Raw genomic sequence first — 288,358 nt, 5'->3', positions numbered from 1 at the left:
CGTGTACCTACACTTTCACAACAGGATATCTCGGCCAGCGTCATGGATCCCGAGGGGCGTCAACCGGCTGTTGAACGGCCAATGGAAGAACAGGGCGCACAGGCGTCCGCAGGAGGGGTGATCGGTGAGTTGCAGCGGATCCTCACCGCTTTCACGACTCGGTTGGATTTGATGACCGAGCGGAACGTCCTCCTGAACCGCAGGGCTGAGGCTCTCGCCGCGCAGGTGGAAGCGCGCCCTCCGGGCGCCGCTGCGGCTCTCCCTCCCGTCGACCCTGTGCGTAACAGTGACGTTCCACTGGTCGTTCAACGACCCCTGCCACCTTCCCCGGAAGCATACATAAGCCCCCCAGAGCCGTACGGAGGCTGTGTGGAGACGTGCGCGGATTTCCTTATGCAGTGTTCGCTCGTCTTCGCACAGCGTCCCGTCATGTACGCGACTGATGCTAGCAAAGTAGCTTATGTGATAAATCTGCTTCGTGGTGAGGCACGCGCTTGGGCTACAGCGCTCTGGGAGCAAAATTCACGGCTCCTTCAGACATATGATGGGTTTGTGAGGGAGTTCAGAACAGTTGTTCGATCACCCAAATAGAGGAGAGACCGCTTCGGCCGTGCTACTGTCAATGAGACAGGGGCGCCGGAGCGCAGCTGCCTATGCAGTCGACTTCCGCATCGCGGCTGCGAGGTCAGGCCGGAATAGCACTGCCCTCCGCGCCGCCTTTGTAAACGGACTGTCATTGGTTCTAAAGGAGCACCTGGTGGCTAAGGATGAACCGCGGGATTTAGATGGGCTTATCGATCTCGTCATACGATTAGACAATCGGTTGGAAGAACGCCGTCGGGAACGAGACGAAGGGCGTGGCCGGGCACGCGCCGTCCCTCTCCCTTCCGGTTCCGATCGCGTTCCGCCCTCCCCACGCTCCACGGCCCCTGCGCCTCGTGTGGTTACAGTTCCCCCTGCTGACGAAGCTATGGACACGAGCAGGGCCACATTTAGAGCACCAAGTAGACAGAGGAGGCTGGACCGCGGGGCGTGTTTTGTTTGTGGCTCGATAGAGCATCAATTGAGAGACTGCCCCGAGTGGTTAAACACCAACGCCCGCCCCTAGAGACTGGGCTAGGGGTGGGCCGAGACATTCACGTGGGACACACCCACACTGCCACTCGACTCCCAGTTACAATCCTTTATGAGGATTTAACCCTGAAGGCCCCAACACTGGTGGACACGGGCTCTGAAGGGAATTTGCTAGACAGCAAATGGGCCAGGGAGATAGGGCTCCCTCTGGTGGCGCTTACCTCGCCTGTGCAGGTGCGGGCACTAGATGGCTCCCTACTCCCTCCAATCACTCACAAGACACCACCAGTAACCCTGGTGGTGTCGGGAAATCACCGGGAGGAGATCGAGTTTTTTGTGACTCCGGCCACCTCCCGTGTGATTTTAGGGTTCCCCTGGATGTTGAAACACAATCCCCGGATCGATTGGCCGTCCGGGGTAGTGGTTCAGTGGAGCGAATCCTGCCATCGGGTATGTTTAGGTTCCTCGGTTCCTCCCAGTTCGCAGGCCAGGGAGGAGGTCAGAGCCCCGCCCAATCTAGGGACGGTGCCGGTGCAGTACCATGACCTTGCGGAGGTGTTTAGCAAGGATCTGGTGCTCACCCTTCCCCCGCACCGCCCGTATGATTGTGCCATTGATTTGGTTCCAGGCGTTGAGTTCCCGTCCAGTAGGCTGTACAACCTCTCACGACCTGAGCGCGAATCAATGGAGACCTACATCCGGGACTCTTTGGCTGCCGGGTTGATCCGGAATTCCACCTCCCCGATGGGTGCGGGTTTCTTTTTTGTGGGGAAAAAGGATGGCGGACTACGTCCATGCATCGATTACAGGGGGCTGAACGAAATCACGGTTCGTAACCGATACCCCTTACCCTTGTTGGATTCTGTGTTCACGCCCCTGCATGGAGCCAAGATATTCACCAAGCTTGATCTTAGGAATGCGTATCACCTGGTTCGGATCCGGAAGGGAGACGAATGGAAGACGGCATTTAACACCCCGTTAGGTCACTTTGAGGACCTGGTCATGCCGTTCGGTCTTACAAACGCTCCCGCGACGTTCCAAGCATTAGTTAATGACGTCTTGCGGGACTTCCTGCACAGATTCGTCTTCGTATATCTGGACGATGTACTCATCTTTTCTCCGGATCCTGAGACTCATGTCCGGAATGTACGTCAGGTCCTGCAGCGGTTGTTGGAGAACCGGCTGTTTGTGAAGGGCGAGAAGTGCGAGTTTCACCGCACTTCTTTGTCCTTCCTGGGGTTTATCATTTCCCCTAACTCCGTCGCTCCTGATCCGGCCAAGGTTGCTCAACTCGCAAACAATCAAAGATGCCTTTGCACTTCCTAACTTTGAAGAGGCTTCGTCAGCCTTAACTGGTTCAAAGTGGTTTTCAGTTTTAGACTTAAAATCCAAAATCCAAATCCAAATCCAAATTGAGATGGAGGAAACCGATAAGGAGAAAACAGCTTTTGTGTCTCCCTTGGGATTTTATCAATTAGAAAAACTCTATTGTAGAGTGAAATCAGCTCTACCGTTGTCACCGACTGAATTGGTCCGCCCTGCCTCCACTGGACATGCGTCATTTCAGAGCAAAGCAGCTCCTGTAGATGGACTCTCTTCACCCAAAGCGAAAATGGATTAATGTGATTATTAACCATCAGATGACAAGGTAAAACCTCTTAAAGCATTCTAAAGTCAGTTTTAAGCAGAAACAAGGCCGTTTTAAGTAGGAACAAGGCGATAATCCGTGACGCTTTGAAATGAAGTACGGTGAACACTTCAGCTAGCAACCCGTGTGGCTGCGGCGCTCTGATCGCTTCCTCCGTCTTTTATGATGAAATAATGCTGAATTTATGTGGAAATGATTGTTGTAGAAAAGCTTCAGATATCTGTCACTGAGGTAAATGATGACTGGAGGCAGTTTGAAGCAGAAACAAGGTGATAATCAGTGAACCGCGGCTAATGACGCATGTGCAGTGAAGGCAGGGCAGACCAGGTTTTAGGGGGGACCATTCAGTCTGCAACACTGTCTAGTCAATGCAAGTTGTTCTACTCTGATAAGAGTTGATTTTACACTATGTTGAGTTGATTTAGCCCCGTGGTAGAATATATTTAACTCTATTTAGAGTGGGACCCAATGTTATCCCAGCAGAGTAAATTAAACTCAGCAAAATTTCCTGTGCACAAAGAAATCATGAGTGAAACAGCTATCAGGACTAGACTAAAGACATAAGCAGAAAACGATACACTGTGAACACGGAAAGGAACAGAAATACAATAAACGTGGAAAGGAAATAAAAGACATGAAGCACACGGAAGATAAACAATAAGTGCACCAGGGGCAGGGCCCTTGCAGTGAAAGTTGTCAAAATGTCGTGCTCAGCTGCCAGTTGTAACCCCGGCAACCAAGCGCATCTGTGAACCAGGAACCGACTGGAAGCACACAAGATAACCGCAAAATGCATTGTGATCATTACAGCTATAATAGCAGACATGCAGGTGCGAGCACACGAGTCGATACATGTGACAGGCTTGGCACAGTCAGGTGACTGGCATGTCAGAGCTGTGGACCACTCATCATGACATGTTCAGCGTCTCTCTGGAGGTGGGATCACCATGCAGCAGTGCACACATGTCGCCACAACAAAGTTAAAAAATAAAAAAACGTTCACAACAGCGTCATCCCATATAATTGGCATAGATGTTGTGTGGGCTGCCAGAAGAGGAGGTACTGCTGGCCCACCACCAGAGGGCACCCTGCCTGAAGTGCGGGCTTCAGGCACGAGAGGGCGCTGCCGCCACGGACACAGCCGGGGGTGACAGCTGTCACTCATTATCTCTTGACAGCTGTCACCCATCTACACTACATCATCTCACTCCATAAAACCCGGACGTCATCTCCACCTCATTGCCGAGATATTGTCGACCTGTAAAGGTAATACTCTCAGCCGTATCACTGACTGTGTTTAGTAAACTCGTTTTTGCAGCTGTTTTCCTGCAGAGTGCTCTATCTGGAGATTGGCGTGACCGGCGTCAGCTTCGCTTTACACCCCACCAGATAAGTGTTTGAGACAGGAGCTGCACGAGTGTGTGTTAGAGGTGGAGGTGGAATCTCCATCATTGTTGTTACTGGATGTGCACACACCCACATCTTATTGTCTCTGCTCCTTGCCAGCAGTACCAGATCCGACATTCGGAGACGGTGGCCACCTGGGGACTTGGCGGCTCCAGTATTCTCGGGGTTCGGTGGCGGAGGAAATCGTGTGGTTCCGGTTCTTCTCAGGACAGACGTCTTCTATCCTCGAGCCTGCCCACACGTCACCCTTGTGATTGACTGTTTGCAAAATTTCACATTCCTCTGTATTGTGGTTGTGCTCATTCGCAACAGTAAAGTGTTCATATTCGACTCTTTCATTGTCCGTTCATTTACGCCCCCTGTTGTGGGTCCGTGTCACTACACTTTCCCAACAATAGATCCCATATATACCCCATAGGATGAGGCGGCCAGCGCGGCATCCAAGCGGACAGCCACGTGATGCGATCACAACGTTTGTCTGTCATTTGGAGCATTGAGTGACAGCCAGCTGGGAGCCCAAGGGGGCGTGTCGCTCAAATCATGTCAGCGGCAGGCAGGAGCACTGAAGCTGTCAGATGATAACACGCACGTTATCAGGCAAGAGTGCGAGTGACAGCGAGGTGTTCAATTTAAAGAAAGAGTGGCAATGTCAATAAATACACATCAATATATAAACATCAATAAATACATACATAAGGAGAACGTGTGAACTCATTCATGCGCCCCGGGCGCGGTGGCGTGTCCAGCTCAGACGCATTGTGTCAGCTGACAGAGTGAACACAATGTGTTAAATTAAAACAAAGAACAATAAATAAAAAAATGATAGTTAATAAATACATAATTACATGACAAATACATAACCAAAACAAGACAATTACATAAATAAATGAATAGCAAACAAATGTATAAAATAAGGAAATGAACTTAATAAATAAAGTACAAATAGCATAAAGTAAAGTAAATAAAGACAGCAGAGGGAGGGGACCACAGTGCTCTACTCTCACGCGTGCCACTAGCTTAGCTAAAAGTGGACGCTCTCATTTTGGCCGAACAACGACCCAGTCACTGGGTGTTCTGTGTTCGTACGCACCCGCAGCGAACGTGCTTGTTGAATTCCTGCACAAAAAGTAGTTCTCAAACAATGGGGAGGATGGGGTGTTTCTATTTCACTTTATTTCACACGTTTCATTAAAGTCCTTGTTTACGTCTGTGGCAGAGGGACTGCAAGGCAGTGGTGGGCACAGTTCAGCTAATCTGATAGCAGATAATTATCAAAGCTAATGTTTTTGCTATCGGATTAGCTTTTCAGATAAGTTTTAAAACCATCATCGGACCACTTATCTTCCGATAAATTTAGTTCCGATAACTTTCAGTCCGATAACATTTTTTTTTTTTTTTTGCTGGTAAAGTGAGCAAAGTTTAACAGTCAAAACGTTTGTAAACCCTAAAATCAAACATTTTAGTCCATCTGTTGCGTCACCCTGCTCAGCGAGCGGCTCTCATTGGAGCATCATCCCTGCTATTTTGGCATTGTGGGATAGCTGGCCCACAGATTGAGCTCGCCGGACTACTTTCGCCTGACCTAGTTTCTGGTTGTTTGCAAAATGGTGCTGAATTTGCAGACATGTTACTTATTCAGATGAAGCCCACTGAAACTAACAGGTAAAAATGTATATTAACTATGTGTCTTTTACTCTGCCAATCAATGCATTCATGGATATATTTTGGTTATTTAAGCCACAGGGTTCAAAGCGTGTGAAGCTTTTAGCTCGTAAATGACGGTGTATCTAATACCGAGATAAACTGTGACTTCTAATACTGTGTTTTACTGTTTTTGAAAGATGATGACTAGGGATGAGCGAGTACACCACTATCTGTATCTGTATCTGTTCAACCATCTAAATTATCTGTATCCGTATCTGTACTCGTAGTGGGCAGGGCCTAAACCAGGAGTGGGTGTGGTTTAACCCAAAATGGCTAGGTCGTAAATCGGTATATTATTTTAAATCTGAAATTGATATGGATTGATCAGAAGTTGCTATATTTATTGTTTATTTGAAAACTGTTTACAGAACAGCGTCAAAATTGAGATTCAAATCAATGTTTTTGATCACAAAAGTAAGAGAACTATTTACAGAACAAGTTTTTTTATGAACTCAGAACATGAATATTCTTAAGTCTATGAATGAATATTTATAGAACAGCCTCAGAATTGACTTTCAATGTTGTAGGAAATTATGAACTACTAAGTATGTATGAACAAGAGGGTCATACTCAACACAACTTTCTTTTTTTTAAATTTTATGATCAAACTGTCATTTTTTCAATTATTTATTTTTACTACCTAACGTTCTTGGCATTTTTTTCCCACACAAAGTTAAACAATATTGATTAAGGTGTGTGTGTCTGTCTATGTGTCTGTGTGTGACTGAGTGACTGTGTGAGAGGGAGAGAGAGAGGTTGTTCAACTGACCAATTTATTTTTATGAACTGCAGTGAGAAAGTGTCAGATACTACATGCAGCCATAGACAATAAAAATATTAATATAGGCAACTTTGCGTGTTCAGCTACATGTGTATATGTGTGTAAGATGGTTTATTTTTTTAATGATCTGTGTGAACTTGGTGATTCATGCAAACATCCAGTGATGGCAAACAAGGAAATAATGTGTCAGCCTTGTTCACTGTATTCTTCTCAAAAGCACCGTGTTCAGTAGGAGCAAAGTTTTCCAGCTGACTTTATATCACCAACAAAATGAAGAGCAAGCAAACAGTTAAATAAATAAAAAACCAGAGCGGAGTGGAAGCAGTGACCAACGCCACAGGAGTCGTTTTCAGTAGAGGTGGGCGGATCAATCCTAATATCGATAATATTGATACCAACGTTGGTACTGATATTGAACGATCCTCATGTAAAAAGATTGATACTCAAGCTTTTTTCTCTTCCGCATGCACTGACTGCTGCGCACGGAGATTCATCAAAGTCTACTCTCTGTAAGAGCAGCGCTGCGTCACACAACACGGAGCAGCGCACCCTTGTATTGTGGTTTGTCAGCCCTCTACCTCAGGAGATTTTGTTTTAAGTTGTGTTGAGTGATATTTTTTAAACAAAAATGTTGATTGTGATAATAAAGTATTTTGTTGTCACGTACAATGTTTGGCGAAATTCTAGCCTAGGTTAAATATGAAAAAGTATCTGTCTGTATCAATATCGGCGATACTGGGCCTGTATTTACTTGGTATCAAATCAATACCAAAATTCCTGGTATCGCCCACCTCTAGTTTTCAGCTCTGTCTTGTCAAAAGCACCGCGTAACATACGAAACAAGTTCACCAAGTAAATTCAAGTTTAAATCCAAGTTTAAATATCAGAAAACTGAAAAAGAGGCGAGCTGAAGAAAACTTAGAGTACTGACAGAGCAACGTGAGGCAGAATCCAGCCAAGCACAGAGAGAGATCCTGTCTGTGTGTGTGAGAAGCTGCAGAGAGACGTGTCTGTGTAGGGAGGGGTGGGTGCTGTGTGTGATTGGCCAGTCACAGAGTGTGAAGACAGTCAGTTAGCCAATGAGAATTTTTCTTCAGCACAAGCACAGCTATTGATGAGTTTTATTCGGATCATGCTCGTGCTCGTCAAAAATGCTTTATCCGTACCAGATACTCATCTGAAATGAGTATCCGGCTCAACCCTAATGATGACAGTGTTTGGGGTTTTATTTTTATTCATTAATTTTGTGTGCGTTATGTTTTGTGTTTGTGATCCTTGAATTTACCCAGCAGCCCCTACGGCACTTAAGGTGAAACTGGTTTATCAGACGCCAACAGTGTAATCTGATGTGGACGTGTCTGAATCAATACTAATAGTTATTGGTTATCTGTAATAAAGATACATTTTTAGCAGTTTATCAGTTTAGTGTCATAAAAAATAACTTTTCAGTTATCTCATTAATGGTTATTGAAGCAAACGTTTTGGTTAGCTGTGCCCACGACTGCTGCAAGGAAAGCTCAGCTTCTCCTAAAATGTCAAAAATTACAGGGTTGTTTTTTTGTTCTGTCTGTCTCTTGCTCTGTTTTTCTGCTTGGGTTTTCTCTGTCCTGCTTTTTCTTGTCTCCCTCTCTTGGCTCTTAGTGGTGGGTGTCTCTCTCTCTGTCTGGCCACACCCCGGTTTTGGAAGCTTCTCTGCACACCTGTTCTTGATTTGCAGTAATCACCTGGGTGCTTATAAGCCTCACAGTTTGCCTTTATTTTTTGCCAGATCAATGCACCTTGTGTCTTCCTTCCAGTTCTGTTCCTGTATTTTTGCCTTGTTTTGTTTGCCTCGTTTTTTTTTGACTACCTGCTTGTGTACTTCAACCACACAAAATCCTTATAACCTCCAAATCACACCAAAATCAGTTTTATTATAGTACACACAACCGCATAGCGGTATCACATAACTGGGTTTTTGTCCACATATTATGAGTTGCCATAATGACATTAAAGTCAGGATCATTATTATTTCCTCCACAGTTGAATTTCAAACAATATATCCAGTATTCATGCGTCAAGCTGAATTTTATAGAACTGAATGTGTCAAATTTAGTTATTTTTTACAGAAACAAGAACTGTGTGTCACTAGTGGAAATACATTAATAAAATGAAAAATAAATCTAATATAATGAACAAAATAAAACATACCTCAGAACTTCATCAAGTGCATCGAAAATTGCCTCGCCAGTGCCAATGTTGCAGACGGGCATGTCGATGATCCTTGACTTCGCCCCTGAGTTACTCTCTGCTTCGTTCTTCATTAAGTGGTTAAAAGTCGTTACCAGTGATGCCGGTAACGCATTGCTTAGTAACGCGTTACTCTAATCTAACCACTTTTTTTTTAGTAACGAGTAATCTAATGCGTTAATCTTTCCAAATCAGTAATCAGATTAAAGTTACTTCTCCAAGTCACTGCATTACTATTATTTTTGCATTGTGGGTCGATAGCAGCATTGAACTTGGTCCGTGGGCAGGGGGTCGGGGTTCGACTGAACTGCCCACTTTAAGCGAGCTGTGAGCTTTTCATCCGCGGTTTTCTGCAGCAGCTCCAACTCGTCCTCACGTCTTAAAACGCGGTGACAACAGCACACCTGCACTGAGCTTTACAAAGACATTTTATGCTTTTTTTCCTCCTTTATTTAGAATTCTGAGCTGAGCCGCTCCGTATCTGCTCATTAAAAACAGCTGATCCACCGCGACGCGTCAACAACTAACACTATTTTCCACTCAAATGCACCTAAACTCTCTTTCTGAGGACCACATGTTGTGAAAACGCAATAAAACTTTCTTACCTGTAAATCTGGTCATGTTTTCTGCATAAATAAATGTTATCCATTCTTTGTGCTCAAACGCCAAAGCAGGGGCGAATCCAGATGGAATGGGGGCGTGGGGCAAGGATGTGCCCCCAACAACACCCCTAGATTAAAGGTCCAGTTTTGAAGCCTTTTTTTACTACAACTACTAATACTACTACTACTAATAATAATAATAATTTCGACAAGTAAAATGTTTAGAGAATTTAAATGATAGAAAAATGTTAGAAAGAATTTAATAGTTACATTTATAAACAATGTAGGTTAGAAATTGCAAGTTTTACTGTTACAGTGCTGTCAACAGTTAAATATGAGGTCAAGAAAGAGGTCTTTATTTTACTTTTTATAAAACAAGTATTTATTTTCATTGAAGTCAAGAAAGGGTGACTATAAAGTGAGTTTTGGCAAAACAAGTGTCCATTGTCATGTTGAGGTGGCAGAGGGTTGTTGTTGGCAGCGGGGAAAGTACTAAAAAAGTAACTAGTAATCTAACTTAGTTACTTTTACAATTGAGTAATCAGTAAAGTAACTAAGTTACTTTTTCAAGGAGTAATCAGTAATCAGTAATTGGATTACTTTTTCAAAGTAACTGTGTCAACACTGGTCGTTACACATTAATTAATGTCCCGGTTCACAACACATCAAAGTTATGACCATTTTACATATTTGAATTTACATATAAATAATTTGACAAATTTTATGATGTAAGCCAACAATGAGCTTCCCCTCTTTGACAGACCAGCAGCCGCCAGTGGTCTATGGGCATGAACGAAGAGGAACAGACGGACGATACTTCCTGTATTTGCTGCTCTTTTTATATCAGGAATTAAATATTCCATGCTTCCCTGCTGCTGGGACAGCTCCTCACTGTTGTGTGACGTGCAGTCTCACATCTGTCTTTGTGTATTCGTGCACATGCACACAAGCGTGCACAAAACTGTTGCCGCGGGATCATACACGCCTGTCCCATTGTCTGTCCTCTGGACAGCAGATGGAATTTTTTGCGGTTTTGCCAATTTGTTTTTTGTTTTTTTTTTGCCCTTTTTAAGCCAGTTTCTGCTTCTTTTGCCCAACTTCATGTTATGCAGGAGTAAAGAATAGAATAGAATGCTTTTTATTGTCATTATACACAAGGTACAATGATTGACAGATTAAGAAATAAAGAATGACTGACTGAATAGTAAAGAATAATCTACAGGTTAAAGAGCAAAGAATGATTGACAGATTAAGCAGTTATTCTGATTCTACATGATAATAACTGTGCATGTTTTTTGTTTTTTTTTGGTCTTTTTTCTGCTGTAGACCTGGTCCCACCCTCTGCATTTCCTCTTATCTTTTATTTTCTCGTCTGTTCTCTTATGAGAGTCATCTTTGGAAACGTTGCTTTTTTCCTGATGTTTGCCATGAAGCCAACAGCTGCTCTGCTGCTCCTCTTCTTCACAGGTAAGACAAAGACACCCTGAAGTCCTTTGGACAAAAAAATAATCATTTTGACCAATTATGTGTGTAATTCACCCGATAACTGTTTATCCTTCTGGGGGGCAACTTATATGGTATAAGATCAGATCATCGAACAAGGAACATCTGGTGAAAAATGATTGAATAGTTCATCACTTTCTCATCTTCAACCGCTTGAATAGCTTGACTGAATAGTTTTTGAGGAAATACAGTAACGCTGGTCTACAAATTTTCAGAAATAAAATGTGCTATTTATGATGAGGTTTTTTTCATGCTGAATTCAAATATGACACTAAAAAATTGATTGGCTGCTGTGTCCAGGATATTTAAGTTTTACATTTTACGTCTCCATAATTATATTGTGATTGTAAAGTTTTCATTATAAATCATGAACATAGGTTTGTTCATGTTTCTCTGACTGTTTATATGATCATTTTTCACCCATCCTCTTTTTGTAACACTTTAAACATCAGATAAAGGGTCATTAACCCTGAGTGCCGTATGTATGAACATCTCTCAACCAGAGCGCTGAGAGTGCTGTGTCCCCCGCCGGAAAACGCTACTTTGGTACAAGTGCTTGATACATTCTGATAATATTTCAAGGAATTGTACCAAGTTTCCTGAAATTCCTCCTAAAAATGTGAGAGTTGATTTCAGAATGCTTATAACCTTTTTGGGACAGACAGATGGAAATCGCCACAACATGATCCGCCTTCAAGTCTTTGGCCAGAAGGCAATAAAAACTAGAGCCGGGTCAACAATATCAGACATCATGTTCATTCTCTGTGGCCCAAAATTTGACTGTATTTATTTCAGAAGCATTTTGCCTGTAGAACAGTGGACATTTTCTACAATGAATGGAACAATGTGAACATGGCTTTTTTCTCTCTCTCTGCCCCCTCTTGGGGACACTGGTGGCCCCACAGGGGTTCAATTAGAATGTCCAATTTGCCAAAGATCATTTGGACCAAATTTCAGAAAAATTCATTAAAAGGTTTTTCAGAAAATTTTCGGACGCACAAATCTTGATGGTACTAATCCTGTGGACCTGTTCTAATTAGTCCTGTGGACTAATAAGAACTGTCAAGCATGTATCAAGCCCACTTTTAAAAGAGCCATTTGTAAAATGATCCTTATTTGCAGTTTTCCTTTTTTGAATCTGGGCAGTCGTTCTGCTTGCTGACAATCTTGTCTATTTTAAAGCCTGATGGGTCACTGTGTCATCTCCAGCTTGTGCGCTCGGTGCGCCACAGCTGCCCAGAGACTTAGTGCAGTTTGGGAAGATGATCGTTTGCACTCAGCCTAATGTCAACCCAATGATCTACAACAACTACGGCTGCTGGTGCGGCTTCGGAGGATCAGGAAGCCCCTTAGACACGCTGGACAAGTAGGAACCATCATTCACCAGATCTGTTTTCTACATCAGTACTGTTTCAAACGGGTAAAACCTGTGATGTCCCGATGTTTGTGTCCGTCCTCAGCTGCTGTTACATCCACGACAAATGCTACGAAAGCAGCAGAAAACAACCTGGATGCAGTGGCATCTCCCAGCTTCCCTACTTCCTGGTTTACGACTACACATGCAGAGACCAAGAAGTATCTTGTTCAGGTAAAACTATGACTCACTTGCAGTGGTAGGGCTTACACGTGCACTGACATCGACTGCTAGGTTGCTAGTTCTTATGATTTTAATTTAAATCTTGGATTGTAATACCTCTAACAGTGGCCTCTGATGGCCAACAGGGCCCAGTGATCAGCAACATGACTACACAAGCACTCTGATAGGCAGTGTGGTAATGTAATGAAGTAGAAATACTTTGTTACTGGACTTAAGTAGAATTTTGACGTATCGTATACTTTACTTCGTATTTACATTTCTGCCGACTTTCACTTTACTCCACTACATTTCCTCCAATAAAATGCATACTTTTACTCCGAAACATTTCTCTTAACATCTTCGTTACTCATTACTACAATATAAATGAGAAGAGAATTTGATTGGTCAATGCCTGTTTGCAGAGGTGATAGTAAGCCGGAGTGCAGCGTCTTTCACCCCTGCAGCTTCAATGCCATGTTTGACATAAAACAAGTTTAAAAGACAAAAAAAAAAAAAAGATGACAGGATGAATCTGTGCCCCTGCCGAGGAAGAGGAAGACTGTGGAGGGTGAAAACATCTGCGCTCTGGACTCCAAACACGCATACACTGATGCACGCATACCGGCTCCAGGATCGGCTGCTGGCGATCCTGGAGTGCAGCGCACAATCAGAGTTAATGGAAAAACTTCAGTACCGACAAAACCGGCCAGCGTGGCTGTCGTTTATTTTATTTTATTTGAAATTTTCACAGAGAAATGCTGTGTGTTTCACTTTCTTCTGCTATCCATGTATTTTAATGGGCAATTACATATGTATTTTGTGCATTATTTTACTAACTAAATTCAATCAATCAATAAAAGTGGCACGCATTTTGGATTCGAAAGCAGAAAGAGCGCCGTGTTTGGTTGCTTTGCAGTGGTTGGTGGTGGTGATGCTTGCATTGTTTTTTACTTTTCCTTAAATTTACAAGAACTGTGTAGCTATAAATGACTGTTCTGTTTCACAAGAGCCTGGCTGTTGTGTTTAACAGAGAAGTGTGTTTGGGTCTTCCAGGAAAACGACTGCATTTTTAGAAAAAGAACAGCAGCATTATTTACAGCTATATACATTCACCTGTTTCTCTCATCCTGTCACCAACTGCTCCGCCAGAGGCGGATCCAACCTTTTATAGGAGCTGAGGCCACCTCCTGGTTTCTCCAGACACCACTCTTTCTTTTCGTGTTGCCGTTTCAAGCGCCACTCATTTTGGATTTCCTTTTGGTCAATATTTTTACTTAAAATACATTTTATGAGAAATTTTTACTTCTTATACTTAAATACAGTAAATGTCAGATACTTTAAGACTTTTACTGAAGTAATATTTTTTAAAATGAGACTTTAACTTTTACCAAAGCAGTTTTACGGTAAAATACTTGTACTTTCACTCAAGTATTACTTTGAAGTACTTTATCCAAGACTGCTGATAACCCTGTCTGTCTACATTTTGTGTTGTGGTCATTGTGCATGTTAAAAGATACCAACATGGCCCAAAAAGGAGGTTGGCTGGTCCTCAGAGCTGAATATGCAGTTTAGTTAATTGCAGAAATACTGCAGACCCCCACACTGATTGACCTCATTATTCCCATGATTGCCTTCCGAACTGCAGGGGATTTGAACATTTATTTGCAAGTATTTCAATTTGATATTAAATTATTCATAAATGTATCTAAAATCTAGAGCCTGATCATTTGGCTGTTAAAGTAGACCTGCACTGAAATAAATGTGGTCAGATTTCAGAAAGAAATAGCTGATATGTATTTATAAGACCCTTGTGAATGCAGTAAAGTAAATCTGTAAGCCCAAATTTGTAATTCAGCGGAGAAATCTTCGTTTAAAAATGACAAATTTGCAGCTAAAATGTTAGCCTCTGTGAAAACAGTTGTACAGCCGTATCCATTTCCATGACGTCAGGGACGAGCGACGCCCGCTCCGCCTTCAGTCCGATCCCGCATTGAAATTGATTTTATCTGTTAGTAATGTTACTTATACACGTCCCTGGTTTCAACATCCAAAAGTAAGCTGCAATGAATGTGAGATACAGATCTGTGTGCTCAGATCAGCAACGACATTGACAGCGGGCGCCGTTCTTCCTCTCCCGCTCTCTGCCTCCGCTGCGCTTATTAAGTCTGCGGGCTCGTTAACCGCCGACGCGGGCCACTCACACCGCCCGTGTCTGCTTTGCACCTGGTGTTGTGTCAGATTCAGCGCACAGCACCGGCATCACCTCTCTGTCTACTGAATGGAGCTGCAGCACACTTGGCACAAGTCCTGAGATTATACTCGCTGTTTTAATGCGAAGCGGCCGGTACACCTGTTGCTGCAAGGACAGACTTCTTGCAGCAAAATCCATAGCACCGCACGTCTCGGCAATAGGAACCCCAGAGCTCCATGGACGCTGAGAGAGGTCTGGGATTCTTTGCGGATCTCGCCTCTATATCCCGCGATGGTACCAGAGGCGAAAGACAGTAGATTTTCATTGCGACACCACTCAAACGGGCGTATGAAAAAGTCCCCCAAAATAATTTTCAAGCACAAATAAAAGAAATGTGTACTCACCAAACGTGCTGCAAGACAATATGAAGTTTTAAAAAAGTAGCATCCCTTCCGATAAGACAGAAAAGTTGCAGATGCAAACTGACGTAAATCCACAAATTCCAATTGGCGCAATGCATGCTGGGAGAGGGTCTGGTCCGTGACCGTCTCGGCAGCGGTCCATGATGAGAGGGACAATTTGCTGAGGGCTAAATGTTAGCTGTAAATTTGTCATTTTCAAATGAAGATTTCTCCGTTGAATGACAGATCTGGGCTTGCAGATTTACTTTACTACATTCAGAAGGATCTTATGTGTAAATGTAAGTCATTTTTTGTTCAAAAAATCTGACTGCATTTTCTTCAGTGCAGGTCTCCTTTAATATCTGCCTTCCGTCTTGACTCTTGTAGAGAAGAAATCTTCTCTACAAGAGTCAAGACGGACGTCAGACTACCAGAGCAAAAATATTAGCTGAGGAAGCTTCTGCGATTTGAAACAAAACGTCCTCACGTCACGCAACCCAGTCCAGTCGAAGTTTCAAGCTTCTCTACTATGGAAACCACCTGGACAACTGAGAGCCTACACAGAAACAACAGATATGACCCTTTCACAAACATTGGTATCTGTGTTATTTTTGCTGATATGAAAACTGTAACTTGATTTTTGGCTCTCAGCACATCAACCAGCCCAAGTTTTGGAAATCACTTGACCATCAATTCAATATACAACCCCTGGCAAAAATGATGGAATCACCGGCCTCGGAGGATGTTCATTCAGTTGTTTAATTTTGTAGAAAAAAAGCAGATCACAGACATGACACAAAACTAAAGTCATTTCAAATGGCAACTTTCTGGCTTTAAGAAACACGATAAGAAATCAGGAAAAAAATTGTGGCAGTCAGTAACGGTTACTTTTTTAGACCAAGCAGAGGAAAAAAATATGGACTCACTCAATTCTGAGGAAAAAATTATGGAATCATGAAAAAAACAAAAGAACGCTCCAACACATCACTAGTATTTTGTTGCACCACCTCTGGCTTTTATAACAGCTTACAGTCTCTGAGTCATGGACTTAATGAGTGACAAACAGTACTCTTCATCAATCTGGCTCCAACTTTCTCTGATTGCTGTTGCCAGATCAGCTTTGCAGGTTGGAGCCTTGTCATGGACCATTTTCTTCAACTTCCACCAAAGATTTTCAATTGGATTAAGATCCGGACTATTTGCAGGCCATGACATTGACCCTATGTGTCTTTTTGCAAGGAATGTTTTCACAGTTTGTGCTCTATGGCAAGATGCATTATCATCTTGAAAAATGATTTCATCATCCCCAAACATCCTTTCAATTGATGGGATAAGAAAAGTGTCCAAAATATCAACGTAAACTTGTGCATTTATTGATGATGTAATGACAGCCATCTCCCCAGTGCCTTTACCTGACATGCAGCCCCATATCATCAATGACTGTGGAAATTTACATGATCTCTTCAGGCAGTCATCTTTATAAATCTCATTGGAACGGCACCAAACAAAAGTTCCAGCATCATCACCTTGCCCAATGCAGATTCGAGATTCATCACTGAATATGACTTTCATCCACAGTCCACGATTGCTTTCCCTTAGCCCATTGTAACCTTGTTTTTTTTCTGTTTAGGTGTTAATGATGGCTTTCGTTTAGCTTTTCTGTATGTAAATCCCATTTCCTTTAGGCGGTTTCTTACAGTTCGGTCACAGACCTTGACTCCAGCTTCCTCCCATTCCTTCCTCATTTGTTTTGTTGTGCGTTTTCGATTTTTGAGACATATTGCTTTAAGTTTTCTGTCTTGACGCTTTGATGTCTTCCTTGGTCTACCAGTATGTTTGCCTTTAACAACCTTTCCATGTTGTTTGTATTTGGTCCAGAGTTTAGACACAGCTGACTCTGAACAACCAACATCTTTTGCAAAACTGCGTGATGATTTACCCTCTTTTAAGAGTTTGATAATCCTCTCCTTTGTTTCAATTAACATCGTGTTGCAGCCATGATTCATGTCAGTCCACTTGGTGCAACAGCTCTCCAAGGTGTGATCACTCCTTTTTAGATGCAGACTAACGAGCAGATCTGATTTGATACAGGTGTTAGTTTTGGGGATGAAAATTTACAGGGTGATTCCATAATTTTTTCCTCAGAACTGAGTGATTCCATATTTTTTTCCCCTCTGCCTGGTCTAAAAAAAGTAACTGTTAGTGACTGCCACAGTTATTTTACGTGATTTCTTATAGTGTTTATTAAAGCCAGAAAGTTGCCATTTGAAATGACTTAAGTTTTGTGTCATGTCTGTGATCTGCTTTTTTTCTACAAAATTAAACAACTGAATGAACATCCTCCGAGGCCGGTGATTCCATAATTATTGCCAGGGGTTGTATTATTAAAGTTGATTTAACTTTTAAACTGAAGAGATTTAAGTGCACTAGTACACAACTGTACTAGTGTGTTAAAAAGATATTTATAAATGTCAGAAATGCATGATTTTGGCACACAGGGCTTTGACCTCCCTATATTAATCTATAAAAATGTTGATTTTGAGACTTTTATGGTTCTGGAGTTTTAAGATGTGAAGGTTTCCGGGAATAATGTACGAAAGGACAGAATTTCTGAAGATTAACAAAAACTTACAGTCGTACAAAAGACTTTCTTGTAAGTCATGTTATTACGTAGTATGCCCAGCAGAGGGCATGCCAATGGCATTGTGTACAATGCTGTCAAGAATGGCTGGAACCCCATCACCCCTTTGCCACATTAGCTACAAAAGACAGGCAAAGCGGCCAGCTGCCGTTCATTTCAGTCTGAGTGGGCATTTTACAGCGTCAAGAGACAAGTGTTCAATACGCCACCAGCAAGGTGGGGCCAAAATCGACAAGATGTTGAGTTTATGCTAATGCTGAATGATACTACATGATGGCCCTTATCTTTGGGCACCCTTACAAAATCCAGTATTTAGAGTTGTACTTTTACATGCAGGAAGTTATCCTGATTCAGATTTGGGAAAACCCTCCACATAGCCCTCATACATTTTTAAACTGGTCTTTTTAAGACGTTTTCATGATAACCTTTAATGGGGACTGAATGTGTCTCTGCAGCCACTAATGACAAATGCCAAGCTGCTGTGTGCGAGTGTGACCGGGCAGCGGCTCACTGCTTTGCTGAGACCTCGTACAATGCAGACAACAAGGATGTGGACCCTGTCCGCTGTGAGAACTGAGTCGCATGACAAAGACTGCCGCAGTGGTGATGCACGTGTTTCCACTTTAATCATTTTTACACCAAACCGGATGGAGCCACACCGTTCGGGTCTGTACATTGCCATCAGTTTCAAATAAAAAATGCCTCTGTGCGTCCGTGACGGCTCGTTTGTGTCCTTGAGTGTGTTTGCTCGCGTCCAGCCGCAGCTGCGTTTGTCTCACTGCTCAGGTTTTATCTAACGCCAGCTCAGTTAAACATTACAGACAGCACTGACAAACAGCGTGTTGAGCGGTTTTCTTCCTCATGCTGCATTTATTGGACTATAACAAGTTCACAGAAAAGGTCAAAGGTCCAACGTTAAAGAAAACGACATTTTAAACAGAACGCTGCTTCTGCGGTAGGATTCCAGCAGCCTGTGGATCGTTTTTAAGAAACAGTCCCTTTAAAAAAAAATAACCAGAAGACTTTTCTTTTAATTAACCATCTGGATCACTTCAAACATAGAACATCAAATGTCATATGACATCATCGTGAAGCACACAACAAATACATATTAAAAATATTTGGAACCCGACTGACATCATCTTCATAAAATACAGGCAGCAGCTCCGTAATTCCACAGAAGAATTTCCCCTTTATTTAATGAGCCAAAGAACCATTAGAAACTGTTAATGTGCATCATGTCAGAGCAGGTGGTGTCCCTCCGCCAGGTGGTGTCCCACCGGTGTCTCTGGACTACACGGGTTTGTACAGCAGAGTGGTCACGTACTTCTTTTTATATCGATGTGTTGCACTGAGAACCATCACTCCATCCTGAAGCAAAGACCACACAGAGGTTCACATCAACCTCACACTGCAGCGAATACCTGAATTTTCTCACCAAGGAGCTCATGTGGTACACAAAAGTACTGAAGAAGTAATGAACCAACAACAAGAACAGCAGCAATGCAACTACAAATCAGTAAAACCCACAGTGATTTTTACTTTGACTTCTATTTCAATGAAGACAGAACTCAAGATGTTTCATGTTTTTCTGGTCATGAAGCTTAATTAGGGAATAACCCTGTCTAATGATTTGTGGACGTTCATGCTGGTTATACGGTCACAAATTGAGCTTTACAGAGGAGGGTTTCACCAAAACATTAAATCTAGGCTTGCATCTCAGATGTACCTTGTAGCTGAACTTTCAGGTCTTCCTTTTAATAACAACCTCCTCTGTACCACTGCATAACTGGGAATACAAAATGCAAAACATGCACTCCGCACAATTTTTCCAATTACAGCCACAGAACCCTGTAACGTCTTCCAGGTTGTCTTGGTGGCTTTCTTCACTCGTCTCCTCCTTGTCAGTTTTTGAGAACTGTCTACTCCACACAGATTTACCATAGAGTGTCATACTGTTTGTATTTCTTCATAACTAATGTAAATAAAGTTCAAGACATATTTACTGACTTGGAAAAATGTTCATGTATCCATACCCTGACTTGTCTAAGAAAACTGGCAATAAAACTGATTATTTACAGGCATTATACCAAAGGGGATGGGAGTACTGACGGGGACTAGAAGGAGAGAGCATATCTCACCCGTGTTGGCCTCTCTTCATTGGCTTCCTGTTAATTCTAGAATAGAATTTAAAATTCTTCTTCTTACTTATAAGGTTTTGAATAATCAGGTCCCATCTTATCTTAGGGACCTCGTAGTACCATATCACCCTAATAGAGCGCTTCGCTCTCAGACTGCAGGCTTACTTGTAGTTCCTAGGGTTTGTAAGAGTAGAATGGGAGGCAGAGCCTTCAGCTTTCAGGCTCCTCTCCTGTGGAACCAGCTCCCAATTCAGATCAGGGAGACAGATACCCTCTCTACTTTTAAGATTAGGCTTAAAACTTTCCTTTTCGCTAAGGCTTATAGTTAGGGCTGGATCGGGTGACCCTGGACTATCCCTTGGTTATGCTGCTTTAGACGTAGACTGTGGGGGGGTTCCCATGATGCACTGTTTCTTTCTCTTTTTGCTCTGTATGCATCACTCCGCATTTAATCATTAGTGATCGATCTCTGCCCCCCTCCACAGCATGTCTTTTTCCTGGTTCTTTCCCTCAGCCCCAACCAGTCTCAGCAGAAGACTGCCCCTCCCTGAGCCTGGTTCTGCTGGAGGTTTCTTCCTGTTAAGAGGGAGTTTTTCCTTCCCACTGTTGCCAAGTGCTTGCTCACAGGGGGTCGTTTTGACCGTTGGGGTTTTTCATAATTATTGTATGGCCTTGCCTTACAATATAAAGCGCCTTGGGGCAACTGTTTGTTGTGATTTGGCGCTATATAAAAAAAAATTGATTGATTGATTGATTGATTTTTAGAAATTTTTATATTGAGAAGCCTGATTTAGCCTGGTTTTGATTTGATCTTGCTTGCCTCTACTGGTGGTTGGCTCTCACTGCGGTATTGTATCACTTCCTGTTCCGGAGCACAGCGGTGTTTTTCTGTATCTGTTAGCTGTTTAATCTGTGCAGTTAGATTGATCTAGTTACCTAGATAACGATTTGTTTCACAGTGTAATCTTTACGTGCCTTAACTAAAGCACTCCTTCTGCTGAATTACCTCTAAATTATTTACACATTATTCACTTTGCGTGTTTTTAGGAATCCGCTAGCTTAGCGCAGCTACTAGCTCTTAGCCGATTTAGCATGGCGGCTTCTCCTGTCTCTCCCGCACTTTTCTGCTCTGGGTGTGAAATGTTTAGTTATTCCTCTGCCTCCTTTAGCAGTAACGGTACTTGTAATAAGTGTAGCTTATTCATAGCTTTGGAGGCCAGGCTGGGCGAATTGGAGACTCGGCTCCGCACCGTGGAAAATTCTACAGCTAGCCAGGCCCCTGTAGTCGGTGCGGACCAAGGTAGCTTAGCCGCCGTTAGTTCCCCTCTGGCAGATCCCGAGCAGCCGGGAAAGCAGGCCGACTGGGTGACTGTGAGGAGGAAGCGTAGCCCTAAACAGAAGCCCCGTGTACACTGCCAACCCGTTCACATTTCTAACCGTTTTTCCCCACTCGACGACACACCCGCCGAGGATCAAACTCTGGTTATTGGCGACTCTGTTTTGAGAAATGTGAAGTTAGTGACACCAGCAACCATAGTCAATTGTCTTCCGGGGGCCAGAGCAGGCGACATTGAAGGAAATTTGAAACTGCTGGCTAAGGCTAAGCGTAAATTTGGTAAGATTGTAATTCACGTCGGCAGTAATGACACCCGGTTACACCAATCGGAGGTCAATAAAATTAACATTGAATCGATGTGTAACTTTGCAAAAACAATGTCGGACTCTGTAGTTTTCTCTGGGCCCCTCCCCAATCGGACCGGGAGTGACATGTTTAGCCGCATGTTCTCCTTGAATTGCTGGCTGTCTGAGTGGTGTCCAAAAAATGAGGTGGGCTTCATAGATAATTGGCAAAGCTTCTGGGGAAAACCTGGTCTTGTTAGGAGAGACGGCATCCATCCCACTTTGGATGGAGCAGCTCTCATTTCTAGAAATCTGGCCAATTTTCTTAAATCCTCCAAACCGTGACTATCGAGGGTTGGGACCAGGAAGCAGAGTTGTAGTCTTACACACCTCTCTGCAGCTTCTCTCCCCCTGCCATCCCCTCATTACCCCATCCCCGTAGAGACAGTGTCTGCTCCCAGACCACCAATAACCAGCAAAAATCTATTTAAGCATAAAAATTCAAAAAGAAAAAATAATATAGCACCTTCAACTGCACCACAGACTGAAACAGTTAAATGTGGTCTATTAAACATTAGGTCTCTCTCTTCTAAGTCCCTGTTGGCAAATGATATAATAATTGATCAACATATTGATTTATTCTGCCTTACAGAAACCTGGTTACAGCAGGATGAATGTTAGTTTAAATGAGTCAACACCCCCGAGTCACACTAACTGTCAGAATGCTCGTAGCACGGGCCGAGGAGGAGGATTAGCAGCAATCTTCCATTCCAGCTTATTAATTAATCAAAAACCCAGACAGAGCTTTAATTCATTTGAAAGCTTGACTCTTAGTCTTGTCCATCCAAATTGGAAGTCCCAAAAACCAGTTTTATTTGTTATTATCTATCGTCCACCTGGTCGTTACTGTAAGTTTCTCTGTGAATTTTCAGACCTTTTGTCTGACTTAGTGCTTAGCTCAGATAAGATAATTATAGTGGGCGATTTTAACATCCACACAGATGCTGAGAATGACAGCCTCAACACTGCATTTAATCTATTATTAGACTCTATTGGCTTTGCTCAAAATGTAAATGAGTCCACCCACGACTTTAATCATATCTTAGCTCTTGTTCTGACTTATGGTATGGAAATAGAAGACTTAACAGTATTCCCTGAAAACTCCCTTCTGTCTGATCATTTCTTAATAACATTTACATTTACTCTGATGGACTACCCAGCAGTGGGGAATAAGTTTCATTACACTAGAAGTCTTTCAGAAAGCGCTGTAACTAGGTTTAAGGATATGATTCCTTCCTTATGTTCTCTAATGCCATATACCAACACAGTGCAGAGTAGCTACCTAACTCGTAGTGAGATAGAGTATCTCGTCAATAGTTTTACATCCTCATTGAAGACAACTTTGGATGCTGTAGCTCCTCTGAAAAAGAGAGCTTTAAATCAGAAGTGCCTGACTCCGTGGTATAACTCACAAACTCGTAGCTTAAAGCAGATAACCCATAAGTTGGAGAGGAAATGGTGTCTCACTAATTTAGAAGATCTTCACTTAGCCTGGAAAAAGAGTCTGTTGCTCTATAAAAAAGCCCTCCGTAAAGCTAGGACATCTTTCTACTCATCACTAATTGAAGAAAATAAGAACAACCCCAGGTTTCTTTTCAGCATTGTAGCCAGGCTGACAATGAGTCAGAGCTCTATTGAGCTGAGTATTCCATTAACTTTCTTTGCTAACAAAATTTTAACTATTAGAGAAAAAATTACTCATAACCATCCCAAAGACGTATCGTTATCTTTGGCTGCTTTCAGTGATGCCGGTATTTGGTTAGACTCTATCTCTCCGATTGTCCTGTCTGAGTTATTTTCATTAGTTACTTCATCCAAGCCATCAACATGTTTATTAGACCCCATTCCTACCAGGCTGCTCAAGGAAGCCCTACCATTATTTAATGCTTCGATCTTAAATATGATCAATCTATCTTTGTTAGTTGGCTATGTACCACAGGCTTTTAAGGTGGCAGTAATTAAACCATTACTTAAAAAGCCATCACTTGACCCAGCTATCTTAGCTAATTATAGGCCAATCTCCAACCTTCCTTTTCTCTCAAAAATTCTTGAAAGGGTAGTTGTAAAACAGCTAACTGATCATCTGCAGAGGAATGGTCTATTTGAAGAGTTTCAGTCAGGTTTTAGAATTCATCATAGTACAGAAACAGCATTAGTGAAGGTTGCAAATGATCTTCTTAAGGCCTCGGACAGTGGACTCATCTCTGTGCTTGTTCTGTTAGGCCTCAGTGCTGCTTTTGATACTGTTGACCATAAAATTTTATTACAGAGATTAGAGCATGCCATAGGTATTAAAGGCACTGCGGTGGTTTGAATCATATTTGTCTAATAGATTACAATTTGTTCATGTAAATGGGGAATCTTCTTCACAGACTAAAGTTAATTATGGAGTTCCACAAGGTTCTGTGCTAGGACCAATTTTATTCACTTTATACATGCTTCCCTTAGGCAGTATTATTAGACGGTATTGCTTAAATTTTCATTGTTACGCAGATGATACCCAGCTTTATCTATCCATGAAGCCAGAGGACACACACCAATTAGCTAAACTGCAGGATTGTCTTACAGACATAAAGACATGGATGACCTCTAATTTCCTGCTTTTAAACTCAGATAAAACTGAAGTTATTGTACTTGGCCCCACAAATCTTAGAAACATGGTGTCTAACCAGATCCTTACTCTGGATGGCATTACCCTGACCTCTAGTAATACTGTGAGAAATCTTGGAGTCATTTTTGATCAGGATATGTCATTCAAAGCGCATATTAAACAAATATGTAGGACTGCTTTTTTGCATTTACGCAATATCTCTAAAATCAGAAAGGTCTTGTCTCAGAGTGATGCTGAAAAACTAATTCATGCATTTATTTCCTCTAGGCTGGACTATTGTAATTCATTATTATCAGGTTGTCCTAAAAGTTCCCTAAAAAGCCTTCAGTTAATTCAAAATGCTGCAGCTAGAGTACTGACAGGGACTAGAAGGAGAGAGCATATCTCACCCATATTGGCCTCTCTTCATTGGCTTCCTGTTAATTCTAGAATAGAATTTAAAATTCTTCTTCTTACTTATAAGGTTTTGAATAATCAGGTCCCATCTTATCTTAGGGACCTCGTAGTACCATATCACCCCAATAGAGCGCTTCACTCTCAGACTGCAGGCTTACTTGTAGTTCCTAGGGTTTATAAGAGTAGAATGGGAGGCAGAGCCTTCAGCTTTCAGGCTCCTCTCCTGTGGAACCAGCTCCCAATTCAGATCAGGGAGACAGACACCCTCTCTACTTTTAAGATTAGGCTTAAAACTTTCCTTTTTGCTAAAGCTTATAGTTAGGGCTGGATCAGGTGACCCTGAACCATCCCTTAGTTATGCTGCTATAGACGTAGACTGCTGGGCGGTTCCCATGATGCACTGTGTCTTTCTCTTTTTGCTCTGTATGCACCACTCTGCATTTAATCATTAGTGATTGATCTCTGCTCCCCTCCACAGCATGTCTTTTTCCTGGTTCTCTCCCTCAGCCCCAACCAGTCCCAGCAGAAGACTGCCCCTCCCTGAGCCTGGTTCTGCTGGAGGTTTCTTCCTGTTAAAAGGGAGTTTTTCCTTCCCACTGTAGCCAAGTGCTTGCTCACAGGGGGTCGTTTTGACTGTTGGGGTTTTACATAATTATTGTATGGCCTTGCCTTACAATATAAAGCGCCTTGGGGCAACTGTTTGTTGTGATTTGGCGCTATATAAAAAAATTGATTGATTGATTGATTTACTTTTTGTATTTGAAATGCCATAAAATGCGTGAAATACCAAGGGGCTAAATACTTTTGCAAGCCACTTTACAAATAATGTGAATTGAATTAAAAGGAAAATTACAGAGAGCATGGGAATAAATTAGAAAATACCCATAGACCCCAGAGGGTTAATACACATCCATTTCTAAATTTCAGGCCTCTTCAGTGGACATGATGAAGACAGTTGAGTACTAGTAATGAAATTTAAAAAAATTTATGTTATTTCAAACAGGTGTCAATATGTGGTAGTAATCATGACTTGGTACAAAAGCAGTATCCATGAAAGGCTGAGACTTTGAGGAACAAAGATGGACTGAGGATCTCCAGTTTGTCAACAAAAGCGTGAGAAAATTATTGAAAGGTTTTAAAACAATGTACCTCAAAAATTGGAAGAGATTTACATATTTCTTCCTCGAGTACAGGGGTGGGCAATTATTTCTTGCATAGGGCCAAATGAGAAACAGAAAATATTGTGGAGTGCTGGTGTCGCCGACCGAACGGCCTTCACTGTGTATGCATCGTTTTTGTGTGTCAGCCGCGGTTCGTTTATCAAATCAAATCAATTTTATTTATATAGCACCAAATCACAACAAACAGTTGCCCCAAGGCGCTTTATATTGTACGGCAAGGCCATACAATAATTACAGAAAAACCCCAACGGTCAAAACGACCCCCTGTGAGCAAGCATTTGGCAACAGTGGGAAGGGAAAAACTCCCTTTTAACAGGAAGAAACCTCCAGCAGAACCAGGCTCAGGGAGGGGCAGTCTTCTGCTGGGACTGGTTGGGGCTGAGGGAGAGAACCAGGAAAAAGACATGCTGTGGAGGGGAGCAGAGATCTATCACCTCATTTCTGCTTAAAACTGACTTCAGAATGATTTAAGAGGTTTTTTTTGTCATCTGATGGTTAATAATCACATTATTCCCTTTGATCGCTTTGGGTGAAGAGAGTCCGTCTCAGACGATCCAAGTGATACATGCAAGTGAAGGCAGGCAGACCAATTTTTAGGGGGGGACCGTTCGGTCTGCGACACCGGGCGAAAAGGTTAAACTCAGGTCTGCACAATAATAATTTCATTCCTATATAAATAGCATTGTTGTGACAAACTGTTAGATGTTCTGATCAGACAATGAAAAAAGGTTACCTTACAAAAATGTAATTTATTCAATCAAATTTTCCAAGACAATAGTGAAGACATTCACTCCAAAACGCATTTTGAGTTTAATATACTGCTGAAACTGAAACTTACTGTTGGAACAAGGAGGTTCTTAGCTTTCTACAGACATCACATCAACTGTCAGTGTAAAGCAGTAATTAAAGACAAGTCACAATATCACTGTCACTGAAATGTGCAGAAAAAAAAGAGAGAAGTGTCCCAGTGCACTCATTCTTACCATGTCTTTGCATGACTACATTTGTATTTTCCACCACTTTCCACATTTTAGTGTTTTTCAGTTCTTTTTTTCTTATTCCTTTTCCTCGTTCTCTCCCTCAGCCCCAGCAGAAGACTGCCCCTCCCTGAGCCTGGTTCTGCTGGAGGTTACTTCCTGTTAAAACTGAGTTTTTCCTTCCCAGTGTCGCCAAGTGCTTGCTCACAGGGGGTCGTTTTGACCGTTGGGGTTTTTCTGTAATTATTGTATAGCTTTGCCTTACAATATAAAGCGCCTTGGGGCAACTGTTTGTTGTGATTTGGCGCTATATAAATAAATTTGATTTGATTTGATTTTATTCAGTGACAGAAATCTAGTCTCTGTTGATCTTTAACAAGTGTATCAAAGTCAGGCTGAATGTCTGAGATGGAGATGTGAAGCCGACAGATGATCATCTGTGTGAGGACCTGGAGCTGGATTTATTCAACTTCATGAAAATTCGGCATTCAGCATCCACCTCTCTCTTTTTGGCATGAGGGGACTTTTTGAGGAGCGGTGCACACTGACTAGATGAATCATTTCCAAGAGAAAAAAAACAAAACAAAACAACCAGGCTTCAAAATAAAAGCAATGCGGTTTTAGTTCAGTCATAAAGGCCCGGTCACATGGCACACGATGACAGCAGAACGAAGGACAAAAAGTCACAAATTGTCGGGAAAAGGTGGACGAATGATCAGCACCTGTCCCATCACCAAAAAGCCTGCACACCAAGAGTGCATGAGTGTGAAAATAAAACATTCACCATCACGGGACCGAAAGTGGGTATAAAACCAAACTGTCTCCGGGGCTGGATCCATGGCCCCGTCCACCATCTCTGTTGCTGTCCCCACGGATAGTTCCCCATGGATCACGCAAACGCGCCGTGCCAGGCTGTGCGGCGTACATTACCGGATGGCGCCGTGCCAGGCTGTGTGGCGCGCATTACTTGATGGCGCCGTGCCAGGCGGTGTGGCGAGCATTACTTGATGGTGCCGTGCCAGGCTGTGTGGTGATCGCTCCATGCCAGGCTGTGCTATTACGCAATGGCGCCGTGCCAGGATCTGCTATTACGTGATGGCGGCTTGTCAGTCTGTGTGGCGTGCATTACGTAATGGTGCAGTGCCAGGTTGTGTGGAGTGGGGCGTTCGCTCCATGCCAGGCTCTGCTATTACGCAATGGCGCCGTGCCAGGCTGTGTGCTGTGGAGTGATTGCTCTGTGTCAGGCTCTGCTATACTCCGAGGGACATGGACACGCAGCCACAAACTGCTTGGGAGGTGGACGAAGGTCGCACGCAACACTAACGTGGTAGAATAGTAAATATTTTATTCTATAATTTCCAGGTATTTGCGGGCCGGTCCAAGTCAGCTAAAGGTACATATGCGGCCCGCGGGCCATAAAATGCCCAGGTGTGCTCTAGTATATTAAATATAGTAAATATGTAGATTAGTACTAGCATATTTAATATCAAATCAAATCAATTTTATTTATATAGCGCCAAATCACAACAACAGTTGCCCCAAGGCACTTTATATTGCAAGGCAAAAGCCATACAATAATTACAGAAAAACCCCAACGGTCAAAACGACCCCCTATGAGCAAGCACTTGGCGACAGTGGGAAGGAAAAACTCCCTTTTAACAGGAAGAAACCTCCAGCAGAACCAGGCTCAGGGAGGGGCAGTCTTCTGCTGGGACTGGCTGGGGCTGAGGGAGAGAACCAGGAAAAAGACATGCTGTGGAAGACAGCAGAGATCAATCACTAATGATTAAATGCAGGGTGGTGCATACAGAGCAAAAAGAGAAAGAAACACTCAGTGCATCATGGGAACCCCCCAGCAGTCTAAGTCTATAGCAGCATAACTAAGGGATGGTTCAGGGTCACCTGATCCAGCCCTAACTATAAGCTTTAGCAAAAAGGAAAGTTTTAAGCCTAATCTTAAAAGTAGAGAGGGTGTCTGTCTCCCTGATCTGAATTGGGAGCTGGTTCCACAGGAGAGGAGCCTGAAAGCTGAAGGCTCTGCCTCCCATTCTACTCTTAAAAACCCTAGGAACTACAAGTAAGCCTGCAGTCTGAGAGTAAAGCGCTCTATTGGGGTGATATGGTACTATGAGGTCCCTAAGATAAGATGGGACCTGATTATTCAAAACCTTATAAGTAAGAAGAAGAATTTTAAATTCTATTCTAGAATTAACAGGAAGCCAATGAAGAGAGGCCAATATGGGTGAAATATGCTCTCTCCTTCTAGTCCCCGTCAGTACTCTAGCTGCACCATTTTGAATTAACTGAAGGCTTTTCAAGGAACTTTTAGGACAACCTGATAATAATGAATTACAATAGTCCAGCCTAGAGGAAATAAATGCATGAATTAGTTTTTCAGCATCACTCTGAGACAAGACCTTTCTAATTTTAGAGATACTGCGCAAATGTAAAAAAAGCAGTCCTACATATCTGCTTTATATGCGCACTGAAGGACATATCCTGATCAAAAATGACTCCAAGATTTCTCATCTGCGTAACAATGAAAATTTAAGCAATGCTTTCTAATAATACTGCCTAAGGGAAGCATGTATAAAGTGAATAAAATTGGTCCTAGCACAGAACCTTGTGGAACTTCATAATTAACCTTAGTCTGTGAAGAAGACTCCCCATTTACATGAACAAATTGTAATCTATTAAATAAATATGATTCAAACCACCGCAGCGCAGTGCCTTTAATACCTATGGCATGCTCTAATCTCTGTAATAAAATTTTATGGTCAACAGTATCAAAAGCAGCACTGAGGTCTAACAGGACGAGCACAGAGATGAGTCCACTGTCTGAGGCCATAAGAAGATCATTTGTAACCTTCACTAATGCTGTTTCTGTACTATGATGAATTTTGAAACCTGACTGAAACTCTTCAAATAGACCATTCCTCTGCAGATGATCAGTTAGCTGTTTTACAACTACCCTTTCAAGAATTTTTGAGAGAAAAGGAAGGTTGAAGATTGGCCTATAATTAGCTAAGATAGTTGGGTGAAGTGATGGCTTTTTAAGTAATGGTTTAATTACTGCCACCTTAAAAGCCTGTGGTACATAGCCAACTAATAAAGATAGATTGATCATATTTAAGATCGAAGCATTAATTAATGGTAGGGCTTCCCTGAGCAGCCTGGTAGGAATGGGGTCTAATAGACATGATGATGGTTTGGATGAAGTGACTAATGAAAATAACTCAGACAGAACAATCAGAGAGAAAGAGTCTAACCAAATACCAGCATTACTGAAAGCAGTAATGCTGGTATTAGAGCAACAGACTCTTTTTCCAGGCTAAGTCAAGATCTTCTAAATTAGTGAGACGCCATTTCCTCTCCAACGTACGGGTTATCTGCTTTAAGCTGCGAGTTTGAGAGTTATACCACGGAGTCAGGCACTTCTGATTTAAGGCTCTCTTTTTCAGAGGAGCTACAGCATCCATAGGTGTGCTCAATGAGGATATAAAACTATTGATGAGATAATCTATCTCATTCACAGAGTTTAGGTAGCTACTCTGCACTGTGTTAGTATATGGCATTGGAGAACATAAAGAAGCAATCATATCCTTAAACCTAGTTACAGCGCTTTCAGAAAGACTTCTACTGTAATGAAACTTATTCCCCACTGCTGTATAGCCCATTAAAGTAAATGTAAATGTTATTAAGAAATGATCAGACAGAAGGGGGTTTTCATGGAATACTGTTAAGTCTTCAATTTCCATACCATAAGTCAAAACAAGATCTAAAGTATGATTAAAGTGGTGGGTGGACTCATTTACATTTTGAGCAAAGCCAATTGAGTCTAATAATAGATTAAATATAGTAAATGATTCAAGGAATCTGGAGAAATGTCACTGCATATAGGGAATACCGGTGCTCTCCAATCTCTCAGATGGCATTACATCAAGAAGTCATTCAACAATAGCTGATACAACCACATGGGCAAGGGATTACTTTAGGAAACCTTTGTTAAACACTATAAAAAGACACAGTTACATTCCCAAATGCCACTTATAAGTTTACTATGGAAAAAAAGATGCCTTATGTTAACCTTGCCCAGAAGCATTGTTTGATTTTTAGGGCTTAGAGGCATCTGGGTTGGACCATCACTTACTGGAAACATGTATTTCAGATCTCTTTTGGAAGAAATGGATGCTACGTGCTCTGGACCAAAAACAAAAAGGACCACCCAGAGAGTTATCACCAACAAGTCCAAAAGACAGGGTCTGTCATGGTATAAGGTTGTGTCAGTGCCCATTGGCAAAGGTAAATCAAAAGTAGTACATTGAGATTTTAGAACAACATATTAAAACATCTCTTCCAGGGATGTCCATGCATTTTTCACAAGACAATGCAAAACCACATTCTGCACACATTGCAAACATGTGGCTGCAGAAGAAGAGAGTACGGCATGGGTTAAAGCAATAAATTTTCATCTGACTGAAATTTTTTCCTTGCAAAAATCAATGCCAGCAATTCCCTAAAATTTGGCGTAGTGGGGGCACAAACTCTTTTTTCCTCAATAAATACAATAAACACATTATACATCATACAAATTTATTCTAAATAGCCTCTAAGGACAGACAGAAAAGCATAAAAAGAATGCAAAACTTGAACATAAAAGGGTGGTGGGGGACGGGGTGTAGTCTTGATTTTGGGGGTTCCCCCACCCCACAACATTTTTAAAAGACCAAGTCAAATTTTGTGTATTCTGGTGAATTTTAACAGGTATGAAGCCCTCTGAAACAAATAAAACTCACTTCAATCTCTGAAGTAAAAACACAGTATTGATTCTGGGGGGTCTGGGGGATCTCCTCCAGAACTTTTTTAAAAGAGCAAGTCAAATTTTGTATATTCTAGTGAATTTTAATGGGTATGAAGCCCTCTGAAACAAAGAAAACTCACTTCAAACTGTCAAGTAAAAATTTTTTGTCTTCTGTAGTATTTTGATTTGTTCTAATCCGGTGAATGGACCAAATGGGTGCTGTGTCACTGGCTGTACAGTCAATAAAATACAAAATTAGGGCCTAAAGCAACTGACAACTGACAAACTCAAAACTGGCTTATTCACATTTAATCTGTAAAATGCTGTCACTCGTAAAACAAACTGGGGCTGCAACTAACGATTATTTTAGTAATCGATTAATCATTTTTTGTTGTTGTCTGTTTTTTGTTTTTTTACTTACATGTGAGTTTTTCCATTATTTCTTGAAGTGAGTTATTATTAAAAGGCCTTTGTCACACAACATCCACATTTGAGCTTGTAATAAAGTTATGATGTTATATTCTGGAGTAATGTTTTGTTTTATTTTGCACATACATACATCACCGACACACCACAAAGACATTTCCATCAGGTTTCACTCAATTATGAGCATTTTTAGATGCTTACAGAAACTATCTCAGCCACTGACAACATATTACAGCAAGAGTCCACAAAAGTATTTAAAGGCCTGACTAAAGTGTAATATGCTATATTTAATAACATATTTTCATGAAAAAATACACAAATGTGCAGTTTACTGCATTTTATTTTTTTCTTGTGTAAAAACACAGCTTAGATGTGATTTGACTGAAACAAATTGTCATTAAACTTAAATAAAACAGGGATGAAGTGGAGTCACTAGGTGTTCACAGGAAACAGTTATTTATTTCTATATTTATTTATTTATGTTCATTGTTAGTTGGTTTTACCTTTTCTGTTGTGTTTTGTTTTATCAGGTCCTTTTTGTCTGTTTCTCTAAAATTGTATTGTAGCAATATTAATTATTACTATTGCTATTATTATTAATATATAAATAAAAATAAATAAATACATAATTACAATTCATAATACATTTGACTCTTTTATGACAACAAATGCTAAGCCATTAATTATTTATTATACAGAAAACAAATGCACACAGACTGCTGTGATGCAAACAGCTTAATGCTAACTTTTACATTGAAAACACCATAGACATGCTAATGTGTTAGCATCTGCCCCGTTTTTAAGTTATAAAATACATCTATCAACCGTTTTAGAAGACCATAACAGGTCGGTTTAATATAAAAAAGGTAAATATTACTCACTGACATATGCTCTTTAGGGTTTTAGCGGGGGAAAATTAAGATAAAGTGAAATAATACAACAAACCATTGAAGCAGTGAGACGGATCAATGCTTCACTGGTTCAAAGAAAGCCACGCCCTGCTCTACTTGGGGAGTGTCTGCCAATGTTCCCACGAAGACAGGGAAGAGAAAGACCGCGGCTCATGGCAAGCAGTAAACAGAGCGGAGAGGAGTGAAGGAGTGAAATTCACACAGTCCCTTCCTCCTCAGTCCACGCTGACATTGCTGCTGCTTTGATTAGCGCAGAATGGGATGTTGCTTTGACAGTGAGACTATCATATTTCGGCCCCAAAACACGCATGACACCATGTGCACACGTGTATGTGTGGTTAAATTTTCCAAATGACAGAAATCCGTCGTGGTGACGGAGAACTTTAACCCATGGAGTACGGGTACTGGACTGGCCTACCTGCTGTCCTGTCCCCAATAGAGAATGTGTGAAGAATTTTGAAATAAAAATGCAACACCTTCACTGAGAAAGAATTTCTCTAAGGGGACAGTGACACAGAAGTCAAAGTAAATGTAGAGTCCCTGTGAGGATTTTCTTTTTTTTTTTTTAACTGCACCCTCCATATAGCCCAAACCTATTCTGATATGAGGTTTTCTTTATGAAACCCATTAAATTTTGATAAAGATCTAGATGCACATCCGTGTTGAGTATTACCCCCAAGTGTTTTTTCTTGAAAATAACTCAAAAACAAACTCACATACCTTAGCAGAAATAGTATGATTCGTGACAACTGCAAAAACTACAACCCCAAACCTTGAAATAAGTTTGATCTGGATGACTGAGAACCTTCACTGACATTTGGCAAATGCAGTTTCATATTGTGTAAAACTGACTGAGGGACAAATGTTTCATCAGGTGAGACAGAGTTTTATGACTGTTACCTTGATGGAGAGGGCGTATAGGTGGTTGAGCATCACATGATTAGGTTCTGGAAGCAGTGTTGGGTCACACTGTGAAGATTCAGACAGACAATGAGTGATCTCAAATAAACAATGGACCGTTAAGATGATGGAGCTGGTACTTACAGAGACACTGGTGTCTTTGTTGAGCAGCACTTGCAGCAGGTGAGGAGGTAGGAAGGGAGGGGTTTTAACCCTTTCATCAGACTTGATTACATATGCTTCCTGTTGGTAAGGACCAGGAGGAGAACTGGACAAGTCTAGGAAAGAACACAAGTTGATGATAGGTAAACATACACAGACTGTGCATCCAATGAAGAGCATCTCCATCTACTGAAGAACACCTCCATCCACTGAGGAGCATCTCTATCCAGTGAAGAACATAATCCAGTGAAGAACATCTCCATGAGACCCAATTCGAACTGTATGATAAAAATGTTTATTACCAACCTATAATAAGGACATGTACCAAGTTTCATGAAATTCTGACTAAAAATGTTAGAGGAGTTGATTTCAAATAGACAGACAGACACGGGTGGAAATCGCAACAACAAAATCCCCCTTCGGTATGGCCTCTAATTAGACAATAAACACAAATGCGTTACAATCGCTCTTAGAGATTCATCCAACCATAAACATAAAACAAATTTCGGACAGTTCATCGACATTAACTGCAACTCTCTTGTTTTTACAAAGTAAAAATATCGCACATATCTTTTTAAGCAATGCGCTATTTCTCAAGTTTTGCACATTATCTGACATGCACACCAAAAGGTATTATGGGAAGTGATATTGCTCATTGTTTCCGAGTCTCAAGCTGATCAGTTCCCCCTCTACCCAGTGTCACTCCAAACAGTATCTGAAATTCTATTCTATTCCTGATTATCCTGCACCTGGCCTAATATAGGATTGGATGTGTGCACAACTACCATGTTTTCTTCCCTTAAATGAGGCCTGCCCACCAACATACACATTTGGTCACATCCCTTGTGATATGAAGTAAGGCTGGGGTGTTGCTTTTACTTATAAATCTATGTTTATTAGCTGTTGGGGGTCACAATTACAATACATTTGAGCATCTGATTCTCCGCTCTGCCCACGATGCTACGCATGGCCAGTGTCAGAAGAATGGAAATCAGTCGTGCTATTTTGTCACTGTTTATATGGCCCCCCGACCTATACTCTGAATTTTTAGATGAATTTGGTGCGTTCATCTCTAACTTGTCAATTAGTGCAGATAACATTTTGATTATTGATGATTTTAACATTCATATAAATAAACCCTCTGATCCCCTCTGCAAATCATTTATGAAAACTGTGGATGCATTAAGATTCAGCATGCATTCAGGACTCGATGCACATTAGTAAAAATAACCTGGATTTGGTTCTTGCACGTGGTATTGCTGTCACTAATATTGACATCATGTCCCTTGCATCGTGGTCTCTGATCACTCACTTATTAGGTTTACAGTTTCACTGCCGTGTTTAGTGGAACAACAACCTTGTCTATGACTGCGGCGACGCATTAACTCCTCAACTATGACTGAGCTCGAGGCAAGACTGCTTGGTATCCTAGCTTCACGTTTGGAGAATGCTCAATCAGTAGACAGTCTTGTGGATAGTTTAAATTCAGTGCTCAAAACTACACTTGACATGAATGCGCCACCTCTATTAAAATCATGTCTTCCTAAAGCACAACCTTGGTTCAATGGTTACTTGCATGACCTCAGGCAGAAGGGTAGAGGTTTAGGACAGAAATGGCATAGCTCCAAATTAGAAGTATTCCACCTTGAGTGGCGTGATGCTATCTTAGGCTATAAGCATGCATTACTGGCCACAAAGCAGACCTACTACTCTGATTTGATCAATAAAAACAAGCATAACTCAAAGTTCTTGTTTGACACGGTGGCAACACATTCATGGACAACCACCTGTAAGTTGCTCTCCTTTCACAGCACAAGATTTCTTGCATTACTTTGAGAAGAAAATAGAAGACATTAGGTTAAGCATATCCCAGCATGCCTTAACACAGCCACTACACCCTACTACTGAGGTGGGTGCCATAACTGAGGTATTACCTAGATTTGCAGAATTTGATAGGATCTCACTAGGTGTGCTGGCAAAACTCGTAACATCTACAAAAAGCACAGCCTGTTTATTTCATCCTATACCAACAAAACTGTTTAAGGACCTGTAGCCCACTCTTGGGCTGACTGTGCTGGAAATGATTAATTTCTCATTAACTTCTGGATCTGTTCCTAAATGTTTCAAATCTACAGTGATTAAAGCATTACTTATTCCTTCCCACTGTAGCCAAGTGCTTGCTCACAGGGGGTCATTTTGACCGTTGGGGTTTTACATAATTATTGTATGGCCTTGCCTTACAATATAAAGCACCTTGGGGCAAGTGTTTGTTGTGATTTGGTGCTATATAAAAAAATTGATTGATTGATTGATTGACTTAAGAAATGTAATTTTGACCCTAGTGTATTAAAAAATTATAGACTATCAAATCTACTGTTTTGCTCTAAAATTCTGGAAAAAGTGGTTTCACGGCAGCTTGTGGACTATCTTACTGAGAATAATCTTTTTGAGCCACTGCAGTCTGCCTTTAGAAAATATCACTTCACCGAAACCGCGCTCACTGAAGTAATGAATGACCTTATGCTTGCAATGGACTCGGACACCACTACGGTTTTGGTGCTGTTAGATCTCAGTGCTGTGTTTGATACCATGAAAATTTTGATTGATACCGGGGATATTTTACTCGATAGACTGGAGAATCATTTTGGGATTACTGGAATTGCCCTTGCATGGTAACAGTCATACTTGTCCAGTGTATAGTAACACTACCTCTAACCTTAGTGACATGAAATTTGGGGTTCCACAGAGATCCATTTTAGGCCCCCTGCTTTTCTCCCTTTACATAGCACCCCTTGGGCATATACTGTGGAGTTTTGGGATTACCTTTCATTGCTATGCTGATGATACTCAATGGTATATGCCGATAACTGCTGGTAATCTCATCCACATAAAATCCTTAGAAGATTGCCTTGCATCAATGAGAAGGTGAATGTCTAGTAACTTCCTACTTTTAAACTCTGATAAGACTGAAATGATGGTTCTTGGTCCAGCAAGACATCGGCATCAATTTGACCAGCTAGCGCTTAGCCTAGGTTCGTGTGTCATATGGACAAAGTGAGGAACCTTGGGGTAATTTTAGATCCTACATTGTCCTTTGACCTCCTCATTAGAGATATTACGAGGACTGCTTTCTTCCATTTGTAAAATACAACCCCAGTTCCAATGAAGTTGTAACGTTGTATAAATGTAAATAAAAACAGAATACAATAATTTGCAAATCCTCTTCAACCTATATTCAATTGAATACACCATAAAGACAAGATATTTAACATTCAAACTGATAAGCTTTATTGATTTTGTGCAAATATTTGCTCATTTTGAAATGGATGCCCGCAACACGTTTCAAAAAAGCTGGTAATTGGGGTTGTATAGCGAATATTCGTCCCATCCTGTCTATGGCTGATGCTGAGACTCTGATTCATGCATTTGTCTCTCCAAGATTGGATTATTGCAATGTTCTATTTTCTGGGTTACCACAGTACAGCACTGGGGATCTCCAATTGGTTCAAAATGCTGCTGCCAGACTTATGACACGAAGCAGAAAGTTTGACCACATTACACCCATTTTGGCATCTCTTCACTGGCTTCCTGTCTCTGTGAAATAAAAATTTAAGGTTCTGCTACTAGTCTATAAAATTCATCACGGACTGGTACCTCCCTTCCTAGCTGATTTAATTAAACCCTACGTACCGCCCCAGGCTTTGTGTTCGCAGGATGCAGGATTACTTTGTTTCCCGAGAGCGATTAAAAAGTCTGCGGGTCATAGAGCTTACTATTCGTGCCCCCATTTTTGTGGAATGATCTCCCTGCCTCAATAAAGCAGTCAGATTCTGTGGACACCTTCAAGTCTCGACTTAAGATGCACTTGTTTTTTCTTTTTTATTGCTAGCATACTGTGTTACTATGCTTTTTATTTTTTTACTCTTTTATTGTGCTTTTTAAATTTTTTAATCTTTTAATTCATTTTATCTTGTTTTTTTAATTGTTTTGAGGCGACACTGTTGTGAATTGGCGCTTTATGTTTGTTTTCCATTCGGCCGTTCGGGGTCATTAGCACAAGTAATTGGCACAAGTTTTACACCGGATGCCCTTCCTGACGCAACTCCAGTTTTACCTGGAGAAACACACACAGCCGCTGGTGTTCCAAAGAGGTCTCCCATCCAAGTACTAACCAGATCCTGCTCTGCTTAGCTTCTGAGATCTGACGGGTTCAGCCTGACACAGAGCAGACCGGCTGCACACAGAGCAGACTGGCTGCGCTTTATGAAATGAATAAATTGAATTAAGTAAACTGAAATCGGGTCGTGGGGGCAACAGCTCTAGCAGGGGACCCCAGACCTCCCTTTCCCGAGCCACACTGACCACCTCTGACTGAGGGATCCTGAAGCGTTCCCAGGCCAGTGAGGAGATATAATCTCAACCACCTCAGCTGGCTTCTTTCAACACAAAGGAGCAGCGGCTCTACTCCGAGCTCCCCACTGATGACCGAGCTTCTCACCCTATCTCTAAGGGAGATACAGCCACCCTCCTAAGGAAGCCCATTTCGGCCGCTTGTACCCGTGATCAGTGGTGGGCACAGATAATCAAAAAGTTAACTTCGATAACAGATAATCAGATAATTGAAAAGTTATCTTCGATAAAGATAAAACGATAAACCACCAAAAAATGTATCGGAAGTTACAGATAACCGATTCCAGTATTGTCTACGGTATAGTTGCAACTACTATACTAGCTGATTTTGAGTTTTAACACTGCATTCGCTTGGAAGCATCAAACGCAACAACAGACCCAAACAATGAGTCAGCACTTTTGTCTTTCAGCATCCTGCCCCCTGCTGGAAGCTCCAATTTACTACATGGCTTCCAGCACAGACACAACTGAGCGGAGCCGCAAAGCTCAACTCTACCCAATCACAGCGGTGCCATCAGCCTGAGGTCTTGGAAAATAAAGCCCTGCTGAGTTATGGTTTGGTGTATAAATAAAATGAATAGTGATAGAATAACTCCATTAATGGCAATTCTGTCATTTGTGCAAAGTTAAGATATAACATATATCTTTTAATGTTGAATAATGCACTAATTCTGAAGTTTTGTAACAAACACAGACAGATGGCATTCTGGGTAAAATGTGCCTCTGCTCACACTGATGGATGATTCATTCTATGTAAACCAACACGTTAATGTGAGGTGTGTCGTGTGCTGGTGTTTACAGATCAATGTGCTTTTGCATATGCTTATGCCATTTTTATTTGTAAAAAAAGGCATTTTGCCAAGTTGTAATTAGATAACCATCTGATATAACCGGTGTCAAAATAACTTGAACACTGCCATTTGCCCTACTGACATATCCCATAATCCCTCGCGTGCCAGAGAGTCGCTGCAGTCAAACAACATATAGAAAATCCACATGATGACAATTGTAAATTAATATTATACTACTAAAATGTATTTTTTATGCTTTTCATCACGTTAATAAGAAACTGCATGCATGATACCCTGAAAACTTGCTAAAACAATTAGAATAAATAATCCGTGTCTGCTACGTTTAATCTGCGTGGAATTTAATAAACACAAACCAAATTTCAGACATATTATATATAGTAGTCTGGAACAAAGAGCACAAACAGTGTTGAAAAGAACAATAATGAAGACGTTAAAGTGCAAACTTCACTTTCCCCCAGAACGACATGATCAGGAAGCGATTGTAGCTCACAGCAGCTCCCATTGAAAATAACGGAGAGACAGCCTGTGATACTCGCATGTTTACATAAAACAAATGCAATAACAACGTCTATAAACCCAGAGAATATATTCATGAGAGTTTTGGGCACAATATAAAAATAGTTTTAGGTTGCGATGTTAATGGTGTTGTCCATGTACAGCGGTTAAAGTGCAGTTTTTGTAAATTAAGTTTGAAAAAAAAAGCTTCTGTTTACGTTTTGCTTCTGGAAACACGAGTCCGACGTGTGGTTTGAAAATATCAGTCCAGCTTCAGTTAGAATACTGCCATGAACACTACTGGCCAGTAGATGGTAGTAGAGACCTTGAAAACTTGCAAACACAAAATTCCAGATAATCTGTGTTGCTACTTGCTACGTTTAAGATGCGTGGAATTTAATAAAGCAAACATACACAATAACAACGTCTATAAACCCAGAGAATATATTCACGTGAGTTTTAAGCACTGGAGTTTAATGCTGTTGTCCTGATCAGAGTGTCTGAAATGCATTTCTCCAGTCGTGAACGTCGTGAGATTAAGATTACCCTATCCCATAATGCACCAAGACACAGCTTGCCCCACACTAAAACCTTAAAAATTAGTGCATTACTTTAAAACTAGAACATATATCTGATATTTTCACTTTATAAAACTTCAGAGGTGACGTTAATTTAAATAACTTGTCAAATAAATTTGGTTAAAATTTGAAAAATGTATGCCTCTGGATGACTCGGGTGATATTGGCCGCATATCAGTATGGGGTTAAAAAAAGTTTTTCTTTTTTTGGTGACCAGTTCTCCTTTGCCTGCAGATGATAGAGTGGTTTCTCCTAGAAGCAGATCTCCTCTGTTTGCAGAGGGTAGAACTACACATCTGTTCACTTTTACCACGTTAACGGTCTAAAAGTTATCGGACAAAAATTTATCGGAAGATAATTAGTCCAATAATGGTTTTCAAAGTTATCTGAAAAGATAATCTGATAATGAAAACTTTATCTTCGATAATTATCAGTTATCAGATTATTGGAAATGTGCCCACCACTGCCCGTGATCTAGTTCTTTCGGTCATGACCAACCCTCATGACCATAGGTGAGAGTAGGAGCGAAGATTGACCAGTAGATCGAGAGGTTCACCTTTTGGCTCAGCTTCCTTTTTGTCACAACAGTACGGTAGAGTGAATGCAATACCACCCCTGCTGCACCGATTCTCCGGCCAATCTCATGCTCCATTGTCCCCTCACTCGTGAACAAGACCCTGAGGTACTTGAACTACTTCACTTTGGGCAAGACCACATTTCCTACCTGGAGTAAGCAATCCATCAGTTTCCTGCTGAGAACCATGACCTCGGATTTAGAGGTGCTGATCCTCATCCCAGCCACTTCACACTCAGTTGTGAACCGATCCGGTGAGTGCTCACCGGACGATTAAGCCAACAGGACCACATCATATGCAAAAAAGCAGTGATGAGACCCTGAGCCCACTAAACTGGAAACCCTCCTCCCCCCAACTGTGCCTCGATATCCTGTCCATGAATATCACAAACAGGATTGGTGACAAGACGCAGCCCTGGTGGAGCCCAACCCCCACAGCAAACGAGTCCGACTTACTGCCGAGCACCCGAATACAGCTCTCGCTTTGTGTGTACAGAGACTGGATGGCCCTGAGAAGGGACCCCTTCATTCCATACTGCAGAAGCTCCTCCCACAGTATCTCCCGGGATACCCAATCATACGCCTTCTCCAAGTCCACAAAACACATGTAGACTGGATGGGCATACTCCCAGGCACCCTCCAGGATGCTTGTGAGAGTGAAGAGCTGGTCGGTTGTTTCGCGACCAGAATGGAACCAGCATTGTTCCTCTTCAATCAGAGGTTCGACTATCGGCCAAACCCTCCTTTCCAGCACCCTGGAGTAGACTTTACCAGGGAGGCTAAGCAGTGCGATGCCCCTGTAATTGGCACACACTCTCTGGTCCCCCTTTTTAAATATGGGGACCACCACCCCAGTTTGCCACTCCTTAGGCACTGTCCCAGACCTCAACGCAGTGTTGAAGAGGCACCTCATCCAAGACAGTCCCTCCACATCCAAAGCCTTCAGCATTTCTGGATAGATCTCATCAACCCCCGGGGCTTTGCCACTGTGGAGTTGTTTGACTACGTCAGTGACTTCCACCAGGGAAACTGATGAAAATGTCCGCCCCCTCTGTCGCCATGTTCAACGCAAGCGAAGGCATCGAGATGCATGGAACAACACTGCCATCTACTGTGAATCATGACCTACTTATTTATGAAACTGAACAGCGTGTTTTGTGCTCAGAATGTCTCAAAATTCTGTAGCTGAGCAAAGCAGTGAATGTGTGTGATTGCTGATTCACAGTTCACAAACTGAATTTTCAGTTTTGCAAATGCCTTTTTTTTTTTTACAAATAAAAAAAATAATATATTTACAAATGCACATTTATTTGTAAAAACCAACACACAAGTCACAAATCAGAAGTTTGTGTTTGTGAATCGCAAAACGTGCGCAAATCAAGGAATATTTGCAGATCACCCTCTGTGTATTTGCAGGTATTAATGAGACAAATTTAACTCTATACTTCGGTCTTTCGGTCAGCAGGGGACAAAGCAACAACAACAACTGCGACTTATACTCTGGAAAATACTTTACTGATTGTATCAAACAGATATCAGACAGATGTTGTTTCACATGGATCCAAAGCACAACCAAGGCTGCATTGATGCACGAATGTAAGCAGGATGAATTTTGAAACAGATCGTTTGTCACAATAAGTAAACGTGCCTAAATGAATGTATGCATTCCTGTGTAGGATATGGGAATATAGTACCTGAGATGTCGGCAGAATCCTTTGAGTCGATCTTGAGGGCATCAAACACCTCAAAGTCAGTCCTTTGCACCTGGATGACATTATTAATGGTTCCAGTTTTGGACGTCACAACACCCTGACAAAGAACATAAACAGATAGAATCTAAAGAGGTGGATTATCTCTAATCCTCATTAAAACCAGGTGCTAATCTAACTCTGGCAGTTTACAGATTAAGATTAAACTTGTTTCCACTACTTTACCCCCTCAGGGGCAGGAAGAGGACAACAGTGATTGGTTCTGTTCATCTGCATATCCACAAAACAACTTAATAATAGGTACGAGGTATGAGTGGGTCTGACTTACCGGCTCCGGTCCTGTCCCTCCACTCCACTTTTGGTTCCTTTACTCTATCCTACCACCTCCACGCTGACATTTGCCTTTTTCTATTCCCCTCCGATTACATCATATACCAATTTTCAACATATTGGCTTCAACTTCTGAATGTAAAGAATCTTTTGGAAATGCAAATTTTAGGTTTGGCTCAGAATGTGGATCGGGCCTATCTTGGTTCAAGTTCGAGGAGCAGACTCAGGAATTGTTCAGGTCATTCAGAGTGATACGATTCATGTTGAAGAGCTAAAGGCGTCCTCCTTCAAACTTTCAATTCCGATGTAAATAATATCAAGGAGAAACAAAACGGCCCGTGTGTTAAAAAAGGGATTTGGGGTCAGTGTGCTACAGTTCCCGCGAGAGCAGGACATTTTGCCCAGCAGATCAGGCGCTAGCCTGTCAATACATAGTAGATCTGGGTGTGAATCCTGCTCACATGACCTGTCTGCATCCTTGGACAAGACACTTAATCTACAATGCTTCAGTCCACCCAGCTGGAACTGGGTACTAGCCTTGGCTGGGGAAGGAACCTGTATCAGATTGGTGTCCATCCATTGGGAATTATAGGCTCCCATCCATTTCATACTACAAAATGTAGAGGTGTGAGCACCATCAGCAAGGGGCCTCAAGGCCTACACTTGTTCTTGTTCTAGGGTGCTTCCTTGTACAGTTCAACATTTATGAAAGAGTGTTTAAGGTCTCGAGAATCCTTGGGTACCCTCCTCAATTAATATTCCAGTGTGGCAGCACGATTAACCATCCAGGGGCCTCATCACGGAGGATCCAGCGAACTGACGCAGGCCAAGGTGGCGTGGACATACATAAAACCTGGCTGTGGCAGTCAGATGGCGACACTACAGAGTGTGCCAGGGTGGCTGTCAGTCAGGTCACACAAAGCAGCAATGAGTGGATGTGGCACTGTACAGCATCCGAGCACTGTCCCAAACCTGACCAACCTGTTTTGAGTGGGAACCTATTTTCATTTCATTCAGCATGTCCCTGACACTTTGCCTTTCAGTTTGGTGACATTGACAACAGAATTTCAAGTCTTCTGCCACTGCCACCATGGTGCAACCATGTCAAACCTTCAGGCAATGACCCATGTCTCTGCTGGCTGCGCTGGCATTCCGGTGAAACCTCTGCTGAACCTGCTGCTGCTTCTTGTTGTGGAAACCCCTTTTTTCAGTGAACATCAGTCACACAGAACTTTTTCACTCACTCCAGTAGGATCCAGAAGCCACTGGCCATCCACACAAAACTTATACTGGTGCTCTCCCTCCGGCAGGTCCACGATAGCCACAAAATTGTTCTGACTGGTTTCAGAGAAAATCACGAGAAATGTTCATTAAAACACAGTGTAAGAACAGAACAGCAACATAATTTTGCACAAGTCCAACAACCTTCTGTTGAGCGGGATCTTGGTGGCCCAGTTGTTAAAAGAGCCGGACACATAGACTTCCTTGGCTGCTCCAGACCACCTGAACACAGTGGGTCTGGCCTGGGCTAGACCTTTCCCATCAGTCTCCATGTCCTGCTGCCAGGACAGAAAGTCTTGTACCTCCTGTGGAACCTGTGGAGCATGTGAGACTCATGTTCAAAATGATCCTCCACATAAACCCAGTGTCCAAATGCTCAACTGAGGACTGGATTGACTTTTACCACTTTATCCCGAAAGCTTTCTGATCTACACTTAGACACCCCACACAGTGAAAAACAGTCATGTGGAAACATGCCATCACCATTTATCTGATGTTCCTGTGTTTCTTCAGTCTGGAATTTTGGAGATGTTGACTCATAATGGTGATTTCACACACACACACACACACACACACACACACACACACACACACACACACACACACACACACACACATATATATATATACACTCAACAAAAATATAAACGTAACACTTTTGGTTTTGCTCCCATTTTGTATGAGATGAACTCAAAGATCTAAAACTTTTTCCACATACACAATATCACCATTTCCCTCAAATATTGTTCACAAACCAGTCTAAATCTGTGATAGTGAGCACTTCTCCTTTGCTGAGATAATCCATCCCACCTCACAGGTGTGCCATACCAAGATGCTGATTAGACACCATGATTAGTGCACAGGTGTGCCTTAGACTGCCCACAATAAAAGGCCACTCTGAAAGGTGCAGTTTTATCACACAGCACAATGCCACAGATGTCGCAAGATTTGAGGGAGCGTGCAATTGGCATGCTGACAGCAGGAATGTCAACCAGAGCTGTTGCTCGTGTATTGAATCTTCATTTCTCTACCATAAGCCGTCTCCAAAGGCGTTTCAGAGAATATGGCAGTACATCCAACCAGCCTCACAACCGCAGACCACGTGTAACCACACCAGCCCAGGACCTCCACATCCAGCATGTTCACCTCCAAGATCGTCTGAGACCAGCCACTCGGACAGCTGCTGAAACAATCGGTTTGTATAACCAAAGAATTTCTGCACAAACTGTCAGAAACCGTCTCAGGGAAGCTCATCTGCATGCTCGTCGTCCTCATCGGGGTCTCGACCTGACTCCAGTTCGTTGTCATAACCGACTTGAGTGGGCAAATGCTCACATTCGCTGGCGTTTGGCACGTTGGAGAGGTGTTCTCTTCACGGATGAATCCCGGTTCACACTGTTCAGGGCAGATGGCAGACAGCGTGTGTGTCGTCGTGTGGGTGAGCGGTTTTCTGATGTCAATGTTGTGGATCGAGTGGCCCATGGTGGCGGTGGGATTATGGTATGGGCAGGCGTCTGTTATGGACGAAGAACACAGGTGCATTTTATTGATGGCATTTTGAATGCACAGAGATACCGTGATGAGATCCTGAGGCCCATTGTTGTGTCATCCAAGAACATCACCTCATGTTGCAGCAGGATAATGCACGGCCCCATGTTGCAAGGATCTGTACACAATTCTTGGAAGCTGAAAATGTCCCAGTTGTTGCATGGCCGGCATACTCACCGGACATGTCACCCATTGAGCATGTTTGGGATGCTCTGGACCGGCGTATACGACAGCGTGTACCAGTTCCTGCCAATATTCAGCAACTTCGCACAGCCATTGAAGAGGAGTGGACCAACATTCCACAGGCCACAATTGACAACCTGATCAACTCTATGCGAAGGAGATGTGTTGCACTGCATGAGGCAAATGGTGGTCACACCAGATACTGACTGGTATCCCCCCCAATAAAACAAAACTGCACCTTAAAGAGTGGCCTTTTATTGTGGGCAGTCTAAGGCACACCTGTGCACTAATCATGGTGTCTAATCAGCATCTTGATATGGCACACCTGTGAGGTGGGATGGATTATCTCAGCAAAGGAGAAGTGCTCACTATCACAGATTTAGACTGGTTTGTGAACAATATTTGAGGGAAATGGTGATATTGTGTATTTGGAAAAAGTTTTAGATCTTTGAGTTCATCTCATACAAAATGGGAGCAAAACCAAAAGTGTTGCGTTTATATTTTTGTTGAGTATATATATAATATATATAATATATATATATATATATATATATACACACACACACAAACACACACACAAACACACACATATAGCAACACCAGCAACCATAGTCAAATGTCTTCCGGGGGCAAGAGCAGGCGACATTGAAGGAAATTTGAAACTGCTGGCTAAGGCTAAGCGTAAATTTGGTAAGATTGTAATTCACGTCGGCAGTAATGACACCCGGTTACGACAATCGGAGGTCATTAAAATTAATATTGAATCGGTGTGTAACTTTGCAAAAACAATGTCGGACTCTGTAGTTTTTCTCTGGGCCCCTCCCCAATCGGACTGGGAGTGACATGTTTAGCCGCATGTTCTCCTTGAATTGCTGGCTGTCTGAGTGGTGTCCAAAAAATGAGGTGGGCTTCATAGATAATTGGCAAAGCTTCTGGGGAAAACCTGGTCTTGTTAGGAGAGACGGCATCCATCCCACTTTGGATGGAGCAGCTCTCATCTCTAGAAATCTGGCTAATTTTATTAAACCCTTCAAATCGTGAATATCCAGGGTTGGGACCAGGAAGCAGAGTTGTAGTCTTACACACCTCTCTGCAGCTTCTCTCCCCCTGCCATTCCCCCAATACCCCATCCCCATAGAGACGGTGCCAACGGAGTCAACACCCCCGAGTCACACTAACTGTCAGAATGCTCGTAGCACGGGTCGAGGAGGAGGATTAGCAGCAATCTTCCACTCCAGCTTATTAATTAGTCAAAGAACCAGACAGAGCTTTAATTCATTTGAAAGTTTGACTCTTAGTCTTGTCCATCCAAATTGGAAGTCTCAAAAACCAGTTTATTTGTTATTATCTATCGTCCACCTGGTCGTTACTGTGAGTTTCTTTGTGATTTTTTCAGACCTTTTGTCTGACTTGATGCTTAGCTCAGATAAGATAATTATAGTGGGTGATTTTAACATCCAACATAGATGCTGAGAATGACAGCCTCAACACTGCATTTAATCTATTATTAGACTCAGTGGCTTCGCTCAAAGGTAAATGAGCCCACCCACCATGTTAACCGCACTTTAGATCCTGTTCTGACATATGGCATAGAAATTGAAGACTTAACAGTATTCCCTGAAAACCCCTTTTTGTCTGATCATTTCTTAATAACATTTACATTTACTTTAATGACTACCCAACAGTGGGGAATAAGTTTCATTACAGCAGAAGTCTTTCTGAAAGAGCTGTAACTAGGTTAAGGATATGATTCCTTCTTTGTTATGTTCTCAATGCCATATACCAAACACAGTGTAGAGTAGCTACCTAAACTCAGTGAGTGAGATAGATTATCTCGTCAATAGCTTTACATCCTCATTGAGCACAACTTTGGATGCTGTAGCTCCTCTGAAAAAGAGAGCCTTAAATCAAAAGTGCCTGACTCCGAGGTTTAACCTACAAACTCGCAGCTTAAAGCAGATAACCCATAAGCTGGAGAGGAAATTGCGTCTCACTAATTTAGAAGTTCTTCATTTAGCCTGGAAAAAGAGTCTGTTGCTCTATAAAAAGCCCTCCGTAAAGCTAGGACATCTTTCTACTCATCACTAATTGAAGAAAATAAGAACAACCCCAGGATTCTTTTCAGCACTGTAGCCAGGCTGACAAAGAGTCAGAGCTCTATTGAGCCGAGTATTCCTTTAACTTTAACTAGTAATGACTTCATGACTTTCTTTGCTAATAAAATTTTAACTATTAGAGAAAAAAATTACTCATAACCATCCCAAAGACATAGCTTTATGTCCGGCTGCTTTCAGTAATGCTGGTATTGGGTTGACTCTTTCTCTCCGATTGTTCTGTCTGAGTTATTTTCAGTAGTCACTTCCTCCAAACCATCAACATGTCTATTAGACCCCATTCCTACCAGGCTGCTCAAGGAAGCCCTACCGTTAATTAATGCTTCGATCTTAAATATGATCAATCTATCTTTATTAGTTGGCTATGTACCACAGGCTTTTAAGGTGGCAGTAATTAAACCATTACTTAAAAAGCCATCACTTGACCCAGCTATCTTAGCTAATTATAGGCCAATCTCCAACCTTCCCTTTCTCTCAAAATTCTTGAAAGGGTAGTTGTAAAACAGCTACTGATCATCTGCAGAGGAATGGTCTATTTGAAGAGTTACAGTCAGGTTTCAGAATTCATCATAGTACAGAAACAGCATTAGTGAAGGTTACAAATGATCTTCTTATGGCCTCAGACAGTGGACTCATCTCTGTGCTCGTCCTGTTAGACCTCAGTGCAGCTTTTGATACTGTTGACCATAAAATTTTATTACAGAGATTAGAGCATGCCATAGGTATTAAAGGCACTGCGCTGCAGTGGTTTGAATCATATTTATTTAATAGATTACAATTTGTTCATGTAAATGGGAGTCTTCTTCACAGACTAAGGTTAATTATGGAGTTCCACAAGGTTCTGTGCTAGGACCGATTTTATTCACTTTATACATGCTTCCCTTAGGCAGTATTATTAGAAAGCATTGCTTAAATTTTCATTGTTACGCAGATGATACCCAGCTTATCTATCCATGAAGCCAGAGGACAATCTGTTAAACTGCAGGAATGTCTTTGAGACATAAAGACATGGATGACCTCTAATTTCTTGCTTTTAAATTCAGATAAAACTGAAGTTATTGTACTTGGCCCCACAAATCTTAGAAACATGGTGTCTAACCAGATCCTTACTCTGGATGGCATTACCCTGACCTCTAGTAATACTGTGAGAAATCTTGCAGTCATTTTTGATCAGGATATGTCCTTCAGTGCGCATATAAAGCAAATATGTAGGACTGCTTTTTTTACATTTGCCCAATATCTCTCAAAATAAGAAAGGTCTTGTCTCAGAGTGATGCTGAAAAGCTAATTCATGCATTTATTACTTCTAGGTTGGACTATTGTAATTCATTATTATCAGGTTGTCCTAAAAGTTCCCTGAAAAGCCTTCAGTTAATTCAAAATGCTGCAGCTAGAGTACTGACAGGGACTAGAAGGAGAGAGTATATTTCACCCACATTGGCCTCTCTTCATTGGCTTCCTGTTAATTCCAGAATAGAATTTAAAATTCTTCTTCTTACTTATAAGGTTTTGAATAATCAGGTCCCATCTTATCTTAGGGACCTCATAGTACCATATCACCCCAATAGAGCGCTTCGCTCTCAGACTGCAGGCTTACTTGTAGTTCCTAGAGTTTGTAAGAGTAGAATGGGAGGCAGAGCCTTCAGCTTTCAGGCTCCTCTCCCTGTGGAACCAGCTCCCAATTCGAATTAGGGAGACAGACACCCTCTCTACTTTTAAGATTAGGCTTAAAACTTTCCTTTTTGCTAAAGCTTATAGTTAGGGCTGGATCAGGTGACCCTGAACCATCCCTTAGTTATGCTGCTATAGACTTAGACTGCTGGGGGGTTCCCATGATGCACTGAGTGTTTCTTTCTCTTTTTGCTCTGTATGCACCACTCTGCATTTAATCATTAGTGATTGATCTCTGCTCCCCTCCACAGCATGTCTTTTTCCTGGTTCTCTCCCTCAGCCCAACCAGTCCCAGCAGAAGACTGCCCCTCCCTGAGCCTGGTTCTGCTGGAGGTTTCTTCCTGTTAAAACGGAGTTTTTCCTTCCCACTGTCAACAAGTGCTTGCTCGTAGGGGGTCGTTTGACCGTTGGGGTTTTCTGTAATTATTGTATGGCCTTGCCTTACAATATAAAGCGCCTTGGGGCAACTGTTTGTTGTGATTTGGCGCTATATAAATCAAATTGATTTGATTTGATTTACCCTGCTACTGAGTTGGGCGCCATTACTGAGGTATTACCTAGATTTAGAGAATTTGAGAGTATCTCTCGAGGCATGCTGATGAAACTCGTAACGCCACAACCTGCTTATCTGATCCTATACTAACAAAACTGTTTAAGGACCTGTAGCCCACTCTTGGGCCGACTGTGCTAGAAATTATTTATCTTTCTTTAACATCTGGATCTGTTTCTAAATGTTTCAAATCTGCAGTGATTAAACCATTACTTAAGAAACCTAATCTTGACCCTCGTGTATTGAAAAACTATTGGCCGATATCAATTCTATCATTTTGCTCTAAATTCTGGAAAAAGTGGTGTCACGGGAGCTCGTGGACTGTCTCACTGAGGATAATCTCTTTGAGCCACTGCAGTCTGCTTTTAGAAAATATCATTCCACAGAGACGGCTCTCACTAAAGTGGTGAATGATCTTCTGCTTGCAATGGATTCAGACACCACTACGGTTCTGCTGCTGTTAGATCTCAGTGCTGCATTTGACACCGTGGATCATATTCTACTTAATAGGCTGGAAAAATCACTTTGGGATTACTGGCAGTGCCCCTGCATGGTTGACATCATACTTGACCAGTCATTCTCACTGTGTTTTGTACAGTAACACTACCTCTAACAGTGACATGAAATTTGGGGTTCCACAGCGGTCCATCTTAGGCCCCCTGCTTTTCTCCCTTTATACAGCACCCCTTGGGCACATATTGTGGCGTTTTGGGATTACCTTTCACTGCTATGCTGAAGATACTCAGTTATACCTGCTAATAACTGCTGGTAATCTCATCCACATAAAATCCTTAGAAGATTGCCTTGCATCAGTGAGAAGTTGGATGTATAGAAACTTCCTACTTTTAAATTCTGATGAGACTGAAATGATGGTTCTTGGTCCAGTGAGACATCTGCATCAATTTGTACAGTTAACACTAATAGCCTCGGCTCGTGTGTCATACATCACACAGACAAAGTGAGGAACCTTGGGGTAATTTTTGATCCTACATTGTCCTTTGACCTCCACATTAGAAATATTACGAAGACTGCTTTCTTTCACCTGTGAAATATAACTAAGAGTCGTCCCATCCTGTCTATGGCTGATGCTGAGACCGTGATCCATGCATTTATCTCTTCTAGGGTTGGACTACTGCAATGTTCTATTTTCTGGTTTGCCGCGTCCAGCATTAGGGCTCTCCAATCGGTTCAAAATGCTGCAGCCAGACTTTTGACATGAAGCAGAAAGTTTGACCACATTACACCAGTTTTGGCATCCCTTCACTGGCTTCCTGTCCCAGTGAGATTAGATTTTAAGGTTCTGCTACTAGTCTATAAAACTGTTCACGGACTGGCACCTCGCCAACCTAGCTGACCTAATTAAACCTTACATACCGACCCCGGGCTTTGTGTTCTTAGGGTGCAGGACTATTTTGTGTCCCTAGGGTGAATAAGAAGTCTGCGGGTCACAGAGCTTTCTCTTATCGTGCCCCTGTTCTGTGGAATGATCTCACTGCGTCAATAAAACAGTCAGATTCTGTGGAGATTTTCAAGTCCAGACTTAAGATGCACTTATTTTCCCTTTCGTATGGCTAGCATACTGGCATAGTATATTTTTGCATTTTTTATTCTTTTAATTCATTTTTTTTAGGAAATGGAGCGTGCCACGGCCTCAACGTTAGCTAAATTCTGGGTCTTTTAGTGAAGTTTAGGGCTAGTGGCCGGCGATCACCTTAGTATATCTTGTTTTTCTTGTTGTTTAATGCTGGAAAATTATACAGTATTTTTTTGTCTTTCTGATGCCTGATCTGTTTTTTCTCTCTGTTTAGGTGCAGCTCCATCCAGAGATGGGTGTGGTATTTGTGCTGGAGACCCTCCTGTCCTGTGCACCAACAGCATTTCTTGTATATTTGTTTTGTGAATTGTTCTGTAATTTATTTCTGTAGCATGGCCCAAGCAGAGGGTCACCCCTTTGAGTCTGGTCTGCTTGAGGTTTCTTCTTCAGAGGGAGTTTTTCTGACCACTGTTGCCTGTGTGCTTGCTCTGGGGGATGGTAAGGTTAGACCTTACTTGTGTGAAGCACCTTGAGGCAACTTTGTTGTGATTTGGCACTACATAAATGAAATTAAATGGAAAATTGACCATGCAAAGTGAAAGTCATACATCAACAACATCCAGAAACGACACCGCCCCCTCTGGGCCCGAGCTCACTTGAAATGGACAGACGCAAAGTGGAAAAGTGTGCTGTGGTCTGATGAGTCCACATTTCAATTGTTTTTGGAAATCATGGATGTTGGGTTCTCTGGACAAAGACCATCCAGATTGTTACCAGTGCACCGTCAAAAGCCAGCATCTGTGATGGTATGGGGGTGTGTTAGTGCCCATGGCATGGGCAACTTACACATCTGTGATGGCACCATCAATGCTGAAAGGTACATCCAGGTTTTGGAGCAACACATGCTGCCAAGCAACGTCTTTTTCAGGGACGTCCCTGCTTATGTCAGCAAGACAATGCCAAGACACATTCTGCACGTGTTACAACAGCGTGGCTTATAGTAAAAGAGTAGGGGGTACAAATACGGCAACGGAGACCCCGGACTGTTGAAAGTTGTACATCAAGCAAGAATGGGAAAGAATTCCACCTACAAAGCTTCAACAGTGTCCTCGGTTCCCAAACGCTTATTGAGTGTTGTTAGAAGGAAAGGTGATGTAACACAGTGGTAAACATACCACTGTCCCAGCTTTTTTGAAACGTGTTGCAGGCTCTGAACAATAAAGCTCATGCTATATTGTTGGAATCCGAGACATTTTTTTTAAACTATGTTTCTGAAATTTCACACACAAATGGCTCAAACATCAAGTTAAAGAAAATGATGATGAAAATAATCATCAGCTGCTGCACAATTTTGTTTATGTTTCTACCTTCCACCCAAGACATGCACATATCAACTACATTCTAAGGTGTGCACAAGTATGAATGAAGACCCAAGTCTTTAGGGTCCTGGTGCTCTGCTGTCTTACTGTATGGTTGTTGACTTGAATGCTACCAGTGAGCTAAGGCGACGACTGGATGTCTTTGGTACTCGTTGTCTTCAGAGGATCCTTGAGTCCCCCTGGAATGACTTTGTGAAAAAGAAGCGGTTACTTAGGTAGACAAAGATGAGGAGAATTTCTTTCTTTGTGCATGATCCAGCACACAGTTGTCTGACTGATGAGGACCCCAGTAGCTGGAGAAAGCCAGGGGAACGTCCACACTTCTCCTGCCTGCAGCAGATGGATAGCTATTTCAGAGATGTGGGAATGGACTGGTAGTCTGCTGGGGCGGTTGCCATCCATGACCCAAGGCAGTGTTGTGGTGCTGTGGATGTGGCAAAGCGCGTTTACAAAGTTGCCAAGTATGGTAGGGACCCCCCCAGCACCCATGGTCACATAAATTACAAGAGAGACTCAAAGCGACCAGCTGCCATTCATTTTCAATCACAGCGGGCACTTTACAGCACTGAGAGACAGGTTGGTTGCTATGCCACCAGCTAGATGGGGCCAAAACAGGTGAGAAATGTATTTTATGCAAACCCTGAGCAATGCAACATGGGGACCGCCAAGCCGAGTGAAGGCAGTGTGACGTACGGGATGAGGTGGTTGGTTATCTTCATAGTCAGCGCCCATTCACATACCAATGTCAAGGCACTCACTACACACCGGGAACAACTTGGGGATTAAGGACCTTGCCCAAGGGCCTTTAGTGATTGTCCAGCCAGACAGGGGTTTCAACTGAGGATCTTTTGGTCTCAAGCCCACTGCTTAACCACTGGACCATCATCTCTCCCCGTTCAATACAGTTCATGTTTAAACTGTAACGTGTCAAGCTTCAATTATATTTCCTTGTCATAAGGGTTTGATAAGAAAATATTATGGATCAGTGCCATTTTTAATGTATATATGTTAGGAAAATTACCTAAAAACCCTGACAGACAACAAATGAGACACCAGAGGAAACAGGTTTCAGTTTCTAAGATCTTTTGTTATTTAAAGCTTTAATGGTAGATGTCATACAGAGCGTAGGTCTGAAGACAAATACGAGTACATTCAGTTTTCATGCCACTTGTACACAGTCCCAAGGTGTTCCAAAGTCCGTTCAATTAAAATCATTTGATAGTATAAGGCAGTCACTCTCAAAGTTGTGTTGTCGTGTACATGTTGTACTCACCGTTCTCACTGTAAAAAAAAAAGCAATGTTTACTGTTTCGGCACTCTGGCAAAACTATTTCCTTCGGGATACATAAAGTTCTTCTTATTCTTATTCCTGAATATCAGCATAGGTATCATCCCCCAAAACATCCATATCGGTCAGACTATAATTATTAACTATTTGTAAGGTTTTCAGTCATTTTTCAAGCAAAATATCAGTTGATGTCTTATTCAAGCTTGTGTTTGTTTTCTATTATTGTGAACTGAATATTTCTCAATTTTAAATACTGGCTCATTAATAATCGTGTTCACAGTGTGAACTGTGCCACAACCTGCTGTTTCTGCACTTATCAGTGACTACACAATATCATACATAAATTACAAACAACACAAAGTAATACAGGCAGGGCTATGGAAAACAAAGCATTTATACGGTCTTTATAATTCAGGTGACGCCCTCTTCTGGTGCTTTTGAGAACTTTGGCAGTTGGCTTTCCAATGATTGAAATCACACACAAGGAGTCATCTACAAAGCAGCTCGATTGGATTATTAAGTACCAGTATCTTGCTTATGTTTTGGGGGAACAAAAACACCATTAGTAAAGTGATCTAAACAGCTAAAAAATAAAACTGAAGACAAAAACCATAGAAGAGTCGATCCAACAGTTTTTTTGCAACACAGTCTAAAGTGTAAATGTAAACAAATGAAGGTGCGTCAGCTTCAGGTACACACTGACCTTTGAATCATCTCTCTGGAAAAGGTCTGCATCCTCTGAGCTGTCCATCAGAATTTTGGCACACGTCTCTTTGCCCCCTTGTTGTGTATCTCTGTATGACCTTTCACCCTGACCTCCACTGCCTCGGTCACTGCTACTGTTCCCCATCCTGCAGGCATCAACCACTGCAAAGAACATTTGACACATTAGCCAGCATCTTTCATTCCTGACTGGAACTCAAATATTAATGTTAATTAATGTGTAATCTGTAAATATTCAATTCTCAGGGATATGAAGCAAAAAGACTCTGTCAGGTTCCAGAATACATCACATGAAGTTCTATATTTTTGTATTTTCTTGCATTAACCATCTTTGACTAATCCGAGGTAATTTTAAAGCACTTTGTGGGCGTGAGGTATGTTTGTTCCATAGTAGGCAACACAAATTGAAAACGAGCTGTTGAGCATAAATCTTTATAGCAGGAGATTTTCAGTCTGCACACTCAGAATGGTCAGATTTTGAGAATATTTAGTATGAAAACTCAAACACACAAAAATGTAAAAGCAGATACAAACTTTTGTAGAGTATGGCTGATTTAATCAGTCTTTTCTGAGTTTGTTGAACTATTTTCATTTTCAAACCTGCTCTGGAAAACTTAAAATCTGACTGAAAAACTCCATAAATCCACTAAAACGGTCAAACTATCTTTAAAATCTTTGAAACTATTATCTTGTTACTTAGTAACGCGTTACTCTAATCTGACCACTTTTTTTTTAGTAACGAGTAATCTAACACGTTAATCTTTCCAAATCAGTAATCAGATTAAAGAGAGAACCAATTCCGGACACTCACTCATTTGAACACTCACATTGCGCACGTCATCACACATCTTCTATGAGGAGTACCAAGATGGCTGACAGTGGATCAAAAGTCCGAGGAGATAACTTTTCAGCAAAAAAAAAAAAGTAAGTTTCTCATAACACTAAAAAGTTATTTACAATTTAGTAAAGCTTGGTCCCAGTTGTCATATACGACGGCATCGGCCCCAGAGGGTTAATGGCGAACGGCAGTAATTCCCAGAACCCTTCCGGACGACCAGTGAATCTGAATGTTTCAACCTCTTAGCAGTAAACGAAAGTGTTTGACGCTAGAAATAAGGTCAACACAACGTGGGCTTAATAAAAGCGTGACCGACGCAAATGAAGCACATTTGACACATTACTACATAAACTGAGTTAATCAAACTGAGTTGAACTGAAACGGGAGAAATGTGGGGTGAATGTAATCGCAAAGTTTTCACAAACAACATCCTTATTAACTTACTTGTATGTTATTGTCAGCCAATCAGTGCAGTGTGACGGCGAACTACGGGGGCCGGTGACGAACACATTTAAGCAGGGGTGTAAGCAGCTCTCAGTTGAATGGAGTGAGCTCCATCTACTGGACAAACGGTGCAAGGACAATTTACATTGCCGACAAACATTATTTCAGTAACTGTTCTGTTTATGAGAAATTATCGGTGTTCTATCGGCAAAATTTCGGCCGATAGTGAATACTTTGAAAAGGGCTTATATCGGCCGATAATATCGGCCTGCCGATGTATCGGTCGGGCTCTAGTTTGTTGTTCATTCGGCTGCTCCTGGTTTTGTTCAGGGTCGCCACAGCGGATACAGCCAGATCCGCATGGGTAATTGGCACAAGTTTTACGCCGGATGCCCTTCCTGACACAACTCCAGTTTTACCTGGAGAAACACACACAGCCACTGGTGTTCCAAAGAGGTCTCCCATCCAAGTACTAACCAGATCCCGCTCTGCTTAGCTTCTGAGATCAGGCTGACACAGAGCAGATCGGCTGCTCCTGTAGATTTCTATGTTGCTTTCATTAGGTATACTCAGAGATCTGACTACTATACTATGTTTGTGTCTTGCAGGATGAGAGCATCAGGCAGCTCTTGGAGGAGGGCACATCCTCAGACCCAACATTCAAGACGAAAGTGGCCGAGCTGGTAAGTAGGACCTTACAACAGGTGTTTTTTTTTTTTTGTTATTGATAATATTTTATTCCTCTTCCACTGTAGATGAGTTTATATGACCCCCATAATCTATTGAATACAGAATAAAGGTGTAGTGAGTCCAGTGACCCAGGTCCAGCAGATGGAGCAGGAGCTTGAAGGACAGCTGGTGGCCATGATGATAACTCTTCTGATGAAGACTGTACAGCTGCAGTAAAAGCGCTGGTAAAATAAAAATATACAAAGACATCCGGGCACTCCCCCATTTCATTTTCAGAACAAAATTATCTTGTTGGCATCTATTCAGTTTGTCTTTTTTCTTCTTCTTTTTGTTTCCAGAAGAAGCGAAAGCTTTCTGCCCTTGAAGAGCTATTTGCTGATGAGGACATGGCAGTTGAAATAACACAAGAGAACACGTTTAGCACCACAGAGAAGATTCAGGAAGAGATACAGCGCTCCAGATGTCTGCCATCTACCCTAACCTCAGTGAATCCAGTAACCTGGTGGTGGAATGTGAGGGACACAATTCCAATGCTATCAAACTTGTCAACCAGGTATCTCTGTGTGCAAGCATCATCCACACCCTTCAGAGTGTACTTTTTCTACTGCTGGGGACACCGTCAGCCAAGAGTGGGCTTGTCTGTGTCCTGAGAAATCAGACATGTTGATTTTATGAGAAAAACTGCTAAGTGAAAAGGTCCTCAGTATGTAGCAGTGAACATTAGACTGATTTGTCATTTGTTTGCAAGCCTTCTTTTGCACTGGAAATGATTTATTTAATTTTTTCTGTAAGAAAACTGGTTGGAGTGGAAGATTACCAGAGCTGAAAAATAAAACTCAAGATTTGTATTATGTGTAATGTAATTTTCTTTTTGTTACAATTGATCTTATAAAATTGGTATCGAAAAAAGTATCATTCAGGAACTGGCATCAAAGTGTAGGTAGTGGTATCGAAAACCAGTATCGAAAATTTTTGATTGATACCCAGCCCTATGCGTGGTAACAGGTCAAAACAATTCCTGAGGACGGTGGCACTAACAAAAAGACAGGAGGCAGAGCTGAAGATGTTGAGATTCTCTTTGGGAGTGACAAGAATGGACAAGATTAGAAATAAACATATCAGAGGGACAGCTCAGGTGAGACGGTTTGGAGACAAAGTCAGAGAGACAAGATTGAGATGGTTTGGACATGTGCAGAGGAGGGACCCAGGGTATATAGGGAGAAGGATGCTGAGGATGGAGCCACCAGACAGGAGGAGAAGAGGGAGACCAAAGAGGTGTTTTATAGATGTGCTGAGGGAGGACATGCAGGTGGTTGGTGTGACAGAGGAAGATACAGAGGACAGGGTGAGATGGAAATGATTGATCTGCTGTGGTGACCCCTAACGGGAACAGCTGAAAGAAGAAGAACAGCACCTCACCTCTTTAGGTTCTTTACCATGGGTGCAAACGACTGAAAATTTTTTGAATGAACATTTTCTGTAAGTGGACGGCCAAGCACTGACGGTGCGACGTGTCCTGGAGGTGCAATGTGGTACATTCTGAAAGTACTTTGGTCAGTTTTTCTTGGTTTAAAACACAGTGATATCTGACTCTTACATTGGAACAAAATACAGTATGGTTCAAGTCTTGATTTCATTCTTTTTTCTTTTTTACTATCTTGTATGTATTGTTTCCACAAATGGACTGACTGTCTGCGACTCTGCATTAACTGACTTTAATTGTGCTTTCATTCTACATTTATCAAATTCTAAGTGTGTCATAAAACAAATCAATAATTACACCCTTTACACTTTTAGCAAATAATACACTTAAAGACATGATAACTAATGCCAATAAAATGTCTTTTGTCACTTGTAAGTCATTTAAAACTGATGCAATAGTTAAAAAAATAAACCAAAGAAAGACCACCACCAGATCAATACCACATATTAATGCCAAATACCACCACCAGATTGAATTCTAAATAACGTGTTGTGAAATGTGATAGTTTATATATTGTCAATATTATCAAATTTAATGTCTTTGTCTTTACTTTGATGCCTTTACTTTGATGAACTGCCTTTCATCTTGTTTTGATTCTGTTCTGTTTTCCATATATACATATATGCATGTGTAAGAGTTCATGCACCATTATTCTTCTAAATAATCACTCATTGTTAAAACAGTAATACAAACTGAACTGTTGAAGTAACATTTGTTCTTTTGCTTAATGAATATGCAGATTGTTTTGCTAAAGCTTATGTTTTTGTCGAGCACAGATTAATATTTCGGCCTTGAGCAGAGAATAACACAGCCTATACGCTAGTTTGAGGCTGGTGCTGTAATGTTTCAATTTGAAGAACAATTACTATCTGTCTGAGCAAGACTGCAGGGCACCTTCCAGGTGCGAAGTGATACAAAATGAAGTGACTGAAGAAACAGCTGTGCCTTGTACAACCCCTGGCAAAAATTATGGAATCACCGGCCTCGGAGGATGTTCATTCAGTTGTTTAATTTTGTAGGAAAAAAGCAGATCACAGACATGTCACAAAACTAAAGTCATTTCAAATGGCAACTTTCTGGCTTTAAGAAACACTATAAGAAATCAAGAAAAAAAGATTGTGACAGTCAGTAACGGTTACTTTTTTAGACCAAGCAGAGGAAAAAAATATGGAATCACTCCATTCTGAGGAATAAATTATGGAATCACCCTGTAAATTTTCATCCCCAAAACTAACACCTGCATCAAATCAGATCTGCTCGTTGACATTGACCCTATGTGTCTTTTTGCAAGGAATGTTTTCACAGTTTTTGCTCTATGGCAAGATGCATTATCATCTTGAAAAATGATTTCATCATCCCCAAACATCCTTTCAAGTGTCCAAAATATCAATGTAAACTTGTGCATTTATTGATGATGTAATGACAGCCATCTCCCCAGTGCCTTTACCTGACATGCAGCCCCATATCAATGACTGTGGAAATTTACATGTTCTCTTCAGGCAGTCATCTTTAAAATCTCATTGGAACGGCACAAACAAAAGTTCCAGCATCATCACCTTGCCCAATGCAGATTCGAGATTCATCACTGAATATGACTTTCATCCAGTCATCCACAGTCCACGATTGCTTTTCCTAGCCCATTGTAACCTTGTTTTTTTCTGTTTAGGTGTTAATGATGGCTTTCGTTTAGCTTTTCTGTATGTAAATCCCATTTCCTTTAGGCGGTTTCTTACAGTTCGGTCACAGACGTTGACTCCAGTTTCCTCCCATTCGTTCCTCATTTGTTTGTTGTGCATTTTTCGATTTTTCAGACTTATTGCTTTAACTTATCTGTCTTGACGCTTTGATGTCTTCCTTGGTCTACCAGTATGTTTGCCTTTAACAACCTTCCCATGTGTTTGTATTTGGTCCAGAGTTTAGACACAGCTGACTGTGAACAAGCAACATCTTTTGCAACATTGCGTGATGATTTACCCTCTTTTAAGAGTTTGATAATCCTCTCCTTTGTTTCAATTGACATCTCTCGTGTTGGAGCCATGATTCATGTCAGTCCACTTGGTGCAACAGCTCTCCAAGGTGTGATCACTCCTTTTTAGATGCAGACTAATGCAGATCTGATATGATGCAGTGTTAGTTTTGGGGATGAAAATTTACAGGGTGATCATCAAAGCGTCAAGACAGAAAACTTAAAGCAATATGTCTCAAAAATCAAAAATGCACAACAAACACAATGAGGAACGAATGGGAGGAAACTGGAGTCAACGTCTGTGACCGAACGGTAAGAAACCGCCTAAAGGAAATGGGATTTACATACAGAAAAGCTAAACGAACAGAAAAAAAAACAAGGTTACAATGGGCTAAGGAAAAGCAATCGTGGACTGTGGATGACTGGATGAAAGTCATATTCAGTGATGAATCTCGAATCTGCATTGGGCAAGGTGATGATGCTGGAACTTTTGTTTGGTGCCGTTCCAATGAGATTTATAAAGATGACTGCCTGAAGAGAACATGTAAATTTCCACAGTCATTGATGATATGGGGCTGCATGTCAGGTAAAGGCACTGGGGAGATGGCTGTCATTACATCATCAATAAATGCACAAGTTTACGTTGATATTTTGGGCACTTTTCTTATCAAATCAATTGAAAGGATGTTTGGGGATGATGTAATCATTTTTCAAGATGATAATGCATCTTGCGATAGAGCAAAAACTGTGAAACATTCCTTGCAAAAAGACACATAGAGTCAATGTCATGGCCTGCAAATAGTCCAGATCTTAATCCAATTGAAAATCTTTGGTGGAAGTTGAAGAAAATGGTCCATGACAAGGCTCCAACCTGCAAAGCTGATCTGGCAACAGCAATCAGAGAAAGTTGGAGCCAGATTGATGAAGACTGTTTGTCACTCATTAAGTCCAATGAACATCCTCCGAGGCTGGTGATTCCATAATTTTTGCCAGGGGTTGTATACGCACCACACCTGTTTGTGAACCTACGAGTCTGGAAAGAAGCCATAAGCAATGAGATGAGATATGAGATAACCCCACGGACAGCTAAAATGGGTAACAGTTGTTCTCACAGTAAACATGACACAAAACCACAGTCTAATGATTTCAGGTATATGGAGGTTAAATTTCCCGGGTCACCTAAACATTTAAGCATGTGGCAAAAACAGTTCAATTTCTCAGGGAAATTACAGCCAGAAACAACAACAGAATTAGTGGAAAATATAAAGAGGAAAGTTAAGGACTCTGCCAAAAAAAAAAGTGTGGGTTAGAAAATGCACTAAAGTGGAAAAGTGAACCCTACAGGCGGCGTGAGGCTGAGAATAAAGTCAAAAACAAACTGAAGCAGGGACAAGACGACCTTAAGAGCATTTTTGATAATAAAAATGAAATTGATAACGAGACACCGGGAGGGAGCCAGAAGCCCCCTCCGCAGAATGCAGGCGCAGCCCTTTACCCAGCCGCAGATAATGCTGAAGCTACAGCAAGTGCGCCTCCTCCACCTCCCTAAACTCACCAGACCACAGACGATGACCAAAGATCCAGCATCACCTGAACACTTAAAAATGTGGCAGAGACAGTTAACTTCTTGGGAAAATTACAGTTAAACTCCACAACAAAGTCATTTGATGCCATAAAAGAGACACCAGCGATTTTACAAAAAGGCAAGAGAGATGTGGAGTGAAAAGTACACCAGACCATGCTTTTGCACCAAACACAGAAGTTTTTAAACCTGCCGGAGCAGTCATAATGTGTGAGGAAGAAGTGTATTTTGTAGGAAAGGGCAAATGTCAGTGCCGCAGAGCGGCCAGAGGCAAAGCCCGTGGGCATGAGATAAAGAGGAAATTGACATGTTGGAAGTGTGGGAAGAATAGACACTTTGCGCGTGAATGTACACACTCGCAAAGATAAGGAGTTCTCCGTTTTCAACATGAATTTTTTTATGTACATATAAGGTTGCAGATCTTTCTTTCTAGAAGATTATACTTGTTATTAATTTTTCCTTACTTTTATTCTGCTGTCGCTATATAGACAGATTGTGTGTAATTATTGTGAATTGTTTTAGATAAAACTGTCAAGGTCACAGTTGCTGGCTCCTCAAACATTTTAAAGTGTGGAGTTAAGATACTGAGAAATAAGTGCACATTAATCAATTTTGTACATGTACGAGGTCTATTAGAAAAGAAACGACCTTTTTATTTTTTTCAAAAACTATATGGATTTGAATCACGTGTGATTGCGTCAGACAAGCTTGAACTTTGTGCGCATGCGTGAGTTTTTCCACACCTGTTGGTTGCGTCATTCACCTGTGAGCAGGCTTTGAGTGAGGAGTGGTCCAGCCCCCTCTGCGGATTTTCATTGTCAGGAAATGGCGGAATGATTTGGGATTTTTTCCCATCAGAATTTGTTCAGAAACTGTTAGAGACTGGCAGCTGGAAACCATTAGAAAAATTTATCTGGCTTTCGGTGAAAATTTTACGGCTTCACAGAGAATAAGGACTGTTACTACAGCTTTAAGGACGGCTTTAAGGACGCTCGGCGCGCTGCGCTCCGTGCCGCCATCGAGAGCCACAAACCACCGGATCATTTCTAACGGATGGCTCTGTGGATCCAAGAAATGAACGGTACATTCCACTGTTACAGGAGTTTTGTCATGGAAAGAGGAACGGAGGCTTCGCGCGTCACGACCGATTTGCTGATGGAGCGAGACAAAGGAACACCTCCGTTTTGGTCTCACAGGACGGCTTTGAGATGGCGTTCAGACAGCTGTCGGTGGTTTTTCCATCGAGTGATTATCCAAGAAATTGTGGATGTGCCTGGACATGCCAGAACATGTCCTGTGAGGCTTAATCACAGCGTTGCCGTGCGCCATGCGGCACCGCCGCGACGCGCGAAGCCTCTGCTCCTCTTTCCATGACAAAACTCCTGTAACAGTGGATGTGCCGTTCATTTACAACTGGACGCTGTGTTTTATCCGGGACGTTGTCTGACTAGCACAGGAATTGTGAAAGACCTGACATCAGCACTTTTTCGGCACATTGAGATAGACGGGAGGAATTCCGCGCGTCGCGGCGGTGCTGCATGCGCAAAGCATGCCTGATGAAGCCTCACAGGACATGTTCTGGCATCCAGGCACTCCACAATTTCTCGTACAGTCACTTTTTTTACTCTTTTAGTGCTTTTAAATTTTATCTTTAATTCATTTTATCTTGTTTTTTAATTGTTTTGAGGCGACACTGTTGTGAATGGCGCTTTATGTGTTTGTTTTCCATTCGGCCGTTCGGGTCATTAGCACAAGTAATTGGCACAAGTTTTACACCGGATGCCCTTCCTGACGCAACTCCAGTTTTACCTGGAGAAACACACACAGCCGCTGGTGTTCCAAAGAGGTCTCCCATCCAATACTAACCAGATCCTGCTCTGCTTAGCTTCTGAGATCTGACGGGTTCAGCCTGACACAGAGCAGACCGCTGCACACAGAGCAGACTGGCTGCGCTTTATGAAATGAATAATTGAATTAAGTAACTGAAATCGGGTCGTGGGGGCAACAGCTCTAGCAGGGGACCCCAGACCTCCCTTTCCCGAGCCACACTGACCACCTCTCTGAGGGATCCTGAAGCGTTCCCAGGCCAGTGAGAGATATAATCTCAACCACCTCAGCTGGCTTCTTTCAACACAAAGGAGCAGCGGCTCTACTCCGAGCTCCCCACTGATGACCGAGCTTCTCACCCTATCTCTAAGGGAGATACAGCCACCCTCCTAAGGAAGCCCATTTCGGCCGCTTGTACCCGTGATCAGTGGTGGGCACAGATAATCAAAAAGTTAACTTCGATAACAGATAATCAGATAATTGAAAAGTTATCTTCGATAAAGATAAAACGATAAACCACCAAAAAATGTATCGGAAGTTACAGATAACCGATTCCAGTATTGTCTACGGTATAGTTGCAACTACTATACTAGCTGATTTTGAGTTTTAACACTGCATTCGCTTGGAAGCATCAAACGCAACAACAGACCCAAACAATGAGTCAGCACTTTTGTCTTTCAGCATCCTGCCCCTGCTGGAAGCTCCAATTTACTACATGGCTTCCAGCACAGACACAACTGAGCGGAGCCGCAAAGCTCAACTCTACCCAATCACAGCGGTGCCATCAGCCTGAGGTCTTGGAAAATAAAGCCCTGCTGAGTTATGGTTTGGTGTATAAATAAAATGAATAGTGATAGAATAACTCCATTAATGGCAATTCTGTCATTTGTGCAAAGTTAAGATATAACTATATCTTTTAATGTTGAATAATGCACTAATTCTGAAGTTTTGTAACAAACACAGACAGATGGCATTCTGGGTAAAATGTGCCTCTGCTCACACTGATGGATGATTCATTCTATGTAAACCAACACGTTAATGTGAGGTGTGTCGTGTGCTGGTGTTTACAGATCAATGTGCTTTTGCATATGCTTATGCCATTTTTATTTGTAAAAAAAGGCATTTTGCCAAGTTGTAATTAGATAACCATCTGATATAACCGGTGTCAAAATAACTTGAACACTGCCATTTGCCCTACTGACATATCCCATAATCCCTCGCGTGCCAGAGAGTCGCTGCAGTCAAACAACATATAGAAAATCCACATGATGACAATTGTAAATTAATATTATACTACTAAAATGTATTTTTTATGCTTTTCATCACGTTAATAAAACTGCATGCATGATACCCTGAAAACTTGCTAAAACAATTAGAATAAATAATCCGTGTCTGCTACGTTTAATCTGCGTGGAATTTAATAAACACAAACCAAATTTCAGACATATTATATATAGTAGTCTGGAACAAAGAGCACAAACAGTGTTGAAAAGAACAATAATGAAGACGTTAAAGTGCAAACTTCACTTTCCCCCAGAACGACATGATCAGGAAGCGATTGTAGCTCACAGCAGCTCCCATTGAAAATAACGGAGAGACAGCCTGTGATACTCGCATGTTTACATAAAACAAATGCAATAACAACGTCTATAAACCCAGAGAATATATTCATGAGAGTTTTGGGCACAATATAAAATAGTTTTAGGTTGCGATGTTAATGGTGTTGTCCATGTACAGCGGTTAAAGTGCAGTTTTTGTAAATTAAGTTTGAAAAAAAAAGCTTCTGTTTACGTTTTGCTTCTGGAAACACGAGTCCGACGTGTGGTTTGAAAATATCAGTCCAGCTTCAGTTAGAATACTGCCATGAACACTACTGGCCAGTAGATGGTAGTAGAGACCTTGAAAACTTGCAAACACAAAATTCCAGATAATCTGTGTTGCTACTTGCTACGTTTAAGATGCGTGGAATTTAATAAAAGCAAACATACACAATAACAACGTCTATAAACCCAGAGAATATATTCACGTGAGTTTTAAGCACTGGAGTTTAATGCTGTTGTCCTGATCAGAGTGTCTGAAATGCATTTCTCCAGTCGTGAACGTCGTGAGATTAAGATTACCCTATCCCATAATGCACCAAGACACAGCTTGCCCCACACTAAAACCTTAAAAATTAGTGCATTACTTTAAAACTAGAACATATATCTGATATTTTCACTTTATAAAACTTCAGAGGTGACGTTAATTTAAATAACTTGTCAAAATAAATTTGGTTAAAATTTGAAAAATGTATGCCTCTGGATGACTCGGGTGATATTGGCCGCATATCAGTATGGGGTTAAAAAAAAGTTTTTCTTTTTTTGGTGACCAGTTCTCCTTTGCCTGCAGATGATAGAGTGGTTTCTCCTAGAAGCAGATCTCCTCTGTTTGCAGAGGGTAGAACTACACATCTGTTCACTTTTACCACGTTAACGGTCTAAAAGTTATCGGACAAAAATTTATCGGAAGATAATTAGTCCAATAATGGTTTTCAAAGTTATCTGAAAAGATAATCTGATAATGAAAACTTTATCTTCGATAATTATCAGTTATCAGATTATTGGAAATGTGCCCACCACTGCCCGTGATCTAGTTCTTTCGGTCATGACCAACCCTCATGACCATAGGTGAGAGTAGGAGCGAAGATTGACCAGTAGATCGAGAGGTTCACCTTTTGGCTCAGCTTCCTTTTTGTCACAACAGTACGGTAGAGTGAATGCAATACCACCCCTGCTGCACCGATTCTCCGGCCAATCTCATGCTCCATTGTCCCTCACTCGTGAACAAGACCCTGAGGTACTTGAACTACTTCACTTTGGGCAAGACCACATTCCTACCTGGAGTAAGCAATCCATCAGTTTCCTGCTGAGAACCATGACCTCGGATTTAGAGGTGCTGATCCTCATCCCAGCCACTTCACACTCAGTTGTGAACCGATCCGGTGAGTGCTCACCGGACGATTAAGCCAACAGGACCACATCATATGCAAAAAAGCAGTGATGAGACCCTGAGCCCACTAAACTGGAAACCCTCCTCCCCCCAACTGTGCCTCGATATCCTGTCCATGAATATCACAAACAGGATTGGTGACAAGACGCAGCCCTGGTGGAGCCCAACCCCCACAGCAAACGAGTCCGACTTACTGCGCGCACCCGAATACAGCTCTCGCTTTGTGTACAGAGACTGGATGGCCCTGAGAAGGGACCCCTTCATTCCATACTGCAGAAGCTCCTCCCAGTATCTCCCGGGATACCCAATCATACGCCTTCTCCAAGTCCACAAAACACATGTAGACTGGATGGGCATACTCCCAGGCACCCTCCAGGATGCTTGTGAGAGTGAAGAGCTGGTCGGTTGTTTCGCGACCAGAATGGAACCAGCATTGTTCCTCTTCAATCAGAGGTTCGACTATCGGCCAAACCCTCCTTTCCAGCACCCTGGAGTAGACTTTACCAGGGAGGCTAAGCAGTGCGATGCCCCTGTAATTGGCCACACTCTCTGGTCCCCCTTTTTAAATATGGGGACCACCACCCCAGTTTGCCACTCCTTAGGCACTGTCCCAGACCTCAACGCAGTGTTGAAGAGGCACCTCATCCAAGACAGTCCCTCCACATCCAAAGCCTTCAGCATTTCTGGATAGATCTCATCAACCCCGGGGCTTTGCCACTGTGGAGTTGTTTGACTACGTCAGTGACTTCCACCAGGGAAACTGATGAAAATGTCCGCCCCCTCTGTCGCCATGTTCAACGCAAGCGAAGGCATCGAGATGCATGGAACAACACTGCCATCTGTGAATCATGACCTACTTATTTATGAAACTGAACAGCGTGTTTTGTGCTCAGAATGTCTCAAAATTCTGTAGCTGAGCAAAGCAGTGAATGTGTGTGATTGCTGATTCACAGTTCACAAACTGAATTTTCAGTTTTGCAAATGCCTTTTTTTTTTTTTACAAATAAAAAAAATAATATATTTACAAATGCACATTTATTTGTAAAAACCAACACACAAGTCACAAATCAGAAGTTTGTGTTTGTGAATCGCAAAACGTGCGCAAATCAAGGAATATTTGCAGATCACCCTCTGTGTATTTGCAGGTATTAATGAGACAAATTTAACTCTATACTTCGGTCTTTCGGTCAGCAGGGGACAAAGCACAACAACAACTGCGACTTATACTCTGGAAAATACTTTACTGATTGTATCAAACAGATATCAGACAGATGTTGTTTCACATGGATCCAAAGCACAACCAAGGCTGCATTGATGCACGAATGTAAGCAGGATGAATTTTGAAACAGATCGTTTGTCACAATAAGTAAACGTGCCTAAATGAATGTATGCATTCCTGTGTATGGGAATATAGTACCTGAGATGTCGGCAGAATCCTTTGAGTCGATCTTGAGGGCATCAAACACCTCAAAGTCAGTCCTTTGCACCTGGATGACATTATTAATGGTTCCAGTTTTGGACGTCACAACACCCTGACAAAGAACATAAACAGATAGAATCTAAAGAGGTGGATTATCTCTAATCCTCATTAAAACCAGGTGCTAATCTAACTCTGGCAGTTTACAGATTAAGATTAAACTTGTTTCCACTACTTTACCCCCTCAGGGGCAGGAAGAGGACAACAGTGATTGGTTCTGTTCATCTGCATATCCACAAAACTTAATAATAGGTACGAGGTATGAGTGGGTCTGACTTACCGGCTCCGGTCCTGTCCCTCCACTCCACTTTTGGTTCCTTTACTCTATCCTACCACCTCCACGCTGACATTTGCCTTTTTCTATTCCCCTCCGATTACATCATATACCAATTTTCAACATATTGGCTTCAACTTCTGAATGTAAAGAATCTTTTGGAAATGCAAATTTTAGGTTTGGCTCAGAATGTGGATCGGGCCTATCTTGGTTCAAGTTCGAGGAGCAGACTCAGGAATTGTTCAGGTCATTCAGAGTGATACGATTCATGTTGAAGAGCTAAAGGCGTCCTCCTTCAAACTTTCAATTCCGATGTAAATAATATCAAGGAGAAACAAAACGGCCCGTGTGTTAAAAAAAGGGATTTGGGGTCAGTGTGCTACAGTTCCCGCGAGAGCAGGACATTTTGCCCAGCAGATCAGGCGCTAGCCTGTCAATACATAGTAGATCTGGGTGTGAATCCTGCTCACATGACCTGTCTGCATCCTTGGACAAGACACTTAATCTACAATGCTTCAGTCCACCCAGCTGGAACTGGGTACTAGCCTTGGCTGGGGAAGGAACCTGTATCAGATTGGTGTCCATCCATTGGGAATTATAGGCTCCCATCCATTTCATACTACAAAATGTAGAGGTGTGAGCACCATCAGCAAGGGGCCTCAAGGCCTACACTTGTTCTTGTTCTAGGGTGCTTCCTTGTACAGTTCAACATTTATGAAAGAGTGTTTAAGGTCTCGAGAATCCTTGGGTACCTCCTCAATTAATATTCCAGTGTGGCAGCACGATTAACCATCCAGGGGCCTCATCACGGAGGATCCAGCGAACTGACGCAGGCCAAGGTGGCGTGGACATACATAAAACCTGGCTGTGGCAGTCAGATGGCGACACTACAGAGTGTGCCAGGGTGGCTGTCAGTCAGGTCACACAAAGCAGCAATGAGTGGATGTGGCACTGTACAGCATCCGAGCACTGTCCCAAACCTGACCAACCTGTTTTGAGTGGGAACCTATTTCATTTCATTCAGCATGTCCCTGACACTTTGCCTTTCAGTTTGGTGACATTGACAACAGAATTTCAAGTCTTCTGCCACTGCCACCATGGTGCAACCATGTCAAACCTTCAGGCAATGACCCATGTCTCTGCTGGCTGCGCTGGCATTCCGGTGAAACCTCTGCTGAACCTGCTGCTGCTTCTTGTTGTGGAAACCCCTTTTTTCAGTGAACATCAGTCACACAGAACTTTTTCACTCACTCCAGTAGGATCCAGAAGCCACTGGCCATCCACACAAAACTTATACTGGTGCTCTCCCTCCGGCAGGTCCACGATAGCCACAAAATTGTTCTGACTGGTTTCAGAGAAAATCACGAGAAATGTTCATTAAAACACAGTGTAAGAACAGAACAGCAACATAATTTTGCACAAGTCCAACAACCTTCTGTTGAGCGGGATCTTGGTGGCCCAGTTGTTAAAAGAGCCGGACACATAGACTTCCTTGGCTGCTCCAGACCACCTGAACACAGTGGGTCTGGCCTGGGCTAGACCTTTCCCATCAGTCTCCATGTCCTGCTGCCAGGACAGAAAGTCTTGTACCTCCTGTGGAACCTGTGGAGCATGTGAGACTCATGTTCAAAATGATCCTCCACATAAACCCAGTGTCCAAATGCTCAACTGAGGACTGGATTGACTTTTACCACTTTATCCCGAAAGCTTTCTGATCTACACTTAGACACCCCACACAGTGAAAAACAGTCATGTGGAAACATGCCATCACCATTTATCTGATGTTCCTGTGTTTCTTCAGTCTGGAATTTTGGATGTTGACTCATAATGGTGATTTCACACACACCCACACACACACACCCATACACACACCACACACACACACACCACACACACACACATTATATATATACTCACAAAATATAAACGTAACACTTTTGGTTTTGCTCCCATTTTGTATGAGATGAACTCAAAGATCTAAAACTTTTTCCACATACACAATATCACCATTTCCCTCAAATATTGTTCACAAACCAGTCTAAATCTGTGATAGTGAGCACTTCTCCTTTGCTGAGATAATCCATCCCACCTCACAGGTGTGCCATACCAAGATGCTGATTAGACACCATGATTAGTGCACAGGTGTGCCTTAGACTGCCCACAATAAAAGGCCACTCTGAAAGGTGCAGTTTTATCACAGCACAATGCCACAGATGTCGCAAGATTTGAGGGAGCGTGCAATTGGCATGCTGACAGCAGGAATGTCAACCGAGCTGTTGCTCGTGTATTGAATCTTCATTTCTCTACCATAAGCCGTCTCCAAAGGCGTTTCAGAGAATATGGCAGTACATCCAACCAGCCTCACAACCGCAGACCACGTGTAACCACACAGCCCAGGACCTCCACATCCAGCATGTTCACCTCCAAGATCGGCTGAGACCAGCCCATCGGACAGCTGCTGAAACAATCGGTTTGTATAACCAAAGAATTTCTGCACAAACTGTCAGAAACCGTCTCAGGGAAGCTCATCTGCATGCTCGTCGTCCTCATCGGGGTCTTCGACCCTGACTCCAGTTCGTTGTCATAACCGACTTGAGTGGGCAAATGCTCACATTCGCTGGCGTTTGGCACGTTGGAGAGGTGTTCTCTTCACGGATGAATCCCGGTTCACACTTTCAGGGCAGATGGCAGACAGCGTGTGTGTCGTCGTGTGGGTGGAGCGGTTTTCTGATGTCAATGTTGTGGATCGAGTGGCCCATGGTGGCGTTGGGATTATGGTATGGGCAGGCGTCTGTTATGGACGAAGAACACAGGTGCATTTTATTGATGGCATTTTGAATGCACAGAGATACCGTGATGAGATCCTGAGGCCCATTGTTGTGTCATCCAAGAACATCACCTCATGTTGCAGCAGGATAATGCACGGCCCCATGTTGCAAGGATCTGTACACAATTCTTGGAAGCTGAAAATGTCCCAGTTGTTGCATGGCCGGCATACTCACCGGACATGTCACCCCATTGAGCATGTTTGGGATGCTCTGGACCGGCGTATACGACAGCGTGTACCAGTTCCTGCCAATATTCAGCAACCTTCGCACAGCCATTGAAGAGGAGTGGACCAACATTCCACAGGCCACAATTGACAACCTGATCAACTCTATGCGAAGGATGATGTGTTGCACTGCATGAGGCAAATGGTGGTCACACCAGATACTGACTGGTATCCCCCCCCAATAAAAACAAAACTGCACCTTAAAGAGTGGCTTTTATTGTGGGCAGTCTAAGGCACACACTGTGCACTAATCATGGTGTCTAATCAGCATCTTGATATGGCACACCTGTGAGGTGGGATGGATTATCTCAGCAAAGGAGAAGTGCTCACTATCACAGATTTAGACTGGTTTGTGGAACAATATTTGAGGGAAATGGTGATATTGTGTATTTGGAAAAAGTTTAGATCTTTGAGTCATCTCATACAAAATGGGAGCAAAACCAAAAGTGTTGCGTTTATATTTTTTGTTGAGTATATATATATATATATATATATATATATATATATATATATATATACACACACACACAACACACACACAAACACACACATATAGCAACACCAGCAACCATAGTCAAATGTCGTCCGGGGGCAAGAGCAGGCGACATTGAGAGGAAATTTGAAACTGCTGGCTAAGGCTAAGCGTAAATTTGGTAAGATTGTAATTCACGTCGGCAGTAATGCACCCGTTACGACAATCGGATGGTCATTAAAATTAATATTGAATCGGTGTGTAACTTTGTCAAAAAAGACAATGTCGGACTCTTAGTTTTTCTCTGGGCCCCTCCCCAATCGGACGGGAGTGACATGTTTAGCCGCATGTTCTCCTTGAATTGCTGGCTGTCTGAGGGTGTCCAAAAAATGAGGTGGGCTTCATAGATAATTGGCAAAGCTTCTGGGGAAAACCTGGTCTTGTTAGGAGAGACGGTCATCCATCCACTTTGGATGGCAGCAGCTCTCATCTCTAGAAATCTGGCTAATTTTATTAAACCCTTCAAATCGTGAATATCCAGGGTTGGGACCAGGAAGCAGAGTTGTAGTCTTACACACCTCTCTGCAGCTTCTCTCCCCCTGCCATTCCCCCAATACCCCCATCCCCATAGAGACGGTGCCAACGGAGGTCACACACCCCCGAGTCACACTAACTGTCAGAATGCTCGTAGCACGGGTCGAGGAGGAGGATTAGCAGCAATCTTCCACTCCAGCTTATTAATTAGTCAAAGAACCAGACAGAGCTTTAATTCATTTGAAAGTTTGACTCTTAGTCTTGTCCATCCAAATTGGAAGTCTCAAAAACCAGTTTTATTTGTTATTATCTATCGTCCACCTGGTCGTTACTGTGAGTTTCTTTGTGATTTTTCAGACCTTTTGTCTGACTTGATGCTTAGCTCAGATAAGATAATTATAGTGGGTGATTTTAACATCCACATAGATGCTGAGAATGACAGCCTCAACACTGCATTTAATCTATTATTAGACTCAGTTGGCTTCGCTCAAAAGGTAAATGAGCCCACCCACCATGTTAACCGCACTTTAGATCCTGTTCTGACATATGGCATAGAAATTGAAGACTTAACAGTATTCCCTGAAAACCCCTTTTTGTCTGATCATTTCTTAATAACATTTACATTACTTTAATGGACTACCCACAGTGGGGAATAAGTTTCATTACAGCAGAAGTCTTTCTGAAGAGCTGTAACTAGGTTAAGGATATGATTCCTTCTTTGTTATGTTCTTCAATGCCATATACCAACACAGTGTAGAGTAGCTACCTAAACTCAGTGAGTGAGATAGATTATCTCGTCAATAGCTTTACATCCTCATTGAGCACAACTTTGGATGCTGTAGCTCCTCTGAAAAAGAGAGCCTTAAATCAAAAGTGCCTGACTCCGAGGTTTAACCTACAAACTCGCAGCTTAAAGCAGATAACCCATAAGCTGGAGAGGAAATTGCGTCTCACTAATTTAGAAGTTCTTCATTTAGCCTGGAAAAAGAGTCTGTTGCTCTATAAAAAAGCCCTCCGTAAAGCTAGGACATCTTTCTACTCATCACTAATTGAAGAAAATAAGAACAACCCCAGGATTCTTTTCAGCACTGTAGCCAGGCTGACAAAGAGTCAGAGCTCTATTGAGCCGAGTATTCCTTTAACTTTAACTAGTAATGACTTCATGACTTTCTTTGCTAATAAAATTTTAACTATTAGAGAAAAAATTACTCATAACCATCCCAAAGACATAGCTTTATGTCCGGCTGCTTTCAGTAATGCTGGTATTTGGGTTGACTCTTTCTCTCCGATTGTTCTGTCTGAGTTATTTTCAGTAGTCACTTCCTCCAAACCATCAACATGTCTATTAGACCCCATTCCTACCAGGCTGCTCAAGGAAGCCCTACCGTTAATTAATGCTTCGATCTTAAATATGATCAATCTATCTTTATTAGTTGGCTATGTACCACAGGCTTTTAATGGTGGCAGTAATTAAACCATTACTTAAAAAGCATCACTTGACCCAGCTATCTTAGCTAATTATAGGCCAATCTCCAACCTTCCTTTTCTCTCAAAAATTCTTGAAAGGGTAGTTGTAAAACAGCTAACTGATCATCTGCAGAGGAATGGTCTATTTGAAGAGTTACAGTCAGGTTTCAGAATTCATCATAGTACAGAAACAGCATTAGTGAAGGTTACAAATGATCTTCTTATGGCCTCAGACAGTGGACTCATCTCTGTGCTCGTCCTGTTAGACCTCAGTGCAGCTTTTGATACTGTTGACCATAAAATTTTATTACAGAGATTAGAGCATGCCATAGGTATTAAAGGCACTGCGCTGCAGTGGTTTGAATCATATTTATTTAATAGATTACAATTTGTTCATGTAAATGGGGAGTCTTCTTCACAGACTAAGGTTAATTATGGAGTTCCACAAGGTTCTGTGCTAGGACCGATTTTATTCACTTTATACATGCTTCCCTTAGGCAGTATTATTAGAAAGCATTGCTTAAATTTTCATTGTTACGCAGATGATACCCAGCTTATCTATCCATGAAGCCAGAGGACAATCTGTTAAACTGCAGGAATGTCTTTGAGACATAAAGACATGGATGACCTCTAATTTCTTGCTTTTAAATTCAGATAAAACTGAAGTTATTGTACTTGGCCCCACAAATCTTAGAAACATGGTGTCTAACCAGATCCTTACTCTGGATGGCATACCCTGACCTCTAGTAATACTGTGAGAAATCTTGCAGTCATTTTGATCAGGATATGTCCTTCAGTGCGCATATAAAGCAAATATGTAGGACTGCTTTTTTTACATTTGCCCAATATCTCTCAAAATAAGAAAGGTCTTGTCTCAGAGTGATGCTGAAAAGCTAATTCATGCATTTATTACTTCTAGGTTGGACTATTGTAATTCATTATTATCAGGTTGTCCTAAAAGTTCCCTGAAAAGCCTTCAGTTAATTCAAAATGCTGCAGCTAGAGTACTGACAGGGACTAGAAGGAGAGAGTATATTTCACCCACATTGGCCTCTCTTCATTGGCTTCCTGTTAATTCCAGAATAGAATTTAAAATTCTTCTTCTTACTTATAAGGTTTTGAATAATCAGGTCCCATCTTATCTTAGGGACCTCATAGTACCATATCACCCCAATAGAGCGCTTCGCTCTCAGACTGCAGGCTTACTTGTAGTTCCTAGAGTTTGTAAGAGTAGAATGGGAGGCAGAGCCTTCAGCTTTCAGGCTCCTCTCCTGTGGAACCAGCTCCCAATTCGAATTAGGGAGACAGACACCCTCTCTACTTTTAAGATTAGGCTTAAAACTTTCCTTTTTGCTAAAGCTTATAGTTAGGGCTGGATCAGGTGACCCTGAACCATCCCTTAGTTATGCTGCTATAGACTTAGACTGCTGGGGGGTTCCCATGATGCACTGAGTGTTTCTTTCTCTTTTTGCTCTGTATGCACCACTCTGCATTTAATCATTAGTGATTGATCTCTGCTCCCCTCCACAGCATGTCTTTTTCCTGGTTCTCTCCCTCAGCCCAACCAGTCCCAGCAGAAGACTGCCCCTCCCTGAGCCTGGTTCTGCTGGAGGTTTCTTCCTGTTAAAACGGAGTTTTTCCTTCCCACTGTCAACAAGTGCTTGCTCGTAGGGGGTCGTTTTGACCGTTGGGGTTTTTCTGTAATTATTGTATGGCCTTGCCTTACAATATAAAGCGCCTTGGGGCAACTGTTTGTTGTGATTTGGCGCTATATAAATCAAATTGATTTGATTTGATTTACCCTGCTACTGAGTTGGGCGCCATTACTGAGGTATTACCTAGATTTAGAGAATTTGAGAGTATCTCTCGAGGCATGCTGATGAAACTCGTAACGCCACAACTGCTTATCTGATCCTATACTAACAAAACTGTTTAAGGACCTGTAGCCCACTCTTGGGCCGACTGTGCTAGAAATTATTTATCTTCTTTAACATCTGGATCTGTTTCTAAATGTTTCAAATCTGCAGTGATTAAACCATTACTTAAGAAACCTAATCTTGACCCTCGTGTATTGAAAAACTATTGGCCGATATCAATTCTATCATTTTGCTCTAAAATTCTGGAAAAAGTGGTGTCACGGGAGCTCGTGGACTGTCTCACTGAGGATAATCTCTTTGAGCCACTGCAGTCTGCTTTTAGAAAATATCATTCCACAGAGACGGCTCTCACTAAAGTGGTGAATGATCTTCTGCTTGCAATGGATTCAGACACCACTACGGTTCTGCTGCTGTTAGATCTCAGTGCTGCATTTGACACCGTGGATCATCATATTCTACTTAATAGGCTGGAAAAATCACTTTGGGATTACTGGCAGTGCCCCTGCATGGTTGACATCATACTTGACCAGTCATTCTCACTGTGTTTTGTACAGTAACACTACCTCTAACAGTGACATGAAATTTGGGGTTCCACAGCGGTCCATCTTAGGCCCCCTGCTTTTCTCCCTTTATACAGCACCCCTTGGGCACATATTGTGGCGTTTTGGGATTACCTTTCACTGCTATGCTGAAGATACTCAGTTATACCTGCTAATAACTGCTGGTAATCTCATCCACATAAAATCCTTAGAAGATTGCCTTGCATCAGTGAGAAGTTGGATGTATAGAAACTTCCTACTTTTAAATTCTGATGAGACTGAAATGATGGTTCTTGGTCCAGTGAGACATCTGCATCAATTTGTCCAGTTAACACTAATAGCCTCGGCTCGTGTGTCATACATCACACAGACAAAGTGAGGAACCTTGGGGTAATTTTTGATCCTACATTGTCCTTTGACCTCCACATTAGAAATATTACGAAGACTGCTTTCTTTCACCTGTGAAATATAACTAAGAGTCGTCCCATCCTGTCTATGGCTGATGCTGAGACCGTGATCCATGCATTTATCTCTTCTAGGTTGGACTACTGCAATGTTCTATTTTCTGGTTTGCCGCAGTCCAGCATTAGGGCTCTCCAATCGGTTCAAAATGCTGCAGCCAGACTTTTGACATGAAGCAGAAAGTTTGACCACATTACACCAGTTTTGGCATCCCTTCACTGGCTTCCTGTCCCAGTGAGATTAGATTTTAAGGTTCTGCTACTAGTCTATAAAACTGTTCACGGACTGGCACCTCGCCAACCTAGCTGACCTAATTAAACCTTACATACCGACCCGGGCTTTGTGTTCTTAGGGTGCAGGACTATTTTGTGTCCCTAGGGTGAATAAGAAGTCTGCGGGTCACAGAGCTTTCTCTTATCGTGCCCCTGTTCTGTGGAATGATCTCACTGCGTCAATAAAACAGTCAGATTCTGTGGAGATTTTCAAGTCCAGACTTAAGATGCACTTATTTTCCCTTTCGTATGGCTAGCATACTGGCATAGTATATTTTTTGCATTTTTATTCTTTTAATTCATTTTTTTTAGGAAATGGAGCGTGCCACGGCCTCAACGTTAGCTAAATTCTGGGTCTTTTAGTGAAGTTTAGGGCTAGTGGCCGGCGATCACCTTAGTATATCTTGTTTTTCTTGTTGTTTAATGCTGGAAAATTATACAGTATTTTTTTGTCTTTCTGATGCCTGATTCTGTTTTTTCTCTCTGTTTAAGGTGCAGCTCCATCCAGAGATGGGTGTGGTATTTGTGCTGGAGACCCTCCTGTCCTGTGCACCAACAGCATTTCTTGTATATTTGTTTTGTGAATTGTTCTGTAATTTATTTCTGTAGCATGGCCCAAGCAGAGGGTCACCCCTTTGAGTCTGGTCTGCTTGAGGTTTCTTCTTCAGAGGGAGTTTTTTCTGACCACTGTTGCCTGTGTGCTTGCTCTGGGGGATGGTAAGGTTAGACCTTACTTGTGTGAAGCACCTTGAGGCAACTTTGTGTGATTTGGCACTACATAATGAAATTAAATGGAAAATTGACCATGCAAAGTGAAAGTCATACATCAACAACATCCAGAAACGACACCGCCCCCCTCTGGGCCCGAGCTCACTTGAAATGGACAGACGCAAAGTGGAAAAGTGTGCTGTGGTCTGATGAGTCCACATTTCAAATTGTTTTTGGAAATCATGGATGTTGTGTTCTCTGGACAAAAGACCATCCAGATTGTTACCAGTGCAACGTTCAAAAGCCAGCATCTGTGATGGTATGGGGGTGTGTTAGTGCCCATGGCATGGGCAACTTACACATCTGTGATGGCACCATCAATGCTGAAAGGTACATCCAGGTTTTGGAGCAACACATGCTGCCAAGCAACGTCTTTTTCAGGGACGTCCCTGCTTATGTCAGCAAGACAATGCCAAGACACATTCTGCACGTGTTACAACAGCGTGGCTTTATAGTAAAAGAGTAGGGGTACAAAATACGGCAACGGAGACCCCGGACTGTTGAAAGTTGTACATCAAGCAAGAATGGGAAAGAATTCCACCTACAAAGCTTCAACAGTGTCCTCGGTTCCCAAACGCTTATTGAGTGTTGTTAGAAGGAAAGGTGATGTAACACAGTGGTAAACATACCACTGTCCCAGCTTTTTTGAAACGTGTTGCAGGCTCTGAACAATAAAGCTCATGCTATATTGTTGGAATCCGAGACATTTTTTTTAAACTATTTTCTGAAATTTCACACACAAAATGGCTCAAACATCAAGTTAAAAGAAAATGATGATGAAAATAATCATCAGCTGCTGCACAATTTTGTTTATGTTCTCACCTTCCACCCAAGACATGCACATATCAACTACATTCTAAGGTGTGCACCAAGTATGAATGAAGACCCAAGTCTTTAGGGTCCTGGTGCTGCCTGTCTTACTGTATGGTTGTTTGACTTGAATGCTAACCAGTGAGCTAAGGCGACGACTGGATGTCTTTGGTACTCGTTGTCTTCAGAGGATCCTTGAGTCCCCCTGGAATGACTTTGTGAAAAAGAAGCGGTTACTTAGGTAGACAAAGATGAGGAGAATTTCTTTCTTTGTGCATGATCCAGCACACAGTTGTCTGACTGATGAGGACCCCAGTAGCTGGAGAAAGCCAGGGGAACGTCCACACTTCTCCTGCCTGCAGCAGATGGATAGCTATTTCAGAGATGTGGGAATGGACTGGTAGTCTGCTGGGGCGGTTGCCATCCATGACCCAAGGCAGTGTTGTGGTGCTGTGGATGTGGCAAAGCGCGTTTACAAGTTGCCAAGTATGGTAGGGGACCCCCCCCAGCACCCATGGTCACATAAATTACAAGAGAGACTCAAAGCGACCAGCTGCCATTCATTTTCAATCACAGCGGGCACTTTACAGCACTGAGAGACAGGTTGGTTGCTATGCCACCAGCTAGATGGGGCCAAAACAGGTGAGAAATGTATTTTATGCAAACCCTGAGCAATGCAACTGGGGACCGCCAAGCCGAGTGAAGGCAGTGTGACGTACGGGATGAGGTGGTTGGTTATCTTCATAGTCAGCGCCCATTCACATACCAATGTCAAGGCACTCACTACACACCGGGAACAACTTGGGGATTAAGGACCTTGCCCAAGGGCCTTTAGTGATTGTCCAGCCAGACAGGGGTTCAACCTGAGGATCTTTTGGTCTCAAGCCCACTGCTTAACCACTGGACCATCATCTCTCCCCGTTCAATACAGTTCATGTTTAAACTGTAACGTGTCAAGCTTCAATTATATTTCCTTGTCATAAGGGTTTGATAAGAAAATATTATGGATCAGTGCCATTTTTAATGTATATATGTTAGGAAAATTACCTAAAAACCCTGACAGACAACAAATGAGACACCAGAGGAAACAGGTTTCAGTTTCTAAGATCTTTTGTTATTTAAAGCTTTAATGGTAGATGTCATACAGAGCGTAGGTATGAAGACAAATACGAGTACATTCAGTTTTCATGCACTTGTACACAGTCCCAAGGTGTTCCAAAGTCCGTTCAATTAAATCATTTGATAGTATAAGGCAGTCACTCTCAAAGTTGTGTTGTCGTGTACATGTTGTACTCACCGTTCTCACTGTAAAAAAAAAAGCAATGTTTACTGTTTCGGCACTCTGGCAAAACTATTTCCTTCGGGATACATAAAGTTCTTCTTATTCTTATTCCTGAATATCAGCATAGGTATCATCCCCCAAAACATCCATATCGGTCAGACTATAATTATTAACTATTTGTAAGGTTTTCAGTCATTTTTCAAGCAAAATATCAGTTGATGTCTTATTCAAGCTTGTGTTTGTTTTCTATTATTGTGAACTGAATATTTCTCAATTTTAAATACTGGCTCATTAATAATCGTGTTCACAGTGTGAACTGTGCCACAACCTGCTGTTTCTGCACTTATCAGTGACTACAATATCCATCATATCATCAAATTACAAACAACACAAAGTAATACAGGCAGGGCTATGGAAAACAAAGCATTTATACGGTCTTTATAATTCAGGTGACGCCCTCTTCTGGTGCTTTTGAGAACTTTGGCAGTTGGCTTTCCAATGATTGAAATCACACACAAGGAGTCATCTACAAAGCAGCTCGATTGGATTATTAAGTACCAGTATCTTGCTTATGTTTTGGGGGAACAAAAACACCATTAGTAAAGTGATCTAAACAGCTAAAAAATAAAACTGAAGACAAAAACCATAGAAGAGTCGATCCAACAGTTTTTTTGCAACACAGTCTAAAGTGTAAATGTAAACAAATGAAGGTGCGTCAGCTTCAGGTACACACTGACCTTTGAATCATCTCTCTGGAAAAGGTCTGCATCCTCTGAGCTGTCCATCAGAATTTTGGCACACGTCTCTTTGCCCCCTTGTTGTGCATCTCTGTATGACCTTTCACCCTGACCTCCACTGCCTCGGTCACTGCTACTGTTCCCCATCCTGCAGGCATCAACCACTGCAAAGAACATTTGACACATTAGCCAGCATCTTTCATTCCTGACTGGAACTCAAATATTAATGTTAATTAATGTGTAATCTGTAAAATTATCAATCTCAGGGATATGAAGCAAAAAGACTCTGTCAGGTTCCAGAATACATCACATGAAGTTCTATATTTTTTGTATTTTCTTGCATTAACCATCTTTGACTAATCCGAGGTAATTTTAAAGCACTTTGTGGGCGTGAGGTATGTTTTGTTCCATAGTAGGCAACACAAATTGAAAACGAGCTGTTGAGCATAAATCTTTAATAGCAGGAGATTTTCCGTCTGCACACTCAGAATGGTCAGATTTTGAGAATATTTAGTATGAAAACTCAAACACACAAAAATGTAAAAGCAGATACAAACTTTTGTAGAGTATGGCTGATTTAATCAGTCTTTTCTGAGTTTGTTGAACTATTTCATTTTCAAACCTGCTCTGGAAAACTTAAAATCTGACTGAAAAACTCATAAATCCACTAAACCGGTCAAACTATCTTAAAATCTTGAAACTATTATCTTGTTACTTAGTACAGCGTTACTCTAATCTGACCACTTTTTTTTTAGTAACGAGTAATCTAACACGTTAATCTTTCCAAATCAGTAATCAGATTAAAGAGAGAACCAATTCCGGACACTCACTCATTTGAACACTCACATTGGCACGTCATCACACATCTTCTATGAGGAGTACCAAGATGGCTGACCAGTGGATCAAAGTCCGAGGAGATAACTTTTCAGCAAAAAAAAAAAAAAGTAAGTTTCTCATAACACTAAAAAGTTATTTACAATTTAGTAAAGCTTGGTCCCAGTTGTCATATACGACGGCATCGGCCCAGAGGGTTAATGGCGAACGGCAGTAATTCCCAGAACCCTTCCGGACGACCAGTGAATCTGAATGTTTCAACCTCTTAGCAGTAAACGAAAGTGTTTGACGCTAGAAATAAGGTCAACACAACGTGGGCTTAATAAAAAAGCGTGACCGACGCAAATGAAGCACATTTGACACAATTACTACATAAACTGAGTTAATCAAACTGAGTTGAACTGAAACGGGAGAAATGTGGGTGAATGTAATCGCAAAGTTTTCACAAACAACATCCTTATTAAATTACTTGTATGTTATTGTCAGCCAATCAGTGCAGTGTGACGGCGAACTACGGGGCCGGTGACGAACACATTTAAGCAGGGGTTGTAAGCAGCTCTCAGTTGAATGGAGTGAGCTCCATCTACTGGACAAACGGTGCAAGGACCAATTTACATTGCCGACAAACATTATTTCAGTAACTGTTCTGTTTATGAGAAATTATCGGTGTTCTATCGGCAAACTTTCGGCCGATAGTGAATACTTTGAAAAGGGCTTATATCGGCCGATAATATCGGCCTGCCGATGTATCGGTCGGGCTCTAGTTTGTTGTTCATTCGGCTGCTCCTGGTTTTGTCAGGGTCGCCACAGCGGATACAGCCAGATCCGCATGGGTAATTGGCACAAGTTTACGCCGGATGCCCTTCCTGACACAACTCCAGTTTTACCTGGAGAAACACACACAGCCACTGGTGTTCCAAAGAGGTCTCCCATCCAAGTACTAACCAGATCCCGCTCTGCTTAGCTTCTGAGATCAGGCTGACACAGAGCAGATCGGCTGCTCCTGTAGATTTCTATGTTGCTTTCATTAGGTATACTCAGAGATCTGACTACTATACTATGTTTGTGTCTTGCAGGATGAGAGCATCAGGCAGCTCTTGGAGGAGGGCACATCCTCAGACCCAACATTCAAGACGAAAGTGGCCGAGCTGGTAAGTAGGACCTTACAACAGGTGTTTTTTTTTTTTTTGTTATTGATAATATTTTATTCCTCTTCCACTGTAGATGAGTTTATATGACCCCCATAATCTATTGAATACAGAATAAAGGTGTAGTGAGTCCAGTGACCCAGGTCCAGCAGATGGAGCAGGAGCTTGAAGGACAGCTGGTGGCCATGATGATAACTCTTCTGATGAAGACTGTACAGCTGCAGTAAAAGCGCTGGTAAAATAAAAATATACAAAGAACATCCGGGCACTCCCCCATTTCATTTTCAGAACAAAATTATCTTGTTGGCATCTATTCAGTTTGTCTTTTTTCTTCTTCTTTTGTTTCCAGAAGAAGCGAAAGCTTTTCTGCCCTTGAAGAGCTATTTGCTGATGAGGACATGGCAGTTTGAAATAACACAAGAGAACACGTTTAGCACCACAGAGAAGATTCAGGAAAGAGATACAGCGCTCCAGATGTCTGCCATCTACCCTAACCTCAGTGAATCCAGTAACCTGGTGGTGGAATGTGAGGGACACAATTCCAATGCTATCAAACTTGTCAACCAGGTATCTCTGTGTGCAAGCATCATCCACACCCTTCAGAGTGTACTTTTTCTACTGCTGGGGACACCGTCAGCCAAGAGTGGGCTTGTCTGTGTCCTGAGAAATCAGACATGTTGATTTTTATGAAGAAAAACTGCTAAGTGAAAAGGTCCTCAGTATGTAGCAGTGAACATTAGACTGATTTGTCATTTGTTTGCAAGCCTTCTTTTGCACTGGAAATGATTTATTTAATTTTTTCTGTAAGAAACTGGTTGGAGTGGAAGATTACCAGAGCTGAAAAATAAAACTCAAGATTTGTATTATGTGTAATGTAATTTTCTTTTTGTTACAATTGATCTTATAAAATTGGTATCGAAAAAAGTATCATTCAGGAACTGGCATCAAAGTGTAGGTAGTGGTATCGAAAACCAGTATCGAAAATTTTTGATTGATACCCAGCCCTATGCGTGGTAACAGGTCAAAACAATTCCTGAGGACGGTGGCACTAACAAAAAGACAGGAGGCAGAGCTGAAGATGTTGAGATTCTCTTTGGGAGTGACAAGAATGGACAAGATTAGAAATAAACATATCAGAGGGACAGCTCAGGTGAGACGGTTTGGAGACAAAGTCAGAGAGACAAGATTGAGATGGTTTGGACATGTGCAGAGGAGGGACCCAGGGTATATAGGGAGAAGGATGCTGAGGATGGAGCCACCAGACAGGAGGAGAAGAGGGAGACCAAAGAGGTGTTTTATAGATGTGCTGAGGGAGGACATGCAGGTGGTTGGTGTGACAGAGGAAGATACAGAGGACAGGGTGAGATGGAAATGATTGATCTGCTGTGGTGACCCCTAACGGGAACAGCTGAAAGAAGAAGAACAGCACCTCACCTCTTTAGGTTCTTTACCATGGGTGCAAACGACTGAAAATTTTTTGAATGAACATTTTCTGTAAGTGGACGGCCAAGCACTGACGGTGCGACGTGTCCTGGAGGTGCAATGTGGTACATTCTGAAAGTACTTTGGTCAGTTTTTCTTGGTTTAAAACACAGTGATATCTGACTCTTACATTGGAACAAAATACAGTATGGTTCAAGTCTTGATTTCATTCTTTTTTCTTTTTTACTATCTTGTATGTATTGTTTCCACAAATGGACTGACTGTCTGCGACTCTGCATTAACTGACTTTAATTGTGCTTTCATTCTACATTTATCAAATTCTAAGTGTGTCTTATAAAACAAATCAATAATTACACCCTTTACACTTTTAGCAAATAATACACTTAAAGACATGATAACTAATGCCAATAAAATGTCTTTTGTCACTTGTAAGTCATTTAAAACTGATGCAATAGTTAAAAAAATAAACCAAAGAAAGACCACCACCAGATCAATACCACATATTAATGCCAAATACCACCACCAGATTGAATTCTAAATAACGTGTTGTGAAATGTGATAGTTTTCTATATATTGTCAATATTATTATCAAATATTAATGTCTGTCTTTACTTTGATGCCTTTACTTTGATGAACTGCCTTTCATCTTGTTTTGATTCTGTTCTGTTTTCCATATATACATATATGCATGTGTAAGAGTTCATGCACCATTATTCTTCTAAATAATCACTCATTGTTAAAACAGTAATACAAACTGAACTGTTGAAGTAACATTTGTTCTTTTGCTTAATGAATATGCAGATTGTTTTGCTAAAGCTTATGTTTTTGTCGAGCACAGATTAATATTTCGGCCTTGAGCAGAGAATAACACAGCCTATACGCTAGTTTGAGGCTGGTGCTGTAATGTTTCAATTTGAAGAACAATTACTATCTGTCTGAGCAAGACTGCAGGGCACCTTCCAGGTGCGAAGTGATACAAAATGAAGTGACTGAAGAAACAGCTGTGCCTTGTACAACCCCTGGCAAAAATTATGGAATCACCGGCCTCGGAGGATGTTCATTCAGTTGTTTAATTTTGTAGGAAAAAAGCAGATCACAGACATGTCACAAAACTAAAGTCATTTCAAATGGCAACTTTCTGGCTTTAAGAAACACTATAAGAAATCAAGAAAAAAGATTGTGACAGTCAGTAACGGTTACTTTTTTAGACCAAGCAGAGGAAAAAAATATGGAATCACTCCATTCTGAGGAATAAATTATGGAATCACCCTGTAAATTTTCATCCCCAAAACTAACACCTGCATCAAATCAGATCTGCTCGTTGACATTGACCCTATGTGTCTTTTTGCAAGGAATGTTTTCACAGTTTTTGCTCTATGGCAAGATGCATTATCATCTTGAAAAATGATTTCATCATCCCCAAACATCCTTTCAAGTGTCCAAAATATCAATGTAAACTTGTGCATTTATTGATGATGTAATGACAGCCATCTCCCCAGTGCCTTTACCTGACATGCAGCCCCATATCATCAATGACTGTGGAAATTTACATGTTCTCTTCAGGCAGTCATCTTTATAAATCTCATTGGAACGGCACAAACAAAAGTTCCAGCATCATCACCTTGCCCAATGCAGATTCGAGATTCATCACTGAATATGACTTTCATCCAGTCATCCACAGTCCACGATTGCTTTTCCTTAGCCCATTGTAACCTTGTTTTTTTCTGTTTAGGTGTTAATGATGGCTTTCGTTTAGCTTTTCTGTATGTAAATCCCATTTCCTTTAGGCGGTTTCTTACAGTTCGGTCACAGACGTTGACTCCAGTTTCCTCCCATTCGTTCCTCATTTGTTTTGTTGTGCATTTTTCGATTTTTCAGACTTATTGCTTTAACTTATCTGTCTTGACGCTTTGATGTCTTCCTTGGTCTACCAGTATGTTTGCCTTTAACAACCTTCCCATGTTGTTTGTATTTGGTCCAGAGTTTAGACACAGCTGACTGTGAACAAGCAACATCTTTTGCAACATTGCGTGATGATTTACCCTCTTTTAAGAGTTTGATAATCCTCTCCTTTGTTTCAATTGACATCTCTCGTGTTGGAGCCATGATTCATGTCAGTCCACTTGGTGCAACAGCTCTCCAAGGTGTGATCACTCCTTTTTAGATGCAGACTAATGAGCAGATCTGATATGATGCAGGTGTTAGTTTTGGGGATGAAAATTTACAGGGTGATCATCAAAGCGTCAAGACAGAAAACTTAAAGCAATATGTCTCAAAAATCAAAAATGCACAACAAAACAAATGAGGAACGAATGGGAGGAAACTGGAGTCAACGTCTGTGACCGAACGGTAAGAAACCGCCTAAAGGAAATGGGATTTACATACAGAAAAGCTAAACGAACAGAAAAAAAAACAAGGTTACAATGGGCTAAGGAAAAGCAATCGTGGACTGTGGATGACTGGATGAAAGTCATATTCAGTGATGAATCTCGAATCTGCATTGGGCAAGGTGATGATGCTGGAACTTTTGTTTGGTGCCGTTCCAATGAGATTTATAAAGATGACTGCCTGAAGAGAACATGTAAATTTCCACAGTCATTGATGATATGGGGCTGCATGTCAGGTAAAGGCACTGGGGAGATGGCTGTCATTACATCATCAATAAATGCACAAGTTTACGTTGATATTTTGGGCACTTTTCTTATCAAATCAATTGAAAGGATGTTTGGGGATGATGTAATCATTTTTCAAGATGATAATGCATCTTGCGATAGAGCAAAAACTGTGAAAACATTCCTTGCAAAAAGACACATAGAGTCAATGTCATGGCCTGCAAATAGTCCAGATCTTAATCCAATTGAAAATCTTTGGTGGAAGTTGAAGAAAATGGTCCATGACAAGGCTCCAACCTGCAAAGCTGATCTGGCAACAGCAATCAGAGAAAGTTGGAGCCAGATTGATGAAGAGTACTGTTTGTCACTCATTAAGTCCAATGAACATCCTCCGAGGCTGGTGATTCCATAATTTTTGCCAGGGGTTGTATACGCACCACACCTGTTTGTGAACCTACGAGTCTGGAAAGAAGCCATAAGCAATGAGATGAGATATGAGATAACCCCACGGACAGCTAAAATGGGTAACAGTTGTTCTCACAGTAAACATGACACAAAACCACAGTCTAATGATTTCAGGTATATGGAGGTTAAATTTCCCGGGTCACCTAAACATTTAAGCATGTGGCAAAAACAGTTCAATTTCTCAGGGAAATTACAGCCAGAAACAACAACAGAATTAGTGGAAAATATAAAGAGGAAAGTTAAGGACTCTGCCAAAAAAAAAAAGTGTGGGTTAGAAAATGCACTAAAGTGGAAAAGTGAACCCTACAGGCGGCGTGAGGCTGAGAATAAAGTCAAAAACAAACTGAAGCAGGGACAAGACGACCTTAAGAGCATTTTTGATAATAAAAATGAAATTGATAACGAGACACCGGGAGGGAGCCAGAAGCCCCCTCCGCAGAATGCAGGCGCAGCCCTTTACCCAGCCGCAGATAATGCTGAAGCTACAGCAAGTGCGCCTCCTCCACCTCCCTAAACTCACCAGACCACAGACGATGACCAAAGATCCAGCATCACCTGAACACTTAAAAATGTGGCAAGAGACAGTTAACTTCTTGGGAAAATTACAGTTAAACTCCACAACAAAGTCATTTGATGCCATAAAAGAGAACACCAGCGATTTTACAAAAAGGCAAGAGAGATGTGGAGTGAAAAGTACACCAGACCATGCTTTTGCACCAAACACAGAAGTTTTTAAACCTGCCGGAGCAGTCATAATGATGTGTGAGGAAGAAGTGTATTTTGTAGGAAAGGGCAAATGTCAGTGCCGCAGAGCGGCCAGAGGCAAAGCCCGTGGGCATGAGATAAAGAGGAAATTGACATGTTGGAAGTGTGGGAAGAATAGACACTTTGCGCGTGAATGTACACACTCGCAAAGATAAGGAGTTCTCCGTTTTCAACATGAATTTTTTTATGTACATATAAGGTTGCAGTTCTTTCTTTTCTAGAAGATTATACTTGTTATTAATTTTTCCTTACTTTTATTCTGCTGTCGCTATATAGACAGATTGTGTGTAATTATTGTGAATTGTTTTAGATAAAACTGTCAAGGTCACAGTTGCTGGCTCCTCAAACATTTTAAAGTGTGGAGTTAAGATACTGAGAAATAAGTGCACATTAATCAATTTTGTACATGTACGAGGTCTATTAGAAAAGAAACCGACCTTTTTATTTTTTTCAAAAACTATATGGATTTGAATCACGTGTGATTGCGTCAGACAAGCTTGAATCTTTGTGCGCATGCGTGAGTTTTTCCACACCTGTTGGTTGCGTCATTCACCTGTGAGCAGGCTTTGAGTGAGGAGTGGTCCAGCCCCCTCTGCGGATTTTCATTGTCAGGAAATGGCGGAATGATTTGGGATTTTTTTCCCATCAGAATTTGTTCAGAAACTGTTAGAGACTGGCAGCTGGAAACCATTAGAAAAATTTATCTGGCTTTCGGTGAAAATTTTACGGGCTTCACAGAGAATAAGGACTGTTACTACAGCTTTAAGGACGGCTTTAAGGACGCTCGGCGCGCTGCGCTCCGTGCCGCCATCGAGAGCCACAAACCACCGGATCATTTCTAAACGGATGGCTCTGTGGATCCAAGAAATGAACGGTACATTCCACTGTTACAGGAGTTTTTGTCATGGAAAGAGGAACGGAGGCTTCGCGCGTCACGACCGATTTGCTGATGGAGCGAGACAAAGGAACACCTCCGTTTTGGTCTCACAGGACGGCTTTGAGATGGCGTTCAGACAGCTGTCGGTGGTTTTTCCATCGAGTGATTATCCAAGAAATTGTGGATGTGCCTGGACATGCCAGAACATGTCCTGTGAGGCTTAATCACAGCGTTGCCGTGCGCCATGCGGCACCGCCGCGACGCGCGAAGCCTCTGCTCCTCTTTCCATGACAAAAACTCCTGTAACAGTGGAATGTGCCGTTCATTTACAAACTGGACGCTGTGTTTTATCCGGGACGTTGTCTGACTAGCACAGGAATTGTGAAAAGACATGGACATCAGCACTTTTTCGGCACATTGAGATAGACGTGCGGAGGAATTCCGCGCGTCGCGGCGGTGCTGCATGGCGCAAAGCAATGCCATGATGAAGCCTCACAGGACATGTTCTGGCATGTCCAGGCACATCCACAATTTCTCGGACAGTCACTCGATGGAAAAACCACCGACAGCTGTCTGAACGCCATCTCAAAGCCGTCCTGTGAGACCAAAACGGAGGTGTTCCTTTGTCTCGCTCCATCAGCAAATCGGTCGTGATGCGCGAAGCCTCCGCTCGGCTTTCCATGACAAAATCTCTTGTTAAAAGTGAAATCTGCCGGAAAATGGCTGATGTCCAGCTCTTGTGATAACTAGAGAAAGTGCACACGACGGTCTTGGATCCACAGAGCCATCCGTTTAGAAATGATCCGGTGGTTTGTGGCTCTCGATGGCGGCATGGAGTGCGGCACGGAGCGCGGCGCGCCGAGTGTCCTTAAAGCCGTCCTTAAAGCTGTAGTAACAGTCCTTATTCTCTGTGAAGCCCGTAAAATTTTCACCGAAAGCCAGATAAATTTTTCGAATGGTTTCCAGCTGCCTGTCTCTAACAGTTTCTGAAAAAATTCCGATGGAAAAAAAAAGCCCAAATCATTCCACCATTTCCTGGCAATGAAAATCCGCCGAGGGGGCTGGACCACTCCTCACTCAAAGCGTGCTCACAGGCGAATGACGCAACTGACAGGCGTGGAAAAACTCACGCATGCGCACGAGGGTTCAAGCTTGTCTGACGCAATCACACATGATTCAAATCCATATGGTTTTTGAAAAAAAATAATAAGGTCAGATACTTTTCTAATAGACCTCGTATATGAGTGTGAGTTGGTGTCCAGGGTAAAAGACAGAGTATTTTGAGGGAGAATTCTGAAATAGATCTGTTGATGAAATAAAACTTTTCAGCTTGTTAAGATGATAACTCAAAGACAATAAATACTATCATCTTCCTACTTTCCATACTGAATGATCATATAACTGGAATGAAGTGGTTAAAATATGGTTGATTTTTGTACACTGGATAAGGTGTAAAAGTTGGTTAGTTTCACCTATTTAACAGATTTTATGCAAAGCTGATCAAGATTATATTTCAGTAGAGTGATTAATGATTGGATTTATTGATGTGTGATATATTTTTGTGTGGTGTTGGTTTGAAATTTGTGTGGGTTGATTCTTTTCTGTCTGGGGGAAAAGAAGAAAATTCAGATTGACTGCTTCAATTGAACATTGCAGTCTTTAGCCAATCTTGCCTCAGTAATCATGAATGAGCTACTGTGGAACTGACCACTTAGATCAATTAGTTCCAGCAGGTATCCATGAACTTGCTGGAAACAGGCTCATCTAGGCAATGAAGACTTTGAGTTATAAAACATTTCTATGAATCAGTTCCCCAGTATACATATTAAATACTGCTAAAAGATTGAAAAATTGTCTATTGACTGATCCACTAATTATTTTTGATGACATAACAGACAGAAGGGAGCAGTGGTTGTGGTAGATTCTCTGAGGATTATTTAAAAAAAAAAAGTCTCCTATCAGTTCACTGTAATTAACAGTTCCGTTGAGGTCTACGTGTCTACATGTGTGTATAATATGTTGTGTGTAATGTAACACAGGTCTTATATGGACCTGTGGACGTTTTTTGGGTTTTTATTTGAGAAGAGTTGGGTTATTTTGCTTGTTTGTTGTAGCAGTTGTGGGATTCTGTTCCTGGTCTGGAGTGTTGGAGGAGCGTGTACACACACAGCTGCTGAGGGAAGCTCTAAATGCTCACCTCCCTCCTCCTCCTCTCCCTGCCGCTCCACACCCCCACAACTTGAGAAATTGAGAAACACTGCAGCGATGTTTTGTTGTGCTTTAACACATAAGATACAGGGGTTTTACATGTAATTGATACTAGTGTTTTAAAAGTGTTTGTTACTGTTAAATTTAGAGAGATATTGTTTATTTGATGTAATCAATTCCAGCTTTAATGTTGTTTTGCATTACGTTGCATTGACGTTACCAAATACATTCAGGGTTCTATTTTTTGAAGCGTGGTTTGTTTTGGGAACAAAGTGTAATTTATCACTCCAGCTGAAGAGCAGAGCAGAAGGTTGTACAGTGTGTGAACAGTGAGACTATGTTGATTATTGTAACATGTTTATTGAGCTCCTGTTGAAAACATTAATGTTGGTGAGGGTGAACTGACAGCAATGTAGAAACAACAAATAATAAGAACTCAATATTTTGATCATCCTGTGTTCTGACTGAAATAATGTGAACTCTGATGAGATGCAAATCAAACAAGAAGCTGCAGGCTTTCATAAAGCATTGATGACCAATGAGATGCTTCTTAATTATTATTTGATGTATGCAGATTAAGTTAGGCCTTAAAGGATAGAGATTGTTGGACAACTTTTCACATGATTATTGTCCATCCTGACCCATAGTTTTTCCTGCAAACCAAACATTGTTTATGTATCAGATTCTGTCATTATTTCTATTTATTATTGGTGTTTAAGCATTGATTAATCCCAACAGTTCTATTCGGGGATAAATTGCTAAAAGATACTTCAGTTCACTTTCAATGATCCTGCATGTTTGATGTTCTGTGCAATTAAAGCTGTTTTGACATGACACCTCTTAATGGGTGTTCCCCCACCCCTTGGAACCCCTGCCCAGTATGGAAGGCTGTGAGCTCATGACAGGTAAGATCCCATCTTAAACCCTGGGACAACCTAAGGCAGGCCCAGTCACGATTACTCGACCTTGTCTCTGTGACGCTGTGACTCACTAGGACATGAGGAGATGGCACTGGGGTACTGTGGTGGGGTCAAAGTTGCCCGTATGCTTACATGGTAGGCAGTGTATTGATTTAATTGGAGTATTGGATCATTGTCGGGAATTGAACTGTCATATTAACATTGGCCTGCACGTAATAATCAATATTAATCAATGCTTATCATTCATCCAATCAATCAATTTTGGCAAATTAATGCAACACAATGTCCACCAAACCGCTGATGGCCTGATCCTCAAACAAACCAGTCCTACCCCGCAGCCTTTTCAAGTGGGCAGCTATCTTAAGTCATGGACCATGTCCCATTTCTACGGCTGGGATGGCTGGCCTGGTTAATACTCATTTTGTGATGTTTGGATTTCAGGCATATGCAAAACATTACAGCAGAGCATGTTTAATTTATGCAAAGCATAACCCGCAAGGGAATGAGAGGCTAATACGAGGAAAATTTCCAACCCCTCAACACCCGTTCCAAATAATCCATATGGATTTTATTGAACTGAACCAATGTGAAGGGAAAAATATTGCCTAGTATTGATTGATGCATATAGCAAATGGGTAGAGGTGTTCCCTGTTAAGCATGCAGATGCTTTAACAGTTGCAAAGATACTTTGTAGAGACATAATTCCAAGACATGGACTACCTGAAACAATGTACAGTGATAATGGTACACATTTTGTAAATAAAATCATCCAACATTTGACAGAACATTTGAAAATAAATGCAAAAACACATTGTGCTTATCATCCTCAAAGTGCAGGTTTAGTGGAAAGAACAAATGAAACAATTAAAAGTAAGCTCAGAAAATGTATGGAAGAAACAGGAAAAAACTGGGTTTATTGTTTGGATTTAGTGAAACTGTACATGCATATAACACCCAGCTCAGAGACTGGCCTTACGCCATTCGAAATTTTGTATGGCAGGCCCTACAGAATACCAGATTTACAGAAAATAGCTGGGCCTGATAGTGAGGATGAGGGATTAGTTGATTATATGAGACGTGTGTTATCCCATAAGAATGTCATACACGCTAACAAGATACCAGACTCTCCTATTTCTGTGCAGGACCCTGAGAATCAGATTCAGATTGGCGACTGGGTGCTGATAAAGACTATTAAGAGAAAGAACTGGTCATCTCCGAAGTGGGAGGGTCCATTCCAAGTGCTGCTAACCACCCCCACTGCAGTGAAAATTGCAGAGAGGTCATCTTGAGTGCATCTATCCCACTGCAAAAGACAAAGATACCTGAAAGATCCCGAACAAGACAAGGGGAGCGACGTGTAACAGTGTCGGCTGATGGCCTATAGGCCCAGCAACGGCTGGAAGCGCGTCATAACAGAGACAGAGAGTGACCAGGAGTGAACAAAGACACAGACCAGAGGTTGAAGCAGATACCAGGGTCCTGAAGCAGACGAGTAACCAGTTGTGACCAAGGAGAGGCCTGTCAACTTGAAGCAGGATCAGAAGCAGATGTACTACATCTTTGAGAACGGGAGATAAGACAATCCTGTTCTATTCCTATGCACCTGTGTTTAAAAAAAACGTCAAGAACAGGGCACAGGACAGAGTACATGACACGTTATTTTAATTCCACTTGCAGCATGCCTTACACATACTGATGATAGTACAGATTTATGCACTACAGCTGAAGGGAAATAAAAAATGTTCCAGATTCCCTCAGTCCCTTGCTGAACTGAACTGAGACTGAACTGTCACCTTCAGCCCCTAAGCCCAGACAAACTGCACCTTTTGAACTGTAGTTTCTCTCTGTCCCTTGAAAAAAAAAAAACTATATATATATATATATATATATATATATATATATATATATATATATATGAACCATGTTACAATTCAGACCAGAAGAAAGTGATACCTTTATTCAAATCTGGTGACAAGCATCTTTTTACTATCCGTAGGCCTGTGTCTTTCTGGTGTCACAATTTTCAAAGATATTGGAAAAAACTTTACAATAACAGACTGGATAAATTTACTGAACAACACAACTTGCTTAATGATAGTCAATATGGGTTTAGATGCAATAGAAGAGATTAATAAACATGTGGACCAAAGGAAAATAGTGATAGGATTATTTGTTGACATAAAAAAGTGCTTTTGACACAATCAATCACAACATATTATTTCAAAAGATGGAGCTTTATGCGATCAGAGAAGTGGCTTTGAATTGGATTAAAAGCTATTTACAAAACCAGAAACAGTTTTGTTAAACTTGGGGACTGCTGTTCTTCATATCTGGACATCGTTTGTGGAGTTCCTCCAGGGTTCTGTGTTGGATTTATGTAAAGTCTCGGATCTGTTTAGAGCAGTCCTCTTTGCAGATGTTACAAACTTATTTTGTTCAGGGGATAATTTGCAACAATTACTAGATAATCTGGGATCAGAAATGATAAAGTTGAAAAGATGGATCGATATGAACAAACTGTCACTAAATTGGTCTAAAAACTAAAATGTTATTTGGAAACCATAAAAACGATGGACAAATACACTTAAACATACAGGGGGTAAATATGGAACCTGTCAAAGAGAACAAGTCGTCAGGTGTGGTCATCGATGGCAGGATCAACTGGAAAGCACATATTCAACATAGTCAAAAGAAAGTATCAAAAAGTACGGCAATATTAAGCAGGGCAAACCACATTCTTTATGATAAATCACTACATACTCTGTATTGCACATTGATTGCACCTTACTTGACTTGGTGCAAGTATGGGGCAATACCTACAAAACTACAGTACAACCATTATTCAACCTTCACAAAAGGGCATTAAGAATAATTCATAATGCAGGTTATCAGGATCATACCAATCCAATGTTTATCACATCACAGATTTTAAAACTTCGTGACATGATTTCATTTAAGACTGTTCGACTGACATATAAAGAAAAAAAAATTAAGCAAGTACCTCTCAGAATTCAAGGATATTTTATGCAACAAGAAGGAATATATAATTTAAGGGGTTTATATCGTTTTAAAAATTTCGGGCGCAAGGATGACCAGGAAATGCTTCTGTGTCTCTATTTGTGGCCAAAAAATTGGAATAAGCTACCTGAGAAGCTCCAACGATGTCCAAATATCAATCAGTTTAAATATTTATATAAATAAATGGTGTTCGACGAATGTGTATCTGATGGAAAACGTTGAATTGTGTTGTATGATGAATGTGCTTCCTTTAAATTCTTACTATTGAATGTTCTGGGGTAACTAGATTACTAAGTATTGTGATTTGTCCTCTTGCTTAATCAATAGCTCAAGGGATGATTTCCACCATAGTTACTGGCTTATTACTGGCCCGTTACTATATTGTGTTATTGCTATTGGATGCTGAATCATGTCACCCCATCCAAACGGGGCAAAATGATGGTTAGGTACACTGTTTGTAAGTTTATTGACGTTTCTACAGTGATGATGTTGAGAATGTAGACATTAAATTTGATAAACAGGGGGGAATAATGATAGAGTTTTCTATATATTGTCAATATTATTATCAAATATTAATGTCTTTGTCTTTACTTTGATGCCTTTACTTTGATGAACTGCCTTTCATCTTGTTTTGATTCTGTTCTGTTTTCCATATATACATATATGCATGTGTAAGAGTTCATGCACCATTATTCTTCTAAATAATCACTCATTGTTAAAACAGTAATACAAACTGAACTGTTGAAGTAACATTTGTTCTTTTGCTTAATGAATATGCAGATTGTTTTGCTAAAGCTATGTTTTTGCTGAACACAGAGAAAAGTAACATTTGTTGGTGAATGAATTTGCAGATTGTTTTTGTCGAGCACAGATTAATATTTCGGCCTTGAGCAGAGAATAACACAGCCTATACACTAGTTCGAGGCTGGTGCTGTAATGTTTCAATTTGAAGAACAATTACTATCTGTCTGAGCAAGACTGCAGACTGAAATGATACAAAATGACTGAAGAATGACTGATACAAAGTGACTGAAGAAACACAGCTGTGCCTTGTATATTGTTTTGTAATATGTCTGTGCAAATAAATTCAGGAGCAAAGTGGGCGGGCCCTTCAGAGCTGACTGACGGACAGTGACGAGGGGTCATGCTGGCTCTCCCTGATCAGGAAAGAAATTCAGTCTCTGGCGTGATCATTCTTTGTGATTAGTTAACTGAGTTGCTTTTTACAGATTTCAACTGACAAAATGCCATCACCAGAATGCAGCACGTTCAAATGCCACCAGTTGTAATACAAATAATAATAAAAACAAGTACAGTATTTAGCACAGTGCTTTAATTTGACCTCAAAATATTTTATTTTACAATATATCTCATTTTTTAATGGATTATCTAATAAAGAGTAAATACTGAAGGAAATCAATTGTAAAGCCTGAAAGAAGTTTCTATATTGTATTATATCTATGTATTTTAGCCATAAAGTCAAGTGAGAGGGTGAAGTGTTGGCTTTGCTAATAGCTAGACCATGTGACATCATCAAACTACTCGACCTTGCACAGGCAAAACGGTGACAGGTTCAAAGTTTCACAAAAACCGGCTCTGGGTCTGACGGTGAATAGCACCACCTCTTTGAAATGCTTCATTGTTTTCAGCATTCCTGACATATTTTTATTCCACACAGTAGGTGTCCTACAAATATTTCAGAATTGGGCTTGGACCATACTATAATTCTGCTACTGCCCAAGACTTCCAGAAGTGCGCAAGACTGTTGTCAAGAAGTGGAAGGACTGTCCAGGGCCCAAAGTTTCCTGTTTTTCCTCAATAGCTTTTTTAATTTTCATCCCATCTCAGAGGAAATTGCTTTATTTTAATTTGGGGACATATCCTCTCCTTTCACAACCTTTGTTTTTGGGGGGAAATCCCAACATTAGGTGTAAGCAAGGTGCCAGAGGCCAAAATTTCCTGTTTTTCCTCAATAGCTTTTTCAATTGTCATCCTATCCCCAGGGAACGGAGAGGATAAGTCCCCAGATTAAAATAAAGCAATTTCCTCAGAGATGGGATGAAAATTGAAAAAGCTATTAAGGAAAAGCAGGAAATTTTAGCTTCTGGCACTTTACAGTGAGGAAAGGTATTTGATCCAACAGAAAAACAGACCTTAATAATTGGAACAGAAACCTTTGTTTGTAGTTCCAGAGGTCAGATGTTTCCTGTGGTTCTTGATCAAGTTTTCACACACTGCAGCAGGGATTTTAGTCCACTCTTCAAATCAAATCAAATCAACTTTATTTATATAGCGCCAAATCACAACAAACAGCTGCCCCAAGGCGCTTTATATTGTAAGGCAAGGCCATACAATAATTATGTAAAAACCTCAAGGGTCAAAACGACCCCCTGTGAGCAAGCACTTGGCGACAGTGGGAAGGAAAAACTCCCTTTTAACAGAAAGAAACCTCCAGCAGAACCAGACTCAGGGAGGGGCAGTCTTCTGCTGGGACTGGTTGGGGCTGAGGGAGAGAACCAGGAAAAAGACATGCTGTGGAGGGGAGCAGAGATCAATCACTAATGATTAAATGCAGAGTGGTGCATACAGAGCAAAAAGAGAAAGAAACACTCAGTGCATCATGGGAACCCCCCAGCAGTCTAAGTCTATAGCAGCATAACTAAGGGATGGTTCAGGGTCACCTGATCCAGCCCTAACTATAAGCTTTAGCAAAAAGGAAAGTTTTAAGCCTAATCTTAAAAGTAGAGAGGGTGTCTGTCTCCCTGATCTGAATTGGGAGCTGGTTCCACAGGAGAGGAGCCTGAAAGCGCTCTATTGGGGTGATATGGTACTATGAGGTCCCTAAGATAAGATGGGACCTGATTATTCAAAACCTTCTAAGTAAAAAGAAGAATTTTAAATTCTATTCTAGAATTAACAGGAAGCCAATGAAGAGAGGCCAATATGGGTGAGATATGCTCTCTCCTTCTAGTCCCCGTCAGTACTCTAGCTGCAGCATTTTGAATTAACTGAAGGCTTTTCAGGGAACTTTTAGAACAACCTGATAATAATGAATTACAATAGTCCAGCCTAGAGGAAATAAATGCATGAATTAGTTTTTCAGCATCACTCTGAGACAAGACCTTTCTAATTTTAGAGATATTGCGCAAATGCAAAAAAGCAGTCCTACATATTTGTTTAATATGCGCATTGAATGACATATCCTGATCAAAAATGACTCCAACATTTCTCACAGTATTACTAGAGGTCAGGGTAATGCCATCCAGAGTAAGGATCTGGTTAGACACCATGTTTATAAGATTTGTGGGGCCAAGTACAATAACTTCAGTTTTATCTGAGTTTAAAAGCAGGAAATTAGAGGTCATTCATGTCTTTATGTCTGTAAGACAATCCTGCAGTTTAGCTAATTGGTGTGTGTCCTCTGGCTTCATGGATAGATAAAGCTGGGTATCATCTGCGTAACAATGAAAATTTAAGCAATGCTGTCTAATAATACTGCCTAAGGGACACATGTATAAAGTGAATAAAATTGGTCCTAGCACAGAACCTTGTGGAACTCCATAATTAACCTTAGTCTGTGAAGAAGATTCCCCATTTACATGAACAAATTGTAATCTATTAGATAAATATGATTCAAACCACTGCAGCGCAGTGCCTTTAATACCTATGGCATGCTCTAATCTCTGTAATAAAATTTTATGGTCAACAGTATCAAAAGCAGCACTGAGGTCTAACAGAACAAGCACAGAGATGAGTCCACTGTCTGAGGCCATAAGAAGATCATTTGTAACCTTCACTAATGCTGTTTCTGTACTATGATGGATTCTAAAACCTGACTGAAACTCTTCAAATAGACCATTCCTCTGCAGATGATCAGTTAGCTGTTTTACAACTACCCTTTCAAGAATTTTTGAGAGAAAAGGAAAGTTGGAGATTGGCCTATAATTAGCTAAGATAGCTGGGTCAAGTGATGGCTTTTTAAGTAATGGTTTAATTACTGCCACCTTAAACGCCTGTGGTACATAACCAACTAATAAAGATAGATTGATCATATTTAAGATCGAAGCATTAATTAATGGTAGGGCTTCCTTGAGCAGCCTGGTAGGAATGGGGTCTAATAGACATGTTGATGGTTTGGAGGAAGTAACTAATGAAAATAACTCAGACAGAACAATCGGAGAGAAAGAGTCTAACCAAATACCAGCATTACTGAAAGCAGCCGGACATAAAGCTATGTCTTTGGGATGGTTATGAGTAATTTTTTCTCTAATAGTTAGAATTTTATTAGCAAAGAAAGTCATGAAGTCATTACTAGTTAAAGTTAAAGGAATACTCGGCTCAACAGAGCTCTGACTCTTTGTCAGCCTGGCTACAGTGCTGAAAAGAATCCTGGGGTTGTTCTTATTTTCTTCAATTAGTGATGAGTAGTAAGATGTCCTAGCTTTACGGAGGGCTTTTTTATAGAGCAACAGACTCTTTTTCCAGGCTAAGTGAAGATCTTCTAAATTAGTGAGACGCCATTTCCTCTCCAATTTACGGATTATCTGCTTTAAGATGCGAGTTTGTGAGTTATACCAAGGAGTCAGGCACTTCTGATTTAAGGCTCTCTTTTTCAGAGGAGCTACAGCATCCAAAGTTGTCTTCAATGAGGATGTAAAACTATTGACGAGATACTCTATCTCACTCACAGAGTTTAGGTAGCTACTCTGCACTGTGTTGGTATATGGCATTAGAGAACATAAAGAAGGAATCATATCCTTAAACCTAGTTACAGCGCTTTCTGAAAGACTTCTAGTGTAATGAAACTTATTCCCCACTGCTGGGTAGTCCATCAGAGTAAATGTAAATGTTATTAAGAAATGATCAGACAGAGTTTTCAGGGAATACTGTTAAGTCTTCAATTTCCATACCATAAATCAGAACAAGATCTAAGATATGATTAAAGTGGTGGGTGGACTCATTTACATTTTGAGCAAAGCCAATTGAGTCTAATAATAGATTAAATGCAGTGTTGAGGCTGTCATTCTCAGCATGTGTGTGGACGTTAAAATCGCCCACTATAATTATCTTATCAGAGCTAAGCACTAAGTCAGACAAAAGGTCTGAAAATTCACAGAGAAACTCACAGTAACGACCAGGTAGACTTCCAATTTGGATGGACAAGACTAAGAGTCAAGCTTTCAAATGAATTAAAGCTCTGTCTGGGTTTTTGATTAATTAATAAGCTGGAATGGAAGATTGCTGCTAATCCTCCGCCTCGGCCCGTGCTACGAGCATTCTGGCAGTTAGTGTGACTCGGGGGTGTTGACTCATTTAAACTAACATATTCATCCTGCTGTAACTGTTGCGTGGGCCGCCAGAAGAGGAGGTACTACTGGCCCACCACCAGAGGGCGCCCTGTCTGGAGTGCGGGCTCCAGGCACCAGAGGAAGCAGCCGCCTCACAGGAGCAGTCAGGGTGACAGCTGTCACGCATCACCTGCAACAGCTGTTACCAATCATCTGATCGGCAGGAGTATATCAGCAGGACGACGTCTCCACCTCTTTGCCGAGATATCGTTTCTACCGAGAAGGTAATAATCTCAGCTGACTGCTTGACAGTAACTTTTGTGATTTTTGTGAGTGATTGCAGAACTTTCCAACGAGAGGTGGAGGCAGCTTACCTGCCGTTCGGATTCCTGGGTGCGAACGCGCCCTCCTTTAATTGTTCTTTATTCCTCGCCAGCAGTACCAGGTCCGACACGCGGAGGCAGTGGCCACCTGGGAATTCGGGACTTGGCGGCTCCAGTATTCCCGGGGTCTGGTGGCGGAGGAAACCGTGTGGTTCCGGTTCTACTTTGGAGAGGCATCTCCTATCTTCGAGCCTGCCCACACGACACCTGTGTGAATTTGACTTTGTCCATTATTGTAATCTGTTGTACTTGTTGTGCATATTCACAACAGTAAAGTGTGTTATTTGACCTATTCCATTGTCCGTTCATTTGCGCCCCCTGTTGTGGGTCCGTGTACTTACACTTTCACAACAGTAACCAGGTTTCTGTAAGGCAGAATAAATCAATAAGTTGATCAATTATTATATAATTTACTAACAGGGACTTAGAAGAGAGAGACCTAATGTTTAATAGACCACATTTAACTGTTTTAGTCTGTGATGCAGTTGAAGGTGCTATATTATTTTTTCTTTTTGAATTTTTATGCTTAAATAGATATTTTCTGGTTATTGGTGGTCTGGGAGCAGGCACCGTCTCTATGGGGATGGGGTAATGAGGGGATGGGAGGGGGAGAGAAGCTGCAGAGAGGTGTGTAAGACTACAACTCTGCTTCCTGGTCCCAACCCTGGATAGTCACGGTTTGGAGGATTTAAGAAAATTGGCCAGATTTCTAGAAATGAGAGCTGCTCCATCCAAAGTGGGATGGATGCCGTCTCTCCTAACAAGACCAGGTTTTCCCCACAAGCTTTGCCAATTATCTATGAAGCCCACCTCATTTTTTGGACACCACTCAGACAGCCAGCAATTCAGGGAGAACATGCGGCTAAACATGTCACTCCTGGTCCGATTGGGGAGGGGCCCAGAGAAAACTACAGAGTCTGACATTGTTCTTGCAAAGTTACACACCGATTCAATGTTAATTTTAGTGACCTCCGATTGGCGTAACCGGGTGTCATTACTTCCGACGTAAATTACAATCTTACCAAATTTACACTTAGCCTTAGCCAGCAGTTTCAAATTTCCTTCAATGTCGCCTGCTCTGGCCCCCGGAAGACAACTGACTATGGTTGCTGGTGTCGGTAACTTCACATTTCTCAAAACAGAGTCGCCAATAACCAGAATTTGATCCTCGGCGGGTGTGTCGCCGAGTGGGGAAAAACGGTTAGAAATGTGAACGGGTTGGCGGTGTACACGGGGCTTCTGTTTAGGGCTACGCTTCCTCCTCACAGTCACCCAGTCGGCCTGCTTTCCCGGCTGCTCGGGATCTGCTGGAAGGGAACTAACGGCGGCTAAGCTACCTTGGTCCGCACCGACTACAGGGGCCTGGCTAGCTGTAGAATTTTCCACGGTGCGGAGCCGAGTCTCCAATTCGCCCAGCCTGGCCTCCAAAGCTATGAATAAGCTACACTTATTACAAGTACCATTACTGCTAAAGGAGGCCGAGGAATAACTAAACATTTCACACCCAGAGCAGAAAAGTGCGGGAGAGACAGGAGAAGCCGCCATGCTAAACCGGCTAAGAGCTAGTAGCTGCGCTAAGCTAGCGGATTCCTAAAAACACACAAAGTGAATAATGTGTAAATAATTTAGAGGTGATTCAGCAGACGGAGTGCTTTAGTTAAGGCACGTGAAGATTACACTGTGAAACAAATCGTTATCTAGATCAATCTAACTGCGCAGATTAAACAGCTAACAGATACAGCAAAACACCGCTGTGCTCCGGAACAGGAAGTAATACAATACCGCAGTGACAGCCAACCACCAGTAGAGGCAAGCAAGACTCTTCCATACAGATCTTCTCCAGATCTTTCAGATTTGACGTTTCAGCTCCCTCCAAAGGTTTTCTATTGAGTTCAGGTCTGGAAACTGGCCAGGCCACTCCTGGACCTTGAAATGCTTCTTATGGAGCCCCTCCTTAGTTTCCCTGGCTGTGTGTTTGGGGTCATTGCCATGCTGGAAGACTCAGCTATGACCATCTTCAATGCTGTTACTAAGGGGAGGAGGTTATTTCCCAAAATCTCATGAAACATGACCCCATCCATCCTCCCTTCAATACGGTGCAGTCGTCCTGTCCCCTTTTGCAGAAAAGCACCCCTAAAAATGATCTTTCAACCCCCAATGCTTCACGGCTGGGATGGTTTTCTTGGGGTTGTTCTCACCCTTCAAACATGACAAGTGGAGCTGATACCAAAAAGCTCTATTTTGGTCTCATCTGACCACATAACCTTCTCCCATGCCGCCTCTGGATCATCCAGATGGTCACTGGTGAACTTCAATCAGGTCTGGACGTGCTGGTGTGCGCAGGGGACCTTGCTGCCCTGCAGGATTTTAAACCATGACGGAGTCGTGTGTTACTAATGTAATCTTTGTGACTGTGGTCTCAGCTCTCTTCAGGTCATTGACCAGGTCCTCCCGTGTAGTTCTGGGCTTTCTCAGAATCATCCTTACCCCACAAGGTGAGATCTTTTATGGAGCCCCAGACTGAGGGAGACTGACAGTCATCTTGTGTTTCTTCCATTTTCTAATAATTACACCAACAGTTGTTGTCTTCTACCAAGCTGCTTGCCTGCTGTCCTGTAGTCCATCCCAGCCTTGTGCAAGTCTACAATTTTGTCCCTGGTGTCCTTAGACAGCTCTTTGGTCTTGGCCATGGTGGATAGGTTGGAGTATGACTGATTGAGTTTGTGGACAGGTGTCTTTTATACAGGTAACAAATTCAAGCAGGGGCAATTAATACAGGTAGAGAGTGCAGAATAAAAGGGCTTCTTAAAGAAGAACTAACAGGTCTGTGAGAGACAGAAGTCTTGCATGTTGGTAGGTGATCAAATACTTATTTTATGCAATAAAATGCAAATTAATTATTTAAAAATCATACAATGTGACTTTCTGTTTTTTGTTTAGATTCTGTCTCTCACAGTTGAAGTGTAGCTACAATAAAAATTACAGAACTCTACATTCTTTGGAGCTGGGAAAACCTGCAAAATCGACAGTGGATCAAATACTTACTGTATTTTCCTCACTGTACGAGGTCTGTCCAAAAAGTAACGGACCTTTTTATTTTTTCAAAAACTATATGGATTTGAATCATGTGCGCTTGCATCAGCCAAGCTTGAACCTTCGTGCGCATGCGTGAGTTTTTTCACGCCTGTCGGTTGCTTCATTCGCCTGTGGACAGGCTTTGAGTGAGCACTGGTCCACCCCCTCATCGGATTTTCATTGTCATGGAAATGGCTGAGCGACTGCCGCTTTGCTCCATGAAAATTTTTTCAGAAACTGTGTGAGACAGCCAAGTGGAAACCATTCGCAAAATTCAGATGGCTTTTGGTGAAGATTCTATCGGCGTCACACAGATTAAGGATCATTACAACCGGATTAAAGACGGCCCACACCGGCTGAGGGTGCGCCCCGCTCCGAGCGGCAGTCGACAGGCTGAAATGACCAGATCATTTCCAAAGTGAACGCTGTGTTGATCCGGCACGTCGTGTGACTACCAGAGAAATTGCAGAAAATGTGGACATCAGCACTTTTGCGGCACATTCCACTGTTAGAGGAGATTATGTAATGAAAGACGTGCGGAGGAATACGCTAGTCGGGACGGGGCCGCTCATAGCGCACAACAAACTCCTCCGTGTTGGAAACCATTCGGAAGATTCAGACGGCTTTCAGTGGCTTTTCAGTTAAGTGAGTATCCGAGAAATTGTGTAACAGCTGGGCATGCCACAACATCTCCTGTGAAACTTTCAACACTCACGTATTCCTCCGCACGTCTTTCAGGCGAATGACGCAACTGACAGGCATGAAAAAACTCACACATGCGCACGAAGGTTCAAGCTTGGCTGATGCAAGCGCACATGATTCAAATCCATATAGTTTTTGAAAAAAATAAAAAGGTCTGTTACTTTTTGGACAGACCTCGTATTTACCCATAAAGTTGGAATTTTTTTCAAAAAAAAAAAACAAACAAAAAAAACAAAACAAAACAAAGGTTGCAAAGGACAGGATACGTCCCCAGATTAAAATACATCTCCTGCCTATATTGAGCTGATAGAGGAGGATTACTGCCACATTGAGCAGATTGTCTGATGAAGGGCTGGTGTCCGAAACATTACATTTGTTTTTTGTTAAATGTAGCCTCTTTTTGTGTTGAAGCGCTGTGGCTGTGCGGATCAATTCGGTTTTTATTTTTGGTATGTTTTTTGGTCCTGCACACCTTTTTATGTGTTTTGGATGTGCAGGTCTTTGTTGTATTACCCAGATTAAAATAAAGCAGTTTCCGCAGAGATGGGATGAAAATTGAAAAAGCTATTGAGGCAAAACAGGAAATTTGGGCCTCTGGCACCTTATTTACCCCAATGTTGGGCTTTTGCCCCAAAAGGAAAGGTTGTGAAAGGAAAGAATATGTCCCCAGATTAAAATAAAGGAATTTCCCCAGAGATAGGATGATAACTGAAAACGCTATTGAGGAAAAACAGGAAATTTGGGCCTCAGGCACCTTATTTACACCTAATGTTGGGATTTTGCCCCAAAAGGAAAGGTTGTGAAAGGAAAGAATATGTCCCCAGATTAAAATAAAGGAATTTCCCCAGAGATAGGATGATAACTGAAAACGCTATTGAGGAAAAACAGGAAATTTGGGCCTCAGGCACCTTATTTACACCTAATGTTGGGATTTTGCCCCAAAAGGAAAGGTTGTGAAAGGAAAGAATATGTCCCCAGATTAAAATAAAGGAATTTCCCCAGAGATAGGATGATAACTGAAAACGCTATTGAGGAAAAACAGGAAATTTGGGCCTCAGGCACCTTATTTACACCTAATGTTGGGATTTTGCCCCAAAAACAAATGTTGTGAAAGGAGAGGATATATCCCCAGATTAAAAGCAATTTCCCCTGGGATAGAATGAAAATTGAAAAAGCTATTGAGAAAAACTGAAACATTTGTCTGGGCTGCATATTTGTCCATGATGTTGGGATTTTTCCCAAAAAGAAAGGTTGTGGTAGGTGGGCACACGGCTGTAGATAAAATAAAGCTATTTGCCTGTTGTTTGGATGAAAATTGTAAAAGCTATTGCGAAGAAACTGAAAAAGTTAGGCCAAGGCTGCATATTTGCCCATGATTCTAGAAATATTCTAAATAATAAAGGTTGTGAAACGTGGCCACATTGAAACAGATGACAATAAAGTTGATCAGGTTCCAAGGTTGTGTAGGATTACTTTGAAAGAATACATGTGGATTACATGTATGTATGTACATACATTTGGATTACTTGTAATCTGATTACTTTTGGATTACATTTCAAAGTAATCCTACCCAACCTTGTCAGGTTCTATGATGTAAATGGTAAAACATATTAAAAAAATGAAAAACAACAGGACAAAGATGGCACCGTCTTTGCCCTTTGCCCTAGTTTTAACTGTAATTAAAAATTCACTGTATGCAAAAATACAGTGAATTTCTGTAAGTGGAGTCGTCTTTCCATTGTGGTTGCAGTCTAAGTTGCCACTGTGCCACCCAAGACCATATGTGGTTTTGATCATCATGGATGGGGTTGGAGAGCCATCTTGTCTAGGGTGGAACAGCAGATGGTTTGTTAGCCATTGACAGAGTTTGACATACAGTGACGTTCTATAATTGGAGCGGTTGCCATCTTTGCATTGTTGTTGCAGGCTAAATTACCGCTGTTCCACCCAAGACACCATCTGCTTTTGACCGTCTTGGATGGGTGGTTGGAGAGCAATCTTGTTTAGGGCAGCACAGTGGATGCTTTCTTTGCCATTGACTTTATAGTTGGATGGATTGTTGATATTCTAATGTGGAGCTAGCGCCACATTAGAATATCGAATATCAAACCCAGTGCCAACTTCACACTGGTACATTTAAGCTGAATATACATGGAAATACATTTCTCATTGGGAAGCAAAAGGAAATGAAGGACTGAAATTTCATCTGTGCTGTATGTCGAGCATGTACAGTCAGTTGCCCAGTTCCGGATCATTGCCAGTTCCGGATCACTGCTGTAGTTTTTGTGCCGCTGTTTCTCGTAATCAGCACGAATAAGCTAATACTTGGTACCAATGGAAAGATTGATGTTTTGTCTACAAACGACCACAAGCTCGACCGGATCCAGCCGTCTTTTTGACCAGCAGAGGAATCAAAACATCCCGGTGTCTGCGGTGTGCGCGCTTTTTCTGACTCACTCATTCCTGCAAGTTTTAAAGTAACGATCTCTAAAACGTAGCAAAGGTGAGTTCGCCGTTCGGTGTTTTTGGTTCTAGAGTGGGAAAATACTTACTTACTTGGGTAGAAAATGTCAGTGTGTTATGTCTTGCTGTTTAAATGCTGCGTGCATTTAACTCTGACGTGAAAATTTGCCGGTTGCGGTTCACTGAAGCAGCAGCCTCGTGTCAGGACTTGTGATCATGTGTACTTTGGGGATCATCTCAACATCACAAATGGACATGAATGTGGGGGCTTTTAGTTTTTAATTCGGGAGAAATCTCACCTCCACACTTCATTTTTTGCTCGTAAAAACGTATAACGGCGCTTTTCGAAACGAAGTAAATTCTCATTTAATAAGTATAATTTGTATCATTTTGTGTTCAAAACACATTCTTGGGCACAGTGTGTATCATTCTGCATTAGAAGGGCTCCAGCCAGATGCCAGGAATGAACCCAAAGTGAGGCAGAGTGTCGTGATCCGGAACTGGCAAAAGTGATCCGTTTCTGGCAAATATTTGCGCCACACATAATGTGGCTTCACACTTTAAGTAGAAGCGTTACTCCACCCAGACTTTTTCAGCTAAATAACATCCAAATACCCAATACAACAATACACAATTAAAGAACATTCAGTTGCATTATGGCTCCGTATAGCGGGACTTTAAAAAAGGTGATCCGGAACTGGGCAACCGTCTGTATAGCATATTTGACAATAAAGCTGACTTTGAAAAATATAATATTAATATCAAGAAAATATATGCTGTCAAGTATTCCAAACAGGATTTCCTGTTTTTAGCTGTACAAGTGATCTTTTCTTGGCAACTGAATGACATTAAGTTTAGTTGTTATGTTAAAGCAAGAGATGAGACGTGATCAAAATTCCACGTTTTTCAGTTGACACGCAATTGTTCGATGGTCCCTAAAGCAGCGTTTGCGTTTTCTGTGCATCTCCGGATCGTTTTTCCTTTGCACTTCGAAACAAAAGCGAAACTATCTAAAGTAAGAGTTGTGAAACCTAAGTTTACTTCTTTCATGCCATGTACCGAGTGTTTGGGTTTCACTGACGGCGTGAATGACGATTTATTTATCTGGACCCTCGCCGAATGTCTGAATATCGAACAGTTCCACTTGACGGTCAGAACTCACCGTAAACAGGTTGTAGGATCAAGTTCGGTCCGATGGACTGCAGACTGGGCCAAGTCCTAAATCCCGGGTTAGTTATTCTGGGTTCGGATCAGATCTTTGCGGGTTCTGTCGAAGCTGTTTCCGGTGTTCAAACGCAACTTTTTCAGAACGTGTTTTACTAAATGCGTTAAAGTACCGGAACCTCGGCCCGTTTCAGGAGCAGAGAAACGGTGAGTTTTGTGTCTTTTTAGTTTTGTTTTTTTTTGTGCTGCTGATTTTTGTCAATTTGTTGGAAGAAAAAAAGAAAAAGAAAAAAAAAACACTTCCGTCTCCTTGCGGTTCACATTTAACCCCAAAATTGCCAAACTTTTTCAGAAAGCACTTTAAAGTCACAGCGTTTTACTGCAGGCCATGACATTGACTCTATGTGTCTTTTTGCAAGGAATGTTTTCACAGTTTTTGCTCTATGGCAAGATGCATTATCATCTTGAAAAATGATTTTATCATCCCCAAACATCCTTTCAATTGATGGGATAAGAAAAGTGTCCAAAATATCAACGTAAACTTGTGCATTTATTGATGATGTAATGACAGCCATCTCCCCAGTGCCTTTACCTGACATGCAGCCCCATATCATCAATGACTGTGGAAATTTACATGTTCTCTTCAGGCAGTCATCATTATAAATCTCATTGGAAAGGCACCAAACAAAAGTTCCAGCATCATCACCTTGCCCAATGCAGATTCGAGATTCATCACTGAATATGACTTTCATCCAGTCATCCACAGTCCACGGTTGCTTTTCCTTAGCCCATTGTAACCTTGTTTTTTTTCTGTTTAGGTGTTAATGATGGCTTTCGTTTAGCTTTTCTGTATGTAAATCCCATTTCCTTTAGGTGGTTTCTTACAGTTCGGTCACAGACGTTGACTCCAGCTTCCTCCCATTCGTTCCTGTGATTGGTCCATCTGATACGTCGGCCGCTATTGGCTATCACACCACGCTCTGTGATTGGCTGTGGCGTAACAGTCGAAAATGTAAGTTGGTTCCACTCTTCCAGAGACTGTGGTACCAGTGCTATGTTGCAAACAAAGGCTGCAGCCAATCAGAGAGCGGCGTGTCTCAGCCAATCAGCAAAATGTCAGAATCCTGACTAAAAGTCACGTGACCAAATAACCCGATGCCGACTATGCATTGGCTGGAGGAGTGGAACCAACTTAATATTGATATCACTGTCAGTGAAGGATAAGGCTCATTAATGAAGACGTTTATGCTAATTATCAATCAGTTTTAATCAACTTCGAAAAATGATTTAATTGTTTGGACTCACATTCTCCATCGTTATTTGGTTTCTTTAAAAAAAAAGACTTTTCAAAAGCAGTTCTCTCTTGTTTGTTGTTTCTCTTCTTTTGTGTTTGTCGACTACTGTGTAAATTAATTAAAGTAATTTTAAAATAAATAAAAATTAAGAAATAATTTATATAATTTAAAAATGACTAATAAATAAGTCATTTAAAACATATTTCTAGTTTTATGTAAAAGGAATATACTAATAATCATATTTTTAAAGTCCACTTGTCCACATAATGTCCACGTGTTCAGCAGCAGCTCAATTAAGTTTCTTTTTAATCATTATTTTCCACCTTACTGCTGCTGTTTCTGTTTTGTCTGCAAAATATGAAAATTATGACTGTTAGATAATATCTGTGCTAATTCTTTGTTTTATGTTAGCTATTAAGTATTTGTGTTATTTGTTATAAGTTCTGAGAAATATGTTGTTTTACTCTATCATGTGTCCAAGTTTCAGACACAGGGAGAGCTCCCCCTGTTGGTGAGAGCCAGTAACATTAGAAATGTGAGACTAAACCACACCCATGTTAACACCCACAAGGTATAAAAAGTGTTGTATGACTCATTTTAGGGGCCTTTCACAAGATGGACACTGTCTGTGAGGGTCCCAGGCCTGGTTTCTAACGTGACCTTGAATAAACTCAAAATGAGGAATACAATGGTTTGGTTTTTCGTAAGGGGCAGAATTTTACATAAAAAAAAAACAGGTAGAAATAACAGTTCCTAAATCTGAGCTCTGGTTGCATCCAGCTCATCCTGTAGTTCCGGATCGAGAACGACCCTTTTCCCAGTCTGTCACGGTCTGTGTCTCTGATCCAGTTTTCACTCAAACTCTGCTGAAAACAGTTTGTGATGATGACAGATTATTTAGATGCACCGTTCCCAAAACAATGCTTGTTTGTTTTATCTGTGTGTACAAAAAGTCAGATCAGAGAACACCTGAGTGGAATGTTTGAAAATAATTTATTAGGATTTTTTTCCCCGGAAACATGAAGAGGAAAAAAACAAGATTGGAAAAAGATTACAGTGTTGACAAGAAAGTTATCTTCCAGTGAAAAAGTCTCACAGTCTGAGGTACTCTCAGTACCATGGGAACCTGCAGTACTCAGAGACCAGACAGTACCGTTGGTACCCTGATGACCCGCAGCACTCAGTCCGGATCAGTCTGGTGTTTGGTCGGCAGTGAGCGCTTTGTTCTTTTAGGCGGTGCCACACCCACATAATTGAATGTGGTCATTTTTGTCTAAAGATGGCGCTGCTACATTCTCGGGCTCCAGTGGATAAACAGTGATGGATGTGGACCGTTTAACATAAAAACATGCTGCTGCAAAAACTGCCAGCCATGATTTCACATTAACGTGATTAAAACTTCACATTTTCAGCTGAGGAACCAGCACATTGGAAACCAATGTCGTTCAAGGTCGGGTAGGATTACATGTATGTATGTATGTATGTACATACATTTGGATTACTTGTAATCTGATTACTTTTGGATTACATTTCAAAGTAATCCTACCCAACCTTGGTCGTAATGCATGTGAGCGTGCACACAAATAACACAAAGGGTAGCGAATCTATTTGTCTAATAGATTAGTTTGTTCATGTAAATGGGGAATCTTCTTCACAGACTAAAGTTAATTATGGAGTTCCACAAGGTTCTGTGCTAGGACCAATTTTATTCACTTTATACATGCTTCCCTTAGGCAGTATTATTAGACGGTATTGCTTAAATTTTCATTGTTACGCAGATGATACCCAGCTTTATCTATCCATGAAGCCAGAGGATACACACCAATTAGCTAAACTGCAGGATTGTCTTACAGACATAAAGACATGGATGACCTCTAATTTCCTGCTTTTAAACTCAGATAAAACTGAAGTTATTGTACTTGGCCCCACAAATCTTAGAAGCATGGTGTCTAACCAGATCGTTACTCTGGATGGCATTTCCCTGATCTCTAGTAATACTGTGAGAAATCTTGGAGTCATTTTTGATCAGGATATGTCATTCAAAGCGCATATTAAACAAATATGTAGGACTGCCTTTTTGCATTTACGCAATATCTCTAAAATCAGAAAGGTCTTGTCTCAGAGTGATGCTGAAAAACTAATTCATGCATTTATTTCCTCTAGGCTGGACTATTGTAATTCATTATTATCAGGTTGTCCTAAAAGTTCCCTAAAAAGCCTTCAGTTGGTTCAGAATGCTGCAGCTAGAGTACTGACGGGGACTAGCAGGAGAGAGCATATCTCACCCGTGTTGGCCTCTCTCATTGGCTTCCTGTTAATTCTAGAATAGAATTTAAATTCTTCTTCTTACTTATAAGGTTTTGAATAATCAGGTCCCATCTTATCTTAGGGACCTCGTAGTACCATATTACCCCAATAGAGCGCTTCGCTCTCAGACTGCGGGCTTACTTGTAGTTCCTAGGGTTTGTAAGAGTAGAATGGGAGGCAGTGCCTTCAGCTTTCAGGCTCCTCTCCTGTGGAACCAGCTCCCAATTCAGATCAGGGAGACAGATACCCTCTCTACTTTTAAGATTAGGCTTAAAACTTTCCTTTTCGCTAAGGCTTATGACCCTGGACCATCCCTTGGTTATGCTGCTTTAGACGTAGATTGTGGGGGGGTTCCCATGATGCACTGTTTCTTTCTCTTTTTGCTCCGTATGCATCACTCTGCATTTAATCATTAGTGATCGATCTCTGCTCCCCTCCACAGCATGTCTTTTTCCTGGTTCTCTCCCTCAGCCCCAACCAGTCCCAGCAGAAGACTGCCCCTCCCTGAGCCTGGTTCTGCTGGAGGTTTCTTCCTGTTAAAAGGGAGTTTTTCCTTCCCACTGTGGCCAAGTGCTTGCTCACAGGGGGTCGTTTTGACCGTTGGGGTTTTTCATAATTATTGTATGGCCTTGCCTTACAATATGGAGCGCCTTGGGGCAACTGTTTGTTGTGATTTGGCGCTATATAAGAAAAAAAAGTTGATTGATTGATTGATTGAATTGAGCCGCTGATCACATTAACAGAACACGACTGAGTCCTTTGAGTCCTCCACAACAATCATGACACCGAAAAAATCTGCACAAAAACCAAAGCGAGATAAAGTCAGAATAAAGGTTTGTATGTCTAATGTCCAAACAGCTGCACACGGCAAAAACTGCAGACAGCAACTCTGCTCCCAGGCAGCTTTTCAGTACAGTAACAGCAGCACGCATTAAAGCGCACGACTCCGCCAACACGCACAATGCCCCGTTATTAAAAAAAAAAAGAATTCTGTTATCATTTACTTCTTATACCAAACCACAAAAAACATCTAAGGGTTTTTTTTCCCAGGACAGCTCCAACATTTTCACAAATTTTTATAAACATCATTAGTTTTGTAATTGTTCAAGCCAACAGACCCGAGTAAAAATATCATCTTTAAAGGAGTCATATTATCCAAACAGTTTTTTTTTTAATGTAACTTCTTCAGTCAAATAAGGTTTGAATTCTTGGCAGATGTGCTTAAGACCCCCCCCTTCCCCCTTCCCAAGCTATCCAGCTATGACAAACAATTTTACCTGAAACGGTTCCATGTTACACAGAGGTTGAGATCACGGCTCACGTTTGCTCTGGAAGACACACCCACACTGTTTACACTGCGCCTGCTCTCACTCTGTTTGGGCAGGGGGCGTGGCAAGCAACAACTCCTTTCCATTTAAAGCAACAGGCACAGAAACAGCTGGTCTTTAAAGGATGCACCAATTCAAGGTTTTCAGCTACAAATTAGATTAGATCTTCAAGATCAACTAAACTATATTTGAAAAAATTAATACAGCAGTCAAGTATTTTCTGTGTACAGGATGTCACAGTGTAACGATGTCCTGCAGAGAGAATGAGGTAACATTCCACCCGTGTGTGTTATAATCTGTGGTTTTCCATTTCTTCTATTCATAGCCAGGCTGGATGCACATGCACGATTAGAGCATGTGAGTTTTGGATGACCAGGATGGAAGAGCATAGCTCCTTCACAGAAGTTCCTCCCTGTCCAGGAAACCAAGGCTTTAGACCAAGAATGCAGTCAGACTACAATCAACAGAGATCTGGACTGAGAACCATTTGAGCTACTAAAGGACTCCACCTTGACTTTGAACTAGTGTTCCTTTTCAAGTGTGTTTGTGTGTGTGTGGGGGGGGGGGGTAATGTTGTGGTGTGAGATGTTTCCGGTGCTTCGGTCATCTCTAGGACCTTTAAGACATCTGGTGAGCTACATGAGTTTGCTGATAAGGTGTGTAACATGACCCCTTTAAATGCAGACAGGAATCATTTATCATCTGACGTAACAGTCAAAATTTCTAACAGACTGATGAAAAAGACGATCGCTCCGTTTCTCTAAAGCCTCCGACTCCCAGAACAAAAACCTGCTTAAGCACAACTTATTTACAATATCTTACAAAATTGTACAGCTGGTGTAACTATAACTAACAACCATTATTAGTTTGACAAGTCTTTGTTAAAAACTATCAAGATGTACACTTTGTGACACATTATTAGCTTGAAACATCATTAACAACAAGTGTTAGTTAAAATTCAGTATGAACTAAAGACAATATACAGTTTTCCATTAAAAAGTACAGCTCGGGGCCTGGAGTCAGGCTTTGCCTGCAGAGAACTTCTCCTCTGTCTCACAGATCTCAGAATCAGGAGTAAAAACAAAACTATAAAAGAGATCAAATACAATGCAGCATCACAAAAAAACTGCATGCTTCAAAAATATTAAAAAATACAGCATCAGCACGTGTTGGAGTTACACGATGTGATCAACCCTCCTTTTTTGTTACTTTTGTGGAGAGGTGGAGTTTAGTCAGGCATCAGTAGAGTGGGCCGGGTACAGGCGACCTCGATGTGGGGTCTGAGAGTTCAGGTGGAGCGGACACAGACACGGGTCAGATCAGATCCAGCACAGCTTCAGTTCCAGCTCTCAGTCCAACGCACTGTACACATTTAGACAGGCTTCAGCTGAACTCAACACTTTGAAACATTACGGCGGACAGACGGCATAATGTATGTGTGTGTGTGTTTGTTACCTCTCGCTCTCAGTGGTAGCCGTTGGTGAAGGCCGTGGCAATCAGAGGTCCCTGTAGGAGCAAAGAAAAAAAAAAGTTCAGATGTGCAATCTGAACTTTTTTTATGGAGCTTAAAGTGGAACAAAAAATGTCTTGTCACCACAGATTTCTCACGCACAGCGTCAACATAGTGACAAAAAAAAGTGGTGAATTCTGACACGTCGTTATGATTAAAGATTCTCTACAACAACATTTTAATGCACATGAAATACAGTACTTTGTAGACTGCAGCTTTTTCACAACATGTTCACTTGGTGTGAATGTACATTATTTCTCGTCCCCTCACTGAAACAAAGACAGGGATGAACATCTTCTGCGGATTTCTGACTTTTTCTGGATTTCTGAGCCATTTCTGAGATCAGTGTAAATATGTTGAGAAAAATTGGGTGTAGGGGTGGAGGTTGCAGCGGGGCCAGCCGTGCCAGTTAAACCTTTCCTCATATTCATGGAAATTCACATTGCTGAAACTGCAAGTTAAAACGCAAGATCTCATTGGTTACTTTTTCTACAAAACCGAACTTTCAGACAATCAGAATCTCTGTAAATCTAAAGTCACTGAAAGTACACGGATGTGGACATTTTGATTTTCTGCATGTTTGGTCTGTCGAGCTGCATCTGTAACATGGCCAAAATTATAGAGAGAGACAAAGGACAAAGACCACATTAAAGACATTGATAGTGGTGTAAAAAAACAGGTTTAAGTGGACATGGTTGGACATTTATGGGACAAAAGCAAGACTTGGTGAAGCTCTCTGCACACTACGTTTGGATTTCACCAACAAAACCTTGGAAGAACACTGCAAGATGAAGAATCATGTCATCAAATTAATATTAAACGAACTAATCTGCCCAGGTCCAGAAGGTGGAAAAGCCCACAGCACTCGTACCACTCAGCGACAGGGGTGTGTCCAATAATTCTATTCATGCAATTAAAATGTGTTTACAATGACTGAGATTTTTAAGTGTGGTGCAGTTATTTATACTGTACATGTACTGAAGTGAAATTCAGTGCTGCAGTACAGCTGGTGCTTAGGACGTGTGCTATTTAATGATACTATGCTGTATGTGCCTGTGAGGTTTTCCTGATAAGTAGTGGGGGGTGCAAACTCACATGGTGTGATTTAGAAATTTATTATGGGGCATACATTTCAGATGTGAATATTAATAAAGTCACTGTTTTATACCACAAATGTTTTGATAGGTTTTAATCTTTAATAAGGCAGGTATCACTGAAAAAAGGTCTACAGACTGATTATTTTATTACAGTCAGACTTCCACAAACCCCAACATACAAACAAAATATAAAATGGAAAATCATGAAATTAGGTCTCTCTAGTGGCTCTGAAATTCCTCTAAAATGCTCAAAACCTGTGGGCCCCAAACCTGTGGGACCCAAACCTGTGGGACCCTGCTGACAGCCTGCGGCGACCCCCGGCCCCCCGCTGATTTTCAGAGTTTTTTTTCTCATGCCTGCAAAGAACTAAAGGCCCGGTCTCATGGCACTTAACAAAGGGCAACGAAGCCCAAATGAAACAAGACTGTGTTGGCATTGTTCACCTTCGCACAGCTTCATTCCTGCAGCTGGCGCTTCGTCCAGATTTTTAAACTGTTGAAAAATTTGAACGAATGTCGCCGAAAACCTCAATTAGTCCGTATTTCATTTTGCTGTAGTTCTTGACTTTTTTTTTATCCTTTGCTTAGTTTTTATAACGTTAGCGTTTAGTTTGACTTCGTTTGACCAGCTGAATGTTTTCATACAGTACAGAAGCTAGTTTGTGAGCACTCCTGCATCTACAACCCCTGGCAAAAATTATGGAATCACCGGCCTCGGAGGATGTTCATTCAGTTGTTTAATTTTGTAGAAAAAAAGCAGATCACAGACATGACACAAAACTAAAGTCATTTCAAATGGCAACTTTCTGGCTTTAAGAAACACTATAAGAAATCAGGACCCTCTGCTTGGTCTAAAAAAGTAACTGTACTGACTGCCACAAATTTTTTCCTGATTTCTTATAGTGTTTCTTAAAGCCAGAAAGTTGCCATTTGAAATGACTTTAGTTTGTGTCATGTCTGTGATCTGCTTTTTTTCTACAAAATTAACACCTGAATGAACATCCTCCGAGGCCGGTGATTCCATAATTTTTGCCAGGGGTTGTATAAAGCAGTCCGACACGGTGGAGACTTTTAAATCAAGACTGAAGACCCACTTTTTCAGACTGTCTTGTTAATTTACTTATGTTTTTTATGTTTTCTTGTAATTTCTTTTATTCTACTATATTTTACTTTCTACCGTGTCCTTTTCGATTTTAATTCATTTTATGGTGCTATGGATTGTGTTGTGTGAAGCGCCTTGAGCGACTCTGTCGTGAGATGGATAAATTAATAAAATTGAAAACTGAAATTGAATCCTGCTGCCACTGCGTTCATGTACCGTCGGAAATTACAGGGCAAACTCAGCCCGTTTGCTTGGATTTTTTTTTATCTGGGTGGGGGGTCACCTTCACTGGGCTCAGGCACCTTATATAGGCCAGAATTAACCTTTGGTGTGGATACAATGAATTATTTTACCAAAAATAAAATGAAAACCACGCTCCTGTCACAAGCAACAGCTGAAATTGAAACAACAAAAAAAGTTGTGTAATTTCTGATGGTACTTGAATGAAGCGTCAGCAGTAGCCATCGCCTCCTGCGCATGCTTATTATTTTTTATTAAATATAACAATATAACTGTAGGAATGACAATCCAGCCCTTCTGTACATGTGGCAACAGGTAGATGATTCAGATGATTATATAAAGAGCTGTTCTGGAAGGTAGAATTCACATTGTGGATCAGTGGCAGCTCGTGGAAATGGGGCGTTCACACGAACTAAACAATTTACTGCTCTGATATATTCAATCATCTTTACACTTATATTTATTCCCCATTTTGACAGTTTTCTGTTATAAATCAATATATGCCACCACAGCAAACAAGTTTTTTTTTTTTTTTTTTATTGGAGCAAGATGGAGCAGGCAGCGTGTTGTCAATCTGAACCAGATAGTGAGGATTCTGATGAGATGCTCTGGCAAACGAACCAGAGCAGGTGGACCCACGACGTCCGCACAGATCTCCACAGTGGGTCGGATCACGCTCTTCTGGTTGCAGTTTCTCCAGAACTCAGGCGCTATAAGCTCCATCCTAGAGTCCTGGAACACAGAGATGCAGACGCACACTGCTCCAGCAGTCGCTCAAGTCACGTTTCATTTAACCCTCTGGGGCCGACGCCGTCGTATACGACGGCTAAGACCAAGCTTTACTAAATTATCAATAACTTTTTAAATGATGAGATAGAAACTTACTTTTTTTGCTGAAAAGTTAACACTGCAGACTTTCGAGCCAGCCATCGGCCATCTTTGTACTCCTCATAGAAGCTGTGATGATAGAAGCTGATGTGCGCAATGTGAGTGTCCAATCGTAATTGGTTCACCGTCACATGGTTTTCCAAAATCCAATCGTAGGGCAGATTTCCCTCACGTGAAAAGCCAAAGATCGTTTTCGGGAGTGATATGTTACTAGCTGGCCCGTTTGAATAGCCCCCTGGGTGCTCCAGTGAGTGCATACTATTAGTACATACTCAATGCTCCCTGTGCCATTACGCACAGCGATCAGTGAAAGCAGGAGCAGACAAAGAGCCTCTGATGACAATCTCACGTGCTCAAACAAAGAGTGTGTAACTATCAGGATTGCTCCACTAGTTTGCATGTGAATGTTACTGTATAACTCTGTTGCTCTCTCTGCGTAAAGCACTGTTTACCATATCAATGGACAACAAAACGCATAGACCATTTTGTAAATATTGTTCTTAATGTGCATTTGTGTTTATTGTTTGAACCTTTTTCTTGTACAGTCTTTCACACAAGACCTCAAGTTACCTTTATAAAGTGTCAAAATAGTTTATTATAGTTTGCTGTGTGTTTTGAATAAATGTGTGTGGAAAATTATTTTTCCTTGCCTATTTTTGATTGTAAACCTTTATTACACTTATAAAACACAACAGAAACATATATATTCTGAAAGCACAGGTTGTCCTGAAAAAAAAGAGACATAAAACTTGATTGTGGGATGCAGGGAGAGCTGTTAACAGCAATAATAAAACATTTATGCCAGGCGAGTAAACTGTCAAAAAATGCCCTCCGACCCCAGAGGGTTAAATTGTGGAGATCAACGTTAGCTTCGGTTTTGGTTTTGTTCCTCTTTCGTCCCTTTTGCGCTCTTGATTCACAGGCTAGTCGGTGATAAAGCTCGTTCGTCAATCTTTTCTCAACGATTTGTGACTTTTTTACTTTTTTCCCCTTCGTTCAAGAATCGTATGCCGTGTGACCAGGCCATGAAAAAGAAAGTATCAGTGCTGTAGCCACACCCATCACCTTTGTGACTGGCCAGTTCAATTTGTAATGCAATAAATATAATACATACAAATATAGACTCAGCATAGCACATGTGCACACCACAGTGTGTGCCGTTACTTAACACAAGGGTTCTTCAGGTCCAAAGATCATGTGTGGAGTCCGTATGTTGAGTCCATGTGTGGGGTCCATGTGTGAGGTACATGTGTGGGGTCTGTGTGTGGGGTCCATGTGTGAGGTACATGTGTGGGGTCTGTGTGTGAGGTCAACGTATGGAGTTCATGTATGGGGTCTGTGTGTGAGGTCAATGTATGGAGTTCATGTATGGGGTCTGTGTGTGAGGTCAATGTATGGAGTTCATGTGTGGAATCCATGTGTGGAGTCTGTGTGTGAGGTCAATGTATGGAGTTCATGTGTGGGGTCCGTGTGTGGGGGTCAATGTACGGAGTTCATGTGTGGGGTCCGTGTGTGGGGGTCAATGTACGGAGTTCATGTGTGGGGTCACGGTGCCCCAGAGGATCACGAGTGTTTGCGCTTCTGTGCCTTGCTCAAGGCAGCAATCAGGGATTGAACCAATGCACCATTTAATAAAACGGACTCTATTGCACCGTTCCATCCAAGCTGCAAAAAAATAGACTCTTTACAACAATCACACACACGATGTGCCGTGCAAAGTGCTCAGCTGCACACGAGGAACATTTTGGGGATGAAGGCTAAGAGCACTATAGTTCCCTGTATGATGGGGAATCAAACCAAGGACCTTCTAGTCACAAACCTGCCAGCACCTCCTTTGCTTTGTGGCAGCTTTAGCAACCTGAAGCGATGGCCTTTTGTGTTCAGTCTCGTGTGTCCAATCAGTACGTGAACGAAAGGTTTGTTTTTTTATTTGATTTGAACCACGCATGGTGGCATGTCTGAGGATCACTCAAAGACTAGGTGATTAGATTCAGAGTAAGATTAGTTAGTTTTTAAAGTTTAGGTCACAGGCCAATGCCAAAGTTTCGGCCCAAGCAGCGGTGGTCCTGTGGCCCTTTATTGAGAGAGTACTGTCAACTCAGAACATGGTGCCATTTTGGGACCAATTGTGCTGAACTACTGAATGAACCTTTTATTAGGGATGAGCGAGTACACCACTATCTTTATCTGTTCAACCATCTAAATTATGTGTATCTGTATCTGTACTCGTAGTGGGCGGGGCCTAAACTGGACATGGGCATGGTTTAACGGGAAATGGGTGGGGCTTAAATCAGTACATTATTTTAAGTCTGAAATTGATGTGGATTGATCAGAAGTTGCAATATTTATTACTAATTAGAAAACTAAATAATAGCCTCAAAATTGAGATCCAAATCAATGTTTCTGATCACAAAAGTAAGAGAACAATTTACAGAACAAATTTTTTGTATTAACTCAGAACATGAATATTAGTGTATGAATGAATAACAGCCTCAGAATTGACTTTCAATACTACTAAGTATGCATGAACAAAAGTTGTCATACTCAACACAGCTTTCTTTTTTTAATTTTATGATCAAACTGATTTTTTTTCAATTATTTATTTTTACTATCTAACGTTCTTGACATTTTTTCCCAGACAAACTTAAACAATATTTATTAAGATGTGTATGTCTGTGTGTGCATGACTGTCTGTGTGTGCATGTGTGTGTGACTGAGTGACTGTGTGACAGGGAGAGAGAGGTTGTTCTACTGACCAATTTATTTTTATGAACTGCAGTGAGAAAGTGTCAGATACTGCATGCAGCCATATTCAATAAAAATATTAATATAAGGTACTTTGTGTGTTCGGCTATATGTGTGTATGTGTGTAAGTGGTCTGTAAGACTTTTAATTTTTTAATGATCTGTGTGAACTTAGTGATTCATGCAAACATCCAGTGATGGCAAACAAGGAAATAATATGTCAGCCTTGTTCACTGTATTCTTCTCAAAAGCACCGCATTCAGTACGAGCAAAGTTTTCCAACTGACTTTATATCACCAACAAAACAAAAAGCAAACAAACGGTTAAAAAAACAAAACAAAAACCCCGACCGGAGTGGAGGGAGTGACCAATGTGACACAAACCGTTTTCAGCTCTGTCTTGTCAAATGCACTGCATACGATACGAAACAAGTTCACCAAATAACTTTAAATATCATACAAACAGAAACAGAGGTGAGCTGAAGAAAACAAGGAGCACTGAGAGAGCAACGTGAGGTAGAATCAAGCAAAGCACAGAGACAAGATTGTGTAGGGAGGGGTGGGTGCTGTGTGTGACTGGCCAATCACAGACCATGAAGACCGTCAGTTAGCCAATGAGGATTTTCCTTCAGCACGAGCACAGATATTGACGAGTTTTACTCGTATCATATTGCTCGTACTCGTCAAAAATGCTTTATCCATAATGTAAACTCGTCTGAACCCTACCTTTAATGTTTTCAACTTTTTTTTTTAATCATTTAACCACATACAGCAGGGGTGGCCAAGTTCGTTCCTCGAGAGCCACCTTCCTGACACTCTTAGTTGTTTCCCTGTTCCAACACACCTGAATCCAATGAAAGGCTCATTAAAAGTCTGCTAACAAGTCTTTCATTGGATTCAGGTGTGTTGGAGCAGGGAGACAACTAAGAGTGTCAGGAAGGTGTCTCTCGAGGACCGAACTTGGCCACCCCTGACATACAGCAATGCATCTAGGTACAGGCACTATCAAAATTAATATAAAAATAGTTAAGCTATCAAATTTACATAAATTTACAATTTGTGATGATGATTTATTTAATTAATTAAATATTTAATTAATCTGCTAATTAAAGCCTGCTGCTTCTGTAACTCTGTAACTCCGTGTCATGCAATGACATGTGTGACAGTTTTCAAGTTCGCCCTCTCTGGATTATGCTTTATTCTGGACTAATTTTACACTCAGCAAGCTTTTCTTTCTACAATCATCACCTCCAAATCAAAGGTAAGCTGGACAATTTCCCATTTTTACGGACTCCATGTTGTAAAGTTGCTGATTTTTTTGATCCATTTGTAATCTGCGTCAACACTGCAAAAACTATCAAAATATGAGAGGAGATGGATTGAAAGCAGAAAAGTGTCAAACCACAGCCTTTTGTGTCTGATTTAACAGGTGTACGTCAGGCTTGAAAAAATAAACGGCCGGTTTTTTAATCAGGAAAATGTCTCCGGTCCCACATGTGCAGGGTTTTAATGGAAATACACTGCGAGGGGACGTGACATTTTATCCGATGTGAGCGAAAAATCTGTCATACAAAATCCGTTGTACAGGGTGTTTATTACATGGAAAACAATACAAAAACTTTGGGACTTTTTTGTCCGGTGACTGCGAATATCTGGTTTATATGAGGACGGTTTAGGTGAGTTTTACTGAATATGTACTGTACATGAAGCCACTACACATTGCTTTTGTAGACTTAACAAAAGCCTTTGACACAGTGAGTCGCAGTGGCCTATTCCACATCCTTCAAACCACAGGATGCCCCCCAACTCTACTGAGCCTGATAAAGTCCTTCCATGACGAGATGGAAGCCACAGTGCAGTTTGACGGTGATAGATCACGGAGCTTCACTGTGCAGAGTGGTGTGAAACAGCGCTGAGTCTTGGCCCCAGCCTTGTTTGTCATTTACTTTGCAGTGCTCCTCCAAACAGCTTTCACTGAAACACCTGGTGATGTACTACTGCACCGGAGAAGTGATGGCTCCATCTTCAATCTTTCTAGACTGAAGACAAAGACCAAAACCAGACAAGCGACCCTGGGAGACATGATGCAGTCCTTGTGACCCACAGTGAACATGACTTGCAGCAGATGATCAACCAGCTTGATGTGACCTGCAAAGCATTCTCTCTGGCCATCAGCATCAAAAAGACTGTATAGTCTTGCATCAAGGAGACCTTACACCAAGTGTGACTGAGCTTGATGGCAAACCACTGGAAGCCATGCAAAAATTCTGTTACCTGGATTCCACTGTCACAGTAACACTATCCTTGGTGGAGGAGCTAAATGCTTGCATCGGCATAGCGGCGACTACCTTTGAGAGTCTTACCAAATGGGCTTGGAATAACAAATATCTTTGACAAAGACAAAGCTCCTGATCTACAATAGCTGTGTGCTTAGCATTCTCCTGTATGCCTCTGAAACATGGACAATCTATAAGAGCCAGGAGAAAAAGCTTAACTCCTTCCACCTTACATGCCTGAGGAAAATGAGCAAGTGCAGAATGAGATGGCTTGGTCATGTGCGGAGGATGGATGACTCCCAAATCCCCAAGCAGCTTTTCTTTGGAGAGCTCCCACATGCACGTCGCCCAGTAGGTCGCCCCAAGCTGCAATACAAGGATGTCAGCAAGCTGACCATGAAAGACTATGCAATTGACCCGGCTTCATGGAAGACCCTCGCATCTGACTGAAGTGCGCGGAAATCGGCCATCCACAAAGGCGCTGCCAAGCAAGAACAAGACTTGGTAGCAGGCTGGAAAGAGAGATGTCGGCATGACCCTGCCCCTGCTACAGCTGACAGCTACCCGTGCTCCTACTGTGCCCAACCGTGCAAGGCCAACATTGGTCGCGTCAGCCAAGAGAGGAGGTGTAGCGCGAGACCCGCTCACAACTGAGCCCGTCGTCATTCGACGCAAAAGCCAGAGAGAGAAGAGTACTCTACATCTTTACTCTTTTTTATTTAGATATATGTACCTTAGTATACACTAGTAGAGTTCCACCTTAGATTTAGAATGTATGATAGAAGATATACCTTAGTATATCATGGGACTGAAGAATAAATTTACCTCTCAAAACTTTGATGTTGGCTTCTATCCCACACGGCTGACTTTATTTTTCCAAATTTGTCTTGTGTACAGATCTGAAGGGAATCTGTACATCTTGAAGCCCTTGTTGTGTCTATTTATGCATCCAAACACACAACAACCCAGCATTTTCAGCAAATAAATAAATAAAATAGTTGGATTTACAGGCAGACACATTAACAGCCCATGCTATGTTGAACCCAAGATGGCACCATGAGTCACGTGACCAGTTTTTTCAGCTCGTCATGTCATTGCTCTATCAATTTGGTACTTTAACATTTCCATAACCCCCCTGTGCTTCCCAGAATGCACAACAGCGCCAGCAGAGTTCCAGCGTCTATCCCAGGGGGTATGTCAATAAAAAACAAAAAAGGCATTAAAAAGGACTTATCTCAATTTAAGTCTCCATCCATCCATTTTCCAATCCTGCTGACTCTGATTAAGGGTCACTGTGGAGCTGGATCACAACAGTCACTGGGGGAGAGGCGGGGTTTACCTGGACAGGACGCCACTATCTCAGGGCCATATACTGATGACAAACTCATTCACACGACCAAATTTACAGCCACCACTTCACCGATGGAAGTGGGAGGAAGCTGGAGCAGCCGGAGGGAACCCACATGAGCACGGGGACAGCGGGTTGACTCAAAGAAGCTTTTGATTTGGATTTGTCGAGCGAGCAGATTTTACAAAGGGTGACTGAGAAGTTTTGATGAAAGTCTCATGAAAGTTATTCAGTGTATTTCTCTAAAATGCTGGAAAATGTATTTCAGAGCATGAAGAATCCTTCAGCCTTATATATAGGCCCAGGAGGGCCCCGGACCCCCAGCCTGAGGGTTTACTTTCCCTCAGATTTCTCTCTTACTGAATCACATCCCTGATATTAGGGCTGCACGGTATGAGCTAAAATTCATATCACAATATAAACTGAATCCCTTCACGGTAACGGCATATATCACGATATAAACCTAAGTGTAAAAATTATAATGTGTTTCTGAATGGGTCCCTGAGCAAAGGTAAATTGATCAAAATAAATACATAAAAATGACAACAACAACAAAAAAAAATCAGACATTTTATAAAAAAAATACTTAATTTACTCGTATGTAAAGTCAGTCTGGGTAAATTGATGTTACTTGGCTGATTTTGTTTTTCTGATCCGGTTAAAAAAAAACTTGCTTTATTAACGTGGCACTTCCTCAAATGTTTAATTCAGGTCGCGACGGAGCCTCCGCCTTCCCCCCTGTGCGTCTGCTGAAATACACTCAACAAAAATATAAACGCAACACTTTTGGTTTTGCTCCCATTTTGTATGAGATGAACTCAAAGATCTAAAACTTTTTCCACATACACAATATCACCATTTCCCTCAAATATTGTTCACAAACCAGTCTAAATCTGTGATAGTGAGCACTTCTCCTTTGCTGAGATAATCCATCCCACCTCACAGGTGTGCCATATCAAGATGCTGATTAGACACCATGATTAGTGCACAGGTGTGCCTTAGACTGCCCACAATAAAAGGCCACTCTGAAAGGTGCAGTTTTGTTTTATTGGGGGGATACCAGTCAGTATCTGGTGTGACCACCATTTGCCTCATGCAGTGCAACACATCTCCTTCGCATAGAGTTGATCAGGTTGTCAATTGTGGCTTGTGGAATGTTGGTCCACTCCTCTTCAATGGCTGTGTGAAGTTGCTGGATATTGGCAGGAACTGGTACACGCTGTCGTATACGCCGGTCCAGAGCATCCCAAACATGCTCAATGGGTGACATGTCCGGTGAGTATGCCGGCCATGCAAGAACTGGGACATTTTCAGCTTCCAAGAATTGTGTACAGATCCTTGCAACATGGGGCCGTGCATTATCCTGCTGCAACATGAGGTGATGTTCTTGGATGTATGGCACAACAATGGGCCTCAGGATCTCGTCACGGTATCTCTGTGCCTTCAAAATGCCATCAATAAAATGCACCTGTGTTCTTCATCCATAACAGACGCCTGCCCATACCATAACCCCACCGCCACCATGGGCCACTCGATCCACAACATTGACATCAGACAACCGCTCACCCACACGACGCCACACACGCTGTCTGCCATCTGCCCTGGACAGTGTGAACCGGGATTCATCCGTGAAGAGAACACCTCTCCAACGTGCCAAATGCCAGCGAATGTGAGCATTTGCCCACTCAAGTCGGTTACGATGACGAAATGGAGTCAGGTCGAGACCCCGATGAGGACGATGAGCATGCAGATGAGCTTCCCTGAGACGGTTTCTGACAGTTTGTGCAGAAATTCTTTGGTTATGCAAACCGATTGTTTCAGCAGCTGTCCGAGTGGCTGGTCTCAGGCGATCTTGGAGGTGAACATGCTGGATGTGGAGGTCCTGGGCTGGTGTGGTTACACGTGGTCTGCGGTTGTGAGGCTGGTTGGATGTACTGCCAAATTCTCTGAAACGCCTTTGGAGACGGCTTATGGTAGAGAAATGAACATTCAATACACGAGCAACAGCTCTGGTTGACATTCCTGCTGTCAGCATGCCAACTGCACACTCCCTCAAATCTTATGACATCTGTGGCATTGTGCTGTGTGATAAAACTGCACCTTTCAGAGTGGCCTTTTATTGTGGACAGTCTAAGGCACACCTGTGCACGAATCATGGTGTCTAATCAGCATCTTTGTATGGCACACCTGTGAGGTGGGATGGATTATCTCAGCAAAGGAGAAGTGCTCACTATCACAGATTTAGACTGGTTTGTGAACAATATTTGAGGGAAATGGTGATATTGTGTATGTGGAAAAAGTTTTAGATCTTTGAGTTCATCTCATACAAAATGGGAGCAAAACCAAAAGTGTTGCATTTATATTTTTGTTAAGTGTAAATAAACAGCTTTGCAAATATCAGTGACAGAGCAGGCATCTCACAAACGTACATGAACAGCAGTGAGAGTCACCTCTGTTCTGAACACCCACAGCAAACTGGTTCTCACACACACACAGCCTCTTCACAGAGGAGGTTTCCTGGATTGAAAAAATCCACAAACGTTATCGCAATTAGTCGGTGGGGTCCAAATCTCTACCGTCGGCCATAATTATACCGTGTACCAGATAAACCACGTAAACGCGATAACATGTTAACTTGCCCAGCCCTAATATGTATCTATCTATATATCTATAGCTATATATCGATATATACAGTGAGGAAAATAAGTATTTGAACAATCAATCAATCAATCAATTTTATTTATAAAGCGCCAAATCACAACAAACAGTTGCCCCAAGGCGCTTTATATTGTAAGGCAAGGCCATACAATAATTACGTAAAAACCCCAACGGTCAAAACGACCCCCTGTGAGCAAGCACTTGGCGACAGTGGGAAGGAAAAACTCCCTTTTAACAGGAAGAAACCTCCAGCAGAACCAGGCTCAGGGAGGGGCAGTCTTCTGCTGGGACTGGCTGGGGCTGAGGGGAGAGAATCAAGAAAAAGACATGCTGTGGAAGACAGCAGAGATCAATCACTAATGATTAAATGCAGAGTGGTGCATACAGAGCAAAAAGAGAAAGAAACACTCAGTGCATCATGGGAACCCCCCAGCAGTCTAACACCCTGTAGTTTTGCAAGTTCTCCCACTTTGAAATCATCTTAGGTGCATGTCCACTGTGAGAGACATAATCTAAAAAAAAAAAAAAAAAAAATCCAGAAATCACAATGTATGATTTTTTTTTATAATTTATTTGTATGTTACTGCTGCAAATAAATATTTGATCCCCTACCAACCAGCAAGAATTCTGGATCACACAGACCTGTTAATTTTTCTTTAAGAAGCCCTCTTATTCTACACTCTTTACCTGTATTAATTGCACCTGTTTGAACTTGTTACCTGTATAAAAGACAGGACCTGTTCACACAATCAATCACACTCCAACCTGTCCACCATAGCCAAGACCAAAGAGCTGTCTAAGGACACCAGGGACAAAACTGTAGACCTGCACAAGGCTGGGATGGACTACAGGACAACAGGCAAGCAGCTTGGTAGAAGACAACAACTGTTATGATTATTTATTAAAAAGTGGAAGAAACACAAGATGACTGTCAATCTCCCTCGGTCTGGGATTCCATGCAAGATCTCACTTTGTGGGGTAAGGATGATTCTGAGAAATCTCAGAACTACATATGAGGACCTGGTCAATGACCTGAAGAGAGCTGGGACCACAGTCACAAAGATTACATTAGTAACACATGATGCTGTCATGGTTTTAAAATCCTGCAGGGCAGCAAGGTCCCCCTGCTCAAGCCAGCACATGTCTAGGCCCGTTTGAATTTCACCAATGACCATCTGGATGATCCAGAGGAGGCATGGGAGAAGGTCATGTGGTCAGATGAGACCAGAACAGAGCTTTTTGGAATCAACTCCACTTACCATGTTTAGAGGATGAGAACAACCCCAAGAAAACCATCCCAACCGTGAAGCATGGGGGTGGAAACATCATACTCTGGGGGTGCTCTTCTGCAAAGGGGACAGGACGACTGCACCGTATTGAAGGGAGCATGGATGGGATCATGTATTGCGAGATTTTGGCAAACAACCTCCTTCCCTCAGTAAGAGCATTGAAGATGGGTCATGGCTGGGTCTTCCAGCATGACAATGACCCCAAACACACAGCCAGGGCAACTAAGGAGGGGCTCCATAAGAAGCATTTCAAGGTCCTGGAGTGGCCTGGCCAGTCTCCAGACCTGAACTCAATAGAAAATCTTTGGAGGGAGCTGAAACTCCAAACCTGAAAGATTTGGAGAAGATCTGTGTGGAGGAGTGGACCAAAATCCCTGCTGCAGTGTGTGAAAACCTGGTGAAAAACTACAGGAAACGTTTGACCTCTGTAATTGCAAACAAAGGCTACTGCACCAAATATTAACATCGATTTTCACAGGTGTTGAAATACTTATTTGCAGCTTTTGCAGCTGCAGTCGTTACGCCATTTCCTTGCAAAGAAAAAACGACGAGACTCCACCCATCCTCACACAAAGGCTGCTTACAAGCAAATGACGCAACCGACAGGCATGAAAAAAAAATCACGCATGCGCACGAAGGTTCAAGGTTGGCTCATGCAAGCACACATGATTCAAATCCATCAGGTTTTTGAAAAAAAAATAAAAAGGTCTGATACTTTTCTAACAGACCTCGTAATAACTGTTCATTTTGATGCAGTCATGGTAAAAGGAGAAGCTGTGAGAAGTTTCTTTTTGCACCTGCAGCAATTAGTCATAAATGCAGACTGATAAAAACACTCATAAGTGTTATATATAACTATGAAAAAAATCTAATAAATTGCATGATATGTGCATATATATATATATATATATATATATATATATATATATATATATATATATATATATATATATATCTGTGTCATCATGTTGCCTGTACAAATGTCAGAGACATTACAGCTACAATAAACAACTGACATGTTCTTTAAGTGATGTCGACTAATGAATGAAAGTGCAGGAAAACTCCTCGACTTACAACCAGATGCTAATAAACTCTTCTGACATGTAATCAGCAGAGGCAGAAGCTCACCCCCAAACTGTGGCTGAATCCAGTGCTGGGGGCGGGGCTCGCGGCGCTGAGGTAACTGCTGACGGCTGACTCCTGACTGGCTGTTCCATAGAGGTCTGCCATGGGCCCGGGGCTGGTCGTACCTAAAAATCCCGCTGAGCGAGAAGGGTTGGAGCCTAAACGGGACAACAAATACAGATCTTTACTCTGCGGATCAAACATCAAACCCCTCAAAGATTAAACAGCAGAACTTTCAGGCAATTTAAAAATTTAAGTAAGTACAGCCTCTGCCTTTAATCAATTTAATAATTACAAAAAACTCATATCATGAGGCACAGAGTGGAAAAATGTGAGGCGCTCAGAAGCACAACAGCAGCCAGCAAAGAAACCAAACTAAAACAAATTTCACTCTTGGATTTATATATATATATATATATATATATATATATATATATATATATATATAAATCCCCCCCCCAAGTGGAAGTGGTATGTGTGTTCCTCAAGCTCAGTCCTCTACCAGAGGTCTGGGAGTTTGAGTCTTCGGTGTAGTATCGTAGCTGTTCCATGGACTGCACTCTTCTGGACAGAGACCTCTGATGTTGTGTTTGGAATTTGGTGGAGTCGCTCTTCCAATTTGGGGTTTACAGTCTGTAATGCTCCTATTACCACTGGGACCACTTTGAACTTTACCTTCCACATCTGCTCCTTCAGCCCTTGTTACTTCTCTATTTTCTCATGCTCCTTCTTTCTGATGTTGCTCTCAGCTGGGATTGAATCATCGATCACAACTCTGGTCTTCTTTCACTTGTCAACCACCACTTTGTCTGGCTGGTTGGCCAGCAGCTGCTTCTCTATCTGGAATTTGGAGTTCCACAGGACCTTAGCCCTGTCCTTCTCAACACCCTTTGATGGCGTCTCCAATCTAGACCTGGGGACTTCTAATCTGTATGCGGCACAGATGTTCCTGTACACGATTCGACACTTGGCATCTATCTCCTCCACTGGCCAACTTATTATTTTTGATAAGTATCTGATGACTTGTGGGGCGTATGTATGTACTGATGGCTCAGATCTTATTCCTCTACCACTGAGCTGGCTTCCTGTTGCTGACCTTTTTGCATCTGTGTATATGTGTATATAATATACACATATACAGTCCTGCCCTTATTTCATCAACAAGGACAAGACTCTACTATAAAATTTGACACAAGAAATTAGAATGTTGGTGATGGAGTTGTTACAGTGGTTGGGGCAGTTGAAAAACGAGAAAAAGGCCAGTGTCACATGGGAAAAACACAGGACACAGTCTGTCATGTCTAGGATGTGCCTGCTGGCGTCATGCACAGTGCAGTAACAGCAGACAACATGGACGTCACCAAAGTGGTTTCTGCTGTGGTGGCTCCCTGCTCCACAAACCACCAGCAGCCACTATTTACCGGTCAAAGAAAAAGTATGGGTTGGATCCATGGGTCTCCAGGCATCCAGATCACATCAGACACTTCATTCCTGATGTTTTCTGTGACCCCGTGAATAATAAGGTGAGTTTAGCAGAAAATATTGGCTCAATTGCACACATGACAGACTGAATCTTGCTTTAGATCATTTTCTCTGATTCCAACATTTCAACCCTTAACCCTCTTTTCTTCTTCTTTCACACATCAGTGAAACTTGAAACATACAGTGTTGTTTCTATTTGCTTCTATAAACAATATATCACAGTTTCTGAATTTTTAGATAGAGTTCATTTTTAAGCACTCCCGTCATACCTGGATTTTATTAACTGACATCAGCAGTAAGCTGACCTTGACACGACCTCCATGACATAAACGTAATATGTCTGAAGTCATGTGACTCTTATGGAATATATCATTAAACTATCAATCAGAGGCTGAAACGAAGCTGATTTTTGGATCATGATTAATTGGGGACAAGAGAAGGTTCTGTCATTCATACCTCTAACTACCGCTGCTGCTGCCGCCGCCGCCATCGGTCCATACGCAGTCAGAGGAATGGCTGAAAAACAAAAAAAACTAACCATTCTGAGATTTTAAATCAAGCCCGGCTGATCAAATACATCAAAGCAGGATAATTCCACAGCAGATCTACAGACAAACGTGCAAGCCAACGTACCTGTGAGCTCAGGGGGGTGGGGTGAAGTCAGAAGGGGGGTCCTCTCTAAGTGGAACTCTAAAACAGAAACATCAGAGGTTCAGACACACGCTGCCAAGAACCAGGGGCACAGAGCATAGAGACAACAAACTGGGACATTTATTGTGAACCCCCCCCCCCCCCCCCATAAAACAACCACAGTCCATTTCCCTTAAATACTGAACACTTATTTTGTGTTGCACAATGAAACTAAAAAAGTTAATTTAACATTTTTTACATGCACACACACACACACACACACACACACACACGTATTCAAACATATAAATAATACTAACCCAAATGCAACAAGAGTCAAGAGATGACATATCCCCCCCCCCCCCCCCCCCCCCCGGTCCCCACAAATACACCCTTTTGCTAAATATGAATGAAACTGGTCAACTGATTCTTGAGCAGTCGCGCTAAAGGGCCTTTCAGATTGCACGCTTTGGCGTTGGATGCAGATTATATTATATTATAATATATAATTCAATTCAATTATATGAATAATTTACCAGACTTAAAAATATACACATTAATTTTCATGCTATTTTATTTGTCTAAAAATAAATGTCCAAGGTTCCTTATAAAGTTAATCAGAAAATCATCTCATCTGAAACAACAGGAAAGTTATGGTTTTAATTTACAGAGGAAGAAAAGTTTGTAAAGAATCTTTTATTTTTATTTTTTACTATTTTAATTACACTCAACAAAAATATAAATGCAACACTTTTGGTTTTGCTCCCATTTTGTATGAGATGAACTCAAAGATCTAAAACTTTTTCCACATACACAATATCACCATTTCCCTCAAATATTGTTCACAAACCAGTCTAAATCTGTGATAGTGAGCACTTCTCCTTTGCTGAGATAATCCATCCCACCTCACAGGTGTGCCATACCAAGATGCTGATTAGACACCATGATTAGTGCACAGGTGTGCCTTAGACTGCCCACAATAAAAGGCCACTCTGAAAGGTGCAGTTTTATCACACAGCACAATGCCACAGATGTCGCAAGATTTGAGGGAGCGTGCAATTGGCATGCTGACAGCAGGAATGTCAACCAGAGCTGTTGCTCGTGTATTGAATGTTCATTTCTCTACCATAAGCTGTCTCCAAAGGCGTTTCAGAGAATTTGGCAGTACATCCAACCAGCCTCACAACTGCAGACCACGTGTAACCACACCAGCCCAGGACCTCCACATCCAGCATGTTCACCTCCAAGATCGTCTGAGACCAGACACTCGGACAGCTGCTGAAACAATCGGTTTGCATAACCAAAGAATTTCTGCACAAACTGTCAGAAACTGTCTCAGGGAAGCTCATCTGCATGCTCGTCGTCCTCATCAGGGTCTTGACCTGACTCCAGTTCGTCATCGTAACCGACTTGAGTGGGCAAATGCTCACATTCGCTGGCGTTTGGCACGTTGGAGAGGTGTTCTCTTCACGGATGAATCCCGGTTCACACTGTCCAGGGCAGATGGCAGACAGCGTGTGTGTCGTCGTGTGGGTGAGCGGTTTTCTGATGTCAATGTTGTGGATCGAGTGGCCCATGGTGGCGGTGGGGTTATGGACGAAGAACACAGGTGCATTTTATTGATGGCATTTTGAATGCACAGAGATACCGTGATGAGATCCTGAGGCCCACTGTTGTGCCATACATCCAAGAACATCACCTCATGTTGCAGCAGGATAATGCACGGCCCCATGTTGCAAGGATCTGTACACAATTCTTGGAAGCTGAAAATGTCCCAGTTCTTGCATGGCCGGCATACTCACCGGACATGTCACCCATTGAGCATGTTTGGGATGCTCTGGACCGGCGTATACGACAGCGTGTACCAGTTCCTGCCAATATCCAGCAACTTCACACAGCCATTGAAGAGGAGTGGACCAACATTCCACAGGCCACACCTGACAACCTGATCAACTCTATGCGAAGGAGATTTAAAGTACTGATTTTAGTTTATAAAATTGTTCATGGACTTGCACCTCCCTATCTGGCTGACTTGATAAGCCCCTATGTACCAGCTCGGGCCCTGCGTTCTCAGGGTGCAGGACTTCTGTGTGTTCCCAGGGTGAATAAAAAGTCTGCCGGTCACAGAGCTTTTTCCTATCGTGCCCCAGCTCTGTGGAACGATCTGCCGACACACATTCGGCAGTCGGACACTGTGGAGACCTTTAAATCACGTTTAAAGACTCATTTATTTTCCCTGTTTTATCATTAGTGTTATGATGTGTTTTTAATCTTCTATTCTTTTACTGCTGTCTTTCTTTTATGGTTGTTTTTATTGTGTTTTAAAATTTTAATTGTTTTTTATGTTGTGAAGCGCCTTGAGACGATTTTGTCGTGAATTGGCGCTATATAAATTAATAAATTTGAATTTTGAATTTGAGATGTGTTGCACTGCATGAGGCAAATGGTGGTCACACCAGATACTGACTGGTATCCCCCCCCCAATAAAACAAAACTGCACCTTTCAGAGTGGCCTTTTATTGTGGACAGTCTAAGGCACACCTGTGCACTAATCATGGTGTCTAATCAGCATCTTGATATGGCACACCTGTGAGGTGGGATGGATTATCTCAGCAAAGGAGAAGTGCTCACTATCACAGATTTAGACTGGTTTGTGAACAATATTTGAGGGAAATGGTGATATTGTGTATGTGGAAAAAGTTTTAGATCTTTGAGTTCATCTCATACAAAATGGGAGCGAAACCAAAAGTGTTGCATTTATATTTTTGTTGAGTGTATTACAAGTATTCCAATGTAAGAAACTTTTTTTACAGTAATCAGAAATTAATTTTGAGGTAAAAAAAAAACATTTGCAAGGATTTTCTTCAGAAAACTGCTGTATAATTGAGCAGTTCTGTGACACACATGGCAGTGTTTTATATAGATCAGAGGTTTCTGCACTGAAGTCTTCCATGTTTTGGCCTGAACCCTCGTTTCTATTGGACAAGCGAGTGCAAAGCTACCTCACAGCGTGGCAGCTTGACAAGTGGCAATGTGCTCCCGGGTCCGCGTGTCGGCTCGCTCCGCCACAGGAAAAACACCTCTGTTGGAAGCCTTAAGGACAAGTTGGAACATGTCCTGCTGTTAAACAATTTCTCATATACTCACTCCACTGAAAGCCATCAAAAGCCGCCTGGATTTTACAAATGGTTATCAACACGGAGGTGTTTTTCCTGTGCCGCCGCACCGCGTCGGCTGCGTCCCGACGCGCGGACCCGTCCGCACGTCTTTCATTAAAAAAATCTCCTTTAACAGTGGAATATCCGGATAAAATGCTGAAACCGACTTCTTCTGAAACTTCTCTGTTCTCTCACGACGTCCTGGATCAATAGAGCCTGAAATGTGGAGGTTTTCAGCTTGAACAGGCTGACGACGGCGGCTGAGAGCACTGAGCGACGTCTCGCACTGTGGGAAGTCCTTAAAGAGACAGAATCACCTCAAAATCTCTCATCAGCCGTTAAAATTTTCACTGAAAACCAGCTTAATTTTTCGAACCGTGTCCACTTCGATGTGTCTCACAGGGTTAGAAAAAATTTTGATCAAACAAAGCGCCAGTCTCTCAGCAACTTCTCAGACAAAGGAATTCCGACGAGGGGCTGGACGACTCCTCCCACAAGGAGTGCTCACAGGCGAATGATGTCACCGACAGGCGTGGAAAAACTCACGCATGCGCACGAGGGTTCAAGCATGTCTGACGTAAAAACATATGAATGAAATCCATATAGTTTTTGAAAAAAATAAAAAGGACCGTTACTTTATTGACAGACCTCGTATAGTACATACAATGAAACTTGTCCTCTGCATGTAACCATCCTAATTACAGTGAGACACAATGTAACCACTAGGGGCAGTGGGCAGCCACAGTCTGGCGCCCGGGGACCAACTCCAGATGTAGACGCTACCTTGGTCAGGGGCAGAGAAAGGAGCAGACCCTAAATAAACATGTTTTTGATGGTGGTATTTTTGTCCCATTCTTCCTTCAAACATGTCTGAACATGTGCAACAGTACAGGGTCGCTGTTGTTGCCTTTATCGTTTCAAAATTCTCCACACAACAAATATAAATATCCTGGGTTCATACTGCCTGCAATGACACAGACGTCAAAACAAATGTAAGGTTTTTTTTATTGCATTTTCCACATCATCCCAAATCGATTTGGGTTGGTAATAATAAACTGATAAATTAAAAATGAATAAAAATAAACAAAACCTAATGGTACATATTGTACTAAACGCTCTGCTAACATTACAATAACATTATTGCCCATTATAGATTGATATTAAGAAATGTTATTACACAGAAAGTGTTTTGATGTTTAAAGAATTAAAAGGTAAAAATGAGTTTTCACGTCAGTGGGCGTGTCCAGTTCTACTTCATACTCTCAGGTCCACTGCTAGGACCAGTGTTGTAATGTAAGGAAATACTTTGTTACTGTACTTAAGTAGAATGTTGACGTATCTGTACTTTAATTCGTTATTTACATTACTGGTGACTTTCACTTTTACTCCAATACATTTCCTCAATAAAATGTATACTTTTATTGCGATACATTTCCCTTAACCATCTTCGTTACTACAATGTAAAAGTAGAAGAAATTTGATTGGTCAATGCCTGTTTGCAGAGGTGTGTAGCGGTACGCCTCGAAGAGCGCCTTTCACTCCTGCAGCATCAAGTGTTGTGTTTGACATAAATTCAAAAGACAAAAAATATGAAAGGTGACGGGTTGAATCTGTGCCCCCGCTGAGGAAGAGGAGACTGGAGGGCGAAAACCAGCTGCCCTCTGGACTCCAAACGTGCACACACCGATGCACAGATCAGCTCCCGCTGGAGTTAACACACACTTAAGAAAACTTCAGTACCGTCAAAACTGGCCAGCGTGGCTGCTTCATTTTATTTAATTTATTTAAAATTTTCGCAGAGAAGCACTGCACAAAAGCAGCGCCATGTTTTGGATTTGAGAGCATTGCATTTGGTTGCTTTGCAGTTGTTGGTGGTGATGATGCTTGCAAAGTTGTTTTTTAAATTTTCCTTAAATTTGGCAGAACTGTGTAGCTCTAAATGACTGTTCTGTTTCACAAGAGCCTGGTTGTTGTGTTTGTAAGGATTAAACAACGAAGAAGCCGTGCATTATACGGTTTGAATGCACGAGGTGGAGTCTAAAACACCACGACATGAAGCGGAGTGGTGTTACTCCGCGTCGTGCATTCAAACCACATAATGCACGGCTTCTTCGTTGTTTAATCCGCTTATACCGTGGTCCCACACAGTGAGCTAACACACAAATATTTATTTAAGTTAACAGAACTTGATAAAAATGCGTAAGTATTTGAGACTATTTTATATCAGTCTCAAGATATTTTGCCTCCGATGTGCTTACCGTGTCTGTGGGCTCGGTAAGCCCCACAGCGGGCCACTCACGCCGCCCCACTCTCTGCTGTGTGGAGCTGCAGCCAACTCTGGCAACAGGGCCAGAAACTACGCTCGCTGTTTTGATGCGGAGCGCTCCGGCAGCCCGCAAGGATAGAACCGTTCTCTTCTTCTTTCCCTTCTTCAATCTTGTCCAGTTCATCCGATGTTAAATCTTTATGCCGTTGCTTTTGCTGTTCTTCTCGTTTGCTCTCCTCCTCTTCTAAATATTAAAATTCACTTGGAAATCCATGTTTTATCGCGTTTCTGTCATTCACCTGTCAAAACACAGCTGATCTGCACCAACTGATTTGCGCGTTGCTATGGTGATGACCAGAGTGAAGTGATTATAACAGTGACTTAACTCGCCAAACTACGTGTGCGTATACACGAAAATAATGCACGGCAGTTAGACATGGAATTCTCACTGATCATGGTATAAAACAGATTAAAGCCTCGGTCCCACCAAATAATAAACCATGAATAATGAGCCACGCATGGGTGTGTAGTGATTATAAGGATGATAAGGAATGACCCACGCTTTGATCTATCACGTATCCACTACTAAGATGCCTCTATGTGCCTCTCTGTACCCCACATGTGCTACGTAGCAGCCTTTAGTGAGCCACAACCGACCTGTCAATAGAGCCTCGAATGGCTCATATCAGCCATGTCTGAGCCATGCAGTGCCGTGTAGCGCGACATCGGTTCACGAACGCACATGGTTGGTCCTACCTCTGCCCCTCCCACTCTTGTTTCCTCATGGAGCAGGAAAGAGAGGAAAAACATGTCCAGATGAAACAGTCCTCTGTGATTCCAGAAACGATTAGAGGTGTTTTCAGCATCCAAGGTTTGGCAGAAAATGATTATAATCTGCTACAAAATAATTATTTTATATACAGTGTCCGGAGCACAGAGCAGGTGGAACTGTGTGCACAAAGGGCAGCCACCCCAAAAATGGCCTCTCAGGTCCCGCGTAGTTGCCAGGTACACGGATAATGGGCTTTTAGCAGCCTCGTAAGCACCACACACATGCCTCTGAATCGTCGTATTAACTCGTACACAAGCTGTCCCACGCTGCTGTTGCTAAATTTTGAACATCTTGAAATTAGCGCCACGCTCCGAGATGAGCCTCGTTAACTGAAGATAATGCCTCTAAGAGACACTCAGAGCCACTATTCTCCCAGGATAGTTGAATAAATCCTCTCTCAGCAAAAACAAAAACAACAACAAAAAAAAACATGCTGCGTGGCTCATTATTCATACTTCACTATTTGATGGGACCAAGGCTTTACAAAATTTGATAGTATCTTGTAGAAGTATCACTTATTGTCCCTTTTCAGCACAGGACTTCTTGGATTATTTTGAGAAGACAAATAGAAGACATTAGGTTGAGCATATCCCAGCATGCCTTAACCCAGCCACTACACCCTGCTATGGAGGTGAGTGCTACCATTCAGGTATTACCTAGATTTACAGAATTTGATAGTATTTCACTAAATCCAATCCAATCCACCTTTATTTGTATAGCATTTTAAAAACAACAGCACTTTGGTAGTGCTGTTGTCCAGCTCTGTTGTAAAAGAGCTCTTTTACAAAGTCTCCATTATATTTAGGTGGCCGGTAAAGCACCGCGCATAGTACCGGGTCCGAGTGACCCAGTTCAAACAAGCTCAGCTCAAAAGCTGAGCTTGTTTGAACTCAACAACAAACAACATAAGCGGTAAAGGCTTGCAATAGAGGCTGTTTTTAAAAACATTTGCAATTCCTCCTCCATGGCCAGATGTCAACCAGGTACAACCAGGAGGTAGAAGCTCTGTAAAGGCAGCTGACTCACCCACATTTATCCAGGTTTCAGTCAGGAAAAGTACATCCAAAGCGTGTGAGGTGAAAAAGTCTTGGAGGATGAAAGTCTTATTCATCACGATCTTGTGTTTACCAGCACACATCTAGTCAAACCCTTGGAAAATCGGGATATCGGCCGCATGGGCTGTCCGGCTCAATGGCTTGAGGTTGCGCAGATCAGTTCCACCGGGACTCCGAAGGCAAGATAGGCGAGGGCGCACAGCATGAAGCTCTACATATAGGGTACAACAGGTACCAGCCGAACGAGAGCATGACGAGAGTCAAACTGACGAAGACAGGCTAAATATTCCTGTGAAAAGCCCCAGGGAAACCTCTTCCAAGCCACCCCGGAAGAGGAGACTGGCCAGGCTTTAATCCTGACTAGTCGGCCACTGCGCGTTCCTCTGCGTCTATGCCTCCAAGGGAAACTGAGCTCCAACACGGAGCAGATATGCAGGAACATCCGCCAAAAGCGGCGGAGGACAAGTTCTTTGCTCATCCCGACCACAACTCGGCAGAAAATTTACAGAGGATTTGATTTTTAACAACTCCTACCGATCATATACCAGCAGAGAGTTTATGGTCCTCAGGACAGACGCCAATGACAGAACAAACACAAAAATTGCCAGCGTTAGACGGCCTGCCAGACACACCGGTGCCATCTTGACACAACACCACAATGTTCTGATTTGCGGCTGAAACTCATAACGTCTACAAAAAGCACAACCTGTTTATTTGATCCTATACCAACAAAAAAGGACCTGTGGCCGACTGTGCTGGAAATTATTAATCTCTCATTAACTTCTGGATCTGTTCCTAAATGTTTAAAATCTGCAGTGATTAAACCATTACTTAAGAAACCTAATCTTGACCCTAGTGTGTTGAAAAACTATCAGCCGATATAAAATCTGTCATTTTGCTCTAAAATTCTAGAAAGGGTGGTGTCACAGCAGCTTGGACCAACTTAAATGGACTGTATTTATATCGCGCTTTTCCATCTGCATCAGACGCTCAAAGCACTTTACACATCAGTGTCTCACATTCACCCCAATGTCTGGCTGCTGCCATGCATGGCGTGCACTACACATCGGGAGCAACTAGGAGATTAAGGACATTGCCCAAGGGACCTTAGTGATTTTCCGGTCCAAGGAACCGAGGATCCTCTGGTCTCAAGCCCAACACTTTAACCACCTGACCATCACCTGCAGTGCTGCAATGGCTCAAAAAGATTATTCTCAGTAAGGTGTACTGAGAATAATCTTTTTGAGCCACTGCAGTCTGCTTTTAGAAAATATCATTCCACAGAGACAGCTCTCACTAAAGTGGTGAATGATCTTCTGCTTGCAATGGATTCAGACACCACTACGGTTCTGGTGCTGTTAGATCTTAGTGCTGCCTTTGATACCGTGGATCACTACATTCCACTCGACAGGCTGAAGAATCATTTTGGGATTACTGGGAGTGCCCTTGCATGGTTGAAGTCATACTTGTCCAGTCATTCTCACTGTGTTTTGTACAATAACACTACCTCTAACCTTAGTGACATGAAATTTGGGGTTCTATAGCACCCCTTGGGCACATATTGTGGCATTTTGGGATTACCTTTCACTGCTATGCTGATGATACTCAGTTATACATGCCAATAACTGCTGGTAATATCATCCACATAAAATCCTTAGAAGATTGCCTTGCATCAGTGAGAAGCTGGATATCTAGCAATTTCCTACATTTAAACTCTGATAAGACTGAAATGATGGTTCTTGGTCCAGTGAGACACTGGCGCCAATTTGACCAGCAAATGCTTAGCCTAGGCTCGTGTGTCATACATCACACTGACAACTCGAGGAACCTTGGGGTAATTTTTGATCCTACGTTGTCCTTTGCCCTCCACATTAGAAATATTACGAGGACTGCTTTCTTCCACCTGCAAAATGTAGCGAAGATTCGTCCCATCCTGTCTATGGCTGATGCTGAGACCCTGATTCAAGCATTTGTTTCTTCTAGATTGGACTACTGCAATGTTCTATTTTCTGGTTTACTAGAGTCCAGCATTACGGGTCTGCAAAAATGCTGCTGCCAGACTTTTGACAGGAAGCAGAAAGTTTGACCACATTACCCCCATTTTAGTGTCTCTCTTCACTGGCTTCCAGTCTCTGTGTGATCAGATTTTAAGGTTCTGTCACTAACCTATAAAATTACTCACAGACTAGCCCTTCCCTACTTAGCTGACCTAAGTAGTCCTACTTTGTGTCCCTAGGGTGAATAAAAAGTCTGCATGTCACAGAGCTGTCTCTTATCATGCCACTATTCTGTGGAATGATCTCCCTGCATCGATAAAACAGTCAGATTAAGGAGAGACATTCAAGTCCAGATTTAAGACGCACTTATTTTCCCTTTTGTATGGCTAGCATACTGGCATAGTATGTTACTATGCTACCTATCCTTTTAAATTAATTGTATTAGGAAACGGCACGGGCCGCAGCCTCAACTTCATCTAAATTCTGGGTCTTTTAGTGAAGCTTAGGGCTAGTGGCCGGCAATCACCTTAGTATTTTTTCTGTTTTTCTTGTTGCTAAATGCTGATAAATTATACTGAATTTGTTGTCTTTCAGCCCCCTGATTCTGGTTTTTTTTCTCTCTGAGGTGCGGCTCCATCCAGAAATGGGAGTGGGTGTTTTTCTTCTGCAGGCCTCCCGTCTTGTGCACCAGCAAGGACTCCCAAAATTTCCTGTATTGTCTATTGTGTCTGTATCATGGCCCAAGCAGAGGGTCACCCCTTTGAGTCTGGTCTGCTTGAGGTTTCTTCCTCAAATGATCAGTGGGAGTTTTTCCTTACCACTGTCGCCTGTTTGTTTGCTCTGGGGGTTGGTAAGGTTAGACCTTACTTGTGTGAAGCACCTTGAGGCAACTTTGTTGTGATTTGGCGCTATATAAATGAAACATCAAAACTGAAGTTGAAATGTGGATTTGGGTCTTCTAGGAAAACGACTACGTATTTAGAAAAAGAACGGCAGCTTTATTTACAGCTACATACATCCACCTGCTCACTCATCCTGTCACTCATCCCATCACCAACTGCTCCACCAGAGGCGGATCCACATATATACATACAATAAAACTTGTATGTATATATGTTTATAAAGACAGCATGTGAACAGCTGTTTTTGTGTGTGCACAATGTTTGTGCAAGACGTTGGACTTGGGAAGTTGGACGAAGTTGGACAACAGTCAAACAGAACACTGATGGTACAGGAATTCTGCAAATGATAAGGAACTGCCATGACAGAAAGCAAAACGGAATACGGACAACTTGAATTTGTCATTGGGATTCGTACAGGAACGAAGCTGGACAACGGTTAAATGATGTCTCTGAAAGTCAACGTAAATCCAGATTTATTGTTTCGTTTTGGCTTCAGTGTCCTTCGTTAGTGCCGTGTGACTGAGGCTTCGATGCTAGGAACGTTCAACGACCAAAATACCAATATTCTGGGTGCAAGGAACATGTTTTCACTATTATTTGATTTCTTTGTGCGACTGACATCGTTATTCAAGCATTCAAAAAGCTATTCCTACCGCCACACAACTCCAACCACACACGAGAAAGTTTCTTGACAGTTCTTGTTATTGAAAGAAACCACGTCTCCCTAACTGGATAGACTTGTGATGTCATCACACACGTGCGTACGCGCTGTCTAGTGGAATCTTGAAAATCCCCCATTCCACCTTATGCTAGCAGTGAATGAACCAACAAAATTTGTTTCTTTATATGTTTGGATTTTGAAGTAGTAATTATTATGTTTTTTTTTTCCAATATTTTCCTGACATTTCAGATTAAACAACTGTTAACATGTTAATCACTTGTACATTCAATGGAAAGATTTGATCATTTTAAAAAGTACTGACCAAAGTTGATGTGTTCATTAATTTTACCAATTTATAAAGTGACAAGCATGATGGTTACTTTACTGACTGTTGAGAACGTCAACACAGCATCTCCCATAACTTAAATTAGTCGGTCAGGTGTGCTACATCATTTATCCATGAGCCAGAAGTTATCGTATATTCCAGAGTATAAGTCGCACTTTTATTCTGTATGTGGAACTCACTTTGTAACACAGCATTTCCTGGAATTGAGCTTAACAACGGACAGAAGCTCAGTGTAGCACATGTGCACACCACAACATGTGCTTTTATGTAATATAAGAAATTTTAAATTACAAAAATAAACCAGATGAGCAAATAAATGTACAGCAGACAACATATACTGGATGTTTTCTGATGTAGTCTGGACAACAGAAAACATCATATGGACGCGGATGGAGAACTAAACAGTGGATTTGTGCAGGAAGCCCTCAGCTTGTGGTGTGCACCAAAAGGAGTATTAAATTCCAAAAACAAGCAAGATGGACAAATAAATGTATGATGGACAACATTACAGTGGTTAGTTCATCGTTCTAAACACATATAGACCCTATGAGGGTTCCCAAAATGAAGATGAACGAACCGATTGGCTTGCCTCTTGTTCTTCATTCAAGACAGTGAGGCCACCTGCTTCTTCGTTGTGGGTGACATGAACGCAGATATTTCCAATGGCAGCCAGTGTTGTATAAAGTACCGGAAAATCACACTTAAGTAAAAGTACAGATACCCATTAAAAAATGACTTTGGTAGAAGTTCAAGTCACCGATTGAAATGCTACTCAAGTAAAAGTCTTAAAGTATCTAGTATTTATTGTACTTAAGTATGACAAGTAATGTACAACTAAATGTACTCAAGTATTGAAAGTAAAAGTACAAGTAAATGTTAATAATCAAAAACGGACTAATTTTTTTATATTACAAGGTTTATCTAGGCTTGTAAATGACTGGTAGTATTAGTCAAAATACTGAAAATTGTACACATCACACAAAAACACTTCAGAAACAAGGTTTCAAAACCTAAACAAGAGTAGGCTACTCACTAGGTGTTCACAGGAAACACATTTATTTCTATATGTATTTATTTATTTTCATTGTTACATGGTTTTATCTTTTCTCTTGTGTTTTGTTTCATTAGGTTCTTTTTGTCTCTTTCTCTAAAATTGTATTGTAACATTATTAGTCTATTATTATTGACTATTATTGTCTATTATGTAGACTATTATTGTTGTTGCTATTATTAATATATGAATAAGAATACATTTAAAAAATTACAATTTGACTCTTTTATGACAACGAACGCTGAACCATTAATTATACAGAAAACAAATCAACACAAACGTGCTGATGCGAACAGCTTAATGCTAACTTTAACACTGAAAACGCCATAGACATGCTAATGTGTTAGCATTGGCCCCGTTTTTAAGTTTTAAGTTATAAAATACATCTATCAACTGTTTCAGAAGACCAGAACAGGTCAGTTTAACATAAAAAATATTAAATATTACTCACAGACATATGCTCTTCAGGGTTTTAGAGGGGAAAAATTAGGATAAAGCGAAATAAAACAATCAATCCACGAATCGTAGATCGAAGCACTGCTTCAATTGGTTCAAGGTTCAAAGCAAAGCTGCGCTGCAGGTCTGTAATCAATGTAGAGAAATGATCATTTTCCTGACAAACAAGTGCACAACTGCACAAATGCCTACCAGACATGCCTCATGACAAATCGGCCTGACTTCGCTGCAGTCACTAGTAATCAGTGGTATCTCTGGTTGAAAACACGACTTTTTTCGTGTGTGTTTTTGTAACAAGTAACGGCATGGCTCATAGAAAATGTATCGGAGTAGAAGTATGCAATTAAGATCGGAAATGTAGTGAAGTAAAAGTGAAAGTAAGCTGAATTTAAAAAACTCAAGTAAAGTACAAAGTCTCCCAAAACGTACTTAAATACAGTAGTGAAGTATTTTTACTTTGTTACTATGTATACAACACTGATGGCAGCTCTTTATTTGCCAACCACTTGTTGCAGTTCTGTTCTGATCATGGTCTGATCCTCTTGCCTGATGGTAGTTACACCTACATCAGTGAGGCAGGACACATAACCTCATGTTAGATCACTGCATTTGCACAGCTGGTGTACAGGCCATGAGGATTCATTATGAATTCACCACTACTGACCACTGTAAACTTTAACTGTAAACCTCAACAGTCTACCTGCTCTTTTGTCTGACGATAACAACGTGTGTGGGGAAATCAGAATACTGTGGTTGGTCTGACACTTAGTTGAGTGGTACTGAATTATTAAGAGATGCCGCTGCATGTTGTGATATTAGCTGTAAGAACCCTCAGCACGGTGCAGAGTTGTGCTTGATGTATGATAATGTAGTGGCGTCCCTTTTTGTCTGGAGCAGGCCCCTGTGTAAGGCCACTTCATACAAAGACCAGCCAGGCTGGAATGAAGATGAGGCCAGCAGGGCTTTCACAGTGCAGGATGACCCAGGCAGACAGAAACACGGCCCCTTATATAAGAAACAGGCAAATGCAAAGTTTAAACTTTGAATACGCTCTACGTTTGATTAAGAGGAAAATACAATGAAGTCTGACTTGCTTGCAAACATGATTAGTTGTAAAACATCATTACCAGCAAATAAAGAATGTAAATGTAAGTGGGAAGAGGAAATGACTCCGTTATTATTGTTATGTTATGCAATTATGATGCTAATATACAAATAATGAATGTTTATAAGATCAATGGTACAAATATTTCATGAGGTGAAAGTTGAATGGAACATTCCAGAACGAAATTATCTATTCGTTCCATTGAAAGAACATAAAAACATTAACTATTTGTTTTATATAACGGCTAAAATAGATCCTTGTCATTGGATATTATATTAATATCTAAACAACAGAAAAGGGACTTATACTCGTATTTTGATGTGTGAAGTACATGAAATCCGTGAGGACTTCATGTAATTCTACAAAAAAAAAAATAAAAAAACTCACTCCAGCAAAAAAACCAAACAAACACACAAACAACAACAACAACAAAAAAAATCACGTCAGAAATTTGTCCAGATTTCATACTAACTTCATCCTGTTAACAACTCTTCATGCCTCCAGACAGCTTACGGTGTAGTGGATTTGTTTGTTTGTGTGTGTGTGTGTGTGTGTGTGTCTCTCTCTCTCAGTCAATTACCTCATTCACATTGTCATCAGTCATCAAAACAAAACAAACCCTGCCATGTTTAGCTAAACACCGCCCCCCACTAGTGTGTGTATGGGCGGAATGGTACAAAAACATATGGAACAAAATTTGCATGGTAAATGGAATGAATAATCCACGTCACGTGACACACAAAGCACCAATCAAATGACAAGGATCCACTCGGTCATTATATAAAGGATAATCAGGCAGGTGGTGAGGGTAAGATATCTGCCAAGCATTTAAAACTAGCAAGTAATAAACTCTGTGCCCTCCCTGACAATTGTTTTATTGTCTTTTTAATTCATGGTATCTTAGCAGATTCTATTTTATGGGTTATTTTAGTGCCTATTGTTAAACACAAGGCTGCCAAGATCAACAGCCTGGATAATTACCAGCCTATAGCACTGGACAGTATTGTATCCAAGGTCTTGGAGATGATTATACCGAACAGGCTGGAACAGTTTGTCTTGACCTCTGATAACCAGTTTGGATAAACATGGCACAGATATGTGTATTTTCACCTGAAAGGAGATTTTAGACCTGTATAACAGGCATAATGCCACAATTTTTATGTTTTATTGATGCATCTAAAGCCTTTGATGGTGTAAATCACGAGAAATTATTTTATAAGTTACACAACAGAGGGGTTCCTAAGTCCAGCATGGTGGTTACTTTCCAGCTATATACAAATGTTGTGCAAAAGTGATGGTTTTGACACTTTTAACTTTGACACTGTCTTGCTGACCCATGTGGATAGGGTCAGCAAGACTCCTGGTTTGCTGGTGTAACTACATCAGTCAGTGTAGTTAAATGGGGAAACTACACGTCTCCCCATTGGAGTTAGGCATGGAGGTATCTTATCTCTTTTCTTTCTAATATTTATATGGATGATTTGTCCAAACTGTCAAAAAGCTGTAGAACATGCTGTAAGGTTGGTAACACCATCATCAAAAACCTGACGTATGCAGATGATTTGGTGATTTTTTTTTTTAATCCATATTGTGCTGGTCTTCATTAAATATAATGCTTCTTTGCAATACTGTGATTGTTAGGAGCAAGGAGGACAGTAAATTGGCATTCTAATCCAATTAGATTTTTTTCTGCGAATCTGATTGGTTAATCGCGTGAGATTTCAGACCATAAAATAAAACTTGGACGGTGGCAAACTATTAAAACTGTTTTACATTTGATGTGTTACTCCGCCCCTGACCGCATTGCTGCGCAGGTGTCAACAAGGGTACAGCGACAGAAACTAGTGCAGTGACAACGATACCGAAATGTGTGGATTTAAAGGACTAACTCGATTGATTTATGGATTGACCATGGATTTAACTCAATGCAGCTGATGAGATAGAGAAATCTGTGGGTCTGCTCACAGAATTTCCAGTTTGGCATGAAGACGCTGTTGCGACGGTAAGCTGTGACGAGTCGACAACACCCTTTCACAACGATTCACCAAGTGAACTGCTTACAGGAAAATAAACCGTGTAAATGTTGGAATTGGTTTAGAATGGGAATAACCCCCTTGTGTCTGATGATTTGTGAATGTTAATGCTGGATTATAGTCGCAAATAGCAGTTTTACCGACTCCACTAACGTGTGGCCAGTAAAACTCGATTTGCGACCGTAAAATCCAACATGAACGCCTGCAAATCATTAGACACAACAAGGTTATTCCCTAATTTCCTGTTTTCTCTGTGTCTGGTACTGCCCTAAAAATATGTGAGACGGTTAAGTATTGAGGACATTATATAACTGATGACCTGTCTGATGATAAGGACATTTACAGACATATGTTGTATGATGTATGCACAAGCTAATATGCTGACAAATTTCCCTTTTGAGATAATAAAGTATATTGTGAACCACAAATTTAGTATGTGTTCATCATCTGTAGAGACCACACTTTTTAAGGCTTTTTGTACCTGAATGTGGTATATCAATCAATCAATCAATCAGTTTTATTTATATAGCGCCAAATCACAACAAACAGTTGCCCCAAGGTACTTTATATTGTAAGGCAAAGCCATACAATAGTTACGTAAAAACCCCAACGGTCAAAACGACCCCCTGTGAGCAAGCACTTGGCGACAGTGGGAAGGAAAAACTCCCTTTTAACAGGAAGAAACCTCCAGCAGAACCAGGCTCAGGGAGGGGCAGTCTTCTGCTGGGATGGTTGGGGCTGAGGGAGAGAACCAGGAAAAAGACATGCTGTGGAGGGGAGCAGAGATCAATCACTAATGATTAAATGCAGAGCGGTGCATACAGAGCAAAAGGAGAAAGAAACACTCAGTGCATCATGGGAACCCCCCAGCAGTCTAAGTCTATAGCAGCATAACTAAGGGATGGTTCAGGGTCACCTGATCCAGCCCTAACTATAAGCTTTAGCAAAAAGGAAAGTTTTAAGCCTAATCTTAAAAGTAGAGAGGGTGTCTGTCTCCCTGATCCGAATTGCCTCCCATTCTACTCTTACAAACCCTAGGAACTACAAGTAAGCCTGCAGTCTGAGAGCGAAGCGCTCTATTGAGGTGATATGGTACTACGAGGTCCCTAAGATAAGATGGGACCTGATTATTCAAAACCTTATAAGTAAGAAGAAGAATTTTAAATTCTATTCTAGAATTAACAGGAAGCCAATGAAGAGAGGCCAATATGGGTGAGATATGCTCTCTCCTTCTAGTCCCCGTTAGTACTCTAGCTGCAGCATTTTTAATTAACTGAAGGCTTTTCAGGGAACTTTTAGGACAACCTGATAATAATGAATTACAATAGTCCAGCCTAGAGGAAATAAATGCATGAATTAGTTTTTCAGCATCACTCTGAGACAAGACCTTTCTAATTTTAGAGATGTTGCGTAAATGCAAAAAAGCAGTCCTACATATTTGTTTAATATGCGCTTTGAATGACATATCCTGATCAAAAATGACTCCAAGATTTCTCACAGTATTACTAGAGGTCAGGGTAATGCCATCCAGAGTAAGGATCTGGTTAGACACCATGTTTCTAAGATTTGTGGGGCCAAGTACAATAACTTCAGTTTTATCTGAGTTTAAAAGCAGGAAATTAGAGGTCATCCATGTCTTTATGTCTGTAAGACAATCCTGCAGTTTAGCTAATTGGTGTGTGTCCTCTGGCTTCATGGATAGATAAAGCTGGGTATAATCTGCGTAACAATGAAAATTTAAGCAATGCCGTCTAATAATACTGCCTAAGGGAAGCATGTATAAAGTGAATAAAATTGGTCCTAGCACAGAACCTTGTGGAACTCCATAATTAACCTTAGTCTGTGAAGAAGACTCTCCATTTACATTAACAAATTGTAATCTATTAGATAAATATGATTCAAACCACTGCAGCACAGTGCCTTTAATACCTATGGCATGCTCTAATCTCTGTAATAAAATTTTATGGTCAACAGTATCAAAAGCAGCACTGAGGTCTAACAGAACAAGCACAGAGATGAGTCCACTGTCTGAACCCATAAGAAGATCATTTGTAACCTTCACTAATGCTGTTTCTGTACTATGATGAATTCCGAAACCTGACTGAAACTCTTCAAATAGACCATTCCTCTGCAGATGATCAGTTAGCTGTTTTACAACTACCCTTTCAAGAATTTTTGAGAGAAAAGGAAGGTTGGAGATTGGCCTATAATTAGCTAAGATAGCTGGATCAAGTGATGGCTTTTTAAGTAATGGTTTAATTACTGCCACCTTAAAAGCCTGCGGTACATAGCCAATTATTGACAAGATAATCTATCTCACTCACAGAGTTTAGGTAGCTACACTGCACTGTGTTGGTATATGGCATTGAAGAACATAACAAAGAAGGAATCATATCCTTAAACCTAGTTACAGCACTTTCAGAAAGACTTCTACTGTAATGAAACTTATTCCCCACTGCTGGGTAGTCCATCAGGGTAAATGTAAATGTTATTAAGAAATGAACAGACAACAGGGGGTTTTCAGGGAATACTGTTAAGTCTTCAATTTCTATGCCATATGTCAGAACAAGATCTAAAATGTGGTTAAAGTGGTGGGTGGGCTCATTTACATTTTGAGCGAAGCCAACTGAGTCTAATAATAGATTAAATGCAGTGTTGAGGCTGTCATTCTCAGCATCTGTGTGGATGTTAAAATCACCCACTATAATTATCTTATCTGAGCTAAGCACTAAGTCAGACAAAAGGTCTGAAAATTCACAGAGAAACTCAGTAACGACCAGGTGGACGATAGATAATAACAAATAAAACTGGTTTTTGAGACTTTGGATTTGGATGGACAAGACTAAGAGTCAAGCTTTCAAATTAATTAAAGCTCTGTCTGGGTTTTTGATTAATTAATAAGCTGGAATGGAAGATTGCTGCTAATCCTCCTCCTCGGCCCATGCTACGAGCATTCTGACAGTTAGTGTGACTCGGGGGTGTTGACTCATTTAAACTAACATATTCATCTTGCTGTAACCAGGTTTCTGTAAGGCAGAATAAATCCATATGTTGATCAATTATTATATCATTTACTAACAGGGACTTACAAGAGAGAGACCTAATGTTTAATAGACCACATTTAACTGTTTTAGTCTGTGGTGCAGTTGAAGGTGCTATATTATTTTTTCTTTTTCAATTTTTATGCTTAAATAGATTTTTACTGGTTATTGGTGGTCTGGGAGCAGGCACCGTCTCTACGGGGATGGGGTAATGAGGGGATGGCAGGGGGAGAGAAGCTGCAGAGAGGTGTGTAAGACTACAACTCTGCTTCCTGTTCCCAACCCTGGATAGTCACGATTTGGAGGATTTAAGAAAATTGGCCAGATTTCTAGAGATGAGAGCTGCTCCATCCAAAGTGGGATGGATGCCGTCTCTCCTAACAAGACCAGGTTTTCCCCAGAAGCTTTGCCAATTATCTATGAAGCCCACCTCATTTTTTGGACACCACTCAGACAGCCAGCAATTCAAGGAGAACATGCGGCTAAACATGTCACTCCCGGTCCGACTGGGGAGGGGCCCAGAAAAAACTACAGAGTCCGACATTGTTTTTGCAAACTTACACACCGATTCAATATTAATTTTAGTGACCTCCGATTGGCGTAACCGAATATATATATATATATATATATATATATATATATACACACACACACACACACACACACACACACACACACACACACACACACACACACACACACACACACACACACACAGGGTTGGGAGGGTTATTTTAAAAATGTATTCCGATACAGTTACTAGTTACCTGTTGAAAAATGTAATCAGTAACGTAATCCAAGTACCATAATATTAAAGTAATGTAATTTGATTACTTTCAATTACTTCTGGATTACTCCAATATCAAATATGCTAATACAGACAAAAGAAACTAAATATAAATAGTCTTGACCACATAGTACAGTTTATTAAGCAAAAATAAAACTGTTTCTTTTACATGGCATGCTCTGTTTTACTTCACATTATGAATTAAGAGCACCACAATATTGTTTTAAACACACCCAGTGTTCACCTGCTAAATTTTCAACAAAAAGCCAAACAAATGAAGGATAATGAAAACTCAGGCGGTGTGCGGATGAATTTGTAATTAAAAGTGGTAGAACAATATACAAAACAAAAACAAAAAGTCTACTTGTTCAGTAAACATAAAATTATCTTACTTTAGTCTTTCACATAACATTCGCACCAGGTTTAACATATCAGTCCACTTATTGAACTTTCAAAATAAGAATAAAAGCATAATGAAAACCATTAAGAAAATCCTGTCAGTAAGGAGGCGTGGTTGCCATTTTCATTCCGGGCAAGTTAGTGATTTGCGTGCATAGAAGTTCAAGAAACAGGTGGAATACGCCGGAAAGCTGCGCATGTTGGCAAAGCCACAAACGGAGGAACAAGGGAGACAATATTTCCTTACATAAGTAAGTGGTTTTGGTTCTTCTTGTCACTTTGTCCATGATATTTGGATGATAAACAGCTGTATGTCTCCTGCCGTACCTGTGTCGCCCGATGACACGGATTAACTCTTCACTTATGTCTAGTTGATATTTTCCACTGCTAGACCAATGTCTAGTTAAAATACTTGTCGTTAGTGATTAAAATTGTTTGACAAGACTGGGGATTTTTTTTTTTAATTTGCACCTTAAAATAATGAGATTATAATGACCCGCGCTGTGCCGCTCACAGTCACACCCACACATAGAGATGTGTACTCACACCACTGATTTCATGAAGGAAACTCGGTCAATAAAGGATAACTGTGTAAAAATATAACATATATAAATGTATTGTAATAGTTTTAGGAGCTGTGCTGCGTTGAACACAGCAGCGCTGCAGCAGGACGCCTCAGCTAAGCAGCTTGAACAGCGCAGATCCGTGTAACTTTCAACACTAATATTTGGGAATGTGTGTGTGTCAGAGTAAGTTTAATACTTTCCTGACATAATTTAATGTCATTTAATTTTACTGGCTCGATATCCAGGTCAAAATGGCATTTTAACACGTATTTTGCGAGCATTTTTCTGAGTGTGTTCAGTCGCGGATCTCCATTGAAAATGCATTAACATCCAGGAACTTCATCAATATTTTGCCCGGTTAGGAGACGTCATGTCGCTGTCCATGAAGGGACGTTTTCGTGTCAAAGAAAAAAAATATCTTATATACAGATAATATAAAATATAATAATATAAAATAATTATAATAAATAATAAAATAATATAAAATGCATTAAAATTGTAATCATGCGAACTCGTCCCCATTTTTACTAAATATACCTGTAATCTAATACGTCTTTTTTTCTGTAACTGTAGCGGAATACAGTTACCTTTTTTGTGTATCCTAATTACGTAACGCCGTTACATGTATTCCGTTACTCCCCAAGCCTGTGTATATATATATATATATATATATATATATATACACACACTCACACACATATCAATACATATACGTACATATATAAGTACATATGCATACATGGGTGATTCTTTAACTACGGGCACTATTGGCCTTGTAAATGTAATTTCCACCACACCATTGCCTTACAATATAAAGCGCCTTGGGGCAACTGTTTGTTGTGATTTGGCGCTATATACATGTGCTCTGATGTCACTGTTTATCTCCATAGAAACTACCCAAACAATCTTTCATACAAACTGTTTAAAGGGACATTAGTGTTGTGGTGGAAATTACGGCAATAGTGTGGGACAACTACATTTTGTTTAAAAAATCACAACAGTTGTATGACACTGAATACCCCAATTATGTTTTGATTATTTTACTGATATTTTATTCAGAGATATTTTAAAACATTAGAAAAAAACGTTTCTTTACCATTCATTTTTATCATTGAAGAGCAAAAGTCTGGGTGCGGGACAAGCACAAAACGGCAATATTTGCATATAATGATGCTGAAAAAAGGTGAAAAAGTCATCATAGACTACTAGAACAAATTTCTTAACACACTTTCATTGTAAAGATAACTATAAAAGTGTGAAATTTCCCCTTTTTTCTGTTTTTCATACAATATGATCAAAGGACATAATAAGTGCCCGTAGTCTAAGAATCACCCACATAAACATGATTGGAATTGAAAAGGACAGGAGCATCTTAGTGGAATTTAGATGTGGTAAGGTGACATGAGTGCTGGGATTTGTAAACGAGCTGTTATTGCACATGATTTGTGGATATATTAATATTGCACATGATTTGTGGACATATTATTGCATGTGGTTATTTCACAGTGTTATTGTACAGTCTGACAGCAGCAGGGAGGAACGACCTGCGGTATCGTTCCTTCTTGCACTGAGGGTGCCTCAGTCTGCCACTGAAGAAGCTGCACAGCTCCACTACAGTCCGGTGCAGCGGGTGAGAGGAGCTGTCCATGATGGATTTGAACTTGGCTAACACCCTCCTCTCACCCTCCTCTCCCTGTTCTCACTAATTTGTCTGGGTGTATCTTTATAACTACCCCCACTGCCCGTGAAAGTAGGCCTTTTCTGCACTTAAAGGTTGTGAAACTTCCTGATTTGCCACTCCTTACGTTTTAAATGCTCAGACATTTGAATTTTAACTATGAACTTTGTGATCTTATTATGGGCATCTTCCCACAATAACGTTTCTAACCTTTAGTGACACAGTTAAAAAAGTGGACGTTAATATGTTTAGTAGTTTGCTAGTATCATGAGTGGTGATATTAGAATAAATATGATTTCTTGGAATGTTAGGGGTCTTAGGACGATAGTGAAGCTAAAACAAGTAATATCCAGGCTGAAACAACTGAAACACAGATTGCTTTTATTCAGGAAACTCATTTGCTGTCTGATGAATATATTCCGCTAAAAAGGTCAGGTCAAATTATATCTGCTTCATATTACTCCCATTCAAGAGGGGTAGCAATACGCCTGATACCGTCAGATCTCAGAAGCTAAGCAGTGCGGGACCTGGTTAGTACTTGGATGGGAGACCTCTTGGAACACCAGCGGCTGTGTGTGTTTCTCCAGGTAACACTGGAGTTGCGTCAGGAAGGGCATCCGGCGTAAAACTTGTGCCAAATATCAATGTGGATCTGGTTGTATCCACTGTGGCGACCCCGAACACAAAAGGGGAGCAGCTGAATGGACAACAGCAATACTGATTCACAATGGTGGGCATAGCTATCCAAACTTTAGCTTTGATAACTGGTAATCAGCTAACTGAAAAGTTATCTTTTATAACGCTAAACCGATAAACTGCCTAAAAACTTATCGAAAGCTACAGCTAACCGATAACCAAAACTTTAAATTTTGCCTCCCATACGCTCTCAGCTACTAACAAGCCAATTTTGAGTTTAAACAGCGCCAAAGCTTCTAATAGAATCAAAGGCAATCACAAACCCAAACAGCCAATGAGCCAGACCTTGTCTTTGTGCGCTCTGCCCCCTAACGTTGGAAAGCGTCATTTACCCTGACAGGATACAGTGGTCCCGCGATGAGGCAGAGGTCTTGAAATGGAAAGCAGGTTTGAATTATGGTTTTGATTTATAAATCAAATTATTCTGGATAGAATAACTACATTAATGTGAACTCTTAAAATGTATAAAGTGATATATAACACATATCTGTTAATTTTAAAATAATGCACTAATTCTGAAGATTTGAACATTAGCACACAGATGCCCAAAGGGATTATGGGTAAACTAAGCCTCCGCTCAAACTGATTGGTTGATTTATTCATTCTATATAAAAACCAACACAACTGAATCAATGTAATGTGTTGATGTTTACAAATAATTGTGCTTTTGTAAAATAATCGTGAAAACATGTTCATTGTGCCCAGAATGTTGGTATTTTGGTCGTTGAACTTTGTGGTGCGGTGTCATAATAACGCATCAATCAGTCGCTCCGTGCGGCGTCATAACAATGAATCAATCAGTCGCTCCATGCGGTGTTATAACATCCGATTGGTTAGCGGCTCCGTGTGGTGTCACAACGGATCAATCCGTCGCGCAGCGTGGTGTCATAACAACGAATCAATCAGTCGCTCCATGCGGTGTTATAACATCCGATCAGGTAGTGGCTCCGTGCGGTGTCACAACAGATCAATCAGTTGCTCTGTGAGGCATAATAACAACAGATCTGTTGAGCCTGGTTCACATGGCAAGATAATTAGGCCGATATTGGACCCGATCTTTCCCTTCCGACAATTGTGATGACGCTAAATATAATCTTATCAGATATTCCTGCCGTGTGTGGTGTGTTAAGAGCACTCTGATCTGCTCGGAAGGACATGAGGAGCTAAATGTAACAAGCAGCCAATCAGAAAGCGAGGTGTCTGACCTGGGAATGTTCATGTGTGTTGTTTTTACTGTGTGGCTGACACCACACACTGTACAACTAAACCTGTCAGATCTATGTTTTTTTTTTTTTTATCTCCACATGTGTGGTCTCTCAGGTTTTGGAAACCTACAGATAATTTTAAAATCCTGCGGTTGACAACACTGTGATATAACTGGTCGCCAGTAGATGGCAGTCTTCTATGCATTTTGACGCCGGTTATATCACACGGCCTGAATCACAATTTAACAGACTTTTCAGCTTTGCGAATGCTTTTTTTTTAATACACAAATGAAAAAAAATGACATATTTTACAAAAGCACATTTATTTGTAAACACCAACACACGATACATTGATTCACTTGTGTTAGTTTTTACACAGAATGAATTAGTCAACCAATCAGTATGAGCGGAGGCTAAGTTTACCCATAATTCCTTTGGGCACCTGTGTGTTAATGTTCAAATCTTCAGAATGAGTGCATTATTTTAAAATTAACAGATAAGGGTTATATATCCACTTTGTACATTTTAAGAGTTTACATTAATGTAGTTATTGTATCCGGAATAATTTAAATTTATAAGTCAAAACCATAAGTCAAACCTGCTTCACATTTCAAGACCTCTGCCTCATCGCTGGACCACTATATCAGGTTAAGGAATAATGATTTTTTTCTGGCAGTTTGGCAGCCAGACCCTTTCTGCTGGGGGAAGAGTTGAACTTAGCTCCTATTTGGGGTTTTCACGTATCCCATAATCCCTTGCGTGCCAGAGAGTTGCTGCAGTCAAAACAACATAGAGAATCCGACGACAACTGTAAATGAATATTATACTACAAAAATGCTATTTTTTATGCTTTTCATCACGTCAATAAGAGACTGCTGCAAGATACCCTGAAAACTTGCTAAAACAATTATAACAAAAAATCTGAGTCTGCTACGTTTAATCTGCGTGGAATTTAATAAGCGCAAACCGAATTTCAGACATATTATATATATTAGTCTGGAACAAAGAGGACAAACAGTGTTGTAAAGAACAATAATCAAGACGTTAAAGATCAAACTTCACTTTCCCCCAGAACGACATGAACAGGAAGCGAGCAAAGCTCACAGCAGCTCCCACTGAAAATAACGGAGAGACAGCCTGTGATTCTCGCATCTTTACATAAAACAAACACAATAACAACATCTATAAACCCAGATAATATATTCACAAGAGTTTTAGGCACAATATAAAAATAGTTTTATGTTGCGATGTTAATTGTGTTGTCCGTGTGCAGCAGTTAAAGTGAAGCCTGATCAAAGCATCTCAGTGCAGTTCTCAATGTTACTGAGATCTCGCAGCGTGGCGACCTCTTTGAGATTTTGCAGGATTTGAAACCTGAAAAGCCTCAATTAACTACCTCACTGCTGCAAAATACATAGCAGATTGGAGCAAAAGGGATTATAAATGCTTTTCAAATTACTATGTAAAAAAAAAAACAAAAAAAACATGTTAGTGGTCTACAAGTTATTGGAACTAAATTTATTGGAAGATAATTGGTCTGATGATGATTTTAAAACTTATCTGAAAAGCTAATGCGCTAACAAAAACATTAGCTTCGATAATTATCGGTCATCGGATTAGCTGAACAGTGCCCACCACTGCTGATACACTCCTCTGTTCCATTAAGAATCTATCACACCAGACAAGACACAGATGGCAGATATGTCACTGTTCAGGGCTCATCACTGGATCAAGATATTAATTTGATATGTATATATGGGCCTAATTACAATGATACACATTTTTTTGATAGATTATTTCTGACTTTATCAACACTACATGGATGTCTCTGCTTGGCAGGAGATTTTAATTGCACTCTTTTTGAAACTCTTGATAAATCCTCAGGGCTAGACTCTTCACACATGCAGAGCAGAAAAATAATTTGACACTATACACGGGAGTTAAATCTTTGTGATATTTGGAGGCATAACAACCCAGCGAGATGGGCATATTCTTGCCACTCTGCTACGCATAATTCATATTCCCGTATAGATTACTTTATTTCTAAAACCATGACAGATAGTGTGAATGATTTGGAATATAAAAGTATTGTCATATCAGATCATGCTCTGATTATTCTTAGTTACAATATTAATGTAGCTCCTAAGGGGTCTTCGGTGTGGCGGTTAAGCCCATGATGGCTACATGCTAAATTTTTGGAATTTCTTGGAACAAATATTGATGTATATTTTAAAGTCAATACAGATCAAACATCAGCATCTATAAGGTGGGAGGCATTCAAAGCCTATACACGAGGGCAAATGATCAGCTATACATGTAGTATTTCCAATAAACACCTTAAACTTCTAGAGTTAGAAAGGGATATTAAAGAACTTGAAACTGAAATTAATATATTAGAGACAGTTGAGACCAAACAGAAACTAGCTATTCATAGAGCACAGTATAATGAGTTATCTACGAATAAAGCAGTATTCAGTTTAATGAAACTAAAACAAACATTCTATGACCATGGAAAAAAGCAGGGAAGTTATTGGCGTGGTGTATAAAAGCAGAGCAAAATGAAAGAACTGGTTTAGAACTTGAGTCAGAGGAAGGAACAACTGTCACTAATTTGCAAGTTATTAATAGTACATTTCAGTCATTCTATTCAAAGTTGTACACATCAGAAAATTCTACAGTTTGTTACTCACTACATGATTTCCTAGATGGAATTGAAATACCTGTTCTAGGGAATAGTGCCAAGAAAGAACTCAACTCTCCAATTTCACTGAGTGAATTATCAGAGGCTATCGTTAGCATGAAGGGAGGAAAAGCACCAGGGCCTGATAGTATTCCTATTGACATTTATAAAACGTTTAAGGGTATGCTGCTTGTCCCTTTTTTCTGAGGAATCATTAGAGAGGGGTGAGCTGCCCTTATCACTTATAACTTTAATTCTGAAGCGAGGAAAACTCTCTACAAAGTCTGAATCATACTGCCCTATCTCCTTGATCAACAATGATGCTAAAATAATTGCAAAAGTTCTTGTTCTGAGGCTGGACAAACATCTGCCATTAATTATCGCTCCAGATCAAAACAGTTGCAGCACCCCAACAGAAAAAAATACATCAATATTTAGTAGATCCTCCTTTTGTAGAAATAGCAGCATCTAAATGCTTCCTATAGCTTCCAAAGAGAGTCTGGATTCTGGTTGAAGGTGTTATGGACCATTCTTCTTTACAAAACATCTCAGGTTTGTTGGTTTCTGAGCATGGACAGCCCGCTTAAAATCACACCACAGATTTTCAATAATATTCAGGTCTGGGGACTGAGATGGCCATTCCAGAACATTGTACTTGTTCCTCTGCATGAATGGCTTAGTAGATTCTGAGCAGTGTTTAGGGTCGTTGCCTTGTTGAAAGATCCAGCCCCGGCACAACTTCAACTTTCTATCTGCAGCAAGATCAAGTTGTAAGTCTTTGGAGCAGGTTTGTGGGTTGACTATGACTGTTCTCACCATCCTTCGCTTCAGCCTATCTGATATTTTTCTTGGCCTGCCACTTCAGGCCTTAACTAATACTGTCCCTGTGGTCTTCCATTTACTCACTATGTTCCTCACAGTGCAAACTGACAGCTGAAATCTCTGAGACAGTTTTTTGTATCCTTCCCCTAAACCATGATGTTGAACAATCTTTGTTTTCAGGTCATTTGAGAGTTGTTCAGAGGCTCCCATGTTGCCACTCATTAGAAGAGATGCAAAGAGGGGAAACATTTGTAAATGGCCACCTTAAATACCCTTTCTCATGATTGGAGTCACCTGTGTAAGGAGGTCAAGGGTCAATGAGCTTACCAAACCAATTGTGTATTCCAATAATTAGTGCTAAATGTATTCAAATCAATAAAATGACAAGGGTGCCCAAATTTATGCACCTGCCTAATTTTGTTTAAATTATTATTGCACACTTTCTGTAAATACTAGAAACTTAATTTCACTTCTCAAATATCACTGTGTTTGTCTGCTATATGATATATTTAACTGAAATCTCTGAAACAGAAAACCAATGATTTATAAAGGAAAATCATGAAAATTATCAGGGGTGCCCAAACTTTTGCATAACCCTGTGGTGAACTCTGTAGTAGAATTTATTAACAGATGAAAATCATTACCATTATCCATGATTGGACGGCTTAACATTTTGAAAATGAATATTCTTCCTAAGTTTCTTTACTTGTTTCAAACCATTCCATTCCCTCCCCATTGATTTTTTTCACCAGAATGAAAAGAATTTTTTTGTCACTTTATTTGGAACAGTAGATACTCCAGACTGCCCATGACCTTGTTGTACTTGCCCTATAACAGAGGGGGATTAGGACTGCCTTTCCTGCAGGGATACTATTGGGCAGCACAATTAAGAGCAGCCTCTTATTGGTTTAAGCCTAAAACAGCATGGTGATGGGTGATGATATAAGAAATCATAACCTCTATAGTAAGTCCCTTCGGCTGCTCCCTTGTTTGCACTCGGGGTCGCCACAGCAAATCCGAGGTGGATCTGCATGTTGAATTGGCACAGGTTTTACGCCGGATGCCCTTCCTGACGTAACGCCACATTACATGGAGAAATGTGGCAGGGGTAGGATTTGAACTCAGAACCTTCTGCACTGAAACTAAGCGCATTAACCACTTGGCCACCACAACCTCTATAATTCCCTTAAGTTTAATCTCTACTCAGCAAACTTTTCCATATTGAAAAAAATACTCAAAACCCCCTTTGTTAGGAATACTGTAATAATTTAGCATGAGGTGTTAAACTACCTTAATGAAAATGCTCCTTTATCCCAATTTACCCCTATTTGGGGGAATAGGAATTTTACTCCAGGCACCACTGATCTTGGTTTTAAGTCATGGGTGGATAAAGGTATCAGTAAAGTATCAGATCTATATGATGATATTCGTTTCAATGAAATCAAGAAGAAGTTTAATATTAACTGAAAACACTTTTTCAAATTCCTTCAGATAAGAAAGTTGATATCAAAGACTCAAAATTCCCAAGCTCTCCCCAATCAGAACCATTATGGAGCAGCAAGACTCATTTCCAGATTTGACCAAAGCATTATAGCAGGAAGTAAAGAATCCTCAGAGGATAAAAGACTTGCATTGTGTGCAGATCTTAATGAGGAAATTACTGTAGAAGAATGGAAGGAGATATGTTTACAGTGTCGGGTTCAAACAATAAATACATGGTTCAAGTTATTACAGTATATGAGAATGTACATTACCCCTGAGGTACTACATCGCATTTACCCTAACACACCTGATACATGTGTCAAATGTGGTACTCATAAAGGTAGTTTATATCACTGTATTTGGGAATGTTCCATCATTCAAGAGTTTTGGAAGGAGATTATTACAGTCCTATCAAAGGTAGCAAATGAACCTCTTCTTCTGTGTTCTAAACTCTGTATATTTGGACTTTTTCCAGAAAACTGTGCACTTAGGAAGTTTCAGAAAATGATGGTCATACTGTGAATCCTTGAAGCCAAACATAAGTGCTGTTGCACTCATAGCTCATAGCAAATCAGCTCATAGACCAAGTAAGCAAAGTTGGGTTGAGGGAATATTGCACAGTGTTGCTATGGAAAAACTGACTTACATAGTTAAGGGGAAATATAAGACTTTTGGGAAGATTTGGGGATCATTTATGGAATTTCTGGAAGGTGATGATTTTACTGTAGCCCTGTAGCCTGATGTTTCTGTGCACACCATTACATGCCTGTCTGCTGCTTCCCTTCCACCCCCCCCCCTTTTTTTTGAATGTTTTCTTTCATGATAAAAATCTGCTAAAATAATTAAAGCATGTCACTTGCTGTTTCTTTTCCAGTTTGGAATATTGTGTGCTTTAGAGTATTAATGGATGTACCTTTTTGTTCTAGTGCATGTGTTGTTTCTGTCTTTCTTCTGTCTTTTCTGTAGTAACTGAAAAAGTTAATAAAGATGTTTGTCAAAAAAAAAAAAAAAAAAAAAAAAAAAAACATGTTTATTTAGGGTCTGCTCCTTTCTACATGTGGAGTTGGTCCCCGGACGCCGGACTGTGGCTGCTCACTGCTCCTAGTGGTTGACTGTAATTAGGATGGTTAAAATGCAGAGGACAAATTTTGTGGTATGTATGTACAATGAAAATAAAGACTCTTCTTTTTCTTATTATTATTTCCTGTTAAATGTGTAGTTTTCTAATGTTAATTTACTGTCTTAATGTATTTCAAAATTGTTTAGGTCCTTGTTATCATATATACTCAACAAAAATATAAACGCAACACTTTTGGTTTTGCTCCCATTTTGTATGAGATGAACTCAAAGATCTAAAACTTTTTCCACATACACAATATCACCATTTCCCTCAAATATTGTTCACAAACCAGTCGAAATCTGTGATAGTGAGCACTTCTCCTTTGCTGAGATAATCCATCCCACCTCACAGGTGTGCCATATCAAGATGCTGATTAGACACCATGATTAGTGCACAGGTGTGCCTTAGACTGCCTACAATAAAAGGCCACTCTGAAAGGTGCAGTTTTGTTTTATTGGGGGGGGATACCAGTCAGTATCTGGTGTGACCACCATTTGCCTCCCTCATGCAGTGCAACACATCTCCTTCGCATAGAGTTGATCAGGTTGTCAATTGTGGCCTTCGCATCATCCGTGAAGAGAACACCTCTCCAAGGTGCCAAACGCCAGCGAATGTGACCATTTGCCCACTCAAGTCGGTTACGACGACGAACTGGAGTCAGGTCGAGACCCCGATGAGGACGACGAGCATGCAGATGAGCTTCCCTGAGACGGTTTCTGACAGTTTGTGCAGAAATTCTTTGGTTATGCAAACCGATTGTTTCAGCAGCTGTCCGAGTGGCTGGTCTCAGACGATCTTGGAGGTGAACATGCTGGATGTGGAGGTCCTGGGCTGGTGTGGTTACACGTGGTCTGCGGTTGTGAGGCTGGTTGGATGTACTGCCAAATTCTCTGAAATGCCTTTGGAGACGGCTTATGGTAGAGAAATGAACATTCAATACACGAGCAACAGCTCTGGTTGACATTCCTGCTGTCAGCATGCCAATTGCACGCTCCCTCAAATCTTGCGACATCTGTGGCATTGTGCTGTATCATAAAACTGCACCTTTCAGAGTGGCCTTTTATTGTGGACAGTCTAAGGCACACCTGTGCACTAATCATGGTGTCTAATCAGCATCTTGATATGGCACACCTGTGAGGTGGGATGGATTATCTCAGCAAAGGAGAAGTGCTCACTATCACAGATTTAGACTGGTTTGTGAACAATATTTGAGAGAAATGGTGATATTGTATATGTGGAAAAAGTTTTAGATCTTTGAGTTCATCTCATACAAAATGGGAGCAAAACCAAAAGTGTTGCGTTTATATTTTTGTTGAGTGTATGTAAGGATTAAACAACTCGAAGCCGTGCATTACACGGTTTGAATGCACGACGCAGAGTCTGAAACACCACGACGCTTCGCTCCGCGAAGTGCATTCAAACTGTGTAATGCACAGCTTCGAGTTGTTTAATCCGCTTATACCACGGTCCCACACAGTGAGCTAACACACAAATATTTATTTAAGTTGACAGAACTTGATAAAAATGTGCGAGTATTTGGGACTATTTTATGTTTTGTCTCTGACGCGCGAGTCTGTGGGCTCGCGTCGCAGCGGGCCACTCACACCGCCCCTCCTCTCTCTCTGCTGTGTCGCGCTGTGACAAACAGGTCCAGAAACTACGCTCGCTGTTTTGATGCAGAGCGCTCGTCCGCCCGCAAGGATAGAACCGTTCTCTTCTTCTTTCCCATCTTCAATCTTGTCAAGTTCATCCAATGTCAAATCTTTACGCCGTTGCTTTTGCTGTTCTTCTCGTTTGCTCTCCTCTTTCCATTCCTCAAACGTTTTATTTTGGCCAACAATATTAAAATGCACTTGGAAATCCATGTTTTATCGCGTTTCTGTCATTCACTTGTCAAAACACAGCTGATCTGCGCCAAGTGTTTGGTCCGTTGCTATGGTGACGACCAGAGCGGAGTGATTATTACAGTGATTTAACTGTGTGCGTATATACGAAAATAATGCACGCCAGTTAGACATGGAATTCTCACTGACCGTGGTATAAACATTATTACTGTTATTACAGTGGTCCCTCACTATAACGCGGTTCATCTTTCGCGGCCTCGCAGTTTCACAGATTTTTTAGTCCAATTTTACATGTGTTTTTTTTTTGTTTGTTTTTTTTACAGTGCATTGTGTTCTGCGTCCTCATCAAGCAGGCCGGTCGCAGCACCGCGAGGGAGAGTACGCACATTGTGTTCTGCACATCTGTTTATAAGAATCTTCTCGCCCAGAAGAAAAAAGAGCACTAACAACTACCCATAACTCTGTTCTTCACTCGGAAAAAGACACCTGCAGCAAGGTGTGACTCTGGAAAAAAGGCGTGACAGCGGTGCGGCACCAGGACGCGGGGTCAGAGGAACTGTGAAATACTGGTCAGTCACTATTAATAATTTCATGTGTCCAACCTCGTAGGTTGATCGTTAAAATTAAATTTGTTAGTTCTAGAAGCCATCATAATTATTTATAGGAAAACGTTCTATTTTTATTTCTCAAAAAATGTTTGGGCCTGAAAACAGGTTGGTCTTATTTTTCTACTAAGGTTTGAACTTTGAGAGTGTTTACACACGAGAGAAAAGTGAGAAAATGTTAATGCCTGTTTGAGAAAAGTGTATAAAGTGTGTAGTGAGGGGTTTTACAGCCTTAAAACATCTATAATAATTGTAAAAAATAACACCGACTACTTCGCGGATTTCGCTTACTGCGGGCTATTTTTAGAACGTAACTCCCGCGATAAACGAGGGACCACTGTACTATTATTACTACTTCTATTTTGTCATTTGATTTTTAAATTGACCACAATGGAAATAAGTGTTTTCACTTAGTGTCAATGTTAACATATTTACAATTATGTTATGAACTTACATTGAACTTACTAAATAAAATCATGTACACACACGCATGCACGCTTTTAATGTAAAGATGATTTACTGCCTCCTGCTGGAATGGTGTGTGAGCCCAGAATGTAATTAGCAGAGTTAGCTAATATCCGTAGCTTCTCCAAAAACATTTGTCCTATCAACGCTGCATTTTGGAGCGTTCATCCTTGACCCGTGAAGCAGGTGGGAGTCTATGAGACACCAGTCTGACCCAAGTCTGGGTGGACTGAGACGATGCACATTATGAATCTTGTCTAAGGACACATACAGGTAGTGTTCGCGGAATACGTCAGACCTTACTACAGTTTTGAGGTGTCTAAAACATTCACCCAGAGTGAAGGTAAGAGAGTGAGCACTGTGAGGTGAGATTACCGGGGAACTGGTAGGTGTATCCAGGGGCGATGCCAGCGTAGCTCCGACTGGTGTAGGTGGCCGTCTGGAAGCCCGGGTAACCTGCAGAGACAAAAACGCCGTCAGGGACCAAACAACAACTCAGTGACCTGATGAGACACAGGTACAGACTGTCCACATGCACAACCGCAGTTCAAATGGTGCAGAGCTGCCCCCTAGAACTGAACTGTGGTACAGCAGGAGACAGGGGGCTGGACTGAGTCTGAACACCTGCACTTCACTATTCCAAACAGAGAAGTAAACTGCTGTCTCCAATCTGTCATCTATTTGAGTCTCTGCTGTCATCATCATGACACCGTGGGAGAACTGAACAAAACGCACAAACCTTAAGGCCCTGTCACACCTTGACAATTTAGCCTGCGTATGGTACTCTGGCACACACTGCCACACGTCTAATAAATTAATGCAGCTGTCACACCTTGATGATTATCCAGTGGCTGCCGACAGCCCCATTTCCACCCAGTGGTTCAGGTCGGTACTGCACAGTGTGGTGCCGGTCAGAAACAGAGTAATTTAACATTATTTTATTTTTTATCTTGGTGGACAATTTTCATTGTGTACAGAATACTGATGAGTGGACTAGCTGTGGAAAACGCTGTCGTGAATGAATTGAGCACTGTGACCAATCAGCGGATCTGATCAGGTCTGATCAGGTCCGCTGATCAGGTCATCACTAGAGATGGGTATTGATAAGATTTTATAGATAGATACCATTATCAATTCTGCTTATCGATCCGATTCCTTATCGATTCCTTCATTGATACCTCTTGTGAATTTTTTTGTGTGCTAAAAGCAGGCTTTACAGGTTTTCTATGTCAACAACATTTTATAGGAGTCTTAAAGTAAATAAATATGAAACTGGTCACTGGATCCTTAAACTCTGGACATAAATAGAAATAAACAAAATCTGTAGTTATTGTCAAAAGCATTTCCTTTCAGACATGAGCTGAGTTCGGCCGGCTGTGCTGCACGTCAGCATCAATTTAATTCATAAAGAACGCTATTGATGTAGGAGGATCAAATCATTTCGTAACGATACCTGAAAAGAACTGGTTCTTGATACCCAACCCTAGTCATCACAGACATGAATAATGAAATGCTGTGATGATTTATACTTTAAAAGCGCCAGTCGACCGCGATCAGGTGTGATCTGTCGGTGTGGTGATCACCGAAAGCAACAGCGCTTTAAAAAGTTACAGCGCATTAATCAGGCATAATCACACTGATCAATCGATCAGGTCTTCTGATGATCACACCGACAGCGATGGCGCTTTAAAGGTTTAAATCATCACAGTGCTTCTGTGTGTTCAGAGCGCGACACGGACATCCTCTAAGAAACGCACCTGGAGCAGAAAAACCACAGAGGGACTTGCTTTAAAAGACTGTGTTTTACCCACGAATTAAAGTATTTTCAGATGTCATTTTCAAAAATCAGAAGCTTTATGTGGATTCTTGTCCGTCTGTGATGGTGAATTGGACTGAAATGAACAGGTCACATTTACTCCCTGTGTGAATGAAACAGTCTATTTGCATGAGGACTGCAGCTTTCAGCCAATCAGTGGCCAGCATTAATGGACGCATTTAGACTTATGAGTAAATTACAAGAAATGTTTGCCAACAGTCACATAACTTATCTACAACTTATGTCCCGCATGTGCGGGACATATGAGTCACACGCTGGCATGTGTTGAAAATTTTCAACATCCCCAAAGGTTTTTGAGGAACTCAGCTTATTAGGACATACATCAGTGAGCGTCAACGTGTTTCAACTTGCTCTTAACTTATAAAACAACTTACCCTTAACTTATTGGACTTATGCCATCATTTTTTAATATGGTTGGCATATGCTGGGTAAATCATCAAGGTGTGACAGGGCTTTTACGTTAGGATTAGGGTTCTGATGGAAGGCAGCAGCAGAAAATTTTCTGGTGTATGTCACTTTTTCTTTTTTAGGAGGCTGTGTAACTTGTACTTCAGTGCCGCTTATATACCGAAAAATCAACCATTTATATTGGGCTTTCCCCAAAAAAATCAAATCACAAATCAAAATAAACTCCAACAATTATAGAATAAACACAACACTGTACTAAAATACCCTCAGCCATATGAGCATTGTGTTCTTTATAATTTGCAGTTGTTTAATTAAGTATTAAGATCCTATTGTCTTACAGTTTGAACATGGTCAATAAGGCCCCTGCTTTGTTTACTGTGAGGCTGCACAGGGTTAATTGGCACTGTTGTTTTGCCATAGAACAGGAGGTGCTGCGCGACGTGGGTGCTCGAGGGTTCATGCGGTATCCATGAACCATGTGGTATCACTGACTGCGCTGTGGCTGCTTTGGTCTACGCACACGTGTGCGTGTGGCGCTTAGCCTGACAGCAGTGAAACAGTCACACAGACCTGAAGCTGGATGCACTTAGATTGTACCCCGAATATGGGTTTTCTTTTTTTTTTGGTGGGGGGGCACGAAGTCTGTCAGGAAGGAACAGACCAATCAGGTATTCCCAACTCCTCGATGCTTTTCCCACACTAACTGATGTAGTTATCTAACTGATGTGCTGACTGATGTTGATGCTTCGGTGTAATCCCAGGATGCCGCCTGCAGGCCTACGGGTCCGGCTGTAGTTTAATGCCGCGTCTAAAGTCTGTGGAGATGAAGCTGATCCACGAGCCTACTGTTCTGCAATGTCTGAACCAGCTTCATGGAGAACTGGTTTTTATTCCTGGAGCTGAATGTGGAGTAAGAACGTGCTGACTGTGATATATTCTTGTTGATTCCAGAATTATTCTTCAAACAGATCTGGGAAAAAAAAAAAAAAAAAAAATCAAAGTACTGTGTTTTCCAGAGTATTAGACACATTTTTTCTGTGTTATCACTTCTTTAATTTGGGATTTTGTGCACTATTGTGGTGTACTTTTATTACTGCCAATTACTACATTCTTTTATTATTTGAGTTTATTCTGTTTAGTGCTTTGATTGAAAATTCAACGTACAACCCCAATTCCAATGAAGTTGGGACATTTTGTGAAATGTAAATAAAAACAAATACAATGATTTGAAAATCCTCTTCAACCTATATTCAACTGAATACACCACAAAGACAAGATATTTAATGTTCAAACTGATGTACTTTGTTTTGTGCAAATATTTGCTCATTTTGAAATGGATGCCTGCAACACGTTTCAAGCTGGGACAGTTGCAACAAAATACCGGGAAAGTTGATGAATGCTCAAAGAACACCTGTTTGGAAAATTCCACAGGTGAACAGAATAATTCTAAACAGGTGAGTGTCATGATTGGGTATAAAAGGAGCATCCCCAAAAGGCTCAACCTTTTGAGAAGGAAAGATGGGGCGAGGATCACCACTTTGTGAACAACTGCATGAAAAAATAGTTCAACAGTTTAAGAACAATGTTTCTCAATGTTCAATTGCAAGGAATTTAGGGATTCCATCATCTACAGTCCATAATATAATCAGAAGATTCAGAGAATCTAGAGAGCTTTCTACACTTAAGCAGCAAGGCCGAAAACCAACACTGAATGCCCGTGACCTTCAATTCCCTCAGGCAACACTGCATTAAAAACTGACATCATTGTGTAAAGGATTTTACTGCGTGGTCTCAGGAACACTTCAGAAAACCATTGTCAGTTAACACAGTTCATCGCTACATCTACAAGTGCAAGTTAAAACTCTACCATGCAACGCGAAAGCCATACATCAACAAGATCCAGAAACACCGCCGGCTTCTCTGGGCCCAAGCTCATTTGAAATGGACAGACGCAAAGTGGAAAAGTGTGCTGTGGTCTGATGAGTCCACATTTCAAATTGTTTTTGGAAATCATGGACATCATGTTCTCTGGACAAAAGAGGAAAAAGACCATCCAGATTGTTACCAGTGCAAAGTTCAAAAGCCAGCATCTGTGATGGTATGGGGGTGTGTTATTGACCATGACATGGGCAACTTTCACATCTGTGATGGCACCATCAATGCTGAAAGGTACATCCAGGTTTTGGAGCAACACATGCTGCCATCCAAGCAACGTCTTTTTCAGGTACGTCCCTGCTTATTTCAACAAGACAATGCCAAGCCTCATTCTGCACGTGTTACAACAGCGTGGCTTCGTAGTAAAAGAGTGCGGGTACTAGACTGGCCTGCCTGCAGTCCAGACCTGTCACCCATTGAAAATGTGTGGCACATTATGAAGCACAAAATACGGCAACGGAGACCCCGGACAGTTGAACAACTGAAGTCGTACATCAAGCAAGAATGGGAAAGAATTCCACCTACAAAGCTTCAACAATTAGTGTCCTCAGTTCCCAAACGCTTATTGAGTGTTGTTAGAAGGAAAGGTGATGTAACACAGTGGTAAACATACCACTGTCCCAGCTTTTTTGAAATGTGTTGCAGGCATCCATTTAAAAATGGGCAAATATTTGCACAAAAACAATAAAGTTTATCAGTTTGAACATTAAATAGCTTGTCTTTGTGGTGTATTCAATTGAATATAGGTTGAAAAGGATTTGCAAATCATTGTATTCTGTATTTATTTACAGTTTACACAACGTCCCAACTTCATTGGAATTGGAGTTGTACATAATAATAATAATAATAACAATAATAATAATTATTATTATTATTAGTAGTAGTAGTAGTAGTAGTAGTAGTGTTATCATTTTATAACAATTATTTTGTTAAAGCAGGGGCGGAGGCCTGGTTCAAATCCCACCCATGTTACATTTCTCTGTCTAACGCGGAGTTGCGTCAGGAAGGACATCCGGTGTAAAAATTGTGCCAAATCAACATGCACATCCACCTTGGATTTGCTGTGATGATCCAAGTGAAAAACAAGGGAGCAGCCAAAGGGACTTACTATAATGACTATTTTATTATTATTATTAACAACAAATGTGATCTTTTTATTTATCTTGTATGAATCTAAAGGCCCTGTCACATCTTGATGAATTAACCAGCATATGCTGAGTTACTCCCCTCTAGCTACCACCTTATCGTGGTGGGGGAGTTTGCGTACCCGGATGATCCTAGGAGCTATGTTGTCGGGGGCTTTGTGCTCCCTGTAGGGTCTCCCAAGGCAAACAGGTCCTAGGTGACGGGTCAGACTAAGGGCAGCTCAGAAGCTCAGAACCTCCATGACCAGTGAAAGATCAAGGACCGAGACGTCGCCCGGTATGGCGGAGCCGGGGTCCCACCCTGGAGCCAGGCCTGGGGTTGGGGCTTGCGCGCGAGCGCCTGGTGGTCGGGCCTTAGCCCATGGGGCCCGGCCGGGCTCAGCCCGAAGGAGCAACGTGGGTTCGCCCTCCTGTGGGTTCACCACCTGCAGAGGGGGCCATAGGGGTCGGGTGCAGAGAGGATTGGGTGGCGGTCGAGGGCGGGTGGCCCGGCAGCCCGGTCCATGCTCACAGCTCCTGGCTGTTGGGATGTGGAATGTCACCTCGCTGGGGGGGCAAGGAGCCTGAGCTTGTGCAGGAGGTTGAGAGATACCGACTAGAGATAGTCGGGCTCACCTCCACGCACAGCATGGGCTCTGGTACCCAACTCCTGGAGAGGGGCTGGACACTTCATTTTTCTGGCGTTGCCCACGGGGAGAGACGGAGAGCTGGGGTTGCATTGCTTATTGCTCCCCAGCTCAGTCGCCATGCATTGGAGTTCACTCCGGTGAACGAGAGGGTCGCGTCCCTACGCCTTCGGGTCGGGGTCAGGTCTCTCACCGTTGTCTCGGCCTACGGGCCAAGCGGCAGTGCAGAGTACCCGACCTTCCTGGAGTCCCTGGGAGGGGTACTAGATAGTGCTCCGACTGGGGACTCCATTGTTCTCCTGGGGGATTTCAAGGCCCACGTAGGCGGCGACAGTGAGACCTGGAGGGGGGTGATCGGGAAGCACGGCCTCCCCGATCTGAACCCGAGTGGTGTTCAGTTGTTGGACTTCTGTGCTAGTCACAGTTTGTCCATCACGAACACCATGTTCGAGCACAAGGGTGTCCATAAGTGCACGTGGCACCAGGACATCCTGAGCCGGAGGTCGATGATCGACTTTGTAGTCGTATCATCTGACCTTTGGCCACGTGTCTCGGACACTCGGGTAAAGAGAGGGGCAGAGCTGTCGACCGATCACCACCTGGTGGTGAGTTGGATCCGCTGGGAGGGGAGGAAGCCGGTCAGACATGGCAGGCCCAAACGTATCGTGAGGGTCTGCTGGGAACGACTGGCGGAACCCTTTGTCAGGGAGGTCTTCAACTCGCACCTCCGAGAGAGCTTCTCCCAGATCCCGGGGGAGGTTGGAGACATGGAGTCCGAGTGGACCATGTTCTCCACCTCCATTGTTGATGCGGCCGCTCGTAGCTGTGGTCGCAAGGTCTCTTTTGCCTGTTGCGGCGGCAATCCCCGAACCCGGTGGTGGACACCGGAAGTAAGGGATGCCGTCAAGCTGAAGAAGGAGTCCTACTTACCTTTGTTGGTAGGTGGGACCCCAGAGGCAGCTGACAGGTACTGGCAGGCCAAGCGTGCCACAGCCCGTGCGGTTGCAGAGGCAAAAACTCGGGTCTGGGAGGAGTTCGGGGAGGCTATGGAGGAGGACTATCGGTCGGCCTCGAAGAGATTCTGGCAAACCGTCCGACGCCTCAGGAGGTGGAAGCAACTCTCCACCGGCACTGTTTATGGTGCGGGTGGGGAGCTATTGACCCTGACTGGGGATGTTGTTGGGCGGTGGAAGGAGTACTTCGAGGATCTCCTCAATCCCATCATCACGTCTTCCGAAGAGGAAGCAGAGACTGGGGACCCAGAGGCGGACTCATCCATTACCCAGGCAGAAGTCACCAAGGTGGTTAGAAAGCTCCTCGGTGGCAAGGCTCCTGGGGTGGATGAAATCCGTTCTGAGTACCTTAAGTCTCTGGATGTTGTGGGACTGTCTTGGCTGACACGCCTCTGCAACATCGCGTGGCGATCGGGGACAGTGCCTCTGGATTGGCAGACTGGGGTGGTGGTCCCTCTGTTTAAGAAGGGGGACCGGAGGGTGTGTTCCAACTATAGGGGGATCACACTCCTCAGCCACCCCGGTAAGGTCTATTCCAGAGTACTGGAGAGGAGAATTTGACCGATGGTCGAACCTCGGATTCAGGAGGAGCAGTGTGGTTTTCGTCCTGGTCGCAGCACACTGGAGCAGCTCTACATGCTCCATCGGGTGCTCGAGGGTTCATGGGAGTTAGCCCAACCAGTCCACGTGTTTTGTGGATCTGGAGAAGGCGTTCGACCGTGTTCCTCGGGGCACCCTGTGGGGAGTGCTCCGGGAGTACGGGGTCCGGGGTCCTTTGCTAAGGGCTATCTGGTCCCTGTACGACCGCAGCAGGAGCTTGGTTCGCATTGCCGGTAGTAAGTCAAACCTGTTTCCAGTGCACGTTGGCCTCCGCCAGGGCTGCCCTTTGTCACCGGTTCTGTTCATTATTTTTATGGACACAATTTCTAGGCGCAGCCAGGGTGTAGAGGGGGTCTGGTTTGGGAACCACAGAATCTCGTCTCTGCTGTTTGCGGACGATGTGGTTCTGTTGGCTTCGTCAAATCAGGACCTTCAGCGTGCACTGGGGCGGGTTGCAGCCGAGTGTGAGGCGTCCGGGATGAAAATCAGCACCTCCAAATCCGAGGCCATGGTTCTCGACCGGAAAAAGGTGCTTTGCCCTCTTCAGGTCGGTGGAGTGTCCTTGCCTCAAGTGGAGGAGTTTAAGTATCTCGGGGTCTTGTTCACGAGTGAGGGACAGATGGAGCGTGAGATCGATAGACGGATCGGTGCAGCGTCTGCTGTGATGCGGTCGCTGTATCGGACCGTCATGGTGAAGAGAAAGCTGAGTAGGGGGGCAAAGCTCTCGATCTACCGATCGATCTACGTTCCGATCCTCACCTATCCTCATGAGATTTGGCTCATGACCGAAAGAACGAGATCGCGGGTACAAGTGGCCGAGATGAGTTTCCTCCGCAGGGTGGCTGGGCGCTCCCTTAGAGATAGGGTGAGGAGCTCGGTCACTCGGGAGGAGCTCGGAGTCGAGCCGCTGCTCCTCCACATCGAAAGGAGTCAGTTGAGGTGGCTCGGGCATCTTTTCCGGATGCCCCCTGGACGCCTCCCTGGAGAGGTGTTCCGGGCACGTCCCATTGGGAGGAGGCCCCGGAGAAGACCCAGGACACGCTGGAAGGATTACATCTCTCGGCTGGCTTGGGAACGCCTTGGGGTTCCCCCGGAGGAGTTGGGGGAGGTGTGTGTGGATCGGCAGGTCTGGGCGGCTTTGCTTGAGCTGCTGCCCCAACGACCCGACTCCGGATAAAGCGGAAGAAAATGGATGGATGGATGGATGGATGCTGTTATCCTCTTCTAAATGATGTGCATACATGGAGTTGGACATAGCAAAGCTAGAGTGCGCACTCCCTATACCGCTAACATAATACTGCCGTATTAGGACATGAGGCACCCAGATATGCAATATGGTGTGCATGTTGAGAATAACAAGATTTATCCAACTACAAACATAAATGTTGTTTTTTTCAAGACAAACCAAACATTAGTCATTGGAGAAAGGACTTAAAACTTTATAAGTCTTTATCATTGATTGAATCCAGTCTTCAAAACTAGTTTCTTTTACAGACAAATTTGATCTGTAAATGTTCAGTTGCCCTATATTTTATTTTCTTTTGTTATGCATGTTCATTTACTTTTTAATTTTATGTGTGCAGCTATTTCAAGAATTTGTACAGTACCTGTTTTCTTTGTATTTGATGTATGAATAAAAAAAAAACCCCAAAACAAAACAATGGGCTTACACGGACCGCACATGCTGTACCTACCTGCTTTTGGTTCGCTTTTTAATTTAAACAATATTATTAATTAAATTAGAATAAAAAGAGTTCTATTTCTTACCTTCCTGGCAGAAGTAGCGGGATCATAACACCCGATGTGGAAACACACTTGTGACTCGATCATGACTAAACAGTGCATCATGCAGTGTAAATAAATCCACAGATACACGCTTGTGACATCGTTGAGCCAACATCCTAATGACATGAAATTTCCAACTTGCCCCAAAATAATGCTGGAGGTGCACTCTGGAGGTGACCGCGGGATTAAAGAGAGCAAATGCATACGCGCCTTTAAGTAAACACCAATCCAAGTAAAATCCGTCTGAAAACAATTCAAACGTGGCTTTTTGCCCTCTTTGGTCATCCTTTGCTCCGTCCTCTAGCTTCACTATACACAACTCTATGTCAATCAATCAATCAATCAATTTTTTTTTATATAGCGCCAAATCACAACAAACAGTTGCCCCAAGGCGCTTTATATTGTAAGGCAAGGCCATACAATAATTATGTAAAACCCCAACGGTCAAAACGACCCCCTGTGAGCAAGCACTTGGCTACAGTGGGAAGGAAAAACTCCCTTTTAACAGGAAGAAACCTCCAGCAGAACCAGGCTCAGGGAGGGGCAGTCTTCTGCTGGGACTGGTTGGGGCTGAGGGAGAGAACCAGGAAAAAGACATGCTGTGGAGGGGAGCAGAGATCGATCACTAATGATTAAATGCAGAGTGGTGCATACAGAGCAAAAAGAGAAAGAAACAGTGCATCATGGAAACCCCCCAGCAGTCTACGTCTATAGCAGCATAACTAAGGGATGGTTCAGGGTCACCTGATCCAGCCCTAACTATAAGCTTTAGCAAAAAGGAAAGTTTTAAGCCTAATCTTAAAAGTAGAGAGGGTGTCTGTCTCCCTGATCTGAATTGGGAGCTGGTTCCACAGGAGAGGAGCCTGAAAGCTGAAGGCTCTGCCTCCCATTCTACTCTTACAAACCCTAGGAACTACAAGTAAGCCTGCAGTCTGAGAGCGAAGCGCTCTATTGGGGTGATATGGTACTACGAGGTCCCTAAGATAAGATGGGACCTGATTATTCAAAACCTTATAAGTAAGAAGAAGAATTTTAAATTCTATTCTAGAATTAACAGGAAGCCAATGAAGAGAGGCCAATATGGGTGAGATATGCTCTCTCCTTCTAGTCCCCGTCAGTACTCTAGCTGCAGCATTTTGAATTAACTGAAGGCTTTTTAGGGAACTTTTAGGACAACCTGATAATAATGAATTACAATAGTCCAGCCTAGAGGAAATAAATGCATGAATTAGTTTTTCAGCATCACTCTGAGACAAGACCTTTCTGATTTTAGAGATATTGCGTAAATGCAAAAAAGCAGTCCTACATATTTGTTTAATATGCGCTTTGAATGACATATCCTGATCAAAAATGACTCCAAGATTTCTCACAGTATTACTAGAGGTCAGGGTAATGCCATCCAGAGTAAGGATCTGGTTAGACACCATGTTTCTAAGATTTGTGGGGCCAAGTACAATAACTTCAGTTTTATCTGAGTTTAAAAGCAGGAAATTAGAGGTCATCCATGTCTTTATGTCTGTAAGACAATCCTGCAGTTTAGCTAATTGGTGTGTGTCCTCTGGCTTCATGGATAGATAAAGCTGGGTATCATCTGCGTAACAATGAAAATTTAAGCAATGCCGTCTAATAATACTGCCTAAGGGAAGCATGTATAAAGTGAATAAAATTGGTCCTAGCACAGAACCTTGTGGAACTCCATAATTAACTTTAGTCTGTGAAGAAGATTCCCCATTTACATGAACAAATTGTAATCTATTAGACAAATATGATTCAAACCACCGCAGCGCAGTGCCTTTAATACCTATGGCATGCTTTAATCTCTGTAATAAAATTTTATGGTCAACAGTATCAAAACCAGCACTGAGGTCTAAAAGAACAAGCACAGAGATGAGTCCACTGTCCGAGGCCATAAGAAGATCATTTGTAACCTTCACTAATGCTGTTTCTGTACTATGATGAATTCTAAAACCTGACTGAAACTCTTCAAATAGACCATTCCTCTGCAGATGATCAGTTAGCTGTTTTACAACTACCCTTTCAAGAATTTTTGAGAGAAAAGGAAGGTTGGAGATTGGCCTATAATTAGCTAAGATAGCTGGGTCAAGTGATGGCTTTTTAAGTAATGGTTTAATTACTGCCACCTTAAAAGCCTGTGGTACATAGCCAACTAACAAAGATAGATTGATCATATTTAAGATCGAAGCATTAAATAATGGTAGGGCTTCCTTGAGCAGCCTGGTAGGAATGGGGTCTAATAAACATGTTGATGGTTTGGATGAAGTAACTAATGAAAATAACTCAGACAGAACAATCGGAGAGAAAGAGTCTAACCAAATACCGGCATCACTGAAAGCAGCCAAAGATAACAATACGTCTTTGGGATGGTTATGAGTAATTTTTTCTCTAATAGTTAAAATTTTGTTAGCAAAGAAAGTCATGAAGTCATTACTAGTTAAAGTTAATGGAATACTCAGCTCAATAGAGCTCTGACTCTTTGTCAGCCTGGCTACAGTGCTGAAAAGAAACCTGGGGTTGTTTCTTCAATTAGTGATGAGTAGAAAGATGTCCTAGCTTTACGGAGGGCTTTTTTATAGAGCAACAGACTCTTTTTTCAGGCTAAGTGAAGATCTTCTAAATTAGTGAGACGCCATTTCCTCTCCAACTTACGGGTTATCTGCTTTAAGCTACGAGTTTGCGAGTTATACCACGGAGTCAGATACTTCTGATTTAAAGCTCTCTTTTTCAGAGGAGCTACAGCATCCAAAGTTGTCTTCAATGAGGATGTAAAACTATTGACGAGATACTCTATCTCCCTTACAGAGTTTAGGTAGCTACTCTGCACTGTGTTGGTATATGGCATTAGAGAACATAAAGAAGGAATCATATCCTTAAACCTAGTTACAGCGCTTTCTGAAAGACTTCTAGTGTAATTAAACTTATTCCCTACTGCTGGGTAGTCCATCAGAGTAAATGTAAATGTTATTAAGAAATGATCAGACAGAAGGGAGTTTTCAGGGAATACTGTTAAGTCTTCTATTTCCATACCATAAGTCAGAACAAGATCTAAGATATGATTAAAGTGGTGGGTGGACTCATTTACTTTTTGAGCAAAGCCAATAGAGTCTAATAATAGATTAAATGCAGTGTTGAGGCTGTCATTCTCAGCATCAGTGTGGATGTTAAAATCGCCCACTATAATTATCTTATCTGAGCTAAGCACTAAGTCAGACAAAAGGTCTGAAAATTCACAGAGAAACTCACAGTAACGACCAGGTGGACGATAGATAATAACAAATAAAACTGTTTTTTGGGACTTCCAATTTGGATGGACAAGACTAAGAGACAAGCTTTCAAATGAATTAAAGCTCTGTCTGGGTTTTTGATTAATTAATAAGCTGGAATGGAAGATTGCTGCTAATCCTCTGCCCCGGCCCGTGCTACGAGCATTCTGACAGTTAGTGTGACTCGGGGGTGTTGACTCATTTAAACTAACATGTTCATCCTGCTGTAACCAGGTTTCTGTTAGGCAGAATAAATCAATATGTTGATCAATTATTATATAATTTACCAACAGGGACTTAGAAGAGAGAGACCTAATGTTTAATAGACCACATTTAACTGTTTTAGTCTGTGGTGCAGTTGAAGGTGCTACATTATTTTTTCTTTTTGAATTTTTATGCTTAAATAGATTTTTGCTGGTTATTGGTAGTCTGGGAGCAGGCACCGTCTCTACGGGGATGGGGTAATGAGGGGATGGCAGGGGGAGAGAAGCTGCAGAGAGGTGTGTAAGACTACAACTCTGCTTCCTGGTCCCAACCCTGGATAGTCACGGTTTGGAGAATTTAAGAAAATTAGCCAGATTTCTGGAAATGAGAGCTGCTCCATCCAAAGTGGGATGGATGCCGTCTCTCCTAACAAGACCAGGTTTTCCCCAGAAGCTTTGCCAATTATCTATGAAGCCCACCTCATTTTTTGGACACCACTCAGACAGCCAGCAATTCAAGGAGAACATGCGGCTAAACATGTCACTCCTGGTCCGATTGGGGAGGGGCCCAGAGAAAACTACAGAGTCCGACATTGTTTTTGCAAAGTTACACACCGATTTAATGTTAATTTTAGTGACCTCCGATTGGCGTAACCGGGTGTCATTACTGCCGACGTGAATTACAATCTTACCAAATTTACGCTTAGCCTTAGCCAGCAGTTTCAAATTTCCTTCAATGTCGCCTGCTCTGGCCCCCGGAAGACAATTGACTATGGTTGCTGGTGTCGCTAACTTCACATTTCTCAAAAGAGAGCCGCCAATAACCAGAGTTTGATCCTCGGCGGGTGTGTCGTCGAGTGGGGAAAAACGGTTAGAGATGTGAACGGGTTGGCGGTGTACACGGGGCTTCTGTTTAGGGCTACGCTTCCTCCTCACAGTCACCCAGTCAGCCTGCTTTCCCGGCTGCTCGGGATCTGCCAGGGGGGAACTAACGGCGGCTAAGCTACCTTGGTCCGCACCAACTACAGGGGCCTGGCTAGCTGTAGAATTTTCCACGGTGCGGAGCCGAGTCTCCAATTCGCCCAGCCTGGCCTCCAAAGCTACGAATAAGCTACACTTATTACAAGTACCGTTACTGCTAAAGGAGGCAGAGGAATAACTAAACATTTCACACCTAGAGCAGAAAAGTGCGGGAGAGACAGGAGAAGCCGCCATGCTAAATCGGCTAAGAGCTAGTAGCTACGCTAAGCTAGCGGATTCCTAAAAACACGCAAAGTGAATAATGTGTAAATAATTTAGAGGTGATTCAGCAGAAGGAGTGCTTTAGTTAAGGCACGTAAAGATTACACTGGGAAACAAATCGTAATCTAGATAACTAGATCAATCTAACTGCGCAGATTAAACAGCTAACAGATACAGAAAAACACCGCTGTGCTCCGGAACAGGAAGTGATACAATACCGCAGTGAGAGCCAACCACCAGTAGAGGCAAGCAAGAGGATCCAACCAAGATCCATGTGTGCATACATGTCTAAGCTAGGCCCTAGACTGCTCTGGAAAATAGGGCATTTCATTTCATTTTACCTTTTGTAAGTCATATTTAGTAAAGCCTGAATGATTTCTTCAGCAAAAGCTGTTTTGTGTCATATCTGATTTCCCGTCACATGTAGTGATTCCATTATGCTGCCAGCGGGCGGACACGGTAACGGAGCACCACCACATTTTTCTGAGTGTTATCAGATGCTGCATTCATAACATGTCTTAATGTTGGAAATTTGAGCTCCAATTCAGAAAAAAACTATTTGAACACTGCTGTCGTTGGCGCTTGAGCTCTGAGTTTTGTTTGTTCAAGTGAAGTTCTTATACACAACACTAGGTGGTAGCATTGCTATGAAAACAGCTTGTGTCAACTGGCAGAAGCAAATAAAGTAAAAAAAAAAAAAAGATTCTGGCTATTTAAAGGTTAAGTTCACTTTTTAAAAACTACAGAGATTAAAACACTGTTAGTAATCAAGTCTCTGAGTCGCCTTTAACATTCATTTACTTTGTGAGAAATCGTTTGGTGAAAAATGAGTTTATAAAGGAAAGAACATGACCATGGCCACCACCCTACCAGAGTTAAATAAATAAAAACAATATAAATAAACATATGCTAAAAACAGCATTTACATATTCTATCTGTTGACACATAAAGAAACACAGCCAGCTCAGTGTATTTTTCAATATAGCGCTATAATTGGTTTGTAACCACTGATGTGGAGCTCGTTAAATATTCCTAATAACAGCTGAATAACATCACCAGTAACACACTGCGGGCCTGATTTCTTAAAGGTCTCTGTGTGTAAAAATGTGTACAAACACACCCGCATGCTGCCGTACGAACAGAGTGCACTGACCACAAAATAACTAATGTGGATTGCCCATTTAATGCCTTTGACTTTCTGAATATGGAATTTGGTTAGTTTGGGTTCGTCCACATGAGAGCACAAAATTGTTGCAGAGAACATGCAAACAGGTGATGTTTGCACATGCAGCAATACTGATCAAAGTCAAAAGGTATTTAGCCACTTCGAAAGCCTGGTGTTTATTGCGTTTGGTAGCCTGCTGTTCCAGCAGCGCTGTGACCGCTGCATCCTCCTACACAGAATAAAGAAAAATCATTCATATTTAAAGATTTTAACAGTTCATTTCTTTTAGAATAAACATGTGCTTTAGTCATATCGTTTCTCATTAGGAAACATTGTGAACTGTAGGGTCTGTCTACACAAACATCTTTTTTCAATTATTCTTAATGAGAACACAGTGTATTCTGCTGCATGCAGAAAAAAAATATGTTGCACCTAGCATCTTTGTTCGTGCGCCGCTCAGAGCACTTTTAAGTTGAAAATCCCTGAACTTTTCATAAATTCACCATGATGTCACAGCAGCACTTTTTCAGGCAACTGGAAGGGGCGTGGAGGGGGAGGGTACTAATTTAAAACTCTTTTGTGACAGTAGATTGGACAGATGCTTGGTTCCTGCTGAGAGTGAGCACTTTTTACCGGCATACATTATTAGCCAGTCGCTAGCTGTTTAATGTTATCGTGACATGTCATGATAACATTATATAGCCTGATGTCATCGTGAGGATCACTTTCCCCCCACTGAAAACTCTGAGAGGTGTCTTTTTTTATGCTACATGATCACAGGACCTCACGCCAGTTGGAGTCTTTGTGCATGAAAAGTGTGACTCAGGTGGATGTGAGACAAGCTGGTAGATCCATCTGTGTTCTTACCCAGCATTCCAATGCCCAGCATGAAGGCATCCATTCCATAGGGCATCACGCGAGAGCGCCCCCTAGCAGAGCCTGTGGGCGACATCACCTCCTTAGGCTGAGCTTTCTTGCACTCCACCTGATCCAGAAAAAATGGAGAACTTGTCATTTTCAGCTCACAGATCAACAGGTTCCTCGTTAACGCTGGCGTCTCACCATTTTATTGTTGATCTCGTGGAAGTGGATGTCACAGACTTTCTCCACCACGTCCTCATTCTCAAATGTCACAAAACCAAACCCTGGGGAGGACAAAAAAAGCAGGTTCATGAGGACCAACCATGATGGAGTACAGCAGGCCTTTTTGTGCGACAGTAATCGCTGATGTAATAGCCGCTTAGCAAGTTTGCTCCCTTCCCCCTTACGGCTGATGTTCTGCACTCATCCTCTTCCCTCCTTCCTGGACAGAAGGTCCAGGCAAAGCTGGGAAGCTGTCATGATCGATCAGTCCCAAGGAGGGGAGGAAGTGCTTAAGGTGGTTTTATCTTGAGCCTGATTAACAGACTGCCATAATTAGACAAGGCCCCGGCCCTCTCCTCAAGCTCAGCCTGCCAGGAGGAGGCCCAGCAGGGGGCGCTGAGGGGAGATCAATAGACAGCCAGGAAAGAGGGGAGGAGGTGCAGTAAATGAGGAAACAGAAGGAGAAGAGAGGGAGATGTGAAGTGGTTTGTGGACGTGGAGGTCAGTCCGTCTCACCGCGGTGTCTGTTGGTGGTCTTGTCAAACATGAGCATGGCGTCGTCGACCTGAAGGGAAGACAAACAAAACACTTCTTACACCTCCATCTCTCCCTCACTCGTTCTCTCTCTCCTTCAATTTTCAGTTTCAATGGAGTTTCACTGACGCGGGAAACATGCGTTTACATCGTCAAAGCAAGTTTTAAAAAGAAAAAATAACATTTAAAATTAAGGAGATGGACATACAGTTAACAACTACTGTCTCTCCCCCCTCTCTCTCTCTCTCCCCCTCTCCCCCCCCTCTCTCTCTCTCTCTCTCTCCCCTCTCTCTCTCTCTCTCTCTCCCTCTCTCCCCCCTCTCTCTCTCTCTCCCTCCCCCCCCTCTCTCTCTCCCTCTCCCCCCCTCTCTCCCCTCTCTCTCTCTCCCTCTCTCCCCCCTCTCTCCCTCTCCCCCCCTCTCTCCCTCTCCCCTCCTCTCTCCCCCTCTCCCCCCTCTCTCTCTCCCTCCCCCCTCTCCCCCTCTCCCCCCTCCCCCCTCTCTCTCTCCCTCTCCCTCTCCCCCCCTCTCCCCTCTCTCTCCCTCGCCCCCCCTCTCCCCTCTCTCTCTCCCTCGCTCCCCCTCTCCCCCCCTCTCCCAATCCCCTCCCCCTCTCTCCCCTCTCCCTCTCCCCCCCTCTCTCCTCCTCTCCCCCCTCTCTCCTCTCCCCCCTCTCTCTCCCTCTCCCCCCCTCCCCCCTCTCTCTCTCCCCCCTCTCTCCCTCTCCCCCCCCCTCCCCCCTCTCTCTCTCCCCCCCCCTCTCCCCCCCTCCCCCCTCTCTCTCTCCCCTCTCTCCCTCTCCCCCCTCCCCCCTCTCTCTCTCCCTCTCCCCCTCTCTCTCTCTCTCCCCCCCTCTCCCCTCTCTCTCCCTCCCCCCCCCTCTCCCCTCTCTCTCTCCCTCGCCCCCCCCTCCCCCTCTCCCTCTCCCCCTCTCTCTCCCCATCTCTCTCTCTCTCCCCCTCTCTCTCTCCCCCCCCATCCTGACCTCAGCCCTTCTCAAGTTCTGCAGGAGGATCAGCAACAGATGGACAGATCGGGGGGGCTGAAGATGACAACTAAAAGACAGAAAACGACTCCAGAAACCTTCTCGTCTGTTGCTGTGTTGTTATAGAGCCTGTATGATTTTGTGGCTCCACCCCTTTAGCTATGAGCTCCGCCCCTCTATAGGCCTGGACCCAAACTCATGTTTCACCTTCACTTGGTCTTTACTGTCACATGAAGGGGGTTTCCAAACCCAAAATTAAATTAACATGACAGGATTAATTCATAATCATAAAAAACAAACATCCTGAAATATTTTTGTCGAAAGAAGTCTGATGAATATCTGGTTTGACGTCGGAAACATAAAAAATATGTCCCACACCTCTTCAGACACTTTATGAACTGATGATTCTACACTGACATGTAAAGTTTGTGCAACTTTGGACTTTTACACATTTTAATTTTTTTCATCAAATCAAATTTGTAAAAAATCAGGCCATTTTATATTAAACTCTCACAGAAGACACGTCTCTACAACATTATAAAGGAAATATTAGTGTTGGCTCTGCTTCACCAGGATGTTGTGCCACTGGTGATGTAACCCGTCACAGGTACAGAAGCCTATAAGTCCTTCAGAATTGTTTGGGACTCTTGGTGGCTTCCCTCACGAGTCGCTAAGTAATTGAGAACTTCCTCCTCCAGACAGACTGACCAGACAGTACCAAACGGTTTTCTTAAGAACACATTTAAATGAAGCCGGAAACATATTCAGTGTCTAGGAAATGTTCATGTGTTCATCCACTGACTTGTCCAAAGAAAACAAAGAAATCTGGCTGTAAAAGTGAAGGTTCAATTCATGTTGGTTTTGATATTTTAATTCAATTTCCATGGCAGGGCCGGCAGGTTTTGGGGCAGCAATGTGGCTTAGTGGTTAACACTGTTGCCTCACAGCAAGGTCATGGGATCGATTCCCACATGTGGCCTTTCTGTGTGGACTTTGCATGTTCTCCCCGTGTTTGCGTCGGGTCCCTCCAGGTGCTCCGGTTTCCTCCCACATCTAAAGAGATGCAAGTTATGTGAATTGGAAACTTTATAACTGTCCAGGTCTCCCTTGTAAAATATATCTTGATCTCAATGGGATTAACCTGGTTAAATAAAGATTAAATAATAAAAAAAATGTTATTGTAGTTCATGTTAGTTTGTGTTGTCAGTGTTGCCGTTACCATGATAGAGGACTGTAGTGGTTCCATGTCTTCCGCCACTGTTTGAAGCACCTGCTTGTGGCAGAATGCAGAAAAGACAAAACACTGCATGCGTGCATGTGTATATGTTCGATCACAGACTCACTTGGGAGAGCTGACATTTGCCGTTTGGTATGTTTATGCATTTTGGGTTAAGGATGAACGCCATCAAAACAAATTTTGATAGGACTAATATTTTTGGAGAAATTACGGTTATTAGCTAACAACACTGAACAACGACACTGTTAATTACATTCTGGACTCACGACATTCCAGCAGGAGGTGGTAAATTATCTATATATCAAAAGAGTGCATGCATGCATCTGCACATGCATGCGTGATTTTATTTAGTAAGTTCAACGCAAGAACCTAATATAATTCTAAACAGATTAAAAATACCTGGATAACACAAAAAAGTGATAACACTTATTCCATTGTGGTCCATTTAAAAATGTAATGATAAAATAGAAGTTGTTGTTGTTGCCCTTACGGGTTCTCCTGTTTTTTTTTTTTTTTGTTAGGTTTTTTTGGGGGGGTTTGGTTTTGTACCCGGCACAGGAACCACAGATGCCATCCTCATCATGCGGCAACTACAAGAGAAGTTTCTGCCTGCCAACAGACCTCTGTATTTCTGCTTCATTGACCTAGAGAAGGCTTTTGACCGAGTACTGCTGAAAGTGCTGTGGTGGGCGATGAGGAGCGTCGCGGTAAAGGAATGGGCAGTGCACATCATCCAGGGCATATACTCTAACGCGAGAAGCTGTCAGTCCTGAGCCCCCCTGCTCTTTATTATTGTTCTGGAAGCGCTGTCAAGGGAGTTCCGCACGGGCCTGACATGGAAGCTTCTCTACACAGATGACCTTGCCATCGTTGCCGATTCCCTCGATGAGTGTGTCAGCTGCCTCAAAGCTTGGAAGGAGGGCATGCAGAGCAAGACCAAGTTCATGGTGTCTGGTGCCACAATGGATCAATTTAAGGACTCCGGAAAGGTCCCCTGTGGAGTCCCTGCCATAAGGGAGTCCAGGTCAACTCCATCCTGTGCACCCTCTGCAACATGTGGGCGCACAAGAAGTGCAGCAAAACCCCCGGTAGAGCCATTACCCCTGACCCTGAGTACATTTGCCCTCGATGCAGTGGCGAGGCTTGCCCAATCGACGGCCGCCTGTTCACTGAAGTCAATGTGGACGGCACCATTCCGGGATGCAGAGCCAAGCTTCTGCTACCTCGGCAACATGATATGCAGTGGAGGAGGCAGTGAACTGGCCATCATCACCAGATGGGCAAGTTCAAGAAACTGCTCCCCATCCTCACTTCCAAGCATGTCACACCCATGACGCGAGGGAGGTTGTACACTGCCTGTGTTCGCGCAGCGCTGTTGTATGCAAGTGGGACCTGGGCGCCAAATGCTGAGGACCTGCAATGGCTGCAGCACAACAACCGAGCGATGGTGAGGTGGATGTGTGGTGTGAAGGCGTCAGATGATGTCCCCATAGCAGATGTGACCACCATAATGCGCTCCCGACGCCTCCACTGGTACAGTCATGTCATGCCATGCGTGCTGATTCGGCCATCAACACCATCACGAGTATGGCTATGCCTGGTCGAAGAGGACGAGGAAGACCCAAGAAGACCTGGTCTGACTGTGTCAAGGCCGACATGAAAGTCAGCAACCTGGCCAGCACTGACCCGCTGGACCGAGTTGCTTGGAGGGCCTCTGTACGAGGAGCTAGTCACCTGCTGCCTACCCCAACCCCCTCTCCTCCGACAACCAGAAGTCGGGAGCGGGCATCCACAGCAGCAAATAATCCCAGGATATGATGATGATTTTTTTTGTTCGGGGTCACCACAGCGGATACAGTCAGATCTGCATTGGTATTTGGCACAAGTTGTACGCCGGATTTCCTTCCTAACACAACTCCAGGTTTACCTGGAGAAGCACACACAGCTGCTGGTGTTCTGAAGAGGTCTTCCATCCAAGTATTAACCAGATCCCGCGGTGCTTAGCTTCCGAGATCTGACGGGATCAGCCTTACACAGACAGACGTGTTGCGGCACATGCGTCATTTCTGTGCATCAGCTGCGGTTCACAGATTATCACCTCGTTTTTGCTTCAAACTGCACTCCAGTCATCATCTATCTCAGCGAAAGATATCTGAAGCTTTTGTACAACAGTTCAAATCCCAACCTGATTGGAGAATCACTAAGGGCCCTTGGGCAAGGTCTTTAATCCCCTATTGCTCCCGGTGTGTAGTGAGCGCCTTGTATGGCAGCACCCTCACATCAGGGTGAATGTGAGGCATTATTTGTAAAGTGCTTTGAGCGTCTGATGCAGATGGAAAAGTGCTATATAAATGCAGTCCATTTACCATTTAACAATCATTTCCACATAAATTCAGCATTATTTCATCATAAAAGACGGAGGACACGATCAGAGCACAGCAGCCAGAGGAGCTGCTGCTGCTTCATTCACTGCACCTCCATCATTTCAAAGTGTCAATACCAACTCACAGATTATCGCATCATTTGTGCTTAAAACGGCCTCGTTTTTGCTTAAAACTGACTTTAGAATGATTTAAGACAGCAGTGTCCAAACTATTCCAGAAAGGGCCAAGAGGGTGCAGGTTTTCTTTGCAGCCACTGACTCCAGCAGGTGATTTCACTGATTAACATCCCTTTGAACAGGTGGGATGAGTTCATCAGTGAAATCACCTAATGGAGTCAGTGGCTGCACAGAAAACCTGCACCCTCTCGGCCCTTTCTGGAATAGTTTGGACACCACTGATAAAAGAGGTTTTACTTTGTCATCTGATGGTTAATAATCACATTATTCCCATTGAACACTTTGGGTGAAAAGAGTCCAAAATGACACATGTGCAGTGAAGGCAGGGTGGACCAATTTTTAAGGGGGGACCGTATGGTCTGTGACACTAGCCGCAAATGATAAAATAGAAGTAATAATAAAATATAATAATAATAATAATAACACTGATGATGATAATAATAATAATAATAATAATAATAATAATAATAGTGTGTCTATAATAACAAGAACCTAAACAATGTATAAATATATTAAGACAGTAAATGAAGCCAAATCAGGCCAAATGGGGGGAAACAAAATCCAAAATTTGAGACACAGACGGGAGGGACAGACATTCAAAGAGCCGTGTACGAATTCCGTATGACCACCACTCTTACGAATGCTCTTCAAATGTAGTTTGAAGACAGTACGAATACCCAGACTGCTGTTAGAATGCAGTAAGGATATGAAGAAAGCACTTCTAATGCCATACGTGTGCACTTTGATTGCCACGTGAAATCTGAAAGTCTGGGAGGCAAAAACGGGGAGAGGAGGGGGAGAGCAGCGCTGTCATCTGCCCTTCATCCAAGACCTGTCGTGTCACTCTACGGGACCCCGAATGTCACCTAACTTATGGACTGTAATCATGGTAGGTCCCCCTGATGTTCGCATCACTGTGGTGATGATCAGTTTATCACAGTCATCAGATCACCTGCTATAACGAGCAGTCTGTGATGTGGCCTGACATGTAACGTGTCGACGCCCCACGTGTCCAATCACTGTTGTCCAGCAGCCCCCATTATGTGTCATGTGTGATATGTGTTAAATCTGTCATTCGGCTGCCTTTCTCTCCCACTCACCATCTGTCAGCATGACACGTCCTCTCAGGATGGACATCTCCTTACCAAAAATGACGGACCCTCTGCACTGTGCGATCGGAGTTTAGGAGCCCCCACAGGGCTGCGCGCAATCAAATCCCACAGCTGCACGGGGCTGCGCACGATCAAAACCCACAGCTGCACGGGGCTGCATGCGATCGAACCCCACAGGGCTGTAGTGCGGTCCTGCTGTCTGGCTGGAGAGCTGAGGGTGATCTGCTTCTCATGTGCCGTTCTGGGGGGGAGTGCACATGTCCAGGATGCCACAAACATCACCATGATATATGTACAGAATGTAATATACGGTCCACATAACCAGAGGCAGTGTGGGTCAGCCTGACTCAGTCTGGGCCATCGGAATGGACTGGTGGAGCTGTCAGTCATCTCTGTGCCACATTTGGCACATGCTGGCATGATTTGATGTGCCTGACTATGGCAAATTTCCCTCAAATGCGATCAGACTGCTTTGAATGCTGGTTTGATGCATCAGAACATTTAGAATGCAGTCAGATTGCTTTCAGACTGCACACTGACTGCCATTCGATATTTTTCCACTTAGACTGCGCTACAAATGTTTTGAACATTTGGTACTTCAATGTTTCCATAATGTTTCCTTGCCTCAAGTGGAGGAGTTTAAGTATCTCGGGGTCTTGTTCACGAACGAGGAACGGATGGAGCATGAGATTGACAGACAGCTCGGTGCAGCGTCTGCAGTGATGCGGTCGCTGTATCGGACCGTCGTGGTGAAGAGAGAGCTGAGCAGGGGACAAAACTCTCGATTTACCGATCGATCTACGTTTCGACCCTCACCTACGGTCATAAGATTTGGCTCATGGCCGAAAGCACGAGATTGCAAGTACAAGTGGCCGAGATGAGTTTCCTTCACAGGGTGGCTGGGCGCTCCCTTAGAGATAGGGTGAGGAGCTCGGTCACTCAGGAGGAGCTCGGAGTCGAGCCGCTGCTCCTCCACATCAAAAGGAGCCAGCTGAGGTGGCTTGGGCATCTTTTCCGGATGCCCCCTCGACGCTTCGCTGGAGAGGTGTTCCGGGCACGTACCACTGAGAGGAGGCCCCGGGAAAGACCCAGGACATGCTGGAGGGACTATGTCTCTCGGCTGGCATGGGAACTCCTCGGGGTTCCCCCGGATGAGCTGGGGGAGGTGTGTGTGGATCGGGAGGTCTGGGCGGCTTTGCTTGAGCTGCTGCCCCCGCGACCCGACTCCGGATAAAGCGGAAGAAAATGGATGGATGGATGTTTCCCATAATCCCCCTGCACTTCCCAGAATGTACCGCGGCACCAGCAGAGTTCTGCCGTCTCACAGCGCTTGTAAACAATGGCAAAGTGAACACATGGATGGCACTGATTTAGCAAGTTCACCGGTGATTATGATGACACGTTTTCCCAAGTTGTGAGGGTTATCTAGAGGAGGTGTAGCAGGTGTGATGCCTCGATGTTGTCTTGTTGACTGTACTTCATGAGATATTTACACTGTGAGTACTGAGCTCCTGACACCGGAACTCTGTTGAAACTGACCTCTCGCGTGAGTCATGGGCTGTGAGATGGCGTGAGATTCTGTGAAACTGTGAACGGGCAATCGGGGTGGCCGCACCACACTGCCCGACTGCTTAGACTGCTCTGAGAATGCTGTCCAACATTTCCGAATGCACCTCGACACTTCCAGAATGTAGGACGAATTTTCATTCGGAGGGGATTCAGCCTCATTTGTGCTCTAGTGTGACAGGGGTGTAAGGTTCTAAAAACATTCTGGAATCACACACCATGTCTACTCACTATAGAAACTATCCATAATTTTTTACCATCTTTGAAAAATGTCAGCTACTTATTCTATAAACACTACCCAATCTACAGTCGTGGATCCCCATGGGCAACACGCTAGTGTGTGTATATATATATATATATATATATATACACACACACACACACACACACACACACACACACATAACTAAATTTGTCTTCTGCATTTAACCCATCCTAATCACAGGTAGACACAATCCAAACACTAGGGGCAGTGGGCAGCTACAGTCCGGCTCCTTGATGCTGCCTTGGTCAGGGGCAGAGAAAGGAGCAGACATGTTTTTGATTGTGGGAGGAAGCTGGAGTGCCCGGAGAAAACCCACACAGACATGGGGAGAACATGCAAACTCATTACCTTCTTGTTGTGAGGTATCAGTGCTAACCAGTAACCACTGTGCCATCCAAGACGTCTGTGCTCCAGTATTTCCGTCAAGTGAAATATTGGTGTTATTTATGTTAGCACCATGAGGAGTGTGTTAGCAGGTCTCATAGCTTAGCTGACATTAGCTCCACTCCGCACTGACTCCAAAACTCCACGGTGAATTTTAAATACCCAAACCCAAGAAACCAATCATGAAAATCACCACCAATCTACAAATATATACTACAATAAATCATCAGAACCAAGCCTGTTAGCTTCAGTTTGTTGGATAACTCTGAGAAGGGGCGTATTTCAGCATCTTTCTTCCCGCCCACATCACACAGGGTTATTTCCATGCCCCGCCTCTTTACCCATTTATGGGTTGAAATGGACTGCATTTATATCGCGCTTTTTCCATCTGCATCAGACACTCAAAACACTTTACAATACTTCCTCACATTCACCCCGTTGTCAGGGTGCTGTCAAACAAGGCGCTCACTACACACCATGGATTAAGGACCTTGCTCAAGGGCCCTTAGTGATTTTCCCATCAGGCTGGGATTTGAATCAAGGATCCTCTGGTCTCATGGTTGGCAGCGACACAATCATGTTTTAAACACAATTAAAGTAACTGAGCCCCATTAGGACCCCTCCAGTATTGAAAATGATGTGATGTTGTGGACCGCTACCCTCCTGTTTTTTAGTGATGAGGGACTATGAGGCAAACAAACCCTCCACATGAACCCGTGTCAGTACGGGGCCAGACTCCAGGTTACACACTTTAGACAGAGGTGAATGGATTATTAACTCCCACACCTGACTAAAGTCTTGGAACTATATGGCTGATATGCATAAAAGTCCAAGTGAAAAGTTGGACGTGGCGTTTGCTGCTCAGCTGGCCAGTCAGACTCTCTTGTCACAGTCCCGTATTCTGTCCCATTTCCCCGTTCCCATGGAAACTGCAAAAAATAGTCCTGGTGTAAGATCCAGAGCCAAGAGAAAATGTGTTTTATGAATGGTGTGGTGGAGCGAGTGAGATGGAGGGCTGGAAACCGAGCGGGAAGGTGAATCACGTGTGTGGGACTTGATGAGTGGAGGGCGGTGACCGTGACAGGAAGAGCGACAGGTGGAGGAACGGAGAATCAGAGTCCTGTTAGAGAGCCAGAGGAGTGAAAAGAGTGAGGGGGGGGAGACAAAAAAGGGTCAAAGTGGAAAGGGAGGAGAAAGACGAGACAAAGAGAGAGAACAAAGAGGCCTGGAGGCTTTGTTTGTTGGCACAGTCGGCCATAATTCCTCCTCTCTCCTCCCTTTGACCTCTTTCTCTGGCCCTGCCGCCTTTTATACAGCAAAGACACAGGTGCCATTTCTATACCCACCGCTTCTCACATCAGAGTTGACCTACTCTGCTTTTTGCTCGCCTTCGCTGTCCGACCACATGATGACAAAGGATCAAATAAACATTTGGTAAATTAATCTGCCCTTATGGGCGAAAATAAAGGTCAGCCGTAGTGAGAACGGCCCACTGAATAACTTCAGGTCTGTGCTTCAGTGTGTGAGTGAATGTGTGCGGAGGGCAGTTTACCCACACAAAGGTCAAAGGTGAGTGTCTGTCAGTGTGAAAGGGGACTTGCTGGTCTCCTCGCTGCTTCCTTCCACCCTGACATTTCCTCACTTCAGCATCTTCACAAAAACTCCACCATGATCAAACAGCGTCTGAACACTCGGGACGCTCAGCGTGGACTGAAAATACGCATCAACACTGACTCATTCACAAAAACTTTATTTCTCTCATGGTTAGCGGTTGTGTGAAGCCATTTATTGCCAAACAACTGTGTTTACGCTTTTTAAATCATAATGATAACAGAAACTACCCAAATTACCCGATCAAAAGTTTACATACCCCAGTTGTTAATACTGTGTATTGCCCCCTTTACAATGCCTTGCAAAAGTATTCATACCACTTGGTATTTCACACATTTTAATTTGTTTATGGCATTTCAAATACCAAAAGTAAATCAGGCTTATCAATATAAAAATTTCTAAAATTGTCTTTCTTAGACTCAAACTGAAAGTAAATTTATACAACTTGACATAAATTAATTAAAAATATAAAAGCCAAGATGATGGGTTGCATAAGTAATCAGCCCCTTTGGTATACTACCTGTAAATGATCAGTTTAATTGCCAGTTTTCTTCAAGCAAGTCAGGAGATGGATACATGAACATTTCTGTTGTATGGCTGGGGGGCCTGGCTGCCTTTTTGTTTCTGTCTTTTGTTTTTCCTTCCAGGTGGCTTGCATTTGGGACTGAGTGGCTGTGTTGCTGAGGTTATCAGGACCTCACCCTGATCACCTGCGGCTCGTCAGGACTCACAGCTGAGGTGCATCTATATGGATTGGAACATGGTGGCATTTAAGACTGGAGTATACAGTGTGTATTTGCCAGAGACTCGACCTTGTGACCAGACGGGTGAGATCGTCGTCTCGGGAGCCATCTCATCATCAGTGGATGCAGAGAACGTCCAGGGTTTGATGCACGGTCTGTGAAAGAGGAGGGGGTGAGGTCTCACGCTCGTCAGCACACTTCCTGAGGTACGTTAGATTTTGTGACTAACATTTATACAGTCAGTAAATGTGGTGTCCCTCACACCTTTTTATATTGAGCTGTATGTTAGTCATGTATCGGCTTCCACTGCAGTGGAGTTTTGTGAACGGGATGTTCCATGCCTGCAGGTTGGGAAGCTGATTAGTAATCAAGCCAGGAAGTGTTTGCTGTTTGTACACCTTTAAGTGTTCTCTCTGTGTGTAGAGTGTGGACTCACATAATGGTTCCTTCTTTCACAGACTCGGTTTGTTGCGGCCACCTGGGGGGTGTCGGCGGGGTCCTTGGGTCCGAACAGCTTCTGGCTCCGGACCGTTAGCGCTGCTGGGAGCACACCACGCCAGACCGCACTTTCTTTTGTTATTTTTTGTATCACTGTTATGTATTAAATTCAGTTAGCCTTTGTACCGTGCTCTGCTTATTTCATACTGGGTCCTTCAAACGCTGGTCGGTTCTCCGAGCTGCGTCCGACACATAACACATTTCCAAGTCACTGAATGTGTCTTGAACTTTATTTACATTGGGACAGAGGAGGATTTTATTAAAAAGAAGACATGAAACTTCAGCTACAATTTGCCAGAAGGTACATCTGAGATGGGGATACAACTGGGGATACAAAATGCAAAACATACACTATGCACAATTTCTCCAATCACAGCAACAGAAGCCTGTAACTTCTTCAAGGTTGTCTGGGTGTCTTGGTGGCTTTCCTCACTCTTCTCCTTCCTGCATAGTTACACAGTTTTTGAGAACTGTCTACTCCACACAGATTTACCATAGTGTCATGCTGTTTGTATTTCTTCATGACTGATGTAAATAAAGTCCAAGACATATTCAGTGACTTGGAAATGTTCATGTATCCATCCCCTGAGTTGACTGAAGAAAACTGACAATTAAACTGATTGTTTACAGGTATTATACCAAAGGCTCTGATTACTTATGCAACCCATCATCTTGGCTTTTATATTTTTACTTAATTTATAGAAACTTGTAGAGATTTACTTTCAGTTTGAGTCTAAGGAAGATAATTTTTGAAATTTTTATACTGAGAAGCCTGATTTACTTTTTGTATCCGAAATGCCATAAACAAATTAAAATGCGTGAAGTACCAAGGGGCTAAATACTTTTGCAAGCCACTGTAACATCAATAACAGCTTGGACTCTTTTGCAGTAGTTGTGGATGAGGCTCTTTATTTTCTCTGACGTAAAGCTGCCCATTCTTGGCAAAAAGCCTCCAGTTCCTATAAATTCCTGGGCGGTCTTGCATGAACTGCAACTTTGAGATCTCCCCAAAGTGGCTCATTGATCTTGAGGTCAGGAGACTGAGATGGCCACTCCAGAGCCTTCATTTTATTCTGCTGTAGCCAGTGGCAGGTCGACATGGCCTTGTGTTTTGGATCGTTGGACCATCGTTCATATTGGAACATCCAAGTACATCCCATGTGCAGCTTCTGGGCTGATAAGTGCACCTTTTCCACCAGTATTTTCTGATAACATGCTGCATTCATCCTGCCATCAATTCTGACCAAGTTTTCTGTGCCCTTGTAGCTCACACATCCCCAAAACATCAGCAATCCACCTTGTTGCTTCACAGTAGGAAAGGTGTACCTTTCAGCATAGGCCTTGTTGACTCCTCTCCAAATGTAGTGCTATGGTTGTAGCCAAAAAGCTCAATTTTGGTCTCATCACTCCAAATAACTTTGTTCTCTGTACTTTTTGACATATTGTAAGCGGGATACTTTGTGGCATTTACGTAGTAATGGCTTCCTTCTGGCTTTTGACCACATTACACCCATTTTGGCATCTCTTCACTGGCTTCTTCCTGTGAGATCAGATTTTAAGGTTCTGCTACTAGCCTTTCATTGTTATTCTGATGATACTCAGGTATACATGCCGATAACTGCTGGTAATCTCATCCGCATAAAATCCTTGCATCAGTGAAAAGCTGGATATCTAGCAATTTCCTACTTTTAACCTCTGACAAGACTAAAATGATGGTTCTTCGTCCAGTGAGACATCGACATCAATTTGACCAGCTAACGCTTAGCCTAGGCTCACGTGTCATACATCACACTAAGTGAGGAACCTTGGGGTAATTTTTGATCCTACATTGTCCTTTGACCTCCACATTAGAGATATTACAAGGACTGCTTTCTTCCACCTGCGAAATGTAGTGAAGATTCGTCCCATCCTGTCTATGGCTGATGCTGAGACCCTGATTCATGTGTTTGTCTAATTGGACTACTGCAATGTTCTATTTTCTGGTTTACTGCAGTCCAGCATTCGGGGTCTCCAACTCGTTCAAAATCCTGCTGCCAGATTTTTGACATGAAACAAAAAGTTTGACCACATTACACCCATTTTGGCATCTCTTCACTGGCTTCCTGTCCCAGTGAGATCAGATTTTAAGGTTCTGTTACTAACCTATAAAACTATTCACAGACTGTCACCTCCCTAATTAAATGACCTAATTAAACCCTACGTACCAGTCTGGGCTTTGCGTTCTCAGGTTGCAGGACTACTTTGTGTCCCTAGGGTGAATAAAAAGTCTGCAGGTCACAGAGCTTCTTCTTATCATGCCTCTGTTCTGTGGAATGATCTCCCTGCATCAATAAAACAGTAAGATTCTGTGGAGGCTTTCAAGTCCAGATTTAAGACGCACTTACTGTATTTTTCCTTTTGTATGGCTAGCATACTGGCATAGTATGATAATATGCTTTTTACTCTTTTAAATTAATTTTATTTGGAAACGGATATACATATATACATATATACGAGGTCTATTAGAAAAGTATCCGACCTTATTATTTTTTTTAAAAACCATATGGATTTGAATCACGTGTGATTGCGTCAGACAAGCTTGAACCCTCGTGCGCATGCGTGAGTTTTCCACGCCTGTCGGTTGCGTCATTCGCAGACCTCGTGTGTGTATATATATATATATATATATATATATATATATATATATATATATTTACGAGGTCTATTAGAAAAGTATCTGACCTTATTATTTTTTTCAAAAACCATATGGATTTGAATCATGTGTGACTACATCAGACATGCTTGAAACCTCGTGGGCATGCGAGAGTTTTTTCACGCCTGTCGGTTACGTCATTCGCCTGTGGGCAGTCTTTGAGTGAGGAGTGGCCCACCGACTCGTCGTTTTTTTCATTGTTTAGGAATGGCTCAGAGACTGCTGCTTTGTTTGATCAAAATTTTTTCAAAACTGTAAGGCACAACTGAGTGGACACCATTCGATAAATTCAGCTGGTTTTCGGTAAAACTTTTAATGGCTGATGAGAGATTTTGGTCTGGTAGTGTCGCCGTAAGGATGGCCCACGGCGCCTGACGGCGATCTGCGCTTCGAGGCGGCGGCGTCTCGCCGTTTCAAGTTGAAAACTTCCACATTTTAGGCTCTGTTGATCGAGGAAGTCGTCAGAGAACAGAGAACTTTCAGAAGAAGTCGGCATGAGGAGTTTATTCGGACATTCCATTGTTAACGGACATTTTGTAATGAAAGAACGTGCGGGCAGAGTCGCATGTCGGGCCGGACCCGACCACGGGGGGTCGCGATAGGAAAAACACCTCCGTTGGAAACCTTAACGGGCAAGTTGGAACATGCCCAAGCTGTTAAACAATTTCTCAATTACTCACTTGTTGAAAGCCATCAAAAGCCGCCTGAATTTTACAAATGGTTTTCAACACGGAGGTGTTTTTCCTGTCGCGGCGCACACAGTTTTGCCGAGTCGTCACGGAAACGACTCGGCGAATTTGCGCGCACGTCTTTCATTAAAAAATGTCCTTAAACAGTGGAATGTCCGCATAAAGTCCTCATGCCGGCCTCTTCTGAATCTTCTCTGTTCTCTCACGACGTCCTGGGTGAATTAAGCCTTAAATTAGGATGTTTTCAGGTCGAAACAGGCCGACGACGGCGCCTGGAAGCGCTGCACGACGTCCAGCTCCGTGGGAAGTCCTTACACCGACAGAAACACCCCATAATCTCTCATCAGCCGTTAAACTTTTCACCGAAAACCAGCTCAATTTCGCGAATAGTGTCCACTCGGATATTCCTCACAGGTCCAGAAAAAATGTTGATAAAGCAACATGCGCCGTCTCAAGCAGCGTGTGAAACAAAGGAATTCAGCCGAGAGGGCGGGACCACATCTCACTCAAGGCCTGCCCACAGGGAAATGACGTCACCGACACGTGTGAAAAAACTCACGCGTGCGCACGAGGGTTCAAGCATGATTGGTGTAATCGCACGTCATTCAAATCCATATAGTTAAAAAAAAAATAAAAGGGTCGGTTTATTATCTAATAGACCTCATATATATATATATATATATATATATATATATATAGACACACACACACACACACACAGAGAGAGAGAGAGAGAAAGAGAAAAAAAAATATAAATGCAACACTTTCGTTTTTGCTCCCATTGCTCCCCTGGATATTCTTGCAGTCAACATGCCAACTGATGTTGCCAAACTTGCAACATCTGTGGCATTGAGCTGTGTGATAAAGCTGCACATTTCAGAGTGGCCTTTTACTGTGGCCAGCCTAAGGCACACCTGTGCAATAATCATGCTGTCTCATCAGCATCTTGATATGCCGCACCTTGAGGTGGGTTGGATTATCTCGCTAAAGGAGAATTACTCACTAACACAGATTTAGACAGATTTGCGAACAATATTTAAAAAAAAATGTTTTAGATCTTTGAGATCAGCTCATAAAAAATGGAAGCAAAAACAAAAGTGTTGTGTTTATATTTGTGGTCAGTATTTATATATATATATATATATATGTGTGTGTGTGTGTGTGTGTGTGTGTGTGTATTAAAGCCTGAATTAAATTTTTAAAATTTTATTTATAATTTCAAACTAATATGTGCAAAAGCTCAAGGGTTCACATACTTTTTTGTGTCTGCATTAAATAGTTAAGCATAAGAATTTGTTATAACATTGTAATTTTCCAAAACAACAAACATTAAATGACTTGTTTTTTTTACCCCACCAACAGCCCAAAACCCAAAATTATTACAGATGTAAAACAAACAAAGACAACAAATTATTTACTTAATATATCTGAGATAGTGGAAGAATTGAAGTTTTTTCCTTGAATCAAAGGCAATGAGACTTTTTACTGAGTCTAAAAGGCTTTTCATCACTTACAAAACTGGATTTTCAATTGAAAACAAAGATGGTGAGAACTTTACAGTTAATAAAATAAGTGAACTATCAACCACCATTTTAGCGTTGTGATCAAACTTGAACTGAAAATAAAATGCAGACCCAGAACCATGTTGCTGCACAATTAGGTTGGAATCTGAAGGTAAATGAGATTTCAACAACAACAACAAGGCCTGCAGTTCATCTTAAACACTGCAAACAGACTTAATTACACATCACTGCTCAATATTTCAAACAGTGAGCAGTGCTGGACGATATTCCCTCTTATCCTTTTTTCTGCCTCTTATCTTGCCCGTGATCCCCTGCCCGTCCCTCTCTGCGCTCCTTTGTCCTCTTCAGGACGGGACACAAAAGGTCCAGTGAGCCAGTCTAATCAGGAACTTCCATGGATGGCTGGAGCCTACATTTCACCGGCCATCCCTCGATATCTCTCACGGAAAAATTCATCTAGGCTTATGATTGTGAAGGGAGCACAGAGAACCTCAAGGCCAAACTTTGGCACTGAAAATAAAGAGCTGTGGGCCGAGACCAGCCCTTCTCCGCTTTGACTCTGATAACGAGCGAACATCTGACAAAGTTTATACGGTTACTCTTCTGTTTGTGTCTCTGCACAGAGTCTCTCAAATTCGTACTTGGTGCTTAAGTTTCCCTGATTGTGGTAAACGGGGTTCTGGAGGTGCTGAGACTTCAAGAACAAACTAAATATTTGTCCAGCTTTGCCCCCCCGGTCTTTCACACAGCTCGTACCCGACGTCTCCACCTCTCTCTCTCTCTTTCAATCAGACTCTCCCTCGTGGTGTCCCCCCCCTTCTTTTAGTCCTTCAGCCTTTTTCTTCCTCTGTGGAATATAAAAGCTTTGCTGATCTTTCTGCACTTACGCAGCCCTGAAAATGTCCAAAACGAGTAAAAACTTTAGTTTGTGCATGTTTGTATTTGTCGTTCTAAAAGTCCTACGTTGTCCCCTCCTGCCTGCCCCCTGAACACTACCTCCTTCAGAACAAAACCCCTACCCACAGAATTATTTGGGGACAATAGACAAGCCAGGTTGCTATGGTAACAGGCCAGGAGGGGGCTGTGGGCAGGAGCAGCTGTTACATCAGATTAATTCAAATTCTGATAATCCCTCCTCCTTCTTCACCATCACCAAAAAACTTTTCTGCCCCCACACCTCCACTCCCTTGTCTCGTCCTGGGCTTCGCCTGCTGCTCCAGCTGAGCACCTCCTGGAGCCCCTGGTTGGATTTCCTTGCCGTCCCTCTCCAACGCTCGCCAGGTGACGGCGTGAGTCCGACTGGCATCTGCATGTGTGATTCCATGAAGTTTCCTTGCTTGTTTGTGACACTAAACTGCAATGTGGCTGAAAACATCATCACTCATTCAGCCAAAATGTCAGAAGATCATGAAAACTGCCCTTCAAACATATTTATTCTGTCCAAAGGCCACAAAATCCAGATAAATATGATTATAAATACACATAAGAGTAAGATGCATCAACTGGTCACAGACTAAATGCTGGAAGCACAAAGATTTTCTTCCCCGAAACCACCACAACAGGGCTGCTGAGATTCGCTGGCGTGATCAGTGTTTTTCATGGACATATTTTTAAAATTTGTTCCTGACTACGGAGCAGCACAGTCTCATTTGAACCCCTGCCTGATACTGCAGGAGTTGACCACCTCCGGGACAGTGGTGGGCACAGTTCCACTAATCTGCTAACCGCTAATTAGAGAAGTGAAGCGTATTAACGAACTTTGGCGTTAGCAGATTATCTTTTCAGCTAATTTTGAAAATCATCAGTCGATTAATTAGCTTCTGCTAAATTTAGTTCCGCTAACTTTCAGTCCACTAACATTTCTTTTCTGGCACAGAGTAAGACTGAATGGTCAAAAACATTTGTAAACCCTAAAACCAAACATTAATTCCTGTCTGTCGGGTGTTTTGCAACAGCCAGGCTGCCCTCAGTCCTCCCCCAGCAGAAGGAGGCCGGCCGGCTGACAATGCAGCTGGGACAAAAAACAACACCTAAAAACGTTATTTACTTTCAACATGCATGCAGAGGTAAATCACAAAGTCGGTTTCACTCACGGTCACAACAAAACTCTTCACCAAACTAACTACATTCCTTGGACTATAAAAACACAACAAATCTATAACACTGACAACACTACAAAACTAATATGTATTACAATAATAATAAATAATGAAAAAACAATCAAACCCCAAACTTCCATAATGCACTGCTGCAATGCCTTATGATCGACAGTGTGTCTGCTTTAAAAGACAGCATGTACATGCAAACGTTTACTTTTTGTGAAAAAATAAGTAAAAAGAATAAATAAGTAAAAAGACACTTATTTATGGAGTTAAATTTGTCTCATTAATACCTGCAAATGCACAGACGGTGATCTACAAATGGTCCTTGATTTGCACACGTGTTTTGTGATCCACAAACACAAATTTCAAATTTTTAACGTGTGTTGGTTTTTACAAATGGATGTGTATTTTATAAATACGTCATTTTTTTCTATTTGTTAAAAAAAAAAGCATTTGCAAAACTGAAAATTCTGTTTGTGAAGTATGACTCAGCATGTTGGCCATTTTTCACATTCCCATCCAGTAGATGGCAGTGTTCTATGGATTTTGATGGTGGGGGGAAGCGGTGATAAGACAAGTCTTATTTCCCATAATGCCATTTGCCGCTTGTGTCGGTTTAACACTCAAACCTTCTTTATTCTTTCTTCTTCAGTACTTTAAAAGTGTGATATTTTCATTTTGTAAAAATGACAGAGTTGCTATTAATGCGTTGATAAACTGTCTGGAATTAGTCCGTTTATAAATGAAACTATGAGTGAAAGTGCCTTGTGTTTGATCTACACTGCCACCGTGAAAGGTAAGTGAGATGTCTTTGCAGCAGTTTTTAAAAAGACAGTGTTGCACTGAATTTACTCAGAAGTCTCTACAGCACTAAAAGTTGCTGACAGTGTGCCAAGTCAATACTGAAAGTTAGCGGTTAACTGTAATTTCTGCTTTTTTTTTCTTTTTTTATTTTTTTTTAGGAGTTTATCGGTTTAGCGTTATAAAGTTAACTTTTCAGTTAACGGATTAGTGGTTATCGAAGCTAACTTTTCGTTAGCTGTACCCACCACTGCTCCAGGGACAGCATGCATAAAAACAGCATCACTTCACACAGAAAAAAAATGGTGTATGGGTTTGTTTTTGGGTGCAATCACCAAAGCAGTCACAAAAACTGCAGTTTTTTCATTTTCCAGTGAAGAAGGGAAGACGAGGCAAATGGGAGAGGTCGTGTCGGTATGTTTTAGCCTACACACCTTGACAGAGTAACTGCGGTCTGTCATCGACGCCTGTACAACCAACTCGACATGTTTGAGCTCCGGGTCATAAACAAACTGCAACACATGTCCATTTCCCCCTGCATTTTCATGTTTTCTTTGCAATTGTGTGTTGTTTGCTGTGTAATTTGCCCAAAAAACTCAGAGAAAGTGCCATGTTTCTGATGGAGACATACGAGTGACTGGCTGATAATGGGGATGTTCCCAGAAGCAGAATGATTGCGTCATATGCTCTTTCATTTTAACCCTTCAGTGCCCACCCTCAAACTAGACTATGGCTCCCTATACCTTTTTAATTTCCATCACGCTTCATCTCAAATAAATGTTATTTCTCAATGCCACCATGTGACTGGTGCATGATGGCGCGAGTGGTCTCTGGCTCCAGTCACTGTTTGACTCCCATTTTAAAGTAGTCAGGAGGTTAGAAAAAGTTCCCAAAGACTCTCTGCACGTGTTCCATAGATTTCTGTAAACCTAAGATCAGACATGTGATTCAAATTAAGATAAAACCAAATCTTAGTTCAAACTAGGGGCACCGAGTTCCACTGAATTTAATAGTCCATGGGCCAAGCAGGTTTTCGGTACCACTTAAGGTGACAAAACAACACTTAGAATCCAGCCTCGGTGTACCATGTCCTACACAAAAATGTATGATAACCATCCCAGGGTGGCAGCTGTAGTCAGCTAGGGGTCAATGGAGAATTACACAGAGATCAAAATGCAAAAACACTCCAATCATGTTAAAACTATACCACATTATTTGTCTGATCATAACGATTCCAAAAAGGTATAGTTTGGACTATCTATAACTGAATATTCTGGATTTATGGGGTAAAAAGAGCAAAATGTGACAAAGGTCAGTTTCAGTTTGTACAGATAAAGTTGCTTCAATATCAGTACAAAATTGTGCAAATTATTGTTTTTGGTTAATAGGGTTTTAAAAAGGAATAGTTTGCACCATCTGTCATACTTAATTATCAAGTTACAAGGTAACATATGTCAGAAGTCATAGAATCCAATGTACACTGACCTTGTTTGACCTTTACTTTGGAGACCAAGTCACAGTCAAAACTATTTCCAATTAGCTTCTGATGAATTTAGTTCTGATAACTTTTAGACCGCTAAAGTTTATTTACGTAGTTAATAACAGTGAAAAACATTTATAAACCCTGTTGGCGCCTTTTTGCTATGTATTTCACAGTGTGAGGCAGCTGAGTGTAGCTGAGCTCAACTCTACCCCAGCAGAAGGAGCCTACAAAAAAACAAAAGTCATTTCCCTTTACAGCATACAGCGGTCCAGCGGTCCATGAGCGGTCCTCAAAAGGAAAGCAGGTTTGACTTATGGTTTTGAGTTATAAACCAAATTAATCTGAATAGTTTAACTACATTAATGTCAAGTCTATCATTTGTACAAAGTGAAAATATAACACATATCTTTTAATTTTAAAATAATGCACTAATTCTGAACTTTTGAAAATTAACACACATAGATGCCATACTGCTTTATGGGTAAACTGAGCCTGCGATCACTGATTCATTAATTCATTATATGTACAAAAAAAAAACTTAATGTGTGTTGGTTTTTCCAAATAAATGTGTATTTGTAAAATATGTCATATTTTCTTTTGTTAAAAAAGGCATTTGCAAAACTGAAAATTGTGTTAAGTTGTATGTAATTCAGGCAGCAACAACCGTATGATATAACCGGGCGTCATTCACACTCCCATCCAGTAGATGGCAGTGTTCTATGCATTTTGACCCATCTACTGGATGGCATATTACATACTCACATATTATGTCACTATGCTTTTTACTTTTTTACTCTTACTATGCTTTTTAATCTTTTAATTCATTTTATTTTGTTTTCTTAATTGTTTTATGTGAGTACCTTGAGACGACTCTTGTGATTTTGTGCTATTTAGAGTGAATAAATTGAATTGAAATTAAGGTTAAGTTTACCCATAATGCAGTTTGGCATCTGTGTGTCAATGTTCAAAAGTTCAGAATTAGTGCATGATCCATCCATCCATCCATTTTCTTCCGCTTTATCCGGAGTCGGGTCGCGGGGGCAGCAGCTCAAGCAAAGCCGCCCAGACCTCCCGATCCACACACACCTCCCCCGGCTCCTCCGGGGGAACCCCAAGGCGTTCCCAAGCCAGCTGAGAGATGTAGCCCAGCGTGTCCTAGTCCTAGTGCATGATTTTAAAATTAAAAGATGTGTGTTATATTTTCACTTTGTACAAATGACTTGACATTAATGTAGTTAAACTATCTGGATTAATTTAGTTTGTAAATCAAAACCATATGTCAATCCTGCTTTCCTTTTGAGGACTTTGGCCTCACGGCTGAACCGCTGTATTCTGTGAATGGAAATGACTCCTCCTTACAGCAGTGGGCAGGGTGCACAAAGACTGAAGCGCTGGCTGTTTTGTCATCATCTTTGATTCTAATCAGAAGCATTGACGGTGTTTAAACTCAAAACCAGCCTGTCAGCAGCTGAGTGTACAGGAGACAATACTGAAAGTTACTGGTTAGCTGTAGCTTCCGCTAATTTTTTTTTAGTGGTTTGCTGGTTTAGCATTATAAAAGCTAACTTTTCAGTTAGCTGACTAGCGGTTATTAAAGCTAACTTTGTGGTTAGCTGTGCCCACCACCACCAAGTGTTAGCTTTTCCGTAGAAACAATGATTAAAAAAAAAAAAAGCTGGGTCAGCGTTTTGGTGAACTTTAAATTGTCTCACAGCAGCAAAATGGTACAATCTGTAACAGCGTATCTCATTGGCTGCTGTGTAGATGAGTGGTGGCACGTTACATTTATCCTTCAGTCTCGGATCAGGACGTGAAAACATGAGACATATCCACTGTGGCGTCTCATTAGAGACATTTCAAAGGATTTTACACATATGAACATCATGAAATCAGACCACAGAATAAGTCCAACGCATGCCAGGAAAACAAAAATAACCTGCAAACATTCGCCACAGAAGTAAAAAACAAGATTTCCGGGAATTCCCAGAAAACATTCATCATTGCATGAAGACTGTTTATATCGTTATTCTGTTACAGATTTGCTATAATTCAATGGCAGATGCTAATAGACATATTGATTTAGGTGGATTTTTATTTTATTACAGCTCACCTTCTCAGGGTTTCAAGATCAACCCCCAGAATTTTACACCGGATTTACAATGATCTCAAAAACATTTCCTGGTGAGACAAAAATGTGGGAAACCACAGATCCACGGGAAATTGGGACCTATGTGCAGTATACGTGGTCTATTAGAAAAGAAACCGACCTTTTTATTTTTTTCAAAAACTATATGGATTTGAATCACGTGCGATTACATCAGACAAGCTTGAACCCTCATGGGCATGCATGCAACAGAGAAACACCTCCGTGTTGATAACCATTCGTAAAATTCAGGCGGCTTTCGATGGTTTTCAGTCGAGTGAGTATCAGAGAAACTGTTTAACAGCTGGGCATGTTCAAACTTGTCCCGTAACGCTTCCAATGGAGGCGTTTTCATGTGGCGCCGCGCCATGAGCAGCTGCCTGCCGACGCGCGAATCCGTCCGCACGTCTTTCATTACAAAATCTCCTTTAACAGTGGAATGTCCGGATAAACTGCTGATCCCGACCTCTTCTGAAACTTCTCTGTTCTCTCACGACGTCCTGGGTCAACAGAGGCTTAAATTTGGAAGTTTTCAGCTCGAAACAGGCTGACGACGGCGGCTCGGAGCGCTGTCCGGCTCTGTGGGCAGTCCTTAAAGCGACAGTAACACTCCATAATCTCTCATCAGCCCTTAAAATTTTCACCGAAAACCAGCTGAATTTCTCGAATGGTGTCCACTCGGATGTGCCTTACAGTTTCTGAAAAAATTTTGATCAAGCAAAGCGGAAGTCTCTGAGCCATTCCTAAACAATGAAAAAATAGACGGGAGGGGTGGACCACTCCTCACTCAAAGGCTGCCCACAGGTGAATGACGCAACCGATAGGCGTGAAAAAACTCTCGCATGCCCACGAGGGTTCAAGCTTGTCTGATGTAATCACACGTGATTCAAATCCATATAGTTTTTGAAAAAAATAATAAGGTTGGATACTTTTCTAATAGACCTCGTAATTAACCGGCCCAATAAGACTCACTGCATGTATGTGATCAAAGCATCAGAATAGTTCCTCTGCTGTAGCTAAATGCAGTGCTAGATTACCAGAGATACTAGAATCTCTGACTAAACGCGGTCACTCAGTAGACACTCTCACAAGCAGCCTAAACACAATGTTCCATCCTTCTTTGTCACACCAAACACCTGCATGTCCTCCCTCAGAACATCCATAAACCTCCTCTTTGTCCTCCCTCTTCTCCTCCTGCCTGGTGGCTCCATCCTCAGCATCCTTCTCCCTATATACCCTGGGTCGCTGCTCTGCACATGTCCAAACCATCTCATTCTTACCTCTTGGACTTTGTCTCCAAACCATTTTATGTGTTGTCCAACTGATATGTTTATTCAGAATTCCTGTCCATATTCAAGGCTGTGAATTGATTGAAAGTGTGAAATCAGAGGATAATTTGCAGGGGGCCTTGTGGGACGCAGCTTCCCTGGTCAAGGGCCCCAGAAGCCAAATTAATTTTGTATCTAATGATACATTTTCAGCAACTCTTGGAAAAAAAATCTCAAAAGAAGTGGATATTTAAATAATCCTAGATTCAACCTTTCATTTGAACTGTCAATGATCATGTTGAAATAACAGAATACGATGTGGAAGTAGGACCTGGAATGATTTTCCTTTTAATTGTAAACCAAATTATGCATTAACTCAGAACAATTAAACTACATGAAATTCATGAAGACTGAAAAGACTGTTAAAGCATTTCAAAAACCACAGCTAAAGTTTGGAGAATATTTTGATGGTAAATCATGGTAATCATGGTAAACTATCAACATACCTTATAGTAAAAAAGTCACTTATATCCTTGTGTAAATTACTGTAAATCCATTCAAAGACACGTCGTTTTTCCAAAGAAAGAAAGTCTAGATTCATTTAAAAAAAAGTAATATAATCCTGTCTGAAGTACTGAATTCTTACCATGTGTCGTGATGACGCAAGTTGTAGTTCGCTTTTCCTGTTTCCATAGTAACCAGCTAGTCCCGCTTTACGATAACAGTCGTAACAGCCACGCTTCGAGTGAGGCATTTTTCTCCGTGGAGTTTCGCAGATCCGCAGACACCGATTTGCATCTGTTATGCAGATCTGTGTCCACGGACTTAAAAAAAAACTTGCACAATGTTTTAAAAATTAAGAACGCACTGCCATAGGCATTTAAAAACAGTGATGATCACAATTACAGACACAACACTAACACCCCGCCTCCTCCTCATGATGAAATCTGCAGAGTTTTCACCATTCAATCAATATTGTATTTGTAAATCTATAGCTTGATAGAATGTTTTCATTTTGTGTTGAATGTATGTAAAGTTATAAACATTTTTTTTACATGATCCTCTGCTTTCATGTGCTCGTCTTTTGCAGCCCAAACAGCCGTTACTCTTCTTACTGAATCCACTTCAGTCTGTTCTGGCTGTGTGAGCTCTATAATCTCGCTGATTTTTTGGGGGCAACAATTATATCTATTGCTTTGTATGTTGAAAATTTTATGAATGGTTCCGGGGTCTGCAAACTTTACTGTTTTTGTCCCGTCTTCCTCAAATAAAATTCTTCTGGAGCCACAAAACATATTTGACCTTTAAAATGAATTAATAAAGAAACACAGCTTATAATGTTTTTCTATATACAGTTCAACTATATATATATATATATATATATATATATATATATTTTTTTTTTATGTTTTCTATAACTCCACATCAGAAAAGTTTGGATGATATGAAATTTGTGGTGGTGGACCCATAATGATCCTGACATTTACTTTGACTTCTATTTACTGTATGAAACCAACATGTTTCATGTTTTGTGTGGTCAGCTTTATTTTATTTTTTAATATATATCCATTCCTACATTTAAGACCTGCAGCATTTTCCAAGAAAAAAAAAGGTTGGGACAGGGCAGTTTATTCTAAATGTAAGAATTAATTAATCATTTTTCCAGCCAGTTTTCTTGAGAAATGGCAGGGGATGAAACCATGAACATTTCCAAGTCACTGAATATCTTAGACTTAAATCTATGTCAGGTAGGCAGTTCTCAAAAACTAAATGTCGACACTGGAAGGAGACAAATGAGGGAAGCCATCAAGACACTACTATGGAAGAACGTTTGGCTTCTGTGAGTGTGAGTGGAGAAACTGGGACTAGTGCAATATTTTCATTTTTATCTTCATTTTACATTTAGTCCCAATTTTTCTGATTTGTGGTTGTTTCTGTTGCGTTTCTGAAATTACAGAACTGCTATATCTGCTTTAAATAAGAATAAAATAAAAGGTAACTTACTTTGAAATAAATAAAATATATAGCCCAACAACTTTGAAAAATAACATAAAAACTAGCCATCTTGTATTTTTAATCTGACTGGAGTAGAGATGGGTATTGATAAGATTTTATCGATATCGATACCATTATCAATTCCACTTATCGAGCCGATTCCTTATCGATACCTCCCTGTGAATTTTCTGTGTACTAAAAGTAGGCTTCAAAGGTTTTCTGTCAACAACATTTTATTGAGTCTTAAAGTAAATAAATATGAAATTGGTCACTGGATCCTTGAACTCTGGACATAAACAGAAATAAACAAAATCTGTAGTTTTTGTCAAAAGTATTTCCATTCAGACATTAATGGCATGAATGTCTCTCCGTATGTCTGAGCTGAGCTCAGCCAGCTGCTGGAGTCTGCACATCTGCAGCCACACAGTCTTGGGCTGCTGCACGGGAGGAAAAAAAATGTTTTGATCGAATACAGTTTTTTTTTTATATATTACAACATCTGGAAAGAGGTGTCATTTGATTTAAATGGCGATTTGCTTTGAAGTTATTAATTCTAAGCGCACTTGACTCAGCAGACAGCGGCGCAGCATTTGGAGCAGCAGAACGGAGGACAATTCTCATTTCTTTCTCGCAACAAGACAGGAGTCTCAGTTAGTGACTTTAATCCGCACAAAAGTGACTCACGATTGATATATTTTAAATGGCTTTGAGAGGGGAGAAGCGGAGTTACCGCTTCTGAAGAGGAGTGAAGCAAAGATCCAACAAAGCAGTGGATCGGAGCACTGCTCAGGTTCAAAGCAGAGCCGCTGCAGGGTCTGTAATCAACATAGAGAAATGATCATTTTCCCGAAAAACACCCTCAAAAACAACGGCCACTCTGAAGGACCAATAAGGGAATCATTAAGCTAAAAGGCTATTGATGGCGGTGGATCAAATCATTTCTTAACGATACCCGAAAAGAACCGGTTCTCGATACCGAAGCCTAGACTGTCATCCTGTTTTTTTCTCCTCCTCAGTTACGTTTTGTGCTTGAACATAAAAGCAACTACATTAAGCTCAAGATCTAAAGTAAATAGCTTTAAAAAATAGCAGTCTATTAAAGTCAGAGTTCTCACCTGCTTAATGTGATTTCTGCTAACATCAGTGTAGCGTCTCATGCCTCCGTTCAGGAACCCCCCCCCCACTCTGTGCAATGATGAAAGTGAGCCATGGAAAAAAAGCCAGCTGACGCCACACAAACACAGACAGGTCCTTCCTTTGGAAAACTCTGCATTTTAGACGACTTTGAGCAAGCAGTCCACTGCTTTTTCAGCCGTCTTTTTCAAAAATTGTCCAAATGAAGGTTGGATCGCTCGCTGCCCAAAACTCTGTTGTACTTCTCTGAACAGAGGCTCAGTTAATTACAGTGCGGTCTTGACTAACACTTTTAATTAGGGATGTCCCGATCAGGTTTTTTTTTTTGCCCCGATCCGATTCCGAGTCATCTGATTTTGAGTATCTGCCGATATTAGGGTGGTCCATAAAAATGGTCAAAAATTTTTTTTCAAAAAACTTCAAGTCTCACCCTCTAAATTTGTTGTACCTAACATAAAAACACATCATGTACAATTTCATAAAACTCTAATCATTTTTACTGGTAGCACACAGCCCTTAAAGATTTTGCTGGCAATAACTTTGTCATATAGTATGGTCATTTCCAGATATTTTCAAATTATTTCTGTCAGTTTAATATTGATATGTCAGGACAGAAATTATGGCAATACGTTGGAAAATCAAATCTTTTCATATCCCATAAAATAGTTAACACTAAAAAATGAATTGTGAGATGCAGTTCTTCTCATACATGTTGTGTGGGCCGCTGAAGAGGAGGTACTGCTGGCCCACCACCACCAGAGGGCGCCCTGCCTGGAGTGCGGGCTCCAGGCACCAGAGGGCGCCGCCGCCCCACAGGAGCTGCCTCGGTAACAGCTGTCACCCATCACCTGAGACAGCTGACGGCAATTATCACTGGGGTATATCAGCAGGACGGCATCTCCACCTCATCGCCGAGATATCGTTCTACCTGGAAGGTAATAATCTCAGCTGACTGCTTGACAGTAACCTTTGTGATTTTTGTGAGTGATTGCAGACTTTTTTCTCCAACGAGAGGTGGAGGTAGCTTCCCTGCCGTGCAGGTTGCTGGGTGCAAACGCGCCCACGTTTAATTGTGTTCTTGTTCCTCGCCAGCAGTACCAGGTCCGACACGCAGAGGCAGTGGCCACCTGGGAGTTCGGAACTTGGCGGCTCCAGTATTCCCGGGGTCCTGTGGCGGAGGAAACCGTGTGGTTCCGGTTCTACTTTGGAGAGGCGTCTCCTATCTTCGAGCCTGCCCACACGACACCTTTGTGAATTGAACTTTGTCCATTGTTGTAATTTGTTGTTTTTGTTGTGCACGTTCGCAACAGTAAAGTGTTGTTATTTGACCTATTCCATTGTCCGTTCATTTGCGCCCCCTGTTGTGGGTCCGTGTTCCTACACTTTCCCAACAGGATATCTCGGCCAGCGTCATGGATCCCGAGGGGCGTCAACCGGCTGTTGAACGGCCAATGGAAGAACAAGGCGCACAGGCGTCCGCAGGAGGGGTAATCGGTGAGTTGCAGCGGATCCTCACCGCTTTCACGACTCGGTTAGACTTGATGGCCGAGCAGAACGCCCTCCTGAACCGCAGGGTGGAGGCTCTCGCCGCGCAGGTGGAAGCGCGCCCTCCGGGCGCCGCTGCGGCTCTCCCTCCCGTAGACCCTGTGCGTGACAGCGACGTTCCACTGGTTGTCCAACGACCCCCCCCCACCGTCCCCTGAAGCATACATAAGCCCCCCAGAGCCGTACGGAGGCTGTGTGGAGACGTGCGCGGATTTCCTTATGCAGTGTTCGCTCGTCTTTGCGCAGCGTCCCGTCATGTACGTGACCGACGCTAGCAAAGTAGCTTATGTGATAAATCTGCTTCGTGGTGAGGCACGCGCTTGGGCTACAGCGCTCTGGGAGCAAAGTTCACGGCTCCTTCTGACATATGATGGGTTTGTGAGGGAGCTCAGAACAGTGTTCGATCACCCTAATAGAGGAGAGACCGCTTCAGCCGTGCTGCTGTCAATGAGACAGGGGCGCCGGAGCGCAGCTGCCTATGCAGTCGACTTCCGCATCGCGGCTGCGAGGTCCGGCTGGAATAGCACTGCCCTCCGCGCCGCCTTCGTAAACGGACTGTCATTGGTCCTCAAGGAGCACCTGGTGGCTAAGGACGAACCGCAGGATTTGGATGGGCTTATCGATCTTGTCATACGATTAGACAATCGGTTAAATGAGCGCCGTCGGGAACGAGACGAAGGGCGTGACCAGGCACGCGTCGTCCCTCTCCCTTCCGGTTCCAACCGCGTTCCGCCCTCCCCACGCTCCACGGCCCCTGCGCTCCGTGCGATCACAGCTCCCCCTGCTGACGAAGCTATGGACACGAGTAGGGCAACATTTAGGGCACCGGTCACACAAAGGAGGCTGGCCCGCGGAGCGTGTTTTGTTTGTGGCTCGATTGAGCATCAGGTAAGAGACTGCCCCGAGCGGTTAAACACCAACGCCCACCCCTAAACACTGGGCTAGGGGGGGGCCGAGACGTTCACGTGGGACACACCCACATCGCCACACGACTCCCAGTTACAATCCTTTATGACGATTTAACCCTGAAGGCCCCAGCACTGGTGGACACGGGCTCAGAAGGGAATTTGCTTGATAGCAAATGGGCCAGGGAGATAGGGTTCCCTCTGGTGGCGCTTACCTCGCCTGTGCAGGTACGGGCACTAGATGGCTCCCTACTCCCTCCAATCACCCACAAGACACCACCAGTAACTCTGGTGGTGTCGGGGAATCACCGGGAGGAGATCGAGTTTTTTGTAACTCCGGCCACCTCCCGTGTGATTTTAGGTTTTCCCTGGATGTTGAAACACAATCCCCGGATCGATTGGCCGTCCGGGGTAGTGGTCCAGTGGAGCGAGACCTGCCATCGGGTATGTTTAGGTTCCTCGGTTCCTCCCGGTTCCCAGGCCAGGGAGGAGGTCAGAGCCCCGCCCAATCTAGGGACGGTGCCGGTGCAGTACCATGACCTTGCGGAGGTGTTCAGCAAGGATCTAGCACTCACCCTTCCCCCGCACCGCCCGTATGATTGTGCCATTGATTTGGTTCCAGGCGTTGAGTTCCCGTCCAGCAGGCTGTACAACCTCTCACGACCTGAACGCGAATCAATGGAGACCTACATCCGGGACTCTTTGGCTGCCGGGTTGATCCGGAATTCCACCTCCCCGATGGGTGCGGGTTTCTTTTTTGTGGGGAAAAAGGATGGCGGATTACGTCCATGCATTGATTACAGGGGGCTGAACGAAATCACGGTTCGTAACCGATACCCCTTACCCTTGTTGGATTCGGTGTTCACGCCCCTGCATGGAGCCAAGATATTCACCAAGCTTGATCTTAGGAATGCGTATCACCTGGTTCGGATCCGGAAGGGAGACGAGTGGAAGACGGCATTTAACACCCCGTTAGGTCATTTTGAGTACCTGGTCATGCCGTTCGGTCTTACAAATGCTCCCGCGACGTTCCAAGCATTGGTTAATGATGTCTTGCGGGACTCCTGCACCGATTCGTCTTCGTATATTTAGACGACATACTCATCTTTTCTCCGGATCCTGAGACCCATGTCCGACATGTACGTCAGGTCCTGCAGCGGTTATTGGAGAACCGGCTGTTTGTTAAGGGCGAGAAGTGTGAGTTTCACCGCACCTCTTTGTCCTTCCTGGGGTTCATTATCTCCCCCAACTCCGTCGCTCCTGATCCGGCCAAGGTTGCAGCGGTGAGAGACTGGCCCCAACCCACAAGCCGTAGGAAGCTGCAACAGTTCCTCGGCTTTGCGAATTTCTACAGGAGGTTCATTAAGGGCTACAGCCAGGTTGCTAGCCCCCTGACAGCCCTGACCTCACCAAAAGTCCCCTTCACCTGGTCGGATCGTTGCGATGCCGCGTTCAAGGAGTTGAAACGGCGCTTCTCGTCTGCACCCGTTCTGGTGCAGCCCGATCCTAGTCGCCAGTTAGTGGTTGAAGTGGATGCCTCGGACTCAGGGATAGGAGCTGTGCTGTCCCAGAGTGGGAAGACCGATAAGGTCCTTCATCCGTGTGCCTATTTTTCCCGCAGGTTGACCCCGGCTGAACGGAACTATGACGTCGGCAACCGAGAACTCCTTGCGGTGAAAGAGGCTCTTGAAGAGTGGAGACACCTGTTGGAGGGAACGTCCGTGCCATTCACGGTTTTCACTGACCACCGGAACCTGGAATATATCAGGACCGCCAAGCGGCTGAATCCCAGGCAAGCCCGCTGGTCACTGTTCTTCGGCCGTTTTGACTTCCGCATCACCTACCGGCCCGGGACCAAGAACCAGAAGTCGGATGCCTTGTCCCGGGTACACGAAGACGAGGTCAAAGCGGAGTTGTCGGCTCCACCGGAACCCATCATCCCGGAGTCCACTATCGTGGCCCACCCTCACCTGGGACGTAGAGAGAACCGTCCGGGAGGCCCTGGCACGAAGCCCGGACCCCGGGACTGGACCACAGAACAGACTTTACGTCCCACCAGAGGCAAGGGCTGCAGTCCTGGACTTCTGTCACGGCTCTAAGCTCTCCTGTCACCCAGGGGTGCGAAGAACCGTGGCAGTTGTCCGGCAGCGCTTCTGGTGGGCGTCCCTGGAGGTCGACGTCCGGGACTATATCCAGGCCTGTACCACCTGTGCCAGGGGCAAGGCCGACCATCGCAAGGCTCCGGGACTGCTACAGCCGCTGCCCGTGCCTCATCGCCCCTGGTCCCACATCGGCCTGGATTTTGTCACGGGCCTCCCGCCGTCCCAGGGAAACACCGTAATCCTCACGATAGTGGACCGATTCTCCAAGGCGGCCCACTTCGTGGCCCTCCCGAAGCTCCCTACGGCCCAGGAGACAGCGGACCTCCTGGTCCACCACGTCGTCCGCCTGCATGGGATACCATCAGACATCGTCTCCGATCGCGGTCCCCAGTTCTCCTCGCATGTCTGGAGGAGCTTTTGCCGGGAACTGGGGGCCACGGTCAGTCTCTCGTCCGGGTATCACCCCCAGACCAACGGGCAAGCAGAGCGGGCCAATCAAGAAATGGAGCAAACACTGCGTTGTGTGACAGCCGCGCACCCGGCGGCCTGGAGTACTCATCTGGCCTGGATCGAGTACGCCCACAACAGTCAAGTGTCATCAGCCACCGGCCTCTCCCCCTTTGAGGTGTGTTTGGGGTATCAGCCCCCGTTGTTCCCGGTGGTTGAGGGGGAGGTCGGTGTGCCCTCGGTCCAGGCCCACCTGCGGAAGTGCCGTCGGGTGTGGCGCGCCGCCCGTTCTGCTTTGTTGAAGGCCCGGATGAGGGCGAAGACCCATGCAGACCGGCGGCGGACCCCGGCCCCTACGTATCGCCCCGGGCAGGAAGTGTGGTTGTCCACAAAGGACATCCCACTACAAGTGGCCTCCCCTAAACTACAGGACAGGTACATAGGACCGTTTAAAATCCTCAAGGTCATCAATCCCGCCGCAGTGAGGCTTCAGCTTCCAGCCTCACTGCGGATCCATCCTGTGTTTCATGTGTCGAAGCTCAAGCCCCATCACACCTCGCCCCTCTGTACACCCGGTCCGGCACCACCTCCTGCCCGGATCATCGATGGCGAGCCGGCTTGGACAGTGCGCCGGTTGTTGGACGTCCGTCGGATGGGCCGGGGCTTTCAATATCTGGTGGACTGGGAGGGGTATGGTCCCGAAGAACGCTCCTGGGTGAAGAAGAGCTTCATCCTGGGACCCGGCCTCCTGGCCGACTTCTACCGTCGCCACCCGGACAAGCCCCGGCGGGCGCCAGGAGGCGCCCGTTGAGGGGGGGGTCCTGTTGTGTGGGCCGCTGAAGAGGAGGTACTGCTGGCCCACCACCACCAGAGGGCGCCCTGCCTGGAGTGCGGGCTCCAGGCACCAGAGGGCGCCGCCGCCCCACAGGAGCTGCCTCGGTAACAGCTGTCACCCATCACCTGAGACAGCTGACGGCAATTATCACTGGGGTATATCAGCAGGACGGCATCTCCACCTCATCGCCGAGATATCGTTCTACCTGGAAGGTAATAATCTCAGCTGACTGCTTGACAGTAACCTTTGTGATTTTTGTGAGTGATTGCAGACTTTTTTCTCCAACGAGAGGTGGAGGTAGCTTCCCTGCCGTGCAGGTTGCTGGGTGCAAACGCGCCCACGTTTAATTGTGTTCTTGTTCCTCGCCAGCAGTACCAGGTCCGACACGCGGAGGCAGTGGCCACCTGGGAGTTCGGAACTTGGCGGCTCCAGTATTCCCGGGGTCCTGTGGCGGAGGAAACCGTGTGGTTCCGGTTCTACTTGGAGAGGCGTCTCCTATCTTCGAGCCTGCCCACACGACACCTTGGTGAATTGAACTTTGTCCATTGTTGTAATTTGTTGTTTTTGTTGTGCACGTTCGCAACAGTAAAGTGTTGTTATTTGACCTATTCCATTGTCCGTTCATTTGCGCCCCCTGTTGTGGGTCTGTGTTCCTACACTTTCCCAACAATACATGTATCATGCTCCTACAATACCTACATACTGGGGTAGCGAAGATTTTGTAACAATCAAGCATTGTATTTTCATTTTATTGATGAAATACTGTTTCATTATTGATAAATTTAAATAAGTCTATGCTTTATATATTTCTACATATATTTTGATCTAGCTCCAAACAATAATATTCTTTATGCCTTGCAGTATTTAATATTCAAAAATGTATGAATCAGCACAAGAACCAATTATACAGCTGTGTACCATAAGAGAACATCCTTTACATGATAATGATATTTAAGTTGCTTGCATCATGACCAAGACTTGCTGCCGTTTCAGTCAGAATATAGGTGGCACTTCTGTCTGTTGTTTTGGTCCTATCCAATGCTGCTGCAAGTCCTGGTGTTACAACAGCTTTAATTTTACTGGCTTTTTGTGGCACTGGCATAACAAATTCTTCATCTGGACTTTCTGTGTTCTCTTCACTCTGGCTGGAGACAGTGTCAGGTAGTGAGACATTAGATGGTCCAGGCTCCTCCAGTTTCTCTTTGTATTTTGCTTCTGCAGCTTTCCTTTTTTTCTGCTCTTTGTTCTTTGGCAGTTTGTATTTTATCTATGCCTGTCATGCATCCTCTACCTTTCTCTCGCTGAGCAAGTAGGAACTGTCTGTCATCTTCAAACTTTATCATTGTTAGGACATCCTGATGTGCCATGTCAAACAAGTCCTCCAAAGATTCACAAAACACTGTTTCATCTTTCTTCTGCTTGTCTGTATTGCGATTCTTGGTCTTTTTCAATGTTTTCCATTTTCCGAACACCTTTTCTAACTTTGTGATCAGATGCTGCTTTGCCCTCAGTGGGATTCTAGCTCTCTCCCAAAAAGGAACTGCCATGTCTATAGAGGTCACAGCAGCATCATGGACAGTTTTCTTCAAATCAGTGTGTTTGAAGAAAAATATCTTGAGTATTTGCCCATTTGAGGGCAATTTATTTCCCTTTATTTCAGTCGGTGGAACCAATAAGGTATACAAATGTTCTACTTCTAGTAGCTGACATGTTTTACTGAAGTTTCCAGTTAATGGTTAAGCATGTTAAGTCAGCAAGTGTCTCTTTTTACATTTATCTCATGTTAGATTCACCATCACCAAAGATCTAAAAGAAAAGAAGCTGTGAATTGAAGCAAAATTTTCAGCTTGTAGCCTAAAATAACATTTTTGAAAGTATGTTGTTTGTGAGAAATATTTAAACCCAGGTATAGTTTTAAATTGAATATAAAATTATACTTTAGTTACACTCAGGTGGTTAACTTCTATCCTCTTTATAAGTGATGTGATTAGATACTGGATAATGTATAACCTATTGCACGGGCACTTGGGCAGCGATAACTGATATATTTACAACCTTCAGCTATGATGTGCTACCTCTAAATATTAATGTATGACAAAAGTATTTGGCAGGCTTTCTTTTTTCCCAAAGCATCATAAAATGAAGGGGTGAGAGTAATGAATTTCCAACTTTTATTTTTTTGAACCACCCTAGCCGATACCGAGTCCCGATCCGATACTTTAAAAAACTGAAGGAACAATTTTAATTACAAGTGTTCTAAATGTTTTTAAACAGTAATCTTAAATTTTGAGGTAACAAACAACAACAACAAAAAACATTTCCAAGGATTTTTCTTCAGACACGTGGTTTCTGCACTGATCTGTGGTTCAAATCCCCGCCTGACTGGAAAATCACTAAGGGCCCTTGGGCAAGGTATTTAATCCCCTATTGCTCCCGGTGTGTAGTGAGCACCTTGTATGGCAGCACCCTGACATCGGGGTGAATGTGAGGCATAATTGTAAAGTGCTTTGAGCGTCTGATGCAGATGGAAAAGCGCTATATAAATGCAGTCCATTTACCATTTGTACAGATCAGTGGTTTCTGCCACTAGTCTTCCGTGTTGTGGCCCGACGCGTCATTCCTACTGGACAGCGCGAAGCTACGTCATAGCTCAGAGCGTCGAAAGTTCAAAAGTCTATTTGAAAAGTAAAAGGAAAAAAAAAACAACTTACATTTGTGTCCTGACAGTCCTCAGTGTCGCTCTGATGCTTTATCAGTGTTCAACAAGTTCAGAGCAGCGCAGTGAACGTGAATGAAGACGGAAGCTCTTTAAGATGCGCTCCTAAATGTGATGAGTGCGCACGTTGCTCGTGCGCACACCATCTCTCACTCCGTTTTGCAAACAAACGATCACAGGACAATTTGTTTTTTTCTTTTTGTTAATCAGATGACAGATCGTCGTCCTTAGGACTTGGTCAGCACCAGGTCCTGCTGCGCACAGAGGGATGACTGAGCAAGAGTTTCGGTGGGAAAGTGTCCATCATCCTCTTGTCATTCCATCAAGGCGTCAGGCTGAGTGCGTAAACACACCAACAGCCGTTCTGCGAAATAAACTTTGCACGTGTAACTCCCCCTACCTCTGTCCGGTTGAACTTATGTTTTTTTCTTTAGTTCAATTAAAAAAAAAAAAAAAAAAAAGATCGGATTGACAAGCGGCAATGCGCGCTCCCATCAGAAGCATCACATCAAAAGCTGAACTAAAGCAACGCTTCTGACGCCTTTTAAAAGCAACGCGTCTCATGCCTCTGACGCTTCCGACACGTGAAAGGCCCATTAATCTGCAATAATAAACCTGAAATAGCGCCGATCAAAATAATGAGGATAAAATCTATATCGGATTCCTGATCGGGATGCAACGTCCATTTTTGATCAAGTCTGAAACCACATGACCGGGCCCGATTTCCGATCATGTGATTGGATCAGGACATCCCTACTTTTAATCACACACTTCTAATCACTAGACCGACAAGATTATTAACTAGACATCGGTCTAGCAGGGGAAAATATCAACGAGACATAGTCAAAGGTTCCTGCTGTGTTTCCTCGGACCAGTGGGTTTCTCTACTCCTGGCAGGCCTATGAGGTTCTCGGACCAGAACCTGTTGGTTGTACCTCAGTCAAGGCTGATGACCAAAGAAGACCGTGCATTTGAGATTGTGCCTCCCAAACTGTGGACTGCACTGCCACTACACCTACGTTCTGTGGACTCGGTTGAAACCTTTAAAGACAAGTTCAAGAGCCAGTTGTACAGACTATTAACTAGTTTTATGTTCTGTTTTGTTTTCCACTGTGAAGCATGTTGTGATTTTATCTTGAAATGTGCTATGCAAATAAATTTTACTTACTTTTTTGTAAAAATTACAACAAGCACAGTTCTTCTCCACTCCTCACGCATCCTCTCACTTTCCACGATTTTAAAGTTGTCTGCTTTCTACCACCCACAGAATAAGTGTGTGTGTGTGTGTGTGTGTGTGTGTTCGTTCAGTGAACGCTGGCAGTGGTTTCAATAGCTGCTGTTGCCATTACCAGGGTACTTTACACAAAAGTGATTGTCCCTTTTTTCAAATATTGATTTTATTAAACCGAAACTTAAATGATTGAGTGATAAAATGCATATTGTATAATTTATCATCCTTAGCATGCAAGGTTGCCACAGCTGAGAAATATATCAAAATAGTTCACAAAGTCAGGAATCTTTCAAACTCCATCACTGTGGTGTGACAGCAGTGTTGCCAGTTCTGCAGTTTTCCACAGAACTGGGCCACTTCTAAAGTATTGCAAATTATACTACAATTAGATTTGTTTGGAGGAAAATTAATTGGTAAGAATAGTCTACAGATAGTTTATCTTTTGCATTCAACCATTTTGGTTGGGGTCTCCACACTGAATCAGCCATGTAGCCGCATGTTGATTTGGCACACATTTTACGCCGGATGCCCTTCCTGATAGCTCCACATTACCTGGAGAATGAGCATAAGTGGTCTTGGACCCATAACCTACTGATTTGGAGGGAATCGCACTCACCACTTGCGCCACCACACTAAGCTAAAAACAGTTAACGTATTAGTCTGTAGAAAAGTCGTCGTTAGCGGCAGCCCTATAACATATTACAGAATGGTGTGATTCTTACAGCATGCCATTTAAACATTTTACTCATAGCTGTAAGACTCACCTTCCCAAACTGGTCAAAGTACTGCTTGACGTCCTCTATAGTTGTGTTGACAGACAGGCCTCCCACAAAGATCTTCTTGGTTCGAGTTACCAACTGCGAGAACAAATCAATCACGTTATTTTTCAGCAACTCCTCTACTGCAAATCGTTGTAATACTTTAAAAAACACACCTCTTGGCTCCACTCCTTTAAAAAGTTCTATGGTTTATATGATGCTCCAAATATTTATACAACCCCTGGCAAAAATTATGGAATCACCGGCCTCTGAGGATGTTCATTCAGTTGTTTAATTTTGTAGAAAAAAAGCAGATCACAGACATGACACAAAACTAAAGTCATTTCAAATGGCAACTTTCTGGCTTTAAGAAACACTATAAGAAATCAAGAAAAAAAGATTGTGGCAGTCAGTAACTGTTACTTTTTTAGACCAAGCAGAGGAAAAAAATATGGAATCACTCAATTCTGAGGAAAAAATTATGGAATCACCCTGTAAATTTTCTTCTCCAAAACTAACACCTGCATCATATCAGATCTGCTTGTTAGTCTGCATCTAAAAAGGAGTGATCACACCTTGGAGAGCTGTTGCACCAAGTGGACTGACATGAATCATGGTTCCAACACGAGAGATGTCAATTGAAACAAAGGAGAGGATTATCAAACTCTTAAAAGAGGGTAAATCATCACGCAATGTTGCAAAAGATGTTGTTTATTCACAGTCAGCTGTGTCTAAACTCTGGACCAAATACAAACAACAAAGGACATTCCCCTCCAAGTGATCTCACCTAAACTGCAGGATCGGTACATCGGTCCATTTAAAATCCTCAAGGTCATCAGTCCAGCCGCGGTGAGGCTTCAGCTTCCGGCCTCACTGCGGATCCATCCCGTTTTCCATGTGTCCCGGAATAAGCCACATCACACCTCACCCCTCTGTACTCCGGGTCCGGCACCACCTCCTGCCCGGATCATCGATGGCGAGCCGGCTTGGACTGTGCGCCGGCTGTTGGATGTCCGAAGGATGGGCCGGGGCTTCCAGTATTTGGTGGACTGGGAGGGGTACGGCCCCGAAGAACGCTCCTGGGTGAAGAGGAGCTTCAACCTGGACCCGGCCCTCCTGGCCGATTTCTACCGCCGCCACCCGGACAAGCCTGGTCGGGCGCCAGGAGGCGCCCGTTGAGGGGGGGGGTCCTGTTGTGTGGGCCGCTGAAGAGGAGGTACTGCTGGCCCACCACCACCAGAGGGCACCCTGCCTGGAGTGCGGGCTCCAGGCACCAGAGGGCGCTGCCGCCTCACAGGAGCAGCCGGGGTGACAGCTGTCACTTATCACCTACAACAGCTGTCACCAATCATCTGATCTTCAGTGGTATATCAGCAAGACGACATCTGCACCTCTTTGCCGAGATATCGCTCTACCAAGGAGGTAACGTTCTCAGCTGACTGTGTTGACTTTCTGACAGGAATATCTGTTGCTTGTGTGTGTTGGACAGCAGATATTCTGTTTCTTTTTTCGACGAGAGGTGGAGGTGGTTTTCCCCACCATACGTGTTGCTGGGTGCACACGCACCCACATCTAACTGTTTTTGTTCCTCGCCAGCAGTACCAGATCCGACAAGCGGAGGCAGTGGCCACCTGGGTGTTCGGGACTTGGCGGCTCCAGTATTCCCAGGGTTCGGTGGCGGAGGAAATCGTGTGGTTCCGGTTCTGCTTTGGACGGACGTCTCTTATCTTCGAGCCTGCCCACGTGACACATTTTTTGTGAATTGACTACTTGTCTACAATTGTAATTTGCCGTGTTTGTTGTGCTTCTTCACAACAGTAAAGTGTTGTTATTTGACTTCCTCCATTGTCCGTTCATTTGCGCCCCCTGTTGTGGGTCCGTGTTCCTACACTTTCACAACATTTTCAGCCGGTTTCAGCCTCATTCACCCAACTTCATGTTATGTGTGAAGGGGCCATAACTTACAAACAAGAAATGCTTATAATGATGACAAAATCAATCATGTGTTGAACTTTGATGCACCAGTTCAATAAAAACGTTTTCCTTTTGTAATATCGGGACTCCAGTCCATCAGATTTTACTAGTTTGTTTTCTTTAGGTCTGTTGGCCACCAAGGCCACCACTGCTTGTGAAAACCATAACAAAATTAACAGATTTGTGGCATCTGACTGATGAGCCATGTAAAAGCATTAGTATCAGCAACTGATTCAGCCCGTTGCTCAAAGTTCATATAAATACAGGTTAAAAAAAAGCATTATTACTGTAGTATCGTTCATGTTATTAATTTTCTCTGTGAAATACGGCCATGTGGTTTTGTTGGATATAACTCAACATGACACGCAAACACTCAATACCGCTCAAGGAAAAAGAAACTCAGTCACAGAAATAAAATTACAGCTTCCAATTACAAACAAATTCATTTTATTATCACCTTGACACCTCCTAAAATAGCCATGGCCATTGTGGTCTCATTAAAAACTCATTTAGATGAGAAATTGTACAACTTAATCCAGAGTAAAAGACAGATGAGCATGTTGGACACATTTACTTTACCTGATCAGAGGCAGGAGAGAAAACTGAATTATACACACGTCTGCAGAGCAGAGGTCCTCAGATCACCAGCTTTAAATACTCTGCTTTCAGTTTAAACTATATTTTTGAATAAACCTCAAACTGGAAGTTTCCAAAAGTACGTTGATGATTTTCATGTCACGTATCTTTTTTTTTTTTTTTTTTTTTTTTTTTTTTTAGGTAGGGCAGGTAGGTCAGTGGGATAAAGCGTTGAGCTACCAGTATGTAGATCTGGATTTGATTCCCAGTCACGACACTCTTGTCACTCGTTATGCATCATCCCAGTCCACCCAGCTGTAAACGGGTACCGGCCTTGGCTGGGAAAGTAACCTGTGATGCGGCAGAGGAGTCCCTGGAAAAGTAACCTGTGATGGACTAGCGTCCTATCCAGAGCTATTTGCGGATTGGAATTTCCCGATTCAACCTGTGGGCTTTTCCAATCCAGGAGAGAAACTGCATCTGTGAAACCTCTCTCGTGCTGCCTGCTCTGCTCCATTTACTGCTGAGTGGGAGGAGAGGAGGGGGAGGTTCCTGAGCTGGAGCCGAGCTGTTTCTTCCATGCACCGCAGCTGAGAGTTTTAAGGCACCGGTAATGCAAAATTTCCACCTGGCCCTCGGGTTGAAATGGTCTATGCTGCCGAGCACGGATTTCTCAAGAAATAAACTGAATTGTTACTGAAAAATCAGCCGCTTCAATGTCCGGAGGCTGTGAAACACTAACAGCAGCTCAGAGCACAGCTGAGGAGTACAGTTGAACAGAAATTCATGTTCTCTTCGCTGAATGGGAAAACTCCACCAAAATCCTTCAGTAACCCAGGGTTACTCCCGTGAGCGGCGCTGATGATACATTTACAAATTTAGAGTTTATTTCATAGTTGAAAGGCTTCGTGTTTGCTCAGTAGGAAAATGGCAAGCGAGGGAGAGACAGAGACAGAGAGAGCAAGTGAGAGACAGAGAGAGCGAGCGAGGGAGAGAGGACTTTTTCTTTTTTTTGTTCCAACACTTGCTTTGACAATGTAAACATATGTGAATTGAGAGAGCGAGAGACAGGACTTCATTTTTACTCTGAAAACTTGCTGTGATAATGTAAACTCCCATATCAATAAAGCTCCACTGAAATTGAAAATTGAGAGGGGGGGGGGAGAGAGAGAGAGAGAGAGAGTGCTGTCTTTTCTCTTTAAGTCTATAAAAATGAGGCTATAAAAATCTAAAAAATAGAAGTACTTAATTCTTTCAACAAAACATCAAATCTAGGCTTTCATTTAGATACACCTTCTGGCAAATTGTAGCTGAACTTTCAGGCCAAGTAGATGCAGATGAAACCTTGGAACACAGATCTGTCCAAGATGTCTCTAGCAGGTGGAACAGCACCTACATTATGATGACTCGCCTGCTGCAACAGAGATGATCACTGACTGCACCTCTGTCTGACCCAGCAGTAATACAGAGACCTCAAAGCTGATCAGTGGACCACACCAGAGGAACTGGCGAAACACTCTCCAGGCCTTTGAATGTGTCACTGGCTACTTGAGCAGTGAAAGATATGTTGGCAGTCTCTGCCCTGCCTCCTCTGGTCAGACGGCTCCCGTGACAGAGCTCCTGTGCAAGGCAGCTGCTTCAGAGGAGCTCACTGGATGCAGGTCAGGAGAGGTCAACCTTACAGATAGTAAGTCCCTTTGGCTGCTCCCTTGTTTGCGCTCGGGGTCGCCACAGCAAATCCAAGGTGGATCTGCATGTTGAATTGGCACAGGTTTTACGCTGGATGCCCTTCCTGACGCAACTCCACATTACATGGATGAATGTGGCAGGAATCCTGAACCTTCTGCACTGAAACTAAGCACATTAACCACTTGGCCACCACCCCTGCAGAGGTCAACCTTACAGATAACCCAAGAAGATCCAATCACTGCTGCTGCACTATATCCACGGTTTCAAAAACTGAAACTCCTGACACCGGACAAGAGGTTGAGTGCTCAAGCTTCAAACGCAAGCTCTACCTGTACAGCCCACTGACTGGAGGACTACTAAAGTACCAGTGTACCAGCTGAGAGAACTCCAGGTAGGTCTGTTTCACCACGTGGATGTAAGTCAACAGACAGTGAGAACAATCAACACGACACACACAACCAAGGGATCGCTAATGACATACAGTTTAATTATTTAAATAGGAACCATCTCTCTTAGTTTGATACAAAGAGCAAATTATGACTGTGCATATTATTGACTGAACATTACAGATTTAGCCACCAGGTTAATTTCCATCTGTTGTCCAAATGGCAGGTGCTGATGTTGTCTAGACAGTAGACCATCTCAAAGATGGAAGGCTCCCTGTCTCCATGGAGGACACAAATCTCCAGCTTTTGCATCACAAGTCAAAACCTTCTTCAGGGCTCGAAATAGTACGTGCATGTGCTAGTTTGTGCACGTATTATTCGAGTGGTGCACGTAATTTTATACTGCACTTGCACTGGTGCAAGTAACTTTAGCCAAGTTTTATCAACTATAAGCACCAGTAGAATGAACCAATAAGGGAAAAAAAAATTTTTCCAGTGTGTTGTCTTCGTCTTTCCTGCATTTTATGACTCTCACACATGGAGCGAGTTGCTGTGACGATTCGTTCACGAGCGCACGTGGAAAAAAAAAAAGTCTGCCACTGCCGCTGCCCTCAAACTCTGTCATAACCACACCGGACCTGCTTCGAGTTGCTTCCTGTGGCGTCAGGTACGCACAGCAGAGGAGCAGAGAGGAGGTGAGAACGCACCCTGCAGGTTCTCTGCACAGAGAAGTCAGAGTGCACAGTTTGGCTGCAGACAGACTGTGCACTCTGACTTCTCTTCTAGTTTATATTTGTTCTTGTGCTGAGCTGCAGGTCTGCACTCTGAATTCTGTTATAATTTATCTTTCCTCCTTTGACCGCGAGATGCGCGCGCACATGCGTGCGAACAAACCGTCAGTGAGTAAATGTGGAGATGTCTGGAATTATAGTTGATGTGGACATGTCCTGTGTCTTGCAATCAGTCTATGAGCAGGACTTGTGTCCTTTTTTGTCCTTTATTTAACACTGTGATGAGAGAGCATTTTTTTTCTGTGCTCTTTTTTTGAGCGCGTAGTTTTACTGCATTGTGTACATGGTATAAAAACAATCCTGCGTGATTTATACTTCAGGAACAATGGAACACAGACCGCAGGAATCATACATTGGTGTCGGGTAACGTTGTATTGTGAGGGTGTGGCTTCCAGTCACGTCGAGTAACGTCGCGTTGCTCTGACTTGCGCTGAAACCACTTAATTTCTGCGTCGAGCACAGGACGCAAAAAAAATTAAACATGTTTAATTTTTGGCGTCCAATTTGCTTCGTCCTTTGCATCCCTCGTGCTGTTGTGGCGTCGAGCTGCTTGTCTCGGCACTGAGTTGCTTCCACGCGTCGTCGTCATGACGACACATGATGCAACTGGGAGCAGCCCCAGTGTGAAAAAAGGGGCTTTACGGGCCCGGACAGGAGCAGTCAGACACATCAGAGGAGGAGTTTTAAGGTTGATATAAGACTGACTTTTGGTTGTGCAAGTAACTTTTTTTGGTGCAAATAATATTTTTGTTACTAGCACCAGTGCAAGTAGGTTAAAAAATGTATTTCGACCCCTGTTCTTATTATTCCTGCTCCATGTGGGCACGTGTCCTCAGCGGCTGGAACATCGGGCACGTCGGCGTGCTCATCTTCCTGCTATGGGTGCTGGTGAGAAAAAAATTTTTGACTGAATTTTTTTTTGGCATTGGATGGACTGTGTGTCCTCTAGGGGGGTCACGGAGCATGCTCTCACAGAAAAAATGAATAAATAATTAAATGGTGCATTCTGGTAGAATCTTGGCACTCAATTCTTACTTAGAAAAATCAGTGTTCTCAGTTCTCAATTTTCTGGAGAATAGCTTAATCACTTCGCTGAAAAATCATATTTTAATCAATAATAGTAAATTGAATCAAATATGAATGTAATTTTTTTACATACTTTTATAACTTTTATTTTAGCTTATAACTTCACCACATGCAGTGACTGTTACTGCACCACAGTAGAAGGACATAATGTTAAAATTCAATTCAAATGTATGTATGTAGGATTCATTATTTTATCTTTGGGTTTTTTTTTTTCAAATAAACCACAGGCTGGTTGGCGCATTTGTGGCGCGATATTACGTCGCGTCCCCTCCTCCCCAAGTTGAAAAATCTCAACTTTTTCGTCTTGTTACCCCGCGATGACCAATCAGGGACTGGATATGTAGTGACGTGAAGATGTCTGGAGTTTATACTTGATATGGACATGTCCTGTGTCTGGCAGCCAGCCTGTGAGCAGGACTTATGTCCCTTTTGTCCTTTACTTCGCAATTATGAGTTTGTGGGGAGCGCGAGCAGCACTGCAGCAGCGGCCGTTTTTTTTTTTTTTTTTCACATGTGCACGCGAATGAATTGTCCGTGAAGATAATTTCATTAACTACACAGATGTATAATAAAACAAATGGTGACTGGTTTATAACACAATGATGAGAGTTTGAGGGGAGAGAGAGCAAGAAACCACATCGGCAACCAGTTTTTTTTTCTTTGTTGATATGTGTGCACGCGAACAGGACAGGAGGTCCTCAAACTGGGTCCTGGAGAGGCTGAGGTACCTGAAAGCGGCTGTCATCCAGACGCAACTCCTGCAGCAAATGATGAAACTCCACGAATTGGGAACATCTCATGAGGATGTTGTGAACCCAGCGACGGCAACAAATAGAGCAAAGCAACTCGCTCCGTGCGATCAAGGTCCGCCATGTTGAGTTGATGCTGAGCAGAATGGAAGCTCCTCCTATTTGATGATGCATTGGAGCTAATTTTCACAGCCAAAATTCCGCCCAGGCAAAGCGACATACCAGGCGATGTGGCATTGCGTCGCGCCAGTGTAAACGTGGCATTACAGGTCTTGTTGGGAAGGACAAGTGGTTGCGGAAGGTTCTGTTAATCATACAGCAGATGAGCAGAGCGACACCAGTGCTCTACGAGAACATCAGCTCAGGAAGCAACAGTCAAAATAACTCAACTAACAGTTGAAGTCCACAGAAGGATGGTCCACTCACCTTGGGCTGCGCTCTGCGAGGGAATGCAACCTTTGGATCAATCTAGAGAAAGACGAGAATACAAAGAGTCGGGTTAGTGACTCCACAAAGGTTCATATCTCAGTGTTTACAGTGTTTTTCTTTTGGTTTTATTGTCCATCATAGCAAATTATTTTTGAGCTCACGGTGCATTACAGATTTCACCTGAAGATAATTACAGTATGTATGTATGATTAACAGTCCAGGCGTTTATTTTTTCAAACCATGCGCCTGAACGAGGCAGGCTCCTACTCAAGGCTGGCGAGTGTTAACTGCTGCCTGCTCTGTAACTTATAAGTTTCACACATGTCCCTAGGTGTGGAGACCCAAAGACAACCGCTTTACATCGGTCATGTAGCAAAGAGCAAGACGTTCTCAAAATCTCATTAATGGGATGGAAAGAAATCAATGCAATGCTAAATCAAAACCATAGCAGTGCTCCACCTACCATCATTCCTCTGCAACTGACACCGTGGTACGCTGTTTCATCTTAGGATTTTAAGTAACACTCCGCAGTGGACAAATTATTTACTGTAAAACCCCAATTCCAATGAAGTTGGGACGTTGTGTGAAATGCAAATAATGGATGAAAAATGGATGCCTGCAACACGTTTCAAAAAAGCTGGGACAGGGGCAACAAAAGACTGGGAAAGTTGGTGAATGCTCAAAGAACACCTGTTTGGAACATTCCACAAGTGAACAGGTTAAATAGAAACAGGTGTCATGATTGGGTATAAAAGGAGCATCCACAAAAGGCTCAGCAAAGATGGGGTGAGGAGCAACACTTTGTGAACAACTGCGTGAAAAAATAGCCCAACAGTTTAAGAACAATGTTTCTCAATGTTCAATTGCAAGGAATTTAGGGATTCCATCATCTACAGCCCATAATATAATCAGAAGATTCAGAGAATCTGGAGAACTTTCTACACATAAGCAGCAAGGCCGAAAACCAACATTGAATGACCGTGACCTTCGATGCCTCAGGCGGCACTGCATTAAAAACCAACATGGTGTAAAGGATCTTACCGCGTGGGCTCAGGAACACTTCAGAAAACCACCGTCAGTTAACACATCTACAAGTGCCAGTGAAAGCCATACATCAACAACATCCAGAACTGCCGCCTCCTTCTCTGGGCCTGAGTTCATCTGAAATGGACAGACGCAAAGTGGAAAAGTGTGCTGTGGTCTGATGAGTCCACATTTCAAATTGTTTTTAGAAATGATGAACGTCGTGTCCTCTGGACAAAAGAGGAAAAAGACCATCCAGACTGTTACTAGTGCAAAGTTCAAAACCCAGCATCTGTGATGGTATGGGGGTGTGTTAGTGCCCATGGCATGGACAACTTACACATCTGTTATCGCAACATCAATGCTGAAAGGTGCATCCAGGGGAAACAGGTGAGTGCCTCATTCCTGCAACTCCTCCTCCAACCACCCAATCTCTTGCATATCCCCTCAAGCACACAGAGACCCCTGCTTCTCCTGGACCCTCCTGTGGCTAGCCCCATCTTGCTTTAAGTCTTCATCAAGACCTAAGCAAAGATTCTACACCTTCAAATAACATGTAATTGCATACATTTTTTTTCAAATGGATGCTCTTCGTATCTGCAGTTGTTTAGAAATAACTCCAACAAATATTCACTCACTCACTCACTCATCTTCAACTGCCTATCTGGGAAGCGGGGGCAACAGCTCAAGTAGGGGACCTCAGACTTCCCTTTCCCACATCACATTGACCACCTGTGACTGGCATTCCCAGGCCAGTGTGGAGATATAATCTCTCCACCTAGTCCTGTGTCTTGCCCGGGGTCTCCTTCCAGGATGTGCCTGGAACACCTCCCTAGGGAGGCGCCCAGGGGGCATCCTTACCAGATACCCCAACAAACATTCCTGATGTGTAAATCTGGAATCCTCTTTCAGATCTGTAATGAGCTCCTTGGACCTTTCCACTGAACTGTGTGTTGGTCATTTTACGTTGGCACAGAGAAGCTATGAGCTGTAGTCAATCATGATCACTAATAGGAAGGTAATTCTTATGTATGCTTATATATTTTGGGTCAAGGATGAACGCTGCGAAAATGGAAAGTTGATAGAACTAATAACTTAGCTAAATTAGTCAGTCTCACGTTGCCATTACCATGAGTGTATTACATTTAATATCTTCTGCCGGAAAAAACAAAAAGCTCTCAGTGCATGTGCGTGAATGTGTATAAAACTTTGATCACACACAAACATTTGTGGTTTGGTATGCTAATGTATTTTGGGTCAAGGATGAAGGCTGTGAAAACACAACGCTGATAGAAACAAAATTTTTGGAGCAACTGTGGATATTACCTAACTTTGCTAATTACATTCTAGACTAACACACCATTCCAGGAGGGGGTGGTAAATCATCTATATATAAAAAGCAGGAGTGTGTGTGTGTATGATTTTATTTAGTAAGTTCAATGTAAGTACATAAAATAATTGTAAATGTGTTAATAAAAATACATGTGAAACACTTATTTCCATTGTGGTCCACTTAAAAATAAAATGCGAATGGAGGAGGAGAAACAGGACCGTCAGTGACACGCTGTCTGTTTGTCCCTCGGTGGTTTGGTTTGGTGGATTATGGAGACACTGTGTGTGTTCTTTGTGTTGAGTGAGCATCTGTTATCTGGGTTCCACAGTCTACACCACACACACACACACACACACACACTGCAGTTAGTTTTATTTTTCCATACTTGACTCTTTTGGAATTCTTCTCCTGTTCGACTTATTGGACAGCTGCACAGAAAGAAGACAGCTCCCTCCTGGATCATCTGTGCTTAAGGGTTCTCTACCACAGAGGTCATATGTGTCTGTCCTCATGTTGGTTCATTTGTCAGGGCCCCTTCACACATAGTATGAATGTGGCCGAATTGCGCATGAAGCAGGAATCGTATGCAATACGTGTAAAATCGGAGCTGCCTCCAACCCTTCATACACCTGTTGTTACAACTATTTGCGCACACGATTGGCTGAAAGATAGAGAGTGCATTGTGCAAGCCCATTCGATCCCTCCCACGGCAGGTGTCGGCCAAATTCCAGGTGAGACACACGCACATCTAACATTGCTCGCTTGGCACTTTGAAAATCTGTGACCATTTGCGCTGTCAGCACGAAAACAGTCAGCAGACAATCACTGTCAAGCTGGCGCTGAAATTTGTCTAAGTGCCCCACAACTATGAAACTGCCAAGTACGCATGTGGCATGCCAGAGTGTGGGCTCCCCCCACAACACATGTGCGCATGTGTTTTGCGCGTTCCCCCAACACATGGCGTGCGTGTGGTTCATGCCACCCCTGCAGGCAAGGCGCCTCTCATCCGACCACAGAGGGATAACTTGGTCTGTGCGCTGAACGCACGGCTGTTATTGTGGCTGTCAACAGCTGCTCTGGTCCTGGACATCACAGCTGTAGAACACATCCCGTGTTTTGAAGGACATTGTGTGCGCTTGCTGTCGTCATGGAAATACATAAAAAACACATATCGCTTTTGCGACAGGCTGGAGAAACGGACCATCAGTTCATGTGGACACGCACCAGGTAGTCCTGAATGTCACGTCCGTTTGTACGTCCTGACACGCGTGTCCTGTGAGCGGCGCAGGACTATATGATAAGCCAACAGTGCAACAAATATGCCACTTTCAAACCACAAATGCCGTTTGGTCAGTTTTCACAGCGCTTTTCTCTCTTCTTTTTTTTTTTAAATACATTTATCTCCTACATTTATCTCCTTGTTGAGTTTAGCCATTTCACACTGCTTATAAGACAGTGATTGTAGCGCAGTGGTAAAGTTTCCATCTGGTAATCACAGCATTTGTAAATTGCAGGTTTGAATCCCGTGAGTGGCATTTTTTTTAATTAACCAGCATTATTTAACTGCGGGGTTTTGTATTGCCTCTCCTTTTATTGATATCAACCCAGTGATATTCATTAATTATACAGCTGATTTTTATTTTATTGTTCTCCACATCAGCGGTGCGATGTGGTGCACCACGTCCCAGCTGCTTGCACTGTGTTCCTGCTCACATGACACCGTCGTGTGCAAAGGTGCAATTTAGAACTAGAAATTGTGGGAGACAAAGTGCGAGGCCTGCAGGGCCAAAGCCCATAGGCCGGGGGTCTGGGGGCCGCTTTAGGCCCCCAGAAGCCAATGGTTTCTAGATAAGCTCAGATGCATTCTGAGCATCCAGAACAGTAATTTTAATGTTTTGAGAAGACCGTAAAGTGGACACCATTTGACTTATGCAATTTGAAACTGTGGATATTAGTACTTTATTCTGAGAATAGCCAGCATTGATTTTATTAACATCCTGGTGTAAGTAAGGTATCACCACATGTGTAGAACTCAAAAGAATGATAGGTTGAGTTTTCATTAAAAAAAAACAACTGCAATGTGGTAAAATGTATTCATAAATATGAAAGAACGGGCTCTTAATAATTATTAACTATCGCATACTGTAGTTTTTTCCTCAAGATTTGTTTTTGCATAAGTTTGAAAAAACAACAGATCATAAGTTTAGGATAAGTTACTTATCATGAATTTAATTTTCGAAGTGGCTCTAATGACAACACTCATACTGAACATAATTTCGCTTGCATAGACTGATTTTGGAGATCAAGCAATAATTGCAGATGGGCTTTCTGAGGTCCCAGATAGCTTTTCTGATTTCCTTTTCTAACTTTCAGAATTTAGTAAATTACCATATGGTCCACTGATACTTATGTGTAGACACTAGTCCCTAGAGGCAACTATTTTTGGTTTAAAATCTGGGCAAATGCAGTCACAGAAAATTCCGAATGTGACAAACAAGAAACAGGTGTTGTAAACAAGTCAATGCTGCCAAAAATAATACAAACTTGCAGAAACAAAGATACTATTCTGACATGGTTTTGCACATAAGACTGACATAGCATGTTTCAAGTACACACATATATGTCAGACGGTGGGGTGGACATACCATATTCTGTCCCCCCTGGTTGAAAAGGTGGGGGGACATGTCCCCCCCATCCCCCATCAAACTGCGCCCATGCTCGTGTGCATGACACCATCGCAGCGGGTTCATTCATGCCTGCCCATCAGCTCGATGTTTTTGTGGTTCACTCATACGAGCTGTTCCGCCGTGATTTGCCCTGATTTGTACTATGTGTGCCCTTAAAGCAATTACAGTTCATTTTTGGGTGTAGAGTCGGACAAAGTCACGTTTATTTTTACACTATATTTCACAAAATTTAAAAACAAAAACATCCTGTAACAAACAATTAATACTATTAAGTCACACAATAGCCTAAAGGACATCAGCTACACAACTTTAAAGTTGTGTTTGTTTTTCACTGTACTACAAACTTACCAAACCGTGATTTTTGTGAACCATTACACCCTTATTTTTGAGTCACTTTGGAATATAAATCGCAGGACCTCCCGAACTAGCTTAAAAATAATAATAATGCAAATTACTGTCTAGAAAATACAGCTTATATTTTAAACATTAGATGGGACACTTTGGCACTTAATCTGCTAAAGGGTGTGTTTTTGGTGTACTAATAGTTCAAAGGAGTCATTTTTTATTTGACAGTCCAGACTGATGTACAAATTGGCACTAAAGGGGTAAAATATGACACATATGATGTAATGTTTCTACTTCCGGGGACAGAAACACGGCACTTTCTGAGTTTTTGGGTAAATTACACAGAAACAAAGTGAAAATGCAAAGAAAAAGTGACGATGTGGTGGAAAGTGGACATGTGTTGCGGTTTGTTTATGACCCGGAGCTCAAACGTGTCAAGGCGGTTTTGCAGGCGAGAGAACGCAGCTACTCTGGTTAACTGTGTAGGCTAACACTTACCGACACAACCTCTCCTATTTGCCTCGTCTTTTCTTTTCCACTGGGAACCAAAAAAAAAAAACTTTGTGACTGCTTCAGTGATTGCAGCCGAAAACAAAACAGTGCACCATTTTACCATTTTGTCGTTAGAATTGACGCTGTTTGTGGGAAGAGATTAATCCCGGGCAGAGTGTGGGCGTGTCAGCACAAATCATTCGGAAATGGTGCAAGACTTGCACGCCTTAAACCAGCAGGTCTGCCAGGTGACAGAGTATTCTTTTAAGTTTACCGAGCCGAGCTGAATGGTTTGTGCTGAAACTCCCACACTCCGCCCGGGGATTCTCTGCCGTGTTCATGCTGGCTGTCCCCACATGTGGTCAAATCCCACAATAGCACCTAGGGGTTCAAACGAGACTGTGGTGCCCTATTATGACATCCATTAAGGCCCTGGTTCCCAGAGTGGGGTCTGATCCCCCTTAGGGGGGGGTGACAAAGATCATGGGGGTGTTACGTGGTTTTGTCAGATGTCAGATTATTAAAATATGTCATTAAAGGTCATCAAACAAAACCTATAATTACACTGATCTGTGTTAATGTTTTACAAAAACAGCCAAACAAAAATAAAATGGAAATGAATAACTTTATTGTGTGTGTGTGTGTGTGTGTGTGTGTGTGTGTGTGTGTGTGTGTGTGTGTGTGTGTGTGTGTGTGTGTGTGTGTGTGTGTGTGTGTGTGTGTGTGAAACAGTATTATATCATAAAAACCAGTATTCATACTGTATGTCTATTCACACACATGCACTCAAAATTTACATGTACTCTTTAAAAAAAAATGAGGAGCATAAGAGTAATAAAATAAAATCGAAAATTACATAACTAAAAACATACAACATATTTAAAAAAAAGTCGGGGTACTGGCAGTGGTGGGCACACTTCCGATAATCCGATAACAGATAATTATCGAAGATAATGTTTTCAGTATCGGATTATTTTTTTAGATAACTTAAAAAACCATTATCGGACCAATTATCTTCCGATTAATTTTTGTCCAATAACTTTTAAACCGATAAACAAAATAAACAAAGCTGAACAGCGACAAGCATTTTTAAAATTAGTTCAGCACCCACCTGTTAAAAGTTTTGTAACAGACGCATAGTTATAACCTTTGCAAACAGAAGAGAACTGCTTGTATAAAAAGCATCTTAATCCTCTGCAAACAAAGGACAAACAGCCCCAAAAGGAAAAAGAAAAAAACATTTTCTTTAACACCATACCGATATGTTGGCAATATGACCTAAGTCATCCAGAGGCATATATTTTTAACTTATGGTTCAAATTTTAACCAAACTAATTTTGGACAAGTTATTTAAAATTACTGTCATGTCTGAAGTTTCATAAATTAAAAATATCAGATATATGTTTTAGTTTTAAAGTAATGTGCTAATTTTTAAGGTTTTGTGAGCACATGCTGTGCCCCGCAGTGCATTTTGTGATGTAATCTCAGTACGTCACAACAGGACAAATGCATTTCAGACACTCTGTTCAGGCTCCATGGACAACAGCATTAAACTCTAGTGCCTAAAACTCTCTTGAATATATTCTCTGCGTTTATAGACGTTGATTTTTTTTAATTGCGTTTGTTAAATTCCACGCATTTTAAATGTGAGCAGACAGGGATTATCTAGAATTTGTTTTGAAAGCCTCTACTGCCATCTAGCATCTACCAGCCAGTAGTGTTCATGGCAGTGTCTGGGAACCAGTAGATGGCAGTGTTCTATTTATTTTGACCCCGGTTATATCAGATGATTGTCAAATCAACTTTTTTGGCTTTTTTTTTTTTTTTTTACAAATGAAGTTTAAAAACAAAACAACTGCAAAATATTATTATTATTATTATTATTATTACATTATTACAAGACAGCTCTGCAGTGTTTGCACAGGCACAGTGCGAACGGTTGGATGCTGCTTGTAGCTTTCAGCAGCAGGATAACCTCATGACGGCCGACCACAATAATATATCAAACAGGTTTGATTCTCATTCAACCATACGATCGGCGATCAGGAGGTGGTCGTCAGATGTTGACCACAGCTTGATACTCCATGAACACTACACGATGCAGGATGCACGATTAACCTGAAACTTTGTCCAAAAAATTCCTGCATGAAAAATCATCTCGCACACTGTAAAGCATGTTTTACAACATCAAATGAATGTTGTAAAGAAAATTTGCGATGACACTTCCAGGGCTCCGTAAAAATGCCTGTTTTTACAAATAAAAAAATGGAATATTTTACAAAAGCACATTTAAACACCAACACACGACAGACGTCACATTAACGTGTTGGTTCACATAATGAATGACTGAACCAATCAGTGTTTAGCAGAGGCACATTTACCCAGAATCCTTTGCCATCTGTCTCTTTGTTACAAAACGTCAGAATTAGTGCATTATTCAACATTAAAAGATATATGTTATATTTTAACTTTGTACAAATGACAGAATTGACATTAATGGAGTTATTCTATCGGTATTAATGTTATTTATAAATCAACACCATAACTCAATATGACTTTATTTTTCAAGACCTCCGCATGACCGGAGCTTTGTCATTGATAGAGAGCTGGCTTTACGGCTGCTCTCAGGGTGCCTCTGTGTTGGGAAGGCTGTAGTAAACAAGAGCTTCCAGCAGGGGCCGAATGTTGAAAGAAAAAAGTGTGGTCTCATTGTTTGGGTCTCGGGGTGCCTCTGTGCTCGGAGCGCTGTAGTAAACAAGAGCTTCCAGCTCGGGCAGACTGTTGAAAGAAAAAAGTGTGGTCTTATTGTTTGGGTCTGTTATTTTTAATATTATTAGAAGCAATTAAATTTGTTTTACTAGTAGTTGTAAATGTGCCAGAGATAATATTGGAATTTATCTGTTATCGGTTATCTGTAACTTCCGATACATTTTTGGGTGGTTTACTGTTATCTTTATCGAAGATAACTTTTCAGTTATCTGATTATGTGTTATCGAAGTTACTTTTTTGGTTATCTGTGCCCACTACTGGGTACTGGCAACCCCTAGCATCCAAGCAGACTTACATTTAAGTGAGTATTTGTGCGAGATGGGGGGTCCAAGGAAAAAAGGTTTAGAACCACGGCATGAAGGCTTGTTTCTTTGAACTATATAAAATAAACAGCGTTTTCTGTAACAGGTAAATACACATTATATAAGTACAAACGAGGGTTGGGCGGTACAGCAGTGGAATAGTCATCAATGGTGTGACAGCAGCGCACTATGATATGGGCTGCACAATATTATAATAATACACAATACACAACAGGAAAAAAAAATGGTTTTTTTAATGACCCAAGAAAAAATAAGACAATATAATGAAAAATAACTCCAAATATCCATGACTTTTTTGAGGTTAATTAGGGAAATTGTTCAGCCCCGCTGAGGCTGTGGGCCGAGCGACTGAGGTGATCTGTGTGGTCACTCATTATGCCCCCCTATGTTCTGGTGAGTTCAAAACACCTATTAAAATACTTTTCTTATTGGTGTATCTCACTATAACATAAGCAAACACATGCAGATCACTGGTGCTCAAGTGCCCTAAAAATACAACCTCAATTCCAATGAAGTTTGGATGTTGTGTAAAATGTAATTAAAAACAGAATACAATGATTTGCAAATCCTCTTCAACCAATATTCAATTGAATACACCACAAAGACAAGATATTTAATGTTCAAACTGATTGTTTTTGTGCAAATATTTGCTCATTTTGAAATGGAAGCCTGCAACATGTTTCAAAAAAGCTGGGACAGTGGTATGTTTACCACTGTGTTACATCACCTTTCTTTCTAACAACACTCAATAAGCGTTTGGGAACTGAGGACACTAATTGTGAGTGTCAGGATTGGTTATAAAGGAGCATCCCCAAAAGTCTCAGCTGTTCACAAGCAAAGATGGGGTGAGGATCACCACTTTGTGAACAACTGCATGAAAAAATAGTCCAACAGTTTAAGAACAATGTTTCTCAACGTTCAATTGCAAGGAATTCAGGGATTCCATCATCTACAGTCCATAATATAAACAGAAGATTCAGAGAATCTGGAGAACTTTCTACACGTAAGCAGCAAGGCCGAAAACCATTAAATGCCCATGACCTTCGATCCCTCAGGTGGCACTGCATTAAAAACCGACATCGTGTAAAGGATTTTACCGCGTGGGCTCAGGAACACTTCAGAAAACCATTGTCAGTTAACAGTTCATCACTACATATACAAGTTAAAACTCTACCATGCAAAGTGAAAGTCATACATCAACAACATCCAGAAATGCCACCACCTTCTCTGGGCCCGAGCTCATTTGAAATGGACAGACGCAAAGTGGAAAAGTGTGCTGTGGTCTGATAAGTCCCCATTTCAAATAGTTTTTGGAAATCATGGACGTTGTGTCCTCTGGACAAAAGAGGAAAAAGACCATCAATTCTGAAAGGCACATCCAGGTTTTGGAGCAATACATGCTGCCATCCAAGCAACGTCTTTTTCAGGGACGTCCCTGCTTATTTCAGCAAGACAATGCCAAGCCACAATCTGCATGTGTTACAACAGCGTGGCTTCGTGGTAAGACTGCGAGTACTAGACTGGCCTGCCTGCAGTCTAGACCTGTCACCTGGTGAAAATGTGTGGCACATTATGAAGCACAAAATACACAGTAAAAAAAAAAAAAAAAAAAGTAAAATATACAACAAAAGACCATTAAAACACTGTAAAACCAAAAATTTTCTTTTACTGTATTAAATACATTAAATAACAGTTTATTAAGAGACTGGAAAAACTTTGATTTTTACAGGTTTTTTGTACTTTTAATGATAAAGTTTTACCATGAAAACAAGCAAATATCCATAAAGTTTAAAAGAAAATACTGTAACGTAAAAACAAAATCTGAAGACCTTAAAAGTTTACAGTATTATTTGGGTAAACATCAATTTATAGAGTTTTGCACATTCAAATTTACAGTATATACCTGTTTGTGAAGCAAAAACAAACCTTTATTTTTACAGAAGCAAAATGTAAAACAAAAACAAACAAAAAAAAAAAATTCAGTCCACTGTGAAATTGCATGCAGTAAAGAAAAGGAAGGATATCAGCAGTAAAAGACACAAAATTAAAGTGGTATCAAATCATAAGAAAAACATCCAATTTCCACAAATGGCAAAATAGTGACATGGATAAAGATAACATCACTTTTCTTTTTACTGCTACTCAATTTAGTGTTTCTATAAAATATTTTTTCTCAAAATTTCTACAGTATTGATAATTTACTTTACTGTAGCTAGAAAGCAAATTCCAGGGACATTGGAACATTTCTTTAGGTTTACATAAATCTAAATTTGTGGGTTTATATGATGAAAAGAAGCAAAAAAAATAAATAAATAAATAAAAAAAACCTCAGATCTAAACAATATCAGGTCCCCTATTTCTTTAAAAAAAATGCCATCTTTAGAATCAAAAACACAGCAAGGTTATGTATGAAGACCTTTTTTGATACAAATCTATATTTCTGACCTTAAATAGTATAGTATTAGGCAGTGTATAATGTTTTATGCCCTTTGCCATTACTAATGTGCTGTTGCTAAGGTGTTGTCAAGGAAAATGGCTGCTGCTTCTGGCACAAATTTCAACATTTTATGAGATTTTTATTCATAAGCTACAATTTTATGATGCAATTTTGTTTTTATTTCTTAATAGAGGTACTATTTTATCACAATAATAATAATTAAATATCCTTGGCAACAGTATGAAAAGTCATAGTGCTGCACCAGTATTTTAATGCTACTGTACAGATTTTTTGTTGATTTATTCTAATTTTATGTAGCTAGATATCAACTATATGCATATTTAGATATATCTGACCGTTTACTGTTTATTGTGCCTTTTGGGGCTAATAATGTTGTGTGGGCCGCTGAAGAGGAGGTACTGCTGGCCCACCACCACCAGATGGCGCCCTGCTTGGAGTGCGGGCTCCAAGCACGAGAGGGCGTCGGAGCTGCTGGAGGTGACAGCTGTCACCTATCAACACCAGCTGTCACCCATCACCACCACTACAAAGACCGGACTGCAACTCCACCTCCTCACCGAGAAATCTTCTACCATACAGGTAATTCTCTGCTAAACCTTAATTCGAGTATTAGTCTGATCTCTTTTTGCAGCCGTTTTCCTGGGACGGATACCGTGTCTGCGGAGTTGGCGTTTGGTGTGGACTGCGACGGCTTCGCCTCCCACCCCACCCAGATAAGTGGTTATCTCAGGAGCTGCACGAGTGTGTGATTGGAGGTGGAGGTTCTCCCTCCTAACTGTGTACAGACTGTGGGATTACTGAGTGTGCGAACTCACACTCATCCAGAACTGTTTCTGTTTTCTGCCAGCAGTACCGGGTCTGACTGCTGAAGACAGTGGCCACCTGGGGCGCAGGGCTTGGCGGCTCCAGTGTTCTTCAGGTCCGTTGGTGGTGGGGGCTGTGTGGGATCCGGCTCTTCTCGCACCGGACGTCTACTATCTTCGAGCCTGCCACACGTCACCTTTTGTCGGATTGATATAACGCATATTTGTATCTGTCTGTACTACGTTGTGCACCTTCACAACATTAAATTGTTACTTTTTGGCTATTCCATTGTCCCTTCATTAACGCCCCCTGTTGTGGGTCCGTGTCACGACACTTCCCCAACAAATAAAGTGAAAAGGAGTACAAAGTTCAAAATGTCTCATCTTTCTAATTTTGTCTGAAAAACCCTCTTTAACATCCATTTTCTCAAAAACTGCAAGTGCGGTAGTCTAATGGATGGGGGCAGCATTGCGCAAGCGTGTAGCCTCTCGAAACAGATTTGAAGAAGAAGAGGAGGACGTTTTGCGTGCGTTTTGCGTATTTCGCTGTGGGAGTTGCTTAGCACTCGAAATTTGAATGCATAAAGTGATTTTCTTTTAGCACCCTGTACTCTTTTTTTAAAAAACCTTTATCCACCTGATGGAGTTACAGATCACTTTGACCCAGCTTCGCCTGACCGCCAAATTTTTAACTCGCCGCCAGCGCCATTTCAGGGGCTAACACTACAGCGTCTTCGGAGATGTTCAACACCCTGGCTGTTTAAAATTGATTTGTGACGTAAGTACAACATTTTCCAGTCTTGAATGTGCTAAGTTGGCAAAATAGCTGTTACATGAAGACATGCTGAGCTGTAATTTCTGTGGCAAGGCAGTGCAGTCATTACGGGGCTACGTGCTTCACTGTAAACTTCACAGAATGAGCCACGTTGTTTGTTTAAGTACGTTGAGGCTGACTGTAAGCAGACATTTACCAGGTGTGGAGCGTTTAAGGCTCATTTTTACTGAAGACACACTGCCCCTAGCAATGTCGCCATTGTGAGGCCGGTTACAGCTTATAAATGCGCAATGGCGATGTGTGAAAGTCAGTGTCAAGATGCTAAAGAGCTAATAGCTCATCTGAAGATCCATATTGTGGAAGGACATGTGGTGACTTGTCCAGTAAGAGGATGCACAAGTGCCTTTAAGGTCAAATCATCTTTTACTGCCCACATGTCATGTAAACACAGAGAATTTCCAGACAGCAGCATTCGTGATTTACAGTAGTGTTCAGAATAATAGTAGTGCTATGTGACTAAAAAGATTAATCCAGGTTTGAAACAAGGTACCAGTAGATTCAGTAGATTCTCACAAATCCAACAAGACCAAGCATTCATGATATGCACACTCTTAAGGCTATGAAATTGGGCTATTAGTAAAAAAAGTAGAAAAGGGGGTGTTCACAATAATAGTAGCATCTGCTGTTGATGCTACAAACTCAAAACTGTTATGTTCAAAATGCTTTTTACCAATCCTGTGAATCACTAAACTAGTATTTAGTTGTATAACCACAGTTTTTCATGATTTCTTCACATCTGAGAGGCATTAATTTTATTGGTTTGGAACCAACATTTTGCTTGGTTACGAGTGTGCTTGGGGTCATTGTCTTGTTGAAACACCCATTTCAAGGGCATGTCCTCTTCAGCATAAGGCAACATGACCTCTTCAAGTATTTTGACATATCCAAACTGATCCATGATACCTGGTATGCGATATATAGGCCCAACACCATAGTAGGAGAAACATGCCCATATCATGATGCTTGCACCAACATGCTTCACTGTCTTCACTGTGACTTGAATTCAGGGTTTGGGGGTCATCTCACAAACTGCGGCCCTTGGACCCAAAAACAAAATATTCCTCAATTTTTCTTTAGGCCAGTTGATGTATTCTTTGGCAAATTGTAACCTCTTCTGCACATGTCTTTTATTTAACAGAGGAACGTTTTCTTCCACGCGTCTCTGGTTTTTTTTTGTCCATTTTAAAGCATTGGAGATCATTGTAGATGAACAGCCTATAATTTTTTGCACCTGCGTATAGGTTTTCCCCTCTCCAATCAACTTTTTAATCAAACTACGCTGTTCTTCTGAACAATGTCTTGAACGTCCCATTTTCCTCAGGCTTTCAAAGAGAAAAGCATGTTCAACAGGTGCTGCCTTCATCCTTAAATAGGGGACACCTGATTCACACCTGTTTGTTAAACAAAATTGATGAACTCACTGACTGAATGCCACACTACTATTATTGTGAACACCCCCTTTTCTACTTTTTTTTAAATAATAGCCCAATTTCATAGCCTTAAGAGTGTTTTGAACATAACAGTTTGTAGCATCAACAGCAGATGCTACTATTATTGTGAACACCCCCTTTTCTACTTTTTTTTAACTAATAGCCCAATTTCATAGCCTTAAGAGTGTGCATATCATGAATGCTTGGTCTTGTTGGATTTGAGAGAATCTACTGAATCTACTGGTACCTTGTTTCCCATGTAACAATAAGAAATATACTCAAAACCTGGATTAATCTTTTTAGTCACATAGCACTACTATTATTCTGAACACTGTATATTGTCTTCAAAGTCCTTCTGAATGTAATCTAAGGGTTTATAAGAAGACTGGAGGGTTTTTTGACTACAGATCCAATTTCACAGCTCACAATCTCACAGCTCTGATCTTGACAAATATCTTTGCAACAGTGACACAAAGTTAGATCAGGACATAGCCAGCTATACCTACAAGCTTCAAGATGCTCTCAGGTGAACATAAAACACAAATTTATAGAGAATTTGCAACTGTTATTGTCAAACGTCCACTAGGGGAAGCACCACTTGAAAGTTGCACAGTGCTGCTTTAAGTGCTTGAGAAAAGTGAAACCCTTCAGGATTGACTTCATATTTTAAGAGCAAAGTTGCCACTTGGTGTAAACTGACATTTATTCACATTCTTTTATCAGACATCTTGGAAATGAGGGACAACATAAGAAATTCTATCACTAAGGTACTGCTGGACCTGGCTGCCTCAGTCAATAACACTGCAATGAAGGCACTGCAATCATTAGGAGTGGAGACATTTGAGGACTTGCAATTCATCAATGAGTCAGATCTGGACTCTGTCCTGAGACCAGTTCAATCAATTCAATCAATTTTATTTATATAGTGCCAAATCACAACAAACAGTTGCCCAAGGCGCTTTATATTGTAAGGCAAGGCCATACAATAATTACGTAAAAACCCCAACGGTCAAAACGACCCCCTGTGAGCAAGCACTTGGCGACAGTGGGAAGGAAAAACTCCCTTTTAACAGGAAGAAACCTCCAGCAGAACCAGGCTCAGGGAGGGGCAGTCTTCTGCTAGGACTGGTTGGGGCTGAGGGAGAGATCCAGGAAAAAGACATGCTGTGGAGGGGAGCAGAGATCAATCACTAATGATTAAATGCAGAGTGGTGCATACAGAGCAAAAAGAGAAAGAAACACTCAGTGCATCATGGGAACCCCCCAGCAGTCTACGTCTATAGCAGCATAACTAAGGGATGGTTCAGGGTCACCTGATCCAGCCCTAACTATAAGCTTTAGCAAAAAGGAAAGTTTTAAGTCTAATCTTAAAAGTAGAGAGGGTGTCTGTCTCCTTGATCTGAATTGGGAGCTGGTTCCACAGGAGAGGAGCCTGAAAGCTGAAGGCTCTGCCTCCCATTCTACTCTTACAAACCCTAGGAACTACAAGTAAGCCTGCAGTCTGAGAGCGAAGCGCTCTATTGGGGTGATATGGTACTAAGAGGTCCCTAAGATAAGATGGGACCCGATTATTCAAAACCTTATAAGTAAGAAGAAGAATTTTAAATTCTATTCTAGAATTAACAGGAAGCCAATGAAGAGAGGCCAATATGGGTGAGATATGCTCTCTCCTTCTAGTCCCCGTTAGTACTCTAGCTGCAGCATTTTGAATTAACTGAAGGCTTTTCAGGGAACTTTTAGGACAACCTGATAATAATGAATTACAATAGTCCAGCCTAGAGGAAATAAATGCATGAATTAGTTTTTCAGCATCACTCTGAGACAAGACCTTTCTAATTTTAGAGATATTGCGTAAATGCAAAAAAGCAGTCCTACATATTTGTTTAATATGCGCATTGAATGACATATCCTGATCAAAAATGACTCCAAGATTTCTCACAGTATTACTAGAGGTCAGGGTAATGCCATCCAGAGTAAGGATCTGGTTAGACACCATGTTTCTAAGATTTGTGGGGCCAAGTACAATAACTTTAGTTTTATCTAAGTTTAAAAGCAGGAAATTAGAGGTCATCCATGTCTTATGTCTGTAAGACAATCCTGCAGTTTAGCTAATTGGTGTGTGTCCTCTGGCTTCATGGATAGATAAAGCTGGGTATCATCTGCGTAACAATGAAAATTTAAGCAATGCCGTCTAATAATACTGCCTAAGGGAAGCATGTATAAAGTGAATAAAATTGGTCCTAGCACAGAACCTTGTGGAACTCCATAATTAACCTTAGTCTGTGAAGAAGATTCCCCATTTACATGAACAAATTGTAATCTATTAAATAAATATGATTCAAACCACCGCAGCGCAGTGCCTTTAATACCTATGGCATGCTCTAATCTCTGTAATAAAATTTTATGGTCAACAGTATCAAAAGCAGCACTGAGATCTAACAGAACAAGCACAGAGATGAGTCCACTGTCTGAGGCCATAAGAAATCATTTGTAACCTTCACTAATGCTGTTTCTGTACTATGATGAATTCTAAAACCTGACTGAAACTCTTCAAATAGACCATTCCTCTGCAGATGATCAGTTAGCTGTTTTACAACTACCCTTTCAAGAATTTTGAGAGAAAAGGAAGGTTGGAGATTGGCCTATAATTAGCTAAGATAGCTGGGTCAAGTGATGGCTTTTTAAGTAATGGTTTAATTACTGCCACCTTAAAAGCCTGTGGTACATAGCCAACTAATAAAGATAGATTGATCATATTTAAGATCGAAGCATTAATTAATGGAAGGGCTTCCTTGAGCAGCCTGGTAGGAATGGGGTCTAATAGACATGTTGATGGTTTGGATGAAGTAACTAATGAAAATAACTCAGAACAATCGGAGAGAAAGAGTCTAACCAAATACCGGCATCACTGAAAGCAGCCAAAGATAACGATACGTCTTTGGGATGGTTATTAGTAATTTTTTCTCTAATAGTTAAAATTTTATTAGCAAAGAAAGTCATGAAGTCATTACTAGTTAAAGTTAAAGGAATACTCGGCTCAATAGAGCTCTGACTCTTTGTCAGCCTGGCTACAGTGCTGAAAAGAAACCTGAGGTTGTTCTTATTTTCTTCAATTAGTGATGAGTAGAAAGATGTCCTAGCTTTACGGAGGGCTTTTTTATAGAGCAACAGACTCTTTTTCCAGGCTAAGTGAAGATCTTCTAAATTAGCGAGACGCCATTTCCTCTCCAACTTACGGGTTATCTGCTTTAAGCTGTGAGTCTGTGAGTTATACCACGGAGTCAGGCACTTCTGATTTAAAGCTCTCTTTTTCAGAGGAGCTACAGCATCCAAAGTTGTCTTCAATGAGGATGTAAAACTATTGACGAGATACTCTATCTCACTTACAGAGTTTAGGTAGCTACTCTGCACTGTGTTGGTATATGGCATTAGAGAACATAAAGAAGGAATCATATCCTTAAACCTAGTTACAGCGCTTTCTGAAAGACTTCTAGTGTAATGAAACTTATTCCCCACTGCTGGGTAGTCCATCAGAGTAAATGTAAATGTTATTAAGAAATGATCAGACAGAAGGGAGTTTTCAGGGAATACTGTTAAGTCTTCAATTTCCATACCATAAGTCAGAACAAGATCTAAGATATGATTAAAGTGGTGGGTGGGCTCAATTACATTTTGAGCAAAGCCAATTGAGTCTAATAATAGATTAAATGCAGTGCTGAGGCTGTCATTCTCAGCATCTATGTGGATGTTAAAATCGCCCACTATAATGATCTTATCTGAGCTAAGCACTAAGTCAGACAAAAGCTCTGAAAATTCACAGAGAAACTCACAGTAACGACCAGGAGGACGATAGATAATAACAAATAAAACTGGATGGACAAGACTAAGAGTCAAGCTTTCAAATGAATTAAAGCTCTGTCTGGGTTTTTGATTAATTAATAAGCTGGAATGGAAGATTTCTGCTAATCCTCCGCCTCGGCCCATGCTACGAGCATTCTGGCAGTTAGTGTGACTCGGGGGTGTTGACTTATTTAAACTAACATATTCATCCTGCTGTAACCAGGTTTCTGTAAGGCAGAATAAATCAATATGTTGATCAATTATTATATCATTTACTAACAGGGACTTAGAAGAGAGAGACCTAATGTTTAATAGACCACATTTAACTGTTTTAGTCTGTGGTGCAGTTGAAGGTGCTATATTATTTTTTCTTTTTGAATTTTTATGCTTAAATAGATTTTTGCTGGTTATTGGTGGTCTGGGAGCAGACACCGTCTCTCTGCTTCCTGGTCCCAACTCTGGATAGTCACGGTTTGGAGGATTTAAGAAAATTGGCCAGATTTCTAGAAATGAGAGCTGCTCCATCCAAAGTGGGATGGATGCCGTCTCTCCTAACAAGACCAGGTTTTCCCCAGAAGCTTTGCCAAGCAAGAAAACTGCTGGCTGCATGGAAGCAAACCAGTAAGTATAATCATTTTAATTCACAGTGGCTGCAATGGCTGTAAAGGACTTTCAGCCCTTTTCTGTTATATTTAAGTACAGTGAAGAATGAAAAACAAGGGCCAAACTGTGTTAATATAATTAAGTAATTTAATGTATTATTTTTTATATTCCAGCCAGGCCAGCATATCATCTCCATCTTCATGCTCCACATTTTCTCCTTCACCCTGTCCTCCAATGGCTTCTCTAGACTGGGTCGATAACTTTAAAATTCCATGTGAGAATTTCCCAGAAGACTTGAACCAGTGTCTCCAGAAAGGAAAAAGGCCAATGCCAAGATTACGGAGGGAGATGATCTGCATCATTGTTAAGGAGATGCTGAAAGCCGGTGACTCTCCACCCAAAAGAGCCTCAACAGAAATTGCCAAAAGACTGGTTGCAATGTATCCCAACTCACTCCAGGACGTTATAGAAGGGGATGTGGTAGGACAAGGGTACCACTCATTGGTGAAAAGATACAAGCACGAATTGAGAATGTGAAGAGGTCTTCTTCACCAATGATACAGAAGCACAAACGAGGAGGATCAGATGACACAGATGAAGTCATACCCGAAATGCAAGCATCTACACAAGACACATATGGCTGCATAAAGTGGGACGTTAAGTTTTTGCCAGTCATTGAGACACTGGAAAGCCAGCAGGAGACAAAAGAAGAAATGAAGAACCTCAGCAAACAGACGAGCTTCAAAACCAAAGATGTAAAAACTCTAATGAACTCCCCCTACTACTCTCAGCGTAAAGCATTCACTCACTGGGGTATGTGTTGTGAAAGTGACGTGACATGGACCCACAACAGGGGGCGGTAATGAACGGACAATGGATAAGCCAAAAGTAACAATTTAATGTTGTGAATCGCACAACGACGTACAGACAATAACAATATGGTGGACTGTCAATCATACACCAGGTGACGTGTGGGCAGGCTCGACGATAGAAGACGCCTGGCGAGAGAAGAGCCGGATCCCCACACAGCTTCCACCACCAACGGAGCTGAAGAACACCGGAGCCACCAAGCCCTGCGCCCCAGGTGGCCGCTGTCTTCAGCAGTCAGACCCGGTACTGCTGGCAGAGAACAGAGACAGTCCAGATGAGTGTGAGGTCGCACACTCAGTAATCCCACAGTCAGTGTTCAGTAAAGGAGGGAGAACCTCCACCTCCAATCACACACTCGTGCAGCTCCTGTCTAACCACTTATCTGATTGGAGTGTGAAGCGAAGCCGTCGCTGATCACACCAAACGCCAATCCCACAGATAAGGCAGACACCACAGGATAACGGCTGCAAAAGAAGTTCAGATTATTACTCAACGTTTTGAGTCAGCAGAGACAATTACCTGAATGGTAGCTGATTTCTCGGCGGGGAGGTGGAGTTGCAGTCCGGCCTTTATGGTGGTGGTGATGAGTAGTGGATGAGTGACAGCTGGTACGGATGATGAGTGACAGCTGTCACTCCTGGTCGCTCCGACGCCCTCTCGTGCTTGAAGCCCGCACTTCAAGCAGGGCGCCATCTTGTGGTGGTGGGCCAGCAGTACCTCCTCTTCAGCGGCCCACACAACAGTATGTTAATTTATCATTTATTCTCTGTCTGCTCCCCTCATATCTCTCTGAATATATTCAACCAAAAGTGGCTGGACTGTATTCCTTACGCTCTCAAGAATCACTGCTCCTGTCTGTACCAAGTGTCCGAACAGAAACTGGGAAGGTGGCATTTCAGTTTTCTGCCCCCACAACATGGAACAATCTACAGAAAGACTGGAAACTAAAGGAACTGGTTCCAATTGGCAAGTTTAAACTTTTGCTCAAAGGTTTGGAAATGAAATCCATGATTTGTAAATGCTTTTAAATAGCTGTATTATTGTATGAAAATGTCTTTTATGTCTTGAAATTGTTGTGATCTGTGCCGCTGTCTTGGCCAGGACTCCCTTGAAAAAGAGATTAGCAATCTCAATGAGACTTTCCTGGTTAAATAAATAAAATAAATAAAATAAAAAGCAATCAACAAGGGAGAAGACATGCAAATACTCATAGAAGAGTGACCTTTTCTTTTTCAGGAGATCGGAATGAATGTCCATTTTGAAGAGCTCACTGGGGTATCGTGAAAAGAGACTTTCCTCACCAGTGTGGAAAAGAAACCGAAACGGCTTCTGGACTTTCTGAAAACCACTTGCGCAGACAAGAGTAAGTGAGTCCTGGAGGCTGTCACAAAGTTTCAGATGCAGAGAGGACAGCTGAAGGGCTGCTCAGAAGACGTCAAAGATATGATACTCCTTCTTCTGATCTATTTTGATGAAAAAGAGGAAACCCTCTTCCACTATGTTGAAGAAACATGTCTGGGAAGAGAAGTCCAAATGGAAAGCCTGCTGTGACACCATGTATCATTGTTTGTGGTAAGTTACGTTTTTATCCAAGGAACCCAAGCTAATTTAAGGATATATTACATTACATTAAATTCATGTACTGTCATACTTTTAAGACAACTAGATGGTAAAGGGGGGTTTTCTGGTAATTATATTACACTTGCATGTTCTTTCTAGGCTCGTCATGCTACTCATCGAGGCTGTACATGCTGTGTATTGACCACAAAGCTGTGAAGGACCAAATAACTGACATCTCTGCAATCTGTTTGATGCTTGGTAGCTATTACTGCCTTAACATCCACTATCCAGTGAGCCTTGGATCCACACTTGAGTTCCTTCAGAGGTAATTTATTTGTTTTTGTACTTCTACACTTTTTTGTTTTTACTTTATAGAGTGGTTAAGTATTGATTCTTGTGTTTATCAAGTTGTTTCTTCAACATTAACCCAGAGAAAGGAACAAAAGTTGAAAAAAAAACAAACAAACAAAAGAAGAGACTGCATGTCAACCCAAGAGTGCTCACCCTCATTGCCGACCTCTCTGATCATAAGTGGCGAGAAACAGTTTAAAGACATGTCAAACTGATTCATCAGCATTACTGGTCCTTAATTTGGAACCATATTCTGCATTATGTTTGCATTCTTTAGTGTTGTCAGTTTTCCCAACTGATATTAAGAACTTCACTATTTCATGTGTTTTTGGTATCACATTCTTTTTAGCATGCTTTTCAGAGGTTTGGGTCTCTGTTCTTTGAAACAATTTTGGATTCAAATTACTTAAATTCAGAGACATTTTTAAAAAGGTTGTGTTCAACCTTACTGTTAATGCTTGGGTTTTATAAAGCACTGCTTGTTTAAAGCAATGTATACTTTATTTGAAATATTGCTATTGTTACTGAAAACTTTATTTTGGATGTTTTCATGGCATACATTTTACCCTATTGTATTTAAACTGTTACTTTTTTTTTTCTTCATCATTAGTAAATAGTTAAGTCTTGTATTCCTGCCCCTTCCAGCATTGCATTTTAATTGCTCTGTTTATAAGTAAATTTAAGTAACAAATGTTCAGAGACACATTAAGGTGGTTGTGATTAACTGAAATGTGAAGGTTGAGGTTTTACTAGCAATATTAGGCTAAAAAGTGTCTACATTACTTTATTTTATGTCAAGTTTTGTTAATGGGAACCATGTTCTTGGATGTTTTTCATGGAGCACTTTGTAGTAGCAAGGTTCAGCAAAATGAATGTCACTTGTTTATTGTGGATTTTGGCTTGATCACTTAAGAACAGTCTTAAGTTTTTCATTGTAATGTCTTATGTTATTTATTTTTTGAGCAGGGATGCACAATATTGGTTTGATATCCATATCGATGATATTGGAACTTTTGCAGATATTTACATCCGATATATCAGTGGGAATATCGACAAATTACACAAATATTAATGCACCTTCTCGTCACTATATGGGTACATTTAAAAATCAAGAGTTTCATTTTTGCAAGAGTTAAATGTTTTTATTTCCTAGTTTTACATCTGTTCCTTGCATAAATGTACTGTAAATCTAAAAGAAACAAGTCCAGCTTTTGCAAGTACACAGCTTGTGGTCTTGAGCAGAAGAATAGCTATCAGTAATGATAGCAATAATGAATAAAATATATCGTTATATCTGCAGAAATCCAACACCATGCATCCCTAATTTTGAGGCAGTATTTTTTTTCCATTTTTGTAATTTATATTTTTTTGAAAATGGTTCAGATTGATGTGTCAGGAATTGACTTAAATGTCTCGAGCTTTACCAGGTTTGATTTCTTTTATATTATGCCAGAATAAGCTTTAGAATGTTTTGCCTGTATTTGCTTGAAACAGTTTACTTGACTAACGGATTGTTCAAAAGTCAAAATGTTTTCAAGACAATAAAACAGAGTGACATTTGAGATGTTTTTTCAGTGGTTTTCTGATTTAGACAGTTTAAGGATGGCAACACAACTAAGACCTGAGAATCTCCTTGAAGGTTAGTAAAGTACACGCAGAGCTCTGGTATTTTAAACAGTTGTCTAAAAGTGTCTAAGCTGTCTAAATCTTATTTAGTCTTTTATTATGAGCAAAAAGTTAAGTGTCTTGTTCTTTCACTTTTCAAGCACTGAATTTTAACTGCAATCTTAAGGAAACAATTCAAAGGCCCAGTGACTCTCAGGAAATGGTAAGATTTCAAGTTGTATAAAACTCTTATTTTTAAAACAACATTCTAAAATGTTTTTCTCCATCTGTTTACAACATAGCTCTGTTTTTGTGAACATCAGAGAAAAGTGGCAGGCAAACCAATGTCAAGAAGATGACAGCCAAAAAAATGTGCTTGAAAATGGAATCAAACCTTGGCTGGATCATTTTGGTATGCGTTTTAATGTAATATTTAAAGTGTTTAAGTATATAGTACTTATTTTAGTATGTTGGCCTCTTAGATAGATTAGCTTTTAATGTTACTCAATACTGAAACTTTGTCTCCGTTTCTGCCATCCATTGCCTAGCTTGGTTATTTGCCCCCAAAAGTCCCTCAACAATCTGGAATTGTTTGAAACCTGCCATTTATTTTCTTGTTTTACAAAGAAAACACTTAACTTGTTCTTTCTTTCTTTCACGTTTTGCTGTTTTAATGAGGATGCTTATTAGAGGTCCCTCTGTTTTAGTCAAGTAAAACAAAATCACTTCTTCCTGCAGTTCAAAGGTGCTTCATTTGTGCCAGTAGGTAGATTTTTGTTTTACTATTTTGACACTTGCGCAACTGTTTCACAGTATCTTTCTTCACTGAATTTGAAAGGAACAAAAATTTGAAATTTTAACTCCTTTAGATAACAGTTTGAACTGTTTAAGTGTTAATTTTTATTGATATTATATGCGTGTATGTTCAATGTATGAGTTTTTTTTTAAGGAGGGGATTATTATCTCACCGTGTTTGCGTGGGTTTCCTCCGGGTGCTCCAGTTTCCTCCCACATCCAAAGACATGTGGGTTAGGTGGATTTGGATCTTTAAATTGTCCGTGGGTGTGTGTGTGGGTGTGTCTGTGTTTGTTTGTCTGTTTGTGGCCCTGCGACAGACTGGCGTCCTGTCCTGGGTGTACCCCGCCTCGCGCTCTATGACTGCTGGGATAGACTCCAGCCCCCCGCGACCCTTAATTGGACTAAGCGGTAGAAGATGAATGGATTATTACAGTCCTTTGTTATAATGGATGTCTACGGGAGCTGTTCCTTCCATTTCACCTTACATTGAATTTTTAAATTTTTCCAATATAATTGGGATTTTTATTTTTACTTTTGATCGGTAATTGATGTCATCACATGCACTGCATTTAAAGGGCTATATTTTGTAGTAATAAATAAAAGCTTTGTTATGAACAAGACTGAAGTGGATTCAAATATTTATGAGAAAAAAATTTGGAAAAAATAGCATGGCGTATTTCAGGAGGTTTTAGAAGGGGACAAAAATGTCCCTTTTTCAGAAATTAAGGACTTTCTGCTATCATGTATGGGGTTAGGCATGCAAATGATTTGTATTATTAGCGTATACAGAAAAAAAAAACATTTTCAAGTAGCTGGATAAACCCCAGCCTAAAGTGAACAGTTGAAAATCATCATGTCATTGCATAAAGGCTTATCATCTAAATAAACAGTTACTTCAAAAATAACAGCCAAAAGCTGAACTGTCAATTCAGCTGTTGGCTGAAATGCTCTTTTTAGTATAGTAATTTCTTGCCTCATTATTACTGTCATAATAATAATTTCATTCATATCACGCCAAATCACAATCGAGTTGCCTCAAGGCGCTTCACACAAGTAAGGTCTAACCTTACCAACCTAGAGCAAGCACACAGGCGACAGTGTTAAGGAAAAACTCACATAGAATGAGGAAGAAACCTCACTGTCATAGTATGAATATTTCTTGCTGTATTCACTTTTGTTTTTGTTTGTTTTTTCCCCCACATTGCAGAAGGGATCAAGTCAGTCCACAGTGAGACCCCCATTGTGAACTTGTGAGTGTTCAAGTGGAGATGATTGGAATTTTTTGGTTTCCCTATACATGGCACCATGTCTGTATGAGTGTCACCTGTCTTCAGTCAAACTTCAATCTGTCTCAGGTTCATTGTTCAGGTGTGCAGTTTCATACAATAAAGGTAACTAACAGTATAAAATATAGATTTAATGACAATAACTAGATCTTTTTACCACCTTATTGAATCATTAACTTCAGGTTTCATGATAAATCAGTTTTCCAAATAACAGTTATTGTGTTTTGGGTTGCGTTGAGTCTATGTATCACTTTTATGTGAATGGATTTAAGACCTGCAAACTCTTGTGGGTTGCTATAATTTACAACTCTTTGAGGTCATCAGAGGACATTAATGTCCTCGCTCAAGACTGCTATAAAAACATAACTGGTTTAACATTTTAGTTCAGAGCTACTTTGTGGGTATACAGACAATTACAGTAATAGATCTGTTCAGTCTGTAATACCGATGTATGAAACATTTTTTGCTAATTCTTAGTGATAATCTGTACCTTAGTTCAAATATGGGTGCCTTTAAACATTTTTTGACTTAGTAGTTCCTAATGTAAAATCTACGGTATACCACTTGTGTTTCTCATGTATTGCACTGCATTTTTAATGGTAAAATACCGGCAGCTGTGGTTGCCAGGAATTTACTGTGAAATTTAACTGGTCAACATAAATGTTGTAATTTGTTTTACAATTTTACTGTGTTTTCATTGACATAGACTTTAATAAGGTTTACCATATTTCTGTCATTTTTAAAGTTATTTACCATAACAGGGTTTATGTATTCTGTTAATTAACAACAAATTACCGTGCAAAAGAACTATACTATAACTGTAGTTTTTACAGCTGCTAACTGTAAAAATCTATGGAAATCATTTTTTACAGAAAATTACAGTATACATGGTTTTACAATATTTGTTTTTTTTTACAATGCTTTCCAGTGGAAAATATATTCTCCACAGTAAAATTTCTACGGTTATCTTACTGACATACCGTTTTGTCTTGCACGGATTCCCCTATTTGTTTTTGCAGTAAATTCCTGAGCAACCACAGCTGCCGGTATTTGAACAACTGAAGTTGTACATCAAGTAAGAATGGGAAGATTTCCAACCAACAAAGCTTCAAGACAATAGTTCCTCAGTTCCCAAATGCTTATTGAGTGTTGTTAGAAGGAAAGGTGAAGGTCCCAGCTTTTTTGAAACGTGTTGCAGGCATCTATTTCAAAATGAGCAATATTTGTACAAAAACAATCAAGTTATCAGTTTGAACATTAAATATCTTGTCTTTGTGGTGTATTCAATTGAATAAAAGTTGAAAAGGATTTGAAAATCATTGTATTCTGTTTTTATTTACATTTTACACAACGTCCCAACTTCACTGGAATTGGGGTTGTAAATGCTGTGCAGGAAAAAAAAAAATTAAACAGAGGGAAAAGCTTTTCCTACAATGGTGGGGGTTTAGTTGTTTTGTATTTTTGTTTTTTACTTGGTTGATGTAGGAAACACTGCATTAAGAATCACCACGTAGTACATTTTAAAGAGCTCTTTTTAATGAAGTGTGACGTGTTGTCATTGACTGAAACAACTTCCTGGTTTATCCTCTGTAGTTTGCCAACGCCACATGATGAAAGCTGGTCAAAAACTGATATGATTCCAGCATGAGCCACATGAAAACACGTAGCCCAAACCCAGACCAGACTAGAATGGATGGACCTGATTGGGCATGTGTTGTTGAAGCTAAATGGCTGTTTAACGTAGGACGACCGAGCCCAGTGAACCATTGGCGTGTGAGCGCCACAATGCCGTGAGAATGCAGTCACAGTCACACCGTCAAACTGGAACCTCTATATTAGTCTAAATTGGTCTAATAGAGCTAGAAAACAACTAGACTACTCCAGGCTGTACTGTTGTTACACAAACAGACAGTGAGACAGTACAGCACTAAGATTAGTCCAAAACCATGAGAGGGTAGAGCTGAACTACAGTAGAAAACTAGAGCCTCTATGGTAAACCGCATGCGTTTACCAGAGTGGGGAACAGTGTTGTTTCTACTTGAATCAGAGTCGACATCACCGCAGGTTTTTGTCCTTTCTAAACAGCAGAGTGAGAAGACTAGGCTAGACTGGAGGATCAGATGCAGAGTCTACGGTTTAGTTTCTATGGTGTCTAAGGACTACTCTGATAGTCACCTCCGGTCACCAACCCTCCTGATGTCCAAAACTCCTGTGCACATTCAAAAACACACAGACACACAATCAAAATCAGCACGGAGCATCGCATCTCTGTGGAAACTGTGGACATTTAAAAAAAATAAGTTCATCGTCATAGTAAAGTCAACAGTACTGTATGTAGCTTTTGTCCGCAGACAGTGATGAGAAAAAAATTCTTTCTTCTTTCCTGACTTCCTGTTTTTGTGTATCTGTCACACTGGCTCATGTTCATACACAATAGAATGTAACACAGAAACACAACCCATAACAGTCCCAGCAGATGGTCCCCTCACTAGGACCGGTCTGCTTGAGGTATCTTCCTGTAAAGTAACAAAAAATAAATAAATTTTAAAAAGACATATTTTTGTTACCACGGTCACCTTCGTGCTGGCTCATGAGATATTTAAGGTCTGGACTCCTGCATAGTGTTTTGAATCAACTTATGTTGCGATTTGGTGCTGGATAAATACAATGAATTAAATTTAAAATGCAAGCTGCCCCCCGGTACTCTGTAATCCAAACTTAACTAACAAATGGGTTCAAACAGACTAGATGCCACTACACCTGTTACATCTAAGCAGTACTTGAAGTTCATATTTTTATGTTCTGAAAATACATCTGACCATCAGAAATGGGTCCAGTGAGACTAAAGACAACACAACTCTATATGATGAGAGAATGGAAGGAAATGGACCTCACCCATACGTCATCATGATTTAAATCTTTCCACAACAAGGTTCCTCAACTCTGTGGCTGGTGTACATCCTGCACAGTGAGTATTTTTACCCATAAAACATGACAAACAAAGAATATGCACAGACACCAACAGATCCTCCATTAGAACCAGACTAGGAGCAGAATGCACAAACTACAGCTACATAAGAAGAATATAAAGGCTCAAATCCCACAACAGCACTTCATGAACGTCAACAAGTGATGAGTCACAAGTCATAGTTTTTGGAAGACTCTTTCAGGACAACTTACCCAAAAAACACAAAAGCACTGATTATAAAGTTATCAGGTCCTGACATGAAGCTTGAGCACAGCTGGGTTATGAAGCAAGATCATAACCAAGAGAAGAGCAGGTCCACCTCCACCGGGCTCAAAACAAACGCAATGAAGCTTCCTGAAGCAAAGTTCTGACTTCAGGTGGTGTAAGAAGACCTTACCCCTCGCTCACACTGCCTCCGGTGTTAACGTTGCGGGGTACGGATGCAGGACCCGCAGAGAATCCAAGTCATTAAAAAGATACAAACGTCTCTCAGTGGCCACGGAGCTCTGTGGCTGCGGTTACCGAGACCCTGCGGCGCTGCGGATTTTTCCGCAAGAAGTCTATCCTTGCGAGCTGCCGCAGCACTCCGCATCAAAACAGCGAGCATAGTCTCTGGACCTGTTACCGGAGTTGGCCACAGCTCTGCACAGCAGACAGGGTGGCGGTGTGAGTGGCCCGCTGTGGCGTTTACCGAGCCCACAGACTCGGTAAGCGCATCAGAGGCAGTGAGAGCGAGGTGTTGTACACAGGTGTAGTACCTGCCTGAAACCCCTCAGATGTTAACGTGCAGCAACAAAGAGGCCAAAACTTTGGCAGAATGTCGGGAAAGACTCAGCACAGGTTCTCAGAAGTCTTATGCTGGCAGGTGCTGTTGGCCGTTCTGCCAGTTATTAACGTTAAAGGAAAATCACTTTGATATAGTTTCTCTGTAATAAAAACAATGATCCATTAGTGTTTTAGGACGTAGGTTGTCTGTTTTAATTATTGTTAAATTTGGTATGAATCTGACAGAAGACTCTGCTGCAGAACTGTATGAAACGCTGGCTGGTTCTGAGAGAAATGTAAGCTCTGCTCGCCCACAGCAAGGTAACGGAGAAGAAGCTGAACATAATACCAAGCCAGGTTTATGTAATCAGGGCAATCCCCTTTGACCAACTCCATCCCTGCCATGCAACAGTTGGCTGAGCTCAGAACACGCTTAATGCAACATGCTGATTGGTCCGCAGTGCTCCAGATCTCAGGGCGTGAAGGGGGCAGCAACCCAAGCTGGTTGATCTCAATCCTATTAAGGACAAGAGCCACATTAATCATGGGCAGGGTTAGCCTGTCCACCTGGTCCATCCGCTACCACGCGGGTCAGCATCAAAAAGGTTAAAGGAGACACTAAAGCAGAGCAGTTTTTTGGGGGGAGATTCAGCATCTTTCTCAAGAACACTAAGGGTTAAAACCCATCATCAACTCCAACCACTGAGCTGTTCACATCCTAAACTTGAAGACCATAAGCTGTCAATCGTCAAAGTCAAAATTCAATTTTATTTTGTCTGAGAAACACTGAACATCTGGAATGTAGATTATCATTTGTGTGCCACAGCGCTGCACAGGGTTGCGATCAAAACAAATCTAACCATTTCCTGTTTGGACAAACAATGCAGTGGGCCCTAGTACAATCTATAAGACATGGACAGTGTGTCCAGCATCGTTTTACTGTTTCTACAGTGCGTAATCAGAGTGCGCCCAAAGATAAAGGTAAAGACCAACTTTATTCATCCCGAAGGAAATTATTTTGCCAGAGTAAAGAAACAGTAAACAATGGTTAGTTAAATACACAATTACAGAAAGTGTTAGTATTATATAAATATAAATCAATCAATTAATTATTTACTTATTTTTTTACAATAAGTACAACAAGTTTAAGCGAAATACCGGGACGATATATTGCACAAGATGTTTGACCAATACTGCACATAACTTTGAATAAACTGAATATATCATTATGTATTCATAGTGCAGAAGAGGGAGGAGTTATACAGTCTGATTGCCACAGGTAGGAAGGACCTCCTGTGGCAATCTGTAGTGCACCTCAGTGGCCTCAGTCTACAACCAAAGTTGCTCTGACAGGACGTCAGTGTGACATCCAGGGGGTGGGAGGTGCTGTCTCAGATGCTGAGCAGTTTTCTCAACATCCTCCTCTCTGACACCTCCATCACAGACTCCAGCTCCACCACAGGACAGAGTCATCTCTCCTGATGAGCTTGTTGAGTTTGTTCATGTCAGCTGCCTTCAGCCTGCTGCCCCAGCACACTACAGCGTAGAAGATGATGCTGGAGACCACAGAGTGATAAAACATCTGGAACAGACAGTATTTCTGCAGACATTGAAAGATCTGAGCCTCCTGGGGAAGTGTGTCCACCAGATAACAACTGGACTGTAAACACAGATGCTGTGGATAAGAAAGTTCAGAGCTCCTGAGGAAGTACTGTCAGCCAGTTTGTTATCTATTGTGACACCCAGGTACTTGTAGTAGTCCACATGTCCACCTCAGTTCCACTGATGGTAACTGGGTTCGGACAGGTCTTCCGTCTTCTGATGTCCACCACCAGCTCCTTCATCTTAGATATGTTGAGCTGCAGCTGATTGAGTCCACACCCCTGGACAAACCTGTCCACCACACTCCTGTACTTAGCCCCCTGGTCACTGCTGTATTTAGTCTCTTTATTAACCAGGGGTGTAACATGAACCAAACCAGTCTTGAATCTTGAATAGTCATCTGCCGTTCCCTTTGAGCCGCGTGTGTGTGACAACTTGGAGTGGGGGGGGGGGGGGGGACCAGCATAAACCACAGACTGTATATATCTTGAGCAAAGCCTGTAGGATGTCACCCGTAGGTTTTCTACAGACCGTGATGAACTCATTGCTCAGTGTGACGAGAGAAGCCTGAGGTGGTCAGACTTCAAGTCCAGTGTTTGAAGTCCATGGGTTTGTAACAAAATACTCCAAACATGAAACAGACATAGACACAACAGCTAGCAGCCACTCTTCGTAAAAACCTTGTAAATGTTGAAAATGTCCTAAGCAGAGGGTCGCCCCTTTGAGTCCGGTCTGCTTGAAGTTTCTTCCTCAAATCATCAGAGGGAGTTTTTCTTACCACTGTCACCTGTGTTCTTGCTCTGGGGGTTGGTAAGATTAGAACTTACGCATGTGAAGCGCCTTGAGGCAGCTTTGTTGTCATTTGGTGCTATATAAATTAAATAAATTGAATTGAGGGGGCAGTGATGCCAGTAACGCGTTACTTAGTAACGCATTACCCTAATCTGACCACTTTTTTAGTAATGAGTAATCTAACGCATTAATCTTTCCAAATCAGATTAAAGTTACTTCTCCAAGTCACTGTGCGTTACTATTATTTTTGCATTGTGGGTCGATAGCAGCATTAATTGGTCCGTGGGCAGGGGGTCGGGGTTAGACTGAACTGCCCACTTTAAGCGAGCTGTGAGCTTTTAATCCGCGGTTTTTTGCAGCAGCTACGACTCGTCCTCACGTCTTAAAGCATGTGTTGGGAAAGTGTAGTGACACGGACCCACAACAGGGGGCGCAAATGAACGGTCAATAGATGAGCCAAAATATAACAATTTAATGTTGTGAATGTGCACAACGAACATACAGACAATCTCAGAATATCATAACAGTCAATACACAAAGGTGACGTGTGGGCAGGCTCGAGGATAGAAGACGTCTGTCCTAAGAAGAGCCGGAACCACACGATTTCCGCCGCCCCAGAACCTGGTGAATACTGGAGCCGCCAAGTCCCGAATTCCCAGGTGATCACCGTCCCCGACTGTCGGATCTGGTACTGCTGGCGAAGAACAAAGACAGTCAAGTGTGGGTGTGTGTACACCCAGTAACAACAACGGTGGGAATGCCACCTCCACCTCTCACTCAATAACTTGCAGAGTACTGTGGATTCCTCAGGGGAAAAGAGTGCCTTCAGCGCTCTCACAGCTTCCACCGACGGAGGAACTGGTACTCCTGCAAACACTCACAATATACAAATATTACAATTACAAAACGGCTGAGGATATTACCTCCAATGAAGTATGATATCTCGGCAACGAGGTGGAGATGACGTCTGGTCTTTATGGAGTGAGATGATGTTGAGTAGATGGGTGACAGCTGTCAAGAGGTAATGAGCGACAGCTGTCACCCCCGGCTGTGTCCATGGCGGCAGCGCCCTCTCGTGCCTGAAGCCCGCACTTCAGGCAGGGCACCCTCTGGTGGTGGGCCAGCAGTACCTCCTCTTCTGGCGGCCCACACAACAGCATGGTGACAACAACACCCGCACTGAGCTTTACAAAGACATGTTTATGCTTTTCTTTTGCTGAGCTGCTCCGTATCTGCTGCTAAAAACAGCTGATCCTCCGCGACGCGTCAACAACTAACACTATTTTCCACTCAAATGCACCTAAACTCTCTTTCTGCGGACCACATGATGTGAAAACACAATAAAACTTTCTTACCTGTAAATCTGGTCATGTTTTCTGCATAAATAAATGTTATCCATTCTTTGTGCTCAAACGCCAAAGCAGGGACGAATCCAGCTGGAATGGGGGTGTGGGACAAAGATGTGCCCCCCACAACACCCCTAGATTAAAGGTCCAGTTTTGAAGCCGTTTTTTTACTACAACTACTAATACTACTTAAAATAATAATAATTTCGACAAGTAAAATGTTTAGAGAGAATTTAAATGTTAGAAAAATGTTTGAAAGAATTTAATAGTTACATTTATAAACAATGTAGGTTAGAAATTGCAAGTTTTACTGTTACAGTGCTGTCAACAGTTAAATATGAGGTCAAGAAAGAGGTCTTTATTTTACTTTTTATAAAACAAGTATTTATTTTTATTGAAGTCAAGAAAGGGTGACTATAAAGTGAGTTTTGGCAAAACAGGTATTGTCATGTTGAGGTGGCAGAGGGTTGTTGTTGGCAGGTGGGGAAAGTAACTAAAAAGTAACTAATAACCTAACTTAGTTACTTTTCCAATTGAGTAATCAGTAAAGTAACTAAGTTACTTTTTGAAGGAGTAATCAGTAATTGGATTACTTTTTCAAAGTAACTGGCAACACTGTTGAGGGGACACTTGAGTTACGGTCACAGTGGCAGACAGACACTCTCAGCTTAGTCGCTGTCACTCAAAGTGACCACACCCACAACTGTACAGAACTTTATGGGTTAAAACAACTTAACCTAAGAAGTTAGAAAAAAATTCAATCTGCATGCAGTTGTCATGGAGGAGGAAACAAAAACCATTTTTTGCACCAGGTTGTAAACATGTTTATTTTTGCTCTAAAGTTGGACATTTTAACATGCACTCCTATGTGAGTGTGCACCATTTTGGAGTCAGTCTCAAGTGGCCAGTCAACAAACTGCAACTTTTTGTATTTGCAGAAAGGCTAAACATGAAGCCATCAAAGTTTACCACTTAGGATAAAAATGTGGCACTAACCAGAGTTACTAAGTGTTTATATTTTTCCATTAGTTTCGATTGTTATTTTGTCTTTCATTTTTGTTTTAAATTCATATTCCTTGTGATTTTATGCATGATGATGAGGACCAACATGCATCATTGTGTGTGTATATATAGAGTCTCTCTGGGAGCATCTTCAACAATGAACAGGAGCGCTGTCCCATGTGCACACCACAGTGTGTGGGGTTACTTAACATAAAGGCTTTTGTAATTCCCTTCGGCTCTCCCTTGTTTGCACTCGGGGTCGCCACAGCAAATCCAAGTTGGATCTGCAGGTTGAATTGGCACAGGTTTTACGCTGGATGCCCTTCCTGACGCAACTCCACATTACATGGAGAAATGTGGCAGGGGTGGGATTTGAACCCGGAACCTTCTGCACTGAAACCAAGCACTTTAAGGACTTGGCCACCACCCCTAAAGCAAAATGGACAAATAAACATGTGCTGGACAACATATTAAATGTTATTTGACCTCCTTTGGACAAAAGGAATGATCAGATTGACAGAGATGGAGACGTGAACAGTGTATTTATGCAGGAAACCCTCAGCTTGTGGTGTGTACCATAAGGATTTTTAAATTCCAAAAATATCCAAGCTGGACAAGGAAAAAAAAAAAAAAAAGTGTGATGGACAACATTTTGGATGATATTTGATGCAGATGAACCCAGATTTTTGAAGCACGATAACAAAAACATGAGCCCATTTGAATTTTCATTAGCTCTTTAAATTGGCCATTTTAGTGGATTTTTATGTACTTTTATATCTGGAGTTTGTTTTGCTTAAACGCACAGATTCCTGGGAAAGCCCTACATACATAGTTATTTTTATTAATGATAATAATGAACATGTCGCAAGACCTCCCAGACTAACAAACAATAAATTAATTAAATAAACCCTGCTGCGTACATTCTCGAAAATATGGCAGCCAAAGTTTCTTTTGTAAGAAAACATTGTCATTAAGCTAGAATTCAGATTTCTACAGATGGATGCCAAGTAAAGTGTGTATGATGTGTTCTTTAGGACTCAGAAGAGGCACCAAGCACCCCAACCTAATGTTTCATTTTTGGCATTGTAGCATGAAGAAGGTCAAGGACACGCCCACACTTCACCTGGCTGCACCAGACTGGTGGACATTATAGAGGCGTGGGGACGGACCGGTTGTCTGCCTGCGCGGTTTCCATCCAGGAACCAAGGCAGCTCTGTGGTGTTGTGGATGCAGTGAAGCATGGCACCAGTGCATGCTCCCAGACTTGACTTGGAAAAGAATTCAGTCCCAGTTTGATTCTGAGACAGGTCTGAGTAGAAGTGGGGCATTCATGAAGCTGACGTGCATTAAGATGGTAGAGACATTTAGTCCAGAAACCCTTCCTCCACAACACAGCTTGACACTTCAACAGCCACATCTGTGCAAGACACTGATTATCTGATAACACGATAGTACGAGTAAGACGGGCACTTTTGTCTTTATAGGCCCATGTGGAACCTGAACAACATTATTTCTTCCAGATGCACAAACAAAAACAAAAAAAATAATCATAACAACAATAAAACTGACAGCTTTCATTCAGTTTCCAAATGAGATCAGCTGACAGAGCAAAACATTCAGCGACTCCTCCATCGTCATAGAAATGCAAAGGTTCAGTGCAGAGACGAACACGCCAGTGACCGTTTGTGTCATCATTTCTGTCAGTTGGTCTCTCATTTAAAAAAAAAACACAGTCGCACACACGATTTCCAAAGAGAAACTAAGTAACCGATAAGTAACTGATTACTAGACCAAGCTGCTGGTCCGTTTAATCCCTGCCGGCACCCTGAAAAGCTGTAACTGACTGGAAACTCACTGGTCCATGAAGCTGCAGGTTGCTTCACCTGACGCAAACTTTAGCAATAACTGGAATCTCGAAAGTCACGCGGGGATGCAACAAAGCAGCTGGTGAGATAAACGACAGCAAAACCTGCCCGTTAACACAATAAACACCAATAAACTCCTCTGCAGTGTAGTATTTGCTCTCCGGCCTCTTCACGGAGCAGAACCGCGTTAATTCCACGGTCAGAGCGCTTCACTTGCTCACAGCATGGCACATTCCTTCTGTTGCCACTGGAGAACTTTTCTCTGCGCTCGCTAACAGGATAACCTGTCTGAGCGAGAGCGAGGGGGCAGGGCACGCAGCCTGAGAGGACGCCTCTACTCACCGCCCAGCCGCTGTGCCTGATCGCTGAACGCAGCCTCCTCACGCCGCCAACACGCCAGCCTCCAGAGCCTTTGATACGGCTGACAAGGTTGCACGGCTTCTAGAAGCTAACACACGCACAGGTTAACAGTACAAAGTCAAGTTAAGGAATAGGAACGATGCACGGAGTCTGCCATGAGTAACCAGAGGTTCAAGTATGGCGCCCAGCGCTCTCACACACTCTTCCAGCCACACTGATTTCTGGTATCCGCAACATGACTGTAACTGATGTGCACTGTTATCTTGCTTTTTTTCTTTTGTGACAGAGCCATTCTTCAACAGTGGAGTGGGGGGGAGTCACTATGGAAACAAACCCCTTGGTGAGTTGGTGGCGTCCAACCATGATGGCGCTACTTGTCATAGCTGTCGTGCCTGAAAGTGACATAAGCAGTCGGGCTTCGGAGAAAGAAGAAAAAAATCATTCAGGCTCTTCTATCACACAACTTACTTCCTCCTCCATAAAAGCAGATTTATAACCAACCAAATAAATAAATAAATCAAAACCTTGATGTCATGTAAGTAAGTAAGTGGTAAATAAAAACACGTGGACCAAGAGTCCCAACCGGGAATCTGGATCACAGCATTCCGTTATGTCACTCCAGTAAATCAGGACTTATTCTGAAGTTTGCGACTTTTTGTGTTCTGATTGCCTCTACTGGTGGTTGGCTCTCACTGCGGTATTGTATCACTTCCTGTTCCGGAGCACAGCGGTGTTTTTCTGTATCTGTTAGCTGTTTAATCTGCGCAGTTAGATTGATCTAGTTATCTAGATAACGATTTGTTTCCCAGTGTAATCTTCATGTGCCTTAACTAAAGCACTCCTTCTGCTGAATCACCTCTAAATTATTTACACATTATTCACTTTGCGTGTTTTTAGGAATCAGCAGCTACTAGCTCTTAGCCGATTTAGCATGGCGGCTTCTCCTGTCTCTCCCGCACTTTTCTGCTCTGGTTGTGAAATGTTTAGTTATTCCTCGGCCTCCTTTAGCAGTAACGGTACTTGTAATAAGTGTAGCTTATTCATAGCTTTGGAGGCCAGGCTGGGCGAATTGGAGACTCGGCTCCGCACCGTGGAAAATTCTACAGCTAGCCAGGCCCCTGTAGTCGGTGCGGACCAACGTAGCTTAGCCGCCGTTAGTTTCCCTCTGGCAGATCCCGAGCAGCCGGGAAAGCAGGCCGACGGGGTGACTGTGAGGAGGAAGCGTAGCCCTAAACAGAAGCCCCGTGTACACCGCCAACCCGTTCACATTTCTAACCGTTTTTCCCCACTCGACGACACACCCGCCGAGGATCAAACTCTGGTTATTGGCAACTCTGTTTTGAGAAATGTGAAGTTAGCGACACCAGCAACCATAGTCAATTGTCCTCCGGGGGCCAGAGCAGGCGACATTGAAGGAAATTTGAAACTGCTGGCTAAGGCTAAGCGTAAATTTGGTAAGATTGTAATTCACGTCGGCAGTAATGACACCCGGTTACGCCAATCGGAGGTCACTAAAATTAACATTGAATCGGTGTGTAACTTTGCAAAAACAATGTCGGACTCTGTAGTTTTTTCTGGGCCCCTCCCCAATCGGACCGGGAGTGACATGTTTAGCCGCATGTTCTCCTTGAATTGCTGGCTGTCTGAGTGGTGTCCAAAAAATGAGGTGGGCTTCATAGATAATTGGCAAAGCTTCTGGGGAAAACCTGGTCTTGTTAGGAGAGACGGCATCCATCCCACTTTGGATGGAGCAGCTCTCATTTCTAGAAATCTGGCCAATTTTCTTAAATCCTCCAAACCGTGACTATCCAGGGTTGGGACCAGGAAGCAGAGTTGTAGTCTTACACACCTCTCTGCAGCTTCTCTCCCCCTGCCATCCCCTCATTACCCCATCCCCGTAGAGACGGTGCCTGCTCCCAGACCACCAATAACCAGCAAAAACCTATTTAAGCATAAAAATTCAAAAAGAAAAAATAATATGGCACCTTCAACTGCACCACAGACTAAAACAGTTAAATGTGGTCTATTAAACATTAGGTCTCTCTCTTCTAAGTCCCTGTTAGTAAATGATATAATAATTGATCAACATATTGATTTATTCTGCCTTACAGAAACCTGGTTACAGCAGGATGAATATGTTGGTTTAAATGAGTCAACACCCCCGAGTCACACTAACTGTCAGAACGCTCGTAGCACGGGCCGAGGTGGAGGATTAGCAGCAATCTTCCATTCCAGCTTATTAATTAATCAAAAACCCAGACAGACCTTTAATTCATTTGAAAGCTTGACTCTTAGTCTTGTCCATCCAAATTGGAAGTCCCAAAAACCAGTTTTATTTGTTATTATCTATCGTCCACCTGGTCGTTACTGTGAGTTTCTCTGTGAATTTTAAGACCTTTTGTCTGACTTGGTGCTTAGCTCAGATAAGATAATTATAGTGGGCGATTTTAACATCCACACAGATGCTGAGAATGACAGCCTCAACACTGCATTTAATCTATTATTAGACTCTATTGGCTTTGCTCAAAATGTAAATGAGTCCACCCACCACTTTAATCATATCTTAGATCTTGTTCTGACTTATGGTATGGAAATAGAAGACTTAACAGTGTTCCCTGAAAACTCCCTTCTGTCTGATCATTTCTTAATAACATTTACATTTACTCTGATGGACTACCCAGCAGTGGGGAATAAGTTTAATTACACTAGAAGTCTTTCAGAAAGCGCTGTAACTAGGTTTAAGGATATGATTCCTTCTTTATGTTCTCTAATGCCATATACCAACACAGTGCAGAGTAGCTACCTAAACTCTGTAAGTGAGATAGAGTATCAATCAATCAATCAATCAATCAATTTTTTTTATATAGCGCCAAATCACAACAAACAGTTGCCCCAAGGCGCTTTATATTGTAAGGCAAGGCCATACAATAATTATGTAAAACCCCAACGGTCAAAACGACCCCCCTGTGAGCAAGCACTTGGCTACAGTGGGAAGGAAAAACTCCCTTTTAACAGGAAGAAACCTCCAGCAGAACCAGGCTCAGGGAGGGGCAGTCTTCTGCTGGGACTGGTTGGGGCTGAGGGAGAGAACCAGGAAAAAGACATGCTGTGGAGGGGAGCAGAGATCGATCACTAATGATTAAATGCAGAGTGGTGCATACAGAGCAAAAAGAGAAAGAAACAGTGCATCATGGGAACCCCCCAGCAGTCTACGTCTATAGCAGCATAACTAAGGGATGGTTCAGGGTCACCTGATCCAGCCCTAACTATAAGCTTTAGCAAAAAGGAAAGTTTTAAGCCTAATCTTAAAAGTAGAGAGGGTGTCTGTCTCCCTGATCTGAATTGGGAGCTGGTTCCACAGGAGAGGAGCCTGAAAGCTGAAGGCTCTGCCTCCCATTCTACTCTTACAAACCCTAGGAACTACAAGTAAGCCTGCAGTCTGAGAGCGAAGCGCTCTATTGGGGTGATATGGTACTACGAGGTCCCTAAGATAAGATGGGACCTGATTATTCAAAACCTTATAAGTAAGAAGAAGAATTTTAAATTCTATTCTAGAATTAACAGGAAGCCAATGAAGAGAGGCCAATATGGGTGAGATATGCTCTCTCCTTCTAGTCCCCGTCAGTACTCTAGCTGCAGCATTTTGAATTAACTGAAGGCTTTTTAGGGAACTTTTAGGACAACCTGATAATAATGAATTACAATAGTCCAGCCTAGAGGAAATAAATGCATGAATTAGTTTTTCAGCATCACTCTGAGACAAGACCTTTCTGATTTTAGAGATATTGCGTAAATGCAAAAAAGCAGTCGTACATATTTGTTTAATATGCGCTTTGAATGACATATCCTGATCAAAATGACTCCAAGATTTCTCACAGTATTACTAGAGGTCAGGGTAATGCCATCCAGAGTAAGGATCTGGTTAGACACCATGTTTCTAAGATTTGTGGGGCCAAGTACAATAACTTCAGTTTTATCTGAGTTTAAAAGCAGGAAATTAGAGGTCATCCATGTCTTTATGTCTGTAAGACAATCCTGCAGTTTAGCTAATTGGTGTGTGTCCTCTGGCTTCATGGATAGATAAAGCTGGGTATCATCTGCGTAACAATGAAATTTAAGCAATACCGTCTAATAATACTGCCTAAGGGAAGCATGTATAAAGTGAATAAAATTGGTCCTAGCACAGAACCTTGTGGAACTCCATAATTAACTTTAGTCTGTGAAGAAGATTCCCCATTTACATGAACAAATTGTAATCTATTAGACAAATATGATTCAAACCACCGCAGCGCAGTGCCTTTAATACCTATGGCATGCTCTAATCTCTGTAATAAAATTTTATTGTCAACAGTATCAAAAGCAGCACTGAGGTCTAACAGAACAAGCACAGAGATGAGTCCACTGTCCGAGGCCATAAGAAGATCATTTGTAACCTTCGTAGCTTAAAGCAGATAACCCGTAATTTGGAGAGGAAATGGCGTCTCACTAATTTAGAAGATCTTCACTTAGCCTGGAAAAAGAGTCTGTTGCTCTATAAAAAAGCCCTCCGTAAAGCTAGGACATTATTCTACTCATCACTAATTGAAGAAAATAAGAACAACCCCAGGTTTCTTTTCAGCACTGTAGCCAGGCTGACAAAGAGTCAGAGCTCTATTGAGCTGAGTATTCCATTAACTTTAACTAGTAATGACTTCATGACTTTCTTTGCTAACAAAATTTTAACTATTAGAGAAAAAATTACTCATAACCATCCCAAAGACGTATCGTTATCTTTGGCTGCTTTCAGTGATGCCGGTAATTGGTTAGACTCTTTCTCTCTGGTTGTTCTGTCTGAGTTATTTTCATTAGTTACTTCCTCCAAACCATCAACATGTCTATTAGACCCATTCCTACCAGGCTGCTCAAGGAAGCCCTACCATTATTTAATGCTTCGATCTTAAATATGATCAATCTATCTTTGTTAGTTGGCTATGTACCACAGGCTTTTAAGGTGGCAGTAATTAAACCATTACTTAAAAAGCCATCACTTGACCCAGCTATCTTAGCTAATTATAGGCCAATCTCCAACCTTCCCTTTCTCTCAAAAATTCTTGAAAGGGTAGTTGTAAAACAGCTAACTGATCATCTGCAGAGGAATGGTCTATTTGAAGAGTTTCAGTCAGGTTTAGAATTCATCATAGTACAGAAACAGCATTAGTGAAGGTTACAAATGATCTTCTTATGGCCTCAGACAGTGGACTCATCTCTGTGCTTGTTCTGTTAGACCTCAGTGCTGCTTTTGATACTGTTGACCATAAAATTTTATTACAGAGATTAGAGCATGCCATAGGTATTAAAGGCACTGCGCTGCGGTGGTTTGAATCATATTTGTCTAATAGATTACAATTTGTTCATGTAAATGGGGAATCTTCTTCACAGACTAAAGTTAATTATGGAGTTCCACAAGGTTCTGTGCTAGGACCAATTTTATTCACTTTATACATGCTTCCCTTAGGCAGTATTATTAGACGGCATTGCTTAAATTTTCATTGTTATGCAGATGATACCCAGCTTTATCTATCCATGAAGCCAGAGGACACACACCAATTAGCTAAACTGCAGGATTGTCTTACAGACATAAAGACATGGATGACCTCTAATTTCCTGCTTTTAAACTCAGATAAAACTGAAGTTATTGTAATTGGCCCCACAAATCTTAGAAACATGGTGTCTAACCAGATCCTTACTCTGGATGGCATTACCCTGACCTCTAGTAATACTGTGAGAAATCTTGGGAGTTATTTTTGATCAGGATATGTCATTCAAAGCGCATATTAAACAAATATGTAGGACTGCTTTTTTGCATTTACGCAATATCTCTAAAATTAGAAAGGTCTTGTCTCAGAGCGATGCTGGAAAACTAATTCATGCATTTATTTCCTCTAGGCTGGACTATTGTAATTCATTATTATCAGGTTGTCCTAAAAGTTCCCTAAAAAGCCTTCAGTTAATTCAAATGCTGCAGCTAGAGTACTAACGGGGACTAGAAGGAGAGAGCATATCTCACCCATATTGGCCTCTCTTCATTGGCTTCCTGTTAATTCTAGAATAGAATTTAAAATTCTTCTTCTTACTTATAAGGTTTTGAATAATCAGGTCCCATCTTATCTTAGGGACCTCGTAGTACCATATCACCCCAATAGAGCGCTTCCCTCTCAGACTGCAGGCTTACTTGTAGTTCCTAGGCTTTGTAAGAGTAGAATGGGAGGCAGAGCCTTCAGCTTTCAGGCTCCTCTCCTGTGGAACCAGCTCCCAATTCAGATCAGGGAGACAGACACCCTCTCTACTTTTAAGATTAGGCTTAAAACTTTCCTTTTTGCTAAAGCTTATAGTTAGGGCTGGATCAGGTGACCCTGAACCATCCCTTAGTTATGCTGCTATAGACGTAGACTGCTGGGGGGTTCCCATGATGCACTGTTTCTTTCTCTTTTTGCTCTGTATGCACCACTCTGCATTTAATCATTAGTGATCGATCTCTGCTCCCCTCCACAGCATGTCTTTTTCCTGGTTCTCTCCCTCAGCCCCAACCAGTCCCAGCAGAAGACTGCCCCTCCCTGAGCCTGGTTCTGCTGGAGGTTTCTTCCTGTTAAAAGGGAGTTTTTCCTTCCCACTGTAGCCAAGTGCTTGCTCACAGGGGGTCGTTTTGACCGTTGGGGTTTTACATAATTATTGTATGGCTTTTGCCTTACAATATAAAGCGCCTTGGGGCAACTGTTTGTTGTGATTTGGCGCTATATAAATAAAAAAAATTGATTGATTGATATTGCATTTGTAAATAAAAACAATCAGCTCTGTCACTGATGTACCTTCATGCGGATTTGGTTAAATCAAATACTGCTGCACTGCTTTCAACATTTAATGCTGGAAGGTTCATAACAGAGGTGGAAGGAAACATATCACCACAAACCCAGCGCGTTTTGCTACGTATCACAATAGATGTTCACATTAAGATGTTGAATGTTTAACTTTAAAGAAGCAATTTATGTTTCCTAAGCAACGTTTGAAAGTGGTTTTTAGATGATATCAAAGTAAATAAGCCCCCGTTTGGGCTAACTCCACCAGAGGGCTAAATCCAAGATGGCTGCCACAAAATTGATATTTGGCACATTTTCGCCTGTATAAATGTAGGATTTTTTGTGTTAAGGAATTAATTTAAGACAACAAATTAATGACACAAAAAAATCATTATAGTGAGATTTTTCTGAAAAATTTTACCAAAATCCACCAGGGCTGCCACAAAAACAAAGTCATGTCATATCATTGCTTATAGCTATTGGTGTGATCTTGGTGTCTAAATGTAGGTTTTTGAGATCAGGTTAATTAAATTAAGGCAACTAATTAAATATTTAACAATGCATTTTAACGGTATTTTCTCCATGGTACACTTTGTGAAAAATATTACTGAAAATCTGCAAAAATTTGCAAATGAAGATTTTTCAATTACCATATTTTCCAGAGTACAAGAGACTAGAGGTCTAACCTTTTTTCTGCGTAATAACCTCTTTAAATTGGGATTTTTATGCATTGTTGTAGTACACTACATTTTATTACTGGCATGTATTCTTTTACTATTGAGGTTTATTTATTCTTTTATTATTTGAATTATTTTATGTTGTTCAGCAATGCACCATGGGAGTCCAGGGTTTTTAGGTTTTAAGTGTTATTGTGGTTTGTTAGTTTAACAGTGTTGCTAGTGTTACTGATTTATTGTGGTTCTGTAGCTCAATTGGTTTTATCCATTGAGATAAGTCTCATGTTGCTCTTACCATGAGTGACTTAAGTTTCATGTGAGTACCATGAGTGAAATGTTTAGTGGTTTTAAGGTCTTCAGTCACTGTCTTTGTTTGTCAAATTAAAACCACCTGCTTACAGCAGCTGCGCGTGGATGCAACTTTGATCAGGGACAAACAGAGCGCAGCTGACATGCTGTTGCTGTTTGGTGTGCTTATGTATTTTTGGTCAAGGATGAAAGGTGCCAAAACGGAATACTGATAGGACTAATTATGGATGGGTATTGAGAAGGTTTTAATCGATATCGATGTCATTATCGATTCCGCTTATCGATCCGATTCCTTATCTATTCCCTTATCAATACCTCTTGTGAATTTTCTATGTACTAAAAGTAGGCTTTACAGGTTTTCTATATCAACAACTTTTTATTGAGTGTTAAAGTAAATAAATATGAAATTGGTCACTGGATCCTTGATCTCTGGACATAAACAAAATCTACATGGTGGATCCTTGATCTCTGGACATAAATAGAAATAACCAAAATCTGTAGTTTCTGTCAATGCTTTCTGTCTGAAAGCAATTCCTTTCAGACATTAATGGCATAAATGTCACTCCATACCTCTGAGCTGAGTTCAGCCGGCTGCGCTGCACGTCAGCATCAGTGTAATTCATAAAGAACGCAGGACGTCTCATTTTGGGAGAAAAATTTTTTTTGGTCGATTGTAGTTTATTGTCTGTATTACAACATTTGGAAAGACGTGTCATTTGATTTAAAACTGCGAAGTTATTCATTCCAGCCGGATGCTAACTTGACTCAGCAGAGAGCAGCACAGCGTTTGGAGCTGTCCAAACGGAATGGAGGATGATTCTTGTTTCTTGCCTGCAACATGACAAGGGTCCCAGCTAGTGACTTTAATCCGCACAAAGTGACTCACGATTGACATTTTACAATGGCTTTGAGAGGGGTTAAGAAGCGGACTTGCCACTGAACCAATGAAGCAGCGGGTTGGAGCACTACTTCGTTGGTTCAAGCTTCAAAGCAGAGCCATTACAGAAGCAAATGATTACAGACCCGCTGTAGGGTCTGCAATCAACGCAGAGAAATTATAATTTCCCTACAAACACCATCAAAAAGAATAGCCCCTCTTAAGGACTGATAAGGGAATCATTAAGCAAAAAGGCTATTGATGTCGGTGGATCAAATCTTTTCTTAATGATTCTCAAAAAGAACTGGTTCTCGATACTCATCCCTAGGACTAATAGTTTTGGAGAAGCTACAAATATCAGCTAATGTTGCTAATTACATTGTGGACTCATATGCCTTTCCAGCAGGGGGCAGTAAATCATCTTAATATTAAAAGCGTGAGTGTAAGTGCGTATAATTGTAAATAGGTTAAAAAAATACATGGATACAAGAAAGTGAAAACACTTATTTCCATTGTGGTCCATTTAAAAGTCAAATGACAAAACAGAACTAATAATAAAATAAAAAAAAACACTAACATTGCATATATAATAAGAAGAACCTAAACAATTAATAAATGCATTAAGACAGTAAATTAACAGGAAACAGGTTGAGTTCTTCTTCAAAAAAAATTGTTGAGGTCTAAGGTTCTAAAAACATTCTGGACTCACACACCATTCCAACTCATTGCTTTTTTTTAAACCACCATTGAAAACCCCAATCTAGAGCCCGTGGATCCCCACAGGCTCTAGATTAGGTTTTTCAAAAATTTTAAAACGCACTGGTTTTTAAAATTTATTCCATCTTTAAGTATCTTGGGGTCTTGCTCACAAGTTATGGTAAGTTGGAAGGTGAGATCAATGGAGGAAATAGGGCAGCATCTAATGTTTTATGGATGCTGTACCAGACCTTCATGGTAAAGAAACAGCAAAGCCAGAAGTTAAGACTCTCGATTTACTCTCCTATCCTCACCTATGGCCATGGGCTTTCAGTAATGATCGAAAGAATAAGGTCGCTGATACAGGCAGCGGTTCTTCCACTGGGTATCTGGTCTTACACTCCTGGACAGTGTGACAAGCTAGAATATCTGGAATCTGATGAGGATTCCCCCTGGTCATTTGTCAGGGAGGCCCTGGGGAAGATCCAGGGCACCATGGTAGGAATTTATTTCCCAGCTGTCTTGAGAATTCCTCAGGATCACACAGGAAAAGTTAGGGGACTTGGCTGAAGATAGGGAAGTGTTGGATGAGCTACTTGGTCTCCTGCCACAGCAAGCCAGATAAGTGGCAGAAAATGATCTTGATTAATCTTGATTTACTGTTAATTTGTCAGACTTTTCCACCACTTGTGGTGTTGAGTTAGCATTTCATACTTTTGAGGCATTTACACTGAAATTTGATTCAATGTATCATTTTTATTTAGAGTTTTTTCATATATATCATAAATGTTGTTAGTTTTTACAAAGTATCTGGTAGTTTTAATTAAAAAAATAAATAAATTTTGATAGGTAAATTATAAGCAGTGACACTGACTGAGTCTTACATCAGAATTATGACTTAATATGTCAAACGTTTAACTTAGTACCACCTAATTTTGACTTTATCTGGTAAATTTAATTTGGTCATTCACAATTTTGAGTTATTAAACCTGATTTACTTTTTGTATTTGAAATTTTAAGTTATTAAACCAACACTGTGATCTATCTGTGATCTTTAAACGGTCATCATTTTTGACTGAGTTTCTCAGAACTCTGACTCTGTTCACTGTAATTTATTGCTGTGGTGTATTTATTTATTTATTTTTACATGTCATCCCACCTTATAAGCTACTACCCTGACTTTCTGAACAAAAACAAGTTTTCATACAAATGCCTTCAAGCTTAAATAACCTTGTTTTTTGTCGTCCTTCTCCGTTTCTTCTGCCGTCTTATTCAGCGCCACCTCGTATCTTCCAGGAGCTGAGACGGCGCACCGCTCGGAGCACAATGTGGGGGGGGCAAGAAATATCCTCCCCTCATTTCAATACAGTGACTAACCCTCAGACTGACACCACTCCCACTGAGGGGAGAGGCGGGGCAGGCGTCCCCATGGTGACCAACGGGCCGCATTGTTCCCAGACGGGCCCGTATTCATTACTGAGAAAAAGGCACACAGACACACAATCGCTGTGTAAGAGGCTGAACACTCGGATGCTACGGTTTGGACAGGTGGACCCGTCTGAGGTGGAGGCACTCGTTTTCATATGCGCCAACGTCGTGACAATGGCAAAAGTGCGTCACTGCTTTCACACCACGGCGGGTTCAGGTTACATGTGTTTGTTCTGCTGAAAAACTTTTTGGGGTCATTTCTGCCCCGCGGGACGTGGAGCCATGAAGCGGGAAAAAACAGTTTTCAGTCACTCCTCCAAATCTCAGATTGGCAGTGAAAGCAACCCTGTCCGGTTCCCCCTGTTTCTATGGAAATTGACACTGGGTTACATTTTCTTGCTGCTCTGGCTGAAGAGCAAAGCAGGAGCTCGTTCCCTCAGAGCGTCCGCAGCCTCCACCGAGGGAGAATTACACAACCCGGACCGACGTGTAGAGCTGCACAAACAATACTCTCATTATAGAGCGAGCTGTAAGAATTACACGATTAATCCTTTAGTCTGCAATACCGGTTTTCATTCGTTCCGTCTGTGAATAATAGTTAAATGAAAAAAAGGTCAAGAATTTAGAAAATTTGTCTGTCAAACAGTCAAACATCTAACAACGTTCCAACGAATAATCTGAAAAGTTCAGAATTACAAAGTCAGTCTCGATGATTATCAAAACAAGCATTTACTGTCTGGGCGGTCGGGTTCACCTCACCTTGTACAGCGATTAATACCTTCACCAAGGAAGGTGGACTTTTTTTCCCCCCCACACTTGTTGCCTCGTTATAGAGCCCCACATACATCAGTCAACATGAGCCTTCCACAAACATATTGGTGAAAACACAAAGTCCAAGGACACAGACAGGTAGCCTGACCGGGAATTGAACCCAAGTCATTGGTAACCAAACTCAAGTTTGAATTTATTTAGGTTTCCTGTAGAGCGCGGCTGATAAATCAGTTTGCCGATAATATGTCAACATAAACTTGTCACAAGCATATGAGTGTTGGTGTTACTTCTGTCAATATGAAAACTTTTTTTACTGAATAAACAACAAAAACACTCTGGCTGTGAGAAATAGTGTCTTTCTGTAGTTGTCCATCAGGTGGCACTCTGCCTGCATTGTTTACAATGTTGTCAAACATACCTGGGACCCCATCACCCCTTGGTCACTTTAGCCAAAAGAGACAGAGGAAAAGCAACCAGCTGCCATTTGTTTTCAATCAGAGTGGGTGTTTTATAGCAACAAGACAAGTGGTCGTTATGGCACAACCTTGAGGGGACCAGAATAGACAAGAAGTCTTATTTTATGCAGATGCTGAGTGATGCAATACAACAACTGCCAATCAGAGTGAAGGCAGCGTGTGACAAATGCTGGTTAGTTGTAGTTTAGTTACAATAAATGGTAAATGACTGCATTTATATAGAGCTTTACAATAATGCCTCACATTCACCCTGATGTCAGAGTGTTGCCATATAAGGTGTTCATTACCCACCGGGAGCAACTAGGGGATTAAGGACCTTCCCCAAGGGCCCTTAATGATTTACTGGTCAGGCTGGGATTTGAACCAAAGATCTTCTGGTCTTAAGCCCAGCGTTTACAATGCCTTGCAAAAGTATTCATACCACTTGGTATTTCACGCATTTTAATTTATTTATGGCATTTCAAATACAAAAAGTAAATCAGGCTTCTCAATATAAAAATTTGCAAAATGATCTTCCTTAGACTCAAACTGAAAGTAAATCTTTACAACTTGATATAAATTAATTAAAAATATAAAAGCCAAGATGATGAGTTGCATAAGTAATCAACCCCTTTTATATAATACCTGTAAATAATCAATTTAATTGCCAGTTTTCTTCAGACAAGTCAGGGGATGGATACATGAACATTTCCAAGTCACTGAATATGTCTTGGACTTTATTTACATCAGTTATGAAGAAATACAAGTTTTTATATTGAGAAACCTGATTTACTTTTTGTATTTGAAATGCCATAAACAAATTAAAACGTGTGAAATACCAAGGGGCCGAATACTTCTGCAAGGCACTATAACCACTAGACCATCACCTCCCCCAAAAAGTTCATATTTAAACTGTAAAACATCATTTAATTACATTTCTGTCATAGGGGTTTGATAACGAATGTTCTGAACCATCAGCACTTCTTGCGTATATATGAGCAGTGATATCGTATCATCAAAGTTTTACTCTCCATAATGGCCCCAGCAAACAATTTTAAAAAAAATATCAGGCGCGTTCTAGCTTGTTGCCCATCAGTAAGTTTGTGCAAAAAGTACTCCGTCAAATGTCATGAAAGCTGGAGGACGGGCAGAGCACGGTCAAGAAAGAACCCAATTAGTTCTGGAGCAGATCAACATCATGGTACGGGTTCTCTCTCGGGGACACTGTGCAGTCTGGCTTTTTCTGACATTTCCATTAATCTGGAATTATTACATGAAACATTCGGACATACTGAGAGTGATCATGTTTACAAACGTGTGGGATTTAGTGCAGATCTGAAAAAAAGGTTCTGATCCACGACAACAAAATCCATGTTTGTTGTTGGTGTGCGGTAACAAAAGGAGTTTATCGGAGGGACGTTTCCCGTACTGGGGGCGTGGCTGGAGCACATCACAGAGCACATTAATGCCAACAACAAACAGAGCGGGTCTGAGAAAACCGCAGCTCAGTGGAACTCGGTACACATGATAAAACGTGGACGTGTTACAGCGCTCCAGCAGATTATCGAAAAGTCCACTAATCAAACACTGAGCAGCCGCGGGATTAACGGGTGGTGGGAAAGAAACACAGAGAACTCACTGTTTTTGAGTCCAACTCGTGCCTGGTTTGGGCCAAAACTTTATCCACACCAGCTTGATCAACAAAGGTGACGAATCCGAAGCCCCTGCAGACATCAGGGCAAAGTATTCAGGAAAGGGAACACATAAGGAGAGGATGTGAGCGGCCAGGAATCACAGGCGGGATGGACGCAGGCTGCCTCACCTCGAGCGCTTCGTAACCGGATCTCGCATCACCATACACTCCTTCACCTCGCCGTACTTACAGAAGTACTCCCTCAGCCCCTCTGCAAAACAACCAGAGCACAGAGCCACAGGACCGGATAAGCAGATCCATCAGGACCAGATCACAAGACCATAAACCTCAGCGAGAAGCTTCGAGTCAAACTTCTGCTGTGGATCAACATGTGAAAGTGGAAATCCAGCAGAGATCTGGAGACTAAATGGCTTAAAAGACAAAAAAAACTCCGGATTCTAGAGCCAAAGGTGGAACCGTGAGAGGAGTCTGTTGGTTCTCTGGGCTCAGACTGACAGATGGATGAGGGTTCCACACCAAAACCCAAACAATAAGAACCATTTCACTGCAGTGTTTAAATGAGTTATAGTGGCTTCATCTTCACAGAACACAGCTCCGAGGGGAGTGTGTGTGTGTGTGTGTTTTAAGAATAAGAAGTAGAAAATAAAGTTTACCTTGTGTTGTCTGCCAGCTGAGTCCACCGATGAACATCTTGCTGCGAGGGATACAGAAAAAACAAAACAAAAACAAAACATTTTAACTTCCATTAAAATCAGATTTGGAACAAAAGACAAACTTGAATGTTTTTTGTTGTTGTTTGTTTGAGTTTCACGGTGTCGACCGCCGTTTGGTCTCTGAAGAAAAGAGATTTAAAGTTCGTGTTTTTGGTTACCAGGGGTCGTGGGGGGAGTCCGCGGAGGACACGCCGCTCTGGCTGCCGTCCGTCTCCATTCCGTGTCCTCGTCGTGCGTCCGGGCCGAGCCGAGCGGGGAAACGAGCGGCCGGTGGCGGAGAGGGGCGGGTTTGACCCCGGGTGACACGCAGGAGAGCGGGCCACGCGCGCCGGCACAGGCTCCGCCCCCCGCTCTCATCCCGCCGCGGCGCGCCAAGACGCACACATCAAACACGCACCGTCTCCTCCCGCCCTTCACAATAAAAGCCTAAAGCCGTTCACACAGAGCGGCCCCCAGTTCAAGGGTCCCCGGCCACAGACCGGGGACAAAAACCAGCATGTGGACCCAGACTGGATCCGCTGTGGCGACCCAAGAAAAAACAGAAGAAGCCGAAAGGAAGCAGCTCAGTCGTATTAAACACTTAAAATATTTTACAGAAAAGAAGTTAAGGATAGATTGACAGGGATGGGGGGGAATAATTCTAGAGCGGCGACATGACGAGTCGGAAAAATCGGTCACGTGACTCACGGCGCCATCTTGGTTCCAAAATAGTGATCGCTGTTAATCTGTCTGAGTCTAAATCCAACCATTTTATTTATTTATTCGCTGAAAATACCGGGTTGTGTGCATTTGGGGGCACAAATAGACACAACAAGGGCTTCAAGATGTACAGATTCCCTTCAGATCCGAACAGAAGAAAAAATTTGGAAAATAAAGTCAACCGTGTGGGATGGAAGCGACTTCATCATCAAAGCTTTTTTCAGACCCATGTACAGTAAAACTCACCTAAACCGTCATCGTATAAACCAGATATTCACAGTCACGGGACAAAAATTCCCAAAGATTTTGTATTGTTTTCCATGTAATAAACATCATATACAACTGATTTTGTACAGTGGATTTTTCGCTCACATCTGATAAAATGTCCCGTCGGATTACAATGTATTTCCATTAAACCTTTCACATGTGGGACTGGAGACAATTACATTATTAAATTATTATTAAATTATTAATTGATCATTATTTTTTTTCACACCGTCCTCAGACTCGGACCCAGAGCCCGACGTGCACACGTTAAATCAAACACAGCGAAAGGCTGTGATTTCACACTTTTCTGCTTTTAATCCTTCGTCTCTCATCATATTTTAATCGTTTTTACAGTGCGCTCACAGATAACGTTTTGATAATGGACCAAATACATATGGCAGAAAAAAAAATTCAGAGGCGCACGTCATGATTCAGGATTCCCTGTAGATGTTCGGCGCTTCCTGACTATAACTAATCTGTTACATACATCTCACTCACATCGATAAATGTCCCATCTGATCACAATGTATTTCCATTAAAAACCCCGAGCAGTGTGGACGTGCAGAGCTACAAATTAAGTTCAGCTCTGACACTCACCGATTTGTTGAAAGTGGGACCGGAGTCATTTCTGTGATTAAAAGTCCGACCTTTATTTTTTCAAACCGTGTTCAGACTGGGACCTGAAGCCTGATGTGCAGCTGTTAAATCAGACACAAAAGGCTGTGATTTGACACTTTTCTGCTTTTAATCCTTCGTCTCCCATCATATTATAACAGTTTTTAAAACAGTTAACAGTTTTAAAAGTCCGCACATTTACAGCACAAAGTCGGTAAAACAGCAAATGTTCAGCTTACCTTTGATTTGGAGGTGATGACTGTAGAAATAAAAGCTTGTTGAGGGTCAAATTAGTCCATAATAAAGATTAATCCAGAGACAGAGAACTTTAAAACTGTCACACACATCATTGCATGACACGAAGTTACAGAGCAGCAGCTGCATAAATCAGGCTTTAAATTAATTAAATAAATCATCATAAATTGTATATTTATGTACATTTGATAGCTTAACTATTTTGATATTTATTTTGATAGCACCTGTACTGGATGTGTTGCTGTATGTGGTTAAATGATTTTAAAAAATGTTGAAAACATAAAGGCCCATTCAGTAGTTCAACGCAATTGAATCCAAAATGGTGCCATGTTCTGAGTTTGACGCCACTTTTCAATCAAGGAACTCAAGATAATCCCTGCCAGACAATAAAAGAAAAGATGCAAAGAAAAAAATATATGCAAAAGAGAAGAATAAAGAAAAGAAAAAGTAAAAATAAGAAAATAAAACAAGGCAAAGTTTGATGTAACCTGCTGTTCCCTTGTTTCAGGGTCACCACAGCAGATTCAAGGAAGATCTACATGTTGATTTGGTACAACCTTTGCAGCAGATGCCTTTGGGTGTTGGACTCCACCAGAGCTGCCCCTTGTCACCAATCCTGTTCATGATATTCATGGGTAGGACTTCAAGGCGCAGGGACCAGAGGGTCTCCAGTTTGGTGACCTCAGTGTTGCATTTCTGCTTTTTACAGATGATGTGGTTCTGTTGGCTTCATCAGGCTGTGACATCCGAGCTGCACTGAGCAGATTTGAGGCCAAGTGTGAAGCAACTGGGATGAGAATCACCACTTCCTAATCTGATCCTCTGTTGGAAACGGAGGATTGGCTCCTCTGGTTTATGGGAGAGTTATTGCCCCAAGTGGAGGAGTTTAAGTGTGTCCTGTTCACAAGGTGGGGAAAGTTGGAGCATAAGATTGACAGGGGGATTGGGGTGATGTCTGACGATTTACGGACACTGTACTGGTCAGTCGTGGTGAGGAAGAAGCTGATCCAAAAGATGAGACTCTCAATTTACCAGTCGACTTATGTACCTATCTTCACCTATGGCCATGAACTTGAGTAATGACTGACACGAATAAGATCACAGATACAGCATCGAAGTGAGATTCCTCCATGGGGTATCTGGGCTTATGTGATGGCAGCAGCAGGAGTCAACAATCACACCACCAACGCAGAACAATCAATCAATTCAATCAATCAATTTATTTATATAGCGCCAAATCACAACAAACAGTTGCCCCAAGGCGCTTTATAGTGTAAGGCAAGGCCATACAATAATTATGTAAAACCCAACGTTCAAAACGACCCCCTGTGAGCAAGCACTTGGCTACAGTGGGGAAGGAACAAACTCCCTTTAACAGGAAGAAACCTCAGCAGAACCAGGCTCAGGGAGGGGCAGTCTTCTGCTGGGACTGGTTGGGCTGAGGGAGAGAACCAGGAAAAGACATGCTGTGGAGGGGAGCAGAGATCGCTCACTAATGATTAAATGCAGAGTGGTGCATACAGAGCAAGCCAATACACTTGCACTTCTGGAAGGTTGAGAAGCTCGACTACCATGAGAGATTCAGAGTAGAGCAGCTGTTCTTCACATAGAAAGGAGTCATCTGAGGGCCCTGGTGAGGATGCTCCCTGGTTGTCTCCTATGGAGGTCTTCAGGCATGTCCAACCAGGAGGAGGCTCAGGGGAAGACCCAGACATGCTGGAGAGATTATACTTCCCAGCCAGTTTGGGTCCCCCAGGAAGACTTAGTTACAGGACTTGGCTGAGGATAGGGGAGTTTGGGATGAGCTGATTGCTCTGCTGCCACCCTGACTGCTGCCACCATGACTGCTGCCACCCTGACTACTGCCACCATGACTGCTGCCACCCTGACTCGGACCCAAATAAGTGACTGAAAATGAATGAATGTTTGCCACAATTTTTTAGTTATCTTCAAGTGAAAAAACCTGAACAATATCACTGTGTTCAACAATATGGTATAATTTTACACTATCATGTGTCCACAGAAGTAATTTAATTTTAATTAATTTAATTAGCTTATAATGTGCCAAATCACAGCAAAAGCCGTCTCACAGCACCTTACATAAAACAAGTCAACATAAAATTAATAAATAATTAAAAATGAATGAAACAATTCAATTACATAAACAAAAACAGAAGTAAAAGAATAAAACAAATAAAAAATAAAAATATTCAAGAAAGAGATAAAAATAGGTTTTGAGTCTTGACTTAAAAATGTCCAGACTCAGACTGCCTCACGGTCGCAGGAAGACTGTTCCACAGGGTGGGTGCACGATACGAAAAGGCTCTTTGACCTGCTGACGTCTTCTTCACCCTGGGAACACAGAGAAGTCCTGCATCCTGCGACCACAAAGCCCGGGCCGGCACGTAGAGTTCCACGAAATCAGCCAGATAGGATGGCGCCAAGAATGGCGCAATAAATGCTATAAGTAGCATAAACGCTAATCTGCATGAAACTATTGTACATTAAATTGTCAGCATGAAATGATTCTTTTTTAAATATCAGTGACAATACTTCACCGTCATTCCATGAATGAGTGGATTACTCAATTGCAATGAATCACACACACACCAACACACACACACACACACACACACACACACACACACACACACACACACACACACACACACAAAGTTGGGTAGGATTACTTTGAAATGTAATCCAAAAGTAATCAGATTACAAGTAATCCAAATGTATGTACATACATACATGTAATCTACATGTATTCTTTCAAAGTAATCATACCCAACCTTGCACACACACACAACACACACCAAAATGTCTCAATCCACCCCTGAAAATTGTGTACTTTAGATGTGTCAAAGTCCCAAGTCCCAAAAACAGTTTTATTTGTTTTATCTATCGTCCACCTGGTCGTTACTGTGAGTTTCTCTGTGAATTTTCAGACCTTTTGTCTGACTTAGTGCTTAGGTCAGATAAGATAATTATAGTGGGCGATTTTAACATCACACAGATGCTGAGAATGACAGCCTCAACACTGCATTTAATATTATTAGACTCTATTGGCTTTGCTCAAAAGTAAATGAGTCCACCCACCACTTTAATCATATCTTAGATTTGTTCTGACTTATGGTATGGAAATAGAAGACTTAACAGTATTCCCTGAAAACTCCTTCTGTCTGATCATTTCTTAATAACATTTACATTTACTCTGATGGACTACCCAGCAGTAGGAATAAGTTTCATTACACTAGAAGTCTTTCAGAAAGTGCTGTAACTAGGTTTAAGGATAGATTCCTTCTTTATGTTCTCTAATGCCATATACCAACACAGTGCAGAGTAGCTACCTAAACTCTGTAAGTGAGATAGAGTATCTCGTCAATAGTTTTACATCCTCATTGAAGACAACTTTGGATGCTGTAGCTCCTCTAAAAAAGAGAGCTTTAAATCAGAAGTGCCTGACTCCGTGGTATAACTCACAAATCGTAGCTTAAAGCAGATAACCGTAAGTTGGGAGAGGAAATGGCGTCTCACTAATTTAGAAGATCTTCACTTAGCCTGGAAAAAAGTCTGTTGCTCTATAAAAAAAGCCCTCCGTAAAGCTAGGACATCTTTCTACTCATCACTAATTGAAGAAAATAAGAACAACCCCAGGTTCTTTTCAGCACTGTAGCCAGGCTGACAAAGAGTCAGAGCTCTATTGAGCTGAGGATTCCATTAACTTTAACTAGTAATGACTTCATGACTTTCTTGCTAACAAAATTTTAAACTATTAGAGAAAAAATTACTCATAACCATCCCAAAGACGTATCGTTATCTTTGGCTGCTTTCAGTGATGCCTGTATTGGGTTAGACTCTTTCTCTTCCGATTGTTCTGTCTGAGTTATTTCATTAGTTACTTCATCCAAACCATCAACATGTTTATTAGACCCCATTCCTACCAGGCTGCTCAAGGAAGCCCTACCATTATTTAATGCTTCGATCTTAAATATGATCAATCTATCTTTGTTAGTTGGCTATGTACCACAGGCTTTTAAGGTGGCAGTAATTAAACCATTACTTAAAAAGCCATCACTTGACCCAGCTATCTTAGCTAATTATAGGCCAATCTCCAACCTTCCTTTTCTCTCAAAAATTCTTGAAAGGGTAGTTGTAAAACAGCTAACTGATCATCTGCAGAGGAATGGTGTATTGAAGAGTTTCAGTCAGGTTTTAGAATTCATCATAGTACAGAAACAGCATTAGTGAAGGTTACAAATAATCTTCTTATGGCCTTGGACAGTGGACCATCTCTGTGCTTGTTCTGTTAGACCTCAGTGCTGCTTTTGATACTGTTGACCATAAAATTTATTACAGAGATTAGAGCAGGCCATAGGTATTAAAGGCACTGCGCTGCGGTGGTTTGAATCATATTTGTCTAATAGATTACAATTTGTCATGTAAATGGGAATCTTCTTCACAGACTAAAGTTAATTATGGAGTTCCACAAGGTTCTGTGCTAGGACCAATTTATTCACTTTATACATGCTTCCCTTAGGCAGTATTATTAGACGGTATGGCTTAAATTTTCATTGTTACGCAGATGATACCCAGCTTTATCTATCCATGAAGCCAGAGGGACACACACCAATTAGCTAAACTGCAGGATTGTCTTACAGACATAAAGACATGGATGACCTCTAATTTCCTGCTTTTAAACTCAGATAAAACTGAAGTTATTGTACTTGGCCCCACAAATCTTAGAAACATGGTGTCTAACCAGATCCTTACTGTGGATGGCATTACCCTGACCTCTAGTATACTGTGAGAAATCTTGGAGTCATTTTTGATCAGGATATGTCATTCAAAGCGCATATTAAACAAATATGTAGGACTGCTTTTTTGCATTTACGCAATATCTCTAAAATCAGAAAGGTCTTGTCTCAGAGTGATGCTGAAAACTAATTCATAGCATTTATTCCTCTAGGCTGGACTATTGTAATTCATTATTATCAGGTTGTCCTAAAAGTTCCCTAAAAAGCCTTCAGTTAATTCAAATGCTGCAGCTAGAGTACTGACGGGGACTAGAAGGAGAGAGCATATCTCACCCATATTGGCCTCTCTTCATTGGCTTCCTGTTAATTCTAGAATAGAATTTAAAATTCTTCTTCTTACTTATAAGGTTTTGAATAATCAGGTCCCATCTTATCTTAGGGACCTCGTAGTACCATATCACCCCAATAGAGCGCTTCGCTCTCAGACTGCAGGCTTACTTGTAGTTCCTAGGGTTTGTAAGAGTAGAATGGGAGGCAGAGCCTTCAGCTTTCAGGCTCCTCTCCTGTGGAACCAGCTCCCAATTCAGATCAGGGAGACAGACACCCTCTCTACTTTTAAGATTAGGCTTAAAACTTCCTTTTTGCTAAAGCTTATAGTTAGGGCTGGATCAGGTGACCCTGAACCATCCCTTAGTTATGCTGCTATAGACGTAGACTGCTGCGGGGTTCCCATGATGCACTGTTTCTTTCTCTTTTTGCTCTGTATGCACCACTCTGCATTTAATCATTAGTGATCGATCTCTCTGCTCCCCTCCACAGCATGTCTTTTCCTGGTTCTCCCCTCAGCCCCAACCAGTCCCAGCAGAAGACTGCCCCTCCCTGAGCCTGGTTCTGCTGGAGGTTTCTTCCTGTTAAAAGGGAGTTTTTTCCTTCCCCACTGTAGCCAAGTGCTTGCTCACAGGGGGTCGTTTTGACCATTGGGGTTTTACATAATTATTGTATGGCCTTGCCTTACAATATAAAGCGCCTTGGGGCAACTGTTTGTTGTGATTTGGCGCTATATAAAAAAATTGATTGATTGATTGATGTGTCACTGACAGGTCATCCATGGTTCCCAGGTCCAAACAGAGTTGGGAAGGATACTTTTGAAATGTAATAAGTCACAGATTACCTGTTTCTCTGTTAAAATGTAATAAGTAAATCAAATCAAATCAAATCAATTTTATTTATATAGCGCCAAATCACAACAAACAGTTGCCCCAAGGCGCTTTATATTGTAAGGTAAGGCCATACAATAATTACGTAAAAAACCCCCAACGGTCAAAACGACCCCCTGTGGGCAAGCACTTGGGCAACAGGTGGAAGGGAAAAACTCCCGTTTAACAGGAAAGAAAACGCGCATGCAGAACCAGCCTCAGGGAGGGCAGTCTCATGCTGGGATCGGTTGGGGCTGAGGGAGAGAACCAGGAAAAATGCACAGAGAAACTCACAGTAAACGACAAGGTGGACGATAGATAATAACAAATAAAACTGGTTTTGGGGACTTTCCAATTTGGATGGACAAGACTAGAGACAAGCTTTCAAATGAATTAAAGCTCTAGCTGGGTTTTCGATTAATTAATAAGCTGGAATGGAAGAATGCTGCTAATCCTCCGCCCCGGCCCGTGGACGAGCAGTCTGACAGTTAGTGTGACGCGGGTGGGTTGACCTCATTTAAACTAATCATATTCATCCTGCTGTAACCAAGTTTCTGTAAGGCAGAATCATCAATATGTTGATCAATTATTATATCATTTACCAACAGGGACTTAGAAGAGAGAGACCTAATGTTAATAGACCACATAGTAACTGTTTTAGGTCTGTGGTGCAGTTGAAGGTGCTATATTTTTTCTTTTTGAATTTTTATGCTTAAATAGATTTTTGCTGGTTGTTGGTGGTCTGGGAGCAGGCACCGTCTCTACAGGGATGGGGTAATGAGGGGATGGGCAGGGGGAGAGAAGCTGCAGAGACGTGTGTAAGACTACAACTCTGCTTCCTGGTCCCAACCCTGGATAGTCACGGTTTGGAGGATTTAAGAAAATTGGCCAGATTTCTAGAAATGAGAGCTGCTCCATCCAAAGTGGGATGGATGCCGTCTCTCCTAACAAGACCAGGTTTTCCCCAGAAGCTTTGCCAATTATCAATGAAGCCCACCTCATTTTTGGACACCACTCAGACAGCCAGCAATTCAAGGAGAACATGCGGCTAAACATGTCACTTCCCGGTCCGATTGGGGAGGGGGCCCAGAGAAAACTACTGAGTCCGACATTGTTTTTGCAAAGTTACACACCGATAAATATGATTCAAAACCACCGCAGCGCAGTGCCTTTAATACCTATGGCATGCTCTAATCTCTGTAATAAAATTTTATGGTCAACAGCATCAAAAGCAGCACTGAGGTCTAACAGAACAAGCACAGAGATGAGTCCACTGTCTGAGGCCATAAGAAGATCATTTGTAACCTTCCTAATGCTGTTTCTGTACTATGATGAATTCTAAAACCTGACTGAAACTCTTCAAATAGACCATTCCTCTGCAGATGATCATTAGCTGTTTTACAACTACCCTTTCAAGAATTTTTGAGAGAAAAGGAAGGTTGGAGATTGGCCTATAATTAGCTAAGATAGCTGGGTCAAGTGATGGCTTTTAAGTAATGGTTTAATTACTGCCACCTTAAAAGCCTGTGGTACATAGCCAACTAACAAAGATAGATTGATCATATTTAAGATCGAAGCATTAATTAATGGTAGGGCTTCCTTGAGCAGCCTGGTAGGAATGGGGTCTAATAGACATGTTGATGGTTTGGATGAAGTAACTAATGAAAATAACTCAGACAGAACAATCGGAGAGAAAAAGTCTAACCAAATACCGGCATCACTGAAAGCAGCCAAAGATAACGATACATCATTGGGATGGTTATGAGTAATTTTTTCTCTAATAGTTAAAATTTTATTAGCAAAGAAAGTCATGAAGTCATTACTAGTTAAAGTTAAAGGAATACTCGGCTCAATAGAGCTCTGACTCTTTGTCAGCCTGGCTACAGTGCTGAAAAGAAACCTGGGTTGTTCTTATTTTTCTTCAATTAGTGATGAGTAGTAAGATGTCCTAGCTTTACGCAGGGCTTTTTATAGAGCAACAGACTCTTTTTCCAGGCTAAGTGAAAGGATCTTCTAAATTAGTGAGACGCCATTTCCTCTCCAACTTACGGGTTATCTGCTTTAAGCTGCGAGTTTGTGAGTTATACCACGGAGTAAGGCACTTCTGATTTAAAGCTCTCTTTTTCAGAGGAGCTACAGCATCCAAAGTTGTCTTCAATGAGGATGTAAAACTACTGACGAGATACTCTATCTCACTTACAGAGTTTAGGTAGCTACTCTGCACTGTGTTGGTATATGGCATTAGAGAACATAAAGAAGGAATCATATCCTTAAACCTAGTTACAGTGCTTTCTGAAAGACCTCTAGTGTAATGAAACTTATTCCCCACTGTTGGGTAGTCCATCAGAGTAAATGTAAATATTATTAAGAAATGATCAGACAGAAGGGAGTTTTCAGGGAATAATGTTAAGTCTTCATTTCCATACCATAAGTCAGAACAAGATCTAAGATATGATTAAAGTGGTGGGTGGACTCATTTACATTTTGAGCCAAAGCCAATTGAGTCTAATAATAGATTAATGCAGTGCTGAGGCTGTCATTCTCAGCATCTGTGTGGATGTTAAAATCACCCACTATAATTATCTTATCTGAGCTAAGCCTAAGTCAGACAAAGGTCTGAAAATTCATAGAGAAACCACAGTAACGACCAGGTGGACGATAGATAATAACAAATAAAACTGGTTTTTGGGACTTCCAATTTGGATGGACAAGACTAAGAGTCAAGCTTTCAAAATGAATTAAAGCTCTGTCTGGTTTTTGATTAATTAATAGCTGGAAGGAAGATTGCTGCTAATCCTCCGCCTCGCCCGTGCTACGAGCATTCTGACAGTTAGTGTGACTCGGGGGTGTTGACTCCATGTAAACTAATATATTCATCCTAGCTGTAACCAGGTTTCTGTAAGGCAGAATAAATCAATATGTTGATCATTATTATATCATTTAACTAACAGGGGACTTAGAAGAGAGAGACCTATGTTTAATAGACCACATTTACCGTTTTAGTCCTGTGGTGCAATTGAAGGTGCTATATTATTTTTTCTTTTTGAATTTTATGCTTAAATAGATTTTTACTGGTTGTTGGTGGTCTGGGAGCAGGCACCGTCCTATGGGGGTGGGGTAATGAGGGATGGCAGGGGGAGAGAGCTGCAAAGAGGTGTGAAGACTACAACTCTGCTTCCTGGTCCCAACCCTGGATAGTCACGGTTTGGAGGATTTAAGAAAATTGGCCAGATTTCTGGAAATGAGAGCTGCTCCATCCAAAGTGGGATGGATGCCGTCTC

At 42.0% G+C, this 288,358-nt stretch overlaps 4 protein-coding genes across 4 annotated transcripts; 1 reads left to right on the top strand and 3 right to left on the bottom strand.

The window, feature by feature from the left end:
- Nucleotides 1-10,835: 10,835 nt before the first annotated feature.
- On the top strand, nucleotides 10,836-18,836 carry pla2g1b (phospholipase A2, group IB (pancreas)). The gene is made up of 4 exons (XM_034169685.1): nucleotides 10,836-10,912; nucleotides 12,158-12,314; nucleotides 12,409-12,536; nucleotides 18,213-18,836. Exons 1-4 carry the CDS (start codon nucleotides 10,864-10,866, stop codon nucleotides 18,332-18,334), a joined length of 456 nt encoding a protein of 151 aa, XP_034025576.1. The 5' UTR covers nucleotides 10,836-10,863; the 3' UTR covers nucleotides 18,335-18,836.
- LOC117510070 (5'-AMP-activated protein kinase subunit beta-1-like) lies at nucleotides 18,603-55,263 on the bottom strand. Its single transcript, XM_034169684.1, has 7 exons — nucleotides 55,103-55,263; nucleotides 44,277-44,446; nucleotides 44,096-44,189; nucleotides 42,507-42,621; nucleotides 33,926-34,059; nucleotides 33,782-33,850; nucleotides 18,603-19,128 (listed from the first exon to the last, which is right to left on the bottom strand). Exons 1-7 carry the CDS (start codon nucleotides 55,247-55,249, stop codon nucleotides 19,051-19,053), a joined length of 807 nt encoding a protein of 268 aa, XP_034025575.1. The 5' UTR covers nucleotides 55,250-55,263; the 3' UTR covers nucleotides 18,603-19,050.
- Nucleotides 55,264-68,316: 13,053 nt separating this feature from the next.
- LOC117509712 (5'-AMP-activated protein kinase subunit beta-1-like) lies at nucleotides 68,317-108,591 on the bottom strand. Its single transcript, XM_034169430.1, has 5 exons — nucleotides 108,327-108,591; nucleotides 80,964-81,127; nucleotides 70,124-70,293; nucleotides 69,943-70,036; nucleotides 68,317-68,472 (listed from the first exon to the last, which is right to left on the bottom strand). Exons 2-5 carry the CDS (start codon nucleotides 81,108-81,110, stop codon nucleotides 68,317-68,319), a joined length of 567 nt encoding a protein of 188 aa, XP_034025321.1. The 5' UTR covers nucleotides 81,111-81,127; nucleotides 108,327-108,591.
- Nucleotides 108,592-113,588: 4,997 nt separating this feature from the next.
- Nucleotides 113,589-277,599, bottom strand: msi1b (musashi RNA binding protein 1b). The gene is made up of 15 exons (XM_034169683.1): nucleotides 277,447-277,599; nucleotides 277,229-277,269; nucleotides 276,744-276,825; nucleotides 276,561-276,645; nucleotides 226,762-226,803; nucleotides 219,091-219,183; nucleotides 181,738-181,786; nucleotides 181,201-181,283; nucleotides 181,006-181,123; nucleotides 165,274-165,354; nucleotides 131,650-131,706; nucleotides 131,473-131,532; nucleotides 129,538-129,692; nucleotides 114,714-114,764; nucleotides 113,589-114,620 (listed from the first exon to the last, which is right to left on the bottom strand). Exons 1-14 carry the CDS (start codon nucleotides 277,503-277,505, stop codon nucleotides 114,723-114,725), a joined length of 1,047 nt encoding a protein of 348 aa, XP_034025574.1. The 5' UTR covers nucleotides 277,506-277,599; the 3' UTR covers nucleotides 113,589-114,620; nucleotides 114,714-114,722.
- Nucleotides 277,600-288,358: the final 10,759 nt, after the last annotated feature.

Source organism: Thalassophryne amazonica, chromosome 5 (genome assembly GCF_902500255.1).
Source record: "Thalassophryne amazonica chromosome 5, fThaAma1.1, whole genome shotgun sequence".
Taxonomy (NCBI): Eukaryota; Metazoa; Chordata; class Actinopteri; order Batrachoidiformes; family Batrachoididae; genus Thalassophryne; species Thalassophryne amazonica.
Note: the sequence above shows the minus strand (reverse complement) of the source record. Positions and strands in the feature narration are given on the sequence as shown.

Coding starts and splice junctions, on each gene's coding strand:
- LOC117509712 (XM_034169430.1), bottom strand. CDS start 81,110: ATGGGGAACAGTAGCAGTGACCGAGGCAGTGGAGGTCAGGGTGAAAGG. Junction 70,294..80,963: donor TCCAGAGAGATGATTCAAAG/GTCAGTGTGTAC, acceptor CATGCTCCACAG/GTTCCACAGGAGGTACAAGA. Junction 68,473..69,942: donor GGCTTCTGGATCCTACTGGA/GTGAGTGAAAAA, acceptor GTTCTTTGTCAG/GGTGTTGTGACGTCCAAAAC.
- LOC117510070 (XM_034169684.1), bottom strand. CDS start 55,249: ATGGGGAACAGTAGCAGTGACCGAGGCAGTGGAGGTCAGGGTGAAAGG. Junction 44,190..44,276: donor AAGATCCCGCTCAACAGAAG/GTTGTTGGACTT, acceptor CTCTGAAACCAG/TCAGAACAATTTTGTGGCTA. Junction 33,851..33,925: donor ACAAAGACACCAGTGTCTCT/GTAAGTACCAGC, acceptor GAATCTTCACAG/TGTGACCCAACACTGCTTCC.
- pla2g1b (XM_034169685.1), top strand. CDS start 10,864: ATGTTTGCCATGAAGCCAACAGCTGCTCTGCTGCTCCTCTTCTTCACA. Junction 10,913..12,157: donor GCTGCTCCTCTTCTTCACAG/GTAAGACAAAGA, acceptor TGTCATCTCCAG/CTTGTGCGCTCGGTGCGCCA. Junction 12,537..18,212: donor CCAAGAAGTATCTTGTTCAG/GTAAAACTATGA, acceptor GTGTCTCTGCAG/CCACTAATGACAAATGCCAA.
- msi1b (XM_034169683.1), bottom strand. CDS start 277,505: ATGGAGACGGACGGCAGCCAGAGCGGCGTGTCCTCCGCGGACTCCCCC. Junction 219,184..226,761: donor CTCGCAGAGCGCAGCCCAAG/GTGAGTGGACCA, acceptor TTGTTCTCGCAG/TTGGTAACTCGAACCAAGAA. Junction 131,533..131,649: donor CCACCCCCCTGAGCTCACAG/GTACGTTGGCTT, acceptor TTTGTTTTTCAG/CCATTCCTCTGACTGCGTAT.